This window comes from Rhipicephalus sanguineus, chromosome 8, assembly GCF_013339695.2.
Source record: "Rhipicephalus sanguineus isolate Rsan-2018 chromosome 8, BIME_Rsan_1.4, whole genome shotgun sequence".
Taxonomy (NCBI): Eukaryota; Metazoa; Arthropoda; class Arachnida; order Ixodida; family Ixodidae; genus Rhipicephalus; species Rhipicephalus sanguineus.
The window spans coordinates 157,152,296-157,360,161 of record NC_051183.1 but is presented as its reverse complement, the minus strand read 5'-3'; the positions used below and the strand labels follow the sequence as shown (position 1 = coordinate 157,360,161).

General features: G+C 46.9%; 1 protein-coding gene across 1 annotated transcript; it reads left to right on the top strand.

The window, feature by feature from the left end:
- The first annotated feature begins 58,502 nt into the window (after positions 1-58,502).
- Positions 58,503-194,189, top strand: LOC119403631 (solute carrier family 26 member 10). Its single transcript, XM_037670552.1, has 14 exons — positions 58,503-58,623; positions 61,580-61,828; positions 108,341-108,451; positions 109,889-110,052; positions 126,915-127,079; positions 133,913-134,068; positions 136,562-136,644; positions 159,222-159,369; positions 170,886-170,999; positions 177,296-177,373; positions 183,131-183,226; positions 191,024-191,130; positions 192,822-192,888; positions 194,160-194,189. Exons 1-14 carry the CDS (start codon positions 58,503-58,505, stop codon positions 194,187-194,189), a joined length of 1,689 nt encoding a protein of 562 aa, XP_037526480.1.
- The last annotated feature ends 13,677 nt before the right edge of the window (positions 194,190-207,866 follow it).

Sequence of the window (207,866 nt, the reverse complement as noted above, 5' to 3'; positions counted from 1 at the left end):
TACAGATAACTTACGACTATCAGCCTTACCCTCGAGCCTCTACAAGCCCAACTAACCAAGCTTTCGCCGAAGTTTTCCGCGATAGAGGGACGTTAATTTACTTCTGCGAGGCGTAAGTGTGCACGACCCGCGTGGATACTGTTATTGGTCGTCGACCGCATATAGATCAGTGTTCTTCCATTGCATCAGCCCTATTGTGTTAAAACTCTCAAGGGAAATCAAACTGGACGAAAAATGACTTGCCGCTAGTGCGGACCGAGCCCTCAACCTCCGCATGACGGGTGTGGTGCACTGCCAAATGCGCTACGGCGACGTTTATTTTCTTGTTTGTGTTCTTGGGCATTTTATGTAGTCCTAATCCTTTATGTCGTAACCCGCGCCGCTGAAGCTGCAAAACAGACAGACCTGTTTATTTAAAGTGCGTTGCTTGACCTAAGTCATCTTGTTAAGATTACCTTGTTCAGTCGGACGTAGAAAGTTTTTTTTTTCACGTGGTGGTGTTTCAGAGAAGCCTGCAGGGATGCCGTGGCTACAAAGGCGATAGTCATGGACTGCTCCGCCATAAGCTTCATTGATTCTTCCGGTGTTCACGCACTCGATCATGTAAGGATCTCTCGACGTTTTTCTATTTCTTTTTTTGTTATTCATTACAATATAGTCAGGGGGAGCAAAAGTATACTATTGTTGAGGGCAAGAAATAGCGAATATTACTTTCGAAAAGCTTTTGTTAAAATTTGCCTGAAATGTTTTGGCTTGAGTACTACATCCTTGCTTACTAAAGAAGATCAGGGCCGATCAGTGAAGCGGGGGGAAGGGGTTCACTTGGCCAAGTCATGCATATTGCTTATGCAGCCGAAGAAGGTTTTGATTCAATGCTTTCTAGAGTGGCAGATTTATTGATGCCTCTGTAAAGCGGACTGTTGCAAAAAATAAAACCATCTTACCAGAACTGTCAGACAGCAGTTTCCGATCTCAATATCTTAGTTTTCTGTCAAACAACAGAGTACATTTTGTCTCGATGGGTGATTAAGCGACATGATTCAATAAATCTTGAGAACAGTCAAGTCAGAGGAGTGATTTTTGTTGTTCTTGCATGCTTTTTCGTGGTGCAGGGCGTATGTCAATAAGTTGGAATAACCTTCTTACTGACTCTGCTCTGATAATGTAATAGGGTAGCCATTTATTTGCAATTACATGTCGGCTGTGATCAAGACGTGATAAAAAAATTCTGCAGTTCCCACGCCTTGTGGTAATCGGTTTCGTGCGAAGCAGTCAGCGAGCAGTTTTATGCTGCATTTTTTGGCTGTGAGCCATGCATTACAAGGTGGATCGACGTGTTTTTGTAGGTACAGTAGTTGTGTGCACATCGTGGACTTCCAGGCACGTCCACAACATTGGCGTTTAAAGGGTAACTTATGGTCTGGCGTAACGTCAACACTCACGTTAGAGCACATACATCAGTATTATTTAAACGAAGTGCACTTTACGGTGCGATGATGTGAATATCATGCCTAACTTTCGTTAAGGTATTCCTCCGGGGTCGAAAACACTTGCATATCGACAAGGATACCAATATGGGCTTGTCGGTTCATCGTAAACGGGCTAGTAACATAGCGAAGGAGCACACAAGGACAACGAAGTGTTCGTCTCGTATTTCTTCTTTGTCCTTGCGTGCTCCCACGCTATGCTACGAGCCAGCTTGCATATCCCTTGCTTAATATAGGAATACAAATGTAATGTTTATTACACTGTTATAAAAGCGGAGCCAACACTGGAACCACAGACGTTAACCTGACATGACGCCTGTATCGTAGGCGTACATATGTAGTCTTTTCTTGCTTTGTTATAAAATTAGATAGCCAGCACCATAAGCACATTTGTCGTCGCACCGACATTACGCCTGCATAGGGTGTTTTTCGAAAGCAGTTTTAGACCTGGCGTGGCTCTGTGGTAGAATACCTGACTGCCACGCAGCATGCTTGGGTTCGATTCCTGCTGTGATTCTAATTTTTATTCTTTACATTCGTCATGTGAACGCTCCGGATGCCGGTTTTTCTTCACGCTCTCGCATTTAAATTACCAATGTCTGTTCTCGTTGTTCTTGGGTAGATGTAAACGGTCAATCACCTTTGGCGCATACCCGTACACCAGAGCCCGTGGTAAACAGGTATGTGCCACACGTGTATGGAGGAAAGGGTTTGACGACGTACGCGACAGGATTTTCACGTTATTCTTGTCATGACCAGATAGTCATATTCGTCCAATCATCTTACCCTCCCATGCCAATTTTGTTCTATACCAAGTTAAGGAAGCGATCACTAGAGCGTCCAGACTGGGCGGCTAGATAGAGAGATAGATACGTAGACAGAAACGCTCAAAGTGCCTTGGTTTCGCTAGGAATTGCTTCGCATTTAAAAATTGCATTCATATTTATCAGTTATATAAATAATAATGAAAGTCTACATTACACTACATTGCTCATAGACGCTGGTGTAAACGTGTAATTAAACAAATGATGTATGTCTTTATAGATTTTGGACATTTGTAAACAAAACAAGTGCATCCTGTATTTGGCTTCACTTCAAGGTAAGTGAAGGCTCAGCGATCACGCAATTTAAGAATTGAAACTTTATAACATGTTGTCGCAGTGTAGGAGCAATCAGGAAAGTTGTCATGTAGCAAAAATAAAACCGCTTTTCAATGACGAAACGACTGGTCGCTGTATTCTCTAATGGCTTAGGCTCAGTTAACTCGGTTGTCTACCCGGTCTTGAAGGCGTAACCGATGTGTTGCGCCTTCATTACGACGTCATATCTAGCAGTGAGGAGGATATTGTGAGCGTAAAGGGTTTTTATTTGTTCAAGTGAAACAATGATATTAAAAAAAGAGCGTAGTCCTTGTGCTAGCAGTGCGCTACATCTTAGAAATGTACACTTCTGAATATCGACAATATTAATGTGCTTTACAAGGACGTTTGGAGCAGGCACCCACTGCGTGAACTCGCGCTTCAAAGCCATCTCGACTATTTTATATCAGAATTGGTAGGTTTCGCTCGAATGAAATTATGGCGTTGGCAATCTTACGAGCTTCCTTCTTTCGCCATAGTGGGCCAGTCAGCTTCAAGTTACTAAGGGCGCCGATGAGCGTTTCACGCGTCGATGATACCTAAACTATAATCCACAAGAGTATGACAACGCCTCGTGTATAAATGCAACAAAGCACGCTCTCACGTATTTTGGACACTAGTCATAACTTGCAGTTCCCGGTAGTATCACGATATTCGGCAGCAGTCAAAATAGCCATTTCCAAGTAATGACATGCAATGTTTAATGCATACTTTTTCTCTCCCTACGCTTTCAAATAGATGCAATGTAAAATATATACCGGAGAACCAAACGTTCTATATAGATTGGGCTAATGTTCCCGGCTCATTCATTCGTAGAAATTTTCTCTGTTGCTTATACTAGTTTTTAATTATGGTTACTTTAATTAAAATTCATGCGGTTCCCGACTAACTAGGCTACACGACTCTAATCTGTTAGATCATGCTCGCTGTCGTTATTTTGTATAACTCGTTTTGCATTCTATAAATGTACTGTCGGCCGCAAATGTTTGTGGGATCTGCAGCGCGTGGCGGAGCGACAGAAAACGGCATTGCTGCGTCACCTACCGTGACACGGCGGGTGTTGAGGCTATCGGCTGCGGCCTCCGCGAGTAGATCTGGCAACGGCACGCTGTCTAAACGCGCCGTCGCTAATCGCCGAGGCCGATAGTCTCAACACCCGCCGCGTCACGGTAGGTGATGCCGCAATGCCGTTTTCCGTCACTCCGCCACGCGCTGCGGATCCCACAAACTTTTGCAGCCGACAGTACATAGCTTTGAATAATGTGTCTGTTCCCCTATGTTACCCCTTCTGTGGCGTTCAGGGGTATTATGAAATAATAAATAAATAAATAAATAAATAAATAAATAAATAAATAAATAAATAAATAAATAAATAAATAAATTCTTTCAAGGAACGATATTTGGCTTGTTGCTGTTTCATTATTAACACTAGTTCTTTGTGCAGTTGTAGCTCTACATGGCAATCGAAATACAATATGACAACCTTCAAGGCTGAACATTAAGAGCGGCACTCGCTCTGACATGTGTACGTGTCTGTGAAGTTCCCTGCTCAACGAATCACTTTTGAACTACAACTTTCAAGGAACGATATTTGGCTTGTTGCTGTTTCATTATTAACACTAGTTCTTTGTGCAGTTGTAGCTCTACATGGCAGTCGAAATACAATATGACAACCTTCAAGGCTGAACATTAAGAGCGGCACTCGCTCTGACATGTGTACGTGTCTGTGAAGTTCCCTGCTCAACGAATCACTTTTGAACTACAACTTTAACCCTGCAGTTGGTATGTTCTTGTCTCTTCAATCCTCGTAGATTCCACCTTGCGAACCATAAGGACACAGGAAGCCCTGTTGCAGAAAATTGGTGTCGACCACATCACGCCTACAATACAAGATGCCGTTGCTTTGACTATTAACGACTTACCTGCAAGACTATTCAAAAGCCACATACGAACACATCTTTGATAGTAGGCTAACCCTGTCTGTATTGTTCAATGGTGACAGAAAAAAAGGATTCATTACTGATAATAAAATGTAATAATGTGTATTACTAAACTTCTCCATTGTGAAGTAAGCCATTAGAGCATTATTGAAAGGCTTGATGCAGCACTCTGTGTTGTACCCCATCACAGAAGTTCACTTGTACTTTCGCTTTACCATCTTAACGATATCGTCTTCTTAAACGAAACCTTACGCTTCCTTTCACAGCCGTAAAAATCTTAAATTTTCTCTATCTGAACACTGTAGCGGATAAAGGAACGCAGTTGCATATTTAGGAAGGGTAAGAGCAAAACCGCACCGGACACAGAAACAGACAACACGAAGATTTGCATACCCCGGATGCCGCGCAATATGCATCGAATCTACAACGAAGCACGAAGACGAGCCAGGGAGAGAGAGATAAGATTCTTTAATGATATGCCCGGAGAGGTTAGCCTGGTTTGTCGCCTGGCTTGCTACTCCAGCTGTCGGGTGATGACTATGGTATATACAATGATGACATATACACCATATACACACACATAGTACGTACAGTCACAAACGTACATATTTACATAAAAAGGGTCATTCACAAGGTTTGGTTAAGCTGAGTGGTCCTCAAGAACGCCAACAGCGCTTTTGTGCTGTGCATCGCACAACTGCTGTCTTGCCAAGGTCAGAGAAGGTGCCGCAGCTCCAAGCTCAAGCCGCGTTGGCGTTACAAATGAAGTGCTGCCTTCAAAATCTGTCGTTCGGCGTCGTAACGGGAACAGCCGCAGAGTACGTGCTTTGGGTCTTCCCGAGTGTTACATGTGGTGCACGTTGGTGAGTCCGACTGCCTGATCTTGTGCTTGAAGTATTTCGTGTAGGCAACTTCGAGTCTCAGCCGGTGAATGCAAGTTTCATCTTGTCTGGTTAGTCCCTGTAACATATCAAAGCTACACGTCGGGTCTATTCTGTGCAGCGGTCCGTACTGGTTATTTGCATCGCTCCATATTGTTCTCTGCAGCTTCTTCTTCGTTTCGAAACCCCTCTGTTGTTGCCGCAGAACTAAGCATTTTTTAGAAGCCGTTCAGCCACAAAACACAGCCCATGCTAAGAATAACCGGCATTTGTTAAACGTTCCGACTGATGCTGTGAACTTTCATAATAAAATATCGGCATGATATCGACAGGTCATCTCCAACACACGCATTTGCCGCACTTATGTCAACTCGTTCGGAGATTAATGTTGGCAGTTCATGAAGCTTTCCTCCGCATTGAAAAACGAAGAGCGTACGGAAAACACGGACGACGAAAAGTGACACATATGCACACACGTAGCGCCTACGTGTGTGCACACGTGTGATATTTTGTCGTCCGTTTTTTTACGTGCGCTCTTAGTTTTTCAAGATGGAATACCAACGTGCCCAAACTGCCGCATTGCTATCCTCCGCAACATTTTGCGAAACGTGCTGTAGAGAGGAATATGAAATTATCGTTTCAGGTTTTTTGTGTGTGTGCCAGTTTGCGTACAATTTTGACAGCTAAAAATTTAACCTTCTTTTCTGGTACGCACGCATCACTCGTAAGGAAGAGGGGCTCTGGTAAAAATATGCACAAAGGAAACCTTATGTGCACTTTAAGTAATGACACTTTGTTTACTTCCCTTTACGGTTACGGCGCGGAGCAGGAAGTTATGCTTGCGTAAGTGATCCTATTCGTATTTTTCTGTTGTCCTCGACTGCAGTTCAGGGCTCACCGCTTCGCGCATGCATCATTGTCACCAGCTGCGAGAAGCGCTTGAAAACGGCGGCATGGCGTATAGTGCAAACTTCAACAAAAACGCTGTCTGCCTGTAAAGTGCACATTGCTGGTAGTAATACACTCAGAGGTAAAAATTTAGAGTGAAAAAAAAAAAACAGTGAAACACCTACATTTCCCCGTCATGTGCGCGGTTTGTGCATGGTAAGTTTCAGTTGACGCAGTAGAGCTGCCGGAGCACCTGCGCCATGTTTGCTTCTGGCCTTGATAGCAAAGGTAAGGCTTCAGCGACGGGTGGCACGTCCTCATAGTTTCAACCACTGTTGGCACATTCTTCTCAGGCTACAACATGCGGGAACTGGCTTAGTCGCGTTCATTAAGAATCCACGCTTCAACCTTTCTCATTTGTTGTTGACATTGATGTTGTTGATGACATTGTCAATATTACGCCAACCAAGCTGCCTTCACTACCACTGTCCTTGGCATGCAGCTTCAGTTTGCACGCCATATGAACTGCATCATATTTCTGCACATTCGTTGCAGCGATGTTTCGACGTCACATCGAAAATGTTGCTGTTGTGATGTGCGATCCCCTGGTGAAAGTTATCGCTATCTCAGTTTCGTTTGAAACATCTGAGACCGGCTTAGATATTTTGGGACCCTTGTTAGCAATCACTGGCACAGCGCGCGATCGTGTTAAAGCTGCCTACCCGGCAGCAAGTCGTTAAGTAGTGATAATGATATTTATTAGCATACATTTTAAGCAATGTGCAACCAGTAGTCAGCTAGCCTTTTTATTACAGTCAGTTATTACTGAATCTATTACAGTCAAGTATCCTAGTAATCTATATTTCTTTCTTTCTTCGTACAAGTTTCTATTTATTTTTTGCACTATTATCTCCCTCTGTAACGACGTTGCGACATTTTAATATCTGCTTTTTTTTTCGCGTACATTCTAAAGTTCTCTTGCATATGACCAACTGTACCGGTATCCGCACTGTAACCCAGAGCACTGTCTCGCAGGTGTGAACTGGCAGGCTTGGCCAGCCTCTCTCAAACCGGCTCCTATTTCTACACTAGAAATATGGTTTCCGAGGAAAAGAGATAAATTTATTTATGAGTGAGCTATCAGGTGCGGTAAACGTCTCTAAAAGATGAAATGAATAAAATTGATTGAGCAATTAAAATTGACTTCCGTGTGCTGTAGAATGTCAGTGAGTGTTATGAAACCACAGGTGATATAGACTATCCGCAACCCTCCACTATGGCGTTTTTCATAGCCTGAATCACTATGGGTTGCGAAACCCTATAAAGCAACCAACGTACTGAAACTGATTGAATGACATTCAATTATGTCACATTTTCCAATTCACGAATTGTAGTCGGGGACTACCCAAGGCGTAGCCACGTTTGACATGAAGCCGCGCGGTAAATGCGAGGACAAGAATAGACAACTAACGCAAGAGGACGAGCGGTGAGCTTCAAACTGAAATGTTATTGAAATAAGACCGTTTATACGATGTCAGAAAACATCAAGAATAATAAAGAATGAGGGGCGTGGCGATAGCCGATACGTGCAGATGTTAATATAGAAAACACCTCTTGCGTGTAGTCAAACTGGGAGGCCGCGCTGACACTTCAGCTTTAGCAACGTAGTACATTGCAAACGCAAACTAGCCTAATTGGGTGTTTTAAGGGCTACAATCCTCCTTAATACTACCTGCATCTAGACAGTACTCCCTTAGGGTGTAATGAGGTGGTGCAATAAGGTTCTGCGTCCTCAGTTTTACTTCGTTACAAAATTATGTCGGAGAAAGGAGGTAAGTTCACTATCTGACGCCATTCGTCAAATAGAGTCCAAAAACAAAAACCTCCCACCTCACGTCTCTGGCATGTTTTCTCTATCATTTCTGAAGATTTCTCTAATGCCTTCAGAACTGGCGGGCATGTATGCAGCTGTGTGGGGGTGGGGGGAGTAAAATAAAGAAAGGACCAAAGAAAGAAACTAAAAAAAAAGCTTGCGAACCCTCGATATGGCCGATAATCATCGCACGCACACAACAAAATGGCTAGATGCGGCATGCTTCAGCGCACAGAATAAAATCCTGTGCACAGAAGATCCCACAGCAAAAGATATACGCGACTCTCTTCGAGCGGCCCCTCTCAACGGGTGCTGGGCCCGTATTCTCAAAAGGCGACAATCGCAAAAGTATCGCCTTTGGTGCGCGCTGATTGGCTATTGAGCAAACCGGAAAAGTTAGGGCGCCATCTGGTAATTCCGCCGACGTCAATTTTGCGTCATGGTGCTCGACGGTGCTCTCGACATATTTGCAATAAACGAAGGCACCGTTAACCGTCGGCTCGTGGTGAAGTCTAGCATTTCTCTGACGTAGGCGGTAGCTTCTAGTATTCAATCCTCGGTGGATATACGCAGCATTTTTTACGCTGAAGCTTTTATCGAGCATTACCCTGGGGTGTTATCAGCACTCGTTTTTTGCCAGCGCGTGTTTTTTCGTGGTTTGAACGTCTCAGGAACATGAACCGTGCGTTGCTCGCGTGGCTTATCGCGAGCCGGCAACATGTTGAGATCTTGAGACGATGTCGCTGCGGCGGCACGCTACAGCTGAACTCTCCGAGTACGCCGTGTTAAACTCTCAACGAAAATACGTTTCACGCAAAGTTGCATTCTTTAAATATTATACTATGCATTAAATAATCGAACAAAAAAACGTTGAAAGCACTTTCAACACATCTTATACTTCAAGTAGCCACAGCCAAGCCGGCCAAGCCTGGCCACTGCGTAGAAGCAGCAGCACACGCTCGAAAACGCCGCACTCGGGTTGTTCTGCTCTCGCATACTCCTGTGTTGTGAGACATTCGTACTACCAACGGCCAGTTACAACGATGACGTCACAGGCAAGTGTTTTTTTTTATTATTGAACGCATCAAATTCTACGTCACCAAACGCGCTACTATCGCCTTTTTCGATCGTTTGAGAATACGGGCCCTGCATGCGTTCGAGAGGAAGCGAGAGGGCGCCCTTTGACATTGGCGGCTGTGCCCCACTGCGGCCCGCCAGCTCAAGAGCAAGCCAGACAAGGCACTACCAAAGCGAATCTTCGCATGCGTGCGAGACAAAAAAAAAAGAAACAGAACAAGAAAGAAACGCAAGGACATCATCGTTGAAGTTTTCTGTTACCCGCGGCGGCGTGATGACGAAGCGGAGCCGTCACGGTATTCGTCATATCGTGCCTTGGCCTTGTGAACGCCACTTCTCAAGTGCTTAGCTGTGTCGGCCGTGTGTGCGCGTTTTGTGCCTGCAGCCTCACGTGTTCTCGCCGCTGGATGTGATATGCGTGGTTTGACGACAGTGCAACATGCCGCACTGCGAGTGGGATAATCGAGACGGCCCGTCGACTCAAGCGAGCGTGCCGCTGTGTAATATTACCAAGCAAATGATGGGCACCCTGCGTGCTCCGCACAATCAGTCGCAAAAAGGTAAATAATACAGATGTTCTCTCATTTTGCGGGTGTTTATCGTCGGTCGCTCATGCACCTGCACATGTCGTTCTGCACACTGCGTCGCGTGAAAAGTGCAATGAAAAGCAAAAAAAAAAAAACGGCATGTCAAGCTTGCGAAATGCCCGCGAGCGTACAATTAGCGTGGCATGTAACCCATGGCATACATGACACGCATGCCATTATTTCCATGTTACCAGTTGTCATTTATATGCGTCATACAGTCGCGTCACGATTTACGAATTTTGGTGAAACATTACGCTAGCGAACCGGCCGCGAGAGCACCATGGGTGTGGCACGTAAATCATGCCATACATGACATACATGTTGTTATTTTCATGTCAATATATGTTCTTTATGTTCGTCATACACTACTGTCACGCCATACCTATTTTGGTAAATATCAAGTTAACGAAACGGCCACAAGAGAATCAAGGGAGTGGCATGTAAATCATGCTGTTCATGAAATGCGTGTCACGATTTTCAAGTTATGACCCGTAATTTATGTTCTGCATACAGCCATGTCATGGCACACCGATTTTGGCATACATCCCATTACCGAAACGACCACACGAGCACAGTGTCATAGGCGGCTAGATAGATAGATACGCTCAAAATCGGAGAAGTCCGCTAAGAAATGCTTCGCATTTAGAAGTCAATAAATTCAAATAGCAACGATGTGTGATACATTTATTGAAACTCCTGTGAATATAGCTCGTGCTCCACACGACCAGTCAATCGATCCATGAGTGCGCGCTGAAAAAGTCATTTGCACGATATAATTACCTTGCTTGCGATAAAGCATGAATGAGGCATAATGCTTTCAGGCAATATACACTAGAGCAAAAGGCCACGGTTATCACACTGTTATGTGATGAAATGTGCATAAAGGACAACATAGCTTTCTATTCATTCTGTTCTCCAACTTCATTTATTTTTTTTTATCCTTCGTCTCGGTGTTGATTTGTGCTCATTGACATGTAACATAACCGTGCGCTCTCGTTTTGCAGCGTCTACCTTGGATACAGTGAACTACCCGGGACATCCTTCTGCCGCCACGCAACTGTGAGAACCCATCGAAGGACAGATTATCAGGAAGTGAGAAGACGTTTCGACAACAATTTTGCATTGCCCACCCTGCCCGTCTTCTTAAATAGTATATTAAAGTACATAAGCACTGTACCTTGACACATATGCATCAAGGAACAGTGAAATAGCATATCAAGGTACATTACCATCATTAGCTTGGATTCAATTAGCTAGACAGAATAAATCATGTTAAAGCTATATAATGATGGCCATATCATGTGACAGACATCTGCTAAGTGACAGTGAGTATTGTGAAGCACATGCATTTTATGGTATTGAATGAATGATAGATATTTATTCCAGCAAAATACAAGAAATGGGCCTCGAGCGAAAAGCTACAATGGTAGCTTGAGAAGTGCACAAGGCCCAGTAGAGCAAAAAGCAAAAGACAGAGCAGCAGAAACGTGTGCACATTCAAAGGCAAAACACATACGCATACAAAAAAAAGAAAAGACAAAACAGGATGAACGTGTGCACATTCAAAGACAAAACACATATGAAAACACCAAAATAACAAAATCAAAAAGGCTGAACATTTGCACTAGTGAACACAATGAAAACCAGAAAACAGTGAAAACACAAAACAATGAAAGGCCGTTCAACGGCACGGCAGAAATGCAACTTCATTGGTCACATATCAGCAGTGGAACTTGCCAAGGTTACATGTGCATATTGTCACGTGGTCGTGACGCTGATGAAGGAGGCAGGCGGTGTGTACAAAATGAAACTTTTTATTTCGCCGAACTTGTGGCCGGGAAATGAAAACTCAAACTACAGCAACACACGCTGTGCACTGATAGCGGCGAACTGGGCATTTATACACGCGCCGTCGAATATCCCAGCGTTATCGCTGACTGCCGCGCAAGCTCTAGAATAAGCTCGAGTGTTCGCGTCTCGCGCGCAGTCTTAACAAAACGATCTACAATAAACGCGAAGCTTCTCGAACAATGAAGCGTGGTTTGCGCTGAGCGTTGCTGACAGTCTTTGTGGGCGAAAGCCGAATACAGCAAAAGTGATAATAAGAAACCGACGTGGCAATATCCTTACCCATTGGGAGATGTGCAAGGCTAATTTATTCGCACTGATATAAGTTAGCTGAATCTGTTGAACCACATTGTTGAATCACCTTGTTTATTCCCTCTCGTTAATTTGCGCCAGCGCATGCGCGTCCCCTCCCCTTCTCTCTCCTCTCCTACGCTCCCCCGACATCTAGCGCCTCTCATTCTCTCCTGCGACGAGTAGGCAGCAGCGATGCCTACAGCGTGTTGACGTGGCACGAGCGGCCGATGGCCGCCTCTGCTTCTGTGGCTCTAGACGCGGGACGCTCGTGCTCTCCTTCCCTCGCTCAATCAGTTCAATCATTCAAATACCTCGGCCTCACCTTGGCTCATGACCTGTGTTGGCGTCATCGCACTACTAACATCATCTCGTCTGCTAATAAATCACTCGGGTTTCTCAGACGACACTTACGCCATACTCCGCCTCACGTCAAGACGCTTGCATACAAATCGTTTATCAGGTCCAAACTCGAGTATGCATCTTCCATCTGGAGCCCTCATCAATCATACATCATAAGAGAACTCGAATCACTTCAAAATAGGGCTACCAGGTTCATTCATTCTGAATATTCGTACTATAACAGCATCTCATCTCTAAAGGCGGAATCAGGTCTGGAAACCCTTGCTTCACGCCGACAGTGTGCCACCCTCTCTCTTTTTCATATGTTTTATTTGAGTTCACTGAATCATCCACCGTACATCACGCCCCCTCCGAACATATCCCATCGCACTGGTCATCCGTTACAAGTCGCTATACCACGTACCCGGACCACTGCATTCCAAGCCTCCTTTTTTGTAAGAGCAGCAAAAGACTGGAACGGCCTTCCTCACGCCATTTGTGCCATCACTAACCTATCTATGTTTGCAGAAGCCATTAAAAACACCGTTGTATAGTTCTTTTTTTTTGTTATACACCGCCCCTTATGTAATACCCCTACAGGGGTCTTTAAGGAAATAAAAGTGAAGTGAAGTGAAGTGAATCCCACGATGACACCAATGGCATGGAATGCAGAGAGGCAAATGCACATGATCTTGCGACTCTGCGGGAGTCAAATACCTCGGACGCCGGCAGTTTCACGCAGACAGCTGGATTGAGAGTGGAAGACAGGGCTGATTCTACGCCAGAGGAAGGCACAGGCTCGAGAAGGCAAGAAAAAAATTACACCATCACCCGCTCAAGCGAACCATCTCCCTGCTGCTTCGCATCCACACATGGTTCCCTTTAGCAGGAGATGGCGTAAACTTTTTTTTTTTCTTTCTTCGACCGCGCGGCCTTCTTTCAGCGTGATCGCGCGCGCGCGCCGGCACATGACGGACTCCCGCGGCGGTCGCGATAACTGCTCATCATGCTCAAGTCAGCCAATATCCGTTAACTTGGGTATATGGCGTGGTCTTTCGGCTATATGTAGAGCTCTGTGTTTTCGGTGTTTATTTTTCTTGAAATTCGGCGGGTGTTTATCGGAGAATATAAAATTTTGGCCGAAATTCGGCGTTTATAGGAGTTTATTTCTCGTAAATCCCCAATTCTCCGAAATTCGGAGTTTTGCATTATTCTCGAAACCCCAAAATCCTAGATCAATTCATATATGAACACTAAAACATCAAAACGCACGAAACACTTTTTTTAGAAGGTTTAAATGCACAAAAACATACGCACCAGCGAACTACTTGAACACTTAACGCATGTATGTGTTATGTGTATGTGTAAACGAACCCCCAGTATGGGATAAACTTGGTGTACCAGGGTACTCTCTGCCTCAAGTTCCTTAATGATTAGAGCACGGCATACGAATTGGTCCTCAGAAACCTCATCCTAACGAGCAAGCCGTGCGCACCTTCAGGCGATGAAATAAGACTCTTGAGCTTCTCACACTTCGTTCCCTTAACTTCGTCGCTTCTCAAGAAAGAAAAAATGCCGCCCCAGTAGTCCAAAGTTTATTCTCGAGCTTCATAAAAGAGCACCACCTCGACGGACATACGATTTTCAGCGACTTGATGGGCATTCCCATGGCCAAGCACACAACAGCAAACTTACGGCGCAGCTCCTGCGACGAATTCAACAGGGCAGGAAAGTGCACAACAAAATCGTGAACTACGTTAAACGAGATCGTCCTGATTCCATCCTGCAGATCGTTGTTGATTAGGTGGCACAGACCTTTGAAGTGAAGCGCCTTGAATACGGGGCTGGAGATTTGCAAGTCCTGGTGAAGCTTCTGCACGTAAGAAGCTGAGTCGGAGCGCAATACAGCTACGTCGCCTAATACAGCTAAGCTCGGTAGACTTTAAATTGGTCAACGCCCCGCCACGGTGGTCTAGTGGTTATGGCGCTCGACAACTGACCCGAAGGTCGCTGGATCGAATCCCGGCCGCGGCGGCTGCATTTTCGATGGAGGTGAAAATGTTTGAGGCCGGTGTTACTTAGACTTAGGTGCACGTTAAAGAACCCCAGGTGGTCGAAATTTCCGGAGCCCTCCACTACGGCGTCTCTCATAATCATATAGTGGTTTTGGTACGTTAAACCCCAGAGATTATTATTATTAAATCGGTCAACCCGAAGATGTATCAATTAGCGCTTAGAACTTGCTCTTTCGATAGAGGGCGTAACCAGGCCATACTCGCCCTTGAAACCGGAGTTTATCGGATAAATCGGAATTGTGAAAAATTTTACCAGCTAATGTTTATCGGGTTTTTTCGGATAAAACCCAAAACACGGAGCCCAATATATGGCATCATTTTTAGAAAGAAGAGGGACGATTTCTAGCTGAATTTGAGAATTAATTGTCAATTCCAGGGCGCGTGCTGTGCGATAATCATTGGCTCGCGTGTTCTCAGGAGCCTCGACTGCCGACAAGCAGCGTTTTCTGAACATGCCGCAGAAGTGCCGCAGGGCCCCTTTGAATTCTTTCTCTTTCTTTCTACTCCCTTCTCTGTGGCGCTTAGCCGTGATCCCAAAGGGCGCGCATATGCTACCGACGCTTGCAGCGTGTCCTGCTGCGCAAGACGAAGTCGCATACGCTACGCTTGCCATGCCAAGTGCGGTGGGAGATTCGACATGCTGAATTAGAACGGGACAACTAGGGGAGTTGGGAAATTGCACGGGGTCAAGACACACTAGCCGTCATTTTGGCGGGCATTATTTTTTTGTCACTTTTGACGAGCCGTTGTCGTCAAACGGAGAAGACGGTGGTTTCGTCGTGAATGATTGTGTCAGGACGAACAAGAGGAACAACAAAAGACAAACATAAGGCACGCTTCGATTGGTTGCCGAATAGGGCAAGTCATGCGAGACGTCAACAGGCGCGCGCTCCCGGGAAAAGGGCCCGCACGGTTCCCTCGATAATTCTCTTCGCCTGCGCATCCCTGGTGAGGTGAGAAGGAAGGCAAAGCTGGGGGCGAGAGCAGAGGAGATGTCAGCACGACAGCGACCACGACCAACGTGATTCCAACGTTTTCTCTTTGTGCGCGCTTCTTTCGTGCGGCTGTGGTTGCGCCATTTCGTATTATTTTTTGCGCGGCGCCACCCATGGCCGGATGCACATCGTCGCCCATTGCTGGTTAGGCGCAAACGAGTGCAGGGCATGGCACGTGCACACGTGTATGGAGCTGCAGCCAGAGGACACGTGTAGCGCGTAACGGTAAGCGCGGTTGTTTGCCGCTACTTTGACTTTCGCGTGATGTCATACCGACGGTTTGGTTGTATACTGAATATACGTGCAATACATGAGAGTGATGAAAAAACAGTCATTTGGAAGGGATCGCTTGCTGTCATTGGACGGTGAAATGTTATCAATTTGACGGTTTAGTTGTACTTTGAATTGACAAAAAAGATGTCAAAATGATGAAAGAACACCGTCATTTGGAAATGATGGGCATTATTTATTTTTATGGTGAAGTGTTATCAATTGAACATTCGATTATATTTCGAATGGACGGGAATGACATCAAAATAATAAAATAGCACCGTAATTCGAAAAAAAATGACGGCCTGTCCTCGTCACTTTGATGGTCAAATGCTTGGAAATAGAGCTGCCGGAATATTTCTCGTTAATTCGACGCCTTCTTCTTGGGGTTTTTTTCTTATCAGTGCAGGGGCGATCTGGAACCTCGCTGTCGCCCAGAATGTAGTGGCACTGCGAGAGGTCTGCGTTTGTTCACGTTACCTTTCTACACGCGTCGTTTGCTTCCGTCTGCATTTGGCTTGCATTTATTAAGGCAGCCTCATTCGAAAGCACCCTGAGATCTCAAATGTTGTTATTCATGTTTATTGCTAAGGGCGGGAGTTCCCTTTCTGCAAATATTGTGACACCTGTGCATGAGCTCCTAAATTAACTTAAATTAACTCCTATCGCCATTCTGCGATAGGAGAATGGGTTGGCGATTGCAGTGTTGTTTAAGCATGCTGATAATGCTTACCTCAAGCATAGCGTGGTATCGCATAAACTTTAGAATATTTTTACGACAGTTCCGATTCCCGTGATATGAAGTGCGAATACATTGTGGTGTTCGACACAAAAGCACGTGGACGTATTAAGTATTTCCACGCAGAATTACACTCGTGCTTTTCACCGCACCGCACCCCACTGCCCGTGCTCCGCGAAGAACGAAACTGAAACTAGAAAAGGCACGTACACAGTTCGCTAGCTAACGAAATCCAATCCGAAGCCTGCACTTCCCATTATTACCACGGTGGTTGAACGCATAGAGATTTCTACAGTATGACGCTGCGATCGTCCAGCCACCATGGTAATGATGGGCAGTGCACGAATTTGTCTAATCTTCGTTCTTGCGACATCGGACGCACTTGTTGTTTTGTTTATTGTTGTGTTTTGGCATTTGTTTCGGACAAAAGAATGATCGTTGTGAACTTCGTGACCCGATTTGAATTTGTGGGGCCAAGGTGGTGAAGTGGAACTGCTGAACATTTTTCCGTCTCGTGACCAAGCGGCTGCAGGCGACACGGTGCCAAACGGAGCCGAAAGAACGAAGATTAGACACTTCCGTGTACTATACATACGCATTATTCCCATCATGGAGGAAAAAAAAATATTAGGGAGCATGCCTAGCGTTCAGCAGCCAACCTCCTCTGAAGCCGCTTGCTCCTCGCGTTCGTGTCTCATAAATTGTGGCGTTTTTCTTTTTTTTTTTTGCAAAAGAGCCAGATGCAGAAACCGAAACTGTGCTAAATTTCGCGGTAGCGTAAAGCGCGCCTAAGTATGTTTAACTTCTAAAGCACTTGGAATTAAAATGGGACAATTCTTGATTGTAACGTGAACTTAAAAAGGCAGTTTCTAATAAAAAAAATCACAGCATATCCACGGAGTGAATGATGATGAGTGGGCGAAGCTGCGGAGGTTCATCGGTAAACCGTGAATCTTCCGTGAATTCTGCCCAGTACACCATCACCGACGTGAGATCGGGTGCGTTTATACTGCCACATGCCATCATGTATGAGCCATCCGCTGTGGCACGTACACGCGAGTGGAAGAAGAATAGGCGTCGTTGGTTTGACTCGCCTGGCTTATAGTCGAGGTTGTCATCTTGTCAAGTCTTGACAAGGGACCGAATTCGGGGGGTAGTCCTAGCAGGCGGCGGCTGCTTCTTGTTGTGGGAGCTGTGGCTCTCTCCAAGTTGCTAGGAGTCACGGCTGGAAATTGGGAGCCAAGGTGCATGTACCCAGCGCCTCCACCAGTGTCACGGGCGAAATAAGACAGACAGCCAGGTGTTGACGTCTTCCCTAGAACCAGACCAGCAACAACAACGTTCTCTTCTTCTTCCACTCGCGTGTACGTGCCACAGCGGATGGCTCATACATGATGGCATGTGGCATTTGGGCATGTGGCATGATGGGCGCGTCTTTTGGGTATACTCGATTCATTTCGAGATTGCTTCGCTACAACATCGAAGGTGAAACAGACGCCGCTTGCCAAGCATCGTATCATCACCGAGCCTACCGAGAGACCTGTTCGACAACACGCCTACAGGGTGTCGCAAAAAGAACAAGACGCCATACGTCAGCAAGTCCAGCAGATGCTCAAGGACGACGTCATCCAGCCGTCGACTAGTCCCTGGGCTTCCCCTGTTGTGTTGGTGAAGAAAAAAGATGGTACCCTGCGCTTTTGCGTTGATTATCGAAAGTTGAACAAGATCACGAAGAAGGACGTTTATCCTTTACCCCGAATAGATGACTCCTTGGACCGCATACGGAACGCTCGATACTTTTCTTCCATGGATCTACGCAGCGGCTACTGGCAAATTGCAGTTGACGAGCGTGACCGCGAAAAGACCGCTTTTATTACTCCTGACGGTCTCTACGAGTTCAAAGTCCTTCCTTTCGGCTTATGCTCAGCGCCAGCTACTTTTCAAAGAATGATGGACACGGTTCTTTCTGGGCTCAAATGGCAATCATGTCTTGTCTACCTAGACGACGTGGTGGTCTTCTCTGACACCTTTGAACAGCACATCCAGCGCCTCCAGACAGTTCTTGAGGCGATTCGAACAGCCGGACTTTCTCTCAAACCTGAGAAATGTCATTTTGCCTACGAAGAACTCAAGTTTCTTGGTCACGTCGTGAGTCACGCTGGTATCCGCCCAGACCCTGAGAAAACAAGCGCCGTCGCCGCATTTCCCGTGCCAACAAACAAGCGCGATCTACGCCGATTCCTGGGGCTGTGCGCTTACTACCGACGCTTTGTCAAAGGTTTTTCCAAAATCGCTGAACCCCTCAACCACCTTACGAAAGAAGGCGTACCGTTTGTTTGGGGTCAGGAACAGCGACATGCCTTCGATACCCTGCGAAGCCATCTCCAGGCTCCCCCTGTACTCGGTCACTTTGACGACACCGCTGCCACAGAGCTACACACCGATGCCAGCAACGTCGGGCTTGGAGCTGTATTAGTTCAATGGCAAAATGGCCTAGAGCGTGTGATTGCCTATGCCAGCCGAACATTATCATCAGCAGAGAAAAACTACTCTGCAACGGAAAAAGAATGCTTAGCTGTTGTTTGGGCTATAACAAAGTTTCGACCATACTTGTACGGACGCCCATTCAGAGTAGTTAGCGACCACCATTCTCTATGCTGGCTCGCCAATCTCAAAGACCCTTCAGGTCGTCTGGCACGGTGGAGCCTTCGGCTGCAAGAATTTGACGTTACCATCATTCACAAGTCAGGACGCAAACACACCGACGCTGACTGTCTCTCACGTGCACCAGTCGGAAGTGCCAACGCAGACCTTGATGAGGACGACACTTTCCTTTCCTCTGTATCAGCAACCGACTTGGCTCAACAACAGCGCGACGACTTGGAACTCAGCCCACTAATTGACTATCTGGAAGGGCGCACATCTAGTCTTCCTCGAAATTTCGCACGCTCGCTAGCCTCCTTTGTTTCCGGGATGGAGTCCTTTATAAGAAGAACTTCGACCATACGCAAGCTACGTACCTGCTAGTTGCGCCGACCTCGCTTCGTGACGATATTTTACATGCTTGCCACGACGAACCATCGGCCGGACACCTTGGCTACACGCGCACATTGCAACGAATTCGTCGCTCCTATTACTGGCCACGTCTCACGAAGACTGTCAAGCATTACGTTCGCACATGTCGCGACTGCCAACGTCGTAAGACTCCACCTGTCCGACCAGCGGGACTGTTACAACCAATCGCCACACCGAAAGCACCATTTCATCAGGTTGGCATGGACTTGCTCGGATCATTCCCCACGTCTGCGTCTGGAAATCGGTGGATTGTGGTCGCCACCGATTATTTAACACGATACTGCGAAACAAAGGCCCTGCCCAAAGCTACCGCAGCTGACATCGCCCACTTTTTCGTCAACAATATCGTCCTCCGTCACGGAGCGCCAGCTGTCATAATTACTGATCGTGGAACAGCTTTCACCGCAGAGATGCTACAGGAAGTCTTTAGGCTCAGTGGCACAGAACATCGCAAAACCACGGCTTATCACCCTCAAACAAACGGACTCACTGAACCGCTGAACAAGACCATTGCAGACATGCTGTCAATGTATGTGGCCATTGACCACAAGAACTGGGATGATATCCTCCCTTACGTAACTTTTGCTTACAACACTGCGGTGCAAGAAAGTACAGGTTTCACCCCATTCCGCTTAGTGCATGGTCGAGAGGTCACCACAATGCTCGACGCAATGCTCCTCCCCGACAACCAGGGACTGTTTAACACGGATGCTGCCACGTTCGCTCAACGCGCCGAGGAGGCCCGTCAACTCGCCCGATGCCGTATTGAGAGTCGCCAAACTGCAGACGCACGCCGCTACAATCTCCGGCACCGAGATGTTACCTTCAAACCAGGCGATGAAGTCTGGGTGTGGACCCCCATCCGACAGCGCGGCCGGTCAGAGAAGTTACTGCGGCGCTACTTCGGCCCCTACAAAGTTCTACGCCGACTCAGCGACGTAACCTACGAGGTTCTCCCAGAAGGCACCCAAGACGTTCCCGTCGGCTTCCACAAACTGATGTGGTTCATGTTTCAAGGCTCAAGCCATATTTCTCGCGTCGTCAATCGAACGTCGAGTGACTTTGACTACAATGGCCACTTAGCTTCTTTCTTTTTGTTGCTTTTCTGCTTGTTATTATTGTGTCCCACTTTCTCTATTTACTTCTTCAGTGACTGCAGCATGTTCATTTTGCCTTACGGGCACAGTTGTTTCGTTTGTACAGTGACGTTTTGTTTTTCTTTCCTCCTTTTTTTTTTAGTGCGCATAACCAGCATCGAGACGATGCTTTTGTGAGAGAGGGAGTAATGCCACATGCCATCATGTATGAGCCATCCGCTGTGGCACGTACACGCGAGTGGAAGAAGAAGAGAACGTTGTTGTTGCTGGTCTGGTTCTGGGGAAGACGTCAACACCTGGCTGTCTGTCTTATTTCGCCCGTACAATACTAAAGGTTCGATGAGGGTTATGACGACTTGCAGCTCACTTTAATTTTACATGTACGCTGTGAATTTTCATTGTTTAGAAAACCATTGCTTTAGAAAACTTCTGGCGTCTTTCGTTAAGCAGCTGGCGTCTTTTCGTTTTGCTTTAGAAACATCTGGCGTTCTTTCGTTTTGCTTTTAGAAAACATCTGGCGTCTTTCGTTGGTTTATTTCATCGGTCAACGGCGTTTTGAACAAAATTTTTATTGTTTAATCACGCACAGGAGAAATCTCACCAGGCACTACCTTGGAGGTAAACAATGGCTGCTAATGGGAATGAGAGACAGAAGAAGTCGGCTTTTAGCTAACACTTACACTTCTACTTCTACTAACGTTTCCTACTGGAACATGCCAATGGCTGCTAATGGGGAATGAGAGACAGAAGAATTCGGCTTTTAGTTAACGCGCACGCTGCGAATTTTTTATTGTTCAAAAACGCACAGGAAAAATCTCCCACCGGCACCACCTTGGAGGTCAAGATCTGGTACTAGCGTTACGATTGGTTACGCACTACGACTACTACGACTACGAGGGACGAACGGGTGCCGCCTTAAGTAGCTTCGCCCCTAAAATGGGCCAAATGCTGCATCTGTTTTAATCAAACTGAGCCCCGTTGATTAAACCAACGCTGCGTCAACACCCGTGACCAAAACAACCAACATGGTGCCATCTAATCTGTTCCATTGGTGTCCTTGTTGCTTTGGTATCGTGTTTATGTTCAACAATTAGTTTTTCAAGGGTGAGTTGGCACACTTACTGAACGACATGATGTTGTAGGGCAGAACTCGAATATAAAGAGTAAGAGGTCGACTTTCCTACTTCTTTTGGCCTCTTGGTGTTTCTTTTCGAGTTTAGCGCTACGGTGTCATGTCCTTCTTTCGCTCCAAGACGGTACATTGGAATAAAAAGATATATGAAATGAAGATATTCGGCACCGATCTATTCCTTGAAGAAGAAGAAGTGTGCCGAAACGGCACGGCATAAAACGAGTTCAGAAAAAGAGGAGCTTGGGAACATGTGAACACTCCTTGCTGCGCACGACTGTAACATTTGGCTGAGCTGTTCAGAGCAGCGCCTGCTTTCCGCTGTATGTGTATTTTCTCCAAGCACGAGTGGTAGTTCACGACCCCTTTATGACAGTTGCGTTCGTTTGGCACGTACTACGTCACAGCGATAGGTGATACGCTAATCACGATTCGCACGTACATACTATGCCTTTAATTATTCTATTGGTAACTGCGAGTAATAATGGAGGCGAAGCGACATGGCAGAGCCCACGCAGACGCGACCGGCGCTTCGGTCCGAACTCACGCTTTCTACTTGCGCAGTGTCTTAATTGCAATAAATAAACCGTGCAATTGACCATCACTTGGTGCAATCTCACGCCGAGGACAAAGTATCACGTACTTACGTTTTGTCCTTATTAGGGGCGGAGCACCTTAGCGTCTCGCCTTGTCGGCGTGTCATGTCGTCGTCACGGTCCATTATAAACCGGTATGCGCCACAAATATTGTGTAACTCCCACTACTCGCCACCAGTCCATACTGTGCATATTATGAGTAGGGCTCCGTGTTTTCGTTTAAATCCGAAAAAATCCGATAAACGCTCGCCGGTAAAATTTTTGATAATTCCAATTTACCTGATAAACTCAACAGTACGTTATGTTGGGCTAGTTGGTGCATCGTGACTTGAAGTACGTGGCGCAAGGTTGCAACTGAGAAGAAACAAGAAGAGACAGAAAGAACGCCAACTCACAACTAAGTTTATTTCCATGAAGCATTCACAATATAAAGGCTCTTGGAGGACATGCGCAGAAGATTTCACTCACCGCACATGCAAGAATGAACAGACGAGTTTTTAAAACGAAGATCACAACTATGGTGTCTGGGAACCAGCAACAAATAAAATATCCTTATGTATAGACGTCGAAAAACGGAAACACAAACCTGCACAAAGGTCGAGGAAAAAACACAAAAGATTGACAGCCACTTCGTAACAAAACCATCTAAAGTACATCTAGACCCAACAGATGGAATTCGCTATTATGCAGCAAAACTGACGGCACGCTGACGCAGGAATCACCTTTCTTCCTTATGTGAAAGGCTTCAAGTAATTCCCACGCCAGCGCATCCCGGCTCCTTCAAAGTAGTCGCGTGCGATCGAACTGCGGAGTGCAGCCACACGAAGCAATAAACTCCTTTTTTAACGGCCAGTATGACCCTGTTCCGTTCTTTATCGAAGGGTCATGTTCTAAGCGGTCATTGATATATCGGCTGGCTTGGCCGATATAAATTTACCTCACTTCGCTACTCGTGGACCACACCCATCACACATTTAACAAAGAGATTGTCGTGCATGGTGCAAGAGACGTCAACGTAAGGCCCCGGGAGCGCGAGACGACATCATCATATGCGGTTCCCTGGCGGCATTGGGGCGCGCCATAATAATAATAATAATAATAATAATAATAATAATAATAATAATAATAATAATAATAATAATAATAATAATAATAATAATAATAATAATAATTGTTGGTGTTTTACGTCCAAAAACAACGATTGATTACGAGGGACGCCGTAGTGCAGGCCTCCGGTAACTTGGACCATCTGATGTTCTTAAACGTGAACATAAATCTAATTACATGGGCCTCTAGCATATCGCCTTCATCGAAATGCGGCCGCCGTGGCCGGGATTAGATTCCGCGACCTTCGGGTCTGCGAAAGCTCTCCTCGGGCCGTGAAGGGCTCCGCTCGCCACTGCCGCGTGGCGGCGCTGTGCAGGTAGCCAACGGGAAGCTGGCGCTGAACGGCTGCGCGTATTACGAAGCACAAGAATTCGTTTTAGATGCGAAGCAGCTCTTTGCCTAGCCTGTGTAACGCTGTCCCTCCGTGCGTCCGTACGAACGAGCCGCAACGCGCTCCCCTCGCCGCAGGTGTTGGAGCGGTGCCAAGTAGGTCACGCCGCAGCTGCGCGGTGACGTCACGCTCCCCTCGCAGTGCGCGCTGACGTCATTCTCTCCTTCGCTATGCCGCGCCCGCGCGCTCACCGCAGCGCCCGCAGCTGCCGCCTCGTCCGTTCGCCCGCAACACCTGCCGCTACCGTCAGTCGCTCCGCTACCGCGACCGCCGCTCGCTACACCACCGACTCGTCGGTTCACGCGCAATAAACCTGGCGCGCCCCTAACGTACGCGTTAAAACATGTCTGTACGTGTCACCTCTCTCTCGCTTCACCCTTTCCACCGCTCGCAACGCTCGAGCGCACATCGAGTGTTATAGTCGCGGGAGACTTCAACGTGGACGTCAGCGGAAGAGGAGGAGAATGGCTCGTCGATTACATGCGTGACGTGCACTTGCTGAAGTGCGTGTCGGCGGAACGGAAACTACCCACCACGATAAGGGGAACGTGCATCGATCTGGTCTTTGCCAACTTCGACGTCGAATGTCTGCAGGAACCTCTCAGCGTGCACTTCAACAATCACAAGGCCGTGGTAGTCAAGGCGAAACGCGCGCCAGCTCCGGTCCAGCGCCCGTGTCCACTCTGAAGAAACGACAAGACCTACGCCAGCCATCGCTTCAAACGAATCTTCCAGCGCTCACCGAAGCACCCGCGTTAGCGCCGTTCAATCCGTGACGCCACCCGTGCGCAACGCTGCCGCTTCGCATCCCATCAGGGTTCCCTTTGGGAAGATGGTGTTTCTTTTTGCATCCGAGTTTAATTGCATTCGTGCTTCTCGCAGGCATTCACAGGTACACGGGGGATGGAAAGAAATGCGAACATAGCGGCGCGGCTGTTTTCATCACGCTCTGACAGTTGTGGCAATAAAAAGATGTTAGATGGTCCTTGATTGTATCCTGGATGACTCTCTCTTTTCATCAATCAACCAGACTATTATTAAAAATAAATGCGAAACAGCAAAGAATGTAGATGTCGCATGTTCGCGTTTGTTTTCAAGCCCACTGTGCGTATTCCGCAGGCACTCTGTCAGGCCGTGCTGCCGGTTCGATATTTGCATTCGAGTTTGATAATATTCGCGTTTTATTTTTCATTTCAGGCTATTGCAACCGTCATTTGCGTGGCTCAGTATGTCCCACTGTTGTGCACCACACTGCAAATCGATCGGAAATAAATCACTATCGTCTGTTTTTTATTTCCCTCTATTCATAAAGAAAAAAAATGCTCACAGGGTCCCTTATGCATTCACCTTTAACGACTGAAAGGCGAAAGCCATCTTCTTTTTCTTCCCAGTTAATGTATTGAACATATGTTGCTTCTCTCCGAGATATTTCCTCCACCTAACGTGGTTTTCTTTCTGCCTCAAATATCCGAGACTCTGCAAGCTTTCTGCACCCCAGCTGTTCATGCACTGTCTCCCTGATCGGCCCATTTCGGCTAAGCGAAGATGCAATATGACGACGTCACAACGATGTCAAAAAATTTTATGATGCGTGACTTCATATGATGACGTCATCACGTGATGACGATTTCTTGCATCACTCGTGTTGACACCGCCGACGGTCAATTTTCGCGTTTGATGAGGCGTCTAAGGCTTTCGCCTTAATACACTGTCCGGCTGTCATTCCATGAAATTCCAGCTGCCGCTCGTGTTCGGGAGAGGTGGCTTGCAGTAATTAGGCGGGATAATTGGTCTCCTAATACATCTTCAAACTACACCAGAATATGCAGCCGTCGTTTACGACCCAAAGATTTCATAGAATATAAGAAGCAGCGGCTGAGGAAGGATGCAGTAGCGTCGGTCTTTGCAGGCTACCCTTCATGTTTGCAGCCCAAGGAAGCAACTGAACCAAGCATGACAACTATCACTAAACGTGACCGTGCTGCGTCCGAAGAGTGAACGAATTAATTTACCAGTAGCAACATTGCCTCGAGATCGCTCCTTGTGCAACGCTGACATTAGGTCCTGAAGCTGAAGAATCGCAACTCATGCAAGGTAAATGTAACTGGTAGCGAAGCTTTCATAGGAGCCCATACGTTCAGAAAATGGCGGCTCATCAGCTGCTCATGGGTCTTAGCGCCATGTGTGTGAGGAGAAAACACTTCCGGTGTAACAAAAAAATAGAGCGGATGTGACGCAATATCCGGGAAGCAAGTGACGCCATTTTGTTGGCACTAGCGCGAAATTTAATCTAAAAGTAGTTTCTTTAGGCCCCTGATCGCAAACAGCTCGCGCTAAGGCGAGCCGGTGAGTCCTTGTAGAGTGCACTTGAAATAAACGCCAGCTAAACTAATATCGACTCGTGACTATACAGTGGTGTTTAAGTGTACTGCCGTTTAATTCGCCTTGGTTTTACTATGAAACTTATGCTTGTAACTTTTATTCGGCATTCATGGCATATTCCCAGATGGGCTAAAGCAAGCAATACCGTACCTCTAATATATGCAGCGTTGCTTATTTGCTTCGCACGTTCGCAGGTTTTTTAAAGAGCATATTACTTGTGTGCTTCAGTTCTAACAAGAAGAAATGACGCCTAGTCACGCCAAAATTAGGACATTTCAGTTTTATTCAATGGTCAGAATAACGCAATTGTATTACATTGCACCCAATGAGCATCGTTTTCATGTGTGGTAATAAATACAGAAAGTGCGCGGACACTACGTGCACTGTGTTTTGCCTGATGCTCATGTAAATTACCCTTATGTGTAACGTATACAGCCATGCGAATTGTAGCGCGATAGATAACTTAGTGATCTGCACAGCGATAACAGAAAATATAGTAGGCACTACGTGTTCGCGAAGGAAACCAGGCCGTGGGAATACTGATTCATGAAAATCCAGTGAGCAAAGTACTCCGAACCGTTGCCCCAGTTTCTTATCTAGAAGGCATGGGTCGCCAGGCGTACGTGTGTTGATATGGCATCCTTGCACAGCACATCGTTTCCGCGGATACCGAGGCAAGCGCTCGGCGTTAAATGTTATCCACATCGTACCGTTGCATTGGACAGTGTAGTCAACACGTTCACCAACGATAAAACACACCTCACAAGCCCGCCCACAGCAAAAATTAATTTCTCACCTCTATAATTCAGAGAAAACACGCAATTGCGGAGCACAAAAGCACGTGTCGTCGCAGACGAGCGCGCCTTTCTATGCACACGCATGGGCTGCACTGAGTGATAATAGGGCGCTGAGAAAAAGGATTTTAGTAATATATAAACGCTCTCATAAATTCTTTGCACATTGCACCTACGTAATATTGTCGAGGAAATAAAGATGTGATTTCTAAAACATAAAAATTGCGTTGCACTTGAATAAAACTTACTTTTTCGCTATTAGTGTTTGTTCCCTTCACACCTAGTCGCGCTTCAATCGCAACAATCACAACTCCCCTTGTTGATGTCCCTGGCAATAGGTTCTGAACGGCTTTTGGCCCGAAGCTTCACGACCTATTTGGATTGACCTTGTCACATGCGCTACCGGCCAAACAACCGACAGTCATCATGTACAGTGTCACAATGAATGCGTGCACAAGGCTCGCAGGCTTCCCCATGCTACAAAAGCGTCCAGGTTGACAGCCATTCGGCCTCTACTTTGCTAGCTACCGAAAACGTCAAATGGAAGATAAAAGAAACAGATGCGAAGACAGACACTGAGGCTACAACCATCCCTCGACAAATACGAAGAGGAGCTTAAGCGACTGACAACAGGCCGCATTTTAATGGACTGCATTTCTTAGTCGGGCTATGTAAGGCATCCGGCGTTGTCCGCGCGCCTCACCGCTCTCACTCCCTCTCCCATAGCAACAGCTGCGGGCGCGCGCGCTTCTCCTCGCCCCCTAGCAACCGGAGCAGGTGGTGCGGGCGCAGTAGCGGAGAGTGAGTGGAGAGGAGGAGCGCGCTCTGGCGTGTGAGGGCGCTCGCATGGCGGGAGCTCGGCGGATCTCCCGCGTGTGTGGAGAGAGTGTAGGAGAGGGTAGGTGCAGTGCTTCGCCGCTCCTTCTCTCGCCGTTCGCTCTCTCTCCTCCCTGCGCCACCGCCTCAATGCAGTGCGTTTGAAACGCGTTTGTAGCGTTTGTGCTGCCTTGGCACAGCCTGAAAACAGCGCGTTCTAAACGCGTTTGTGCTGCATTGAAGGCGGTGGCAACATCCCTGAGGTGATTACGAACGCACTTAGGAAGCGTTCGTTGAAAGAGGCGCCCAAAAGGGAGACACTTGAGCGCGTCGATGTGTCCAGCTTTACGCCAATAAAATTACTACGCCGTGTACTCTCGGCGCAAGAAATGCATTCGTATTTCCTCACGATTCCCTTCGGGGAGGTGGGGGCATTTTTTGACGCATAACATTGGCTCTAGTTGAGAGTCGGCACTACGACATTAGATTTGAACAACAGCGCCTGTTCACACACTTCCGCCAGTGTTGCAGGAAGCGCGCCTCATATGCAGCTCTTTGTGTTTGATTTTCGTACCACTGCGATTTAATTCTTTTAAGCTCTGAAATGGTCCAACCACCTGGCATAGTTCCTCATTTTCTGGCAGCAGCTGTTGCTTTCTCTCGGTGGCAACAAATGTAATTCTCAAAAGCTTTACGGATGGAACGGGTGATGACGTATACCCCTGGAAGCAGTCAAGTAACATTTCGTGCTATTCAGCGCATGAACTCCAGGCTTGCGTATAATGTGCAACACGAGTACACGGTAGTGTGCATCAGGGAACTTTAAGCGCCCAAGCTTTCAGTATTAGCTCTTGGCAAATGCTGCTTTGAAAAATCGACTTTCAGACAGCCAAAACCGACTCTCAGTCAAGCGAACATAACGGTGACAAAACAATTTTCCGCGCATCACTGGCATGCGCTCTCTGGCACCGGCCCAGCACACGACGCGCGCGCGCCTCGATCAAACAGCCGCGAAACTGTTGCCGAGAACGACAAGTGCTTCATTATTCCCGGTTACAAGCTTTATTATACTTTAAACAGCGCGAATACAGCCAGAAACTGAACCATAAAGCAGCTTCGAATGCAGCCACGGCATTGGTTTCCGCGAGTGACGACGCGACGGCGGCGCCAGTGGCGGCTAAAAGCCGCACTAACGCCGACGGCTGGTCCCCATTGCACTCCTCTCCTTCGCCCAGGCACAGGAAAATACAGGTGGCCCTGGTTAAGGAGACCTTTCAGATTCGACGTGTGCTCCTTTAGCTTCATTTTTATGCATCTGCCAGTCTGCCCTACGTACACATGACCACACGTCAAAGGAATACTGTACAGTACATTGTTTGCACAATTAAAAAATTGGTGCTGGTGTTTAATACTACAGTAGTCTTCTTGTAGACTGTTCAGTTTCTCACATTTCTGGTCAACCAAAGCACACGCACCTCCGATTTTGTTCTTTCTTCGTAACTTCCAGCTACCTTTTTTTATTCTGTGAGATAGTCCTTGTACGTGAGGAATCACTACTACCTTTAGACTAGGATCAATCTCTCCACTTCGAAGAAATAAAAACTGAAACTAGAGCACTATTGAGCAATGTGCAGTATTTGCGATTTTCTTTTCGTGAAATACGAGCAACAAAAACAGCAAGATAACAACAACTGGTAAACATGCGTTACTCGTAGTATGCCAAGAAAAAGTTTGAGATTCACAGCTACAATAGGTATTTTGTAGGATCTCGTCAAACTCCAATTTTGGCGCAATTCGCAAAAAGCGGTTGGGTGGAGGAGAGACTTCGAAATTTTTTCGACTAAAGCAAACATTTTGTAGCAACACTAAGAATGGTTTCGTGGCCCTGGGGACCCGGACAGCAGGGGCGTAGCCAGAGGGGGGGGGTTGGGGGGGGTTCAATCTCCCCCGAAATTTTTCAGTTTTGCTTGTGTATATATACACGCGCACATACAAACGCACGCACGAGCATACATAAAGTATGGTTGAACTCCCCCCCCCCCCCCCGAAAAAAATTTCTGGCTACGCCCCTGTCGGACAGCAAAAAATATTTTTGTCAGCGAAATTAACGAGGGTCCGTGGACTTGCACCCACATGCATATTGAATGCACACTACTAATTTACTTTTCGAAACCAACTCTTCATTTTTCTGTCAATATGTTGTTTCGGGAACACGATCGAACATTTTTCCACACCTAAAAATCATGACAACGGCAATTATAGCTACATGCACCTCGTTTAGGTGGTTGGGCGTTAACGTCAATTTGGCGACATTGGCGGCTTTGTAACTCCGATCTCATAAAAATAATGCAACATGCCTTTACAAATAAAGTAAGAACACACGCTTCGCTTTAATTATGGGGAGACTAAGTAAATCCAAGCTGGTCTTTCTTTTTAATTGATTTTCAAAATGAAGTCCAGGGTTCGACGGAAACCCGTCTGGTCGGGAAAATTCATGGCGGGAAATAGCAAGCGCCGACCAATCGCTAAAACAAAAGCAAAATTGACGTTTCGGCCCCCTTACGGGGGCCTTGTTCACAAAGAATGAAAATATTTTTGGGGCGTTGGTTTTACGGGTTTGACAATGTGACGAAAGCATCGAGTGTATGTCAGGGGCAGTTTGCGTGAGTAGCGATTGAGCGTGTTATCCGTTGTTTGAATGTGGAGGGATTCCAGATGAAGCCTTGCTGTTTCGTTCTTTTATTTTCCTATTATCTATCCCAGCAGATGTCATGGCTCGTGGACACTGCGTGATCAGCTAGTGCGGTTGTTGCCACGTGATTGGTTTTTTCATCATAGCTGTGCTGCCTAATTCATTTTCCAATGTCGCCAGTTTCACCGATGTAGACATGGTTACAATCAGTGCAAGGAATCCTGCATACGACGTCCGGGAACGTCTCCTCAGCGTCCCTACAGCGTGCCTGAGCTTGCGCGTCGGCACGTGAGAGACGTCATATCCTCGAAGAGTTCGAGACAAACTTTTGCTTAGGCCGGAGACAGGGTTGCCACTGACTTTCGAGTAAATGTCGCCAAACGAAGAGCAAAAAGTCGCCAAAAGTCGCCATTTTTTTACAAATGTCGCCAAAGAAGTCGCCATTCTCGATATGTGCGGCATACCTAGTAATAAAAGTTTCCACTCACGTATAGCCCCGTAGAATACAGTACCATCCAAGACCCTGAAATTATGTTGACGTTTCTCAATGCCAGTCGTTTCGCCCACTTTACCATGGGTAGCATAGTGCTACTTCGCCGACTAGCCGCAAGATGTGCGTGGTGGCGCAAGGGTGGATGAATGAAACGCTCATGATATCCTACCATCCCTGTCCGCTCGTTTCAAAGGTAAAAGTGTGGTAAACCTTGGGCAAAAACCGTGAAAGCGTTGTTTGTAGACAGCTTTGCGTATCCTTGTATGAATTAAAAGTATTAAAAGCTTTATTGAAGGTAACATGACACAATTCTTACAGGAACCGATCATTAATGGGTCTTACACCTTTTCAGTGTGAACTAGTATGATACCGGACGCCACTGACCCTTTCTTATAGTCACCTATATCTACACGCGGCAATTTGATGCGTTATTAATGATCAGGTAGACAGTGTAAAACGTTACATAGCAATTGTTTTCATTGCACACGCTCACCGAGAACAGTGGAAAATGCCTCAATAAATATTTTTTTATTGCACGAATAGCCACGTATCCGCCTCTCTTCGCTATTCCAAAACAGTCTTTACGAGCTGAATTGGGGGTGCTGCAACAGGAATAAGTCACCAAGCTATTCAGAACAGTTCGAGCTTTGACGGAAGACATGGTCGGAACAGGCGGCCAACCCGTCGTCTAGCCCCTTCAGAAGCGAGCTTTAGAGAAGCTTAAAGCACCTAGCCATAAACATATAGTCAAACACTGCCCCCTCGCAGTTTGCAAGGCAGTCCGCTGACTTACATTTTGCTAGAATGTCGCTGGGGGACTTTCCAGAACCTCCTGCATCTAGATGAATTGAGGAGATACACACGAGTTACAGGGCGGACATACCGAATGACGCGTAATGTGCACATACTACTCGTGGGTCTAAACCCAAGAAAAATACAGAGAATGTTGCCGCTCAATCGTTGGGAAGACACTGAGCTTAGGTTACATAACTCAGTGGAGACATAAGCCGAAAATCGCCAAATATTCGCCATGTCGCCATTCATAATTTTAGGTCGCCACGGGCCTCTCAAATTCGCCAATTTGGCGAAAAGTAGCCATCATTGGCAACCCTGGCCGGAGACCTACGGTACAGGAATCCTTTTTTCCTCCTAATCTTGACGTTGGGAGCGATTTTGTGTAGGAAGAGCTAGGCCTTTTTCTACAGCTTGGACGAAAGAACAGCCCGTAGACGAGAGATGACGGTTTATCGTGGCTAGGTCCTCCGGAGTTGAGTGACTTTCCTCCGTCGGACGCAGTACACGTGAAGCGACTTCTTGTGATACATCGGGTGCACAGAGCTGAGGCCTAGGTTCACGATGGATGCGATGCGGGCTTGTTGGTAGCACATCTTCAGTACGTTTCCTTGTAGCGCACGTAAAAGAGAGGACAAAAAATATGTAGGCATCCATAGACACACAGAGCACTGTCTAAGCTGTCTAGCGCTCTGTGCTATGTGTGCCTCAGGCCCGTAGCCAGGGGGGGGGGGCAAAGCTAGGGGCCCAGACACCCGCCCCCCCCCCCCCCCGAAATTTTCGTGAGGTAGGTGTTTTTACCAAAAATAAATAATAAAAATAGGTGTTTTTCTCAAATAGTCAAAGTTTTCACCAAGTTCCCCCTACCCCCCGAAAAAAATTCCTGGCTACGGGCCTGGCGTGCCTACATATTTTTTGCCCTTTCTTTTACGTGGAGTACAAGAAAACGCACTGAAGATGAAGCTTAGGTTCATGCCGGTGTGTGTCTTCCCTGAAAACGCCAAACGACAATCTATAGAATATATATTGCCGTTGTGTTTCACGAACGCGTCCGAAAATGGAAGACGGCCGTCAACTTCTTCCTCGGTTGTGAACTGTATACATGGCCCCGGCCGCGGCGGCTGCATTTTCGATGGAGGCGGAAATGTCTGAGGCCCGTGTACTTAGATTTAGGTGCACGTTAAAGAACCCCAAGTGGTGGAAATTTCCGGAGCCCTCCACTACGGCGTCTCTCATAATCATATCGTGGTTTTGGGTCGTTAAACCCCAGATATTATTATTAACTGTATACATGGCTGGTTCCGTGCTATTAAGGTACAAAATGAAAGCGCTTAAAGCCGATTTTTAATCACAGACAAGCAGTTGTCCACGTAACGTAAGAATACTCTTGAATGCGGTGTCAAACTGGACAGGGCGCGGGACTCCAGTTCGCTGCGGTGACAGAAATCGATGCTCCCATTGCGGTTCCATGGACTTGTTTGAAGAACTTTTTCTCGAATGTGAGGTAGGGTTGCTGAGACAAAACTCTAGTAGTCTGCTGAGGTCTGGAGCGTCAATTGGTGTCCTTTCTGGTAGACTTGAGTGTGATTCGAGAGCGTCAGTGCAGACCTTGACGGCGTGGTCAATGGGCACGCTTGTGGAGAGCAACTTCACATCGAAGGTCACCAGGATTTCGTCGTCATGTAGGACCATGTCGCGAATTTTTTCAGTGACGTTGCCTGCATTTTGCACGTGCGTTTCACTCTTGCCGACCAGAGGGGAAATAATCCCGTGAAGGAAATTCGATAGCTTGTGCAGAGGCGAGCGGGTGAAGTCGACAATTGGGCGCATACCGACGCCCTCCTTATGTATCTTGGTTTAACCACACAGTGGGAGCAGAGCCATTGTTGCACAGAATAAAAAAATCGCACCATCTCCCACTAAAGGGAACCATGTGGGGATGCGAAGCAGCGCATGGGTCGACTTAAAGTTCCGTTCATCACGGGCACCTTGCCCGATGCTAACGCGTCCTTGCAAGTGGAGCACACCATGAATTCACTGTAGTTGCTGTTGCTCGTCCCGAACTGTTGGAGCGCGCCACGTGGGTTCATCGCGCGTCTGCAGAATCTCTTTCCCCGACGCCATCACGTGATTGCTGAAAGAGTGTAAAGGGGAGAAGCCACAGCGTCTTACCCAGCCCCATACGCAGGCCCGAACGCGCTAGCGCATGCCAGCCCACATAGTTTTGTCTGCGTTACGCCAAGCTAGGACAGCATACGGCAGCCCGGGTCCGTAAAGTGCTCTGCACGTATCATCATCAAGGCGGTCGAAGAACAAGAGGAAGAATACTTCTCCTTGGCGCCAGCGCACGCTCAGGTGGCTATGCTAGGTGGTAGAAAGCGGACGGTCGCCAATTGAACTACGGACCCAGCCGAGCGCGAAAGCTGCTTCGCATCTAAAAATAAAGGGACTTCTGCTGTGAAGGCACCAAGCGGAAGACCTCAGCCAGTGACTTCTGCAAGTACCTTTGCACTTTTGCAGTGGGATCGCGACTCAAAGGCATGTACGTTCCATCATCCTCGAGCATACATCACATCTTATTATCGTAGTGTTCCTTGTCTAAGACGACCGTGGCGTTTCCCTTGTCGGAAGGGAGTATAACGGTCTCCTTATTGCCACGCAGTCTTTTCAGCGCCTTTCGTTCTTCGGGCGACAGATGGTCCAAACTTTGATTCTGGCTTAGCTTAGAAAGCATTCCGACGACACGAGTACGTGCTTCATCGCGGCGAGACGGATTCACGCGCATGGCCGCATATTCCACGACGCACACCACCTTTTTTCACGTCAGGTTCTGAAGCCAGGTTGTAATTGAGACCTAGGCTGAACACGGACCGACCGGCGTCGTCGAGCTTGGGCTTCGAATGGTTGTGCACAGAACTGCGGTTTGTAGACTTGGAAGGATCGTTGCGATGAGATAGCATCCTCTGAAGCTTGTTTTCATGAAGCCCTTCATCTTGGCCTGCGCTTAAACCTTTGTGGAAGTTGGAGTGCAACTAGATGCTTGCGAAATCGTCGGGACACTTTGTATTCCAGTCGGCGGCGAGATAAGACTCTCGTTCTCGAGAAACCGGATTTTATACCTGCAGTCCATGACGCTGGCTTGAAGGAGAAAGCGTTCGGCTTTTGAAACGATGTGGAATCCATAGCGGCTTGCTACGGGTCCGTTCAGGCGTAATGAGCAAGGAATCAAGTTTCTTGCTTTGGAGGTTAAGTTGAACTGAAGATTCTTAGAGACATGCCCTTACTTAAGCAATTGTGGTTTGCGTTGGACAAAATACTTGACAATTATATTTTGCACAGTTGTTAAGCTGATGCGTGGGAACGCTCTGGACATTTTTGAAAATACTGACTGTCATTCCAACGGAGCGCAGAAAATCCGAATTTGGCATTATTCATCAATGCGCCATAATAGCTATGTTATCATTTTCTGAAGAAAAAAAGCTCCACTACTGCAAGACAATCACATTTCGCAAGCTATTGCTATTCATATATAGTATGCCTAGATAAACTTTGGGACCAATAGCTGCAATAGATTTTTTTTCTTTGGTGGGATCTCGTCAAAATCCTATTTTCGCGCAATTCGCAAAAAGCGGTTCTGGCTTAGTGAACATTTCCTTTTTTTGTGACGAAGAAAAACCTTTTTTCGCGAAACTAAGAATGGCATTGCTGTCCTGGGAACTCGAATAGCAAAATATAATTTTGCCAGCGACATTAAAAGCGGTCGCCGGACATGCACCGACCTTCTTCTCCTCTGGACACGCGTGCATCTGTCAGGTTGTTTACCAATAAACTTTAAAACGGTAGTATGCACTTATTCTAGTTATTCTTGTCTCGTTGTTTAGCTACGTGCTCGTATTACTAAGTAACATGAATCACCAACTCGCCCATTCAGTCACTCTGTTGAGGGGCCCCTTACCAGTCTCTTAAAATACAAAAAAAACGAGCGCAATATTCTCTCCTGGCGTTTCTCGTCTTTCTGGCGCACTTCGTGACGCAGAACCGTGATTCCCCTGACGTCAATATAGTGCATACACTCGATTGGGCTATATACGCGAAATATCAGGTGTGAATTGCCTCGAGACTGCACTTGCCATGCAGCCGCCCGTCCGTTCTTCCTTGCCTCGCATGACTATCGTGTGCGAATAACTGATTTCACTGCATTCTCTGCGTTGCGACTGCGCAAACGGCGATAACAGCATGTAGCCGACAAACGCGATATCTTGATAGGGTCAGCGCTTAGTGCTGGCATGGTACACGTGCTTTTAAGAAATAAGTGGGGCGCGGGAGATATGGCCTGTAGGAAGGATAGCGAAGGCGAGGAGCAAACCACTCCCTCGTCTTGGAACACGGGGTGGACCTTTAAGTCCACTGTTCCGCAGAAAATTGCAATAGCATCTCATGAATTGTAATAGGGTTTTTCTTTCGGCTTTCAGAGGACTTATTCTCTGAGAGAAGGAGTCTGGGAGTGTAGCCTGCACGTCAAAGCCGTCTTCCAAGATAAATCGAAGGAGCAATGTATGTCGACGCAGTACAGCAGGAAACGTCACTGACTGATCCAGGTACGTCATTCAAAGCAATTTAACTTTTTGTCATAAGAAGTGTCGATTATACTTGCAACATTTATATCGATCGGTCAACAGTGCGCCTTCCTGAGATAAACTTCTCGGCTTTCAATCAGACAACGTATTCACTGCTGCGCTGAACACACGAGCAACACAAGCACCGATTTGTGCACTGGCGAAATTCTTGTTTGGCGTAATTGCTTCGTGATGTGTGCGCTATAATTATAATTTTGTCAAATTTGCAAATACAAAAGACGGCAGAAAAGTTGCACTTGCATTATATCGGCGATTGTCGTACATATGACACACGTTAAATGAAGGCGTTCCTGTGGCTACCTTTTGTTTAAATAGACTGCACGGACAGCCGTGTGCCTGAGACGTGGCGATTTTTCGTATCATTCCTAGCGTTCAAAATTACCCACCGGACTGAGATTCGCACGGGTTTACTCAGCGTTTGAAGAATGTCATTTAAAGGATGCTTGCTAAATACAGATAACAAATCACCTGTCTCTAATGCCCTTAAAGAAGTGTAGAAATCAAAAGTTTCGGCTGAAGGTTGTAAAAAATCCCGCGAAGAGGTGGCAAAACATCAGCATCCAGGTGACAGCAACATGACGAAGAGCAAACAAAGCTGTGACGTCAGCCAACTTACGATTCACGCGTGCGTCTCCGTTGTGCGGCATCACCACCAGCGAGACGCGGAGCTGCGTCTCCCGGCAGCGATACCGTCTTCCTATTGGCGTGGGTGGAATCCGTGCGTGAGAGTCCCCTTGGAAGCGAGCAAGTGTAGGTGGAAAACCACTCCGTTTTTCGTCTTTCGCATCTGTCGTTGAGACAGTTTCATAAAGACGTGGTCGTAGTCGTGATATTCGCAACACACATCTCCAACGTCACACATTTTGCAGCTTTCTGACGCTAACGGCTATCCCAATAAGTCCGGGAAAGTAGTCGCGCTTCGTTCTTAGGCGTTAAGATTCAAATAAATTAGCTTTGCCATGTGTTCTTTGTCAAAATTGTTCACAGCTTTCGTTGCGTGCATGCAAAACTCATGCTGCAGTTAGTTTCGTGTCAGGTTACCGCGCGATTTTGGTGCCTGCACTTCTCTAAAAAAATCACAGCGATATCCACGAATTGAATGATGGTAGAGGAGCTTGCTCGGAGATGACCGGGTAACCAGCGAATCCTCCGTACACATTCCTCCACCATCATATAGACGTGACAACGTTGTTATATATGCATTAGCCCTCATCGCTTCGGCCTCCCGGGCTCACACAGCAGGGTCTTGGTGGCAAGCCCGAGCTGCTGCTGCATTGCGAGCCCGTCGCGCCGCTGCCTTGGCTGATTTATGCTGCGGAGCGGCAACGAATAGTGTTCACTGAGTGAGCTCCCGGCGAAGAGAAAGAAAGCGCGCCAAACGAGAGGCGCGGCCCTCTAGCGGTAACCTATCTAACTAGCGCATGCGCCGAGCGTGGTGTACGCCCCCTTGAGCGGCGGTGCACGATCTAGTGAGCATTCTTGAAATCACCGGAGGGTGTACACGCCGCCGACAGGCCTGGGAAAGTCTCAAGTTCCAGCCATCGTCGAAGGGGGGCGAAAAAATCGACCCCGTCGCAGCTAAAGAACAAACCATAGTGGCTCCGTTCAAATCTGCCCTCGGCGACGCCAAAAAATTCGCCAGAGGCGCTGTAATAAAAGCAATATTTAAGAGAAATACAGCTATCATTGCCGCATAAAAGTGTTTTTTCTTGTGTAACTGAAAGTAATGTTTGAATGATGAGTAAATTTGTTGTTTAGTGATTGAAAACATATCTGCCTTGTCGCTCACCGCTGACGGCCGGCGCGCGGTAGCGAGCAAGCGGACCGTCGCTGTGACCAGTGACGAAGCGCAAAAAGTGCGCCGCTGCGTCTCGGGTGCGGCAGATAACGCACAGAATATGCGCAGTTACCGTCCGATGGTTGGCAGCTGGTTTGTTGCTCCCCGTTTTCTTGCGAATTCTATCGTTAATGTTGTCTAAAATACGCATGAAAGTTTTTTAAATCCCCGATGTAATCATATTGCAATTATGGTGGGCAGTCGGTGTGCTACTGTATGGTGCCGCAGGAGCTGCGATACCAGCGAAGGCATCAGTTTCCACAGGTTCCTCGACGATGGCAGGTACACGTACTTTCAAGCTCAGCGTTTTTCTTTCTGCTTTGTGACCTCGTTAAAATATCACACTTCACTGTTCTCGCTTTTGAGTTGTATGATAACACGTTTGGACAAAGCTGCTATTTCACTTGTACTTGCAAGGTCTTGTGGGCTCAAATGAACGAGTGAATTATGCGATGGCATGAGCACGACTTCGCCAGACTGTTGATGAAGCCTACTTTCCAGTGGCAATGTCACAATAGGAGAATGACCGGGATAGAAAATCGTTTCTCCCTTCTCTGTATTTTTGCACCTCTTTGAGGCCTTGCATATATCCCATTTATGCGTTGTTTCTTCGGTATCACGTGTTAAAATGCTCATGTTTTCTGCCATTCTGTAGGCATCCACTATAATGTGATTTCTTTGCGTGAACCTGCTTGGTATTCTCAGCCTGACCGCAATATGTTGTAATAACAACAAACCCGGGGTCTTCAGGCGTACTCGTGGAAAGCAAGTACTGAAACTGTAGCAAAAAAAAATGCTGATGCTTTACGCCTGTCCTACAATACAAGTTGGTTATTGTGAGCGCTAGCTGACGGTGCAAACGGGCAACAAACGTCATCTAATTTGTTTTGTCTCTTTGAAGTACCGCGAAGGCTAGTCGTTTACGAGCTCACGATGTCTGAACAAGGGCCTTTTACCGCTTGCTCACTGTCAATAAAGATTATCGTTCCTTCTACTCACTCGTGAATTGTTCTTACTGGTGCCAGTTGCCAATGTATGCCTTTCGGTTCCATGTAACCTTCGTATGCACAGGTACTGCGTTCCGAAGGGCGCTTTGGCGTGCTGCTGGGCGTATCGACGCGCTCAAAGCAAGCGGGCGAAAGATAACGAGACCTCCGTAGCCCTACGCGAGTCCCGGCCTCTTTCGTCCACTTCTGTTTAAAAAGGATAGAATAAAAAACCAGCCGAGGCACCCGCGTATGCGCATACGCACCCTGTACGGAATAAAAAAGGCAGCCATTTGCTTTTTTCTACCTAAAAAAAAAACAATAAATTTTGTTTTCCGCTTTCTGTTTACGCAGCGCCATCTCTTGGGTGCCTTCGGTAGTTCCATGCGCTACCGCTGCTTATCTTTCGTATCGTTGTCAAGGCTACAGTTTCCCTTCTCTAAACTGGTTCTTTATTCTATGCCGCCGACAGACAAGGCGCGAGCATAAGAAGCAAGCTCCTAAAAAACTTCGAAAGCGTGTATGGCCTTTGAAATACAGGGTTTGTCGTCACGCGAACGCCGCGAAGACGTAGTACGCGAACATCTCGAGCCACTTTGGAGAGGAACATAGTTTTCTTGATAATTTAGTCGCGTGAACGCCTCAAAGACATAGTGAACGCACGGTTCGCTCGCCTCGAGTAACTAATTTTAGATGCGAAGCAGCTTTCGCTGGGGGCTGTGTTCGTCCTTGCATTGGCGACCCTCCGCTCGGGAACCATGTGTGCTAGCACGCGCTAGCGCGTTCGGCCCTATGTAAGGCGCAGGGTAAGACGCTGTGACCTCTCCGCCTTACACTCTCTCAGCAATCATTTGATGGCGTAGGGGAACGAGATTCTGCAGACGCTCGATGAACCAACGCGTTGTACTCTAGTCCGAACGGGCTGGTACGCGCTAGCGCGTTCGGGCCTGTGTAAGGGGCTGGGTAAGACGCTGTGGTCTCTCCCCCTTACACTGTCTCAGCAATCACGGAACTTTAAGGGGCCTCTCACCAGGTTTGACAACTTTGAGCTGACGAGCACAACGCATACACTGGGCGTTCACGATCACATCTGCCAAAACTTGCAACGCTACGCGTCGCGGAAATGGATCAAATTTCAAGCTGAACGCTGCTTGCCTGTCCCCTCGCGGACGCGCGCACAGAGAATGAGAGGATGACGTACAGTACGGTCCACTCTTACAGGGAACACGCGAGCGCGTGGCTGACAGCCCGCGCGGCGCTGACTAGCGGCGAGATTTGTAAATGCGGCGCATGCGCATACACTTGTAAGAGCGGCGCGCACCCGAACGCCGTAATGAATCTATACGCGTGCGCTGCATTTACAAATCTCGCCAGCAGTTAGCGCTCCGCGGACAGCCGGCCACGCGCTCGCGTGTTCCCTCTAAGAGTGGACCATACTGTACATGAGGGAATGGCCCTACGTAGATGGTAGTGCTATGATGACTAGAAGGGGACGTGTCAGCATCGGCCGGGCTGCGCCGTACAAGCCGGTGCGGCACATTTTCATGACGCCGACAGGTGGCGCGCTTGTGGTCTCCGAGATCCCTATTAGCCCCGAGAACGAACACTGGCGGCGCGGCAGTCGCGGCGATGTGACGTCACGGCAAGGACTCGCTTGCTCCGCGGCCGAGGATCACCTTTTTCGGTCTTTCGCGATACGGTGGTGATTACTGTTCATTCTTGCGATGCAAATCACCCAAGGGAGAAGGTAGAAGTTTATAGTACTAGCGAAAGTTTAGTAAGCTGTAGAAAGTTTGGATAATGTAGCTTATAATGGGCTAATTCCCGCCCGAACGGAAGCTTCACCGTGAAAATGGTGATGCTTGAGAGCAAGACATTCGTTGTTTTCACCGCGGACTCCAAGACATCGGTGCTAAAAAATTTGTGCTAAGGGTTCTGACTTCATTACAACGTGGCGTAGACTCCACGGTTAGAACACGCGTCCCGAAGATTACAAATTAAATTAAAACGTTTTCAATTGACTAACTATACATTGCGGCTTATCGTACAAGTTATGTATGCCTTTGCAGATTATCTAGGTGATTTGACAGAATTGCGTTTTCTGCTACAGAAGACTTTAGATGAATCTGTCTATCGTAAATAATCACTTAATACATCCGGGAAATTAAACAAAATAATACTGCACGCACACAATGGTTTCGGAAATTCTGAGGTGTTAGTATACTTGGATTATGTAAACATTTCTTCTCAACAAGCATCTGGGATTATGTGGCCGTATACCCTGATTTGCATGAACTGCTGGTCCGATCAACCGCCGGGTCACGAGCGGTAATGTTAAATTCTCGTGGGAGCACTGTTGATAACAATCGTCTGCAAAACAAACGCCTGAAAGTCGAAATGAGCGTTTTGAACTGTTTCGATGGCACTCTCAGTGACGTGGCCCAAGTATTAATTGAATATCCTTCGCCTTAATGAGTCAACTAATGGTCTCGCACGTCATGTCCACATAAAGGTTCATAATGCTCAAGGATATATCAACTGCAAAAAAAAATAATTAATGAGCTGGCTATCTAAACTAGTACTTATACAAGTGTCATGGCGCCGTTGCTACGATGCTGCATGAAGACACAACCTGAAAGCAATAAGGAGTTTCCGCAATTAACCTCAACTTTTTTATGTTCTGAAATGAAGCCCCGAAATTATTGCGAGAAAAACGTGAAACTAAGCAACATGATGAGTGAGCGAGTACACAAAAAAAAAAAACACAACTGCGGCAGTATTCTCGGGCGAGCGCTTTCGAGATATTTTGCGAAGCTCTATACTGCATGTGCTTTCGTAATCGTGCGTGGGGATCAGCACACCGGCAAGAACGCTGTCCGCCGATCGCGGATGCGTCCGATGCAAATAACACTTGTGGAGGCGAAGCCATCATATTAAAGACGATAGTCTTTCTTGGGGAACTTAAACGCAGAAATTTTGGTCTGTCTTTCTGTCTGTCTGTCTGTCTTTTTGTTTGTCGGCACGTCCCTCGATTCAGCCACTCGGCCAAAGTTGAACCACTTGCCCAAGGGCCAGCCGTCTTGAACTGGTACGGCTGTTCATACTTGTGAACGTTGTCGATCAAAAAGTAAATATCATGCATATCTGAGGTGCTACATCACTAGGTAAGTATTAGGTGGCGTGTTCCTTTAATAGAAAATGCATACATACGTAATTTTAAGGACCCTAGTTTCTTAAGCTGCGCTGAAAATGCATAAGAATGGAAGCTTGAGCGAGTTGGTATGCGTTCATCTTTGTTGAAACAGCGCTCACTAGACGACGACGAAGTAAAAGAAGGCACAGGACAGGCGCTGCCTGTCCTGTGCCTTCTTTTACTTCGTCGTCGTCTAGTGAGCGCTGTTTCAACAAAGCTGAAAATGCGACTGCGCTGAAATTTGCCTTCCTCCGTGCCCTTCGCACGAGCTCATTGTTCTGTTTCGGTTTCGGTTCTGTATTTCACTGTACGAATTCCATGGGTTGGTGTTGAAAAACTTTAGTTTTGAGAAGGCCAAGAAGGTGAAAAAAAATATTTAAAAAATGAAAAAGCAGCGTTGTGGGCGGCCTTCAGGCTGCCGGTTGTGGGCGCCGCTCTGGCGTTCCTGTTTTACCCAGGCGACGTGTAAATAAAAGAGTGTGTGGAGAGTACTCGTTGAGTGCGGACGTTTCTCTGCTTCAGCGCTTCGCGCCAAACCGCGTTTTCGGGCTGGCTGGCGTCCCCGCCGGTCGCGTTGGTCACCGCCGGTCTTCGCCTGCTGCTGCGCCGGGACTACCAGCACGCAACACAGCACTCATGTTTCCCGACGTATTGCCAGATGGCGTCCATATCTCACACAGCGCCTCTTCTATCGTCTTTACACGACATTTGCAGCGAAGCACGCAGATACGCGGCCAATTTTTTTAAAGGAATCGCCCGTGAACAACGTAACCTAATAATGTGAATAAGGTGTCTTGCGTGTCAAGACCACGACATGATTGTGAGACACGCTGCAGAATAACTTTGACCGCCTCGAATTTTTTAACGTGCTCCTGTATCTAAGCAGAGGAATGTTGCTTTTCACACCCGTCGGAATGCGGCTGCTGTGGTCGGGAAGAATCAGGCCCATCCCCGAAGTTAGCAGCGCGACACAACAACAAATCTGATCACCCCTTTAAATGTGTGCACGACGGCGCGCGGGCACCGTTGGGGGCTGTGAAAAAAGAATGCATACAACTTTTTCCCGTTTTACTAGGAATATTATCGATGCTGTTTTCGTCATTCATCTGAAGCTTGAGACAGGCAAAAAGCGAACGTAAACAGTGGAACAGCGCACGAAGCAAGCGCGTGATATGCCGGCGCGTCACGCCCATAGAGTTTAGAGTCCTTGCCTTGACGTCATCCACGCCTCCCGCCAGGCGGCGCCATCCCAACTTCTCGGGGCTAATAGAGCGAGGTCTGGCGAAGTGGTCTGGTGGAGTCTCTCCGGCAAAGCGCCTATTACGTGACATGTTGCTTCGCCTGCTCGGCTTTTGTTTGTGCGTATTGGTGCCTGATGGCAAAAGGCGTTGTCGTAGCCACCAGCGCTTCGCGGGAAACCTGAATTTCCTTGTCGGCGAACGCGTCTATGGCACGCTGTCTACAAAAGCGAGAAACGTGTGTTGCGTTTTTCGCGACCGAGAAACGTACGTATGTCGCGGTTTTTGCTAGCGAGAAAAGCATTCCGCGTTTTTCGTGACCGATAAACGTTTGCCGCATTGTTTGCGAGCGAGAAACGCACGTCGCGTTTTCTCGCAAGCGAAAAAAAAGAATTGTGCGGTGAACGCTGGTGTTGCTGCCGATCTCGTCAGCACACAAAACATTTTCTGTCGTGAAGTTGTGTCGTCCCGTCGATAGATTATCCGTTGCCGACCCTGGACCAGCGACGCGTGCCTTGGTTACTTCATGTGGTCGACCGAGACTCGCAAGAAAGCCGAAAAGCGTCCGCTACATCGCGCGGGCGGTTCACCTGCGATTTTGTTGTTTTCATGTGCTGACGCTACGTGATGGCAGAACAACACAGACAGCAGATACATTGTTTCGCCCCTGGATCCACTACGGGATACGTCTCCCCCCCCAGACAGGAAAAAAGATAGAAATTAAGGTCTCTCTCATCGCTGTTATCCCGCCGATGATGAACGTCGCCAGTTGGGAACGTTCCATTCCACAAGCTGACAAGCCGCTTGACAAAAACAGCGTTGTCTGTGAACTTCACTTCGACGAGTGGTCTATATTTCGCAGCTACATGCATGTGATCAACGGTGAAACAGTGGAAATTCCCCGTGGTCGCCCTTCCCTAACACCAGATGCGGTTCCAGCTTTGTTCCCCAACGTCGCTGCGTACATTGCCAAGAAGTTGCCAGCGAAACGGGGCGACCACCCACTGCATAAGCCGAGGTGCAGTGTTTTCTAATCGTTACACTCCACACAAAGCTTCAGCAGTGCGAAGCAATTACCAAAGCTCTTGTTGGGCCAGCTTCATTGATATGTTTGCCGAATCTCGAAAATTATTTGGTTATATGGTTAGTGTGCGTCGTAAGAAATCGTGGACGGAAAAATTGGGGGACCCTTAAAGGCCAACTCCGGCGATTTTTCGAGGTCGATGGATCTCAGTGAAATTCGCTGGGTATGTTCCTTTGCACGTTTCCGTCATTTATGCCAAATTACACGCTTGAGACATGCGCAGATTGTTTGCAAATGAATTTTGAAGATTGTCTGCAAACGCCCTCCTGGCTTCCCACAATTATTGGCAACATTGCGTCTGTGACGTCAGTGTTGGCAAGGCGGCGGAAGTGACGCAGCCGAGGGCACCGTCAACTTCGGCGCTTAGGCCGCTACAGCGAGCGTCTGCTGTGCACAAGGCGACAGACAGCGTTGGTTTGGCCGGCGCTTCGCTGGTCGTCCCGGCTGTCACAGTTTTCATACTCCGCGCCGGCGTGACCGGCATGCCTTGCACGACTTCCGGTTCGTTCGTAACAACGTCTACGTCATACGTAGACAGTACACTCGGTTGGGTTTCGGTTTCGGTGTTGCGCTTTTTTGCTTATTTAAAATTATTCTCCAATTTGCCGAGTATTTCTGCTATCGGGCCCGTAACAGGAGCGTCTCAGGAACATAAAAGCACCATTACTTTGACATGGCCAAAAAATCGCCGGAGTTGGCCTTTAAGCTTCGCCTTTAAGAGTTGAACGCAATAGCGAAATCCGGTCCCTAGTGCGCACTCCAACCACTAACTGCATACTTATTAATGTGGATTGTTACACACACACACGCGCGCACACAGACAGGCGCACGCGCGCGCGAATGGTCCAGGTTTTTTTATCTAAAGTAAGAGTCGCATGGCCTCGAAGATATACGCCGCGCGCTCGCCATCTCGGAGGCTATGAAGAGTCTCACAATGCCACACAGATGGCAGCACATTATCTAGCGTTCGCTGTTTGCTTGATCAACGCCTCCTCTGGTTGGCTTGATATGTTTTCCGCTAGATGGACATAGTTGTCCATTTTTAGAGCTGTTTGAAAGTTCGACGTTAGAGCTGTGCACGGGCCGTATTTCCGAGCCCGAGCCCGGCCCGGGCCCGCTGACTTTGTCGAAGGCCCGCCCGAGCCCGACGGCAAAGGGCTGCGAGCCCGCCCGGCCCGGCTCGACGTACGAAAACACAATCCCGGGCCCGGCCGGGCCCGGCCCCGCTTTTTGAAGGTTCGCTGCGAAAACAAAACATCGTTTTCCGTCAATTTGGCATTTTATTGAGCATATCGAATATGATCAAACGACACACGACGAAGAGTTTCTATTACACAGATTTACAAATTACAAGTAGACGGCCTCATGCCAGCAACAATGGAGTTCGCTCGCCAAAGCAGTCACGTGTATGGGGTATGCCCATGCAAGCGTCAGCTTGCACGAAGGCGATCTACGTCGGGTTGTTGTCGCGTGCATTTTCACTCATGAATATCTAAAGCGAACAGTCGCGTGGCGCCATCACTAGCTCAGGTGGTGTTACTTCCATGTTTGTCGAAGTGCAACAGAGGCAGTGCTTTACCTGCTTCCCTTTTGTTTAAAGTAGCGAATGGAAAGGAAAAGCGGTAAAGGGCGGACGCGGAAAAGGCGCTGCATGCGTGCTGGAAAACAATTCCCGCTCATTCCCTATATTTCGGGCTTGAGTCGGGCTTTGCGCCGGGCCCGAGCCCGGCCCGGGCCCGAGGTGAAAATGCGTCGGCCCGCCCGAGGCCGGCACGCGGGCCGGGTCGGGCTCGGGCTTTCGGGCTACCCGGAGCCCGTGCACGCCTCTAGTTCGTGTGTGTTTCTAGCGCCGATGGCTGCACTATCCCGGCCTTTTTCGACGTAGTTTGATGGCCTCCCAAATGCGCCTACAAATCGCCGAATGGGCTCGTTTTCGTACTGACACCTGTCGAACAAATTGCGTTAAGAGACTCCTTCCACTACATGGCATTTATGTAATTTTTTTTCCGAAGCAGCTGCAAGTAACATCGTGGCTTTGTGGAACGCTTAAGAAAGAGTTTCCTCTGCATCCACTTGGAATCAGGTTTTTGCAGATAGAAAACGAAGATGGGATGCCTTTTGACCTTATTATGCTTCTTCGCCTCCACTGCTTATGGCGGGCGAGAATGGCGGGGTTTCACTGCGGCCCTGACAGGCGACCTGCACGTGTGCTTTTTCGCGAGAACATTGTTCAATGCATAGATGTGCTCAAACAACAAGACTTTATTCCTGACTGGCTGGCCAGGGTTGAACCTCTGGCATACCTTAAGGAATTTTAGAAAGCCAGTCCCGTAATTTATTTTTTATTATTTTATTTCATTAATTTTTTCATCTTGACACATTCTTGTAGCAATGTGTATTATTACTGTAAGTGGTGTCTGTTATTGATGTACATGTGACGTTAATAAACCGGCAATAAAAAAAAACATCGTGGGTTTTTGGTAGGGCACTTGCTTGCCACGCGAACGGCCCGGGTTCGATCCTCAGTGGGACCGTAACTTTTATTCTTCATTTTATTTGCTTCTTTCTCGATTTTTCGCTCACGGACAATTTTTCGCTCACAACCAACGATGCCGACGCCGACGGCGGAATTTCTGCGACACTATTTTTTTTTATATAACTCTCTAACGCTATCGCGTTAAAACGCGCCTCGCGTCCGCACCAAACACCTCCGCGAACCTAAGCCAGCGCGCGGATGAAATCTCGGAGCCGACAGACGCGCCCATGCAGCGGCGCTGCTGTCGGCACCGAGATGCCTCCAGCGCCGTCGCATCGTCATGAAAAAAATCACAGCATATCCACGGAGTGAATGATGTTGAGTGGGCGAAGCTGCGGAGGTTCATCGGTAAACCGTGAATCTTCCGTGAATTCTGCCCAGTACATCATCACCGACGTGAGATCAGGCGCGTTTATACTAAAGGTTCGATGAGTTATGACGACTTGCAGCTCACTTTAATTTTACATGTACGCTGTGAATTTTCATTGTTTGGAAAACCATTGCTTTAGAAAACATCTGGCGTCTTTCGTTAAGCAGCTGGCGTATTTTCGTTTTGCTTTAGAAACATCTGGCGTTCTTTCGTTTTGCTTTTAGAAAACATCTGGCGTCTTTCGTTGGTTTATTTCATCAATCAACGGCGTTTTCAACAAAATTTTTATTGTTTAATCACGCACAGGAGAAATCTGACCAGGCACTACCTTGGAGGTAAGCAATGGCTGCTAATGGGAATAAGAGACAGAAGAAGTCGGCTTTTAGCTAACACTTACGCTTCTACTTCTACTAACGTTTCCTACTGGAACATGCCAATGGCTGCTAATGGGGAATGAGAGACAGAAGAATTCGACTTTTAGTTAACGCGCACGCTGCGAATTTTTTATTCTTCAACAACGCACAGGAAAAATCTCCCACCGGCACCACCTTGGAGGTCAAGATCTGGTACTAGCGTTACGACTGGTTACGCACTACGACTACGACAACTACGAGGGACGAACGGGTGCCGCCTTAAGGAGCTTCGCCCCTAAAAATGCTGCGTCTCCGGCGCGCCGTTGCTGACACCTCCCCCTCTAGCCACCATAGTAGTGCAGTGACGTCGGTCCTCTACGTAGACGACTGTGCTCTGACATCGCCAATAGTAGCACATGACACTGCGATAATTATTAGACACGACATCTGTAGTTTGTGTAATTTGTTGCTTGATTAGGTTAATAAAACTTGAGAGAAATAATGAGACACAAAGGGAATGAGTGCGTCTTTTGATTTTTTTCCGTGAATTTTAGCGAGATGCGGGGCTAATGTGCCTTCGTTTCGCATGCGTTCGTGCCCCCGCGGTTAGCGCATCGAGCAGACGCCAGCCCTGGAAATTCTAGTTCACTATACCTGGAAACTAAAGTAATGTTCTGGCGCGTTCGAGCACCCATTATGCTCATTTATTCTACCGCGTCCAATTAAACGTTAATGCGGCACCGGTTCATGATACCGCCACTCTCGTGCCCGTATAAATGTCGCAACTTTCATGCCCGTCCCGCAAAACAGGCAGCAACGCCCACGGCCGCTACATAAAAAAGGGTAGCGGCCGTGCAACGCCGCTCGCGTGCTCGGGCTGGCCCGGGCACGTCATGCGCACGTGACCATGCATGCGCATGACGTCTTTATGCGTATGTGTCAAGTGATGAGGGCAGGGTAGGTATTTCGCTTGCGAAGGTTACACGGGGCGAGTGGCAAGGGTTTTAAACTCGCCTCCTCGCATCAGCTTCGTGGGTTTTGTTGTTTTAGTATTCAGATATGAATTGATCTAAAATTTTGGGGGTTTTGAGAATAATGCAAAACTCCGAATTTCCGAGAATTGGGGATTTACGAGAAATAAACTCCGATAAACGCCGAATTTCCACCCAAAACATAAACTCCGATAAACACCCGCCGATTTTCAAAAAAAGTATAAACACCGAAAACACAGAGCCCTACGTATGGGTGAGTAACCGTACGTTACCCGAGCGTTGCGCCATATATATAAATTGAGTGACATGTAAAGAGTTGAGGACAAAGGTAGGTTCTAAGGTCCATAATGTCTACGTTGAATTCGCCGACTAGTTTGAAGGCAACTTTTGTAGCCATCGACGACACTTGATACATATGTCAACCATGATAAGCAGAGGGGCCCGATACAACGGTACACAAAAGGAAAAGTATGGACACGGGACGACGCGCTACTCGCAACTCCCGTGTCCATTCTTTTCCTTTTGTGTACCGTTGTATCGCGCCCCTCTGCTTATCATGAACCAACACCAACTCGCCCAACTTTTTACCTTACTGAATATGTCAGCCAATAACTTTACCAATTAAGCTTAAGCACGAGTTTCTCAGGCACCCATTTCAATATTACTTAAAGTAGACACGTGGATATTTAAACGTACGCCACCCAGTTTTTTTCCCGCCTGTAGTTGCCTTCCCCACCATCTTCTGCAGCTCTTTGTGATGGCTGGACTCGCCCTCTCGCTTTGTTGTATCCCCCCACTTTTTTTCCTTTCTTTTTCTTTCTTTGCAGCTCCCTCTGAGATGGGAGGCCTGAGCGCGGTTGCAAATTTTTTTGAAATGTGGCAGGGTCTACACTCCTCTGCTTTCTAGTTTTTCTCTTTCCAGGCAGCAATTACCAACAGCAACAGACGCGCCACCGCTGACCATGAGGTCATCACTAACCCCTTAAAACTAACACGCCAGGGATGACAAAGCGCCTTTGACAAAGATAGGTCCCCTATCGAAACGTCGGCCAGCCTGTCTGAGGCATTTCCTCATGTTCGCTCAACTTCTCCGTGTACCCATCTGTCGGCTCCCTTCTTGACTTCCGTCTAGTATAAAGGGTTTGTGCTTGTAGGTGTTCTGTATTGTTCTGTCAAAATTATGATTCATGTTCGTCTATTGTAAGACTTTTTTGTTCACATACACATATATATGTTTCGCTTATAGCAACGGTTTTCTATTAGCCCCGAGAAGTTGGGGTGGCGCCGCCTGGCGGGAGGCGTGGATGACGTCACGGCAAGGACTCTTCGACGCTCGCCGTGATGCGCCGGCATATGACGCGCTTGCTTCGTGCGCTGTTCCGCTGTTTACGATCGCTTTTTGCCTGACTCAAGCTTGAGATGAATGAAGAAAACAGCATCGTTAATGTTCCTGGTAAAGCGACAGAAAGTTATATGCATTTTTTCTTCACAGTCCCCAACGGTGCCCGCGCGCCGTCGTGCACACTGCTAACTTCGCCGTCGCGCTGCTAACTTCGGAGATGGATCTGATTCCCGACCACAGCAGCCGCATTCCCACGGGTGTGAAAAGCAACATTCCTCTTCTTAGATACAGGAGCATGTTAAAGAATTCGATGCGGTCAAAATTAATCTGAAGCGTGTCTCACAATCATGTCGTGGCCTTGACACGCAAGACACCATATTCACATTATTAGGTTGCGTTGTTCACGGTCGATTCCTTTAAAAAATATGATGGCTTCGCCTTCACAAGTATTTGCATCGGACGCATCCGCGATCGGCGGACAGCGTTCTTGTCGGTGTGCCAAGCCCCGCGCACGATTACGAAAGCGCATGCAGTATTGAGCTTCGCAAAATATCTCGAAAGCGCTTGCCCGAGAATACTGCCGCAGTTGTTGTGTTTGTTTTTCTTGTGTACTCGCTCAGCCATCATGTTGTTTATTTCGACGTTTTCCTCGCAATAATTTCGGGGCTTCATTTACTACAAAAACAAGTTGAGGTTAATTGCGGAAATATCTTGTTGCTGTCAGATTGTGTCTTCATGCAGCATCTTAGCAACGGCGCTGTTACAGTTGTATAAGTACTAGTAGGTAACCAGCTCATAATTTTTTTTTGCATTTGATATACCCCTGAGCATCATGAACCTTTATGTGGACATGACGTGCGAGACCACTAATTGATTCATTAAGGCGAAGGACGTTCAATTAATACGTGGGCCACGTCACTGAGAGTGCCATCGAAACAGTTCAAAACGCTCATTTCGACTTTCAGGCGCGTTTGTTTTGCAGACGATTGTTATCAACAGTGCTCCCACGAGAATTCGAAATTACCGCTTGTGACCCGGCGGTTGGTCGGACCAGCAATTCATGCAAATCGAGGTATTCGGCCACATAATCCCAGACGAGTGTTGAGAAGAAATGTTTACATAATCCAAGTATACTAACACCTCAGAATTTTCGAAACCATTGTGTGTGTGGCAGTATTGTTTAATTTCCCGGATGTATTAAGTGATTCTTTACGATAGACAGATTCATCTAAAGTCTTCTGTAGCAGAAAGCGCAATTCTGTCAAATCACCTATAATCAGCAAAGGCAGACATAACTTCAACGATAAGGCGCAATGTAGTTAGTGAATTGAAAACGTCCTAATTTAATTTGTAATCTTCGGGACGCGTGTTCTAACCGTAGAGTCTACGCCAAGTTGTAATGAAGTTAGAACCATTAGCGTGAATTTTTTAGCACCGATGTCTTGGAGTACGCGGTGAAAGCAACAAATGTCTTGCTCTCGTGCATCACCATTTTCACGGTGAAGCTTTCGCCCATTGTAAGCTATATTATCCAAACTTTCTACACCTTACTAAACTTTCGCTAGTAGTGTGAACTTCAACCTTTTCTCCCTTGGGAAATTGGCATCGCAAGAATGAGCAGTAATCACCACCGTATCGCGAAAGAGCGGGTACGTGGCGGGCGCACAAAAAGGCGATCCTCGTCCGCGGAGTAAGCGAGTCCTTGCCGTGACGTCACATCGCCGCGACTGCCACGCCGCCAGTGTTCGTTCTCGGGGCTAATATACCGTGACAGCCGAGAGTGAGAGTGAACGACAAAGCTAGGTCCTAAGGTCCATAATGGGTACGTTGAAGTCGCCTACTCGTATAGGGTTTGTGCTTGTAGGTGTTTTATATTGTTTCGTCGTAAATATGAATGATATTACTCTTTTGTTAAACCTGATGTTTCGATTTACACGGTGCTGTGCCGTGAGCACGGACAACAACGCACACCGGACAAGCCTCGACCGTAAGGTTCTTCGCCCCTGAAACAAAGATAACACGTGGCGTTTCTGCGTTGATTACCGCCATCTAAATCGAATTACGAAAAAGGACGTTTACCCTTTGCCCCGAATTGATGACGCTCTTGGTCGTTTACATATCGCACGATACATTTCATGAATAATCCTTCACTCCTGGTATTGGCCGATTGCTGTGGACGAGAAAAACCAAGAAAAGACTGCGTTCGTCACTTTGGATGGCCTGTGCCAATTCAAAATTATGCCATTCGGCGAATGCAACGCCCGAGCCACGTTCGAGCGTTTGATGAACTCTCTGCTACCAGCGTTCAAGCGGCCAACATGACTGTGTTACCTGGACGACGTCCTCGTATTTCTGCCTACATTTGATACCCACCTTGAGCGTCTGTCGGCTATTCTCGACGTCTTCCGCACCGCTGGCCTCCAATTCAACTCGTCGAAGTGTCACTTCGGCCGCCGACGTTGGGCCACCTCCTCGATGCTTCAGGTGTGCAGCCAGCCCCGGAGAAAATTCGTGCGGTCACGAGTTCTCTTGTACCGCAGTCAGTTAAAGACATTCGAAGTTTTGTGGGGCTCTGTTCTTAGGGACTATACACGCGCAATCCGCACACCCGCTTCGCACGTGGCGGGACACCTGCCGCCCGCAAACGGAGGAGGAAAAACCGGAACGACGCCAATCGTCGCTCACGGGGTACCGGTTTTTCCTCCTCCGTTTGCGGGCGGCAGGTGTCCCGCCACGTGCGGAGCGGGTGTGCGGATAGCGCGTGTATAGTCCCTTACTTCAGACGGTTCAGGAAAGATTTTGCAGCCATCGCTCGACCACTCACTGACCTTCTGAAGAAATACGTGCGATTTACGTGGGGTTCTACTCAAGCTGCCGTTTTTTCTCACCTAATGACAATTTTGACGACGCCACCTATGTTGGCCCACTTTGACCCATCCGCTCCGACAGAGGTCCGAACCGATGTCAGTTGTCATGGGATCGGAGCCGCCCTCGCCCAACCCCAACAGGGACACGACCGCATTATCGCCTACGCTAGCCGCTTCCTTACACCTGCAGAGCGCAACTATTCAATTACAGAGCGCAAATGCCTTGCTCTTGTCCGGGCAGTCTCCATGGTCCACCCATATTTATATGGCACGCACTTCACTGTAATCACGGACCACCATACGCTCTGCTGGCTTTCGTCGCTCAAGGATCCTACTAGCCGGCTTGGTCGCTGGGCTCTGCGACTGCAAGAATACAGCTTTGCAGTGACGTACAAGTCTGGACGCCTACATCAGGACGCGGACTGCCTATCTCGCTATCCGGTTGACGAATCGAGCGCCACCCCTGGCACTGACGCTTGCATCTTCTGCGTGCCCCAGCTGACCCACATCGCCGGCAAGCAACGCCGTGATGCATCCTTGCATGCTATCATCGAACGCCTCGAATCATCACCTTTGGACCGGTCTCATCGCGCGTTCGTACTTCAAGCTGGTGCACTTTACCACCAGAATTTTAACCCATACGGACCAGCCTTGCTGCTTGTTATACCAAACTACCCCCGCTTGGGTGCTCTCCACGAACTTATGACGTTGCAACTGTCGGTCACCTATGTGTGCTGCGCACATACGACCGGATGCCCCGACTCTTCTTTCGGCCAGAGCTTGCACGCTCCGTCGGAAGACATGTTGCGGCGTGTGAGAAATGTGAGCGCCGCAAAGCACCATCGACGCTTCCCGCTGGGTGCCTGCAACCGCTCGACATTTCGTCAGAACAGTTCTTCCGCATTGGTTTAGGCTTACTTGGCCGTTCGCTGTCTTCCTCTGGCAACAGGTGGATAGTTGTGGCCACAGGCAACGCCACGCGCTTCGCCATCACACGAGCTCTTCCAACAAGCTGTGCCACAAATGTCGCCGATTTTCTTCAGCACGTTTTGCAAGATGGAGCTCCACGCCAGCTGCTTACAGACCGTGGCAGCACGTTTCTATCTAAAGTGATAGCGGACATCCTGCAGTCATGTGCAAAGAAGCACAAGCTCACTACGTCGTAACATCCGCAGACAAATGGCCTCACTATAGTGCCTAGAATATACTGGCTAGTGTGCTGAGCGGAGGGGGTTTCCTATGGGAGAAGGTGGCAGGGCTGGTGATGCCTTCCAACTTTCGCCGGCAGGCGGCGACGCTTGGCGCAAAGGTGTAGCCCGCGCGCCGGTTTGGCAGTCTTACTCCGCAGCTTTACAAGTGATCCGTGCCTCGTGTCCGAATTCATCTGTATTTATCTTGTTTGCGATGTTCCTTGTGTACGCACGTGTAAATGAGAACTGCAAAGAGTAATGATGCAGCGAGAGAAGCACCAGGGCAGGCAGAAAACGTGCTTCGTGGCGCTGTGTCGGAGTGGCTATCGCATTTTCTGTTGAAGTACATATGAGGTTTTTACTAATATTTTTGTAATAAGCAGTTGTGTGAGCATTTCCCTGCCCGCTAAACATTTTTCAGTGCGTTTTGCTCATTTAAGAACTGGTATTATGACTATTTCTATTGTGTCTCTTCTGTTGAGCGTTTGTTTACATTTACATGTGTTCTGTTGAGCGTTTGTTTACACATTTACATGTGTGTTTTGAACATTACTTATGTTTGATAAGTTGATGGTTAAGTTGTGGAACAGTGGGATTTTTCATAGTGAAGCTCAGATTATATTCTCAATCATTAAAGTCGAGTCTAACTTTGAAAGTGAGTTTCAGTGTTTGGCTGTACAGCAGTGGTAATGAAAGCTATGACTAAAATTGGCGAGGTATTTTAAGATAGAAGCAGGTTGCATTAAAGCTCAAAGATAGTTTGAAATTGTTTAGTAGTTTTTTATTTGTGTTTTTTTTCACTAATGTAATTTTTAAATAAGATCTGCCATCTGCAGAGCATTGCAATTTTGTATAAAGGTAGCTGCTAACGCTTTTCAGAAGTGGAACTAAAATTGTGAGCGTACAACAAAAAGTAGATATGTTATGTCTTTTTACGTTTGTTTATTTATCAAAATTGCCACTTATGACTGATTTTTATACTAAAAAAATACAAATGCGCGTAGGCTACTGGTTCTAGGGCCAGTTATGTAAATGCCGTTAGTTAACACGTGGAAATTTTTGTTTTCTAAGCCCACTAGTTCTCTAGAAACAGGTACAGAAATTACAAAAATGTTCTTTAGAGAAAAACGCAGAAATAACGTAGGGGGGCTCGTGAATTACTGTCAATGTGTCAAAGAAAAAAAGTCACAGTTTCGCCGCAAGGGCGAAGCAATGAATGCGATAGCAAGAAATTAATGCTATACGAAGTGAGGCTCGCCAATGGATACTCTCAGTTTGAACAGCGTTCCTGTTGCAAAGGCGGCCGAAGCAGCGAAGGAAACTAGCGTGCTTCAACTGTCGAGCTGTGACACTTGATAGTTCGCGCTCATCTTCTGTTTGTTCGTTTAGCGGCGTCCCTTCAGCTCGAGTGACTTTCGTACGCTCGGTAACATGAGCGCGGACATCACGGTGAAAGCGTGAAACATTCCTCTTCCCCTCACCGCGAGAAAACCGCGCGAGCAGACAACGGAAGGGCAATGTTCTCGCTGCGCAAATATAAGAAGCGAGCGAGCTCGACGACGACTTTTAAATGCGCCCGTCGCGCTGCTAGCGCCATCTCGCTGGTAATGAAGAAAGCTTATTATCGCCTGCCGTCTGTGAGTCCGTCCAGCGGTAAAGGGTATGTATATAACGCTCGCCGTTAGCTACGTGGAGGATCTGCGTTTCGTGGCGTAGTGGATAGCGCCACTCGCTGCGGAACAAGAGGTCCCTGGTTCGATTCCGCGCTTCGGAAGCATTTTTCTGAATTATTTTTCTTTGGGGCTTTTATATATATATACATACTTATACATATACGGTGCATGACGGCGACGGCGACGGCAAAATCCAGCCGAGACTGTCCATATAATTGCTATCGCAATAAAAGACCTAAAATTCTTTTTGAAACGGTGAGTGCCGACATGTGATATATTTATTTGTGAAAGATAAAGAAATGCTGTATCAGGTAATTTTGAAATTCAAAAATTGAATTTTTTTACGAAAGGAAGTCTCACCTCACCTTAAACTATTAGTTCACTGCGGTTAAAAACAAGAGCTCATATTCACAAAGGTGTCTTGCACTTGATTTTTTCAGGCAATATTTCAGCCACTCACAATGCTAGACTAATGAAATTATCTAATTGAGATGTCGATCTTGACTAATGACCCTTGTTCGGCTTCTTTGCACTTACATTTCCTTCTGTTAAAATGAAATTCAAGCTCCAGACACATTCGTAATGTTTTTTTTTTCTGAAGTGGGCAGTGCCTTTCAAATAAAATGCATGCGTAGTGAATCCTATTCAGACTGGCTTGTGTTCATCGCATCTGGTCTAGAAAATAAGGATGCCATGCTGGAAAACGCAGAACAGTGAAACTGACCACACCCCACCCTACATTTGCGTATAAACGATGCTCTGTTAACTACAGACTTACTCATGTATAGTACAACAATGCAGTCGGCACATCTGAACTGCAGAAACATCGAAACAACCGATCCGAAAGTATAGGGCTTATGCTGATACCTGCAGCGCTGGTTGAGCCAAATTCATCCTGTTTGTGAAAGCGAACAAATTGCAGAAGCTAGTGTCATAATGTTTGCAAGTAATATTAGTGTATTTGCGCAATACCAGCGTTACACGGGAATTTGCGCTTACTGTCGACCCGCTCCGGATCATATATCTGCTCGCGAGAATTATCGTATATAGTCATCGAACCGACGGCGCATGATACACTCTGCAAGTCCATGATGGTGCATCATACCGAGTGTGATGCGCCGCTAATATAATAAAATATGACCACGACGGAGAGGTGTGAATTTCTGTTGATTGGATCGATTTCGAGTAAAATCGCTGCGTTAAAAACAGCGCGAAAACGGGATGAAGGCTAAGGAATACAAGCGCTGTTCCTTAGCCTTCGTCCCGTCTTCGCGCTCTTTTCAACGGAATAAGATGTATCAACTGGCCCTTCAAAGCACCCTGCTGTGAGTAAATTCGCCAGCGAATTTTCACGTGTACCAGCGGAGAATTCGAGTCAGACGTGATCGCGATCGAAATTGCCGTGAGCCATATTTACGACACGATTTCTTGCGTCTAACGTGTCAACCTTAGCTGATTGTTTTCAACTGGTAAGTTGGGTGTGTCGTAGTATACTGATTGCGACTTTTCTACTTCGCTTTCGCGGTGAAGCACAGAGTCGCGAAAACTAGCAGACGACGTGAGGTACGTGTGAAACGCTTCGTCGTTTTGTAGTGCCCAACCAGTTCAGGATTCTCTGCGGGCAATAATTCGGCGCTAATATGTCCTTCTTCCAATCGAGTGTTTTGATGAGTGTGTTAAATGGAATGAAGAACAGAAAGCGCCGTGCTACGCAGCTGCAAGCGCAGGAGCCGCCGACGCGCGTTGGACCATAGCGAGTCGCAGCGCCGCCATGCGGTGACTGTGGGAAGGCATCAGCGTGATGGCCACGCCAAAGTGCGCGCTCAGCACACTAGCCAGTATATTCTAGGCACTATAGCCTCACGTAGCGTCTGAACCGAACACTTACAGGCATGCTTGCGAAGCATGTTTCCTCATACCACTCTGACTGGGACCTTGCTCTACCTTACGTTACATTTGCGTGCAATTCTTCACGCCGTTACACTGCCGGTACTCCCCATTTTACCTGTTGTTCGGCCGAGAACCCACATTGCCCCTCGATAAAGGCATTTCGTTTCCTGCAGCAACAACAAGCGAATATGCCTTTGACGCCATTACCAGGGTTGCGCATGCACGGGAAACAGTCCGTACTCACCTTACGGCGTCGCAAGAGAACTAGCGGCGTTCGTACGATAAATGACACCGGGACGTGCACCTTTCGCCCTGATCTTTAGTTCTGCAGAGGTCTCCGATCCGTGACGTTGGCCTGTCGGAAAAACTGCGCTCTCGGTACACAGGCCCATATAGAGTGCTTCGAGCGGTGACTCCCGCGACATATGAAATCGCTCCTGTCGCCTCGTCATGATCATCCTCCCCGCAGGTTCGCGACATCGTACACGTCGCACGCTTGAAGCCTTACCACTATCCCAATGATGCTGACGTCTAGACGCGCCGACGGCTCCCTTGGCTGCTGCATCACGATCGCGGGCGGTGGCACCGTGGCGGACATGGTGCTTGTCGTCTTCATCGTCGCGGTCTTGGTCTTGTCGGGTAGGGGTCCATATTCTGGTGGGAGACCTTGCTGCCTGCGGCTGGCTCGCTGGATGGCATCGATGTCCCCTCGACGTTGTGGGCTTGACTCACGGTTGGAGGGGTGCGTACGATACATGGACCGGGAAAGACCTCCACCAGATGTCACGTGGTCGTGACCCTGATGAAGGAAGCAGGCGGGGCGTCCAAAATGCAACTTTTGATTTGGCCGAGCTTGTGGCTGTGAAACGGAAAGTCAGCCTACAGCAGTGCACGCTCTACACTGATAGCGGCGAACAGAGCGTCGGCCGTCGATAATCTGACAAGCGGTGAAGCGCGTCGGCATTTATGCATGTGCCGTCGAATATTCCAGCGTTATCGCTGGTTGTCGCGAAAGCTCTAGAATAAGCTCGAGTGATGGCGTCTTGCGCGCAATCTTAAGAAAACGATCTACAATAATCGCGAAGCTTCTCGAACAGTGAGGCGCGCTTTTTGCGCTGAGCGTTGCTGACAGTCTTTGTGGGCGGAAACCGAATACAGCAAAAGTGATAATAAGAAACGCACGTGGCAATATATCTTGTAAATAGTCTACAGTGCGAGACTACAGTCTACAGACTCGTCATTCACGTAACTATATTATATATTTCTGGTGATGCCACTTAGCCACGCATTAACTGAGCCCTAAATTCATAGTAACGAATTTATGTCGCAATGAATGAAATAATTTCTGGACTTGTTGCTGCCTTCCACTTATGTCAAATAATAATGTCCAAAACGAGGTGACTATAATCTTGTACTATGAGGTTAATAATATGTGGGGTTTAACGTCCCAAAACCACGCTATGATTATGAGAGACGCCGTAGTGGAGGGCTCCGGCAATTTCGACCACCTGGGGTTCTTTAACGTGCACCTAAATCTAAGTACACGGGCCTCAAACATTTTCGCCTCCATCGAAAATGCAGCCGCCGCGGCCGGGATTCGATCCCGCGACCTTCGGGTCAGCAGTCGAGCGCCATAACCACTATACCACCGTGGCGGGGCGTACTATGAGGTTATAGGCTTTCTGCGTCTCGTCCGTAGTTAAAGCAATGCAGGCGTCGGGTTCACAGCACAATGGACAACAATCTATTTAACGCTCACAGTTCAGCACGACGACCCAAGGTCTGCAAGGGAGGACAGGCGTGGGACAAGATGCAGGCGAGCAGCAGGGGCAGGTAGCGCATGGTCCTTGTTGGTGGCAGGCGATCCTCTCTTCTGGCCGCGCTCAGGCGGCCAGAAGAGACTATTGCGGCAGTTGATTAGAGAGGCAATAAATTCTTTTAACGCAGCCATTCAACGATTACTTGGAAAGGCGTTGCAGGGTCTCTTTAAAGACACAGGATGGGCCACGGGCATCGTCAGTGCGCACCACGTGGCGCCTTCAAGCCAACCGGCAATGACGTGGCTCTCACAACTATTACGGTATTTATTCGGATCTAAGCCGATGTAGTTTTTTCGAAAAAACGATGTGCGAAAGTGGGGGTCGGCATAGATTCGAGTGTAGATTCGAGTACAATGATTAAGTTTTTTGTTCTGGCCTTGCGAATTTCGGGGGTCGGCTTAGAATCGGGGCCGGCCTAGATTCGAGTAAATACGGTAACATGATGCCCAACCCACCGTGATAGCTTAGCAGGCTTAGGTGTCGCGCTGCTACGCTCGAGCAGTGGATTACCATCCCTGGCGGCCACATTTTCGCCATCGGCCGTGGGGTACGTGCAAAAAAAGCATCGGTGTACTTTAATTTAGGCGCACGTTAAGGAACTGCCCGTGGTGACAATTTAACCGGATCCCCCACTAAAGCGCGCCTCATAATCACATCGTGGCTTTGTGAAGTAAAACTACAGAAATTATTATGTAAAGCACTCTGCCCGGATGGCGTATTTACGTTACTACGTGATCAAATATACATTTCCTTAACCAAAACTAATAGTAACCTACGAGAGAACTAATCATACATAACTGAAAAGACCGATTGAGAAAACATTAATCTGTACCAATAGTGGCACGTCTCTACAGCGGGAGAAACATGCTAGTTCAATTTTTTTTATTTTTTTACGCTTCTACGACGGTTTCGAGATCTCTTACCCTTTCAGTAAACTGAACTGCGAAGTGTACGAAAATGCATTGTTAACTACACAGATTAATAGATTCGCCATGCCCATTTATTTTATTCCCATTTTCTTTCCCATCCTTTTTATTCAACGGCCCTTTTTCCCCAGTCTATTTCTGTAGGCTGTATAGCATGTAGGAGCATACATATATGGTGCCACATTTTTGTTACTTTTATAGTAGGGTGTGGGTTTGGAGTATGTTGGTGTAAGTGATCCATAACGTCGTTTTGCGCAATATCAAAGTAGACAGAACACACAAAAGCCGAAACGTAATTTGTTCTCTTTGTATCGCTTTTCCCGTATGAACGTGAAATATGATTTTACAAGCAATGACTAATCTAAGAGCTGATGTAGCTTTCCAAGCAGTAAAGCACCCTTTCAAGAAAACAGGAAATCTCAATAGCCCAGAAAAATTGCGAAACTGGCATAGCCTCATGCAACGACCTCACAGCATTCTAAAGAAACAAGAAACCTGTCCAGTATTTATAATAACCATGCTTTTGACTTCCTCTATAGGCTCAGTTATGTGCACATACGGAGCAACAGCGCACACGTGGAGTGTTTTTTTTTTTGTTATACTTCAACTGAATTTTTTTACTTTGTCGATTTTTTATATTACGCAGTCACGAGTGTTTTTCTCTTTCACTTTTTTTATTTGCTGCTATATTACATCAACTGCATGTGCGAATTCTCCCTTCCTCGTGAAGCGAAGCGATACGACAATCAATGTCAGCGGGGTAAAAACAGTCCACGCTTTTTCAGCCTCATTCTGCGAAGACTCGCATACAGGAATGTTTGCACACCGCAGCTGTTCTCGCTCTGCCAGGTGACGCCAGAATCACTGTCGACCGAAAGGCGCTCACAACCGACGCGGTTGCTTCGCCCGAACCGGATACGAAGGAGGATGCTTCGCTGTGCATTGGAGATACTTGCAAGCGTGCACTCGTTGGGGCCCCGTCTTTCTTCCTCGGACTGTTTCCCTGCATAGCATGGATCAGAAGCTACAAGTTACGGACGTTCCTCGTGCCCGACTTCCTCGCTGGGCTTTCGGTAGCGGTGCTTCACGTGCCACAAGGTGAGGAGAAGGAATATTAGCCCGTATGCTTTCTTTCTTCAGTTATCCTTCACTAACGGCTCGCTTTTGTGCATGACTTTCAGCGCGGTTGTCGCAAGGAATGACTACTAACTATATCATCGCGCACTACCCACATTTACCGCAGCGCATCCGTCATGGTAGATTGCACAAACGTTTGTTTACAAGAGTCCGCGCGCATTTCAGCAAGAACGTATTTGTAAAAAGTTGCTCAAGCAGGCTTTTGAGAATACGCCAATCGAGATACTTTTTGCACGCTGAAAATTTTCCTGACATCATGTTAATTCTTCGCTGAAAGCAGATTTTCACATTTTTTCGATAGTTAATGAGAAGTAGCATTTGTATCATGGTTTTATCTATTCTAATGAGAACAGAATTTCTCTAATGCGTTTTATAATGGCGTTTTACGTTTCTCCTGGAATGTGAGGTGTTCTCCAAGACTACCAGAAATATTCAAAGCAAATATTCCGAGCAATTAAAAGGTTCTTTTTAAATGCAGATTCACATGTATGGTTGATGTCGGTGAAAGTTAATATCGCACTAATTGTAACTATCGATGATCCATTAAGTACTCTTCCACATTATTAAATTAGGACACGTGTTGCCATTGAATTTAGACAGCCAGCTCGCAGTGCTTGGCCACCATGAACAAATTTTGAGGGTGGCTACACTATAGATATTCATTCTGAGCAAGTGCTATGAAATCTATCAGCATTCCACTTAACCTACCACTTCCAAAGTAGCTGCAGGTGTGGCTGCAACATTTGTGGGCATCCGCAGCGTGGTAGCAGAGACGTTTTGAAGGCATTTACTTTATTTGTTTTTCACGCGAAAAGTGAATCACGAGTACAGTGATTTCACAAGTCACTAGGCCGATATATCGAACTGGGAAGAAAGACAGTATACCAGGCCAGCGCCCCCTCTATTTTTTTACTGCGATAGCAATTATATGGACAGTCTCGGCTGATTTTTGCCGTCCCCGCCGCCGCCGTCATGCACCGTATATGTATATGTGCATGTATATATATATATATATATATATATATATATATATATATATATATATATATATATATATATATATATATATATATAAAAGCCACAGACAAATAATTACGAAAAACTTTCCGATGCGCAGAATTGAACGGGTGACCTCTCGCTTCGCAGCGCGCGGCGTTAGACGGTTAGGCCACGAACAGTGCCCTCTTCCAGCCTGCTAATTGCAAGCTATTTATATACACCATTTACTTCAGCATACTTTCTTAATCACCACATACATGGCGTGATGTGCGCGCGTGGCGCGCTTTAAAGATCGTCGCCCCGCTCCTGCGAACGCCGTTGCTCTTCGCCCTACATGGTGTGTTCGCCTTCGTGCGCTTATCTCGAGGAAAGAAGGGCGGCCGGTGGGGTGGAGCGGTGGGTACGAAAGACACTTCGCTCGCTGCAGCGGCCGCGTTTGCGAACGGAGCGCGCAGTTTAAAAAGAAATAAGTAACAACTGTGACAATTACTTCACACTCGTCCTGTGTGTACGTGTTCGTTCGTTTCGTGCGTCCTGCTTTATGTTTGACCAGTGCACTTGAAGTGTCGAGCTGTGACGCATTAGTTCGCGCTCGTCCTGTGTGCGACGCGCTGGCAATTTTGAGCTGCTTTCCGTTCTTCGCGTTACATTCCAATTTATTGCTATCGCACTCATTGCTTCGCCGCTGAGGCGAAACTGTGTTTTTTTTTTCAGTTTTTTTTTTTTCAGCGAGCGTGCTCAAATTTCGAAGTCCACGTTGACGTCGTGTAGTCTTTCCTGTGCTGGTGCCGAGTGCGGCCGGTGAACTCTAGCTACAGCCAGCGCATCACTGACCTTGGCCGATAGTCTCTGTTTACGCGCCAAGGACATGCGTTGGAAACACAGCGGAAGTGCCCAAGTTACGACAGTTGCTTCGTCGCTGCAGCCTCGTTCGCCTCGCAGCGTTTTTGTTTTAAAATATACAAGTTCGCATTGTAGACATGCCTTTGTTCCTGTTTACTCGTGAATGCGCAAAATAATCACGCAAACAATGCCCGCGACGTCTACAAATTGGTGACCATGGACTGTCGAAATTTTTACAACCATTTTCCTGACTGCGACAACAATTGAAAGCACCGGCGACTCCAGAGAAGCATCCCCCGACCCTGCAACGACGCAAGCAGTCCCCGCTCTCTCTTTGTGGCTTCCGCAATTCTGGCCTGCTGATCCGTCTCTCTGAGTGGCGCGAGTAAACAGGCAATTTGTAACGGCTGGGGTTACGGCTCACACATCAAAATTCCACCACGTGGTGTCTGCGCTTCCACATGAGATCGCCAGCGAAATCAGAGACCTCATTCTCGCGCCACCGGAGACGAAACCCTATGAGAAGTTGTCGGCCGCGCTCCTGAAGCGCACTTCGCCTTCAGAGAGGCAGCGTCTCCAACAACTGCTTTCTGCTGAAGAACTAGGCGACCGTAAGCCTTCACATCTTTTGCGTCGTCTTCAGAAGCTTCTTGGTGACAAGGCCACCTCGTCCGATCAGGACCAGGTACGAGACCTCTTCCTACAGCGCTTACCTTCGACCGTCCGCATGATGCTCACCAATTCATCGGACTTCTCGCTGAAAAAGCTCTCGCAGCTTGCCGACTCTGTGATGCAATTCGACTCCCCAACCGTGTCAGAGATCGCGACAACTTCCACCACAGGTGAGGCATCTCGCCTTTCGCCACCAGACCTGCAAGCCCTACGCGACGAGACGACTTTCACTGCCAGATCGAATAGGTATCCGCTCAGATAGCTACCCCGTTTGCGCACTCTCGATCGTCTTCACGCCGCTGCTCCTCTTTCCGCCGGTGCTCCTCATTGCGGTTTCCGTATCCCGGCGAGAGTTGGTATCACCAGACCTTCGGTGCTGCCGCCCGAAAGTGTTCATGTCCCTGCACTTTTTCAGGAAACGCTCTGACACATCACTTGAAGCGGCGAGTGGTGGCGGTCCAGCAAGCAGCCGCTTGTTCTTCGTTTTGGACAAGGCATCAGGGCTGCGTTTCCTCGTGGACACGGCAGCCGAAGTTAGCGTTGTTCTACCCTCACCTGCATTCCCGAAGAATTGCCGATCTGCAGTTACGCTGCAAGCCGTCAAGAAGACCACCATCGTGACTTACGGTGAGCGCGCGCTCACGCTGAACATTGGGTTCCCTCGCGTTTTCCGTTCGGTTTCCTCGTAGCGGACGTGCGTTGCCTAATTCTCGGAGCGGACTTCCTTCGTCGTTTCGACCGGACATCTCCCGCAAGCGCCTTGTCGATGCTAAGACACACCTAACGGTGCAAGGTATGGCGTCAACAACCGGCATCACCGCAGTTATCGACAAGCCACCATCAAGCCACCAACAAGTTCTTCGAGACTTCGCAAAGCCCACTTCTTTGCGTCAACTGCGCTAGTTCCTGGGACTGATCAATTTCTATCGGCGGTTCATTCCCCGCTCTGCTGACCTAATTAGACCGCTTACTGACCTGCTCCAGGGTAAGAAGGTGTGTACTCCTATTGCAGTCTGAGAATGCATCGAGCTCGTTTGACGCAGTTCAGACAGAGCTCGCAGACGCCACCCTGCTTGTTCACCCAACACCAGACGCTGCACTCTGCCTCGTGACCGACTCGTCGGATGTGGCAGTTGGAGCCGCCTTACAGCAGTTCGTTGACGGATCGTGGCGGCTGTTGCCATTCTTCTCGTGCAAGCTGTCATCCACAGAAAGCCGCTACAGCACTTTCGGACGTGAACTCCTTGCTGCTGATATCGGTGTGCGCCACTTCAGGCATTTCCTTGAAGCCCGATGTTTTTTCATCGCCACGGATCACAAGCCATTGGCGTTTGCCATCAAGTCTGCAAGCAGCAAGTTTTCGTCCCGTGAGAGTCGTCACCTTGCTTACATCGCGGAATTCACAACCGATGTCCGGCATGTGCAGGAATCTGCGAATGCTGCAGCCGATGCGCTCTCTCGCCTGACAGCTTTCGTATCTCGCGCCGCAGCGCCGGCAACTTTCGAATTCAGCCCCTAGGGTCAGTGCAAGCACAAGACGAAGAAATTGCTAAAATTCGCCTATCCCCTCGGACACTCGAGTTTAGTGAAGTTACCCTTCCGTCCTGCACCGTACCTATCTTGTGCAACATGTCTACTGGCAACCCTCGACCAGTTGTTCCGAATGATTTCCGTCGCGCTGTTCTTGACTCCCTGCATACCCTCTCTCATCCTGGCATCCGCGCTACTCAACACCTTATCACCCAGCGTTTTGACTGGCCGGCAAATTAACAAAGATGTTCGTGCTCGGACCCGTAGTTGTTTGGAGTGCCAGCACTCTAAGGTTTATCGTCATACTTGCTTTCCGTACGGCTCCTTCACACCGCCTTCGGAGGGTTTCGATAAAGTTATCTGGACATCCTAGGACGATGGCCTCCATCGGATGGAAACACATACCTGCTGACATGCTGTGGCCGTTTTACTTGGTGGCCAGAGGCATTTCCCATTCCCGACACAAGAAGCAAAACAGTCGTTAAAGCTTTTGTATCGGATTGGGTGTCACGCTTTGGCGTTTCCTCTACAATCACCATCGATCGCGGTCGACAGTTCGAGCGTGCTCTTTTCAAGAAGCTGATAGTTTTGCTGGGAAGTTCGTGGATTCGCACAACAGCATACCACCCCATCGCTAACGGCATGGCTGAGCGTTTTCACCGGACCCTGAAAGCATCTTTGAAGGCGCAACTGGACACGGTCAACTGAACAGTTTCCCTGCCACTTGTTTTACTTAGCCTTAGGATGATATTAGAGTAAGACATCAAGTGCACACCTGCCGATCTAACCTATGGTTCACCGCTCCGCCTTCCCGGAGAATTTTACAGCGAAAGCTGTTATGAGATCATTTCAGCGGCCGTTTTTGGCGCTGTAGTTGTCCGTCGCCGCCGCCGCCGCCGGTGTCCGTAACCACTATCGCTCCAAATAAGAAAAAAAACGAAGTAAGAAAAAAAATTGGCCGCGTATCTGCGTGCTTCGCTGCAAATGTCGTCTAAAGACGATAGAAGAGGCGCTGCGTGAGATATGGACGCCATCTGGCAATACGTCGGAAAACATGAGTGCTGTGTTGCGGGCTGGTAGTCCCGGCGCAGCGTCAGGCGAAGACCGGCGGTGACCAACGCGACCGGTGGGGACGCCGGCCAGCCCGAACACGCTGTTTGGCGCGATGCGCCGAAGGAAAAGAAACGTCCGCACTCAACGAGTACTCTCCACAAACTCTCTTATTTACACGTCGCCTGGGTAAAACAGGAATGCCAGAGCGGCGCCCCCTGTCATTCGTACAATGCAATACTGAACCGAAACCGAAACACAACATGAGCTTGTGCAGATGGCACGGAGGAAGACAAATTTCAGCGCAGTCGCATTTTCAGCGCACCTTAAGAAACTAGGGTTGTAACATTGTAGGGCGAGTAGGGCCAGAAGGACCGTCACGACGAAAACCTGCCTCCTCAGTCGTATTCGCCTGGAACGTTGGTGTGGCTTCGCGTTCCCTCCTGCGCTCCTGGCCTTTCCACAAAGCTACTGCCTAAGTACGAAGGCCCCTACCGCGTCCTACGTCAAGCATCCCCAGTTAACTATATGATTGAGCCTGTTCAATCATCTACGGACCGCCGTCGTCGCGGCCGCGAGGCTGTTCACGTCGATGGACTGAAGCCGCATTATGACCCACCAGTTGTACCTGTTCCTTAGGTCGCCAGGATGGCTCCTTTTCCGCGGGGGAGTGATTTGTAACATGGTAGGGCGCAGAAAAGAACGCCTGCGAAAGAAGAAGACGAAGACGGTTGTTGTTGGCGCTCGCGCTTGCTCGGCTTGGACCGCTGATCGCTTCAGCTGTGGCAATCTTTTAATAAACGCGTAACTGTCTCAACGTTAAACGCATACCATCAAGGTCTTTAAAATTGCGTATCTATGTATTTTCTATTAAAGGAACACACCACCTAATACTTACCTAATGATGTTACGCCTCAGATATGCGTAATATTTACTTTTCGATCGACAACGTTCACAAGTAGGAACAGCCGTACCAGTTCAAGATGGGTGGGCGGTAAGCAAGTGGTTCAACTTTGGCCGGTTGGCTGAATCGGGTAACGTGCCGACAAACAGGACATACAGACAGAACGACAGAGCAAAATTTCTGCGTTTAAGTTCCCCAAGAAAGACTATCGTCTTTAAAAATTCCAGGATGAAAGGAGGTTTGAACCTGGGCCCCGCTGCGTGGGAGCCCAGTGTTCAACTTCTGAGCCATGCCGGTGCTTGAAACTGCTTTGCAAAAAGGTCCTATACAGGCTTCATGTCGGGAAGTAACCACATTCACATATGCAATATAGCGTGGTAGAAGAGTAAAATAAGCACCAAGTGTCGCACAACGAGAATTTTATAACCAGGCATCACACAATGCAAATTGCGCAACGAGTACGTTGTTGAATGCTTCCAACCCATTACTAAGGGCTGCGCCGTAATTCTTCATCGTCATCAGGCACAGCATCAACAAAGTGCGCATAATGCCTTACATGCGTTTCGCAGGTACCACGGCTCTTCGTAGAATGACGTAAAATGGCATAGTGCCTGCGTCCCTACTTCTCAGAAATTACAGTGATTTATAGCATAGTGGGTTCCTCGCAAGTACAGTTGTATTGGTTGCCAAGGAAGCGCATAAGCGCATGATCCATTTCCTCGGGGTCTCAGTAAAGTTCTTCGCCCCCCTCCCCTCTCTCGCACGTCATCGTATGTTACACAGCATGGCGGGAGAGGAAAATAGCAACCGGGCGTCACCCAATGTAAATTGCATAACTGGTGGGCCGTTTAAAGCTTCCAACCCACTACAAAGGGCTGAGCCATAATTCTTCATCGTCATCAGTGGTCGCGTCAACAGAGTGCACATAATGCCTTACAGACGTGTAGCTGGTGCCTCGCTTCTCCGCAGAAGGACGAGTAATGGCTCAGTAGGTGCTTCCCAACTTCACAAAAATTGTGATTTATGGCGTAGTGGGTACCTTGCTAGTGTACTTGTATTAGTAGCCCCAAGAGAGCTTACAACGGGCTCTAAAAACGCCGCTCTTCCAGCTTTCGCTGTGACTGTGCTGCGGTTTCAGCGCAGGCCTGGCGTTTTTTCGACGCTTCAACTACCTAGCCTTGCTCTGATCCAACCGAGCATGTGGTGCAGCTGCGCTCCGCTATGCGCAGACTTTCTGCCCCACACCCTCGCGTAAAACGCCGTGTTTCTACCTACATCTCCTGACTTGGAAACGGCGACACACGTGTTTGTGCGCCGCGACGCCGTCTGAAAGCCTTTGCAGCGCCCCTACGATAGAACTCACCGCGTCACCAAGCGCCATGACAAGCTCTACACGCTTGATTTGAACGATCGTCATGATACCGCGTCTGTCGACCGCCTAAAAGCAGCCATCGTCGAGCACCTGCTGCCCCGTGGTATTCCAGATTGCGCAACACCTTCCGCCTCCGTTTCCACCACTTCATCGCGCGCTTCACCCCCTCCCACCGCTACACCAGGGAGCGTCGCTCTGTATCGTTGAGGCTCCCTCCTTTCAGCGGGCTCCTTCACTAGCGGGAGGCCTATATAGCAACAGCGCCGAGAGAGCGTGCTCAAGGCTCGAAGTCCACGTTGACGTCGTGTAGTGCTTCCTGTGCTGGCGCCTTTTTGCCAGTGAGCTCGAGCTACAGCCAGCGCATCCCTGACCTTGGCCGATCGTCTCTGTTTACGCGCCAAGACGTACGTTGGAAACACAGCGGGCGTGCCCAAGTTAAGACAGTCGTCTCGTCGCTGCTGCCTCGTTCACCTCGCAACCTTTTTGTTTTAAAACATAGAAGTTCCTATTGTAGACGTGCCTTTCATTCTCTGTACTCGTGAATACGCAGACTTGTCACGCAAACAACGCCTGCGACGCCTACAAGTGCCTGGGCGAACGCTCTCCTCGGGCCGTCGCGCGCGCTCTGCCTCCACTCGACGCTGACGCATGGTGGCGCTGTGGGAGTAGACTACGGGTACAGTTCCGGTATTTGTATTCGCAATGCCCAGGGCTTATAGGTGGCGCGCCGTGCAATCCAAGATGGCTGCGGGAGCATGGTCAACTCGCATACTCGGATAGGAAAAGATAGAATGCACGGATGTACGCCCTGTGCCGCTTTCACCAGATGAAGTCTTGAGCTTCAAAGAAATGTATACCGGACCAAAGTACTCGCCCAAACGATAGGAAGTGCTAAACGCCCGCTACCCCATTTTTTGCCGCAGTGCGAAGGGTGGTGTCAGCTGACCGTGCCTCAACGACGCCTTGTGAAATCCTGTGCGTGCTATAGAATACCGCATGAACTAGAATTGACGCATCGGTCAGACAGCACTCCGAGGTACGTACCGAGCCCCTGCCTGACAGATTTGCTGCAGCAATTGGCAGCTAGCTAGTAACGTCATAGCATATCTGCACATCACCGCATGTTTAGCGTGCCGATGGTTTCAAAGCATGTAGCAACTGTCATCAGAAATTGGGCGTTCAGTCACACGGAGTTATTCCTTAAACAAAACGCCAGCACCTCATTGTTGCGTTGAACTTTCCAGTCAATTGTGCTTGGGCCGAAAACGAACGTCACGTTCAATCTGCCACACCTGAATCTAAATCTATGCCCCGGTTGTTCTTAGCACGGAGCATCGCAATCAAAGTTGTCGGTCCCATTCCAGAGTTGAGTGAACTCACCCAAACTTATTCATATTTTCTCACCGCGTCGCAGCGGCTGCTTTTGCTCACGATAATAACAGGTTCCGGTCGGGCTCAACTGCGGTCAAAAGGGCCCATGTGAGAACCGCTTCGCATTTGCCAAGGCAACGCGACGCGGACTTTTCCTTAAGGCGTAATTACCTGATTGTAAATTTCCGCGGCGAGCCATGTCATAGGTGTCAACATTTAAAATGTCAGTTTGAATAGGTAGCGAATCGCTACCACAAGCGATGTCACCGATATCAACATTTCGAGTGCCATTTTCTCTGTAAATATAATGAAATCTACTGCTATGTGTGAAAAAAAGAACGGAAAAAATAAAACAGCCCCAGCGCCCCTTACTTCAGTGAGGCCGGGGCTAAATGAAGAGAGGCCCCATTAATGGTCACTTCATATGGTTTGAAATCTGCAACAGACAACATTTTATTATTTTCACTAAGCATATTGTATCCCTGTTGCCAGGTAGCGCGCCTTATTACTGCACAATAAAGTGATGGAAGTTAAAGCAGGGCATAAGCTGACATCGCTTGTTTTCGTGAGCAGCATGCAACGTAAAATGACACCCTTTCCTATTCAACTCATCATTGAAACTGCTTTGGCCAAATATCTCTCTATGTGGTTGCTTGAAATCCTGCTCTGCAGCTGCAAAGGCAGTGTTGGTACCAGGTATGTAGGAATACCATTTTTTTTTAATTCGGGGGGGGGGGGGGGGGGGGATGAGGGCTGCATATCTAAGGCCTACACATTTTTAACTGGTCATGTTAAAATGTGCACGCGTAAATTAGTTTGCACGTTCACCTGTATTCCCGTACAGCTGTTTTCTGCAAAAGTACAGCAACAAAGATACCAAGTGGGCAGACGATGTTGTTGGGCAAAGAAGGAGCAGTGGAAAGCGATAGCTAAAATTACACCACTTCCCGCTAAAGGGGACCATGAGGCGATGCAAGCCGGAGCACTTGCACGATCGCGTTCCGTTGGCGTTCGTTGGACACGCTACCGACCTCGCGTCGTGGAACTCGAAGAGGAACGCTACGGGCGTCTTGTGTTCCCTCTAGCCTGGCCGTTAATACTCACAGAGCAAGCGGGGAACGCGCTCGACAGAAGCGCGAGAGGGGGGCAGCGTAGGAGAGGAGAGAGAGGGGGAGGGGACGTGCATCGCGGCGTTGCGCAGGAGAGAATTTCGGCATGTCTAGCCCGTGTTTCAGAGGAAGAGGGGAGAGGCGAAGGGGAGAGGGGTAGGGGATGGGGGAGAAGTAAAGTGGAGAGGGGAAAGTGGAGAGGAGGAGTAGTAAGGAGAGCGGAGAGGAGGTGTGTGGAGAGGCTATGCGCATGCGCAGTAAGGGCGGTTCGAACTCCGCTATAAGATGCTTCGCATCTCAGAAGGCATACTTTCATAGCAGCACTACTGAAGCTGGACACTACATGGGGCATCCTGCACCTTTGTTATTAAATGCGAAGCATTTCTCAGCGAACTTCTGCGACTTTGAGCGTATCTATCTATCTATCTATCTATCTATCTATCTATCTATCTATCTATCTATCTATCTATCTATCTATCTATCTATCTATCTATCTATCTATCTATCTATCTAGCCGCCTACGACTTTGTGCTCTCCTGGTCGCTTGGTTAATCGAATGTACACCAAAATTGGTATGGCGTAACATGACTGTATGACGAACATAAATGACAAGTCATAACATGAAAATCATGACACGCATGTCATGTACCGCATGATTTACATGCCATGCTCATGGTGCGCTGGCGGCCGTTTCGCTAGCTTGATATGCACCAAAATTGGTGTCTTGCGACGTGACTGTGTGACGAACATAAATGACACGAGTTAACATGAAAATCATGACACGCATATAATGTACAGCATGACTTACGTGCCACGCTCATGGTGGGCTGGCGGCCGTTTCGCTAGCTTTATATACACCAAAATTGTTATCTTGCGACGTGACTGTGTAACGAACATAAATAACAGGAGTTAACATGAAGATCATGACACGCATGTCATGTACAGCATGACTTATGTGCCACGCTCATGGTGCGCTGGCGGCCGTTTCGCTAGCTTTATATACACCAAAATTGGTTTCTTGCGACGTGACTGTGTGACGAACATAAATGACACGAGTTAACATGAAAATCGTGACACGCACGTCATGTACAGCATGACTTACGTGCCACGCTCATGGTGCGCTGGTGACTGTTTCGCTAGATTTATATACACCAAAATTGTTATCTTGCGACGTGACTGTGTAACGAACATAAGTAACACGAGTTAACATGAAAATCATGACACGCATGTCATGTACAGCATGACTTACGTGCCACGCTCATGGGGCACTGGCGTCCGTTTCGCTAGCTTGATCTACCCCGAAATTAGTATTGCGCGACGTGACTGCGTGACGAACATAAAAACACGAGTTAACATGAAAATCATGACACGCATGTCATGTAAAGCATGACTTACGTGCCACGCTCATGGTGCGCCGGCGGCCGTTTCTCTAGCTTGATATACACCAAAATTGGCATCATCTTGCGACGTGACTGTGTAACGAACATAGAAAGCACGAGTTAACATGAAAATCATGACACGCATGTCATGTACAGCATGACTTACGTTCCACGCTCATGGTGCGCTGGCGGCCGTTTCGCTAGCTTGATATACACCAAAATTGGTATCTTCCGACGTGACTGTGTGACGAATATAAATAACAGGAGTTAACATCAAGATCGTGACACGCATGTCATGTACAGCATGACTTATGTGCCACGCTCATGGTGCGCTGGCGGCCGTTTCGCTAGCTTGATCTACCCCGAAATCGGTATTGCGTGACGTGACTGTGTGACGAACATAAATAATAGGAGTTAACATGAAAACCATGACACGCATTTTCCTTAGTGACATACAAGACGATGTATGCAGCTCTTTGCTGGCTGCTTCGCATTACATCGATTCCCACAATGCGTGTGATCTGCCGGCTTTTTGTTATTGTGAACTGTCTCATGACAGCAATAACGCAAATATGTCGATGTATGCGCTCCTTCAGCACTGACACATAAATGTAGCCTGCAGGTGGACCAAATAATGCTGTGAGTTCTTGTTAACCGTTTAAGGACACAAACATTTAAAAACACTGGCAAATATTGAGGATTTCCTTTGGATTTTAATGTTTCTGGTGTGGCTACAGAGGGTCCTTTATAAAAGGGAACATATGTGAGTGTGTGGCTCGTGCTCTTCTGCAACTGCCTTGAGGGCAGCAGTTGGCTGAAAACGAAAAACTTCTACTTGAGGCATCGGCTCTCGGCGCCACAAGCATGGCTGATAGGCCTGCACATGCCAGACCTCACCCCTACCTAGCATGATGGCAACTTTCATTTGTTTATCGGGCTGCTGTTTCTGGCCACAGGTTGATCATATGATAAGGAAACTTCTCCTCTCTACTTGTCGACACCACGAGTGGCCAGCACATGGCTAGAGCCACTCACTGGCGTGTTCCCTTTGATAAGAGAACCTGCGCTAAGCAAGAAAATTTACTTTGAAAAGTGAAGTTTATTTTTTTTTATTATACACCAACAATTTTGGGCCACAAAGCACACACAAGCTTCGCTGCATGCTTTGGCTTTTCTATCAAACACGTTCCAACATGACATACAATATGCGCTAGAATTATATAGCTATTACATAGAATTATAGAGCTAATTATACAGAATTATACAGCAAACGACAACAAAAGTACGCGGTCGTCCCATTAGAGCTACCATTTTAAAATTGTTGGCTGGCAACTTAAACTTCTTTTTAACAGGCTCTTCACCACATCTGATAGTATTTGAACACGCATAGAATAAATCCATGCTATCTGGAAGAAGCGCAAATGAACACGGGTGCTCAGTTTTGTCTCCAGGTTAGTGCGAAGAACAAGAGAGCCGCACGAGCTGGCCTTGTCATTTGTGTTTCTTGCAAGTATACGCACCACGAACTGAGCTGGCCAACTGTGTTTACAGGACTCAAGCAATGCCCTGTGGCATCACGCGATTTCATCAATAAAATGTTGAGACCACAACACTATGCATGCAAAAATCTTACCACTTAGTTATCATTCTGCCCATGGCAAGTATACTTATTAAATGGAATGCATCAGTCCTTGTTATTAATTTAATCTGGCAACACTACAGGTGTCCGACTGCCACTGAGACTTACCTAGCACTACTTGAATAGGCTCATTTAGACATTTTCTTTGGTTGAAAGTACTCCATCCATCAGGATTTTGCAGCGGCAACCCTCTTTGGAAAAACCGCTCAGTTCTCTCTTACCCAACAGTACTCATTAAATTTTTTTAGCGAAGCTACCATGTTTACAATTGTATGTTTACCACTGTTCACATCAGATTTGTTATCGAGTGTGCTATATTTCTTAAGCTCTTCCATTCAATGGGTAGCGTCCAGAATATAAGGTCTGATTGTATCGTGGCACTCAATATGACTTGCAACACGGTGGCAATGGTTTAAGGGGCCCCAAGTCTATACTGTAACGCCAGCAAAGAGGAAATCGGTTTTGGAAATACAAGTAGCCGAAACAGTGTTTATGTCGCTGATTGTTTTCTACGTTGGCACCACCATGTAGTTTTGCACGCAGCTTTGACCACGGGCAGCATGTTGCATTTCCTCTTGGACATGAATGTGCATTTTCTTCAACCAACTTTGCCTCCGGCAGTTGCGAGTTTGTGGGAATAAAAATAATTTTTAATTCTTAGTGAACTTCTGCGACTTTGAGCGTATCTGTCTATCTATCTAGCCGCCTGCGACTTTGTGCTCTCCTGGCCGCTTTTTTTTTTGGACTGTCCATTGGTGAAAAAGGAATGGAGCGTCCTGAGACAGATGGTACGGGACGGCTCAACGCACAAAGAGGCCGCTGATGTGGTGAGAAATAGACAACGACGCTCGCGTCGGCGACGACCGTCTAAGGCTACTGCGGTGCGATCTGGACGGACAACGCGATCTCCTACTCCGACAGACCGTCAGACTTCTCCGAAGCGACAGCTACCACCGCTGCCGCCACCACCACCGCCCACTGCATCACAGTCGGAGAGCCGAAAAGACGCAGAGGCTTTGAAAGCGGCGGCGGATGTCGCGTGGCCCTCACTGCCACCCCTGCGCAGTCATAAAGAGCCGATGCAGAATGGCCCGCAATGTACATCATCGTCCACAGATGATTGCCACGACAAAAACCTACAAGTCCTCGCTGTGTTGAGGTCTCTCATGACCACGATGCGCACTCTCCTCAACGGAATGACGACTCCGTCAGCTCAATGTGCTCTGCAAGTTCTGGATTCCTTGGAGCCAGTCCTTGCAAGCCTTTGTTAACGCCTACTTCTAGACAACCGCAGAGGAAGCGATGTCAAATATTTCTCGGTTGTGACTGTCTGTGTGTGTGCGGTGAACACTGTGCGCGTATTACTTGTTCCTTCTTTCCTCCTCGCTCTATCTATTCTTTTTTCTCCCCTTCCCCCTCCCCCGTGTAGGGTAGCAAACCGGGTGCAACCTGGTTAACCTCCCTGCCTTTCCTTCGCTTTTATCTCTCTCTCTCTCTCTCCTGGCCGCTTCGTTAATCGGATGTATACCAAAATTGGTGTGGTATAACATGACCTTATCACGAACATAAATGACAGGTCATAACATGAAATCATGACATGCATGTCATGCACAGCATGATTTACATTCCACGGCCTTGGGACTCTTGCGGCCGTTCCAATAATTTCATATATACGAAAATTGGTATGGCGCGACAAGAGTTCATGACGAGCATAATGACAGGTCCTAACGTGCAAGTCATGACATGCATGTCATGTGCAGCATAATTTACATGATATTGTCTCGGGGCGCTCACGGCCGTTTAAATGAATGGATATATACAATGACTGGTATGACGAGACATTTCTTAATGACGAACATAAGTGACACGTGGTAACATGAAAATCATGACATGCATGTCATGTACGACATGGTTTACATGCCACGCTCGTGGTGTACTCGCGGCCGTTTCGCTGTATTGATGTACACCAAAATTAGTATTGTGCGATGTGACTGTATGAACAACTGTATGAACTTCAATGTGACGCAATATTCATAGATTTCTCCAAAGCATTTGATAAGGTGCCCCATCAAAAACTGATTGACAAGCTGAAGATTATCGGGATTGAAGCCAATATAGTACACTGGATAGCCGCCTACCTCTCAAACCGCAGTCAGCACGTTAAAGTAAACGACGCCGAATCTGAAGAGTTAGACGTTTACTCGGGTGTCCCACAAGGGTCTGTCCTAGGCCCGATTCTTTTTCTAATTTTCGTTAATGACATTCATTGTCATGTCGAACCTGACGTAACAGTTAGACTGTTTGCTGACGACTGTGTCATTTATACCACAGTGCGAACGATCGACGATCAGTTACGGCTTAATACCTCCCTAACTAACATTTCAAGGTGGTGTGAAGAATGGGGAATGGAAATAAACGTAGGAAAAGCCTCGTATATGCATATAACCCTTAAAATTTGCGTATCATTTAATGGGACTACACGTAGCAGAGGCCGCTTTGGTGAAATATTTGGGCGTTACAAACACATTAAAATGGGATGTTCACATTAACCAGACGTGCACAAAAGCGTACAGACAGCTGGGATATCTTCGCAGGAAACTCGCTCTAGCCCCTTCCAAAGTTAGACTAACACGTTATAAATGCCTTGTACGACCAATCCTCGAATACGGTTCAAAATAAAGCGCTCCGATTTGTGTATTCTCAGTATTCTCGAGATGTCAGCATAACCGCGCTACGCAATAGGGCAACCATTCAAACACTGGCGATCCGGCGACGCGTAGCTGCATTAAAATTTCTTTATCTACTTTACCATGACAACATTAACATCAACAAACATGAGTACTTGAAACAACCATATCAGCGCTCCGCCAGAACAAACCACGACAAGAGTATCAGGCCTTTCATCTCCCGTTGCAATTCATTTAAGTATTCCTACTTTCCGTCAGTCATAGAAATATGGAATAACCTGCCACGTGATATAGTGTCCTCAGAATCTCTCGAATCATTCACTACCAATCTCGAAAGTTTTTGGATCAGTAAGTTGCAGCGTTGTATAATAATGGGGCAACTTTTCATGGAATGTACGTTTTTGATTCGTATGCCACTCGATGTTTCAATTCTCAGACCTGTGTCTAATATGTACTCTTCCCTGTTAGCCTATGGTGTTTTTATTCTCTTTTATTTCTTGGTTCTTCGACCAGATGTATAGTTGAAATCTGTAATTGTTTAGAGTAGTCTGTACTGTTCTATTTTTTATTTTTTCCTTTTTTATTTTGCTTATTATTATTTGTTCTGTGGTCTAATGTGAAGAATCAATCTGTATCATTTTTCCCCACTCCTGTAAGAGCCTGTTAAGGCTTACAGTATCAGTAAAATAAATAAATAAATAAACATGAATAACAGGTGGTAACATGAAAACCATGACATGCATGTCATGTATGTCATGATTTACATATCACGCTCATGATGCATTCGCGGCCGCTTCGCTAGCTTGATATACACTGAATTTGGTATTGCGTGATGTGACTGTATGACGAGCGTAAATGAGAGGTGGTAACATGAAAGTCATGAAATGGATGACATGTATGACGTGATTTACATGCCATGCTCATGGCGCACTCGTGGCCGTTTCGCTAGACAGATATACACCAAAATTGGTATTGCGCGATGTGACTGTATGACGAACGTCAATGAAAGGCGGTAACATAAAAATCAAGACATGCAAGTCATATACGACATTATTTACAAGCCACGCTCGTGATGCCTTCGCGGCCGTTTCGCTAGCTTACCAAAATTGGTATTGCGCGACGCGACTATATGACGAACGTAAATCAGAGGTGGTAATATGAAAATCATGACATGCAAGTCATGTACGACATGATTTACAAGCCACGCTCATGATGCATTCGCGGCCGTTTTGCTAGCTTGATATACACCAAAATGAGTATTGCGCGAAGCGACTGTATGAAGAACATGAATGGCAGGTGGTTACATGGAAAACATGACATGCATGTCATGTACGTCATCATTCATATGCCACGCTCATGGTGCATTCGCGGCCATTTCGCTCGTTTGATATAGACCAAAATTGGCATTGCGCGACGCGACTGTATGACGAACATAAGTGAAAGATGGTAACATGAAAACTATGATATGCATGTCATGTATGGCGTGATTTACATGCCATACTCATGGTACACTCGCGGCCATTTTTCTCGTTTGATATACACCAAAATTGGTATTGCGCGATGTGACTGCATGAAAAACATAACTGACAGGTCTTAACATGCAAATCATGTTATGCATGTCATCTACGGCATGGGCATGATTTAAATGACACTGTCATGGTGTGCTTCCGGCCGTTTTGTCAACTAGATATATACCAAAACTGGTATGGCATGACACGAGTGTGTGATGAACATAAATGACAGGTCATGCATTGTATGTACCAGAATATACGTTTCATTAGCATGGTCTATAGCAGATTATGCATGCATGCCTGCATGGCAAACATGCGATATATGGTGAACTAGATGCCATGGCATGAGTTATTTCATTTGGCTCAAAGACAAGCAAGGCGACGTATGCAGCTCTTTGCTGGTTGCTTCGCATTACATCGATTCCCACAGTGCGTGGGATCTGCCGGATTTTTCTCACTTGATCAGCACTGAAGTCATTTTTCTTGCCATGCATTTTTTTCATTTCACTTTATTTGTTTCCATTAATTACACAGTAAATGGTACAGCAAAAAACCCGTACAAACAGATTTATGGCACAACGTATGGCAGCAGGAGGAGAATCTTGTATGCAATCCGATAGTGAATGTTCAGTTTTGCCTCACATGATTGCCTAGAAATGTGGCCGCAACTTTTCAACTAATAACGAATGATCTAAACTTTCCAGTGACGCAACATCCTGTTTGTGCTGTTCACGTGGAAAGGAAATGTTTGCTTTTCGAACAATTATGGATTTCCATCCCGAGAGCTTCGCGTATCAAAGGGCACACCTGAGCCATCACTTCAAGGACACTTGCATAATGTAGTGGTTAGAACATTTTGCTTCCCGTTGGGCATTCAGAGCCTTTCTAGGGGCCACAGGGGAAGCTCTGTCAAATAACCACGTAACGCGCGACAACCTCACTTTGAAATTCATACAACCTTTGATTCGATTAGCTAAAGCTTTCTTCCACAGGACATAAGATCATGTCATCAGATCGTGGCCACGGTAGCTGCCCATATACTTGTGTTGTAGTGCACATGAAAAATACACAAGCAATCAAAATTAACCTGCAGTGTTCCACTTATACTTGTGTTGTAGTGCACATGAAAAATACAAAAGCAATCAAAATTAACCTGCAGTGTTCCACTGTGGTATGCCTCATAATCGAAGTGGTTTTGGCAGGTAAAGTGGCACAACACTGCCATCGAAAAACAGCAGTATCTACGACACTGTGGAACACAGGAAACAAAAAAAAACAAATACGATGTCCATAGGGTGAGGCCCACACATCGTACCATCAGCTAATTGCAAGGGACTCCTATGAGAGCCTGCACAAAACTTTTATGTCAAAGGTTACTGTTCCACTTGTACGTACAGACTCACCCACTGATAGGCCAGTTCGAGTACAACCCAAAGTTTGCTATCCTATTTGATATCCCAAAGGTGCTATCCTATTTCCTGGATGGGAAAGCAGTAACATGCTGCACTGTCTCATAATGAAGTTCTTACGCCGTCTGTCGTACATCTGCTGGTCATTCAGGGTCTACTTATCTCGCAACAAGAGGGTGATTTGGTTGCGCCACAAAGATTCGCGTTCCCTTTAAAGGCACACGGAGCTGTTCTAAAGTGCATCAATGCACAGGTTTTGATAACAGCTTGAGAAGGACAAAGTGACAACAGTGGCGTAATGACTGCAGCTTGACAGGACAGTGATACAATGAAAATAGCATGCAAATGAACCACCAGCTATAGTAAACATTGGTTGCTCTAAAAAAGCTAGCGTGATAAACACTGACTGCATATACATTAAGAAGGTTATTTACATGCTTGGATAGTGATCATAAATACCCGCTGCAGTAGGTTGCGGTATTGGCAGCTACGTTACGATTAGAGCTCCATGTTTTCGGAGTTTATTTTTATTAAAATTCGGACGGTGTTTTGCGGAGTTTGTCTTTGGGAAGGAAACCCGGCATTTATCGGACTTTTTATTTCATGTAAATCTCCATCTCTCCGCAATTTGGCGTTAAATTTTGCATTATAAGTTGTTGCTATATATATATATATATATATATATATATATATATATATATATATATATATATATATATATATATATATATATATGATGCATTCGTCGTCTCCCTTGTCTTGTTGATGAAAAATAAAGAACCTATGATATTATTATTATTATTATTATTATTATTATTATTATTATCATTATTATTATTATTATTATTATTATTATTATTATTATTATTATTATTATTATTATTATTATTATCAATGCTCCGAAATCTTAGATGAACTGATATCTGAACACGAGAACATGCGAACACACTAAGTGTATTTTAGATGTCTGGAAGGTTTGAAAGCGCAAACACATATACAAGCACAAATACTTCAATACAAAACATCCACGTGTATTCGTATTGCAACTTAAAGCTTGTTGTAATTGACGCAAGCATATTTTACGAGGTTGCTGCCGCTGATGGAGGTGCGCTCCTATTCGACTGGTGATTCTGAGCTTTGAAAATGACATTTCAATGTTGGAAATACCCTTTTAAAATTGAGTGTTTATCGAATAAATCCGAAGTGTCAAAAATTTTACTGGCGAGTGTTTATCGCATTTTTTTCGGATTAATCCGAAAACACGGAGCCCTAGTTATGATGGAGCACAAGCAAAATGCATAAATGGACATTACTTGCATTTCAGTGCCTGTTAGAAACCCCCATGTGGTGAAAATAATATAGATCTCCCCCTACGACGTTTCCTCATAATAAAGCGGTTTTGGCATGTAAAATTTCGAAGTTAAAATTTTTGTTTAGACGCCATAGATGAGCTCAGACAAAATTTCTCTTTTGTGTATATGCTTCTTCTATGTCACATAGTGCATCCTTCCTGTGATACTTGAACAAGCCATTCTATTTTTTGGTGGGTGTTGAGTTTACCGCGGCAAAACGTTGGCGGGAAACGCCATGCCGCGCATAAGACGCACGAAGAAGCGGGCGTAAGGCGGGGCTGCTCGAGAGCACGCAATAAAGAAAAGAAGTGTTGAACCAGGGCAACACGGGTGTCGGCCTCTTCTCTGTCACTACATTATTGGTGCCGAAAACCCGGGAGAAGGACGATATCCTACGTACCGTACCGAGGATGGACAAGCTACGTAGGCATCGAGGCGCCCTTCGCGGTACCACTACCCGACTCCTGTCCGAGGCCACCGAGATCCTCCCGCAAGTCACAGTACCGTCTTCCGCCGACTTGCAGGAACTCATCGACGGGCTTCGCGACAAAGACACAGCTCTTGCCGAACTGGACAAGCAGATCGCCGACGCCCTTGACGGTGAGGAGTTCGACGAGGATATTCTGGGCGCTCTGGATTACCATGAGAAGATCGTGAAATCCATCAGCAGGGTTCGGTCCGCGTGAACGCGCGTGCAGCGGTTGGTTCTACCGTCACCGAAACCAACCAGCCGAGGCATGCGGGTACAACTGACGGAGCCAGCAGCTCCATGGCAGCTGCCCACTCGGACGCCATCGGCCAAGGCCTTGCCGATCACACTAGACCACGAGCACCGGGTTTGCGAATCGCCTTGCCGAAACTTCAAGTGCCCGTCTTCAGCGGCGAGAACCGTGAGTGGCAGAGGTTCTGGGAGCACTACGAGGCGACCATTCACACGCACCCCGATCTCACCGGTATCGAGAAGTTCAAGTACTTGAAGACGCACTTGGCCGGCGCTGCGAAGCGGGCCATTGAAGGAATAAGCCTTACAGAAGCGAATTACAACATCGCCGTCAAGGTGCTCACCGAAAGTACAAGAAGTACACGTTGCTGGGCTAGTCGGTTCATGTCTAAGTACAAGCCACAAAGTATGGCTGTTTCTTGCGCGAGGAAATAACGAGGGAAGGGGTCGAGCAAGAGCGGAGAACGGTGAGACCTGAGGTCGTGCCGTATATGCACCGGGTGGCACACAACCTAAAGAAGGTTGCTAACAGACACGGCGTGCCAATTGTTTTTTCTGCGCCGCGGAAGCTGGCTCAGCTATGCCCACGTATCCTATCTGATGGGAGCAAGAAAGGTGGCAGCGGCAAGAAGCACGCAAAGTCGTACACAAAATGTGCCACCGGTGTTGTGTATGAATTTCCGCTAACCTGTGGCAAGACGTATGTCGGCCAGACGGGAAGGTGCGTGAATGAGCGTGCGCGGGAACACGAGCTTTCACTAAAAGGTAAAGATGGGGCACATTTGCCGACCCACTGCAGTTCACATAAGTGTGAGCCATGCTTGAATAAGATTCAGATTCTGGGTAGAAGCGGGGACACCACGGCTCGAGAGTTGTTGGAGGCATATCATATCAAAGCACGAGGTTTCATGTGTATCAGTGACACATCATTGTCCCTTTCGCAGGCAGAGCACAAGTTCATAGATGAGAGGTTGTGATTAGGGTGGTATGCGCTCGCTGTGTGCCTAGTTTGCTGCGCATGTCTGTGCCTATATATTTGGTTGCACTTTCTCTTGAATAAACAGTCGAAAGTTTGCGCTCCCCTGGACCCCTTCCCTCGTTATTTCCTCGCGCAAGAAACAGCCATACTTTGTGGCTTGTACTTACACTCACCGAAAGGTTCGGGCGAAAGGATCTTCTCATCGACGACCACATCGACAGCCTCCTTGCCATCGAACCAATCGAGACATCGTCGCAAGTAGCAAGGCTGCGTGACCTGTACGAACAAATACAGTTCAGGACCGGCTGTTCGCAAAGTCTTGTCATGCCGTCTTCAGAGTACGCGGTTGTTTTGCACCGGGTGTTAATGCGCTCATTGCCAGAGGATTTGGCGATCCAGTACCGAAAGCGCACAAAGACCGGCACAGACGCCGCGGACTCTGCAGTACAATCGAGAGACGAGCAAGTCAAGACAATCTTGAAGTTCCTTCAAGTGGACGTCGAAAGTAGAGAGGAGAGTCGAGCGTCACGCGAGAAGGCCACTTCAGGGAGACCGTCGACGAACCGCAAGTCTGCGGACGCCTCATCACCGCCACATCTACCGTCCGCTCTAGCCCTGACAGCCCGGTCATCATCGCCAGGTGCCACTTCAAGGCCTGCACAGACAATATGTCCCTTCTGCGGCATCTCGGGCCACTTGACGCGTGATTGCCGGGCCGCGCTATCCGCAGAAGAAAAGCACCAGCGCCTTTCCAGCAATAGCTGCTGCTTCAGGTGCGGAAAGCCAGGGCACATTGCTCGCAACTGCCGAACCGCAGCCTGGCTTAAGTGCGACCGATGCTCAGGACGCCATATTTCTGCTCTGTGCGACATCTGGGGCCGACGAGGATCCGACAGTCCACAACCGACTGGAGCTGAAAACCGAGAGGCGGCCACACAGCGGGAAAAGCACGTAACAACGGCTCCTGCTACCAGCACGCGTTCGTCATCGGTGTTGCTACAAACAGCCACAGTGTGGGCATCCGGAACCCGTGGCTGTGTGCCAGTGCGACTGCTGCTTGACACCGGCAGCCAACGAACGTTCATCCGAAAGGACTTGTCGCAGCAGCTTTACCTGCCTTCCACTGTATATGAACAGATGGATGTCTATACATTCGGCGGGTCAAAGCACCCACGACATTACCAGTGCCGAAGGGTGAACGTCACGCTCTGTGGACGTATTGAGCCGATAGTCGTCGATCTTGAAGCTCTGGAGGTGCCAGAGGTCTGCACCGTGAAGGGTCCAGCTTTAGAGCCAAACGTCATCAATATGATGCGTGACCGCAATCTGGCCTTGGCTGACGAAGTTCAAAGGCACCAACCTCAAGACTCTACGATAAGCGTTTTGATCGGTTCAGACCACTACTGGAGGGTAGTGACCGGACGCGTCGAGCGCTTCACCCACAATCTCTGTGCAGTTGAGACCATATTTGGCTGGGTCATTCAAGGAATGTGCGCTAACGTCTACCATCCTTCGACACCGCGTAACATCAGTGCAACTGCCTTGTTCCTGGCTTGTTCCGACGACTGGCGCACTGAAGTCCGACCTGGAGACGTATCAGAGATGTGGCGCTTGGACGCCATCGGTATAACTGACGGACAAGAAGACGACGTGAGCCAGCACCCAGCGCTCGTCCACTTTCGTAGCGCAATACACAAGAGCGCAGGACGCTACGTCGTGCCGCTCATGATCAAGACGCCAGGTCTCACGTCTTGTACTAACCGAAAAGTGGCTGAAACCAAGCTCAAGCGTCAGCTTCAGCGGTTCGAGCGTCACCCAGAAGTTCTGAAGGAGTACCATGCCACCATCAGCGACTACTTCAAAGAAGGCCATGCGGAAAGAATAGTGCCGTCGGCACCCCTTGGACAAACCGTCTACTACCTGCCTCACCATGCGGTAGTCCGACGTGAGGCCGTGACTACAAAGGTCCGCGTCGTGTTCGATGCCTCATCACATGAATACGGGGAACCGTCTTTGAACGACATGCTCGATAAAGGCATCAAGCTGGGTCCTGAACTCTTGCAGCTACTCTTGCAGTTTAGGAGCAGCAAACTTGTTCTCACCGCGGACATCCGAAAGGCCTTCCTCCAGATATGGATCCGGTCGGAAGACAGAGACGCTCTTCGCTTCTTGTCGATCGACCAATTACCGATACATGAGCATCCCGTCCCAACAATCATCGAGTGGCACATGACCCGGGTCCCTTTGGAAGCATCTTCTAGTCCGTTCTTGTTGTCAGCAACCCTACAGCACCACCTCGAAACATGGAAGACGAAGCACCCGGACATCGTCGCCCGCCTACAACGGTCATTCTACGTGGACGACTTAGTCATCGGCGCGTCTTCCGAAGAGGAGGCATTGGAGATTTACTGAGAAGCGAATGCTATCGTTACCGATGCGGGAATGGAATTGAGAAAATGGTGCTCAAACTCCCGCCTTCTCTGCGACCAGTTCTTGAACGACGGCCTCTCACTAGAGAATGTCACCGAGCAGAGCTCTAAGTCCAAGGTGCTTGGTCTGCTGTGGGTGGACCGCTCATCAGATGATATTCTCATCACTACGCAAGGCGTACACATGTTCGTTTCCAGTCAACCGTCAACGAAGCGAACCGTTTTGCAAGCATATGCCAGGCTATTCGACCCACTGGGCTTCGTCGCTCCATTTCAGGTGACAGCTCGTATCCTGTTTCAGCGGTTATGGCGACAAGGCATCGATTGGGACGAGCCTCTTCCACCTGACATTGAGGAATTATGGAAGAAGTGGGTGTCGGAACTGCCTGCTTTATCTACCGTTCGTATTCCACGTTGCCTCGCATGGGCATCCCAAGATCAGGGACGCGCTACAATACATTTGTTCGCTGACGCCAGCCCTCATGCGTATGGAGTCGCAGTGTTCGTACGCCAACCACGAGACGATGGCCGTGTTACCGTCCGACTCCTCATTAGCAAGTCTCGCATTGCACCACAGAAGCCGATGTCTTTACCACGCTTAGAGCTTCTTGCCTGTCTTCTAGCGGCAACATTATGGCCTTACATTCAGCAAATACCCGAGTTCTCGTCGTGTGTCGCCTCCTTCTGGACGGATTCAACGATAGCGCTACATTGGATCTCTGGCGATGCTCACCGTTTGGAGCCATTCGTAAGGAACCGTGTGCAAGAGATTCAGACTTTGACTCGACGCTACAATTGGCGGCACTGCGTGAACGCAGACAACCTAGCAGACCTTCTGACCCGCGGAGTATCGGCAGCGGTTTTAACACGAGAGACGAAGTGGTGGACGGGACCTCCTTGGTTGACCAAACCAGAGGGCAGCTGGCCTTTGAGTCCTTGCTGTGCGCTGACGGTTTATGACCTGAACAGCGAACTTGCGTCCGTGTGCCCAACCGCAGTCTCACCGCAAGCTATACATCCACACCCACCGCTACTGGACCTCGAGAAGTACAGCTCACTCTCCAGGCTTCTCAGAGTAACCGCCTGGAGTTCGAGGTTTTTCTGCAACGCCTCCCAAAGGCAAGCATCCTTGTCTGGGCCGCTGACGTCCCTGGAAATAGATCACGCGGAGAGATGCTGGATTAAGCTTGTTCAGAAAACCGCATTCCCAGCAGAGGTCGCTGCACGTCACGCGGGCCAGCCGTTGCCAGCACGTTCAAGTGTCCTGGCACTCCGGCCGGATATTGACCAGGATGGGTTGCTCAGAGTTGGAAGCCGCTGACAGGAACTGCAGGGGCCAGAAGTACTTAAAAACCCCATCCTATTACCAAGTGACCACGTGTTTACACGGCTCTTGATATCCGCTACACATGCCCGTCTTCTACACGCCAGAGTTCTCGTTACGCTTCTGGACCTCCGATCAAGATTTTGGATTTTAAAGGGAAGACGAACCGTTAAGAAAGTGCTTCAGTTGTGCTTGGCATGTCGCCGCCTACGTTTGCATTCAGCGTCAGTCCCAGTGGCACAACTACCGAAAGACCGCATAATGGAGACGTCACTGTTCGACGTCGTGGGAGTCGACTTTTGCGGCCCTCTTTATTATCGGTCTACTCGACAGTCTGCGAAGCTTTATATTACCGTCTTCTCCTGTGCGGTGACACGGGCGGTGCACCTAGAATTAACCTCGTACATGACAGCACGCGCATTCATCCTTGCCTTTCGTCGGTTTACATCCAGGCGTGGCATTCCATCTACAGTTTACTCGGATAACGCCAGGACGTTCCTCAGCTGTTCCGAACAACTGCGATCGCTGCTCAGCGAGAGCGTCCAAGACCACGCAAGTGCCCACCGAATCAAGTGGAAGTTCATCGCCGAACGAGCACCGTGGTGGGGAGGTTTCTGGGAGCGCGTCATCAGGACAATTAAGGATGCGCTCAAGCGCTGCCTTGGACGAAGCAGCCTCAGTTACGAAGAACTGCTCACTGTGTTGGCTGAGGTAGAAGCGATAGTCAACTGTCGCACTCTGACGCAACTCTGCGAGGACACGGACGATGCAGAGGCGCTGACGCCATCGCACTTCTTAATTGGCAAGCGTGTCGTGGGGCTACCAGCAAAGACCAACGGCTGTTCGCCTAGTTCTACCGCGCCTGACTTGCGAAGGCGGGTGAAATACAGAGACGAGCTTCTGCACCGATTGTGCAAACGGTGGAAGAAGGAATATCTGCTTCTCCTGCGCTCCGCTCATCACTGCCCGCCGTCGTCTTCATCCCAGCTGCGCGTTGGTGGCTTGGTGATTGTTAAGGACGACAACGTGCCAGCGCTGCAATGGAAGCTCGGCAGAGTGGTCGAGGCGTTTCCAGGCCGGGACGGAATCGAGAGGTACTTCAAGATTGCATTCCCAAACGGTCAGCAAGTACGTCGCGCCGCTCAACGTTTGTACCCTTTGGAGGCAAGCGAGCACAGCGCGGCCCCGGGAGGATGTTGAGTTTACCGCGGAAAAAGGTTGGCAGGAAACGCCATGCCGCGCACAAGACGCGCGAAGAAGCGGGCGTAAGGCGGGGCTGCTCGAGAGCACGCAATAAAGAAAAGAAGTGTTGAACTAGAGCAACACGGGTGACGGCCTCTTCTCTGTCGCTGCAGTGGGTGTGAAGTGCCTTCCAGCAGGTGCTCTGCCACAGCAAATTTTGGGGGGTTGAGAGAAAAATTATAGGTGTAGATGGAAAACATAGCAGCTTAGTCCGCCATGGTGGAGCAGTGGTTACGGTGCTCGGCTGCTGAACTGAACGTCGCGGGCTTGAAACCAGCCGTGGCGATCACCTCTCGATGAAGGCAAAATGCTAGAGGACCAGGTACTGTGCAATATCAGTGCACGTTAAAGAACACCAGGGGGTTGAAATTGCCAGAGCCTTCAACTACGGCGTGCCTCATAATCATATCGTGGTATTCGCATGTAAAACCACAAATATTATTAGAATACCAGCTTCATGGATCCTAGAACAAAGACAAGTAAATGACATATTAGTCAAAATAAACAAGCGGAAGTGAAGCTGGACTAGACATGTTACATGTAGGACAGACACTCTATGGACAGTTAGAGTAATGTACTGGGTCGGAAAACAAAAAAAGTTAAAATTGCAAGTTTGATAAGGAGAATCAATTGAAAAAAATTAACTGACATTTTATATAGCAACAGACGATTTTGCTTATGTACTGACAACTGAACGAATTGGAAATTAAATGTTCTAAATTCTAAAAATGAGTTTATTCATTGAGCATCAATAACCACTATTGTATGTTAAAATTTCATTGAAGCCCCATGACCTTGAAATTTTTGTGCAGGCACACTGCAAGAGTGTGCCTGCACATAAACATAGCGCTTCATTGAGTATTGACTATTGTTTGCAGTTGACTTTTGACGAGTGGAAGTGTTGGGGAATATTATTTTAGTTAGCAAAGGCTCACATCAGTAACAGTTTTGCAAGGAATTCATTTATTACTTTATGTGATCACAGAAGACTGTGATGTTTTCCTGCACATAAGAGTCACTGTGTCATTTGCATTTTCAATTTTTTATTCTACTCACTTGCTGCATTCCCCAAGTTATGTATTTACATCGCTGTCACAGTGTTGCACACTTGTGAACAACTAAGCACGGGTTGTCTGAATTGTGCTCTGTTTTGTCAACACACTTACCTTTCCTGAATAGTTTGTAAGATATTTAGAACTGCATTTCTCCGACCGGAAGTATCGGAGCCTCATGCTGATTGTTTAGTGCGTTTCGGTTGCTTTGACTGTTGTGCGTTACGTTCTTTCTTCTGAAGTTGCCAAAGATTTATTGCTCGGTTGGTGCGTGGTGTTTATTATGCCAAAGCGACTCGGGCTGAGAGATGCCTTAGCGGAGAGCTCTGGATAGTTCAGACCAGCTGGGGTTATTTAACATGCACTGAAATCACATAGCACATGAGCCTCTAGCAATTAGCCTCGTTCGAAATGCCACCTCTGCAGCCATGATCAAACCCGCATCTTTCAGGTCGGCAGCCAAGCACCGTAACCACTAGGCCTACGTGGGAGCAGTGAAATATGAGCAGGGCATGGCATCTCCTCCCAACAAGCTTTTTACAGCGAAAGCTGCTATGAGATCATTTCACCGGCCGTTCTTGGCGCCGTAGTTGTCCGCCGCCGCCGCCGCCGGTGTCCGTAACCAGTATCGCTCGAAATAAGAAAAAAATTCCAGGATGGAACGAGGTTCGAACCTGGGCCCTCTGCGTAGGAGTCCAGTATTCAACCTCTGAGCCATGCCGGTGCTTGAAACTGCTTTGCAAAAAGGTCCTATACAGGCTTCATGTCGGGAAGGAACCGCATTAGCATATGCAATATAGCGTGATAGAAGAGTAAAATAATAATAATATCTGGGGTTTAACGTCCCAAAACCACGCTATGATTATGAGAGACGCCGTAGTGGAGGGCTCCGGAAATTTCGACCTCCTGGGGTTTTTTAACGTGCACCTAAATCTAAGTACACGGGCCTCAAACATTTTCGCCTCCATCGAAAATGCAGCCGCCGTGGCCGGGATTCGATCCCGCGAGAGAAGAGTAAAATAAGCGCCAAGAGTCGCACAACGCGAATTCTGTAACCAGGCGTCACACAATGCGAATTGCTCAACGAGTAGGTTGTTGAATGCTTCCAACCCATTACAAAGGACTCTGCCATAATTCTTCATCGTCATCAGGCACAGCATCAACAAAGTGCGCATAATGCCTTACATGCGTTTAGCAGGTACCACGGCTCTCCGTAGAATGACGAAAAATGGCACAGTGCCTGTTGCCCTACTTCTCAAAAATTGCAATGATTTATAGCGTAGTGGGTTCCTTGCAAGTGCACTTGTATTGGTTGCCAAGGAAGCCCATAAGCGCATGATCCATTTCCTCGGGGTCTCAGTAAAATTACACTGATTTATAGCGTAGTGGGTTCCTCGCAAGTGCACTTGTATTGGTTGCCAAGGAAGCCCATAAGCGCATGATCTATTTCCTCGGGGTCTCAGTAAAGTTCTTCGCCCCCCCGTCTCTCTTTCACGTCAACGTATGCTATACAGCATGACGGGAGAGGGAAATAGCGACCGGGCGTCACCCAATGCAAATTATATAACTGGTGGGCCGTTTAAAGCTTCCAACCCATTACAACGGACTGATCCATAATTCTTCATTATCATCAGTCGTCGCGTCAACAAAGTGCACATAATGCCTTACAGACGTGTAGCTAGTGCCTCGCTTCTCTGCAGAATGACGAATAATGGCCTAGTAGGTGCTTCGCAACTGCACAAAAATTGTGATTTATGGCGTAGTGGTTACCTTTCTAGGGTACTTGTATTGTACCCCCAAGAGAGCTAGCTTACAATGGGCTCTAGAAACGCCGCTCTTCCAGCTTTCGCTGTGACTGTGCTGCGGTTTCAGCGCAGGCCTGGCGTTTTTTCAAGAACTGTCAGCCTTGAAAACATGTACGCCTAAATGAAAGATGTTTGGTAACAGCGCCGTTTGCCACTTCATTTCATACTATACGCCGTTTCGGTTGTCTTGGTTGTGCTGGAACAAATGGCTTTGTCGGCTGCGTGTGTGAGGCCTCGTGATACTACCAGTTTTTTGCATCTTCTGGTGCATTCTTCAGTGATCCAAGTGCCCGAAGGGTCATGTATTTTTTCTTGACACTTGCTAAATTCACCTAGTTATTTATTTACGCCAGTGTCAGTGTTGCACACTTGTTGTGAAGAACGATGCACGGATTGTCTGAATTGTGCTGTGTTTTGTCAAAACACTGACCCTTTCTGCATAGATTGCAACATATTTAAAACTGCAATGCTCGACTGGAAGTGCCAGAACCTCATGTTAATCTTTTAGTGGGCTTCATTTCTCTGCAGTAATGTGCATTTTGTTCGCTGTGCTCACATTTACCAAAGTGGTACTCTGCTCAGTGGATTTGGGCGTGGTGGGAGCACAGCAGCAGTGCAATATGTTGAGGACATGGCAAATGGTCTCAACCAGTTTTTTTGCAAGGAAAGTCAGCTCCAAAAAGAGGTACGCATACTCAAAAGAAACTCGGTAGCAGCACTTTATGCCACTTCAGAATTCACAGTATGCCGCTCTAGTTTGTGTTGGTTTGGCATGAGTGATATACGTTGTGGAAACCGCTTATTTTTTTAACAGTTATGTATATAATAGACTCAAGTAAAAAAGAAGTAAACAATCACTATTTCCATTACTGTTGCAATGAAAATTGTTTTTCTCTGCAGCAGTGGCAGTTCAAATGGAAGGACAAAATGGTGCTTTTTACTTGGAGAATTGCTGTGCGATGGTCACGAGATGTTCGGTTTGTTTTTATGGTCTCATTTTCTTCAATAAAACTTCGACTGAAATTCAGCGCTGTGACGTGTGGCCACTTCTCGTTTTTGTCCATGTTAGTTACACTGTTGCTGTGCCTGTGTTGCTGTGCCTGCCACAAATTCTAATTGCAAATCTGCAGAGATATTACTGAACGATACATTTGTACTACTCTAACCACATAGCCAGGTAGAATACTATGTCGTATCTAAGAGCCTACTCACCTTGGCACTGAAATAATGAAGGAATTACTCTGACCATGAGCGACAAGAGAGGCTTATTATTTTTTATGTACTTCCTGATCGCTCTAGATTTTCTGTGATGGCAACGTATTCAAACATCACCAGATATGATGTAAAGGGCAACGGTACAGTTATTCCAAATTTTCAGGGCCTGTTTAACTTTACATATGATGTCAAAACAAAAAAAAGCAAAACAAGAGCCAAGAGACTTGTTTTAAAAATCCCAATAATTTTATTTATGCAAATTGAACAGGTCTGCTTGAACAGGGGCTGTAGTAAATCTTGTGTGCACCCATGCCAGGTAATCGAGCCAACCTTTCAGCAACCTGTTTTGCAATGGCTTCATGAAAGGAGGGATACAGAATGGAAGCAAGTCAGCCAGTATAAGGAAATTAAAAAAGACTAATGCACACTCGGGCCGCATACGTTTTTAAACATAATGGGTACCCCAAAAGAACGTAAACATAAATAGAAGGTTTGGGCAGTCTTACGGTGGATATCCACACTTGGAAAATTTGTAACGCAAATCGAACACTCCTGCTCAGACTCTGGCCATACGCAGTTCACTTTTCTCCGACGTTGCACCACGAAACGTGAATCTCGTAAAGTATGCGTACACACGCTCTTCGCAACCTTAAAGAATGTATCAACAACGCGCTCGAACGGTACAGGTGAAGTTCACTTAAAACGCGGCGGTGCGGCTTGAGGCCGCGCCATTTTGTCACTTTAAAGCAACACCCGGGTCACGAAAGACGACGTGCAAAGCGGGACTGAGGGTCAATTTTGGCCAGCTGCGGTTCATTAATGTAGATATAAACGAATTGCGAAGGTCGATAACGTTTTAATTGTTCATCAGAATGCGGCTACTGCGGAAAGCGTTGACACCGAGACGCGGCTTCTACTTGGTCATTCTAAAAAGACAGGGCGTGCAAACACGGACACAAGAAAAAAGTCAAGACACCACAAACGCCGACTAACAACTGAGGAGACGCACAACGGCGGAAAAGAAAGAAGACACGAAAACTTATCTGCGCATGCCCATGCAATAGGCGAACCTATGAATCCGGCAAGCGTGGTGGTCTACGTGGAAGATAACTGTTAAGGCATTTCATTTCATCTCTATGTAAGTTAATCGACGGTTGGCTCACGCACGCACTACCACTATTCTCAATATTCCACGCTTCAAGAAACAGGCGCGTTTCTTCATTTCTAAGCCGGTACACCAATGCCCATTGATCGAATTTTGGCGTGCACTTAGTCTCGACAATGTAAAGATAGATTAGAAGGTGAGCCTCCGGTTAGCGATCTCTTATGTTCCAATAATCTCTGGTTAATGCAGCGGCCCGTCTGTCCTACGTAGAAGTGGCCGCAGCTGAAAGGGACCTTATACGCCACACTTGTATGAAATTCAGTGAATTTGATGGTGTGTTTTACGAAACAAATATAGGTCCGCTTCTTGTCTTTTACTCGCTCATTCTTCCTCTCAACAGCGGCACAAATTTTACCTAGCTTATCGGCAGCCGTGAAAACATTAACGCCGTATCTACTTCCTACTTTCTTTAGCCTGTGAGATACGCAATGAATGTAAGGCATACCTACGACACGTTTCTTCCTACCGCTTTCTGCAACCATGCTCGGACTTTACATAATGGACTTCTTTAAACGTTCAGCGACAGTGGCAACTGCATCCCGAGGATAACCTACATCTAAAAAACGCGTAACCTGTGCGTTAAAACTATCACTCATTTTGTGCTCACACGACTTGATGAGGGCTGACTCAAGGCAAGAAATGGTGATGCCGTTTTTTACAACCTTTAAGTGCTTCGACGAACAATTTAACAGCGGTTTCGAAGATCTAGGAGAATACTGCCAGATCTAAGAGAACTCTCCCCCCTCTCCTCGCGTGAGCGCGATGAGGTGGGAGGAGGTGTCGTGAGCGCTGCCTCCGCTTCGTTTCTTCTCTCCCATTTCTCTCTCTCCGCTACACCTGTGCGCTTGCATATAATGCGGCGCGCGCTCGCTCCCGTTGCACACTCTTTCGCAACGGCACTATGGACACTCGCGAAGCTTAACGTAAAGAGCAACGCCGGAAAGCGAATCTCAAAGCTGCGAGGCTGCGAAAGCGTGCGTTCGCTGTGCTTCCGTCATTCTCTCTCTGTGCAACGGTGTGCGGAACGCCATGAACAACGTCAACGTGGGCGCTAGTTGTAGCGGGAGCGCCACGCCGCGGAGCAGAGGAAGGCTCGGGAAGCGGAACGTAAACGTCAGCGTCGGCAAGCGGTAATTCAAACGTCTCGACAACCACCATCACATAAGTCACATAAGAGAAACGGAAACTCGATGTGCACCCCCCGCGATGCTTTCGCATCCCACCATGCTTGCCCGTTGGGGAAGGTGATTTGTAATTTTTCTAAATATTTAGGTTGTCACGGAGGGTCCGGCTTGTTCACTGATGGACGAAACATGCAAAGCCGTAGTGCTTATTTCTCGCTAACGCGGTAACAATGAAGCTAGCACAACCGAATAAGGGAGCGAGTGCGTAGTGCGGCCATTTTGTCATCTACTAACCCTCCCCGAGATGACGTTCCTGGATTCCGCTAGGTGGTGCGACAATCTATGGGCATTGTGAATAGGAAGAGCGTTGACACACAGTGGAGAAAAGAACTAGGAGGGTCGGCTGGCGGTATAAGCGATACGGCAACAACGAGCATTAAACGAAAAGTCAGAGAAGTGGAGAGGATTTACTGGATGGCAGCGATGGAAAAAAAAATGGCTCGGAGTAACTACCAAAAAGGAAAAAAATGAAATAAGGAAGGAGGCATCTTGGGATAAATTGAGGGGAAGAGCTTTACTGTTTGAAGCGAGGATGGGTTGCCATAGAACGCGTAGTTATAAAGCGAGACTCAGTAAAAAGGAAGAACAATGCACATGCTGTGGGGAAGAAAAGGAAACGATGGAGCACGTTCTTATTGAATGTGGAGATATCCACCTAGGTGTACGTTTGGGCACGAGGCTACTAGAAGCCTTGGGTTTTAGGGACGACAATGGAATGCTGGACACGCCCGCGATTGAAATAAGTATAGAGACGGTTAGAGTATTGGTGGCAGAAAATTAGAGAGAAAGGACAAAAATGAATACTTTGAAAAAAATAAGGACAGTCTGCCGTAAAGGGCAGAGAACTGGGCTGTGAATTCCTTTTTTGTTTTTCTCTATAGCAAGATTGATTTATCGTAGTAGACAAGGCATTAGGCCAACGTCAAAAAAAAGGGGGGGGGGGGCATAGGAAAAAAGCTTCTGGCGGCACACATGCCCCTGCCACGTTATAAAGGGGACATAGCATCTATCCATCCATCTATCATAGCATCTATCCATCCATGGGAAGCTGGCGCTGAACGGCCTCAGATATTACGAAGCTCACGAATTTGTGCTTGCATCCGAGTTTAATTGCATTTGTGCTTCTCGCAAGCTTTCACAGGTACGGGGGGATGGAAAGAAGCGCAAACATAGCGACGGCCTGTTTTCATCACGCTCTGACCATGGTGACAATAAAAGATGCTAGATGGTCTTTGTATCATGGATGACTCGGTCTTCTTATCAATCATCCAGGCTACAACTCCTTGAAAACATCACTGGAGTGAATCACCTAGTGTGCATCATGAAGAGTGATGAAGGGCTTGGTATCGTACCGGTATGTCACCGTACGTCAGCCGCGCGTTGCCACTGCGAATGTAAATTGAGTGGCATAAATTGCATATATACATAAATGTATTTATTTGGTTCCTCTTTAATGCTCTTTTATTTTAATCCTCTTGTTATATTTCGTACATCTTCTTCAGTTCTGGATTCCGTTTTGTCTTCATTATTACTGCTTTGTGGTCTGGGAAATGGAGAGCCAATGGTACTTCGACTAGATCTAATCTAAAGTTGGCAAAGACTTGGTCTATGCATGTTCCTCGGGTGGTGGTTAGCATGGGCGTGCGCACAAGGGGGGCAGGGGGGGCGGCCGCCCTCCCTAATCACCTAAGAGGGGGGGCGCGAAATCTGCCCCGTACATTGACCCTTCTAGTCACCTAAGAGGGGGGGGGGGCGGAAAATCTGCCCCATACATTGACTTGTAGGGCGGGGGGCGCCTCGATGAACCTTTGCCCCCTCTAATGGGGAACCCTGCGCACGCCTATGGTTGTTAGTTGTTTCCAGTCATATAAAATGCATCGTAGAGCGTATCGAGACATCATATACTGCATAATCCAGTGTCCATAATGTCTACGTTTAAGTTGCCGACTAGTATAAAGGGTTTGTGCTGGTACTTTGTTTCGTAATCGTAATCGCAACATACACACATATGTTTCGCCTTTGAGGAAGAAATGTCGCGGACTTCTAAAGTTGTCTCCGACTCAAGCTCTTACGAAAATGAAAGCACTTCTTCAGGCTTTCTCGTTGAAGACAAACTATCAGGCACGACACCTTCCACATCCCACTGTGCACATCCCTCATAATGTGATAGCCAGATTTGTTGATTTCGGCAACATGGTGCCTTTAATTATTATTCGATTTCATTTTTAATGAGATATTTCAGAGGTGTTTTGACTGCTGCATATGACTTTTATCTGAGACTTTATTATTGTAATCGTAATCGCAGCATACACACATATGTTTCGACTATAGCAACAGTTTTCTATAAACCGTGACAGCGGACAGTGAGAAAGAGAGAGAGAAAGAGAGAGAGAAATACGAAGAGGGAAGGCAGGGAGGTTAACGAAGCTTTGGCTCGGTTCGACGACAAAGCTAGGTCCTAAGATGCTTTGCCCCTAAAAGGCTGCAAGTAGTGCCCTATGTGAACAAAGTCTCACACAACTTGTATAATGATGGCAAATAGGCGCAATGTACGAACAAAGTGTCACACAACTTACGTAATTGTGGCAAGTAGGTACAATGTACCTATAATTTTTTCTGTGCCGCATAAACTGGCCGGGCTATGCCCACGCATTTCGGGACCACGTAAAAAACAGACGTGCTGAAAATAGCACGTCCGGCCTTACGTTATTATGCCTATATGGTTAGGTAGCGCACTTTCGACGGGGACAAAAGAAACAGAAAGGACACGACACCCGCTACTTCCTTTCTGTTCCTTTTGTCCCCGTCGAAAGTGCGCTACCTAACCATATAGGCATAATGTTAAGTCACCAACTAGCCCAGCTCTCAACCTTATTGGCCTTACGTTACATGCGCCGCAGGCGTCATGTACGAAATCCCACTCACTTGTGGCAAGATTCATATCGGACGGATTGGTCGTCGCGTCAACGATCGAGCCTGGGAACATGAGCGATCTGTTATAAGTAATTGGACTTTTCATTTACCTATGCACCGTAGGAGCTGTGCTCGTGAGCCAGTCATGACTAGCATTCGAATTCTGAGCAGAATCAGGAATGCGCCTGCCAGAGAACTCATGAAAGCTTATCATATTAAAAAGAAAGAGAGCGATTGTATCAGTGACACGTGATGTGTTGCGCTGCGCAGCAAAGAAAAATTCGGCAGATCCCACGCCATGTGTGGGAATCGGTTTCACGCGGAGCAGTCAGCGATTACTTCTATGCTGTATTTTGACTTTGAGCCAAGCGTTACGAGGTGGATCGACGTGTTTTTGTAAGTGTAGCAGTTATGTGCACATTGTCGGCTTACCAGGCACGCCGACAACACTGGCGTTTAAAGGGTAACCTATGGCATGACGTAACGTCAGCACTCCCGTTAGAGCACATTTACACGTCAGTATTATCGGCACGAAGTGCACTTTATGGTGCAGTGATGTGAATATCATACGTAACTTTCGTTAATGTACCCTTCTGGAGTGGAGCAACGCTTCGATATAGCTTGCTGAATCATAGGAATACAAATGTAATGTTTCTTAGGCTGCTATAGACCTTATGCAAAATTGCTGCCATCTGTCAGAGGTTTGACGAAGCTACCGATTCGGCGCCATGTTGGAGGCTTGTGGCCGAATCGTATTGCTGTCGCTGCTATAACGTCTTCCTTGTATCTGCTTCGATAGTGGGCAACCGGGGCATGAAAACGTCAGAGGAGTGTTTTAGGGACCTGTACACGTTACCGGTATTTCCTAGCTATTACGTTGACGGTTATTACGTTGTAAAGAACTGCCTCATAGCGAGAAGAAAATACAAGTTTGACACCGCGAGTCACATGTAGGCCTTCCGTCGTCGAGAGTGAAACTTTGCGCTAGGTTACAAATTTGGTCAGTCTGTTTTCAATGTAGCGAATAAAGCGTTGTTAGCTATCTAAATGTCATGCGTGTAGTATAGGATGGATGGGAAGAAGCGTTGACGCGCGACACGGCTAGGCACAGCGATGACGGAAAGAAAGCGCTGTAGACCCAATTTAAAACGTATTTCGTAAGGAACAGCCTATGTCGAGCTGATGGATTGTGCATTTAATTTTAAATTTAAGGCGTTGTCCTCGTTTCTATTTCTTAAATAAAAAAATACTTCGCAGCTGTATTCACCGACGTATATAATGTATAAAATTACTGCACGATTACTGTAAGATTTTTGCGCATCTCACGCACGAGATATTAAACATGAAAAGTGTTGTGTCTCCAAGCAGTACATGCCCATCAGCTGGTGTTTCATTGAATATCCTTCCGACATTTGTTCCTATATAACACGATACGCCGAAATCACGTGCATATCGTCGCTTTCGGGGCCTACTGGTGCCTTACAATATCAACCCGTAGCGGCAATGCAGTTTTGCGTCGCCGACTGAAGGCCTGCGAAACCACCAGTGGTAGCGCAACCACGGTCGAATGCAGCACATTTCCGGGAATAGCATTTTTTTTTAGTTTCATAAGAAAAGTGCCACGCACTTGAAGCATCTGTTAAAATTTCCTAGCACAGAGGGGTGGATACAGGACCTTTCCGAAGGGTGATCAGCTTTTCGGAGCAACTAATGTGCTCTTCTGGGGGTATAAATTAAACAAAAAAGGAAGGGGTGGGGGCCGGTCAGGATACCCGGGCCACCCGTCTGAATCTGGCAGCTATACCATATGAAATGCTTGAAAAATACGCATAGTGAAGCAATACGCGCGCAATGCATCCCACCAAACGCTACCTTGTTAAACTCCACAATCGAAAACGAACTGCAAACAACGCGCTGCAGCGTGTTGTTTGCAGAATCAATGATGCGGACGAGCTACCTGTCTAACATGTAATTGTTATCGCAATGCAATAAACAAGGTAATGCCAACAGCAGCGCAGGCATGCGCGAGTAGCCGCGATGCAGCTTTGAAGCTCGTACACGAAGCGGGTTTGTCTGTGCCTGTAAGCACACGGCGCGAAAACGTCTCGTTCCTGCATGACATGAAAGAGTGTTCTCTGATGAGTGCCGATGCTCTCACATACCGCATATATTAAGAACGGCGAGCGTAAACACGGCGTTAGTCATAAGCAGTAGCCGGAGCAACGAAACGATCTGCTGATTCTCGACGGCCGTGAGGAAATTTAATAACATGAAGGTTAGTTTCCTGCAAGCCTTCTTTTCAGCATCTCAATTTCCTCAATCTGAGCAACACGGCACAAGAAAATATGGTGGCATTGCCGTTCCTATCGGCCGCCGCACGTTGATACGCGCGCTCCGTGTGTACACATGTGGAGTGCGCTTAACCTTGAACATGGCGGAAATGCGCACGGTGGCCGCTAGATGGCAGCAATTTTGCATAAGGTCTATAAAAGCGGAGCCGCCCACGACATCGCGACGGAACTTCGACTTCCGGTGCCATCGTGGGCGTAGCCACCGAATCGATCTGGGGGAGGGGGTGGGGGCTCCGGCTCCCCTAAATATCAATTCCTCAGGACTACAATGAAGTTCTTGTCATGTCAACACTAGAACCACAGAACCACAGACCTGATATGACGCCTGTGTCGTAGGAGTACATATATAGTTTTTATTGCTTTTTTTAGAAAATTAGATAGCCTGCGCCACAATCACAATTGACGTTTAACCGCATTACGCCTGCATAGGCTAATTTTCCAAACCAGTTTGTAGACGTACATGGCTCTGTGTTTCTAGACGGGGTATTAGACTGCTATGAAGCGGAGCCAACAATGGAATCACAATTGACGTTAAACCGACACGACGCCTCTTTGATAGGAGTACAATATAATGTTTAATACTTTGTTCTAAATTAGATAGCCAGCACTGCAGCCACAACTGACGTTGCACCGACATTACGGCTGCGTAGTTTGTTTTTTTTTTCAAAGTATGGTTTGTATACCTGGCATGGCTCTCTGGTGTAATGCCTGACTGCCATGCAGAATGCTTGGGTTCGATTCCTGCCGGGAGCTTGATTTTAGGGGCGAAGCTCCTTAAGGCGGCACCCGTTCGTCCCTCGTCGTGCTCGTAGTAGTGAGTAACAAGTCTTACCCTTTGACCTCCAAGGTGGTGCCGGTGGGAGATTTCTCCTGTGCGTTGTTGAACAATAAAAAATTCGCAGCGTGCGCGTTAACTAAAAGCCGAATTCTTCTGTCTCTGTAGAAGTGTAAGTGTTAGCTAAAAGCCGACTTCTTCTGTCTCTCATTCCCATTAGCAGCCATTGTTTACCTCCAAGGTAGTGCCTGGTGAGATTTCTCCTGTGCGTGAATAAACAATAAAAATTTTGTTCAAAACGCCGTTGATTGATGAAATAAACCAACGAAAGACGCCAGATGTTTTGTAAAAACAAAACGAAAGAACGCCAGATGTTTCTAAAGCAAAACGAAAAAGACGCCAGCTGCTTAACGAAAGACGCAACGTGTTTTCTAAAGCAATGGTTTTCTAAACAATGAAAATTCACAGCGTACATGTAAAATTAAAGTGAGCTGCAAGTCGTCATAACTCATCGAACCTTTAGTATAAACGCGCCCGATCTCACGTCGGTGATGATGTACTGGGCAGAATTCACGGAAGATTCACGGTTTACCGATGAACCTCCGCAGCTTCGCCCACTCATCATCATTCACTCCGTGGATATGCTGTGATTTTTTATTGTTCGCATGCATCGAGTGAACGCTGGCGATGTCGGTTTTTCTTAACACTTTCGAATTTGAATTAAAAATGTCTGTTTTCGCCGTTCCTGGGTAGATATGAACTGTCAATCGCCTGTGGCGCATACCCGTACACCGCGGCACGTGGTAAATGGGTAGGGCCACACGTGTCTGGAGGTAAGGGTTTGACGACGTACGCGACATTATTTTCACGTTATTCATGTTACGACCCGACAGTCATATTCTTCAATTCCTATTATGCTCCGATGCCAATTTTGGTCTACACCAAATTAGGGAGTCGATCATGAGAGCACCCAGACGTAGTCGGCTAGATAGATAGATAGATAGATAGATAGATAGATAGATAGATAGATAGATAGATAGATAGATAGATAGATAGATAGATAGATAGATAGATAGATAGATAGATAGATAGATAGATAGATAGATAGATAGATAGAAACGCTCAAAGTGGCTAAGATTCCCTAAGAAATGCTTCGTATTTAAAAACTGTTCTGGGAAACATGGTTATGATGGGCATATGTCTTGCTCTTTCGATCCTGATTGTGTGACTGTTCGCAGGCGTACTGCGCGCGCCACTCGGCTGTCCATAGATGTAGAGAGAGTTTTCTCAATAAAGCTTAGTTGCGAGTAGCGCCTGTCCTGTGCATCTGTGATCCTTCTTTGTCCTGTTCGATTTCGTGCCATCCAGCATTGAAGGTAAATGGCCCGTCCACAGCGAAGGCAGAGTGGCCAAAGCGGAGGAAACTTCCTCTCCAGGAGGCGAAAGCGGGCGGAAAACTAGGTGGCAAGCCGGATCACTCTGGGATAGGGATGGTCGATTAAAAAGTTTAATCGATTAATCGTTAATCGTTAATCGATTTAGCCTTGAATCGATTAATTGCTTTTGGCGGAATCTTCTAATCCATTAATCGATTAATCTACATTTTTTATGGGTGCTTTAAAACCAATATCTATTTCTTTGAGAGGCATCGTTCGTGTTTGATATGGACCCAAATGTTTTTACCAGACGCGCTAACGATGAAAAATTCCCGCTTTCGAAAGTGTCGACGACGGGCTCCTTGTGTCCAGTGTGCGAAAATTCCCACTTTCGCACACTGGACCAGTGTTGCGGAATGGGCGCCTGCATTCCATTCCAACTCCATTCCGGGGAATTAGACCTTCCCGCAATGCCATTCTTTTCAATTCAGTTCGAAACAGGAATCATTTGTTTCTGAGAAAGCGTAAGAAGGGGTTTTGTTCCTCTTAGGGCTCCGTTATATGGCCTAGCTACCACCATATGAATATTGCACGTCACGTGTCGCGTCAAGCCAATCGAAAACGAACGGTCTTTGTCGTCCCTGTCACATGACATCACGTCATTTCTTGTAACAGAAATAGCCGATGTCTTTCACCATAGTCCAAAATCAAGGTAGTTTATCCCGTGAATTAAAATTATAACCGCTTCGATTTCGGCATTGCCACTTGCGCAACAATACCGGTGCATTCCACAGTACCAGAAGAACCGATGAAAAAGACATGCTCAAATTGTGTCGCAGGGCCCCTTTAAGAGAAGCGCTTTTTCGAATATGCGTCCGAGTCGCCGACGGCGACAGAAGCAAAAAACATGGCTGATCCCTCTGCGATAGGAATCGGTGTAACACGAAAGTGAAACGTTTCTTCACAGACGTAGCTGAGCGTTTTCTGTGCACTTTTTCGTCGCAAAAGCGAAGGAATTAATGATATAGCAATAAACTGTAATGTCCCGCGAAGAATGGCAAGCAGCTCGAAACTTGCAACGCACTGCTCAGGCAGAAATGACTTACGGAACGAACAGACACAGGATGAGTGCAAACTTACAACTGTCAGAGCTCGACAGTTAAAGCGCGCTGCTCAAATACAAAGGAAGACGCACAAAACGAATGCACAACTATACACGTCATGAGCGCGAACTAACTGTAACAGTTGTCACTTATTTTGCTGTGAGCAGCACGTTACTTTCGCAAAAGCGGCCGCTGCAGTGAGCAGAGTGACCTTCGTGCTATCTAACTACATCGCAAACTTGCGGTGAGAGCACAAGACGTACAAACGACCACAATCACGAGATAAGCGCGCGCGCACGAGCGACCGCGCCCTGTAGAGGCGCGCCCTCATTGCAACGCGTGGGGCGACGACCTTTAAAGGGTGCCCTTCGAGCCATTCGCGCCATGTCACTAGTGATAACGAAAACACTCTGATGTACCACCGATCTCTGAGTACCGTCACCGGCAAATGCTGTATATAAATAGCTCGCCGTTAGTATGGCGAAGAACGTGCCGTGTGTGGCCGAGTCGTTTCGTGCTGCGGAGCGAGGGGTAGTAAGCTCGACTCTCGGCGACAGAACTTTTAGATGCGAAGTATCTTAATAATATCTGGGGTTTAACGTCCCAAAACCACGATATGATTATGAGAGACGCTGTAGTGGAGGGCTCCGGAAATTTCGACCACCTGGGGTTCTTTAACGTGCACCTAAATCTAAGTACACGGGCCTCAGACATTTTCGCCTCCATCGAAAATGCAGCCGCCGCGGCCGGGATTCGATCCCGCGATCTTCGGGTCAGCAGTCGAGAGCCATAACCACTAGACCACCGTGGCGGGGCAGATGCGAAGTACCTTAAGGCGGAGCTCAATCCGGTGGTGGTGGTGGCGTGCGGCGTGACCACCCTTACTGCGCATGCGCATACCCTCTCCACACACCTCCTCTCCACTCCCCATCACCATTCCCCCTGTCCTCTACCCCTTTCCCCTCTCCACTCACCCTCTCCCTTCCCCTCTTCACTTTTCCTTCCCCTCCCCCTCTCCCCTTCCCTTTCCACTCTTCCTCTAAAACGCGGGCTAGACATGCCGAAATTCTTTCCTGCGCAACGCCGCGATGAGCTCGAGCGCATGCGCGTCCCCTCCCCTTCTCTCACCTCTCCTACGCTGCCCCCCTCTCGCCCGCCTGTCGTCCGCGTTCCCCGCTCGCCCTGTGAGAATTAACGGCCAGGCTAGATGGAAGATACGACGCGCGTAGCGTCCCTCTTCGCGTTCCACGACGCGAGGTCGGTAGCATGCCCAACGAACGCCAACGGAACGCGATCGTGCAAGTGCTCCGGCTTAGCATCGCATCGTCTAATGGTCCCCTTTAGCGGGAGATGGTGTAATTTTTTCTTCTAGTTTTTTTCTTTACCATCTCTTAGTATTTATATTTTACAACGCCATATCCGTGACGGAAATACGTCAGTGGAGCCGTGGTGGACCCCGGCATAAAACATTTCTTTGATTTAACACTTTCGTGTTAAAGCTTAAGAAATGAAGGGTGGAGAGACAGCAGGTGGCTGGGGCGCCGCCGAGGGAAAAAAGTCACAAGGCGTACGGGGAGGTATGCCGCTGCCGTAGTTCCGCACGACGGATACCAACCGCATAGAGCCGCGGTTATGCGAAGGATAGAGACAAACTTCGGAGCAACACAGCCTATATAATTGTAGTAGGCGCGTTGCTTATAAATGTACCGTGCTTGTAATCAGCCAAGCCATTTTAATGATACTGCTTTATTGTTAAATTCGAGGCTCTGACTTACTAATGTTTGAAGTTTGAAAAACAGTGCGTAGACGAAAACGTGCTCTATATTCGGAAAAAGACGTAATTCCATTCCCATTCCATTCCTCCAAGCGTTGCCCCCATTGTATTCTCATTCCATTCCGGGGTAGCGAAAACGTGGAAGGATTCCGGAGTCATCCCAATTCCGAAGTGGCAACTCCGCAACACTGCACTGGACACAAGGGACCCGTCGTCGGGAGATGGCTGTTGGCTAAATAGCGAGATACTGACGACTTACCTGAAGAGGCGAACTGGTGTCGTCAGGATAGGATTCTTCAACACTGTATCGTTCGTCGTTACCACCTTTCTTTGGGAGATGGCTCTTTGGCACGTGAATAGAGTGGGAGTGCCGCTGGTGATATCTTAGCCTCCGTCGCTGGCTTGTAGAAGTGCTTGCCACATTTATTACACCTTGCAGCCTTCGTTTTCTCATCTTCAGCGAACAACGACCACGCTGCGCTCCTCTTCAGATTGCCCGGCATTATGACATCCCAAAGGTAACAGTATAACCACCAATGTGTAATAATTGCACAATATAATACGCAAGCAGCGCAAGCCCCACGTATACTCAGGCGACGCTCAACCAGCTTAAGGGAGAGGAGGTGAAGGCAGTAGCAGGATAGCAGCATTAGTAGAATGTGAGACGGAGAAAAGCGGGCAAGTTCATTTCTGCCTCGATGGGGTGGAGCCGCCTCCTGCCCGGGCTTGAAGCATTGAGGTCAGGGCGAGTTCATATCTTTTTCTATGGGGTATGGCCGCCGCCAGCTCCGGGCTCGTTCTGCTAGCGCAGAAATATGCGCTGTAGTGAAGGCAGTGAAAGAGAGGCGATGTGCACGGCATCTGTCAAGTCATGCGCTCCAGCCAAGGGGCGAGGTTGGCAGCGGGAGTGGGGGTGCCGTAATCGATTAATCGAATAATTTTAATCGATTAATTCGATTATTCGAAAGGCGGAAATCGATGACGAATAATCGATTATTTGTGAACCTTTAATCGATTAATCGTTCATCGATTTTACCATTCCTACTCTGGGACCGATTTTTTCTGCCCGCCGAAGGTCTCGGCTTTGCCGCAGCCAGTCAAAACGCCATGCGGTGGTGGCGCTGGTGTGAACATCCGTTTGAGCAGGAAATGGCGCGAGAAAAGCGCAGGCGGCTCGGGTGTACAAGCAGTGCCACGTAACGGCGACACGTCCGCGAAAACGCAAGATGTCCCACCTCCTTGGCCGCGAGGGCAGCCAGGACAGCCTTGCGGTCCGAGCACGTATGCGCACTCGCCTCCTAGCTGCGGCGAAAATCCGCTTCGCCGCTTTGGCCGGTCCGTTTTCGGTGTGAACGAGCTTTTACCCGAACCTGTATCCGACGGACGCGTGTAAAGCGTGTGGGGACAGAGCTACGCTGCAGCAGATGCTTTGAGAATGTGCCTAGAAAGTTAATTGACAATTTTAATTACCGGGCTGCAAACGATCGTGGCGGACAGCGCGTTTTAGTATAGCGGAATAGCGGTTACATGCTCAAGCTGTGACGGTGGCGTCAGCAGTAGATTATGAATGCGTTAAAAAAGTCAAAAGAAAAAAAACTGAAAATGCTCGCCTCTATTCCCGCATGCAGCAATATCACTTGCTGCTTTATTAGTTATAATAAATGTAAATAAATATGAACCACGCCACAAAAGCGAAAATTTATGTGTTGCAGATTTGTTTACACCGAGCTTCTTGTTAGGCTTAGGAACGTTCGAAATGGGAAGCGATCTGAAAAAACTGGTCGTCGAAGCCATAGGCGTGCGCAAGGTTCCTCTTCAGGGTTCCTCGTGCGCACGCCTATGGTCGAACATGCTTGAAGAGGCAAGCGAAGGCATTTTACACAGTTGTTTGCTACGAAAGAAGTGAATCTGTCCACATCAACGCTAAATTCACTTCGAAGTGGGTGCCCAAAACCACCGCCATGTTTTATGTACGTACACTACATTAACCACGCAAACACGGTAACGCTAAATGTGAAAAATACCGTGCGTGCAGTAAACGCTACGGGTCGTTGAGCGCACTCCGAATGCGCATTTCTATCCCCCTACTCCGCTAAGCTCGCCAAACTGTAGCTGTGGAATATCGTTGCCTCCTCTCACCTAACGACGCACGTTAGACAAAGACAAACTACGTGCTCAATCGCCGCCGCTGCCACTGCGCTGGGGCCGCCGGCCGCCGTGGCTGCGGTCGCTGCTGCGGATCGCCTCCGTCGGCGTCGCTGCCGCTAGGAGGTCACACTCACGAGCGACAAGCTGGTCAACCAGCTTATTTGGGCCGTCCGACAATGCGGAGATGCCGCCCTGGTCCAAGGACTTCGAGCCGTCACCGGAGGCACTGCCATCATCATCGGCGGAGGGTGGAATGGGACAGGAGTTAATCCACTCTTCCCACCGCCTCGCCCGAAGGAAAGTGCCGGGGCAGTTTGAAATAAAGTTTATTTATTCATTCATGAAATAGGGGCAGAATTTATTCATAAGAGCCATAAGACGCCGTTTATCCTCACATATTGTGCGTCTTTGTGAGGGAAACCTTCAACTGGTTTTCTGCAGAAGCCTTTGTATGCGGTATCATATGTGACATGGCATGCAGACTGGGATATCTTTGTTTAAAATTGGATTTGGGTTCCCGGGAAGAGCGATGTACTTGTTGGTTATGACTCTGTTGCAAAAAACAAATAAAAACAGTACGCTGGGAACGTTGATAATCCATACATGAATCTGCAGCGCGAATAAACGCCGGGCCAAAAGGAAGGCATGAGGCACAAGTATTGATACGCCAACACTTATTTAATTTATTAGAAATATTAGAACTAAATTATTGCTTGAATGAACATTTGAATACTGGTAAATTAGACGAATAAAGACTAGAATACTGACCTAAATAAGTTCTGTATCCGAAACTTTTTAACCAACACATTACTAAGAGGTCGTAAAATTTACGACTATTTATTCTTCTTTTCTTAAACACTTCACGCTTCACACTTCAATTATATTCCATCATGTCTCTGTTGTTTCCAACTGTAGTTTAAAGCAGATTTCACAGGTTGTACTCGCCAAATAAACTGTTTTGCTTCTCTGCTTCCATTATAGCCATGAATTTATAGCATTCACCATTGTAGCGTTCACCAGTATAGCCATAAATATGTCCGAAAAATAATATTGTTGTAGTCAATGCTATTTTGTTTCTTTCTTCGGACAGGCCTTGTGTCCGCAATTATAGCCGGAGTAGATCCAGTTCTGGGTCTGTACAGTTCACTTTATCCGGCAGCAATCTACGCCATCGTGGGAAGTTCGCCTTATGTTTCTATGGGTACGTATGTTAATCAAACTACGTCAATGCTTTGACGCATACTGAGGGTTATAGCACTCTGTTTTAGACATTCATAAGTACACAGTTTATTGTAGCGAGTGACAAACAATAACGCATTAGGCTAGTGATGTAAATGCAGTTTCTTATTTTTGTCCTTGTTACAATAACCCACAGAGCCTACAAGTCATTTGTAGTATGTGAATAGAATAGTAACCGCCGGCTCTTGTAACGTAACAGAGAATTTTGTTCGGCTAGTTGGTAATATAATAGTAATATAACAGCATATCTAGAGTAATATCTAGAGTAAACCACCGTAATATTGCGAAGCAGGCCATAGTGGAAACTTCCGGCAATTTCGACTATCTGGCATTCCTAATGTGGATTGAGTACACTAGGGTACGTATATGGGCTGGTTGGTTCGTGATTTCCAGTATGTAAACAACAATAAAAGGATGGGACGAAAAAAGGACACAAACCACGGCGCTGACCAGTCAGCATATATATATATATATATATATATATATATATATATATATATATATATATATATATATATATATATATATATATACTCTACCACTATCTCACTGAAACAGAAAAAATGAAGACCCAGCCTGCGCAGAGGGTATAAAAATGGTCAATGGGACCGAAATGCTAACTACTTCGGACGGAGGGAAATAGAAGGGAGGCTTACGCATGCCTCGCTGCAATTCTGGACATGATGAGCTTCAGTGCATTGACATTGCGCAGTACTACACGGGCCTCTGGCATTTCGTCTCCATTGAAATGCGACCGCCACGGTCGGGAGCGAACCCGCGACTTTCGGGTCAGCATCCGACATTGTGGCCACTGTACCAAGGCGGCGGATCGGGCAGGTGGTTAATGATCCGTCATTGCAGGTAGCGCGAAACTTTAACACTGACAGACTAAAGGAGGACAAGAGCAGCTTGTTCTCTGTGTATCTGTGTTTCGCGCTACCTAAAATGATGGTTCTTTTTAAATAAGAACTTAAAATATAAATTAACGAGAGATTTCGCTAATCATACATCACTCTGCAAACCTAAGGACAGCTAATCGGGCGCGTTTATTTCACTCATGATGAACTGCGTAAAAAGTTGAAAGACGACGCCCGTGTCGTCTGTTCTCCTCCTTGTCAGCCTTGTATTGCAAGTTTAACCTCGAATGCAAAGCGTGTCATCTTTGGTTTACCGTTTTTATTTTTTTCGTGTTCACGAAAAACAATTTTTGCGCTTAAATGAAGACACAGAAAAAGGCCCTATGCGAAACAATTTCAGAAAAGGCAATTGAGACGTTAATAGCACAGAGCGTAAGCATTAATTACAGGAGAATTTATTATGGAACATGTAAACCAACAATTCTTTCTAAGATTAGCTTAGTGCGCTTGCTACGTCATACCTTTTGTTTTACCCTTCGCAGGCATGTTTCCTGTTACAGCACTCATGACGGGAGTGGTGGTCCAAAAATACAAAATAAACTCTGAAAACGTGACGGCCGCTATTGACAGTGGAGACCAATTCTACAATGAACAATCAAGTACTGGAGTGGCCATTACACTTACATTCTTGACTGGCCTTATTCAGGTGAGACATTGTTGCGAGGAGTCAAGTCTACTTTTCGGATATGAAGTTGACAGCACAATGTAATTACCTGTTTACAGTAAAAAATTGCAGCCTTTATTCATGTTTTGACATTGTTATATAGGTTTGATTATTTAAGGCTCATTCAGACCCACGACTAGCACTGGTCAAGCGACCACTTTTTAGATGCGAAGTATCTTATGGCGGGGTTAAATCCGGTGGTGTTGGTGGTGGTGTGCGGCGTGACCAGCCTTACTGCGCATGCGAATACCCTCTCCACTCCCCCTCTCCCATGTCCCCTCTGCACTTTCCCTCTCCACTTCCTCCTCCCCACTTTCCATCTCCCCTCCCCCTCTCCGCTTTCCCTTCCCCCTCTCCACTTTCCCTCTCCCCTACCCCTCTCCGCTGTTCCTCTGAAATGCGGGCTAGACATGCCGAAATTCTCTCCTGCGCAACGCCGCGATGAGCACCAGCGCATGCACGTCCCCTCCTTCTCTCTCTCCTCTCCTACGTTGCCCCCCTCTTGCACGTCTGTCGACCGCGTTCCCCGCTCGCCCTGTGAGAATTAACGGCCAGGCTAGAAGATAAGACGCGCGTAGCGTTCCTCTTCGCGTTCCACAACGCGAGGTCGGTAGCATGCCCAACGAACGCCAACGGAACGCGATCGTGCAAGTGCTCCGGCTTCGCATCACCTCATGGTCCCCTTTAGCGGGAAACGGTGTAATTTTATTTATTTATTGATAAATACTGTGATCTTTCATTTCAAAGATCATGGCAGGGTGGGAAAAGCGTTCGATAATAATAGTTACATGCATCTGAACAAATAATACAGGTACAATGAATGAATAAGTACGATGTGATATACAAGAGTGGTTCAAAACGCTATTACAGTAAGTTTACAGAATAACATAATAACGCAATAATTACAATAAAACGAATCATACAATACAAAAACAAACGAGGCTTTAAGTGAGGCTGCAACAATGATACGACATCATTTGCAAGGTTATTCCAATAGGTAGTGGTTCTAGGGAAAAATGAATACCCTTAGCAGTTAATCCGTGAAATTAGAGAAGTTATCATTTTACTGTGTCGCTTGCGAGCGGAGTAACCGGAACAGTACTGATGGATACTGGAAGTGTTAACATTTAAATGGCCGTTTATTAGTTGAAAGAAAAGCTTGACGTGGCAATACTGATGTTCGACCGTAGGAATTATAAATAAAACGTAGGCCTTTCTTCTGCACTTTTTCTAGTTGATCAATATTGCGTTAGTGAATGGATCCCATATTGCCACAGCATATTCCAACATCGGGCGAACTAGTGTTTTATATTGTCACGGGATCGTGAGGTTGACGAACGTGACGTCACGGGGTCGTGCAGGCGGTGTGTCCAAAATGATTCTTTATTTCGCCAAACTTGTGGCCGGGAAACGGAAATTCAAACTACAGCATTACACACTGTACACTGATAGCGGTGAACATGCGTCGGCCGTCGATGAACTGCCCTGCGGTAAGGCGCGTCGCCATTTATACATGCAGCATCGAACATTCGAGCCTTATCGCTGGTGGCCGCGTTAGTTCGAGAATAATCTCAACTGTTCGCGTTTGTGCGCTCAAGCCATAAGAAGATTCTCAGATAATCCGGAAGGTTCCCATGCATAAGGGAGCGGCTTGCGCAAGGCGGTGGCTATGCGTGCAACCGAGTAGTTACATAAAAGTGACAAAAAGAAGTGCGCATGGCAATATGCTAGCATGCGTACAGGCGAGGTAGAAAGAGTACTTTAATTATCGTTTCAGAAAACAGAGTTTACGAAGACAGCTAGCTGTAATTATGTCAGTGCGTTTTGCTCCAGGTTAGGTCATTAGCCATCGATAATCCAAGGTACTTGTATTCTGCAACTTCTGTTAGTGTGACGCTATTAGTGCCGTGCTGATTACAAAACGACTTTTCTTTGGTGATATTTTCGTAAAGACTGTTTTGGGGTAAAAACTTCCATTTCCCATTCGTGGCACCAAGACGACTTTGTTAAATTGATTATTCAGCCTCATTTGATCCCCAACGGATGATAGTTTCGTATATAACACACAATAATCAGCATAAAGCTATACATTTAAAGAAAGGACGGTCCTTACGTCATTTATAAATAAGAGAACTAATAGAGGACCGACCCCTGAGGTACGCCAGAATAAACAGGAAGTTTACCAGATCAGGTGTGATAGAGTGAGACAAATTGTTGTGCGTTATAAAGGTACGTTTGTATACATAATATCAGTTTAGAATTTTTAACATATATTGCAATTAATGAAATAAGTTTGTATGCGAAACATTATCAAAGGCCTTTTGCAAATACATTAAATGTCATCTAGCTGTTCTCCTTTATTTAGTGCAGTAGCGAAATTGTGGATGTTTCAAACAGTTGCGTAGTGGTTGAATATCCACGTCGAAACCCATGCTGTGCTCTTGTTAGTATTCGGTCTTCCTCAAGAAATGTAACAATGCGTTTATGAATTATACAATTATGTGCTCTAATATTTTACAAGCTGTTGAGGTTAATGAAACTAGTCGATAACTTTTTATTTGTGTTTTGTCGCCTGCTTTGTGTAGATGCCTAACTCGGGCAATCTTCCGAGTATACACACCTTCGTTCAGAGACCTAGTATATAATACACACAAATGTTTTGCAGCCCACTCTGCGTATCGTTTTAAGAAGGCATTTGGTATCTTATCTGGTCCAACAGATTTTTTTGCGTCCAGATTTAGCAATAAATTAAAAATTTGTTCTTTAGAAAATACATCTGATATTGGAGGTAGGTTTGCATCGAAGGATGGGAGAAGATTATTATCTTTTGTGTACACACTGCTGAAACAGTAATTAAGGGCCGTACAGGCAGTTTTGTCGTCACTCTCTAACTTTCCATCTAAAGGAAATACGTCGGTAAAGCACGTGCCTGGAGTGACCTCTTTCCGAAGTTTCCTTGGGTACGTCTTAATAAATGACGGTAATTTTTCGTTAAAATACTTTTCTTTGTCACGAAAGGTTTCTTCTTTATTTCTTCGCGTATATTGCAGATCATTGTTTTTACACTAGGACTCTTCTCCTTGTTCGACATTTTTTTTAACCGCTTCAACTTTCGCCTCAGCTGTACTGTCTCTCTTGTTGTCCAGGGATCGTGACTTTCTGTTTTCTTAGCAATCAAAGGGATGAAACGGTGCACACAATCTTGGATTATACTTTTAAAACAAAGCCACAAATCCTCCTCACTACGATTACTTGCATTGAAATGATCATAATAAAAGGCGAGAATCTCAATCATTGATTCATCGTCCGCTTTCGAGAAATTGGGAAATTGTTTCTTCGCCCCCTGCGGATTAAGTGCAAGTCCCTTTAGTGCCAGTGCCACAGCCTTGTGATCCGATATGCCACTTGTGAGGTTACACGACATTCTTTCTTTTATATTGCCACTCACAAGAAATTCACAATATGTCTAGGGTAAATTTCGTCGCCTGATCGATTCTCGTAGGATCAGTAACTATTTGCGTTAGATCATATTCAAACACGACATGCCATATTTCATTATCAGCAGCTTGATATGGATCGGATGAAAATGTGTCCCAATTCATATTTGACATGTTAAAATCTCCCTCTATAATTTTAAATGCGAAGCATTTCTTAGCGAACCTCTGGCACTTTGAGCGTTTCTATCTACGTACCTATCTATCTATCTATCTATCTATCTATCTAGCCGCCTACGTCTGGGTGCTCTCATGATGGCCTCCTTAACTTGGTGTAGACCCAAATTTGCATGGGAGGGTAAGAAGATTTGACGAATATGATTGCCGGGTCATGACATCAATAACGTTAAAATCCTGTCGCGTATGTCGTCAAACCCTTTCCACTAGACACGTGTGGCACATACCCGTTTACCACGGGCCGCGGTGTACGGGTATACGCCACAGGTGATTGACAGTTTATATCTACCCAGGAACGGCGAGAACAGACATTGGTAACCTAAATGCTAGAGAGTTAAGTAAAACCAACATCAGCAGCATTGACTCAACGAATGGAAAGAATGAAAATTAGGATCCTAGCAAGAATCGAACCCAACCATTCTGCGTGGCAATCAGGTATTCTACCACTGAGCCACGCCAGGTCTATAATTTGGTTTGGAAAAGCAGCCTACGCAGGCGTAATACCGGTGCACCGTCAATTGTGGTTGTGGTGCTGGCTATCTAATTTGACAAGAAAGCAATAAACATTACATGATACTCCTACGATGTGTACTCCTACGATACAGGCGCTATATCTGATTAACATCTGTAGTTCCAGTGTTGGCTCCGTTTTCATAGCAGTCTAATAAGCATTACGTTTGTATTCCTAGAATTCAGCAAGCTATATTGAAGCATTGCTCGACCCCGGAGGAATACAATAACGAAAGTTACATATGAATCCACATCACCGCACGGTAAAGTGCACTTCGTCCACCAGAACAACGCAGTGTCCTCTTCATTTCTTACGAGGCTGGGCGATGGCCTCATGCTGACCGAGGATGATGCCAGATTGATTGACAGACACTTTGTAGACTCGGCCACATAGGCCACATACGCCCAGGTAGTCTACGAATACGACAAACACCACCCACTGATGTTGGTTTACGTAGCACTATCCAGGCCTACAAGCCTCGACGGCCTATACCTCACCAACGCGAAGGGTGGCTTCAGGTTCCGACATGTCGCCGGCTCTGTCGACAGACAATGTGTCGACGAAATGACAGAGGCATCAACGAATTCCAACAGCTCTACTATACCACATACTTCAATACACATGGACTCCTCGTCACCACGATCACGACCGGATCCTATAACAAGTCATGACCAGCTGCTGGTGCTCACTGATCACGGTGATGATGCCCTTGTTCAAGAACTGTCAAGAACTTCTTGCACACATGCACACAGGTTCGTGAAACGTGCATGCGTTCTCGGGACACGTATAAGCACTACATATCAGCTTACCGCTTCTGGTGTTGGTAATACCCACGTTGCCATTGGCAGCGTTACGCAACCGTAAACAACTGGGTATATACACACATCCGGCTCTTCAACCTATATATGTGTGCGTATAAAATTTATACAAATCTTTAGCGTCATTTTGTAACGTGTCGCTCAGTGAAAAAAGTTACGCCACTGTCAACTACCCGCCGCATGCTTCGCATAACATCGACTCCCACGGTACGTGGGATCTGCCAAACTTTTTTTTATCTTCGACTTTTACGTGACAATGCAGGTAATATTTAATCTTTCCATTAACATCGAGGGAAGCATTCGGTGGCCTGTGAACGACACCAAAAATATACCTGATCTTGCCATTTCATACTGTACAGAAAATGCTTTCTATACCTTGTACTCCTGTCATTTTTACAACCCGTGTTTTATTCCTAAAAAGAATCGCAACGCCCCCTCTCCTTCCATCTCGATCCTTACGGAACACTGTAATTTTTCGGTACAAATTCACTGTCAAAAAATGTTGCAGTGGCTTAGCTCGGCTATGCCAGGATAACGTAGCGTTAGCAAAGGTTCGGCTGATTACTCTTAGCTTTCCTGATTGTCTAGGATTAACTTGACTATTATGCTTACTGCTGCTCCAATTACACACACACGGTATACGTATTGTGTGGCACATGTATATTTATTTTGCCAAATAACTACTTCGGGGATCCGATGAGTTAAGCTTCTCCGCTCTTCTGCGCCGTTGAGCAGCACTGGCCTCGAGACCCACCACTGGAAACGCCGGCGCCACCGTCGGCGTGACGTGCTTGGCAGGATCACGTGGTCTCAGCGGCCGCGTCGCCTGCTTGTGGAGCGCTGCCGCGTGCTTTGAAAACGAGTTTCAAGCCCCACATGCGCTGCGGTATGTTCAAATACGGAAGTTTCCTCGCATTTTCTGCTCAATTGAAACCATTGTAATAGAGTGGCTGCCTCCGAAGGCGACGAACATGGGGATCTACCACTCGGTGCCGCAGTAAGGTCGAAGTCTGGGTCAGTTGGTACATGACGCTGAGGCAAAAACCAGTCAAAAAGACGCCGGACAAGGGGGAAGAGTCCTTGTGTGTGTCACTTCTTCCCCTTGTCCGGCGTCTTTTTGACTGGTTTTTGCCTCAGCCTCGGTGCCGCAGTGCCGGGATTGCGCAACGGAGCCCAGTGTCAGGCTGCACCGGTAACCGCGCGACAAGAAACTGCGGAAGCATGGGTTGTAAAGCTAAGAACCGACAAGTAGCCATCGGCTGCGAGTCTTGTGCGCAACAAGCACTTCCTCGACGAAGACTTTCATGCGTCGGGTCTGCGATGTTCGGTGTGTAGCAGACAGCGCGCACTGAGACTATGGCTCACGCGCGCTTCCCGCCGGCAAATGATGCTTATCTGCCACAGAATGGAAAAGGCGATACCTTTTACGACGTACGATACCATCTCAGAACCCTCCCGTGAGACCTCTTGATCGTCAACCCCGTGCTCAGCGTCCACAAAATCGGCTGCAGATGCGCAAGTCATTGTTTAAATACGTTTAATAAAAAACTCTCAGGGTCCCTTATGCATTCGCCAAACATGACTACAAGGCGAAAGCCATCTTCTTCTTGTTAGTCGATGTATTGGTTCTCCCGCGGCCCCCTCCAAAAGCGTTCTGCACCTAACGCGGTTTTGCACGGCCTCCGTGACCGATCACGGATGCAATGCAAAGCGACCATGACGTGTGAATACGTCGTCATGTGACGTCACGTTATGTGACGTCATAATGACGCTACATGTTTTCGTGACCTGTGACGTCATTATGACGTCATATGGTCACGCCATCACGTGACGATTATTTTTCGCATCACTCGTGTTGACGCCGCCGACGCGGGACGCCAACGGGCAAACTTCCTTTTCATGAGGCATCTAGGGCTTTCGCCTTCTTAAGCTACACGACGTTTTGCATTGCCTTCGTGATCGGCCCACCGATCACGGAGGCAATGCAAAGGGGCCATGTAGTGTGAATACGTCATCATGTGACATCACGTTATATCACGTCATGGAGATGTCATAATGAAGTTACAAATTTAGGAGATCTGTGACGTCATATTGACGTCATATGGTGACGCCATCACGTGACGATTATTTTTTGCCTCACACGTCTTGACGCCGCCGACGGTCATTCTACCCGTTTGAAGAGGCATCTAAGGCTTTCGCCTTCATAAGCTACGCGACGTTTGCTGGTGGATGTACTATCGCGCTCAGTATGAGCTAAATCACGCGAGCGCGTGGCCGAGTGCTCTGCAAGGTTGTACAATGGCGCCGATTATGGCATATTTTCGAGTTATCGGGAGCGAGTTTGGCTGTTCCTGCGAACGCGCATCCCGTCCACTTGCTTTCACCCTCGCCCTCGTTTTGCCCTGAGGTGATATCAGCTTCGAAAATGATAACTTCGAGGATGAAAGCAAGCAAGTGGGGGCGATGCGCGCTCGCACGAGCAGCCAAACTCTCTCCCGATGACTCAAAAGTATGTTGTGATCGGCGCCGCTGTACAACCTTGCAGAGCGCTCGGCCACACGTGATGTAGCTCATACTGAGCGCGATAGTACATGACGAAAGAGCCAAATTCTGTAGCTGTGTGCTGCGTTTATGTTGGCAATAACATTTTTTTCAGTCAAGCTTGCGTTCCCCTGACGCAAACACTATGTCCTAAAAAGCCCAAATTTATTTGTGCCACTCTCAAACCCACGTTGGGCCTCTCCGACCCCATGTATTTTCTTGGAGCCTCATTTATTTTCGTGGGAAAGATATGCCACCCTGTTGGCGTAAGAGACGACACTGCTGCCAAAATTGCTGGGGTACTCGCCAAATAATTACTATCCTGTTTTGCGGCTGCTGGTTGCTGCAATAACTTCTATATTATTCACCACTATTTCAAGCTCATGTGGGTCCTAGTTCACAGCCTACGTTTGCAGCTAGAACAAGTCCGGCGAACGTTACTGTATTTTCTTTCTTTTCCTTGGCGTTGCATGCTACTATACATGCTCGGTCTCGTAGACTGCTTCTCCTTCCACCAGCAATCTCGAAGTGGTGAAGCTTTCGTCTATGATTATATTGATGACAGAGAGCGGCAAGTAACACTGGAATGCGAAGGGAACGATAATTAAGGAGCATTAACAAAAGGAGTCGCATTTGCTCACGTTTTGTGTGAGCACGATACAAAACGAATGCACTGAATAAAGCAACAGAAGCAGCGGCATTTGACCGATCAATACGCAGTGCGAGACAACTTGTCAAATGACATTGAAACGCACACGAATTTAGACCGAAAAAAAAAAAACCTTGAATCGTCGGGACGACACATCACGAAGTTGCCATGCGCATCGAAGCCGTAGTTGTAACGAAATTGTTTTTGAACTGCTCTGATAGCGTCCGCGCAATAGTAGTTGTTTCAAATTCTCATATTTTGCGGCCTAAAGTTCACAGCGCGGTGCCAAAACGCGCTCGTAGAAAAAGCGAAACCATCAGTACGAACATACATGCAGACGCTCATACATACAGAGGCTCCATCAGTCGTCGCGAACCCGTGAGATCGCTGGCTTGAGGCTTCTTTCTGTTATGCTCCGTTTGGTTATACAGGCAGTCTGCTCTAACGGAATATTTCACATAATTTTCACTCAGCGAGTGACTACCTTTCACGCAAGAAGCCGGTTCAGGTGTCTCCAACGCGCCGACCGCGTGAAGCGGGTGCTCGGTTTTCTGCAAAGAGACAGCGACTGTAAACTATCCTGTGCTTTCAGTTCGTCGAAAATGATTATTTCGACAGTAAATAACACAGTTCCTTCCGAAAGTACTTACAGAAATGCCCTGGAGGGCTTCCGCGAGATGTTTTTGTAGAGCGCCGACAGCAAAACCTATGGGGAGCGCGCCGGCGGTCTCCTACCTAGCACGCAATCGAGGCGCGTCCGATAGAGGGCGACTCCGTACCTCCTCGCCGCCAATACTACACCGGCAAACGCCAGTCAGAGGCGCTATCAAGCGGCTCCAGCGCAGTGTCAGACTGCGACTGAACAGCGAAGGCTGTTCCGCGTGCGCTGGTGCCAATACGTGAACCACGGCTACGACGTCACTCCTCTGCAAAGCACAGACCGGCAGCGGCGAGTCGCGCGCGGCGGCGGAGGAGTGGGCGGGAGGTGCCGGCTCCGGTGCATGACATCACTGATCCTCGCGAATGCGCAGCACGGCTCTTGAGGAGGCACGCGAAACTGGCTCGGCTAGGCCAGTGTAGCTAACGCTACAAAACATCATCGCGAAGGAACGAAAAAACCAGCTTACGGACGCGTACACAACAAGAAAAGGCGACACACACTACGCGTCCGTAAGCTGGTTTTAACGCGGTAGCGTTAGAGAGCTCGTGTCGCAGAGATTCCGCTGTCGGCGTCGGCACCGTTGGTTGTGAGCGAAAAATCATCCGTGAGCGAAAAATCGAGAAAGTAGCAAATAAAATAAACGATAAAATCTTCGGTCCCAATGAGGATCGAACCCAGGCCGTTCGCGTGGCAAGCAGGTGCCTTACCACAAAGCCACAATGTTGCTTGCAGCTGCTTCGGACAAAAACACTACATAAATGTCATGTAGTAGAAGGAGTCTCCTTAACGCATTTTGTTCGGCAGGTGTCACGACGAAAACGAGCCCATACGGTAGGCGCATTCGCGAGGCCATCAAACTACGTCGAAAAACGCCGGGATAGTGCAGCCATCGCCGCTAAATACACACACGAACTTTCAAACAGCTCTAAAAATGGACAACTATGTCCATCTAGAGGAAAACATATCAAGCCAACGCAGCAAACGCTAGATAATGTGCTGCCATCTGTGAGGCATTGTGAGAAATATGTCTCGACTTTTCATGGCATCCGAGAGGGCCGGCGCGCGGCGTATATCTTGGAGGCCATGCGACTCTTGCTTTAGATCGAAAGCCTGTAAAATTCGCGCGCGTGCGTGCGTGTGTGAGTGTAACAATACACATTAATAAGTATGCACTTAGTGGTTGAAGTGCGCACTAGGGGCCGGATTTCGCTATCGCGTTCAACTCTTAAAGGCGAAGCTTAAGGGTCCCCCAATTTTTTTCGTTTTTTTCAAGTATGTACCAACAGGCCCAGCAACAGATTCTCCTGCAACATCATTTTGTTGCCATGTCTCAGTAACAAAATATTTGTATGATGTGCTGAAACCATGCCTTCCAATTTCTCAGTCTTGTTAACAATACTGCGGTAATTGACATTTAGCACTACTAAGCATCGTTCTTCTAGTTTCCCCGAACCGTGCTTTTGTTAGATAACTTATATCTCTTATTCTTATCATCACGTGAACCAAACATCCTTCCATCAATGCTTAGTTTGTCAAAAAGCAACTTAACTTTCGATCCATTTGTGCGCTCATGCAAAGCATTTTGCCACAGTTTCTTTCCGATATCACGAACACGAGCGGATTTTGCGGCTGCAGCGACCAAACAGCGACTCAAGGTGATCGATGCTCATAGGTGCGTGAGACCTGCATTCGTCGCCACACAGAATTCACGTCTGCTCGCGTTGCCATTGCCCGTAAAATAAGCGGACGCCCTCTGCCTGCTCATATTATTGATCCAGAACGTTGGGACTGTTGTCGCGCGACTGAAAAATCGAGCTGCGAGCGACTGAGCGAAAGCGGCTATTTGTGACTGTTTGCGACCAGTTGCTTTTTCGATTAGCTTGGTCGCGTGACCGGTTCTAGTCGTAAGTGTGAACGAGCCTTCAGTGGCGGGTTAACACTACCCTGGATATAATATATTTCTTGATTAGATATACATACCGACCCTATTACTTATGTAGTCATACAAACTACATAAAAAACGCACTTGCGCCGCAAGGGCAAAGCACTGAAGGCGATGGTAAGAAATTGGAATGTCATACGAAGTAAGCCTTGCAGCTACTTTAGCATCCGATCTAACGCAACTCTACAATGACGCTGCCGTAAGTGAATGTGGCTGCTCGGGCGAGCGAGGTGCTCATGCGGTCGTCGCTCCAACGCGAAGTAACCGGCGACAACACAGCACGTACTAAAGCATAGGCCGTCTGCTGATCCCCGCTAGAGATATACGGTGCTTACGGCTGCAGGCGACCACGCCCTGTAAGTTAAAATACGCATTTTCTCCCGGAGGCACGCAGCCCCCCCCCCTCATTCTTATTCGCCCCGAGATCTTTGAGTGGTGACCTCTCGCGTGTGACGTCATCAGGAGGACTCGGGGGCCGCTCTTCGCACGCGCGCTCCCCAGCGTAAATACTGCTCGATACTGCCGGCTTGTCCTGCTCGAGTTATCAAGGCGAAAGCCTTAAATGCCTCATCAAACGCGAAAATTAACTGTCAGCGTCCCGCGTTGGTGGCGGCGGCGTCACGCGGCATCGGGGACAACACGAGGGATGCAAAAAATCATCATCACGGTATGACGTCACAGATCGCCAGAATTTGTGACGTCTTCATGACGTCACAAATTTTGCTATGTCACGTAACGTTACGTAACGTCACATGATGTCGCAGCTTGGCCAAAGGTGGGCCGATCACGGAAGCAGTGCGAAACAAGGTGAGATGCCTCCGATCTTTAATAGAATGCGTTGCTGGGCGAGTTGGTGCATTGTCTGAAAATAAAAGCAGAGCGCGAAAAAGACGGGACACAAGAGACAAGAGAGGACCGGGAGAGCCTCCGATCCTGGACACAGTGCAAAGCCACGCAAGGTGCACAAAGCTTTCGGTGGGTAGCGAGGCAGGATCAACACTTGGACTGAGAAGAAAAAAAACATTCCCGCCATCTCCCCGTAAAGGGAACCCTGAGTATTATGTGAAGCAGCCATGCGTCGACTTAGATTTCTGTGAATGTTATTTTCTTCATCACTGTTCATGGTCATTCTATTCGAGGTTCCCCTGATGTTGTTACTCGTCATATATGACTTTAAGCTCAGGGGAACATATTCCCTTGAGTGTAACGGCCTTGTGGTCCGTAAAGTATGAAGTTATTGGCTCTTGCTGCAAAGGTTTCAGCTTGAAGTTTGAGAATGCGATGTCAACTCGCCCGTTTCGCTTCGGCTTCGCGAGCCCGCCGTTCCGGATCGGCTAGGGCACTGGCTACAATGACGCGACGCCGAGGAGACAGGGCTCGTTCATAAGCATCTTCGCATCTAAGGATACATTGCATAATTTATGGCGTAGTGAGTACCTTGCATGAATAACGATGATTTATGGTGTAGTGGGTACCTGCATGATTTATGGCGTAGTGGGCACCTTGCATGAATGACGATGATTTATGGCGAAGTGGGTACCTTGCATGATTCATACTAGAGCACGCGCCGCAGTGGAGCGAGCGCTGTATCGCACGTCCATATGTCAGGCAAACATTCCTTTCTGCACACCATGCGCGAGCTCTCCGGTCGTGCGAAAACTTCGTTCTCTTCTTTCTTCCATATATCTAGTGGCACCACTTTCTCAGGCAAGTGAGTGAGTGAGAATTTTGTTGTGGTCCAAAAGTGGCAGAAGCTGAACGCGACTGGAGGTCCGCTAGCTCAGCCAGGTGGCTCCACCCAGGAAGGTGCCTGAAGCTGGAGCCTCTCGGCGATGAAACATTCTTTTCTGCACACCATGCGTGAGCTCTCCTCTCGTGCCAGCACTTCGTTTTCTTCTTTCTTCCATAGATCTAGTGGCGCGCGGGGCACTGGTCACGCCGGGGGGACAGGCCTTGTTCATAAGCTGCTTCGCATCTATAAGAGGATTACTTTCGCCTTCGACTCGTCTCAGGTGAATGCATAAGAGACCCTGCGAGTTTTAGGAGCTGGCTCACCAGGTTCTTAAGCTGGGGCAATGTCCCGCGTCGTAAGCGTAACCTTAGTTCCATAGGCGACTGCTACAGGCGCATCTCGCGCGAAAGAGAAGTCTTCTTCCTCTTGCTCTTCGAGCGCCTTGATGATGATATTAATGCAGGCAAAACCACAAATAGCATAGCCTACTGTAGCATGCGCACACTCGCGCGAAAGAAAAGTCTTCTTCCTCTTGTTCTTTGAGCGCCTTGACGTTGATATTAACGCAGGCTAAACCACATTTCGTCGATTTCCTCGATCACACGTTCGGCCACAGCTGAAAGGTCTGCGACCGCTTGTGGTTCGACAACAACCTGACCACAATCGCTACTATAAAAACGTGTGACGTCTTTATATGAAAGTAGAAGAATTGTATGGAGCATTCCCGGTTTACCCAATTATCTCCTAGCCAGCCCCTCAATCATCATTCACTTCGTGGATATGGCATGATTTTTTCCTTTTGATACATTGGAAGTTTATTAAATAATTTGAACTGAATGTTCAAGCAATATTCTCCGCGAAATCGAATGGTGTTGCCGTCAGGAGCACGCTCAGTGTCGATTGCTGCTGGTGTCGCCTGCGAGCCATCAATGTGTACGTTTGGATGTGTGGCGTGGATTTCATTTCCTGGCTGGTGTATGGCCGTGGAGCACTCAACATCACTTGCCGGCGCGCTTTCGATCACTGACTTAAGCGTTTGGGCTTCGGGTTTCGTGTTTTCGTTATAGCGCAATAGCGTGGTGCGCGTGTTCGGTTGCGAAGCCTGATCCCTGGGTTCAGTTCCGTTATTGGCAGCTTTAAGCACACGACAAACGATGTTTGATTTCACTCAAATAAATTAAGTGATCTTTACTGGCAACAACATTTGATTTGATTCAAGTCTTCTGCAGCTGCTCTGTAGGCGCCTCGTAAATACTTAAAATATAATCAATGAAGATGTTGGTAGCACGAGGTAAAAAGGGATGCACGACGGTGATATGAAATATTGACAGGTTGTGCGGAGTTGTATTATGCAACATAATTTGGTCTCTATGTTGATAAACTGACGTTTTCTGCCTCGCGCAGGGTCGCCTGAAGTATGCTGAATAGAATTAGTGCAATCACACAAACATAGGCAAATACCAAGCCCTCGTATCGGAAAGTCGTAACAAGATGCATTTTCAATAAAATAGTGTAAATCACGCTTAATGGTCGACTCCGGATAGATCACAATTGTGGCGGTTTGGGCGTGTTAGTATGATATGACCAGTAAATTCTAAGCGCACAAGCAGACGAGGACGTATGACACACGGGCGCTAGCGCCTGTGTGTCATACGTGTTTTTTGTCCTCGTCTATTTGCGCACTTAGAATTCATAGGTCCTCATAGAGCGTGGTGCGATCGTTGTACAAAATAATATTCAATCTTCTTACAGCGTTATAAAGAAACGCAATCATCGGGGAAAGGGGCCAAAAAGTGGGTGGTAAAGGGCGCTCTTTCTCCTCCTCCTGTCCCCTTTCGCCAAGTTTTCCTACTTTTTACTAAGCTGTACTATCGGCGTCAAATGCAACGCGAAGTGGGGAGCTAGTGGCACAAGCATTAGCAACTGTATCATAGTGCGCGCCATCCCCTCATCACCACTGACAGGCGTACACCTGATTATGCAGCACTGCGCCATCGAAAGCATGAATGTGGAGCACGAGCGGCAAATCGTATGCGCGTATCTATCTCTAATCGCGAGGATGCAAACTGGACCACGCGCACCAATGCTGACCGCGTTTCATTCGGCGCCGATAGTACGTGTAACAAGTTTTAACATGCAGTGGCAACTCGCTCAATCCACGCTATCTCTCCGCAATAACCCGCTGGTCGGTGAGCTTACCAATTTTATTTTGTCGGGAAACGTTTTATGTACACAGTGTGAATTTTCGTTCCACTCAAGTGCTGTTTATACGTTAAGTTTTGTGAATATGCCATATGACTGATCGCGCTCCGCTTCCAAATCTGCGTAGACTCTCGTCAACTTGCCTGGAAAGTAGGTCGCGCTGTCAGGTAAGATATTTCAACGGCACCCAGCCCGGTGAGCTACGCTACTAACTCGGGGGCACGATCCTGGCCACGATGACTGTAGGATATACTTAAGTGCAAACGTTTCTTAACCTTCTGTAATGTTGGTAGCCTTCAACAAAACTATCACTTGAAGAAAATGCAGCTAGTAGTCAAGGAGCGCCCTACTTGCGTCACCAGAGCGCCGTTCGCAACGCCGCCATCGGTGGCGCGCGTGGCGAATCCATGCACCTTTGCGCAAAGAAAGAATGGCGAGGTGTTTTTTTCTTGTTTGAAGAGTGGTGGATGGCAGCTCTCACACGTGGGGCGAGGTTATCCCATGCACCCTTCGCGCGACGGAGATGCCCGGCTTGGTTCATATCTGCTTTAGCCAAGTTCTTCTGCAGCACTCGCGGGCTTTCAGTAGCACGTAGAACTACGAGACGCGGGGCGATGTTATCAATTTGAAATTTATACGGAACATGACTGCGATGGCGAAGGCTAATACCTGCCGGGAGTGTTTATGTAATTGCTGAGGCAATAAAATGAAACTGAGCATAAGGAGGCGATATGAGAGCCTGCTTCACAGGAAGAAGAAGAAGAAGAAGAACAAAACTTTATTTTGAGGGAATGGGTAGAAAAGGGGGTACTCAGGAGCCTGTTGGTTGGGGCCCCAAGTCCAGGGCCCCACTGGCTTGCGCCGCTCGCCTAACTTGACTCTGAAGCGCTAATTGCACCTCTGGGTCCGAGCTGGCAAGGAACAGCCTTGATAAACAAGATAGAGATGCGAAAAGGATGATTTGTGTTGGTGAGAACGCAGTGAACACAATTTTTTCCTCCTCAGAAGTTTTGACTGCACCTCATTCAAGTTTGGGCAGTTCAACTATAAATGCGATCTTATTTTCATTATGTCGCAAGGTATGAAATGCAAAAACAATGACGGAAATATCCGACGTCTCACTGGCGTACGAAGCCTAGGCTTTCGATGAGACGCGGTAGTACGGAAAGCCGAGCTAGTTGGTACGAATGCATAGTACAACAGCGCAAGAAACACAGGGGCTGAGACTGGGAAAGTGAGAAAAATTTTTTATGATGTTTTGTGTTGGACGGCCAATTGTTTGTTTGTATGTATATATGTGTGTTTCCGAAAAAAAAAATAAACTTCAGTTGAAAGTTAGCGCCTGTATCGTCTCTCTTGCCAGTGTCCCTGTGTTTCGTGCGCTATTGTACTATGCTTTCGATGAGATATTTAGAATGTAGTTTCAGTTTGGAATATCATAACGCAATATGCCTGAGAGGATGTAAGAAAGGGCTTGTTGGTGGTTATACATGGTGAAACTTGTGGCGTGCAAAAAAGACACGTACAAAGAAAGTACGTGCATCGTCCCGTCGTGACTTTCTCTGTTCGCGTCTGTTTTGTGCGCCACAAGTTTCACCAAGCAATATGCCTACAGCAGATTTCTCACAGAATACGTTGTAAATCTGTTTTACTATTTTTCATGATGGGTATTTTAAGTCTTTGATGGTTTCTTCAATACGCATTGTCCCAATTCTTTGTGAAAAAGAACGTTTTATCACCTCGTATTTCTACAAGGGCTTGGTACTCTCCAGTAACCTATACCTCGCAGCATTGCATTCATTGTTCTTTCATTTTTTTTGCGTTTATATTCACAGTTCGTGGCTTCTGCGATATTTTTCATCTCAACTATTTGTTGAAGAGGACTAGCGCAATGATATGAAGCTATAAGCAGCGCCCAAATATAGACGAAGGACAAGAAGTGCATTGGATGTGCGCGGAACACTTGCGGCAGTTCTTCTGCATCGTCATTATGTGAACAATGCTGAACCCTCAATATTTATGTATATCAATTAGCTCAAATTTCTATCCTTAACTACGACAAATGCCGCGTTTAAGATTATTCGATTAGGATGCCAAAGTGCTGATTTTGTTCGCAGGTAGCCATGTGGCTATTTCAGGTGGACCGGGTGGCAGCCGTCATATCTCAGGTAATGGCCGAGGGGTTTCTCACGGGCTGCGCAATCATGGTGATTGTCAGCCAGCTACCATCTGTCTTCGGAAGCGGTGCCAAAACTAGCAAGGATCTTTTCGGCACTCCACTGGTAAGCAGGCAAGGCACCAAGGCAAGCAGTAAGATAAAAGCGCTGCTTTTGTCTAAATGACCTAGTGGTCCTGCGTGACTATTTGAAGAAAGCACCTATTTTGAGCGAAGTACCTACTTGAGGAAGCAACAATGGGGGGGGGGAGGCTCCTAGGGCTCTCCCCCTTGTTTACGGGATTGATCGTGGGCTTAGCAGGCACGCCGGCTAGACTGAGGCGCCAAGGACGTCCTATGGTCCGATGTGACATTGGTACTCAGAGCACAGATATCAGTTTTAACCAAATGAACTGCACGCTACGGTGGGATCTTATGATGTGCACATCATCAACGGTTTTTGCCGTATTCCTCGGGGTTAAGCAATGCTTGGCCATAGCTTGGCGAGCCATAAGAGTTAATATGTAGTTTTTATTACATTGTTACAAGGCTGATAGCGCACACTGCAACCACAGTTGACGTTGCCACGATGTGAGGCCATTATATGGTCTTTTTCGTAAGCAGTTTCAAGCACTGGCGTAGCTCTGTGGATGAATACTTGACTGTCACGCAGAACGCCGGGGTTTGATTGCGGCTCTAACCATGATTTTCAATCTTTCCTCCCTCTGATATTCCCCTCACTGACAATGCTGGCGACGCCTGCTCCGCATTTTCAGCAAAACATGCTTCATAACGCGATAGCGCAAATATTTTTGATAGCCTGTTATCGCTCTTTCTGGGTTGATACAAACTGTGAATGACCTGTGGCTCATACCCGCATTCCAGAGGCCTTGGTATACCGGTATGTGCCACACGTGACTGAAGGAAAAGGTTTCATAACGTACCCGACAAGTATCTCATGCTATTCACCTAATGACCTGTTCATCGTGTTCTTCATACACGCAAATTTTGGCATTTGTCAAGTTGAGACGACCACGAGAACGCCAGACGTATGCGGCCATAGATAGATAGATAGATAGATAGATAGATAGATAGATAGATAGATAGATAGATAGATAGATAGATAGATAGATAGATAGATAGATAGATAGATAGATAGATAGATAGATAGATAGATAGATAGATAGATAGATAGATAGATAGATAGATAGATAGATAGATAGATAGATAGATAGATAGATAGATAGATAGATAGATAGATAGATAGATAGATAGATAGATAGATAGATAGATAGATAGATAGATAGATAGATAGATAGATAGATAGATAGATAGATAGATAGATAGATAGATAGATAGATAGATAGATAGATAGATAGATAGATAGATAGATAGATAGATAGATAGATAGATAGATAGATAGATAGATAGATAGATAGATAGATAGATAGATAGAATAACTGAGCAGCAGCATACACAACACGCTAACTGGTGGTGGAACAACGTTTATTGATAGCATAGCTGCAATATATATAGTGCAGCGGTGAAAGGGTTTTGGGCAAGGGAAACATGATATTTCGGGTAATCAAAGATGGTGCAAGACGGTGCGCGCGCACAGCTGGCTTGGCTGGTCGTAGCAGCGAACAACTAAAACATAACATTCCTTCCCTCTTAATATTAGAACCGTTGTATAGGCTTCCGAATCCGTTTCCATCGCCTAAGTAGGAGCTGCGCATGGTCGGTCGTTGCCGCCGTCGCTTCGACGTCAGGCACCTGCTGTGCCAGCCGATCCGAGTCGTCAATGTGACCCGTCGGCGGCTGTTCAGCCGCGCTCAATTCTTCGTCCTCTCCGCGAATATCTGGTGTTTTCGGGACCGCGCTGGTCGCACCAGTCGTCGAAGTGGCAGTACTAGTTGTGTGAGCTCGCCTGTCTGACCTCTCACTTGTCGTGGTTCCGTGCGCCGTCCTTCCAGGTGTGCCTTCATGACGGTGGCGAACTTGGTCGACATGCCGCTGCACTACTCCGGCTGGAGTCTCCACCTTTACCATCCTGGCTCCGGACGTTGACTGTACGTGCCAGGTGTCCACTTTGGGCAGGTGCCATAATTCCGCACGTAAACATTGCTGCCTGGTGAGACAGCCCAGTCGTCATTGCCTGCTGCAGAAGCCGTGGGCCTGGGCGGCAAACACGTGTCCAAGCGCGAACGTAGCTGGTAGCCCAAGAGCGATTCCGAGGGGGACTTGCCTTCCCTTTGGTGGGTGCGCCTGTAATTAAACAACAGTCGCAATAGGTTGTCTTCCAGCGCCCCTTTTGTCATCTTGCGCAACCCATCCTTCACAGTTCGAACCGCTCTTTCGGCGGCTCCGTTCGATTGCGGATGGAATGGCGCTGTCCGCAAGTGCACGATATTATTCCTTCTTACGAACGTAGCGAACTCCTGGCTTGTGAATTGGGTGCCATTATCAGACACAACGGTGTGTGGCACTCCGAACCGGCAAAACATGCTTCTCAAACAGCGAACAGTACAAGCTGTGTTCGCGTGCCTCATAGGAACTGCTTCAATCCACTTCGTATGTGTATCAACCACCACAAGTATCATCTGACCTGCTATCGGCCCTGCAAAATCTATGTGTATCCGGGACCACCTGTAAGATGTTTCGGGCCAACTTACTAGCGGGGCTGCTGCCAGCATGGGTAGGTTCTGCACGCAGTTTTTACACTGTGCCGACACGTCCTCTATGTCCCGGTCAACACCTGACCACCAGAATAATGACCGTGCGACCGATTTCGTGGACGATGAGCCCTGATGCGTTTCGTGCAAAAGCTGTAAGATCCTACCCTGTGTCGAAGACGGTATAACAACCCGGTTTCCCCAGTATACTAGCTTGTGGGCCCACGAGAGTTCTAACTTGCGGTAAAAAAACGGCAGCAGCGATTGTTCCATTCCTTTAGCAGTTCGCGGCCACCCATGCAATATATAGCGTGTGACACGGACTAATACTGGGTCCTTGGCAGTTAGCTCTTGGAATTCGTGGGTGGTGACAATACCTTCATCCAGGGCCTCAAACGACAAGACGTACTCGGGTGGGTCGCCATCCGACGCTGGATCTGCCGCCTCTGCTGGAAGCCTGCTGAGGGCGTCTGCTGTCAGCAGTTGTTTTCCAGGCACGTACTGTAACGTGTACTGGTAGCCGCCCAGGAACAGTGCCCACCGTTGAATTCGAGCTGCCGCCATCGTCGGTGTCTGGCGATCGGGCCTCAGGAGCCCGAGCAGGGGTTTATGGTCGGTTACCAAGGTAAACTGCCGCCCAAAAAGATAATCCCGAAAACGAGACACGCCGAAAATAAGTGCCAACGCCTCTCGCTCCAGCTGTGAATAGTTCTGCTCCGCCTTTGTTGGCGTTCTGGAGCGGAATCCAATTGGCTCTTTGCCTTCAGAATGAAACAGAACTGCTCCCACGCCATATGAGGACGCGTCGCATTCTAGCTTCAATTCTTTGTTGGGGTCAAAATGGATTAAAAGTTGCGCGTTTTTCAGGCCTTCCTTGGCTTTTTCGAATGCAGCCTGATGCGGTGGCAGCCACTCCCAGCGCGCTTTCTTTTCCATTAGCCGGTACAACGGAGATAACAGCGAGGACATATTCGGCAAGAATCGCGCATAATACGTGAGCATGCCCAAAAATGAACGCAACTCTGTGACATTACGTGGTCAAGGCGCTTGCATGATAGCCTCTACGTTCTTTTCAATGGGATGCAATCCTTCCCGATCTACGCGATGCCCAAGGTACGTGACTGAAGGTTGTTTGAACTTGCATTTGTCGGACCTAAGTTTCACTCCGTGCTCTCGAAACCGTTCAAATACTTCCTTGAGTAGCCTTCCGCTGTCACTGCTACGCTCCTCCACCAACACGTCGTCAAGGTACGCTTGGACGCCGGTTAACCCGCTAAGTATCGCATCCATTTTCCTTTGAAAAATAGCCGGCGCTGAAGCTATGCCAAACGGCAGTCTGTTATAACAATACAGACCGCGATGAGTGTTAATGACACACAACTTGCGCGACGCGTCGTCAAGTGGCACTTGATTGTACGCGTCCTTCAAATCAAATGTGCTGAATGTTTCACCCCCATTTAGGGTAGCAAACATGTCCTCGACTACCGGCAGCGGGTAATGCTCCACATCACAAGCTGGGTTGAGTGTGACCTTAAAGTCTCCGCAAATTCGAACATTACCATCTTTTTTCAAGACTGCTACAATAGGCGCAGCCCATTCCGCATGTTCTACCGGCGACAACACCGCCAGAGACACCAACCGATCAATTTCGCTTGAGACCTTATCACGGAGTGCGTAAGGAATGGATCTGGCCTTACAGAATTTTGGCGTCGCCGTCGCCTTGAGCTCCAGGCTTGCAGGACGACCTTTGATGAGCCCAAGGTCTCCCGATAAGACGTCTGAGTAGTCAGCAAGCAGGCCGTTCACCCAGTATCCGGCTGAACTCGGAACGGCAGGCAAATCCGGCGCTGTCAGCTGTAAAATCGGCACGCCCCTTTTGCTGAGCGCTGTTATTAGGTCACGTCCACACAGACTCGGTCCTGCGCAGTCAAGCACCATTAGTGTGCACATGACAGACACATTTTTGTATCGCACAGACAGTTCTAGTTCACCCAGCACGGGTAGCCTTCCCGCGTAGCACGATAACTTCAATCGAGAAGCCGTCAAGCGTGGCCACTGAGCTCTGTGTTGCTCGTAGATCTGGCGCGATATGACGCACACTGGAGACCCTGTGTCGATTTCCATGTGTAGTTCTGCCACGTCGCCCCAACGAAACATGCGTCGTATGAGCGATTCGAGTCCGTTTTTCTTTTCCGAGATTATGGCCCAAACTTGTGCCGCGCTGGCTTTGTCGCTATCGTCATGGCTAGACGCGGTTTGCGTAGCTGTCAACGCTTTTACACTCTGTGCCCGCTTTCCACCTTGCAGGTCTGCTGTCGGCGCCTCATAGCACAAGCGTGCCAAGTGCCCGCGCCGCCCACAACGAAAACAGCGCGCTTTAGCCCACTTGCAGGCGTTATCATCATGCCTCGAGCTTCCGCATCTTCCGCATGTTAGCGTTGCGCTTCCGTTGTGGTTATCCCTAAATGACCGAGGACGGGCTTGCACTTTAAGAACTGTTGGCGATTCTGTGCTCATCTCATTAGCGTCGTTTACCGCCGCTTCCGCGGAAATTACTATAGCTTCGGCCTCTTCTATAGCGTCAACCCTTCCTTCGTCAGCAGCTGCTTGCGCAGGCCATTTGAGCGTACGCCGCAAATAATCCGATCCCTTAACATTCGGTGTAATGCACTGCCAAAGTTGCAATTGTCCGCTATGCGCCGTATGTCGACGAGAAACGCTTGAATCGACTCCCCTTCCTGTTGGCAACGCGTGAAGAACTTGTAGCTCTCTGCTGTTTCATGACGCTTGGGGTCGTAGTAGCTATTTAGGGCTGCAACTGCTTCGGCATACGTGAGCGAATTGGGGGTTTTGGGCGCGATTCGACCAGCTAGCACTTGAACTGTTTGCGTGCTCAGAGCAGCCACTAGTAGTGCACGTTGCTTCTTCGAGTCGGTAATGTCGTTGGCTTCAAAATATGCTTCTGCCCTTAGAAGATATGGTTTCCACTTATCTCTGGTATCGTCGAACAGCGGTAGCTGAAGACAGGCCATTGTTCTCCTTGGTCCTTCACGTAGAGGCAATCCGGTTTCACCGCTGTGTTCGTCTACTTTCACCGCATGGTCGGTATCCGTGACACTCGTCGCCACTGTAATAACTGAGCAGCAGCATACACAACACGCTAGCTGGTGGTGGAACAACGTTTATTGATAGCACAGCTGCAATATGTATAGTGCAGGGGTGAAAGGGTTTTGGGCAAGGGAAACATGATATTTCGGGTAATCAAAGAGGGTGCAAGACGGTGTGCGCGCACAGCTGGCTTGGCTGGTCGTAGCAGCGAACAACTAAAACATAGCAGATAGATAGATAGATAGATAGATAGATAGATAGATAGATAGATAGATAGATAGAAGATAGATAGATAGATAGATAGATAGATAGATAGATAGATAGATAGATAGATAGATAGATAAGATAGATAGATAGAGCTAGATAGATAGATCAGAGTACCTTTGGTTCGCTAAGAAATGCTTCGCATTTAAAAAGGCGGGCAGTCTCTGATGATTTCCACCAGTACCTGCAAAGCCTCCGAGTAGAGCGGTCGACTTCAATAGCCGCACCAAACCCCATCCCCTTATGCGCACGGATTTGCGCGCACTTAACGGCGACTTTTCATGCGCTTCTCCCAGATAACACGATGAACAAAGAAATGCGTGCTGTGCGCTTGCATCCGGCGTCCGTGACCATATTCCCCTTTCATCCCGAAGCGGATGTATCTCCCCTTTTAGTGCGGTAATTGCGTTTCTTTCTTTCTCACCTCTTGTTTTCTCGAATCGCACACGCGGCACTGTGTTCCTCGCTCACTCTATTTATTTATTTATTTATTATTGTTTGTTTGTTTGTTTGTTTGTTCTGACCCCGCCTCTTGTCAAGTTCTAACAAATTGCGAAATTGCGACTCTGTCTGTAAGTATGTATGTCTCTCACTCTCTCTCTATGACTTTTTTTTTTTGCTGTTGTCGTTCTGGCCCTTCCTCTTGTCACGTTCCAACGAGTTGCGACGGTGTGCGTATCTCTGCTTGTATTACGGGAACTTGCACGTAAACTCGAACGCAATGTACAAATCTCATTTTGATAAAGGCAGGTCTCCGGCCGAAAGCTATATATATAAATATATTTATATATATACACATGCTGCATTTATTCAGATACTATCCAGTGTTCCATATCGCGATAAAGCTTAGGTAAGGACATGGAAAATTTTAGTTCATATGACCTATTTACTCACTTTACACCATCTTCTACTGCAGACAATATACTACGTGGCGATTAGTATTCCATACAGCAGCTTAGCCACGTCATTGCTTTCATTGGTCGCATTTCTGGTTCTCATCGTCTCGAAAGGAATCATTGCTCGCCAAATGAGACGGTTCACAGCGGTGCCTTTGCCGTCGGACCTAATTTTGGTAAGTCAAATATCCAAGCACGCACGTAGCAACCTTTTTCAATATGTTCTGGTAAAGATAATCGTTCGGCTTAATTTTCCTGATACGAACATATTTTCAAAATTGAATAGCGCACCGGCGAGGGAAGAAACAGACAGAAAGAGTTGCTAAAGGTTATATTCATTATGCGCCCTTCCTTCTGGCGTTCGTGTGCTACTCTCAACTTTGCTGAACCAACAGGTCCATGTCGCCGCTTTACTGATGTTCAAAGCGTTTACCAGGCACTACTCCGAATAATAGAAAAACAATTGGAATGGTGAAGTTGGTTTGCCGAAATAGGACCCTGGCACCTTAGCCAAGAGGGCTGCAGCTTAAATAGCAAGCTGAACCACATGTGCTAATGGCGCCTAAGGGCATGGCAAAATCGGGCATTGCCTTGACGGCTATTCGATGCCTTCGCATCTGTGGTATTTCACTGGTTTGCTAGGCGGACCTTACGCAAATTTTCATAGGTTAAAGCAGGCCAGAAGCACATGAAACCTGTGTGAATGTAGCTATCATAGCAATTGAAGAATTTGAACACACTGCTTTCTCTCTGCCAAAGATATGATATAGAAAATAATATTGCACTTTCTCTGAATCGCCAACAAAACAGCATAAAATGCTGTGAAACTGCAGCGCAAAAAACACGTGGACGGAACAAAAACGAGAAGGACGAGCGTGAGCCTTGGTTGATCCATGTCTTTCTTGCGCTTCAGTTTCTCAGAAATATGCACGAACACGCCCAACTTGCCACTTTAAGCATAAAATGGTGGACGTCCGAATTTACAGCACGTAACTGAAGAGTGTGCCAAGACTGTTTTATGGAGCTAAATGCAGCTAATACTATGAAAGAAAAAAATCCAGGCGAATATGGAAGCACTGTACGTATTTACAATTTTTGTTTTTTTTTTCTTTCCAAAAGTGCACAAAACGTGCAGATTCTATGAATAGGCTCAAAAATGTTCAGAAATAATATAATAATATATAACTACTCGGAGATCGAGGCGCTTTCAAAATATATAAACCTCATTTGGGCAGTTTAATCTGCTATTTTGTTGCTGTTAGAACTCCATATATGCCGACATGAGCGCGTGTTCGCTACACTAAACAAGCCTAACAAATTTTTCACCTTTCTGAACTTCAGATTCCAGTACAGAGATTCTTGCTCAGCTCTCCGGTACTATCTTGACTGATAGGCTGTAAGCATATTTGATGGGGTAAGATATGGGCAAAGAACGTAGAGGGCTGTAGTCGCTTCGAGGGCCGCAATATTATTTACTTCTATACCCATCTGCTGCACATGTTGTATGTACATCCAGGCGGGGCAATTGCCTGCACGTCTCGGAAGGACAGATCCCCTTGCAACGCATAACATCCTCTTCCGCCTCCTCAAAAAGAGGATTGTGGATGCAATTTCCAGGAAGTTACCCATGTGGCATGGCAGGATATTCGTATCTGGCCCACTTCGTGTTCTCAACCGGCAACATCCATATCGTTGAAAATGTTTCCACAAACGTGAGTTCCAGAGAGTTGCTTGTTCGGCAAGTTGGTACATGGTTCCACTCGAAGAAAGCAGCTAAAACGTGGAAATAGAAAAAAACTGAGAGGCAGAATGCAGACACACTGACACCGCGGTGGCTCCACGTTCCCACATTTTAGTGGCTTTCTTGAAGTGGATCTGCCGAATTTGCCATATCAAGAGATTATAGGAATACAGACTGGGAAGTCGAACCAAAGCCGCACCTCATCCCAGACTCAACAGGTGGCAGACGAGGGACTGGCTCCGAATAGAGACTCCTACTCACGTCTACACGTACTTCACAAGATATTTCCCGAAAAACACAGGGACAAATGCCCGTGGTGCTACTACACCCCGTCACTCGAACACATAAGTTACCAGTGCACGGAGCACTTGGCAGACGCCGTCTCATTATTAGTGAAAGCAGCGCCTCCTCTATTGTGTTGAGATTGGGATGAGGTGCGGCTTTGGTTCGCCTTCCCGGTAACCGATAGAGGAGGCGCTGGGTAAGGACAGACCTAACACTTGGTCGTGGGAGGCGCGCTTTTCGGAAGTGGACTGAGGAAGGCAACTGGCGACCCTTGACCAGACCCAGTGAGCCACAGTAGCCAGTGGGACCCTGGAACTGATCACGTAGCGCAAAAATTTGACACTGGACAAGAGAGGGACGAAGACGAGCGCTTACTTCCAACAAGGAAGTAAGCGCTCGTCTCACGTGCGCTACGCGATCACGTGCGTTACTTAATCAGTTATGCATTACCAACATGCCCAACTTCATACTCTTGGACCCTGGAAGATGGGATCCACCTACAGTAATCAAGCTGCCATATTTTAATAAAGTTCTTTCGCTTTTTTCGACTGTCCACATTATCGGTGACTTAGGCGCATTTCTTTGCAACAGAGCGGTATTTTATTGCTTCTTTCTGAAAAAGCTTTCAATTTACTTCCTTCAGGTCATTATTGCAACGGCGGTGTCTCACTTCCTCCAGCTCGACACCAAGCACAACGTAAAAGTGGTTGGGAATATTACTTCAGGGTAAGCTCCACGTATTCATGGGTGGCCCTCAGATTGGTGAGGCAGTGGTGCTGAATTTGCATGGATACAAAGTGAATATAACAACCCATGGGGGCTAATGAGGTCCATGTTCACAGCGCAATGAAGAATGTGTGGGGGGGGGAGCGAGGGGGGGGCGTACTTTTGCGTACACAGCACAACACAGCGCAACTACCGAGAAGCAGACGCTAAAAAGAAGGATCTAAAAGGCGCTGAATTACAACTAGTTTATTTTCTTGAGAAACGCGCATATATACGCCGGACAGATGAAGGAAACAACAAGAAAAACACATGATAAATCAGAAAGAGATAAGGCTAGCCATTAGCCGTTATCGACACGTGCTCTGCTGAGATAGTTCAACTCTTTTTTGGTGAGTGCTATCGATACCACGCCTAAGCATTGCTCATCCCAGCGGTGAGTCGCTGCTGCGCGGACAATTTCATTTCCCGGGTAAGTGTATCTGAACTTTCCCTGATTAGGCGGCAATTCGCAAACGGGCTCACAGGCACATGCCTCACAGTGGATGGCAAGGCGTTCGTCCGCTTTCTTTTGTACATGATTATGATGTTCTCTGAACTGGTCATTGATACCGGTATATTGGCCTGTATTGCCCAATATGCATTTTTCCACAAGTTAATGGTAAATCGCATACCACACCTTGCATGCAACTAATGAACAGCTTTCAGTGGTAAGTCTTGCAAGCACTGTTTCCCTTTCCGGAAGCATGGTTAGTACTGCAAAGTGCAGACAACGTCTCCGGGTCAAAGAAAGCCATCTGAATGGCCACTCGTTCAGCTATTATTTTAATGAACGCGAAACCTTATGAATGTACGGGATGACAGCCAAATTCCTCTTATGCACATTTTCTTCGACTTGCGGTTGTGAGCCCCATAAACCTTGCTTTTAAATGCGAAGCATTTCTTTGCGAACTTCTGAAGTTGCCGGGGTACATTGCGTGGAGTAGTGTATCGTGCGAGTAGGAACTGCAGATACTGCCCGGAGAGTGCTAACACCCTTTACCACATCGTATGGGGATGCCGAAACAACCCAAGTATCCCGACCATAGACGAACAGAGCATCCAATAAAATTCGGAAGACCAGTAGGAGGCGTTGCTGACGTCACTAAACCCTGAGGACCAGCTCCGACTGGTGGACAGGGCTCTGGCATCAGCTGCAAGCCATGGCTACCTGGAGTAAAGAAGGCACCCACCTCTGGGCGAAGAGAACGCGTGCCTGGTCAAACAATAAAGTTTAGTTCTCTCTCTGCGAACTTCTGCGACTTTGAGCGTATCTATCTATCTATCTATCTATCTATCTATCTATCTATCTATCTATCTATCTATCTATCTATCTATCTATCTATCTATCTATCTATCTATCTATCTATCTATCTATCTATCTATCTATCTATCTATCTATCTATCTGGTCGTTTCGGTAAAGGGACCGACAACTGCCCAGAATATGAAATGAGTTGACTCCACTGATGTAAAGATTGTCCGTCGCACTGACTCAAACCAACCCTGTTTTTTTCGTGAGAGATGGATTTCTATTTTTATTTCTTAATTGAATGTCGCGAAAAATGACCTGTGGCGCCTCTGGCGGCAAAAACATGAATGATCCGATGAAGACGACCACGTGACCGTTGATTGCTGTACGCGGTCGACGATTTTTTTGTTATTATTGAAATATTGTTCGTTTGTTTATATTAAAAGGTATTACTCTATAATAATGTACATATAGGCCTGCGTTAGTAGTATGCAATAATGTGGCGCTGCCTTCGCGAGACGTAATGATCCCATGCTCGTGAGCGCGTCGTGAGCAACTTTTCGGCGTGCTCATGCAACCGTGCACGCAGTTTCCAGGTCGCTGAGATTTAGGAGCGACATAGTTTTGCTACCTACACTTCGTCTCAGAAATGACGCGCGCTGCTACTCGGTGCGGCCGTGCATATGCACAGTTACGTTTTCGATTACTTGGCTTGGCTCGTGTATCGAGAGAGTAACGACGCCGGGACAAGCCATCCATGTCACAGGCGCAGGCAACCTTGGGCGCAGGCGCGCACAACGCTCTACAAATACCGGGAAGCTGTATAAAGCCACACATCTCATTGTAACAGCTTGCTATTTTAAAAATGGTTGGAAAGCTGAAAATAAAGGTGGTTAAGCATAGTTACAGTAACTCCTGCGAAAGCAGAACAACGAAAGCGTTCACAAGGGCTAGCGGCATCGCTATCAATTCTCAGCGTTGCTGGAGCAAGCCTCCATGCGTGTTTAGAGCCTTTCAGGTCGAAAAATACTGCTTTTAAAATAACTACGCGCTTTTCGGATAAACCACTGCAGCTACAAACGCTACGAGGGGTGAGCTTCCTGTCGCGCCGTAAAAAAGTGTGTCGGGAAAAATCAGTTGTCGGTCCCTTTATTGGAATGTATACCAGAAGTGGTATGGCAAAGCATGACTGCATGACGAACATAATTGACAGATCATAATATAGAAGGCATGATATGCATGTCATGGACGGCATGATATGTATGTGAAAGTGTTGGTGCTCTTGTGGCTGTTTCATTAACTTGACATATACAAAAATTGGTATGGTGTGACAACAGTGTATCACAAACACAGGTGACAGGTCATATCGTGCAAATCATGACACGCATGTCATGAATAGCACAAAACACGTCACATGGTCTCGGGGCGCTGGCGACCGTTTAAATAGATCGATTTATACCAAAACTGGTACGATAACACATCTCTGCTTGGCGAGCGTAAATGACAGGTGGTAACGTGCAAATCACGAGGTGCATGTCATGTACGCCACGACATACATGCTCCGCTCATGGTGCGCTTGCGGCCGTTTCGCTATCTTGACATGTACGAAATTTAGTATTTCATGACGGGAATATATGAAGAACATAAATCACAGGTGGTAACATGAAAATTATGGCATGCATGTGATGTAGAGCATGATTTACATGCCACGCTCATGGAGCGGTCGCGGCCTGTTCGCTAGCTTGGTAATCCCGAAAATCGGTATTTCCTGACGTCACTGTATCACTAACATAAATGGCAGGTGGTAACATGAGAATCATTACATGCATGTCGCGTAGGGCATGATTGACATGCCATGCTGATGGTGCGCTCGCGGCTGTTTCGCTAGCTTGACATACACCAAAATTGGTATTGCATGATGTGACTGTACGACGAACTTAAATGACAGGTGGTAATATGCAAATCATGACATGCATGTTGTGTAGGGCATGCCATCTATGCCATGCTCATGGTACGCTCGCAGCCGTTTTCCCAGCTTGATTTCACCAAAACTGGAGCTGTGTGACGTGACTGTACGACGAACATAAATGACAGTGGTAGCATGACAATCATGGCATGCATTTCATGTAGATCATGATTTGCATGCGACGCTCTTGGTGCGCTCGCGGCCAGTTCGCTGGCTTGGTATACCCCAAAATTTGTATTTCGGGACGTCACTGAATGACGAACGTAATGGACAGTTGGTAACATGAAAATCGTGACATCCATGTCGTGTAGGGCTTGATTTAAATGCCTCGCTCATGATGTGCTCGCGGATGTTTCGCTTGCTTGACATAGGCCAATATTGGTACTGCACGACGCTACTGTATGATCAACACTAATAGAGGTGGTGACATGACAATCATGACATGACGCTCATGGAGCGCTCGCGGCCGTTTCCCTAGCTTGATATACACACCAGAACTGGTATTGCCTTACGTGACTGCATGACGAACACATATGGCAGGTCTTAACGCGCAAATAATAAAATGCGTCATGTACGGCATGATTTGCATGTCCCTGTCTTGGTGGGCTTCCGGCCGTTTTGTTAACTGGATATACACCAAAATTGATATGGCATGACATGGGTGCGTGAAGAACATAAATCACAGGTCATGCATTGTGTATACCAGAATATGCGCTTCATTATATAAGAGATTGTAAATGCACGCATGCATGTCAAACATGGGATGTATAGTGAAGTAGTTGTCGTGATATGAACGACTTCATTTTCCTCCAAAAGAAACTAGGCGACGTATCTTAGAAGAACAGACTGTTGGGCGAGCTGGTAATGCATTATGTAGAAAACTGCGGGAAACAACGTGCGCGAAAAAAAAAAGCGCTTGTTTAGTCCGTTTCTTCCTTTGTGTACGTTTTTTCGCGCAGTTTTCTACATAAGGCGATGTATGCAGCTCTCTGCTGGCTGCTTCGCACTACATCGATTCGCACAGTGCGAGGATCTGCTGATTTTCTCACCCCTAACGTTTCCTTGAGCGACAGAGGAAAGCAAGAGCATGCGATAGCAAAAATTTGAAAGGAGAATAGACTGCGCACTGAAACTAGCTTGAATTGCGTGACTGCATGACTTAGTGAGCGCATTCAGGAAACGTAGTCGCGCAATGCCCCTTTTTACTAGTTTGGAATGTGCTGAAGAAAATAGCGACATTGATCCCCTTGGCTCATATGCCCAAAGACATGCAAAGAGCAAAATTTCAGCCTAAGGTCCAGAAACCAGATCGAATTCCACTCTGGCAATCAATGCGTTAACATCAACGGTTTCATGCACCTTTGAAATATGGACAGCCCATTCACGACACGTTGAGCAAGACCTGCGGGGTAGACTCAAGCATGATGAAAAAAATCGTCCACATAACAAAAGACCATCTGCCATCTGAAAACTGCAGCGTCTTCCAGAACAAGGGCAAGAAAGAAATAATGCTTTTCACGCCAATGAAATAACAGAATTACAAGTGTTACTGTACCGTCGCAGCGTCGCAAATGATTAGGCTAGCTTTTAATACAAGCAAATATAATGAGCCTTAATTTCATCGACGAAACAAGCGAAACCACGAGACTATTTGTGGCAAGTGGTCCTCTTAGAAAACTAAGTTTATGTCAAACTCAGTACTATAAGCTGCGTTACCTGTTAAAGGTTTCGTCGCTACAGTAATTGACTACACGTAATTTGTTACTGAAAAAGTAATCGACGTGGAGGGAGTAATACTGAGAAAGATTTAATCCAATGATTGCGAAACGGTCACAGATGTAGCATGGCGTGCAATTTGTTCAGCGCATGTCTTAGTACAACTGCCGAAGGCGTGGAGGATATCCATGCTGACAAATCATAGACCCTTTGTGCTAACGTCGATATAAAAGCTTTTTCCATTGAAATTTTAGTAGCGAGTCAGAGCTTTTCCTGCGCATTTTTTTTCTTTGTCCTCGTCCATGTGATTGCTGCAAAAAGATGAAGATTATAGACCCTAATTGTTCATGACTTCAATACGCGCACGCCGAGAGGAAATTATGAGCCTCAACAAGGCAGAAACACCATTATTGCTCGTATACGAATCTTGAAAAAATAGTACCCTTAGAGATTCTAAGGAGCATGGTAGCAATAGGCGAGCAACTGGATATAACCCGGTCTGCTAATGTCCACGTAATTTGCTACAGAGGTCTTTTAATTAAGGAACAATACGAGGCGCAAGTTTCTCATTTAAAAAATGATACGAGACAACTCAACAAATTCTGCAGCATCAACGAAAGGGCTCAAAGTATTGCAAGGAAGAAGAATAGATAATAAAACATTCGGCAGATCCCACGTACCTTGGGAATCGATGTTATGCGAAGCATGCGCGGGATGGTGACTGTGGCGTAATTTTTCACATTGAGCGAAACGTTACGGAATGACGCTAGAGAAATGTGGAAGTGGTGTACGCACACTCATATGTTGAAGAGTCGCATATGTATTATGTAACCAATTGTTTACAGTTGCGCAACGATGCCAACTGCAACATGGTGTTATTGCGTATGGTGTGACCAACACCAGACGCGGTAAGCTGATATGTAGTACTTATATTCTTCAATATTGGATAGCGCGAATCCGAGCAGCACAAAGAAGGAACACAGATGCACAGGACAGGTGTTACTCGCAACTAAGTTTCATTCAGGAAGGTTTCCCTAGATATTACACAACCGAGTGGCACGCGCAGGGCCACTGCACGTACCTTACAGTCACAGTTCCAGTTAAAGTTACGCTTGCACTTCTCAGTTATGACGGAGAACGCACGCACGTTTCACGAACCCGTGTGAACGTGTGGAAGTGGTTCATGACAGTTCTTGAAGAAGGTTATCATCACCGTGATCAGTGAGCACCAGCAGCTGGACCGGACTTGTTAGTCGAATCTAGTCGTGATCGCGGTTACGAGGGGTCTAAGTGTAATGAAGTGCGAGGTACAGTACAGCTGGTGGAAATCGTGGATACCTCTTGCGATGAAGTTATCTATGATGCCTCCTGTCCTGGACGTGGCAGCGAGGTCTATTGATGCCCTGTTCACATTCAAGCCGTCTTTCATGCAGTACAAGGACAAGGCGTTGTTCGGTCTTTAGAAATCAACGTTGAAGTCACCGGTAATGATGAGAGGCCTGGTACTCTCGCCATATTTATTGTACGAAGCATTGGCCCCGGTTTTTGTGTAGTCCACGTGGTCCACATTGCGGACCACGTAGACGAGTGGATAGTAGTTGAGCGTCTTCCAGGGGTGTTCTGTCTTCAGCTTCCTCACTTTCCTTGCGTCCGCCGCGGTGGTGTCGCGGATTACGGTGCTCGGCTACTGACCCGAAGGTCGCCGGTTCGATCCCGGCCACGACGGCCGAAATTCGATTGAGGCAAAATGATAGGTGCCCGTGTACTGTGCGATCTCAGTACACGCTAACGAATACCAGATGGTCAAACTTTCCGGAGCCCTTCGCTACGGCGTCTCTCATAATCATATCGTGCTTTGGGGACATAAAACCCCAACAATTATTATTGTTATCACCTTCCTTGCTTGTCAATGTGGGTGTGTTCGTGGTTACTGTGTTGATTGAGACTCTGCATCAGCTGTGGCACATACCCGCATAGCATGAACTTTGGTATGCGGGTATGTGTCATACGTGACTGAGAAAAGTGTTTCATGACGTACGCAACGGGTATTTTGCGTTATTCACGTCAGGACCAGTAAATCGTGTTCGTCGTACCCTGATCCCCTGCTATGTCAATTTTGGTATATCACAAGTTATGGAGACGACCAGGAGAGCGCCCAGACGTAGGCGGCTAGATAGATAGATAGATAGATAGATAGATAGATAGATAGATAGATAGATAGATAGATAGATAGATAGATAGATAGATAGATAGATAGATAGATAGATAGATAGATAGATAGATAGATAGATAGATAGATAGATAGATAGATAGATAGATAGATAGATAGATAGATAGATAGATAGAAACGGCGAAAGTGCCTGAGGTTCGCTAAGAAATGCTTCGCATTTAAAAAACGCCAGGCCTGCGCGGAAAGCGCAGAACAGTCACAGCGAAAGCTAGAAAAGCGTTTTGTTTTTTTACAGCGAAAGCTGTTATGAGATCCCATCAAGGGCCGTTTTTGGCACCGTGGTTGTCCGCCGCAGCCGCCGGTGTCTGTAACCGCTATCGCTCCAAATAAGAAAAAAATTCCATGATGGAATGAAGTTCGAACCTGGGCCTTCTGCGTGGGATCCCAGTGTTCTACCCCGGAGCCATGACGGTGCTTGAAATTGCTTTGCAAAAAGACCCTATACAGGCTTCATGTCGAGAAGGAACCACATTAACATATGTAACCTAGCGTGGTAGAAGAGTAAAATAACAACCAAGCGTCACACAACGCGAATTCTGTAACCAGGCGTCACATAATGCGAATTGCGCAACGAGTGGGTTGTTGAATGCTTCCAACCCATTACAAAGGGCTCTTCCATAGTACTTCATCGTCATGCCACAGCATCAACAAAGTGCACATAATGTCTTACATGTGTTTGGCAGGTACCACGGTTTTCCGCAGAATGACGAAAAATTGCATAGTGGCTGCTTCCCTACTTCACAAAAATTATGATGGTTTATAGCGTCATGGGTTCCTCGGAAGTTCACTTCGACTGGTTGCCAAGGAAGCCCATAAGGCTGCCATGATCCATTTCCTCAGGGTCTCAATAAAGTTAATTCCTCCTCCCTATCTCTTTCTCATGTTAGCTTATGTTATAAAGCGTGGTGGGAGAGTGAAATAATGACCGGGCGTCACACAATGTGAATTACGTAACTAGTGGGTCCTTTAAAGCTTCCAACCCCTTACAAAAAATCACAGTTTCGCCGCAAGGGCGAAGCAATGAATGCGATAGCAAGAAACTAATGCTATACGAAGTGAGGCTCGCCAATGGATACTCTCAGTTTGAACAGCGCTCCTGTTACAAAGACGGCCGAAGCAGCGAAGGAAACTAGCGCGCTTCAATGTCGAGCTGTGACACTTGATAGTTCGCGCTCATCTTCTGTTTGTTCGTTTAGCGGCGTCGTTTAGCGGCGCTCCGTAACATGAGCGCAGACATCACGGTTAAAGCTTGAAACATCCCTCTTGCCCTCACCACGAGAAAACCGCGCGAGCAGACAGCGGAAGGCCAAGTTTCTCCTTGCGCAAATATAAGAAGAAGCGAGCGAGCTCGCCGACGACTTTTAAATGCGCTCGTCGCGCTTCTAGCGCCATCTCGCTGGTAATGAAGAAACGCTTATGAGCGCCGGCCATCTCTGAGTCCGTCCAGCGGCAAAGGGTGTGTATATAACGCTCGCCGTTAGCTATGCGGAGGACCTGATTTGCGTGGCGTAGTGGCTAGCGCCACTCGCTGCGGAGCAAGAGGTCCCTGGTTTGATTCCGCGCTTCGGAAGCATTTTTCTGAATTATTTTTCTTTGGGGCTTTTATATATATATACATACTTATACATATACGGTGCATGACGGCGACGGGGACGGACATTTTCCAACCGAGACTGTCCATATAATTGCTATCGCAATAAAAGGTTCAGTCATAATTCTTCATCGTCATCAGCCAACGCATCAAGAAACTGCAGATTTGGTACCTCGCTTCTCCGCAGAATGACGAGTAATGTCGTGGTAGGTGCTTCCCAACTGCACAAAAATTATGATTTGGGGCGTAGTGGGTACGTTGCTAGTGTACTTGTATTAGTAGGCACAAGAGAGTTTATAACGGGCTCTAGAAATGCCGCTCTTCGAGCTTTCGCTGTGACTGTGCTTTCCGCGCAGGCCTGGCGTTTTTTTTTTTCTTATTTCGAGCGATAGTGGTTAGAGACACCGAGAGCGGCGGACAACTACGGCGCCAAAAACGGCCTTTGTTGTGATGTCATAACAGCTTTCGCTGTAAAAGTAAAGGTAGTACGCACCCAGGCTCTAGCGCAGTCACGATTGTGTTGAAATAGAACACTTCTATGAGAATCCTGAATAGGCAGCCCGGAAGGTAGAAACAGAATACACATCATTCCTACAGTATTTAAGTGCGAATGTGGGCAAAAAGCGTGATGATGAACACGTGAGTAACAACTACTGAATCGGCTCTAAGTATACTCAAGGAGAGTTGGTAGAATGAATGGAAAAGTATCAAATCAGAGTAACTAGCACTTTTAGGGGCGAAGCTCCTCAGGATGTGGACCTGTCCCTCCTTTGTAGCTTGTAGTATGTAGCCACGCATAGTGGGATGTATCCACTCCATGTGATAAAGATGACGATGACCACTGATGACCATGAAGAATAAGCGCGTTCCAGTATAGTGGAATGTACCCACTACACGTGATAACGATGACGATGACGCTGATGACCATGAAGTATAAGCACGTTCCATGACGATGACGACTAATGACCGTGAAGAATAAGCGCGTTCCAGTATAGTGGAATGTACCCACTACACGTGATAACGATGACGCTGATGACCATGAAGTATAAGCGCGTTGCAGACCACACATTATCTTTCTGCCATGGATGAAAACAATCGTGAAGGCGCTCTCGCCCTCGAAAGGCAAAACGGCAACGCCGACAATAAACGTTCCCCTGAGCTTAACGTCATATATGAGGAACCGCGCGTTTGTGTGTCAGGTCTTTGTATGATGATCGAGTAAGCAAAATTTACAGGGATTGGCGGTTTACCAGATTACCTCCGGAGCTTCGCCCACTCATCATCATTCACTTCGTGGATATGGCGTGATTTTTTTCCGGCACTCGAGAAGCAGAAAGGGTACCTATAATAGTCGCATTAGAGCTACGACAGATGAAAGAGAATTAATATTATCTTTCGACAGCAGTGGAGCGCATGATATAGGAATGGTAGGTAGGGCAAAAGATAGCGACCATAAGTTTGGAAGGAGGAGAGAGAGAGAAATGTTTTAATAAAAAGCTGGAGATGTTTGCCTGGCTATTCGCCTGACATGCTACTCCAGGTGCTCCAGGGTGATGATTATGATATATACACTGATAACCACACATACATACATAGACTACACTGTTTACAAAGTTTCGGTCAGGCTTGTGGCCTGCAAGAAAGTCAGCAGCGCTTTCGTTGCGCGTAACGCACAGGCGCTGTTTTGCCATGGGCCCAGAATGTGCTGCAGTTCTAAGCACGAGTCCTGTTGAAGGTGCAAAGCCGCCTTCGGAGAAAGTCTTTCTGTTGCGTATCGCCTGCATTCGCAGAGAACGTGTTTTAGGTCTTCTAGGACGTTACATTGAACGCACAATGGTGAGTCCGACAGCTTGATTTTGTTCTTGAAGTAATGGGTGTAGGCGACGTTTAGTCTGATGCGGTGCAAGCATGTTTCCTCTTGTCTGTTGAGGTCTCGCGGCATATCGAAGGCACACGACGGATCAATTTTGTAAAGAGGCCCATACTGGTGACTGGCATCTGTCCAGAGGGATCGCTGGAAGCGCCATGCATGTGCCGATACAAGTGTCGCCGCGTCTTTTCTCGAGAAAGGTATTTCAACCATTTCTCTCGAGGCGTCATGTCCAGCTTTGGCAGCGTCATCAGCCTGGACGTTGCCTTGTATTCCGCAGTGGGCAGGTATCCACTGTAGAACAATGCGGTGATTCAATTCGCAGGCTTTATTGTGTAGCGTACTCGCCCCAAGGAGGAGCGAAAAGCAAAGTACTACACTCCTTGAAGTCTGGGCAAGAACTAATTTTATTTTCCACGAAAAACAGGCTTCGAAAAACGCCAACACAAAGGGGGCGTGGCTGCTTATCTCCCGCGGCACGCCGGTGATAACGTGAGGCATGTTGGCCGCGTATGCGCCGTGCGCCGCTGCATACGAATGGGTATGCGCACACAAATAAAAATTATCGCGGTCGACGGCATCAACGTCCGCTACAAGAGCCCCCCCCCCCCCTAGACCGCGGAGCCATGGGAAAAAAACGAGAAAATGTTAGCAAAACGAGTTAGTCCATGAGGTGAGCCGGTTTCACGCGGTCGAGAGAAACGACGTCCTCTCTGTCGCGAACACGAATGGTCACAGTTTTGTTCGACCGCGACAGCCCACGGAAGGGCCCGTCGTACGCAGGAGTCAACGGAGCTTTCACTGTGTCTCGTCGCACGAACACATGGGTTGCCGTATTCATGTCCGGGAACGAAAACACTCTTTGTTCGCGGCTGACGCGTGGCGCGTTGGGTCGCAGGTGCTCCAACCAGGAATGTAGCCTTTCCATATGTTCTGAAGGTGTCGGCGCAGTGCTTGGTTTCTCACCAAAGAATTCTCCCGGTAGTCGGATTGTAGAGCCGTACAGCATTTCTGCTGCACTGAATCCGAGGTCTTCTTTTAGCGCGGTACGCAGGCCCAGAAGAACGAGAGGGAGCTTCTCTACCCAGTGCTCTCTATCCGATTTGGCCGTTAGAGATGCCTTCAGTTGACGGTGTAGCCGCTCCACCATTCCATTGCTCTCTGGGTGGTAAGCCGTGGTGAACTGGAGCCGTGTTCCCAGAAGCCTTGCCAGCGCAGAGAATAGGTTGCTCTGGAATTGTCGTCCACGGTCGGTTGTTATGCGCAGTGGGCAGCCATAGCGTGAAACCCATGTGGCCACAAACGCCTGTGCGACGGTCCCGGCTGCGATGTCGAGAATCGGCGTCGCCTCAGGCCACCGTGAGTAGCGGTCGACACATGTGAGCAGGTATCTGTAACCCTGGGAAGGAGGAAGAGGTCCTACCAAGTCCAAGTGGACGTGGTCGAAACGACACTCTGGTGGCCGAAATGCTTGAAGTGCTGTGCGCGTGTGACGAGTCACCTTGACTGCTTGACAGGCTCGGCACGTCTTCGCCCAGCGTCGAACGTCGGCGTTAATGCCTGGCCACACAAAGCGGTCCGTGACGAGCCTCTGCGTCGCGCGGATTCCTGGGTGGCTGAGTTCGTGAAGGCTGTCAAACACTGCACGCCTAAACTGGACGGGGACGAAGGGTCTTGGAGATTTCTGCGATGTGTCGCATGTGACCATAGTCGTCGTGTATGGTAGTGGGATCTCTGCGAGCACAAGTGACAGTGGATTCTGCCGCAACACGGTTAGCTCCGGGTCTTCGAGCTGGGCGGCGGCTAATGCCTCAAAGTCGACGGACGCTGAAACGGTGTCGATACGGGAGAGTGCGTCGGCTGCTTGATTTTCGATCCCCGCTATATAGCGGATGTCCGTTGAAAATTCGGAAATGAAAGAAAGTTGGCGCAGTTCTCTTTCCGAATATGAGGAACTGTTGTTCTTGAACGCATATGTCAGCGGCTTGTGGTCTGTTAAAATGTGGAAAGTGCGACCTTCGAGGAAGAAACGGAAATGCTTTACGGAGCAATAAATGGCCAGCATCTCTCTTCCAAAGGTGCTGTAGCGCACTTCCGCCGGTTTCAGCCGTTTCGAAAATAAACCTATCGGTTTCCAGTCCTTGCCGTCGTATTGTTGCAACACTGCTCCCACTGCCGTCGTTGAAGCGTCAACCATGAGCCGCGTTGGCGAGTCAGAAAGCGGGTGCATCAGAAGTGTCGCGGAGGCAAGCTGAGTTTTGGCGTCCTGGAAGGCTTTTTCGTGCTCCGCTGACCAGTGAAACTCGGGTGTTTTCTTGGTGTCCCGGCGCAGCAAGTCAGTTAGCGGCTGTAGAATGTGTGCACAGGATGGGATGACGCGCCTATGGAAGTTGATCAGCCCGAGAAACTCGCGCAACTTGCGGAAAGAGGTAGGCGTGGGAAATTCCCTAACGGCTTGTACCCGTGATTCGAGCGGCAAGATGCCTTGCGGGGTGATTCGATGACCTAGGAAATCTAGTGCTTCAACACCAAATATGCACTTTTGGGGCTTCAAAACCAGACCGTGCTCGTCAAGACGCTTGAAGAGGAGCCGCAGGTGATTTTCGTGCTCTTCCGGCGTTTTGCTGGCGACCAAAATGTCGTCCAAGTAGACGAAGACAAAGAGCAGTCCGCGAGTGACCTCATTCATGAAACGCTGGAATGTTTGTGCCGCGTTCTTCAGTCCGTACGGCATACGAACAAATTCAAAGAGGCCGAACGGTGTTGTCACGACCGTCTTTGGGATGTCGCTTGGTTCTACTGGAATCTGGTGATAAGCGGCCATCAGATCCAGCTCAGTGAAGATGGTCGTTCCCGCGAGGCGAGCGCTGAAATCATGGATGTGAGGGAGAGGATATTGGTCTGACGTTGTCGCAGCATTGCGTGCCCGATAATCACCGCAAGGCCGCCAGTCACCAGGCTCTTGTTTTGGCACCATGTGCAGCGCAGAAGACCAGTTGCTGGAAGAAGGTCGAATAATGCCGAGCTGGAGCATGTGGTCGAACTCACGACGGGCGATTTCGTGTCTTTGTCCACCGAGCCTTCTAGGTCTAGCGGTGACGGGCGGTCCGGTGGTGACAATGTGATGCGTCACCTTGTGCTTGATTGGCAGTTCGGTTTTCCGAGGTTTGGTGATTTCAGGGAAGTCAGCCAGAATCTTTTGAAAGTTTGACTCTGGGTGGAAAGTGCAAATGCCGCATGAGGACAGGTCAGACTTCAGTCCGACAACAGCGAGCGAAGTGACGTTGTCCTTGAGACGACGATCGCGAACGCTAACGTCAAGATTGAAGTGGCTCAGAAAGTCCGCTCCCAGGATGGCCATTCTGACGTCGGCCACAACGAAGAGCCATCGATATGTGCGCCTGAGTCCGATGTCTATCGTCATTGACTGCACTCCATATGATGCAATAGCAGTATTATTGACTGCAATTAGGCTGGAAATGGACTTGCCGCGTCGGCGATGTTGGGCTGTTGCTGGTAGGATAGATAGCTCAGCTCCGGTATCGACAAGGAGGCGTGTGCCGGTGATGCGGTCGACAACGTAGAAGAGGCGGCTTGAGCGCTGGCCCGTGTCGCATTCCGCCGTTAGCGACTGGCCGGTGCGTTTCCCGTCCACGAGCATGGTTGGGTGCAGCGAGTGGCTCGCTCTCTGAAACGGCGGTGGTACCAGCAGACGCTCTGCTCTGCCTCGCTTGAGTGGCCGCGGTGCTGCGGGCTTCGAGCACGGGGCGATGAACGATGCTGTGCAGGACGGTGTTTGTTCGACAGGGCGAGGTTTTCCACTGCTGCAGCCAGTCGGTCAACTCTGTCCTCTAAGCGACCTAACCGGCTTGCATGTTCGGACATTCCCGCTGCAGCAATAGGCATTTTTGATGGCTCGGTGCAGTCGGTGATGCGGTCGGCGAGTTGAGCCAGACGCTCGAGAGCCACGTCGTCCGAGCCAGCGAGTATCATCCGTGTTGAATGTGGCAGTCTCTGCAAAAACAACTCGCGAAGCAATGGCTGTTGACGCTCCTCTGACGCTTGTTGGCCCAGCAGCTGACGCATTCGGTGGAGAAGTTGCGAGGGACGCTTGTCACCGAGCTCTTCATGAGACAGGAGTTGTTGCAGCCTGCTCTGTTCGGACGCCTCAAGACGTTTCAGGACGGTGCTTTTTAGTTCGTCGTAGGCCTTCTCCGATGGAGGGGAGGCGAGCACATCGTCTATGGCGTCAGCAATGTCAGGTGGCAATGCTGCAACGATGTGGAGGTATTTCGATTCCTGCGATGTGATGCGTCGAAGCTGGAAGCGGGCCTCGACTTGGCTGAACCACACCCTGGGGTTTTTGGGCCAAAAATGTGGAAGCTTTAACTCCGAGGCGTTGGTTGTGGATGAGCTTGAAGTGCCTTCCTCGTCTGGCATGGCTGCTGTTTTTCCAAACGTCGCGGGTCACCACTTTGTAGCGTACTCGCCCCAAGGAGGAGCGAAAAGCAAAGTACTACACTCCTTGAAGTCTGGGCAAGAACTAATTTTATTTTCCACGAAAAACAGGCTTCGAAAAACGCCAACACAAAGGGGGCGTGGCTGCTTATCTCCCGCGGCACGCCGGTGACAACGTGAGGCATGTTGGCCGCGTATGCGCCGTGCGCCGCTGCATACGAATGGGTATGCGCACACAAATAAAAATTATCGCGGTCGACGGCATCAACGTCCGCTACAATTGCATAGGCGTTTGATGTCCATTACGAGCTGTTCCTGCGTGCTTGGGGACTTCAGAGACTGTAGCGCCGATCCTGAGTCGGTGAATATGACCCAAGACTCGGCTGTCTGGTCTACGATGGAGCATTATGCTGAATATTAACCGAAAATGAGCAAAATTAGTACCTTGCAAATCTGCCAACCAAGAAGCAGACAGGGCCTAAACAGATGTATTTAAGTTGGTCCTCCCCAACTTGTACGCTGCTTTAGAGCATGAAGTCAAATACAACATCAAGGGAATTAAGAATGTTGTTATAATTTCAGTAACAGCTATTGATGCGAGGCAGAATAAACCACAGAAACATACAGACAGGCTTGGCTATGTAATAAAACATCCTTAAACATGTTACAAAGCATTAAAATTTCTAACTAGAAAAATTGGAGCGAGAGGAAATGCGGCGATATTGACCAGTTTAGAATTAGCTGTATCGTACCCTAGGCTGGGGAAAGGCATGCGGGAACTTGAACGTTGGAAGAGTAAGGAATGTGTGTGTGTGAGAGAGAGAACAAGCGCAGACAACGTCACATTGCGCCAGTCATGTGTGGTAGTAATGGGATTTTTGGGATAGAGGAAGAGACAAGAGTACGTTGCGTCGAAGACAGTAACGTTCTCTAGAAAAAGGCGAGGCTGTTTTCTGTTTCTTCGCTTTATGGAGAAACCCAAGAACATAATACACACAACACAGAACACTGATAGTAAAACGACATTTTACAACCTATGAAATCAAAGAAGACACATGAACAAGTTTAGTCCTAGCGTGAATGAATCAGTCTCACCGGTGAGTTCTTTAAGCCGACGCGGGACACGTCTACATGGAAGATATGTCAGCACGGGACTGCCGTTGCCGCGGGAGTTCGGTGAAGAGCAGGGCAACGCTCAAGTGGATGCCTCGACGGAGATGGCGTGTGACAAAGACCGTGGACGCCGAAGTCCCGCAGTATTCTGCTAGAACGTGTGGACAAGGGACCACAGCCGAACGCTCGGGCCTACATCCGACGGTGTTACTGGTGGCTGCGGTAGGTCCCGGTTGGCTCCATGGACTCGCCGACGAAGATGAGGCCAAGCGAAGTAGGCCACTCCAACCCTTGACCACTGCCAGGCACTAGGGGCTACATCCGACCGTGACGCTGACGACCAGCCCCCACGCTCCTTCCCCTCGATCGAACACTTTCGTCGCAACTTCCTCGCACACCACGCGCACCCCTCTCGCGCCCACCTTCAGCTACATCATTCGGCCCGCCAATTCTTTTTCACTCGTGGCCTCGTGGCATAGCCCATCGTCATCTTCCACTTCGCGCAAGTCTTGCCGCTGCGCTTTTTCCCGTGTCGGCTCCTTCACACCACGCACGATACTCGCGCACTTCTCCCATCACAGTGGTATACGGCGTCACTATCAGTCTACAGGCGCTTGTGCAAATCTGTTCTTAAACATTTTATCATTGACTTCATTGCCGTCATCCTCCATAACTTTTCAGGTTCAAATTCCAGGATGGTTGCTGGCGACGTTAGTCTGTGACGGATTCAAGCTAGAGCGTATGCGAGGGAACATGTGTTGCAAAGTCTCATCGATAATATAGTCATCGCAAAGTTCGACGTTGGCCATGCTAAACGAAAATCAAATGACTTCTGGAAAGCCACTCTTAGCCATTAGGGTGGCTTGTTGGGCAAGTTGGTACATAGTTCTTCGTAAGGAAATGCCAGCAGCACTAAAGAAAAGAGAAGAAACTGAGCCAGGAAAAAGAGACAGGAACAGGTAGGATGCTGGACTAACAACTGACTTTATTTCGATGAAGACGCGAACAACAAACCGAAATGAGCATGCGCAGCAACAACCGTGAATCAAAAACAGGCAACCTATCACCTATCACTGTCAAGAAATCGGACCTCCTTGTCATTCAAAAACACAGATGGCGCACTCACACACTTATCAGGACCAAGTTTGTGAATCTGAAACGCTTCAATAATTTCACGTTCTTTCTGTGTTTTAGCTCTCCCAGTCACCGAAACGTTGCTGAATAGAGGGGCGCAACCGCACACTTTGCAGTGAATCGGTAGATTTCCACCCGTGCCCGTAGGAAGTAAATTTGCGTGCTCACGCATTCTGTCATTCACACACCTACCCGATTTCCCAAAATATTCTTTGCCACAGGTCAGGGGAATACTGTAGACAATGCTAGTATCACACCTGCTGAATCTGTTGACATGCGCCGTATTACAACTGGACCTACTAATCCCATGCCGCGCAACTCGCTTACATATGCTGGACAAAATGCAGGGCGCAGAAAACACAAGCTTGACGCCGTTTCTCCCTGCCACCTTCTTAAGATTGTGCGATACGCCATGTAAGTATGGCATAACCACTACTTGCTTCTTCTCTTCACATGCCTTACGCTGACTGGAAGGCTGTTTCTTTTTCATGTGCAGAGATTCCGCTACCGCCTCAATCATAACCTGAGAGTAGCCTGCATTCACCAGCCTCTCAACCTGCTGATGAAAACCGGTTTGCATTTGATGCGTACAACTTTTTTCCAATGCATTGGAAATGCAAAGGTTGGCAATTGCTCGCTTTACGAGCTTCGAATGGGAAGACTCAAACGGAAGGAGCATCTTTTTAGTCCTAGGACTGTACATCCAGCAGATATGATGATGGGAAAAAATTAGTGACAAATCTAAAAACCTAATAGAATTATCAAATGGTTCTTCATGAGTGAAACATAGGTTAGTGGAGCAGGACTTAAACACCTGCAAGATGTCAGTGATGGTACTAGTGAGGCAGTCACTTGGTCCAATATTTAAAAGAAAAAGAAAGTCATCTACGTATCTGAATATATGGGAGACACGACCATCATTTAAAATTGTACACACAGAGTTGTCGAATTTTGCAAGGTATATGTTACATAGAATAGGCGCCACGCAGGAACCAATGCACACACCATTTTTCTGCAAGAATAACTTGCCTTCGAAATTCACAAAAGTAGCCCGAAGATAAAACATTAAAAGTTCCATGAAGTTGCCCGTCGACAGGCCGCACCTACTTTGAAAGGCCGTCTCCCCATTATATTCGATTACGTTTACGATTACGTTACATTACATTCGATTACGTTTACGATTACGTTCGCGTCTTCATCGAAATAAAGTCAGTTGTTAGTCCAGCATCCTACCTGTTCCTGTCTCTTTTTCCTGGCTCAGTTTCTTCTCTTTTCTTTAGTGCTGCTGGCATTTCCTTACGAAGAACTCTTAGCCATAACCGTCACAGCCGAGCGGCCTCTCTTCGCCGGTGTCTACTAGCCATTCGAAAACGAAACAAAGTGTTCAGGTGGCGCTGCCGATAGTTTTGGCTGCCTGCTGTATTTCATGTGGAGTGCGTAACATATTGTTTCATGATTCGAAGATTGCTAGCAGGATCAGGCGCAGGGATTATATGACACTTACTGAACTGTCACAGCTGAACATCAAGGAAAAAGTAAGTGACATGTGTAATTATAACGTCATAAAGAAGACACTGTTAAAAAATGTAAAAACAAATAAATGCGGGCGCGATAATGTTATCAGAAATCTCGATAACATAGAGAAGGAAGCAGTGATCTTCTATGATGAATTGTATAGCTCTCGCGTTAGTCGTATAGGGATAAGATAAGCTATTGATGAATTAAAGTTCTTGGAATAACGAGCAACAATTTTAGAAGGGCTTTACAAGAGATGTCCTGTAGGAAAGCCTTGGAAGATGAAATGACAATCGATTTAATGAAAGATACAGTAAATAATGAACTTGAAAAGTTTGAGGGCCTCTCTGAACAATGCCCAGAATTTGTGACCCTAGCAGTGAACTTGAAAGTTTCCATCATTATATTCATTCAGAATAAAAGGAACCAAAAATAACTCAGGAGATAGGAACCCACCAGGCTACTTTCAGTATTATTATAATTATTCACGAAAGTATGCCTTTTAATAGGGTGAGAGGACATTCTTGCAGCCAAGTTGGTTCACACTTTGCTGAGGTTAAACCTGTGCGAAACAAAAAATTCTGCCACATCCACGAAGTGAATGGTGATGAGTGGGCGAAGCTACGGAGGTAAATCTGGTAAACCGTGAATCCTCCGTGCATTTTTTCCCACTCGATCGTCATGTAAAGACGTGACAAACACGCGGGTGGTGCAGTATATACACAACAAAATGTTTTATTCGTCACCGTATATCGTAGTGAGATGCGGGTTCCGTTGACCCTTCATTATAACCGCTTTGTAGTCAGTGAAGTGAAGCGACAATGGTTCTTGGATCAGATCGGCTTCTTGAGATCTTACCTCCGAGTATTGATGGCGAGCCCGCGCTGCAGCCGCTTTGAGAGCCCTCCGGTCCGCCACCTTGTTTTCTTTGTTCATATTATTGTTATCGAAGCGCATAGACTGACGACTGTCGAAAGAGAGAGGAAGCGCACCGAGAGCGAACGCGGTTTACAGTTGTGGCCCTCTAGCGGTGTCCTATCTAACGAGAGCACGCGTCAGAGTATGGGAGAGCGAGCGCAGCTGCGCCTCTAGCGGTCTCCTATCAAACTAGAGCACGCGTCGGAGTGAATCGAGCGCCGCAGAGCTATCTAGTGGGCGCTCCGAGTATTAGCGGCTGGCTACAACGCGACAACGGAGAAGCCTCGACCTTAAGGAGCTTCGCCCCTAAAAAACCAAGACAGGCGGTAGGGACGAGGAAGGCACCACGGGCGCGGACTGCAAAATGTTTATTCTTGGAAATCGAAGCACAAGCATTTGACAGTCAAGCTGTATACCTCTCGTTGGTCTGAAAATTTCGTGGCGTCAGCACAAAATTTCTATAGCGCGTATGTGCCACAGAAATTGTGCAAATCCCGACACTCACCAAAAACGCCCGCGTGCTCCTCTGCAGCAGATGCGCGCGCTCCTTGCGTTTTCACCTCGGGCGCTGAGGAAGGGCATTCGGAGAGGTGGACAAACGTGCCGACGAAAACAGCGCAGCGAAGGAAAGGGCGAAACGAGCAAACGCATGTAACTATGCTAACGTTCGCTGTAGACTCGTGCACAGCCGCAATGCCACAACTAAATTTTGACCTCTGGATGGTTTAGGGGCCCCTTAACAACTGAAGGCAAACGGCGTATCTTTCTTTGCAATCAGGCATGCAGCGTAGAGATCAGTATTCGTTTCAATAAAGAAGAGCACAAAACAAGCATCAAAACTGCATGATGGACGATAAGGCGCCTATCAACAATGAGAATACCCTCTCACGTGTTCCCTGTAAAGATTAAGTTGCAGCTGCTTTCCACTTCACGCGAGGTATTTGAATGACGCCAAACGGCCCTTCCTTTTCCCCGCGTGTGTTTACCGTTTTCATATTTAAAAAGGAGACCCGTCTAGCAACTCATTCATTTCATTCTAAGAGTGCATTGGGTGGGCCATGGAAATTAGAGACACCAGAAGAACAGCGGGAATACAATGCTCGATGAAAGGAACACATTCGTCTTGCTGAAAATGGTCGCGGAGCCAATGACACCCTACCACAGCTACCACAAAACGATTATCACTACCATTGCTCTAAAGCAATAATAAACCATACCCCCATCAGCATGTGTGATGTCTGATAGAGCTCCGCTGGACATTCAAGTTAGCGGGACGGGATCGCGGCAAATTTTTTCAAGTAACAACCTAAGCACGTTACCACATCGTCACAAATACACGCGCCGGTGAGCATGGAAACTAGTTCTGCAGACTAACTGTGTCACAAAGGTTGCAAACAAATGACCGCGAGGTAAAACATGAATTAATGAATACGCCCCTAAACGACACCGGATTAAAGGTCGTACACGAGGGTATTACCGCACCGACAACCTGTCAAGCGAATGGGATGAGCCAAACCAAATGAGTAAGAGCGACCGATGGTAACAAGATGCGCAACAAAGGTGGCAGAACATGATAATAGACTATCAACCGAAGCAATAGTGAAGGCAGCGAACAAAAACGTAAAAGTTCTGAAGTACCATGAATATTTCAGTTATGAAGCATTTATTATTTCGTTCTTTATGTTTCTTTTTATTTTCATTTTTACATTTTAAAGATCAGTGTGACCTCGAGGGTTATGTTATGTGACCGACGGTTCGTTATGTGATCGAGAGTTATGTTATGTGACTTGAGGTTATGTGACCTCGAGGGTTACATAGAGCTTGAACGCGGAAAGTTCTTTGTATCTTTTCTGTGTTTCTCTCTTTAGTTTTTGCGTATGCCTCTTGTGGGACCATTTACATGGTAAATACTATATGACATCAAAAATAAAAAAATTACTTCCACGTGCGCCGAGTGCTAATATTGAATACCGTGCCCCAATACTCAGTTTCTCAAAGTCGCTGCACTAAGAATTTGATAATTAATAATAATAATAATTGTTGGGGTTTTACGTCGCAGAACCACCATACAGTTATGAGGCACGCAGTAGTGAAGGGCTCCGGAATTTCGTACCGTCTGGTGCGCTTAACATACACGTAAATCTAAGTGCTCGGGCCTCTAGCATTACGCCTCCATCGAAATGCGGCCGCCGCGGCCGGGATTCGACCCTGCGACGTCCGGTTCAGCAGTCGGGCACCAAACCAATAGACCACCACGACGGCTCAGAAAATTATAATTGAAAGCGTTGTTGTTCAAACTAATGTAAGGCTGTGCAAATTTGCATGGGGAAATTAAACACTAATTTAAAGAAAACTATTTTTCATCCATGTGAGGCGATATAGGAGAAGTCAAGGATGAATTTTGTGATGACTGGATCGGCATATTTTCCTATTGGGCTTGATTTTTTTTCGTTGAATAGATAAGTCTTCTGCGGATTCCTGTTTAATTTCTGCAAGTGTAATGTGTAGCCTAATAAGAATGATTCAGACATAAGCTTCATGCAGGTGTCAAACTGCAAGAACCTCGCACTCATTATTACATACACCATCTGCCTCTTCGAAGAATCAACCTCAAGGCACCTATTTGCTCTAGCAGTCAAATTCACTCTATAGGAATAATATGGAGGGTGCAGCGCGAAGCAGGGAAAATGGACACGGAACAGACGAGCGCTTTTCCAATTAGCCCAATACACTACTCTTTTTCTGCAGAATGTACAAAAGCAAGGACGGATGTATTTCAGGTTTCCTAAACCAACGCCACCACCTTTCGACCACTGGGTTTCGCTGATTCCCGACGCAGCAGCCATCTCCATCGTACAGTTCGTGTCAGCATTTTCAATAGCTAAACTGTTCGGCCGGAAGCAGCGTCTCAAGGCGGATGCAAGCCAGGTATGTCTTCTCTTTACTGGAAGTCAGAAGGAGTTTGTTTATTGTAATAGGTGAGACAAAATGCTTGCGGATATCACTTGCAATGAGCGTGCAAAAACCATTGGTAACCTCGGATACAGCTATCGTTGGCAATTATTAAGGCCAAAGCACTAAGTGCCTCATCACAGGCTGGCCACGGCGCGTTTTAGAAAAGCCCACGTCACCACGATTCAAAATAAGAGAAATAAAAATCAAGGTTCGAGCCACAATCGACCTTAGGTAATCTGCGTGAGAGTCAAGTATTTTACTACAGAGCCACGCCAGTACATGAAACCGCCTTAAAAAAAAGTCATTCTTCAATTGTCATATCGGCTAAGGAATTACGTTGTCAGATGTAATATTGCGTGCCAGATTCTTAGAATCGCAACAGGCGTCGCACCATGCGGAGTGCATAAATAACGGGTTTTTGAAAACTGCCAACCCATTACAAAGTGCTGAGCTATATTTCATCATCATGAGCAGAAGCTGCAGCATCAACAAAAGCGTTTGCGTCACGGCTCCTAAAGTCACATGATTTATTGAAACTGGTAAGGGTGCCAAGACAAGGACAACGCAAACGAACATTCGCATGACTCCCCGCGTGTCTGTTCTTTGTAGAAGAATAATAATAAGAAGGTTCAGGGAAGGGTTAAATGAAGGGGCAAGGAAGCTCAAAGGTCTCTTAGAGAGGAGCTAAGGACCCTGGTAATTGTATTTTACTTGGTGTCCTGTTTTCTTGCACATCTGTGTGTACTGCTGAACGATGTCTTCTGGCTATGTGGCCTAAAGGAAAACCAGCTTGCACTAAAACAAGAAAGGGCGGAATGATAAATGAGGGCACACGAAAGCGGACAGAAAAGCCGCGGATGGGTCACGAAACCACTTCTTCGCAATACTCTTGCGACCCTTTTGCCAAGCGAGCAGCCGCGGTGCCGTTTTGCGTATATATATATATATATATATATATATATATATCTATATATATATATATATATATATATATATATATATATATATATATATATATATATATATATATATATATATATATATATATATATATATATATATAAAACAATAAAGTGCTAACAAAGGACCCGGAAGTAAAAGTTGAAAAAAATCAAGCACGTAGGAAAAATTGTTCAGTAAAGGACTGAAGTTTCGGCCGCGGGACCGGCCTTCGTCGGAGTGATGCGAACATGCGACGGTACCGCAATATAAAATGCGCAGTACGTATCATAGCGCTGTTATTGGCTGACAAGCGGTTGTTAAAAGCACGTGGGGAAACGGTGCGCGTGATAGGACAAGAAAAAACGAGAATACACGCGTGCGCACTTGCGCAAGACAAAACGAATAAAAGAGTAAAAAATGATTAACAATGAGTAAAAAATGATGAAGCCACATAACGCGTGAGTCACCGGCACAAACATCAATAGCACGTCATAGGTACAACTGCGAGCAAGTTATCGATAAACATAAACGCGGGTGTAACATCTTGTCATGATCCGACAAAGCTCAAACAGGGAACTAATCTATCTGCGTGAAAGCATAGCGGCAATAATAGCGGGGGTAGTCAGAATGTTTAGGAAACTAAATGGGTAAAAATGAAGTTTGCCAGCGCTTTCATTCATACCACATGTGACGGCTTTAAACTTGTAGATTAAATACGATTCTCGAAGCTCTCTTTCGTGGTGGGAACGGAAATCAGATTGAAGGATTGTAGCTGTAATATTATCAAATGAGTGGCCCGGAATGTGCACGTGTTTTGATAGCGGAAGGTTAGGAATGGTGGCAGCATGACACTTGTGGTTGTTGAACCGATACCTGAAGGGCGTTTCGGTTTGTTCAATGTACTGTAATTTGCAGACGGAACATTCGAGCAAATAGATGCAATTGTAAGTGTCACACGTAAAATTTCCTTTAATTTTATAGAAGAAATCAGAAGCAGTGCTTTTAGCAATGTGTGACGTCGTCATATGCGCGCAAACCTTGCATCGTGGTTTTTTGCAAGGTCGGCAACCGACATTATCGGGAACCCTTGTTTTAGATGAAGTTAGGATGTCATGCAGATTGCGAGACCGTCTGAAGACTACCCGAGGTGGCAATGGAAAGATTACTTTAAGATGGGCACTCTGCGCTAGTATGTTGAAATTTTTTTTTGAGAATTGAGGAAACGTTTGGCACCGATGCTGAGTGTGTTAGAACTAGATTACTTTGTGCCTGAACGGATGGTTGCTTTTTAGCGCTGAACAAATCCTTGCGATTCAGCGCATCGGCTCTTCTGACGGCATCCTCAACAATGCGGGGTGGGTATTGCTGCTGAATCAATTTTTCGCGGAGTTGTACGCAGTTTGCATAAAAGTCTGACTGCTCAGAGCAAATTCTCTTAAAGCGGAGCGCCTGACTGTACGGTATACTGGTTTTCCAATGTTTTACATGCGAACTTTTAAAGTGAAGATAACGGTGCCTGTCTGTAGGTTTCCTGTAAAGCCTAGTGGTTAGTTTGTTGTCAGAGATGCAAACTGTGACGTCCAGAAAGTTAACGGTAGAACGAGAGTAATCATGCGAAAACGAAATAGATTGGTGAACAGTGTTGAAATCAGCTATAAAAGATAAAAGTTCATTTTCACCATGGGGCCAGATCAAAAAGATGTCATCTATAAATCGCTTATAATAAAGAGGCTTTAACGCGCGATTTCTTAAAAAGTCATTTTCCAGACCAGACATGAAAAGGCTAGCGTAATTAGGTCCAATGCGAGTGCCCATTGATGTTCCACTTACTTGAAGGTAGTGGGAGCCATCAAATTCAAAATTATTAAGCTGTAAGATTAATTTCAATAAGGTAGCTAATGTATCACTTCCAATGGGCTTTTCATCAGACAGTTCTTCGTACGCTTGAATTACTGCCTTGATGCCATCGCTATGGGGTATATTGGTATACAGTGAAACCACATCTAATGTCACGAGCACGGAATTGTCTGGTATCACGAGTTCATCAATGTCCAACAAAAATGATTTGTGTCTTTAAGATAGGACGAGAATTTACATGGAAGGCTACTGATTATTACATCAACGTAGCGGGAAAGTTGCTCCGTCACAGTGCCAATGCCCGAAACAATGGGGCGTCCAGGACAGTTTTCTTTATGTATTTTGGGCAGCAAGTAGAACCTGCCAGGGACGGGACTGAGCGGGACGAGGGAGCGTACTGCCTTGTCGCCTAATTGATTATCTTTTACGAGATCGTTGACGGTATCTTGGACAACTGCTTTAAACTCTTCAGTGGGATCATAGTCTAAGTGCTTATAAAAAATCGGATTGTTAAGCTGTCTATGGGCTTCGCTTATATAATCCGTTTTATTCATAATAACAACGGCACCACCTTTGTCGGCTGGCTTTATCACGATATCACTGCGTTTAGCCAGTGATGAAATAGCTTTCCTTTCCTCAAATGAAATGTTTGATTTAAACGGTTTTTGCTTTTCGTAGGCTTTAAGCACGTCGCGTTGGACTGCTTCAATATACATGTCTAGATATTTATCACGTTGGGCCGGAGGGGTCCAACGGTTATTGGTAAACACAACTGGCTGCATGTCGCTAGAGGACGGACGGTCATGGAAATATTCTCGTAGGCGCATGTTACGTGAAAAATTCTCTAAATCCTTAGCCAATTGAAAATCGTCATATCCACCAGTTGCAGGACAAAAGTGAGGCCCCGTGACAAGACGCGGAGTTCGTCCCTGTTTAGATTTACATGCGAAAGGTTCACTACGTCGGTGGACGGCGGCGTGCTATTATCTAGCTCAGGAAGCGAGTTTGTCGGGACCGCCGTTATTACCTGTTTTGGAAACAACGAACGGTCCACGCCGTCACGGAGCAACTTTTTACATTTCTTGTCGTAAATTTCACTTAGCTTTTAGAGGATTTAGATTTAGAGATTAGGATTTAGAGAATTTTTCACGTAACATGCGCCTACGAGAATATTTCCATGACCGTCCGTCCTCTAGCGACATGCAGCCAGTTGTGTTTACCAATAACCGTTGGACCCCTCCGGCCCAACGTGATAAATATCTAGACATGTATATTGAAGCAGTCCAACGCGACGTGCTTAAAGCCTACGAAAAGCAAAAACCGTTTAAATCAAACATTTCATTTGAGGAAAGGAAAGCTATTTCATCACTGGCTAAACGCAGTGATATCGTGATAAAGCCAGCCGACAAAGGTGGTGCCGTTGTTATTATGAATAAAACGGATTATATAAGCGAAGCCCATAGACAGCTTAACAATCCGATTTTTTATAAGCACTTAGACTATGATCCCACTGAAGAGTTTAAAGCAGTTGTCCAAGATACCGTCAACGATCTCGTAAAAGATAATCAATTAGGCGACAAGGCAGTACGCTCCCTCGTCCCGCTCAGTCCCGTCCCTGGCAGGTTCTACTTGCTGCCCAAAATACATAAAGAAAACTGTCCTGGACGCCCCATTGTTTCGGGCATTGGCACTGTCACGGAGCAACTTTCCCGCTACGTTGATGTAATAATCAGTAGCCTTCCATGTAAATTCTCGTCCTATCTTAAGACACAAATCATTTTTTGTTGGACATTGATGAACTCGTGATACCAGACAATTCCGTGCTCGTGACATTAGATGTGGTTTCACTGTATACCAATATACCCCATAGCGATGGCGTCAAGGCAGTAATTCAAGCGTACGAAGAACTGTCTGATGAAAAGCCCATTGGAAGTGATACATTAGCTACCTTATTGAAATTAATCTTACAGCTTAATAATTTGAATTTGATGGCTCCCACTACCTTCAAGTAAGTGGAACATCAATGGGCACTCGCATTGGACCTAATTACGCTAGCCTTTTCATGTCTGGTCTGGAAAATGACTTTTTAAGAAATCGCGCGTTAAAGCCTCTTTATTATAAGCGATTTATAGATGACATCTTTTGATCTGGCCCCATGGTGAAAATGAACTTTTATCTTTTATAGCTGATTTCAACACTGTTCACCAATCTATTTCGTTTTCGCATGATTACTCTAGTTCTACCGTTAACTTTCTGGACGTCACAGTTTGCATCTCTGACAACAAACTAACCACTAGGCTTTACAGGAAACCTACAGACAGGCACCGTTATCTTCACTTTAAAAGTTCGCATGTAAAACATTGGAAAACCAGTATACCGTACAGTCAGGCGCTCCGCTTTAAGAGAATTTGCTCTGAGCAGTCAGACTTTTATGCAAACTGCGTACAACTCCGTGAATCTTTGATTCAGCAGCAATACCCACCCCGCATTGTTGAGGATGCCGTCAGAAGAGCCGATGCGCTGAATCGCAAGGATTTGTTCAGCGCTAAAAAGCAACCATCCGTTCAGGCACAAAGTAATCTAGTTCTAACACACTCAGCATCGGTGCCAAACGTTTCCTCAATTCTCAAAAAAATTTCAACATACTAGCGCAGAGTGCCCATCTTAAAGTAATCTTTCCATTGCCACCTCGGGTAGTCTTCAGACGGTCTCGCAATCTGCATGACATCCTAACTTCATCTAAAACAAGGGTTCCCGATAATGTCGGTTGCCGACCTTGCAAAAACCACGATGCAAGGTTTGCGCGCATATGACGACGTCACACATTGCTAAAAGCACTGCTTCTGATTTCTTCTATAAAATTAAAGGAAATTTTACGTGTGACACTTACAATTGCATCTATTTGCTCGAATGTTCCGTCTGCAAATTACAGTACATTGAACAAACCGAAACGCCCTTCAGGTATCGGTTCAACAACCACAAGTGTCATGCTGCCACCATTCCTAACCTTCCGCTATCAAAACACGTGCACATTCCGGGCCACTCATTTGATAATATTACAGCTACAATCCTTCAATCTGATTTCCGTTCCCACCACGAAAGAGAGCTTCGAGAATCGTATTTAATCTCCAAGTTTAAAGCCGTCACATGTGGTATGAATGAAAGCGCTGGCAAACTTTCATTTTTACCCATTTAGTTTCCTAAACATTCTTGACTACCCCCGCTATTATTGCCGCTATGCTTTCACGCAGATAGATTAGTTCCCTGTTTGAGCTTTGTCGGATCATGACAAGATGTTACACCCGCGTTTATGTTTATCGATAACTTGCTCGCAGTTGTACCTATGACGTGCTATTGATGTTTGTGCCGGTGACTCACGCGTTATGTGGCTTCATCATTTTTTACTCATTGTTAATCATTTTTTACTCTTTTATTCGTTTTGTCTTGCGCAAGTGCGCACGCGTGTATTCTCGTTTTTTCTTGTCCTATCACGCGCACCGTTTCCCCACGTGCTTTTAACAACCGCTTGTCAGCCAATAACAGCGCTATGATACGTTACTGCGCATTTTATATTGCGGTACCGTCGCATGTTCGCATCACTCCGACGAAGGCCGGTCCCGCGGCCGAAACGTCAGTCCTTTACTGAACAATTTTTCCTACGTGCTTGATTTTTTTCAACTATATATATATATATATATATATGTGTGTGTGTGTGTGTGTGTGTGTGTGTGTTCAGATGATGTCACGTGGTTGTGAAGGGGAAGAGCATGAATTCAATGAAACACTTCATTGGGTGAACCTGCTCGCAGAAAAAGGAAGGCACTCTCACAATGCAATGATAGCGTCGAGTACAATAGTCAGTCGTGAATGATCCGATCTTTGGTGGAACTCGTCGCCTTTTACACATACTGCTGAAGGAAAAAATTGTAGCGCAAAGCAACACACGGACAGACAGAGAGGACGGGACTGTCCGTGTGTTGCTTTGCGCTACAATTTTTTCCTTCAAAAGTCATCAACCAACTAGCCCAACAAAACGCTTTGCTAATACACATACTGGGTAGAAGATTCCAGCGTTATCAATGACTACCGCGTTACTACAAATTCGACTAAGCGCGTCGTGCTCGCAATCTTGTCGGAAGAGACTCAATAAAGTACCAACCACTGGCAAGCGCCGGCACGCGTTCCACGCGCCTACGCGTCAAATGCGTCGCGGCGCGCCCCGTAGAGGAAAAGGGCGCGCAACCGCTGGCAAGCGTCGACCGCGCCGAAGCTCGCTTTCGGCAGAGGCACAGTGTTGCCTGATCTTTTTGTTTAAAACTGTCCAGGTACAGCCTAGAACGGTCTGTTATCAATCGAAGCGAATTAGACTGTCGTTAAAATATTGATTGTGCTTCACCCACCACTGTTTTGACTATTTAAGAAGTAATTAACATCGCAATGACCAAAGTAACAACCACGGTATGCACAAGTAATCGACATCGGCGCGTGCGCTGCTAAGTTCACGTCTGCATCACGGGACGCAGCCAACGATGTTTGCGAGATCGCCAACGCTTGTGCGATCGCCTTGTTGACGCCTGTTCACGGCCATGCTATTAGTGCCCAACACGAATATAATCATCCTGTTCATGAAAATGGTTCTGCTCCAAGAAGCGGACGGGAGCGGCGTCGCCCGCACCGTCGGTGGGCTTGACGTCGTTTCTTGGCACGTACTTTAGTTACGAAAAAAAAAAGGAAATAGACGTTTGCTGCAAAGTCCAAACGAGGTGCCCTAAAAATTCGCCGCATAACGACTAATACTTTTCACATCAACAAAAAGACGGCTTTCCCGCGTACCAGGGGCGTAGCCAGAAATTTTTTTCGGGGGGGGGGGGGGTTCAACCATACATTATGTATGTTCGTGCGTGCGTTTGTATGTGTGCGTGTATATATGCGCAAGCAAAATTCAAAAATTTCGTGGGGGGGGGTCGAACCCCCCCCCCCCCCCACCTTGACTACGCCCCTGCCGCGTACCACGGGTGTCACCGTGACTAATATTCTAGCTGCCTAATATGAGTTACAGTTTATTACATGGGCCAACATTGAGAAGTTCGAATCCTGGAGCAAGCATACATACTAACTCAAATTTTTTTCTGTAGCATTGAAACAAGAAACCAACATTACTGGAAACTCACAGTTACTTATGTCCCGTCTAGCAACAAAATGCAGGTAAACTGTAGCACTGCAAGTATGGCCTGACTTTCTTTTCTAATAAATGAATATGCACTGTTCACCATAAAATACGCATCGAGTTCCTAATTAAACAGTCTATTTATTTATTTATTTTCAAATATTGCAGCCCAATGCAGGGCTACTGCAGGAGTGGTGTACATGAATACAAAAGGAAAGAATGTATACAGTAATATCGCAATAACTGCTTCAACAAAAGCAGATATCGCCACCTGTTGAGTGCAACTGGGTAAAAAATGAGAGAAATAGAACACTAATATCACACAAGTGCCTCCAAAAATCAGATACATTCATTTCACGAACGGAACCAGGTACATCGTTCCAGTGTTCGTAAATATAAGAAAAAACTGTATTTGAACATGTTAGTGTGCACAAAAAAATGGGTTATGTCAAGATTGTGATTGCAGCTGTGCACTGTGTAGAAGGCTTTTGGACGTTGTCTGCAGTCTAAATATCGCAACAAACCACACCTGACATTTGATGATGCGACAGATATCGGTCATAAGATTGGAACCGAGCACTGGTTTTTGCACGTTGTGTGTAGTTGAAATATCCCCTAGCGCAACAAACCACACCTGGTACTTCATGATGCGACAAATATCGGTCATAAGATTGGAACCAAGCACTGTGTAGAAGGCCTTTGGACGTCGTCAGTAGTCAAAATACCCTCTAACATAATAAATCATGCCTGAAACTTCATGATATGACAGATATCGGTCATAAGATTGGAACCAAGCACTGTGTAGAAGGCCTTTGGACGTCGTCAGTAGTCAAAATACCCTCTAATAGAATAAATCGTGCCTGAAACTTCATGATGCGACAGATATCGGTAATAAGATTGGAACCAAGCACTGTGTAGAAGGCCTTTGGACGTCGTCAGTAGTCAAAATACCCTCTAATAGAATAAATCATGCCTGAAACTTCATGATGCGACAGATATCGGTAATAAGATTGGAACCAAGCACTGTGTAGAAGGCCTTTGGACGTCGTCAGTAGTCAAAATACCCTCTAATATAATAAATCGTGCCTGAAACTTCACGATGCGACAGATATCGGTCATAAGATTGGAACCAAGCACTGTGTAGAAGGCCTTTGGACGTCGTCAGAAGTCAAAGTACCCTCTAATATAATAAATCGTGCCTGAAGCTTCATGATACAACAGATATCACTCATAGGATTGCACCAGAGCACTGTATAAAAGTCTATGGCAAGTTGTCTAACATAGCTAAACTGAATGAATGTCTTCATATTTCAATTATGCTTAAGTGCATGCATAGTCTAAGTTAGTGCATATACAAAGAACTGAACAGAAATGAAATAGTCCTTGCAATACATCCAAGGATTTGGCATTTGAAACCATCAAATAATTATTTCAGCTGGATTCAGTCTGGAGGAAGAGATAAATATGTGCGCAGTTTAGAATGGTCTCACAAGTGTCTGAGGTTCCAGTGAGGCACCGTTTGAATTCCTTCTAAACAAAGAGCAGCACAGTAATATTGCACTTTCATTCCTTCTGCACATACGTGTGATGTCATGCTCTTCTCTTCTTACTATCGTGTCATTGTGCACCTCAGATTTCAATGGAGGTGCTTGTCACTTACAAGCTTTTTAGCAAATTAGCTGTCCAGCTGTAAACAAAACATGTGTGATATTTAAGTAAACTGTAAAACGATGGAGAAGCGCCACTGTTCACATTCTCCCGTCTATGAGTATCAGAAAAGACTACGGAGATTGTGTGTCAGAATAGACAACCTGCAAAACAAGGCATGTGCAACTGGGCATGTGCTAAGGTGTAATTGCACGGCAGAGAAGCAGACCAAGAGTCAAGATGTGAAATAGCAGGCAACACAAGCAGCACTTAATCATGCAACTTTCTTTTTCGATCACCACACTCGCTCACGTTCGAGCTTCTATTTTATACATGAATGTAAATGAGACCGCTGACAGCTTAATGTGTCGGCGTCGCTGGTACCCGGCACGAAAACACGTCACACTGCTACCAACAAGCGCACGCTTGTTGTTAGCTTGGCAACACACGCAAACGATTTGCGCCGAAGTCAACCAATGTTTCAGCGTCGTAAAATCCGCAAATCCTCCTCATGTACGTTGTCACATCACCGAAATGCGTTGGCAAGTGCGATGTTCGCTTTCGGCAATGATGAGGCGAATGGCGATGTTGAAAACAAACACACTGCGGTTAAAAACTCCTGCGTAAGCGCCACGCGAAGTCTCTAGCGTCCTATATAGCGTCTATGTTTCGACGGAAACAACTACCATCAATTTCCTTCAACCAAACTTCCTCACATGAACTGATTCACACGAACTCGACGGTAGAGGCCTACGCTGAATGCAGACGACACCGCTCTGAATTGACTTCGCGGTAGGCGAGGGCTCACGCTGAGGACTTCAAACTTCCGAAGCATGTTTACACCCGTTCCGAGCGCAGATACACACAGATCAGAGCACAGGAGCAGCGACATGCTGCAGTAGCTGGTACGATGTTTTCACTCGGTCGACGATCGCACTCAAGACCGCTCTGAATTGACTTCGTGGTAGGCGAGGGCTCACGCTGAGGACTTCAAACCTCCGAAGCATGTTTACACCCGTTCCGAGCGCAGATACACACAGATCAGAGCACAGGAGCAGCGACATGCCGCAGTAGTAGGTACGATGTTTTCACTCGGTCGACGATGGCACTCAAAACCGGGGCAAGGGCAGCCGGGAAGCATTCGCTGGATTTGTCGGTGTCGCTCGAACTCGGCACGAAACAGCGTCCCACTGGTAGCACTCGCGGTCGTTCGCCGTGTCGTCGACGTACTGGATGACGACGCGGTCACTCAGGAGCGTTTGCGACCGTAGTTTCCGTGCTTGCCCTGCACTCGGAGGCAACGTTAGATCGTTGCTCGGAGGTGCCTTCGAAGCGGCGGCCATTAGGCATAGCACTCAGAGGTATCGCGGCCTCTGATTGGTTGGCGCCGCCGGCCCATGCCGGACTCTGATTGGTTGGCGCGCCGTACGCGTGGTGACGTAGGCGAAAATATCAAAGTCGTCTTGACCCCGCGCGCCTCGAGGCGTATGGACGCGTACAGCCCTCCGCGACCGACGCCGAGAGGCGCATTTGACGCCTAGGCGCGTGCATACGCGTGCATACGCGTGCCAGTGGTTGTGGCTTAAGCGTACGTGTCGGCACCATTACTAGAAAACGTGGAATATCCCTCTCCGTGACACTCTCCTGCGCAACCTCTGCGGTTACCTCAGGAGCCTGTGAGTTCTATTCGTTAACTTCTACAGGATGCTTTCAATATGGTAGGACAAGATCAAGTATATCAGAAAATATGAAAATCTAATCTGTTGTACCTTATAAATAAATCATCACTACGGTAAACTGCTATCTTTAGCACTTCCAAGATGTTGGAGGTTACTTTACAAATAACCCTATTTCATGTATCTTCTTTTGTTCGCAGGAGATACTTGCTTACGGAGTGAGCAGCCTAGTTGGTTCTTTTTTCATGTGCATACCCACAGGTTCGGCACTCGCCAGATCTGTTGTTCTCAAAGACGTCGGTGCCAAGACACAGGTAAATACTTCCGAAGGCATTTGTGAGCCCGCTGACATTTACCTGTAGTCTCACTAGCCACAAAGGAAATGTACTCTACAGGATTGGGCAGTTTGAGATAAGGCGCAGCAGGTTCGAGAGCTCTTTTACCTGTACTAACATGAGAATGCCCAGCTATCTGTATAACTTCTCTTTAATATATATTTCGGTTGCCGAGCGTTCACACTGCATCAAATGTCACCACAATACGCTTGCTGTACCGTGCCTATGCAACGAACGTAAGCTTCCGAAACATATGTAAAGGCTGTGCAATCATTTAGGACGATGTGCCTCAACGCGACATCGCTGCGTTCGCACGTAAAACCGGAAAACCTAAATAAATAAGAGTAACGGGCACCTCAAATGCATAACTTACCGTGTCGCGTTTCTGTTATTCACCGTGAACACTTTCTGAGTGTGAATACATTCTCGATGTCAAGAGCAGTCACCACCTATTATATGAAAAAGAAAGCATGAAAGCGGTGCTTCAAAACTGCGAGCGACGCATTATCACTCTAGCGTTGCAGTTAATATTGTCATGGGGTCATGAAGTCGACGAAGGCAACAGTCGGCGTATCCAAGATGAAACTCTTTATTTGGCTTACTGAAGACTATAGCGCACGAAAAAACGCGGAGAAAGGAAGACGTGACACACACACACACCTTACTAATCGCCACGTTAATAATCTTTATTTGGGCCGAACTTGTTGTCGGAAAACGGAAAGTCACACTACAGCAATACACGCTGTACACTGATAGCGGCGAACACAGCGTCGGCCGTCAATAAAAACTGATCTGCAGTAAGGCGCGTCGGCATTTATACATGTGGCATGCAACATTCAAGCCTTATCGCTGGTGGCCGCGTTAGTTCCAGAATAATCTCAACTGTTCGCGTTTGCGTGCTCAATCGTGCCAATGCACGATTGAGTTCTGAAATAGTCTGGAAGGTTCCCAGATATTAAGGCGCACTTTGCGCAAGACAGCGGCTACGTGCGCAAAGGATTAGCTACATAAAAATAAAAAAACGAAGCGCGCGTGTCGTTTCCCCTCTCTGAAAAAGCACCGTCCCGATGATTCTGACACATAATAATATCAGGGGTTCTACGTCCCAAAACCACAATATGATTATAAGGGACGCCGCCGTGGAGGGCTCCGGAAATTTCGGCCACCTGGGGTTCCTTAACGTGCACCTAAATTTAAGTACACGGGCCTCAAACATTTTCGCCTCCATCAAAATTGCAGCCGCCGCATGCTTCTAACAAAACATGGAAGGATAGAAAAAACTGGATACGCACATAAAGTACAATGATAAAGGAAACAATAGAGTCCTAAGGTTCGCTAACGCGTATAAAACGGCTTAAGGTGCACGACATGCACGACATCAGGTCGTGCGCGGCGCCGCTTAGAGTTCGTGATGCCGTCCGGGATGACGTCGTAGTGTAGAGCGCCCGGACGTCGAAGCACCTTGAATGGCCCAAAGTATCGCCGAAGAAGTTTTTCACTAAGTCCACGTCGGCGTACAGACCCAAGCACGGTCGCCGGGCTAGTATTCCACGGAGCATCGTCGAAGATTGTAACGGCGGCTGTCGGTCGTCTGCTGATTCTTTATCCGTAGGCGGGCGAGTCGTCGGGCTTCTTCGGCACGCTGAAGGCAGGCAGTCACGTCGAGATTTTTTTAACACGAAAGTGTTTTATGCCGGGTTCTACCAAGACCTTCATGACGTATTTCCGTCGCAGAAATACGACAGCAAAATGAATGCCATCAAATGGCAAAGAAAAAGAAAACGTTCCATTGATAGGAATCGAACCCACGACCTCTCGGTCCGCGACGACGGTTGGCGGGCGTTTAGCCCACTGAGCTACCGCCAAACACATAACGGAAGCTACGTGAACGCGCATTTTATCTTTCACACTTTCCTCTCAGTGATCTAGCATGGATGGATGTATGCTATGAGCGTCCCCTTGATAACGGGGTGGTGACGTGTGCCACCAGGCTCGAAAAAAAAAAGAAAAAAACGTGCCGTTGCTGCCACCGTCCCATTTGCCACGTTTCCAATCGAATTGTAATTTCGTTAACGTTTTAACACCGCGAAGTGGCGCATTTAGCCGGATCGAACCTCGCTCATAGCATCTATCCATATCGAAAAATAGCTCTCCGACGCTCGCCTGGCTGTCTAACCGCGTTCCGCGCTCGCCCTGTGAGAATTAACGACCAGGCTAGAGGGCAGACAGGAAGCGCGTAGCGTTTCTCTCCGCGTTTCACGACGCTTTGAAGGAGTGCATATCGAGTATCAGTGTTTACTATGTGCTTGTTACTGCCATGTTAGCGCGGGATTCACGATATGCGGTGTCCGCGTATATGTTAAGACTTCAGCTACCGCAAGGGTTAAATCATGATCATGGGCGTTAGTCCTTGGTACAGAGATGTGCCACTAGGCGTCAACGTGAGTGCGTCGACAGCAAGCTGTGCTACATATGCCAAACAAGTGTAGACATTGTACAAGCTCCCATATACCAATGCTCTACAAATAATCAACTACTTCTGTCACGACACTTTTCACTTTCGTCTTATACGGATTCCTATGACAGAGCGATCAGCCATCTTTCCGTCGCTGACGTTGAGTAGCATGGCCTCGAGCGTCGTTGCCGGGTTTCTTCCGTATACCGACTTGTATGGTGTCATCTGCGTCTTTTCTTGCACAGCCGTGTTCTACGCAAAGTTCACGTACAGGAGGATTGCATCCCACGTCTTGTGTTTGACGACGACATACATGGTCAGCATGTCCGCGATGGTCTTATTTTGACGCTCGGTCAGGCCGTTGGTCTGTGGGTGGTACGCGGTGGTCCGGCGGTGACTTGTTTGGCTGTATCTGAGTATTGCTTGAGTTAGGTCAGCAGGAAACGCCGTACCTCTGTCGGTGACGATGACCTCTGGGGCGACATGACGCAGGACGGTGTTCTCAACGAAGATCTTCGCTACCTCGGCGGCACTGCCTCTGGGTAGGGCCCTTGTCTCGGCGTTGCGACTGAGGTAGTCAGGAGCTACGGCGATCCATTTGTTTCCGGTATTGGACGTCGGGAACGGCACCAGTAACTCCATCCCGATTTACTGGAACGGCCATCGAGGTGGCTCGATAGGCCGCAGAAGTCCGACTGGCCTTGTCGGCGGTGTCTTGCGTCGCTGACAGTCCCGGCAAGTCTTTACGTAGCGAGTGACGTCGGCGGCAAGGCACGGCCAGTAGTACTTTTCCTGTATTCTTGCGAGCGTGCGAGAAACACCCATGTGTTCAGTCGTCGGGTTGTCGTGCAGAGCCTGGAGGACCTCTGGTCGCAATGTCGAGGGCACAACGAGAAGGGAATCGACTCGATGCGGCGAGAAGTACTTCTTAACAAGAACACCGTTGTGCAAGAAAAACGACGTCAGTGCCCGCGTGAATACCTTCAGAACAACTGTGGTCCTGCCCTCGAAGTATTCCACAAGGCCCCTGAGTTCTGGGTCCACTCGCTGTCGTTAGCGAAGTCGTCGGTACTTATGGTTCCCAAGAAGCAGTCATCCTCCTGGTCGTCCTGCGGCGGTTGCCCGACGGGGGCGCGAGACAGGCAGTCAGCGTCGGAGTGTTTTCTTCCGGACTTGTAAACGACGGTTATGTCGAATTCTTGAAGTCGTAGGCTCCGCCGTGCGAGGCGACCTGAAGGGTCCTTCAAGTCAGCTAGCCAACACAAGGCGTGGTGGTCGCTCACAACTTTGAAGGGCCGGGCGTAGAGGCCCAAACTTCGATGTAGCCCAGATGATGGCCAGGCACTCATTTTCTGTTGTGGAATACTTGATTTCTGCTTTTGATAGCGACCGGCTACCACAAGTGATGACCCTTTCTAATCCGTCGGTCTTGTGCACAAGGACGGCGCCGAGTCCTACGCTGCTTGCGTCGATGTGGATTTCCGTATCGGCGTATTCGTCGAAATGCGCAAGTATCGGATGCGTCTGCAGGCGTCGTTTCAATTCTTGAACTGCTTGAACTTGCGACGTTTCCCGCCTAAATTCGACGTCTGCCTTCGTGAGTTGCGTCAGTGGCTCGGCGATCCGTGAAAATTCCTTGACTAAACGTCTGTAATAGGCGCACAAGCCGACAAAACGGCGTGCGGCCTTCTTGTCGGTGGGCGTCGGGAAGGCAGCGATGGCAGTTGTTTTCGGCGGGTCCGGGCGAACACCATCCTTGCTGATCACGTGACCCGAGAACAAGAGCCCCTCGTACGCGAAGCGGCACTTTTCAGGCTTCAAGGTGAGTCTGAAGGTCTTGATTGCTTGAAGTACAGCTTCAAGGCGCCGAAGGTGTTCGTCGAAGTCTGAGGAATACACAACGACGTCGTGCAAGTACACGAGGCACGTCTTCCACTTCAAGCCGGCCAGTACTGTATCCATAACCAGTTGAAAAGTCGCACGTGCCGAACAAAGACCAAAAGGCATGACCTTGAACTCAAATAGGCGGTCTGGTGTTATAAAGGCAGTCTTTTCTCGGTCTCTCTCGTCGACTTCTATTTGCCAGTAACCGGTCTTGAGGTCCATCGACGAAAAATACTTTGCGTTGTGTAATCGATCCAGGGTGTCGTCTATCCGGGGAAGGGGATACACGTCCTTCTTCGTGACTTTGTTCAGGCGACGATAATCGACGCAAAAACGTAGAGTCCCATCCTTCTTCTTCACAAACGAGTTCGGAAAATGTATCTTTCTCCTGATACAAAAACCTTCTTTTACAAACTCCATGCCGATACACTGCCGGTGAAATCATGGTTGCAGAGGAAAGGTATTTTTGTTTCTCCAGTTAACTGTCGTTTCTGCGATGTACCAGAGACAGCAGAACACTGTTTTATTAGCTGCAAAGATGCCATTCTGTTTTGGGACGACCTTCAACGAACTGTTCAAAAATATTTTAACATTAACTCACGTACTATACGTTACATTCTCCCAACGTCTCTTGATGAAGTGCCCTTTGACATGTTTTTCTTTATGGGACTGCACAGTCTGTGGAAAACGCGCATGCAAGACCGTAATGCAGAACTAACTACTGCTTCAAGTATGCATTTCATGCGTATGGTTCTCCATCTAAAGGACAGTTACGAAGAACTTGACATCAGACCAGACTAACACCCCATCTTGATGAGGTGTTCATCCTTGCCAGCCTCCACGAGTGACAAGCTTTGAAGAACTTTTCCTGTTTCTCTGGACGTGCACAGTATATATGAATGTAAGCCTTTGAATGCTTGTGCAGTGCTTGTGCGATTATTGTCGCTAAGTGAATGAATCACTACGTCATAGCGTTTGTGATAATTTCAGATACGCATTATAATAAATACCATGAAAAAAAAAAAGAACTGGCATAGCCTCGTGGTATAACACCTGCTTCCCACGCAGAAGGCCTGGGTTCGATTCTCACCCACGCCGAGCTTTTTCATTTCATTATTTTTTGCATCTCTCTCGCATTTTCGCTCACAGAGAACGCCGATTTTTTGCTCACAACCACCGACACTGGAATTCCTGCGAGGCGAGCTCTTTAACGCCATCGCTTTAATAAAAGGAGACAGTATTCTGCGAGCCGTGCCACAGAAAGGTCAATTGCACGAATGAGTTCAACAGTTGGCACCTTTGTGACATCATAAACAATATTTCTTTTTTGCTTCTCAGCCGTAGACACAGGTCCCGCACGCCTTTGTTTTGAAATTATTTGCATTTGTGTAAAAACAGTGTGCCTATATTTACGATGTTGGAGCCTTAAAACGTGTTTTGCCTGCCTATTTTTAGCACCTAAAACGTTGTTTTGCCTGCCTATTTTTGGCGCCTAAAACGCTCATGGTTTCCTTGTTGCGCTGTAGGTGACGAGACGAGGACGATAGGACTATACAGAGACACAGGCCAGGTGGTGTGCAAACTTACAACTCGTTTATTCACATCTTGCGAAGTGTCAAACATAGGTTAACAAACAGATAGGATGGATGTGGTGAAGGATGGGAAAGGGCGAAAACGGGTAAAAAGTAAGAGATAATGCACGCATATGACGAAAACGCGTTTTTTTAGCGCCTGAAAATCCGTCCTCCAGTTATAACGCATCACTTGCAGTTGCCAGACTGTGAGCTGCAACCATAAACTCTTGAATCACCTTGAAAGCGTTTTCGTTTGATGCGGTGGACTTCTAAAAATAGATCATGGCATCAGTGACCAAGTGCTCTGGTTGCTGTCGCATTTGCTTAAACTATAAGTGTTCGTTTGTTCATTTCCGTTACAGTTGCCTGGCCTAGTTTCATGCGCGTTCATTGCGGTCACGCTGTATGTTTTTGCGCCAGTGTTCCGGCCACTGCCAGAGGTGAGTGATATTTGAGGCACGTGGTTACATTGTCAGTACTACGTAAGATTTCTTGAGGCAGTGCTGCGTGGTTTAATTGAATTTTATTGGCAATATTTTAAACGTGAATGCACCATTTATTCTCAGTCGCTCGGCTCTGGACAAATTGCAGTTGTTTCACCCTAAGAGCGACAAGCGAGACTACTCTTTGCGACATTGCGAAGACGGCACTAGGAATTACAAAAATACAAACACCGTTTAAAAACAAAAATGTTCAAGTGTACTCTGCTTGTTATATAAACGCCTACTCCATCGTTTTCTCTTAGATCTTTCCATAATGCTTACACGAGTTGCGCTAATGTTCTGTCGAGCTAAAGCACCGATTAATTAATAATGGCTCGAAATGAATACAACATTGAAACTCGCTATAAGTATGTGCAGATCCTTTCGATCTAAGTATAATGAAATGACGTAAGAATCATGAAAGGAACAGCAAAATCGTTAACAACCCAAAAGGCCGTTCTGGGCCCAATATGATGTCTTGTCGGCGCTTCCAGCTTCAAGAAGCCTTTTGTTTCAATTCCTTGCTTCATAATTACTTTCTCTGTGCTTTTGCCTTTCTTTCTGATACCTCTGGTGTTCTTGAACCTGTCGTTGAAATATTTGCTTTGTTGTTGTTACGCTAGGTGGCGCAGCAGGCCCCGCATTAGGTTAACAGAGAGGATATACAGCAGCTGGCGGATATATGCGGAAGGGAAGGGGAAGCTCTAGGACTTGGATTTAGTGCAACAAAATGTGGATTGATGGTATTCAATGATCCTTGTGATCAGGCGGTGTCAATACAGGGCCATGAAATACCGAGGGTGAACGAATACAAGTACCTCGGAGTATGGCCAAATGAGGGTGACAGGTACATGGAGGTACAGGAAAAAGCCTCTGCAGCAAAAGGAAAGAGGAATGCTGCAATAATGAAACACAGAGCGTTGTGGGGATACAATATGTACGAGGTGCTTCGAGGTCTGTGGAAAGGTGTAGTGGTTCCGGGTCTTACTTTTGGGAACTCAGTGGTGTGCATGAGGGCAGAGGTGCAATCGGGAATGGTTATAAATCAAAGGACTTGGGACGCCTCGCGTTGGGTGCTCACGGGAAGACGACAAATGAGGCTGTAAAGGGTGATATGGGATGGGCATATTTTGAGGTGAGGGAGGCTCAGAGCAAAATAAGGTTCGAAGAAAGGCTAAGGAATATGAAGGAGAGTAGATGGGCAGGGAAAGTGTTGCGTTATTTGTATAGGAACAGCGTGGACACACGGTGGAGAAAAAGAACTAGGAGGCTCACTAGTAAATATACGGCTGGTAGTGTAAGCAATATGTCAACAAAGAGCGTTAAGCGGATAGTCAGAGAGGCGGAGAGGATTTATTGGACGGCAGGTATGGAGAAAAAACCGGCTTTGAGTAAATACCGAAAGGGCAAAAGAAATTGGGGGGACGCTTAAGCTTCGCCTTTAAGAGTTGAACGCGATAGAGATATCCTGCCCTAGTGCGCACTTCGATCACTGCGAGTGTTTAACAGAATGCGCGCACTAAGGTGCGTGCCCTATGTAATGGGCAGCATGCTTTAAACCAGGGGCAATTATGCGCAAGAAACTTTTTCGAAGTTGCGTTGCACCCACTACGTGGTCTTAAAGGAATACGCGCAGTAATGTGCCTTCTGTAATGGGTGGCTGTTTTTAAACCACGAAGTCGTTATGACAATGACGTGGTGTGACGCCCGATGGCAATGTACGCTTGTACCACGCAATATTACTGCGATATTGCATCTCGTACTGTGACAGCTGTATACAGGACGCGTATTTTTGGGAAGCATGAATGTTACTTTCAGTGCAGCTCCAAGCAGAGGCGTGGCTGTGTGGTAGAACACCTGCTTGCCACGCAGACGGCCCGGGTTCGATTCTCACTCAGACCCATTATTTTTATTATTTATTTTATTTGCAGCTTTTTCGATTTTTCGGTCACGGACAAGATGATGATTTTTCGCTCACAACCAACGGTGCCGACGCCGACGGCGGAATTTCTGCGATACGAGCTCTTTAACGCTATCGCGTTAAAATGAAATAAGGAGGGAGGCATTTTACGATAATTCAAGGGGAATCGCTTTGCTCGTTTGTAGAACGGGTAGTTATAATGCGAGATTCAGTAAAGAAGAAGAACAACGCACGTGCTGCGGGAAAGATAGGGAAACGGCGGAGCATCTTCTGATTGAATGTGGAGACATCCACCCAGGTGTACGTTTGGGTGCGAGCCTACATGGCGCCTTGGGTTTTAAAGACAGTGGAAAGCTGAACACACCTGCGATTGAAATAAGAGACGGTTAGAGTATTGGTGGCAGAAAATGAGAGAGAAAGGACAAAAATAAATACTGGAAAAAAAATAAGGACATTCTGCCGTAAAGGGCAGAGAACGGAGCTGAAAACTTAAGTTTTTTTTTTTTTTCTGGAGTATGATAGCTTTAATTGAAGTAAAGACACTAGGCAAACACTAAGAAAAAGAAGAGTAAAGGGTTTTCTTTTTTTTTTTTTTGTTGAGCCTGGTGGCACACTTGTCACCACCCCGTTATAAAGGGGACGCTCATAGCATCCCTCCATCTATCCAGCTCTCGGCACATGAGAAAAGCATCAACGATATGAAAATCTAAAACAGAAATTTACGCACTGCAGAAAACTATTTTTTTCAGTCATATTCAGGATGTATTGTTGTGAGACAATTTGGCTCTACGTTTCCTTACGTTCAAAAGACGCCCATCTCTCTTCACCTTACGCTGCCTAGTTTATAGCTCTCTAATGCCAGTCAGCCCACCCGTCTTTGGTTAAATCGATCCTCGACAATACCTCTCATTCCGCACATAGTATGGTTATTACAAACGTTAGCATTCTCACCACCACTTCGTTTTCAAATCCATCGCGCAACACCATATTTGCTGCATGTTTTAAAGTGTCTTATGTTTCATTTCGGCGGAGCTCGGCATTTTCCCCTCTCAAATATCCTTATGGATGTTTGAGTTGGAATTTCCTTCGGTTAAGTGCACCCACAGGTATCCAAGTTCATTGACTGCAGGCACGGCATGCTGCAGTATTCTTACAGCAGTGATATATTACTGAATGAAATATTCAGGCTAACATAACTTTTTAAATTTATTACATCGTTTATTAGAGCTGCAGAATGCACCGGCCTTCCCGTAATGTTTCGATATATTCTAGGAGTACACGTCGCTGGGCTAGTCGGTTCATGTCTAGGTACAAGCCACGAAGTATGGCTGTTTCTTGCGCGAGGAAATAACGAGGCAAGGGGTCCAGGAATAGTGCCGTTACCGGCTTACAGCAGTTCATGACGGCGCTGAGTGGAACGAAAATGGTTATTTTCAAATTTATTGTGGATCGATTTCTGGGCAGCTGTTTTAGTCTTGTAAATTGCGCTAGCCAGACATCAATTCAAAATAAAAAACAGTCTTGTATCAGCTGTCCCTCAAGGCGCTACAGGATAAAGAAATCTTGTACCTGAATGGATAACTTCATTTGGCTTTTCTTTGGTCTTTTTCGTTGTGTGTAGCCACGTGTGTCTATATATCTGCTCTGTGCTATTGAATAAACTTTAGTTTTTAGTCGGTGCTTGTGTTCGTGTGAACATTCGCCTTTTTGTCTGCCTTGTTGCGCTGTTCTAAATCCATGCATCCGTACCAACTCGCCCGATTGTCAGTGCTAATCAATTCACCACTGTGCAGTGTCAATTTCGCACTTTTGACATGTGCCCTAAACTAAATGGTGAAGAGCTTTGTTAGCTTTCTTTCACTGAACCATTCGGTGTACGGAAAGTCACTGTGACAACGTACGTATAGGGCACCGGGATATATATAATGAAAGGTAATGACGCCTTTTTTAACACGAAAGTGCTTTATGATGGGGTCCACCAATACTTTCATGACGTATTTCCGTCACGGAAGTACGTCAGCAAAATGAATGCGATCAGATGGCAAAGAAAAAAACCATAAGAGAAAGTTCCGTTGAAGGGATTCGAACCCATGACCTCTCGGTCCTCGACGATGGCTGGCGGTTGTTTAGCCCACTGAGCTACCGCCAAACACATTACGGAGGGGACATGAACGTGCCTTTTACCTTTAACACTTGCCTCTCACTGTGATCTTGGATGGATGGACGCTATGAACGTCCCCTTTATAAAGGGACGGTGACATCTGTGCCACCAAGCTCGAAAAAAAAAAAAAAACGCGCCGTTGCAACGACCGTCCCATTCGGCGCGTTTCCAATACAACTTTAATGTCTTCAATGCTTTAACACATGGTGAGGTGGCGGTTTTAGCAGTTTTAGCGCAAGCCTCACTCATAGCATCCATCCATATTGACAAATAGCTCTCCGGCGCTCGCCTAGCGGTCGCACCGGTCGCACCGCGTTCCCTGCTCGCCCTGTGAGAAGTAACGGCCAGGCTAGAGGGAAGACACGACGCGCGTAGCGTTTCTGTTCGCATTTCTCGACGCTTTGAAGGAGTGCATATCGAGTATAAGTGTTTATTTTGTGCTTGTTGTTGCCATCTTTGCGCGGGATTCATCACATGTGGAGTCCACGTATATGTTAAGAACTTCATCTACCGCAAGGGTTAAATCATGATCATGGGCGTTCGTCGTCGGTACGGAGATGTGCCACTAGCACAAGAGTATATATCTTACACCGTGGCCACTAGGCGTCAACCTGAGTGCGATAGTCCACATCAAGTGGTGCTATATCTGCCAAACAACAGTAGACATTGTACAAGCTCTCATATACCAATGCACTATAAAGAATAAACTACTTCTGTGACGACACGTTTCACTTTCGTGTTATACCGATTCCTATGACGGAGGGATCAACCAACCATCTTTTTTTGTTATCCCTCTAATGATGATGCATTGCGCTCTATGCTCGAAATATATTTGTGCTCTTCCACTTAGATCACCATGTAAACATGTATGCCTACTTCGTCATGTAAATTCAGAGCAGCTGAGGTAACCAGAATGTAGCAATCAACTTCTTTTGAATAGAGGAGGTCAATTCAATTTCTTTCCTTTCATAAGACCCAACTGAACAGGGCTATATTCCGAAATTCATAAGGCATATAGGCTGTTAAGTGCCTTGTGGCCACCCATCTGGTATAAATTGTTGGGCATTTAGGCCAAAGGTTTTCCGCAAGACTATTCAAGTAAACATCAATTGAAATTTTATTTAGAACACATACGCCATTGTGTTGAAGGCCTTTCCGGCGAAAAAGCTATAACCATATAGCTTGACAAATGCAAGTGTCCAGTAATCGACAATGGCGACAAGATGTTAATAGATGTATGAATTCACTCAATTCAGTGCATGCGCATACTGCATATACAGTTTACATGCTGAACATGAATACCAACGCTACACAAGAACAGATAAATGCAATGGGTGAAAAAATTCCAGAAAAAACATCCATATTGCGCAATCGCTCGCACTAACACACAGCATCTCTTTCTATACAATTATCAAGTTTTGTTTTTGTCTCTTTTTTCACACGCTGACATTGTCGCTCGCAGAGAAAATTATCTGACCTTTACCTGTTTGGTTTGGGCAGGAGCACGTGATCAGCTCCTTCTGCAAAACAGCAAGATCGCTGTAACAAAGTAGCCTATCGCACTGTAATACGATCGTTACGAAATTTTGCTGTTGTTCTGCAAATTATCAGCACAGTGTTTCATTTGTTTCAGTCTGTCCTGGGCGTGGTGATAATTGTAGTACTTCTACCAATGCTGATCAAGTTGAAACATTTGCGGATGCTTTGGTTCATCAGCCGATTTGATTTCGTAAGTGGCCTGTCCTTCTTTCTCTTGTATGCAAGGGTCATGCTGTTTAGAAAAGTGTCGCAACATTCTGCATATGAATATGACGGTCCCCTAATGTGAATAACGTAGCCCACACAGTTGTTCTGTTTCTTGCTTCTGCTTCGTTCGATGTGAACTTGTGGCAACAAAAGAAATTGATGTTATACAATGATGACTTATGGCAGAAAAAAAAAACATCGACAAATTCGGCACTCAACGCTGATCAGTGGACGGCAAATGTTAAGAATGTGATGTTGTCTAGAATGTGAGTAGCTTAAACGCGTGAGATATACATAGCTTTCCGTTGAAAACATAAGGATTGCATCGCTGAACCTAAAGCAACAAGAAGATAATATTCATGTTTTTCTCTAAAGGAATTCATTTGCAATACCGTAAGTACTGTAATCGACGAAATACACAGTGCGAATAAAGATCATCCGTTGTGTGTTACGTATCGAACACAGCGCGGTAGTCCAGCTGCTAAGACGCTATGCCACTAAGCTCAGTGACGCGGTTACGATTGCCGGCCACGGTGGCCACATTTCGATGGAGTTGTAATGGAAGTACACCGATGTACTTGGTTTCAATAATAAAGTTAAGGATGCCTTGCCCTATCGGGAAAATGACGGCAAGGCGGGTGCGTGCCTCGCGTACTGTCTTTTTGACACGAAAGTGTTTTATGCCGGGGTCCAGCACGGCTCTACCGACGTATTTCCGTCACGGATATGACGTTGTAAAATATAAGGACTACCAGATGACAAATAAAAACATGGCTGATCCCTCTGTCATAGATATCGGTATAACACGAAAGTGAAACATCTCTTCATAGACGTAGTTGAGCGTTTGTTGTGCATTCTTTCGCCCCAAGTGCGAAGGAATGAATGCTACAGCATCAAATTGTAATGCTACGCGAAGCACGGCCAGCCGCTCGAAACTTGCAATGCGCTGCTCAAGCAGAAAGGACGAGCGGAACGAACATACACAGGATGAGCGCGAATTGTCACAGTTGTAACTTATTTCTGTGTGAGCAGCGCGCTCCTTTCCCAAAAGCAGCCGCTGCAGTGAGCGAGGTGACCTTCGTGCTCTCAGCGGAAACTTGCAGGCAGAGCGCAAGACGTACAAACCACCGAGATCATGAGATAAGCGCCCGCACGAGCGACCGCGCCCTGTCGAGGCGCGCGCTAATCCGCGTGGGGGACGACTTTGAAAGCGCGCTCTTCGAGCCCTTCGCGCCATCTCGCTAGTGACAACGAAAACACGCTGTACAGCCGATCTTTGAGTACCGCCACCGGCGAATGATATGCATAAATAGCTCGCCGTTAACATAGCAGAGAACATGCCGTCTGTGGCGGAGTCGTTTCGCGCGGCGCGCTGGCGATTAAGAGGTCGTAAGTTCGACTCCCGGTGACGGAACTTTTTCTTATAGTTTTTTTTCTTTGCCATATGTTAGTCTTTATATTTTACAACGTCATATCCGTGACGGAAATGCGTCAGTGGAGCCGTGGTGGACTACGGCATAAAACACTTTCGTGTTAAAAAAAGAAGAAAAATCTTCCTTCAGCGGGAGTCGAACTTCCGACCCCTTGCTCCAGAGCCGCGGCGCGAAACAATTCGGCCACAGACGGCATGTTCTTCGCCGTACGAACGGCGAACTATTTATATACACCATTTGCCTGTCGGTTGCGGTATTCAGAGATCGGTGGTACAGGTTTTTGGCGTATGACGCCACCAAATTCTGTGATTTTTAACAAGCTTCGCTTGAAAACCTGGCTGGCTTCGAACTTCCTAACCCACGATATGATTATGAGGCGTGTAGTAGTGGGCGACTTCGAACTAATTTCGGGCACCTGGGCTTCTTTAACGTGGACGTAAATCACGGTTCCTAGTTCTTTCATTTCGTCCCCGTCGAAATGCGGCCACTGTGGCGGTTAATAAAAGCCGTGTCCTCGATACCCACGACATCCTACTTGCTGAGCTATCACGGCGGGTGTGATCTAGGCGCTGGTTAATAAAGAATCCCAAGTACTGTGAATTACTCCGGAGTCCTGTAGTACACCATGTCTCACGATCGCATGGTAGTTTCGGCGCGTGAAATCGCAGAACATTTTTGTTTTCGGTGCTTTTCCAAGGAAAAGCGTAACCGGAAAAAGCGTAACCACATACCACAGCTGTGTTGAATTTTGACAAGAGGCTGCTACAATATTTGGGCATTGCAAACGAACAAGTGTAGCTCGTCTATCGGTCGGTGGCAATATTGCCCACCAACTATGACACGCCTTCGCCGCGTCAAAACGGCCAACATTTCATGCAGAAAGTTGAGTGCCATCTTTCTAGAGGGAGATGAGCTTGGTAAGGGAACGTTCATACGTAAGAGGCCCATGATTATGAAGCAGGCACTCGTGTCACCAACCGTGGCCCATGAATTCGGTTCATGAGAAAGACCTAGAAATTTGAAATATTACTATAAAACAAATAATTGTGTAGTACGAAGCAACGTACAACCAGAAAACAATGTTACCGACAATCACGATATTCCCTAACGCGACATTTCAGTCCATCAGGATTCTACTGTATAGTTGCGCTGAGCGAAGGGTACCAAGGATTAACGACAAAGGTAGCAAAGTAGTGCGCAGCTGAGATTAGTGAGCAGCTCGTTTAGGAGCAACGTCAAATGAAGCATCTTTACCACTTGCGTCGCTAAGCGTTCCGAAAGGAAGCGTCAACACGAGAACTAGTCCGGCCGGGGCGTTTTCTCAAACGCCGACCGCACAGGCAAATTAGTGCATGCCCAGTGGTTCCCACGCCCACGGGAGCAATTGTTTCTATTCATAATGCCGGTGGCCACGCTCGCCACAAGTGTTAATAGTGACAATAGTGACATCATCGGTGACAGAGTGATGCACAAGACGTCACCGCGTGTCGGTCGCCGCATTGCAGCCCGTCTCGTTTGACACGTGTCGTATCTTCTTGGTTTTTGCGCTGCGAAAGACGAACACATGAGAGAAGAGATAGGACAAGCTTCTTCTCTCATGTATTCGTCTTTCGTAGCTCAAAAATCATGATGTTAAGTACTCACCAACTCACCCAACAACAAGTTCTTATTAAGTACATCTCGTATCACCGTTTTTGTTCCTCAGCAGGCTGTGTCCTAGGTTGATGATGTATTCCTCGGCTTTTTCCCTTATGCTTGCGTTGCATGTTCCCCTTTCGCTCCTTTAGCTATCCATGGCCTTCAATGTGCCGTGCGCTCTGCGTCAGCTTTCTTTCTGCTCCTCTACGCCACTTGTTTGAGTGGGCGAGCACGACGCCAAATGCACGAACTGACACTTAATGGCTTCGCTCTAAAATCAAATTTGCGCTTGTCACGTCAAAATATCCCCCCTTCCGGCAACTGAAAGTTCCCTATCGGAAAAAACAGCGTTTCCAGTGCCTCCCAGTGCCTTTCAGCGCACTGGGTGGCACTGGAAACGCTGTACAGTGTGCCCCAGTGTACTACAGCGCGCTGGGAGGCACTGGGACAAACTGTACAGCGTGGCCAGTGCCGCCCAGTGCGCTGAAAGACGCTGGGAACACTGTACAGTGTGGCCCGGTGTCTTACAGCGCACTGGGAGGCACTGGCCACGCTGTACAGTGTCTGCTCGCGCACTGGGAACACTGGCAGCACATTGGAAAAAACTGGACGCACTAAGTGGAATTCATATAAGATTTGATATTGGGTCGCGAGAAGTCAAAAGAAAACTTACGGAATACCTTGAAATATTCTATTGTGTGTCCTGTACATATCTAGCTTCCGTTTTAGGTAAGCGACGGCGGTTTGTATACGCTGAAGCAATCATCTGTCGAGCGCTCGCGTGCGCGCTTTCTCTGAAGTGTGTGATCAAGTGTCGTAATGTAGTTCATATAACTGCATCGAAACAACTTATCATTCGCAACACAATATGACATTAGTATTAGTCTGATAATAACATAAACCTACGCTAACAGCTAGTCCTTCCATATGGCTCGTACCGCTGAAAGTCGCACGTCACCGGCAACAGTGAGCCAATGTAACGCTCAATCTCGGAGTTTTAGCTTCTGATTCATGTAGTCGAAGGTGCTAATATGACCTCGCTTGAGTCGAGTATGATCGAACTACATTCTAACGGTTATTAGATTCTTTGTAATTGAATATCCACGTTCTTCACAGCGATCGCGGCGCACGGAGTACAGCTCTAAGCCTAACGGCCGGTTCGGCTAGTATGCTGTACTGCGGCTGTATAGCACGCGCAACGTAAACAAAAAGAACAGAAAATGTGTTCAAACGGGTGACGAAAACTAAAGCCTTCAGTGTGCAGGTCAGATGCACATTGTTGTTTACGTAGGTATGACTGACTGCTAAGCGAGCCAGTGCGATTGCCGCAACACATCTGCGGTTACGCTAATATTTTTTGCGGCAGAACGGGCCAGACAGACGTCCGATCCTAGGCAGCACACAAAAAACAAATTAACTACCTTCCCTTAGGTTCTCGCGAACACGAAGAAACTCAAATGTGCGTTTGTAAACGAGAAAAATGAAAATACTAGCTACCGGAGGTAGTTATAACATGAAGAAAAAAGTGCCCGTGTCTCGCCTTCCAGGTGTGGTGCAGCGGTAACGTGTCAGACTCAGGATGTATGCTGCATCGAGGTGGTGGGTTCGACTCCCGCTCGGTGTCTTTTTTTTTTCTGAGGTTTTTCTTTTTTTTTTTTGTCGCGGTGCTCGCGTATTAGCCCTAATTATGATCGGGGTATGACCACTGCCTCTAGAAACAATTTAAAAGCCCGATTTCGGCCCGTAACGGGTGGCCCAGTGTGCAGTGCGCCAGCGTCCAGTGTGCCGCGTGCAGCGTGCCAGCGTCCCAGTATCCAGCGCCACACTGGTCCAATAATCAGGTATGGCACTGGGACAGTGCCACTGGGTTTTCCGATAGGGTTGGAAACGCTTACGGACGTCAGCCAAGGCAATCAGAGTAGTGTCCATTTTGACAGTGCAGCTGATCTCATAGATGTGTGTCACAAAAAAAAAGCGCAGCTTTAAGTCCTCCAATAATGAAACAATTTGAAAAAAATCACAGCACATCCACGGAGTGAATGATGATGAGTGGGCGAAGCTGCGGAGGTTCATCGGTAAACCGTGAATCTTCCGTGAATTCTGCCCAGTACATCATCACCGACGTGAGATCGGGCGCGTTTATACTAAAGGTTCGATGAGAGTTATGACGACTTGCAGCTCACTTTAATTTTACATGTACGCTGTGAATTTTCATTGTTTAGAAAACCATTGCTTTAGAAAACATCTGGCGTCTTTCGTTAAGCAGCTGGCGTCTTTTCGTTTTGCTTTAGAAACATCTGGCGTCTTTTCGTTCTGCTTTTAGAAACCATCTGGCGTCTTTCGTTGGTTTATTTCATCAATCAACGGCGTTTTGAACAAAATTTTTATTGTTTAATCACGCACAGGTGAAATCTCACCAGGCACTACCTTGGAGATAAACAATGGCTGCTAATGGGAATGAGAGACAGAAGAAGTCGGTTTTTATCTAACACTTACACTTCTACTTCTACTAACGTTTCCTACTGGAACATGCCAATGGCTGCTAATGGGGAATGAGAGACAGAAGAATTCGGCTTTTAGTTAACGCGCACACTGCGAATTTTTTATTGTTCAACAACGCACAGGAGAAATTTCCCACCGGCACCACCTTGGAGGTCAAGATCTGGTACTAGCGATACGACTGGTTGCGCACTACGAGGGACGAACGGGTGCCGCTTTAAGGAGCTTCGCCCCTAAAATAATTTCAATAATAACTTACCGGACAACGCTTTACAAGTTCCCGTGTACAAACAAGATTTGTAATGGGGCCTGGTGTGGGTCACTTAGACGTAATTACACGACAACCACCGGTCCTGTAAATTGCTCTTCCATATTTCTATGGAAGCGCAATTCGACACCTAGGAACGTTATTTCCCAACACATTATGACATTTTGCAATGCGTATCCACAGCTGGTTCCTAAATATGATGCGGATGAAAACTGTGCAGCTTCTATAAATGACGCCACTAAATGAATGCCGATTAACATATCTTTGTTCTTTTTCTTTCACAGTCAGTGCTTATATCTGTGGTAAATAATCACAGATGTTTGGTTATGTGACCCACTTCCGTTTGTAATTTCATGCGGCGTATTGCCTATTATTTCTCATATTTCTTGATTCTACAATCGTTCACTGTCATGCTTTTAATTGCAATATTACTTTCTTATGTCCTCGAAAATTTAATGCTGTATAGTTCGTTGTGAGCAACTGCTGCTGTCAGGATCCACGAGACCAAGACGTAGTCAAGAGAGTAGCTTCTCAGTTAGTCTTGGCCAGAGGCCAATACCTGAAAAAAATATTGCCTGAAAAAAATTTTAGGCGACCTCGATGTTTACTCAGCTGCCTTGAATGGGGCTAGCCCGTAGCTTTTGGTGGGTGTAAGAGTGCGAGCAGGGCGCGAAGCAAGACGGCGCACAAAGCGCACGTTACTCACCACCCGGAGCTGACGTCAACGCGAAGCCGATGCGCGGCAGAGCGGAAACACCAAGTCCGCGCGCGCACATTATGGTTGTGACATCAGCCGTTCCATCATCCTTTACTAAGGTGTACACTATTAGTCAACTGATGAGTCAACTGTTAGAGGCCAACAGACCTAATGGACCTCCTCATAACTTGATTGGAAGCCTACCTATGGGCTTTATGCAGTCCAATTAGGTCCTTAATTGTTATTAAATATACGACGTATGCTGTGTAGGCCTACGCTTATATACTAAGTACCCCCCAAACTCCAGTTTCCTACGTTCATTTACAGCGGACCAATCTGTTGATTTCTGTAGTTACGATGTGGACCTACCACCGCTCAATTATTTGCATAGTTATTCGCGATGCTAATTGGCCCTTTTCTGTGGAAAATTTACGCTCTTATATCATATATGCCATATACTACAACCATGGACACATCCCTTTTTTATGTTGTTTTATTTTTTTTTTCAAAATTGGTGGAGAATCCGACTCGGTGGTTAATCTGGGGTGCCCCTCAATATACAAAATGTCTCTAGGCGCTTGCGGCATATTATACCCAGAGAGAGAGAGAGAGACTCTTTATTAGAAAAACAGGGATTTTTGCCGGCGTCTGTATACCGCCGGCATGCTACTCTGAGTAGGGATGGGGAATAGGATTGACAGACTATAGAAGAGAGGGAAGGAAATAATAAAGATAAAGAATATAAGAAATGAAATGCGGAAGTGAACCTGATAGAAATATTTAGAGCGAGGGTGTCAGGTAAGACATTGCTATGTGAATTATCCAACCATTAAAGCTTTCCGACTAGGCCAGTTTTTGACGGGTATTTAAACAGCGACTGTAAAACCCGTCGCTGCTTTGAAGGGCTGGGCACTGGGCCTAATACCTTGTGTAATGTTATACCCTTACTCGCATTGATCGATAACTCAAAAATCAGATATATAGTAATTGAGAAGAACTTGAGTCTGACCTAGTTTGTGCTTACTGTTTGACATCTTGATCGCACACAAACCACGAGGACGACGACACCTCCCTCTGTCCTCGTCTTTTGTGTGCGGCCAAGATGTCAAACCGATACATAGTAGTACCCTATAACGTAAGAGTGGACTGCGCAGCCACTGTAACAGCGCGTCAGGACGACGGTATAACAAGAATGTCACATGCAACGTCTCAGCGAATGTCACGCTCACCGTGAAACTTCTCTAGGCCCTGTGGTCGCTGAGCTTCCTGAGTGTGGTTGTCTTGAACGCCTCCTATGGACTGTTGGTCGGGATTCTCCTGGGTCTCGTGGTAATCTTCCTTGAGCTAAACGGGTAAGAAGCGCTGCTTAGCCTCCCATTTCTCAAATCACAGAGAAAAGAAGAGACTCATTGCGAGGAATTTGCACAAAAGTATTTGAGTATGCTTTAGAATGACGTTATTATTTATTCAACACATTGCAATACTATCTCACCTTTAGCCGTCATTTGCGTTTACTTCTACAACGCTAACGGACGTTAATATACTGTAGTCACTACTCATAATGCGCTAATAAATGTCGCAGGTCATATACTAGTATTGTAAAAGTATGATAGCCACGCCATACTGGTAGTATGCAGGTAAATACGACAGGCCAGGACATCCGTCACCATACTTTGGTGTGAAGAGGATCCGTCCATATATGCGTGTAGCGTAGCACACGCCGGACGGATGGACGTAGGCCCAGAAACGCTGGGGAAATCAAACGATAGTGACAGATAAAGAAAGCAAGTTCTAGTGGTCCAATAAATATCGCGCTTCTGTATCAGTGAGCAATGCGAGCGTTTTTTCCGCTCTTGTGATTTCGTAAGCGACTGAATTTTTGAGATTGCAGACACAATCACAAGAGTAAAATACCTACACAAATATGACGGCTATGTGTACCGGCAACTGTACTCTTATTGTCGTTAATGGGAGTAAAACTAGAAACGGTGTTTTAGTACCAACAACACAGTTTTTAAAAATTCCATTTATATTTATATAACGGCAAAATGGTTACTTAAACGTAACATCAACGAGAAGCGTCAAGGTATCATTAATTTCGCACCTATACCAGCGCAAGTGAACCAGTGTGGCGTCGCACATTGTAATAAAGCCTTGTCCAAATGCACACTTTTGTTCGCCTAATAAGTGAACCCGAAACGCTGTTTGATTCACTTTGTCATTGATTTCTTAACGTTCAGTCATTATCATAGCTCAGCTTTCATTGTCTCGCTTCATTTTATGGCAGTCCAGCGGTTTCATTGTTTTTCTGCTCCTTTTATGATAAATGCACTGTTAGCCAACTAGCCACAAAAACCTTTTCGAATTTGCACGCGCACTGTCATATGCTCCTGTATTAGCCCTTCACAGGGTGAAAGTTTTCATGAATAAATAAAAAAAAAACAATGGTGAGTGTCTGGACGTTATCAAAGTGTGTGGCGTCACACCGAAATTAAGCGATAAACACGAAGGCGTCATTGCCAGCGCTTTTTCTTTGTAGCCTTTTCTAATTACCTAGCGTCTTGTAGCGCTGAGATCGGCTGTTTTGTGCTTTTGAAGACTAACTCAAATGATTACCCTATAAGGTGCACATTTATTAATTTCTTGTCTTTTCTGTCGGGAAACAAGACTGAACATAGAAATTATGAAAGAAAGCGATTACACTAGGCAGGTCGAGCTTCAGTATCATGCCGACGTTCTATGACCTCTGAAGTTTGGTAAAGAGAAATGGCCGCTAAAAAGTTGCTTTTACGTGCGTGAGAAACTAAACTCACGCCGTGATCACTACATAGGTGATAATTAAGATTTCGAAATGTAGAGGATGCCACTCTCAAAAATAAAAGCTCATATGCACCTTTAAATTATAACTCGTGTTTTCTATAATGACGAGTGTACTAAAAAAATGTCATGTCAGGTTTCGTACTGCACTCGTCAATATGAATTAACCAGACAATATAAAGATAGGAAAAAATGATTTAGTAGCATTTCATATTTTCATTACCAGGCACAAGGGTTCTCGTCTTCAGCCTGTCAAGCCTGACGTCTACGTGCCTTCGAAAGTGGCGCCACGGGTACGTGCAAACAATCTGCTGGGACAAAACTGCGATATTCTACTCTGTCTCACAAGCTGACCAAAATGAAGTCTCTTAAATTGTATCTACTGACGGATATGATGCAGTTGATTCGAGTAGTACTTTAATATTGCTCATGTATGCAAGATCAGCAGCGCCTTACTAGCAATATTTAGGTGGGCAGGTAACAGTAAGCTACATTTAAATTGCTTTGGTATACCATGTCCTCAGGTAATAGGTCTGTACATTTCGCGAACAAAAAAAAAGCTGAATTTCTGCTGACCTCTGTCAAACAGTTTGTGATCCATGTCAACATGGGGCGCTCGCTACCGTGCCTGACCGATCAAAGTACGCATTTGTTGTCGGAACCAAGCAGACTCCTCCTGGGACACCCTTACAGGACTGGCGCGTTTACTCTCCTCTTGAGCCGCGATTGTCGGCTTCCCTCGCACGCTTTCAGTTACACTAGAACATACGATGAGTGGAGCCTTGCTATCGCCCATGGAATTCGTAGGGAACCTCACGGCGACGCCGACGGCAACAACGAAGACGACGCCGAAAATGCACCTGCAGTGCCCATATAATTGCTATCGCAATAAAACTTGGAAGACGCTTAAGCTAAGCCTGTAAGAGTTGTACGCCATATCGTAAACGGGCCCCGTTCGCATCGCCTTGCCATTCGCTTCCAATGCTTCACTTTTCGGTGCACATATCGACCATGCCGTGAGGGAACGAAGGCCTGTGCGCGAGACATTGACTGCTGTACACTATCTCCATCATCAACAACCATCGCAGAACGGACAAGGACAAGAAAGGGAACATAGACGAGCGCTGTCTTCCAACTGAGGGTTTATTGAAAAAACGCACATGTACTATGCCATCATACCACGTCACGTGAGCGCTCACAAAAAACCGCATAACTATCGTGAACAGGTTAAGCAGAAAACACTTATCGGACAGGAAGAAATACATAATGAATAAATGGGCAGGAATGCCATCGAAAAGCATATCAGTGGTGTGGATCGTAGTTTACGCTGTCAAGAAAAGCCAGCTCTTTTGGTGTCAAGACAACCGAGGGCTTGCTGACACAGTTACCCCCTGGCAATAATCGAGGCCTCAATGATCACTGTGGTTTGATCATTTGCATTTTTGGCGAGGACCCCGGTCTGTGCGAACGCTGGAGTACAGCTGCACTGAGAACAGCGCTGGGCAAGGAACCCGTCGTTTCTCTTCTGTATCTTCAAATTGTGTTCTTGTAACCTGACGTTCAGGCATCGCCCGGTCTGTCCAACATATTTTAGACCACAGGAAAGGGGAACACTGTAGACAACTTTGTCGGCACATTCATCAAAATGGTTTTTATGTTTGCCCTTACACTTGCGCGGCGCCTGCTTCACAGGGCATGTCCTAGCACACAACTGATACAGTGTGTGCGGCACGAACAAACTGCATCAAGCTGCATCAATCGAGTTGAGAGTAGGCACAAACTGCATCGATCGAGTTGAGGGTAGGCATTTTTTTCTTTGTATTTGGAATATTCTAGATCGAATAACTTCGGACTGCATGCCGCTATCGCTGCCGTTCTTGTTGCATTAACCTGTTCGTACTTCAGTCTACGCAACCCACGAGTAAAAAATGGGGCATTGAAAAGTGTTGGTGGGCCCCTTCAAATACATGGAAAGGATTTCTAGATAAGCCTCGGTAGACACACCACACTTATCAGTGAAAACCGTTTCCTGCACTTGTTCATTAATACAATCTTTAACACATTTTCATAACCCTTCGTGCGGCAAGGAGTAATAGAAGTCTTCGATATCTATGCTAAAGGCTTTACAACCACCAGGGTTCTCCTCTGACAGAAACTGAACTAACGCCTGAGAATTGCGTGTGCGAAAAGGGTTTGAAAAACTCAGTGAGGTTAACCAGTTCAGCAGGTAACTAGAAATAGCGCTTTGCCAGGTGCCCTTTTCAGAAACAATTGCTCGAAAAGGAATATCGTTCTTATGCGTTTTCGCCGAAGAAAACAATTCTAAAGTGAACCATTTAGCCTTCTTGACATTACACGCCATTCTCTCAAGATTATCTCTTAGCAAAAGATCGACAGCACGCTGCCTAACTACCGATGATTTAACTTTTACCGTCCTAAAATTCTCTTTATGGCTGTTAACGCTTTTTCTGATAACATACTGTCTGACATAATTACGAAATGCACTTCCTTATCTGAAATTAGAGGCCTGAGTTTCTTCTCCACGCAATACTTAACCAAAGGCTGGATAGGATCTGCAGTGCTAAGTTGCTTATTAGAACCCTTGATACCAGTAATGCAGCCTGAACTGCAATGCGAACGCCCTTCTTCCGCGACTAGTCTAGTGATACTATTCGTTTTAGGTTAGATTTAAAGCAATGTGCTGGATCCAAGGCTAGGATTTTCCAGTGGTTATCATTTACGGCAGCTACTCCGAGGACAAGTAAGTTATTTGGTGGAGATTGGTAGAAAAAGTCTTCCTCCTAAATGGTTGAAGCTCATGAAGGTTCACCCTCCACAAGAATGCGGCATGCTAATTAGCCACTCTCATCCAATCGGCGTACAGCTGCTTCTGGCGGCGAACGTCACGCGGAGTAGAGCAACGGACCTTCAGCTTTTCCTGGTAGAATCTGACTTGACGACGGGATTCCGCAGTTAGTTTTGCGCAAATCCTCCTGTCATGTTGGTAAATATTCATGTTAAATAGACAGGGCGTGCAAACCCGGACACAACAGAGAAGTCAAGACCCCACAAACGCCGACTAAGAGTTGTTAGTCGGCGTTTGTGGTGTCTTGACTTCTCTCTTGTGTCCGTGTTTCCACGCCCTGTCTCTTTAACATAAATACTTACCAACTAGCTCAGCTCTCTGTTATTTGAAGCTTTATTTCTAGTACACTGAGCCCTTTTCCGTGTTCTTCTACTTATCTGAACGATCCTGCTTATTTGGCTTCCTTAATTGCTATTTGTTTGGTTTGCGCTAGAAATATGTCATGGTTTTCAAAGAATTGAGTTTGTCCTGCTGAAGTTCAGCTTTCGTGCGGCTTTCTGCAACCATCTACCGGACACGCCAGGAGGATTTGTGCCATACTTACCGCGCAATCCTGGCGTCAAGTCAGGTTCTACCAGGAATAGCTCAAGGTCCGTTGCTCTGCTCCGCGTGACGTTCGCCGCCAGGAGCAGATGTACGCCTATTGGATGAGGGTAGCTAACCTGCATTCCGAATTCTTGTGGAGGGTGAAGCGTCACAAGCTTTAACCATGTAAGAGGAAGATTTTAACACGAAAGTGTTTTATGCCGGGGTCCATCAAGACTTTCATGACGTATTTCCGTCACGGAAATACGTCAGCAAGACGGACGCCATCAGACGGCAAAGAAAAAAATACTATAAGAAAAAGTTCCATTGACAGTAGTCGAACCCACGACCTCTCGGTCCGCGACAATGGCTGGTGGGCGTTTAGCCCACTGAACTACCGTCAAACACATAACTGAGGCTACATAAACGCGTCTTTTATCTTTCACACTTTCCTCTCACAGTGCTCTTGGATGGATGGATGGATAGATGGATGGATGGATGGATGGATGGATGGATGCTATGAGCATACCCTTTATAACTGGCCGGTGACATGTGCGCCACCAGGGTAGAAAAAAAATAACTTCGTTGCCTCTGCGATTTGCTCCTGCAACGCGCCGTTGCTACGACCATCCCTTTCGGCGCATTTCCAATATAAGTGTAATGTAGTCAACGTTTTAACTCACCGCGAGGTGGCGGCTCTAGCCCAAGCCTCGCTCATAGCATCCATCCATATCGAAAAATAGCTCTCCGACACTCGCCTGGCTGTCGCACCGCGTTCCCCGCTCTCCCTGTGAGAATTAACGGCCAGGGTAGAGGGAAGACACGACGCTAGTCGCGTTTCTGTTCGCGTTGAACGACCCTTTGAAAGAGTGCATATCGAGTGTCAGTGTTTACTATGTGCTTGTTCATGCCATCCTTGCGCGGGATTCACCATACACCATGTCCAGGTATATCTTGACAACTTCAGCTACTGCAAAGGTTAAATTATGATCATGAGCGTTAGTCGTCGGTACGGAGATGTGCAATTAGGCGTCAACGTGGGTGCGTCCACATCAAGCGGCCCTATATCTGTCAAATAAAACTAGACATTCTACAAGCCCTCATCTGCCAGAGCACTATAAACAATGTGTGACACGCTTCTGTGTGACACGCTTCACTTTCGTGTTAATCTGATTCCTATGTGGTAGGATCAGCCGTCTTTTTTTCTACTATTTCACCACCAAATAACCTACTTTTTCTCGGTGGAGCTGTCGTAAATGATAGTCACTGCAAAACCCTAGCCTTCCGTCGAAAATATTGTTAAACCTAATCTAAAACCAAAATAAACTTCTTAAGCCTGCCGCGCAGTATCACTAGACTAGTCACGGAGGAAGAGCGCTCGCATTGCATTTCGGACTGCATTGCTTGTATCAAGGGTTCTAAAAAGCAACTTAGCACTCCAGATCCCATTCAGCCTTTGGTTAAGTATTGCGTGAAGAAGAAACTCAGACCTGTAATTTCAGATAAGGAAGGGTATTTCGTAATTATGCCAGACAGCATGTTCTCAGAAAATCTTTAGCAGCCTTAAGAAATAGTTTTAGGACGTAAAACTTAAACCATTAGAAGCTAGGCAGCGTGCTGTCGATCTTTTCTTAAGACATAATCTTCAGAGAATGGCGTGTAATTTCAAGAAGGCTAAGTCGTTCACTTTAGAATTCTTTTTTTTTTTCAGAGGAAGCACATAAGAACGAGATTCTGTTTCGAGCTGTTGTTTCTGAGAAAGGCACCTGGCAAATTGCTGTCTCTAGTTACTTCCAGAACTTCTTAATTGACTGACTTTCTCAGACCCTTTTCGCACAGGCAATTCTCAGGCGTTACTTCAGTTTCTCTCAGAGGAGAGCCATGGTGGTTGTAAAGCTTTAGCATAGATATCGACTACCTTTATTGCCCCTTGCCGCATCAGGGGTTATTAAAATATGTTTCACTGATAAGTGTGGTGCGTCTACGGAGGCTTTTCTAGAAATCCTTTCCATATATTTAAACAGCGTGGAGAGTTGGGCAAGTTGGTACGGGTTCATTGTGGTCGAACTGCGCAGTGGGACGAGACACGAAGATAAAGGCAAGACAAACGAGCGCAGACAAACTGCACTCGCATCCGATTCTTAGTGATTTATACCTTAGCGAGATCGACAAACGTTTAGAGGACGCCTTAGGTAATTGTGTTGTTAGTGTTTTTCGCTACGTGGACGATTACTTGATTTTCTGTAGTGGTGATGACTTTTAATCGGTGGTTACGTCAGTGAGCGAACAATTTGAATTAAACGGAGGGGGGCTTAACTTCACTTAAGACTGGCCTCAAAATGATTGAATACAATTTTTAGACATTTGCTTAACGTTGCAGGAGAACCACGTTTGTTGGCAATAATAAATTTTCTAAACCACTGTTAAACATCTTGTCGAAACACTCTAAGGTAGTAAAGAAAAGGTAGAGCCATGTCATGCTTAAGTCTTCTCTCACTAAGTCATGTGAACACAAAATGAGTGCCAGCTTTAACGCACAGGTTACCTGTCCTTTGGGTGTAGGTTATCCTCTCGTAGCAATGGCCACTGTCGCTGAACGCTTAAAGAAAATTCATTTTGTTAAGTCCAAGCGTGGTTGAAGAAAGCAATAGGAAAAAGCGTGTCGTCGGTATTCCTTATATTCATTGCGTATCTCATTGGCTAAAGAAAGTAGGTGGTAGATACGGCGTTAATGTTGTTTTTACGGTTGCCAATAAGCTAGGTTATATATGTGCCGCAGCGCAGAGAAAGAATGAGCGGGTGATAGACAAGAAGCGGACTGATATTTGTTTTGTGAAACATACCAACAAATTTATTGATTGGCGTACGTGTATGGTGTATAAGATTCCCTTTACCTGCGGCTGCTTTTACGTGGGGCAAACGAGTCGCTCTGTTAACCAGAGTTTTCGTGCCTTCTTTCTTTTCCGCTGTTGTGCGCATTTGCAGCTGTTAGTCGGCGTTTGTGCTGTCTTGACTTCTCTCTTGTGTCCGTGTTTGCACGCCCTGTGTCTTCAATATGAATACTTACCAACTAGCTCAGCTCTCTGTTATATTGACACCCCTGATATAGACTGTGAGTCACCTGGGGAGCTATTGTGGATGCATCTACCTAGTGGACATACCCACTTCGGCGGAGCGCATTCAGTTACTCGAAAAAGCGGCCAGGCGTGACGTCATGGCGCTCTTGACCACGTCGACGCACCAAACCCGCCAGCACCTTCCCTGCGTAAAGAGAAATAAAGTGGACGAAATGTACAGTAACAGGACACTTAAACAAACTTGACAAGTCTGAACTTACGTAGAAACGTGTTCATGTTTGAGAACGATGCAGGGAATGCATACCGACCTTCCAGTTGCGTCAAGAGGGTGGCCGCGCTAATACTAATTCAAGGGCTAACGTGTCTAGAGTTCATGGATGACCTCCGAGATGTGAGGTCAAAAGCAAATCTCAGGGGGTAGCGTTCGTTGCGATGAAATGCATTCCGTCCCTCTCATTTGTCTCGAGAGTTTGAAGGCTTCGTGACGTTAAAATGACGTTGCGGAAAAAGGACTGGAAACGGGGAGCGCGCTGCTCACCGAGCTCCAGCCAATCAGTGGAGGCTGAAGTGGACAGTGCATAAGGTGAATACATCGCGAATCGCGTCCCTGTGACGTATACCCGTAACCGCGGGCCGTGTTATGCGGGTGTGTGCTACATGTGACTGGTGGAAAGGGTTTTATGACAGGTGACATGCAATTCACGTACGTTATTCAGGTCATGACCTCTGAGTTTTGTTCCTGATAGACTCATCTCTTCCTATGCCAGTTTTTCTATATACTAAGCTAAGGAGGCGGCCACGAGAGCATCGAGACGTAGGATGCTAGATAGATAGATAGATAGATAGATAGATAGATAGATAGATAGATAGATAGATAGATAGATAGATAGATAGATAGATAGATAGATAGATAGATAGATAGATAGATAGATAGATAGATAGATAGATAGATAGATAGATAGATAGATAGATAGATAGATAGATAGATAGATAGATAGATAGATAGATAGATAGATAGATAGATAGAAAGAAAGAAACTGCCAAAGTTCCTTTAGTTCGCTTATGGATAGATGGTGTGAAACTTTGTAAAAACCTGAGGTGCACGGCTCAGCGCGCAGCGGGCTGCTCCCACGTTGGGACAATCAGGCCGACCGCCGCATCGTGGACCCTCTGGACGATCCATAGTTGAGCCCCGGCATCGGGGCTCTTGATAGCGGATGAGCACTTGTCTTGGTTGATTTGTTCCGTGTCTCGCAACGAGGGGCAGGGCCAGAGCACGTGGTCTAAGCTAGTGAATTCGTTGCAGTGCCTGCAAGAGATACTGGGATGAGTGTCGGGATAAATCTTATGTAATAAAGCAGGGCTGGGATACGAGCCCATCAGCAATAATCTGAGAGTAAATGCCTGCTCTCTATTTAACTGCTTCTGAGGAAGCAGACAGTCTCTCCTGTCAACACAAAAATGCTGCGTAATTTTGTTATATGTGATCGATTCACAAATGCGGCCGGGTCACAAATGGTCGCGGAAGGGAGACCTCGTGCCTTGGAGTGGGCCAGCCCGTTCATGTTTGTGGGGCCAAGAAATACCTTACATTTAAAATTCTGTCAGCAGCCATATACTCGCTTTCAACAGTGACTGTCTTGAAATCATCGCCATAAGAGAGAGATACTTCTGCTTGAATGCATATACAATGAAAATATAAAATTGGGACTCGTTTGCTGTTTGGTCGATCATGTGATTACGGTTAGTAGTAACACACTATACAACGTTATTTTCTTTTGCGCGACGCTCTAGCTCGAGCCTGTGAAGGTCTACCGTTTGGGTGGTCCGCTGTGCTTCGCAACATACCTGAACATCGTGGCTGACTTCGAGCATCTCTTCGAGGACGAAAAACGTGGAAGAAAGACGATCACAAGCGAACTCCATGACATGTAAGAACACTTAGATTGTCAAGAAATGGCAACTATTCCGATTTGGCTTTTAATATGTAATGACCAAAGCTTGGGTCAGACCTTGTTTTGTTATATGACATTCGTTTTGAGTGACTATACTGGGCTTTTTAGTGATTATATTGGGCTTTGCAGTGCAATAAGCCAATCAGACGGGCTGCTATATATGCTTCTTATGTTATCCACCTATTGATTGTCACTTTCAGCAACATTCGCTTTAAATGTGTACGTTAGCATCAACGACCCAAAAACAAAAAATCTGCAGCTCGCTTCGTGCTAAGGATTACGTAAGGATGTGGTCGGAAAATTTTCGAGTTAATAGGACGCTGCCTTCGTTTGCACATATCCGACTGCACAGAGGCCGCGAATACTCGCTATGCACGTTGCTTCAAGCATTTTAAGTTTTCCCTCTTCTGTGTTTCTAATCTCCCACTCCCTTCCCGGTGACGCTGCACCATGCAACTTTATGGGTTGTATAAAATATCGCCCCTATTCTTTTTTTAGAATAATTGTCCGTCCTCCTACAATGTGAGAATAGCTACCCGCAATCAGAGCCAGATGGGATCCAAATCTCATGAGAGAAGAAAGTTATTGCGTGGGTCGATTGCCTTATGGGTGAGGAGAAGCTTAGAAGCACGGAAGCTTGGGCGAGTTTGTAACTCATCATGGCACAACTTCAAAGCGCTAAAGAACAAGGACAGATGAAAAAGAGTGGACACGACGAGCGCTAGTCGCCGTGTCCACTCTTTTTCGTCTGTCCCTGTTTTTTTAGCGCTTTGAAGTTGTGCCCAGAGGCGAAGCTGTTTATGCAACAAAATTGAAATACATGAAATCGAATGTCATTGCACAAGAAGCCGCATCTTGCGTCTAATGAATGAGTAATGACTAAGCCTAAAACCAATGTATCAGCACTGCGTAGGTCACTGAAACGGGCAACTATACCTTTTTAACGATACGCCACAAATCTTGCCACTGAGCACTACTGTGAAACAAATAATTTTTCACACTAAAATGCTCTGTTTGCGTTTCGTTGTACGTCTCGTTGCGTTCTTGCTATGATTTTCATAACATCAAAGTTAGAACATACCTTCCTGGAGCTTCATGAAGGTGTTTCTTCCCTACAGGCACGGTACGCTTAATACACAACGCCGCCGCGCATTCAAATGAACAAAGCACCACTGGTGAAACTTTCCGAGTTCAGTTAAATTTAAGCAACTGCCTCTGCAACATAACTAGTTAAAATCTGGCTCCCATGTCTATCATAATCTTCAATCACTCAGTAATATGTTCGACAACAATAAGTACGCAGAAAACGAGAATCATTGTTCCAAAATGTTAATAAAGGGAAAACCTTAGATGCTTCATAAAACCCGACAATTGGCTGTCGGCGGCATCCTGCGGCGTCATCTTAAACACTCATCATCACGTGATGACGTCAAAGATCACCAAATTTGTGACCTCACTATAAGTCACATAACGTGACATCACATGATGGCGTCATCAGATGAAATCGTCGCTTGGTCAAAGGTGGGACAATCAACGGAGGGAGTGAAAAGCCAGGTGAGGGGCAGAAAGCTTTCAGAGGAGGGCGGGTGAGTATCAATACATCGACTGAGAGGGAAGAGAAGAAGCGCAAGGATTTCGCCTTCGAGTCGTGTTAGGCGAATGCATCATGGACCCTGTAAATTTTTAACAGCAGAGCTGTTTATGGCAGCCGTTCGCTGTAACCCGCGAACACCAAATATTATGGCAGCTTCGCACTAGTGGTACCGAGCCTGAAGGAAGAGCGCAGCTGGGTAACCTTCCTTATCTCTCTTTATTTTCACACGAAAGTGTTTTATGCCGGTTGCCACCACGGCTCCACTGGCGTATTTCTGTCGCGGATATGACGTTTAAAATATACGCTAACAGATGGCAAAGAAAAAAACCGGTCCGTCAACTGCAATCGAACCCACGACCTCTCGCTCCGCAGCGCATAGCACGAACCGACTCAGCCACAAACGGCACGTTGTTCATGGTACTAACGGCAAGCTACTTATATACACCACTTACCGTTCGCTGTACTCGAGATCGGTGGCACCTCAGCGTGTTTCGTTATCGCTAGCGAGATGGCGCGAAGACCTCGAAGGACGCGCTTTAAAGGTCGTCGCCCCGCGCTTTTCACTGCGCGCGCGCCTCCACAGGGCGTCGTCGCTCGTGCGCACTTTTACCTTGTGTGGGGTGGTTTGTACGTCTTGTGCTCTCACCGCAAGTTGAAATTAGAGAGCACGAAGGTCACTTCGCTCACTGCAGCGCCGCTGCTCGCACATAAGTAAGTTAAAACTGTGACAGTTCGCGCTCATCCTGCGTATACTTGTGCGTTCATTTCGTGCGTCCTCCTTTGTGTTTGAGCAGCGCCATTTAACTCTCGAGCTGTGACAGTTGTTAGCGCTCATCCTGTGTATGTTCCTTCCGTGCGTCTTTTCTGCTCGTGCAGCGCGTTGCGAGTTGCGAGCGGCTTGCCGTTCTTCGCGTAATATTACAATTTGTTGTTATAGCATTCATTCCTTCGTCTTTGTACCAAAACAACGCACAAAAAACGCCCAACTACGACTGTGATGACACGTTTCACTTTCGTGTTATACCGATTGCTATGACAGAGTGATCAGCCATGTTTTTTCACTTTCTTTCTCTTCCTGTCTTGCTCTCCGTTTTTTCTATATTTTTTTGGCGTCTGTTTCTTTCTGTGTCTCTATTTCTATCATTCTCTGTCTTTCTGTCTTTTTGTGTCTCTGTTGCCTTTATTTCTACTATCTTTCTCTTTCTTTCTATAGCTTTGTTTTTCCCTCTCTTTCTCTCCTTCTCTCTGTCTATTTTCTATCTCTTTGTTTATATATCTTCCTCTGTCTCTCTATTTTTTTTGTGTTCGTTTTCGTTTGACACTCGCACCTGCTGTTCACGGTCGTGGGGCTTTCCCAGTTCATGTGGGGAATACCCATCTGAAGAGTGTTTCACGATGGAGCGCTAATTACAGACAGCTTAAATAGCTTCCCTGTGAAGAGAGCAAAGAGAGCGTGTGCAGGTTCATGGTGATGATAGTTTTTTTGCGGTGGAGCACAAGTTAACGGCTGGTTAAACAGCCTCGTTGTTAAAACAAGTAACGTCATGAACCGGCACGCTCTATGTTTGTCCTCTTCTTCCGCTTCGTCATCCTCTTTATCTTCTCCTTCGCTCCCAGAACACGTGCGCCGATTTGTCCGGCGTGCGATGGAATAACTCTGATGGGTGAGATAACGAGTAGAGAGAGAGAGAGACAAAAGAATAGATAGACAGAAGTATAAAGAGAATCCTTGAAGAGGCAAGTCTCGAACCCGCGCACCTACTTCCCGAAGGCGAGCAATGCAACCATTGGGCTATCCAGGCACGCTTGCAGAGATTAAAGTCTTGTATAGCATGTATATCAAGGGGATGGGAAAGGGAAGTGAGGGGAAGAAATGTGAGGATTAGGGAAAGGATCAAGGGATAGTAAACAGAGCACAGAAAGAAAGAGAAAGAGACAAAGAGAGAGAGAGAAAGGGAAGAAAAACCCAACGTTAAATAAAGACACAAGGAGAGAGAATCAAAGAAAGAAAGAAAGAAAATTATTTAGGCAGAAAGAGAAAGAGATAGAAGGAAAGAGCAAGCGACAAATAGAGAGAGAGAGAAACAAATGGAAGAAAGAGATAGAAAGAAAGAGCGAGAAATAGACATATTATTTCTTTAGAGAGAAAGAAAGAAATAGAAATAAACGGAGACAAAAGGAACACATAGAAAAAATACAGAGGAGACAGTAAAAGCAAGAAAAATAAGAGGAACAAAGAAGGCCGCCCAGCTCTGCATTTCCTTCAGACTGTGGCACCACTAGTGCGAAGTTGTCTTCCCTTTTATTTTAGACTAAAAAATTGTATTTTCTCTATAATACGAGCAAAACGTAAGCAAGTCTTTTCATTCTTAAATCCTACTTGACAAACCGCATGTGTGGTACGCCTTCGATTTGTTCCATATTTCAAGGTATTTATGCCTATTTGTTTCTCCCTAGAGCAAGTTCCCAGAGCATGCCACATCAAGCGTTTGACTCGTTGAGCCCCTTAAGCGCCTATGACGACCTGACCTCGTCCTGAGTAAACGTGACTTTTTTGCTTATGACGACCTGTGCTCGTCATGGCTGTGGCTCTTCTGCAATGTTTCAAGAGGCTTTTGAAGAGCCCAGCTCGTCAAATGGTGTTTTCCTATTTAAAACATAGATGGCAGCACGGGTTCTATGATTGTAGCTTCTATTGAAGGAAAGTATGCACACTAAACGGCGAAATGCGCGCCTTGCGTTTCCGGCGCGTCGTAAACGAACATGGCGCAGTGCCGTGCTTTGATACCCGGCCCGCAGCCAGCGGATGGGGGGTGGGGGGCGCAACTCCCGCACCCCAAGTTCTGTGCAGGGGGTGTTTCACCGAAAATAAATAACGAAAATAGGTGTTTTTCAAGGCCTTCAACAAGTGCCCCCCCACCCCCACTACGAAAAAACTTCCTGGCTATGGGCGTGGGCATTACATGACGGTGCGAAATCCGACGATTAAAGCATTTTTATCTGTCGCAACATGTTTTGTCAATCTTTTTTTTGTTTTGTTTTGAATATGTTACTGAAGCATTTCACGCAAGTAGAAATTTTGGAACAGTTTTTTGTATTTTAATGGGCACTTAAGGGGTTGGAGTGCAACGTAGACATCGAATGTTTTGGAACGAGTGCATTCTGTTAGAAGCCGTTATATCGCGGCAGGTCGGCGCTGCAACTGCAATGTGCCGTCATCATTCACCTTTTGTGTTTGCTGGTTGGCCGACAATCTCTGATCCTAGGCTTGGACTACGGTTATTGGTGTCACAAATGTTTACGATTCCAACACAACTTGCATTCTCATGTCAACAAAGTTGACATAAATTGGCAAAAGTGTCGTATTATTCCAAGTGCCTGGTGGATTAGAAACATCTGCTTAAGAATGTCTTTTTAATTCATCTTAAAAAGAGAGCAAAAACAAAGACGCAGCACACAGGAAGGCAGCACAGGAAGCACAGATGACGCACAACTTCCTGTGTGCATCTTCTCGGCTTTTGCGCTGTATTGCGATGTATTGATACCACCATCACTACCGCTTTCTTTCGTACAGCAGTGCGCAAAAATGAGCCACCGCACATGTAGCGAAAGCTTCAAGTAGACGTTGAGATCATTGAATTAAGTGGCTTGTACAGGTTGTTCGGTGATTTTTATTTCAGGGAAGCGTGCCGTGAACCTGTGGCCACAAAGGCAGTAGTGGTGGACTGTTCCGCCATGACATTCATTGACTCTACTGGTATTCAGGCACTCGATCTTGTAAGCGCTATTCCACTCTTTCTCTTTCTGTTAATAGGTGCCGCAGTGGAAGTAATCTTTTTTTTTTCTGATTGAATGACTGAAGCAAAGGAAAGAACACTGCCCACCAAGGAACTTGGTTAAAGTGCTTTTCATACGCTTAGCCTTCCCTGCGTTTTCAGGACTTTTCCCTGCAGGCAATAGGGAAACACCTAGATGAGCTTAAGTAATTTATAATGAATCGGTCTCATAGGCGTTCATATAATTGTGTGTCACTATGAGTCGCCAGCGACTCGACAGTACATAAGAACATGAAGAAAGCCAAGTTTTCAAAATATAAAATACACCATGGGGTGAGCTTACGTTTATTTCTGCACAAGCAAAAGGCATGAATCTTGCTTGTGCAGCTGTAATATTTCCATCTTCCTCAATCCGGCTGTTGACAGTGTTCTTACAATGCAGGCAATTTTTCTTCGCTATCGCAAGAGATTTGCCGATACCAAAGGGTATCACTTGCTTTCGCACAGCAGTGCGCGAAAATGAGCCGTCGTACATGTAGCGAAAGCTTCAAGTAGATGTTGAGATCATTAATGAAGTGCCTTATTTGCTTGTTTGTTTTGTAGTATTATTATCCGTGCGGATTGGCGGGGGTCAATGCCCATGAAGTGCTTATTTGCTGTTTATTTACTAATATTTTGTACCAACATTTAACTGCGAGGCAGCCTAATGCCCGCGAATGCTTATATATTATCCCTTTGAGAAATATTTCAAGAGGAGCAAATAAGTACAATTCATTGAACTGTATTTTTTATTCTTATTAGGCATAAAATAATATATGTTATGCTATAACTCTTTAAAGGTATTGGACACATGTCACGAAAGCAACTGCGTCCTTTATTTGGCTTCCCTACAAGGTAAGTGCAAATATTACAGTCGGTATAGTTAGCCTGTAGGACAGTAGCAGCTTTGCTATATATACGGTCGCGACGTAGTAGGACACCGGGATGCCGGTGGAAAGGCCAGATAAAAGAGCTTTTTTTTTGTAAATTTGAAGCTTAGACGTGTTGGCACGTTGGCACATATCTGTAGGTATATAGCTCGGGATTTTAAATGCTTACATTACATTACGTTTCTTACATACGGACTTCCTGAGACAAAACAGTGATCACGCTTGTGTGTTTAACATGTTCATACTTTTGCGATCTGTGAAAGCTTCTCTTGTCTTATTCAGCTTTTCCGAAAATCATGCCGCAGAGGTAGTGCTGATTTTGTGGACCGAGCCTTACTTTACTTTTCACTAGCATAAATTTCTAAACAGACTTTTGACAGTGCTCAATTCACTTGTATCTGTTGCGAAGCCTATGCCACTTGCTTTCTGTGTTGCGAGCATATCTCGAATTCCACACACGTGTAGGGAAGCGATGGAACTCTGTAATGGGTCGTCCTCTCGAGCGCCTTCTAGTGGGTAGTCCTCTTCGGCTCTTCTCTGAGAGCACGC

Bases quoted from the DNA above. Each gene is read 5' to 3' on its own strand.
- LOC119403631 (XM_037670552.1), top strand. From the start codon at position 58,503: ATGATGCTGACGTCTAGACGCGCCGACGGCTCCCTTGGCTGCTGCATC. The intron at 108,452-109,888 runs GTACGTATGTTA...TACCCTTCGCAG, and splicing joins TTCGCCTTATGTTTCTATGG to GCATGTTTCCTGTTACAGCA. The intron at 127,080-133,912 runs GTAAGCAGGCAA...CTTCTACTGCAG, and splicing joins ATCTTTTCGGCACTCCACTG to ACAATATACTACGTGGCGAT.